This window comes from Acomys minous (genome assembly GCF_964271855.1).
Source record: "Acomys minous genome assembly, chromosome: 14".
Classification (NCBI taxonomy): domain Eukaryota; kingdom Metazoa; phylum Chordata; class Mammalia; order Rodentia; family Muridae; genus Acomys; species Acomys minous.
The window spans coordinates 11,047,582-11,306,023 of NC_140496.1; the positions used below are offsets into that span (position 1 = coordinate 11,047,582).

Below are 258,442 nucleotides of genomic sequence, written 5' to 3' on the forward strand. Positions count from 1 at the left end.
ACTGCTGTCAAGTACCTGCTGGCTGTTCCAAGGCTTAGCACAGACTCCTGTGTGACTCGGCCACCCCACTGCTAGGTAAGTACCAGAGAAATTAAAGGCATGGAGACCTGTGCGTAAATAGTTGTGCTATTCATAGTGGCCTAGGCCGGAAAGAACCTGGATGCCCGTTCACTGGCGGGCAGGTCAGTGACAAGTGTTCTTTTCACATGATGGACTATTGCTCAGCCATAAAAAGAAAGGAAGTTTGGTTCCATACTACAGCATGGGTTGATCTTAGCACCATAAAGCTACAGAAATTAGTCAGCAGTACAAGGCAGTTCCAGTTTACATGAAATGCCCAGAATAAGCACATTTTCAGAGAGAAAATAGGGTCAGGATTGAAGAGGGAGGAGACTTGGGAGTTACTGCGTGATGGAAAAGGTGTTCTGACTGGTGATAGAAAGGTTCCAAGGTTCTAAGGTGCCAGGTGGTGGTGGCTCATGCCTTTAATCCCAGTACTTGGGAGGCAGAGAGGCAGGCAGATTGATGTGAGTTCCAGGCTAGCCTGATTTACACAATGAGTTCCAGGACAGCCAGAGCTGTTATACAGAGAAACCTTGTCTCAAAAAACAAAAACTAAACAAAACCAAAAACCAACAACAACCAAAACAAACAAAAACAGAAAAGAAAAAAGAGGGCCAGGCGGTGTGGTAGCTCACGCCTTTAATCCCAGCACTCAGGAGACAGAGGCAGGCAGATCACTGTGAGTTCGAGGCCAGCCTGGTCAATTAAATGAGTCTAGGACAGCCAAGGCTACACAGGGAAACCCTGTCTCAAAAACAAAACAAAAACAAAAACAAAAACAAAAAGAAAGAAAGGTCAAAGGTTGTGGTGAGAGGGTCATTACCCTGTGAAAATATACTAAACACCATGGAATTATACACTTATATGGAATAGGACTCAGAGCTCCATGGAGCTGCTTTTATTTTTATTTTATTTATTTAATTTTTCGTTTTTTTCGAGACAGGGTTTCTCTGTGTAGCCTTGGCCATCCTGGACTCACTTTGTAGACCAGGCTGGTCTTGAACTCACAGCGATCCGCCTGCCTCTGCCTCCCAAGTGCTGGGATTAAAGGCGTGCGCCACCACGCCCGGCGGAGCTGCTTTTAAAGTGTAGAAAAACAAGCACAAACAAACAAAAAATGGATGGCCTTCTTGCCTATGTCTGTAATCCCGGCACTTGGAAGGTCAAGGCAGAAGAATCAGGAGTTCAAGGCCACCTTCAGCTACATGGCAAGTTTGAAGCTAGCCCTGTAGGAGGCACTGTCTCAAGATGAAAATAGCACTAGGGAGATAGTTCAGTCTATAAAATGCTCACCACACAAGCATGCAGACCTGTTTGATCCTTGGAACCAACATTTAAAGAAGAAGAAAAAAAGCTGGCCATGGTGGTACATGCTGGTGCATTCCTGTAATTCCAGCACTTGGGTCTGTGTGGAGACGGAAGGATCTCTGAGCTCACTGATCAGCTAGCCTAGCCTAGCCTACTTGGCAACTTCTAGGCCACTGAAAGATCCTGTTGTCACAAAAAAACAAGGTGGGTGACCTCTGGGTTCTACACACGTGCATGCAAACCACATGTACATCTCAAACCCGGATACTAACACACGTGAGCACACATAGCTACATGTACACACACTAAATAAATGAATATTTTAAAAGTTGGAGTGGGGATGAAATGAACATAGATGAGATGAACGCCTGCCTAGCATGCATGTGGCTTTGGGAGTGACCCCCAGAACCACATAAACTGGATGTGTTTGTACACACCTGGAACCCCAGGATTTGGGGGATAGATGCAGGAGAATCAGACATTCAAGGCCATCCTTACCTACACTAATGAATTTGAGAGCAGCCTGGGCTACAGAAGAATGTGACTGGGAAAAAAAAAATTAAAACTGGGGACTGGAGAGATGTTTCCGTAATGCCTTGTAAACGTGAGGAATGGGTTGAGGACCCATGAGGCCTTGGGGCACACCCCTTCCATCCCTCTGACACTAGGAGGCAGAAGCAGGTAGATCTCTGTGAGTTCAAGGCCAGTCTGGTCTACATACCAAGCTCCAGGACAGCCAGGGCTACACAATGAGATCATCTCAAAAGACCAGCAAAAACCAGATTTCCAGTGCCCCATAACGGAAGGACATGAGGCTGAGCCTCGCAGATCCTTCTGCCTCTGCCTCTAGAACACTGAGCTGACAGTTGCGGGTCACCACACCCTGTTGCTATGGCTCTTTATGACATAATCTACTCATTCTATTTAGTGCCCTTACCATAGGCGTCAGCAGGGCTCGGCTTATCTGGTCTGGGCGACTCAGGGGTCCACATTCATAAGTCCCACCCAGGTGCTATTATCAGTCCTCCTCTAGAGCAGCCATTACATGGTGGCCCCTCCCCAGGCCCTGACGCTAATGCTTTGTCCATTTCAATCGGACCACTCCCAGCTTGATGTGAGATAAGGGGAGCAGAGAAGGCAAGGATGAGATAGGAAGAGCGTGAAGCAGGAAGGTAGGGTGAAGTCAGAGAGACCACAGGGGGCAGGGCAGATGCTCCCTTCCCTTCACTGCAGCCACCGTGGCAACCCCAGTCGGAGGTCCTTGGGTCATTGCTCAGGCATGATTCTCAAGGAGCCAAGTCGAGCTGGGTGGGGCCTTGACTTCCCCCTGCAGATACCCAGTTGGAAGGACAAGGATATGATGGGGCAGTGCCCTCACTCCAGCTTAATGCTACCTATGGGGAAACTATCCCAGCCCAGTGGGGGCCTGGGCTCAGAGGCAAGCCTGCTGCCAAGGCCTCCCTCCCCAGGTCCTAGTTACACTCTGCACCCCTAAAATGTGCAACCTTTCTTGTACTTATCAGTCCTTCAGCCTACCTTTCAGTCCCGGCCAGGGCTGCCCACTTCCTGGCCTCCTTTCTTCCCCTACAAACTGGGCTCCAAGCTGGGTGGTGGTGGTACACGCCTTTAATCCCAGCACCCGGGGGGCAGAGGCAGGCAGACCAGTATGAGTTAGAGGCCAGCCTGGTCTACAAAGTGAGTCCAGGACAGCCAAGACTACACAGGAAACCCTGTCCTTAAAAACAAAAAATTAAAATAAAAAAAAATAAAAAATAAAAACAACAACAAAACAAAGAAACAAAAAACAAAAAACTGGGCTCCAGTATACTACAGTGATGGAGAATGAATGTGGCCAAAGGGAAGAGTGCTGACTGTGGGCCTGAGCCTTGCTGGCACCCTGGCCTGGACCTCAGGGTCCCTTATTAATCCCTCGCTTTGATCTTCAGTGGCCCAATCCATGGGTAGAGAGATGAAAAGAGGCTTGAGAAAACAAAGAAGAAGCTATGAGTCCTTGGGAAGGGCAAAGGCCAGTGCCCAAAGGATGCTTCTTGGAGACTGTGCTGTCAAGACAGTAAGAACTGGTCCCAGGTCTGCCCCCTGGCCAGAGCCCAGGGACCAGCCTACCCTTGTATCCAAGCACTGATCCAAGGACTTTGGGGACTTGACACCTATGAAGCTACTTATGTCCCCACCACAGAGGAGTGGTGGAGCCAGGGACTGATCCCTTAAATGTGTCTCTTGATTTCTTACAGCCCTGTCCACAGTATAGCAGGAATGAGGCTGCCCAGTGCCTGCCTTGCTAAGAACCCAGGACATGGTAAATGATCCAGCTTACTGTGGTACCGCCCCCAAAGAACTATAAACAGAGACCCCCCAACAGGGACTCATACTTTAGTACCCAAAGGAGCATCATAGATAATAGCCATGAGTGAGAAGTACAACAGCAGCCCCCAGCACAGACAGGCAAACAAAATTTAGTATAGCTGCAAGGTAGAATATTACTCAGTCATGAAAAGGATGAAGGTTTGCATGCCCACTACATCGCCAATGAGCCTTGAGGACATAGTTACATAAACTCAGTCACAAAAGGACAAGTCCCATAATAGCTGAATTAAAGGAGGGTTTCCTGAGGGGTCACACCCTAGGAAAGGGGGGAATGATGGTGCCTGAGGTAGGGACAGAGTTTGAGCCTAGGAAGATGAGAAGGCTCTAGAAAAGGACCGTCATGATGGCTGCACAACATGATAAAAGTAGATGTGGGAAGGAAGATGTTACAGCACACAATGAGGCAATTCAGAAAAGGTCATACTTTAAAATTCAGTATCCCAGGCCGGGTGTGGTGCCGCACGCCTTTGATCCCAGCACTCGGGAGGCAGAGGCAGGCAGATAACTGTGAGTTCGAGGCCAGCCTGGTCTACAAAGGTTTAATCTACCACACAGACTAAAGGACAGACACCCCATTATCATCTCATTCAGTGAAGAAAGGTCTTTTGACAAATTCCAATGTGTCTTCATGATAAAAGTCCATTAGAGGCAGACATCGGGAGCTCCTGAGGCCCCTCTGCTCAGCCAAGGCCATTGCTCTGCCACACACAGCCACAGCTGCCTGCCTCCCTTCCTCCCTCCCTCCCTCCACCCAGGGGAAGAGGAAGTGGTCAGAGGCCAGCAAGGGAGAGCCTGAAAGAGGACATGTCCCAACCCAGGCCACCCCCTCCCTGCTGCGGAAGAGTGGACTTAAGCTGGGGTGCCCAGGCTTTCCTCACTAGGGAAGACAGAACCCACTGAATCCCAGCACTGAAGTTCAGGCCTCCAGTTCCTGGTGGAGGGGACAGGGATGGGAACCCCCAAAAGCTGTAACATCTTTGAAGCTAGGTGTTTGAATCCTGGCTCGGGGGTGGGGGGTGGTGATCGGGAGAATCTTTTGCACTCACAGCTGAGGTGAGAATCCCTGAGATGCAGGCAGAGCACGAGCAACCTATTACCTGGTATGCACTTGGCGTTAAATAAATGTCAGTGCTGTTATATACCAGGGCGTCTCTGAGGTCTGGGGCTCACAGGCTCTTTTCTTTGCAGACACATGAGGGCTCCGTGTAGTTTCCACAGAAAAGCGACTGCGAGTGGAACAAGAACTGTACAACTCCGTGTGTGTTGTGCATACATACGTGACCAGGTGCATATGTGTGCACAGCTAAATGGTTAAATGAAGCCCAGTGGTCAAAGTTGCACGGCATCCTCTCCCAAGGTCTCACTGTGTAATCTTGCCTGGCCTGGAACTTACCAAGCAACCCAAGATGGCCTCAAACGCACAGGGATCCACGTGGCTTCCAAGTGCTGGGCTTAAAGGTGTGTTTCACCACACTCAGCACCATGGTTGTTTTGGTTTGGTGTTTTGTTTTGGTTTTTGGTTTTTGGTTTTTGGTTTTTCGAAACAGGGTTTCTCTGTGTAGTCTTGCCTGTCCTGGACTCACTTTGTAGACCAGGCTGGCCTCGAACTCACAACAATCCGCCTGCCTCTGCCTCCTGAGTGCTGCTGGGATTAAAGGCGTGCGCCACCACGCCCAGCTCAGCACCATGGGTGGCTTCAGGAGTCCAGACTCAAGTCCAAATTCTTGGGGAGCGAGCACTTTACTCACTGAGTTATCTCTCCTGGCCCACCCCAACCCCATCCTACCCTCCAGAAACTCGAAAGGACAAGCATGAATAAACCCCTTGATTTGCTCTGAGCCCCTTGACTACTCGGTCTCATCACCAAATACCCACAAGGCCTCAGGGGAAGCGGAGACCTGCTGCCTCCCCGGATGAAGTTGGTTTACTCAAGTGAGTAAGAAAGAACAGACCTAGGTATAGCTCATTATGCCTCTTTGGATGTGGGACTTAAGGAGTCACACACACACACACACACACACACACACACACACACACACACACACACACACACACACACACAAACCTCAAATCCTACCCAGAAACTCCAAAGCCAAACTCAAAAGTCACGTAAACTACCTTCCCCAGAATGCACCTCTCTGGACTACATTTCCCGGAATGCAGAGAAGTTGTATAGTTGTCTCATTTCTGAACCTGGTGACTTCTGGGAGTTGTGGTCTCCACCTGTACAAGAGGCAGAAGCCAAGAACACTGTGGTTGTCTAAGCAGGAGCCTCATGTAGACAAACAGATGTGTGTATACAATCTAGGAGAGTCTGAAGGACCCTGAGGCACTTTGCACCCCATGTCAGCCTACAGACTGGTTTTATCTGCAGCCATTCCTGGGACTCATGGGCCTGTAGAAGCTATCAGACCATCTTGAGAGCAGAAATATGTACATTTTCATGGAACCTAGCCAGATATCAGCCCAAACCAGGCTGCCCTTGGGATATTCACCACATGACCAGTTGCCTATGGCCAGTGGTCCAGTCATGGGTCAATGGTAGCTTGAACACAGCTCTGAGCTACACTTGTTTTCCAGATAGACCCAAACAGAGTTCAAAGTTGGGAAGACAGGGGGTGATCTAGCAGGGGTTACGCAGTCTCAAGAGGCTGCCTGGGGCTGGCAAGGTGGCCCAGTGGGTAAGACGCTTGCTGTCCCCAATGGAAGGAATGACTCCCACAAGTTGTCCTCTGACCTCCACAGATGTAGTGGCAAGCATGTTTACACACACACACACACACACACACACACATCTTAATTACATAGCACTCTACTACACTAGGTTTTCTACAGAAGTGAGAGCTGGCTGACTATACACAGAACAACAAGTGCCCTTATATATAAGGGACATGAACATCCCAGCTTTGGGTATATGTTGGGGGGAATGGGCCCCCATGTACTGACAACATTCTTTACAGAAGCATGGCTCAGGGTCCCCTGTGCAGAGAAAGCCCATGCGTCCTTGCCAGACCCCACGAGGAGACAGGCATGCTGTTTTGGAAGCCAACACCCTCATGGATACTCAAGCACCCTTGGCCACCTGATGGTTATTTGGGGTGGACTCCGGGCCCTGTGATGGGAGTTAGAGATGTGAAGTTGCAGTCACCTGGCTGGTTAGTGAAGTCCCTGACACTGTGGTCACCTTGGCCTTGCCTCTCCCCACCCCCAACTCCCCAGTGCTCAGTCCTGCATCCTCTAAGTATTGGGCACAATGCCCAGGACAGGCTTTCAGAACCCAGGCCAGATTAGAATCTGTCATCTCGATCTTCCCGTGGCTTCAAGCAGCTGCTGGCTAACCCTAGTCACCCAACAGTGTTGTCCACACACCCCACCAACCCCCTCAGGGCTCTGCCTGTTTGACGGGGCCTCGATCCTTCAACCTCCAGGCTTCTGACCACACAGGTCTTTCTGCTGGGCACTCCTCATCTATGTCAGAGTAGGTTAGTGGGCAGTGAAACACATAAAGAATTGCTTACCATGGGCCGGGTGGTGGTGGCGCATGCCTTTAATCCCAGCATTCGGGAGGCAGAGGCAGGTGGATCTCTGTAAGTTCCAGGTCAGCCTGATCTACAAAGCCAGTCCAGGACAGCCAAGGCTACACAGAGAGACTCTGTCTCGAAAAAAAAAACAAAAACAAACAAACAAACAAATGGCACCATCCTCCCAGGGGAGGCTGAGAGGAAGGGGGTCACATGCCACTCCACAGAGCAGCACTGACAGCATCTAGACTTTTGGGTGGGGGTGGGGGGCTCTACTTTAGCATGCAGCCTGCTTTCAGCACCCTTTGGAAAGTGCTGGAGACTCCTAGAGAACTTGGCAGAAATGGAGACACTCCAGAGCCCTGCCCCAGGAAAAGCCTGGCCAGAAGACGTGAAGCTCAGCTCTGCCTTGCTACCCTGTCAGCTGTGTGACTCTGGTTCAGTTACCGCCCCTCTCTGGGCCCCTTTCTACTTGAATGTGAACTAGCGGCCCTGGGGTCATAGGTTCTCTCTAGCGAAAAGTAGAAGTGAACTATAGCCTAGGTTGTGGTGAGCCCCAAAGTGTCTGGGCTCTAGCGGCATCCCCGAGTGTGAAAATAACTGGAGGTCTCTTTTTCCCAGTCTGCTGCCCCTAAAAGCCATCACCACAGGATGCTTAGACTCTGCGGTTGGGCTTTCTCCATTGTGCCCCACAGCATCCTGAGGCGGTGCCCCACCCCCTCCAGGCCCCACCAAGTTCCGCCTTAGCTTCCGCTTCCCCTGTCTGTGGTCTCTGGAGCGTGGTCTTATCTAAACAGGTACCCAAAACTCACTGGGGCACTGGCTGTCAATCAGGGTGACTGTGACCCCTGGGTAGGTTTTCTAGACTGAGTAAATAAAAACACACAATCTTTGGGACATGGTGACACACACACACACACACACAAAAAAAAGACATGAGCCGTTTATCTACAATGAAATACAACAGGCATCCTATGTCTTTTTGTTTTTCGAGACAGGGTTTCTCTGTGTAGCCTTGGCTGTCATGGACTCACTTTGTAGACCAGGCTGGCCTAGGAACTTACAGAGATCCACCTGCCTCTGTCTCCTGAGTGCTGGGATTAAAGGCGTGCACCACCACCGCCCAGTGGGAATCCTATGTCTTATCGGCCAACCCTATGCCTAGGGCGCATTACCTGTCTGGAGACCTGTTATCTGTCCCACCTGGCAATGCTTCAGGAGACCAAGGCCATCAGGGGAAGGGTGCAGGGTGGGGCCCTTGGCAAAGAATAATCTAGCCCCACCCAGGTACCAGGCATGCTGAGGGTACAGGACCCCATGTCTGTACACACCACGGAATTCTCAGGACCGCATCTACAGGCATGGTGGTCCTATGGTCAAGTCAGGGACACCAACGTACGGGTGCAATGCGTCCATTTGTTGTAGTCTTGTGCTGTGATTTCTCTCTGCTAAACTCAACACAGAGCTGTGTGGAGTATCCAGGAAAGGAAGGAGCAGGAAGGAAAGGTGAAGCCTTCCAGTGTCCCCAGGTCCACTGCCAAGGTCCCCACCTCTGGGCATTCTCCCTGGGGGATGAGTAGACCTGTGTATATAGATGCTGGTGGCATGCTAGACTGTTACCCATGAGGCCACCAGGGGGCAGCAGAGACTGGGACGTGTCTGCAGGTCCCACTCTGGGTATAAGGTGAGCACCCGGCTGAGGTGGTATTCATATGCTGTTTCTGTAGGATTCTATTTCCCAGACAGGGTTGAGAACCACAGGTTCAAGACCCTGGTTTTTGGCACCATATGTACAGCAGTGACCCAAGGGCTGTAAAAACTACCAATGTGGAGGCCATACAAAGGTGGTGGTTTTTTTGTTTTTTTGTTTTGGCTTTTTCAAGACAAGTTTTCTCTGTTTAGCCGTGGCTGTCCTGGACTCGCTTTGTTTACCAGGCTGGCCTCGAACTCACAGTGATCCGCCTGCCTCTGCCTCCCGAGTGCTGGGATTAAAGGCATGAGACACCACGCCTGGCCCCACGGGTGGTTTATAAAGGGTTATGAGAAGGAGGTTTTGATGCACGCACAACATAGATGGGGGGGCAGGGGGAGGTGGGGACTCACTACTTTCTTTTTTTGTTTGTTTGGTTTGGTTTGGTTTTTGAGACAGTGTTTCTCTGTGTAGCCTTGGCTGTCCTGTAGACCAGGTTGGCCTCGAACTCACTGAGATCCATCTGCCTCTGATTCTGTGAGTGCTCCATTGCACCTGGTTATTACCCTCTCCTTGATTTAGTTGTGAGTCCTAATGCTGCTGAGACAAGAGAAACAGCCTTTTGATTAAGAAGATGATAATAGCTGCAAAATGTAATTTTTCTCTGCATGGATTAGAACATCACATGAAGGGCAGCCAAGATGGCTCAGTGTGGTCAAGGGGCCTGTGGCCAAACCTGAACACCTGAGCTCGATCCCTGGGACCCACATGGTAGAAAATCTCTAACTCTCACAAATTGTATTGGCCTCTACACTCTGTGGCACATACCCCAGTACACACACACACATACACACATACACACACACACATGCACGCACACCATACACACATGCACACACACATACACATGCATGCACACACACGCACATGCATTCGCATGCACACATGCTAAATAAATAAATAAATAAATAAATGTTTTAAGAAATCTGCTGGGTGGTGGTGGTGCGCATCTAGGCAGAGGCAGGCAGTTCTCTGAGTTCCAAGACAGCCAAGGCTACCCAGAGAAACTCTGTCTCAGAAACAAACAAACAAACAAACAAACACTTGGAGCATGATTAGTGAGGGGCTTCTTTTCTTTTTTTTTTCTTTCTTTCCTTTTTTTTTATTAATTTATTCTTGTTACATCTCAATGGTTATCCCATCCCTTGTATCCTCCCATTCTTCCCTCCCTCTCATTTTCCTCTTATTCCCCTCCCCTATGACTGTGACTGAGGGGGACCTCCTCCCCCTGTATATGCTCATAGGGTATCAAGTCTCTTCTTGGTAGCCTGCTGTCCTTCCTCTGAGTGCCACCAGGTCTCCCCCTCCAGGGGACGTGGTCAAAGGTGAGGCACCAGAGTTCGTGTGAAAGTCAGACCCCACTCTCCACTCAACTGTGGAGAATGTTCTGTCCATTGGCTGGATCTGGGTAGGGGTTTAAAGTTTACCGCCTGTATTGTCCTTGGCTGGTGCCTTAGTTTGAGCGAGACCCCTGGGCCCTCTTTTTTTTTTTTTTTTCAATGCAGGGTTTCTCTGTGCAGCTGGCCCAGCTAGGGACTTACTTTTCCTGTGTACGCTAAGTGTGTGTTCTTGTGTGTGTCGGGGGCACACAACAACTTCCTCAGCCCCAGTGAATAGATTTCTTACATCCTTATGGACACCTTAAAGGCCAATTTAAATAAAACAAAAATTTAAAGAGTTACTAGGTGAACACAGATGTTCCTGACTTCAAAATATAAAAACAAGAATGAGCAAGGGAGAAGAAATAAAGTGATACGGAGGCCTCCAGATGTTTCTGACGGATGAGTATGTGAGCGAAATGTGGGGTGTGGGCCTATGAGATGTCTCCTCGGGTCAGGGTGCTTGCCGCCAAGTTTAACCACCTAGGCTTACTCCCTGCCACCCACAAGTGGCAGCTGAGCGCTCACAGTTCCCTCCTGCACCCTGCCCTCTGCTGGATGCTCTGTTTTCTGATACAAACATCACCCCATCCTACAGAAACACTTGTGGAGCCCTCCTGGGCAGGGCAACACCCCAGCATTTACTTCTCCTAGTTGAGGGAGCCTCGCCCAGGTCCAGAGAGGGAGGAGGGCAGGAAGAAGCACCTTTTTTTTTTTCTTTTTTTGGTTTTTCGAGACAGGGTTTCTCTGTGTAGCCTTGGCTGTTCTGGACTCATTTTGTAGACTAGGCTGGCCTCGAACTCACAGTGATCCGCCTGCCTCTGCCTCCCGAGTGCTGGGATTAAAGGCGTGCGCCACCACGCCCGGCTAGAAGCACCTTCTATTTCCTCCTCCTCCCTCCTTCCCTTCTCTCTTTCAGACAAGGTCTCTTTAGCCCAGGCTAGCCTCTAACTAACACTTTCACTAAATGGAGACCGGTTTCTAGCTATCCCTTTTCTTCCATCTTCCAAGTGCTAGGTTAATACATCACCTCACAGCCGGGCGTGGTGGCGCACGCCTTTAATCCCAGCACCCGGGAGGCAGAGGCAGGCGGATCGCTGTGAGTTCGAGGCCAGCCTGGTCTACAAAGTGAGTCCAGGACAGCCAAGGCTACACAGAGAAACCCTGTCTCAAAAACAAAAACAAACAAACAAAAAACAAAAACAAAACAAAAAAACAAAACAAAACAAAACTCCACCTCACCCACTTCTATATGGTGTGTTAATGCTAGGCAAGCCTCTACCAAACTGAGCTACAGCCCCTAGCCCAGAATTGGTGTTTTCTCTACCCTTTGTTGGTAGCTAAGGGAATACTGGAAGGAGACCCTTAGAGAGTGCCTAGGTTGTAGTCTCTGGTCCCCCGCAGTGGGGAAGCCAGATTTCTAACTCACAGAGTTTCCCATCTCGGAAGGCAGGAAGCCGTCCTGGACCTTGTAGGGCTGTGCTCCAAGCTGAGCTGCTTGCCTCAGCCCCGCTCAGCCTTCACAGCCTGATTGGGGGGTGGGGGTGGGGGGGCTGCAGCAGCTGCCTCCTGCAAGGGAAGCTGGGTCTCCATGGCAACATTGACGTCAGGGGCCCAGGTTGGGAATGCGGCTTCCCGCCCCCAGTGGCCAGCTTGGCCCAGTCTCAGCCCTGATCTTCAGCAGCTGGGACCCTAGAGTGTTGGAGCCACCGGCCTTGCTCTCTGATTGAGGATGCAGGGATGTCAGAGGCCCTCGACAGGTGCGAGCATCCTGGTGGGCCTTGCTGCCTGTGTCTTCCTCATTTGCAGCCCCCACTTTGTCCTCAAAGTCCCCTCAGCTGGCTGCTTGCTTAACGGACCCTGCTTCCTGCTCCATTTACCATCAGCCCCCTCCCAGAGAGCACGTGTGCTTAATGAGAAAGGGGGAGGGGGAGGTGCCAGGAAGGCAAACAATTCCCAGCGTATCATTTAGCCCTCCCGCTCTGTGCTCGACCCTCCTCGTTCATTGTTCTAGGATAAGGACACATCATCCCTCCTGATTGAGTGCCCGGCTCTGCCCAAGGGTGTCTGTACATGGTCTCCCTTCCCTCTACCGGGAAGACCGGGCAGATCACTACATCTACTCTCTGGGAAGTCGTGCTTTCTATCCACTCTCCTCAGGGCTGTCATGATTATAACGGCTGCCTCCTCTCTCAGACTGTGTGTGGCTGGAGGCCACAGATGGCAAGTGTTCCATCCACTCCTGAGTCCTCAAGGGGCCTTGTGTACGATACATTCCCTCTGGTCTCTGTCTGTCCCTCTCTCTCTCCCTTCTTTCCCTCCTCCTCCCTTCCCTCCCCTCTCCCTTTCTCTCCCCTCCCCTCCTCCTCTCCCTCACTCTCCCTCCTTCCCTCACCCTTCTCTCAAACACACACACACACACACACACACACACACACACACACACACACACACGATGGCTCAGTGAGCAAGACCTTTGCCCCCAGGCCTGACAAATCAAGCTCAATTCCCAGGTCCCACATGGTGGAAGGAGAGAACTCATCAGCGCGGCCTCTTCCTTGACACCCCACCCCCACCCCAATAAGTGAATATGACGGGGGGAAAAATTAAATCACATCTTTTTTGTGTGCTGCTGGGTGGGCATGGAATCCAGGGCCTCCTGCATGCTAGGCAAGGGCTTTACTGAGCCACACATGGAGGCACGCTCCCCCCGTACATCCTCAAACGGTCCTGAGACCCAGTTCATACACAGATCGCAGATCGGCCACACAAGGTGGGCGCACACCAGTGTTTATATTATGTTAGCATCACACAGGCGATCTCAGATGCCTTGTGTGTCTCAGATGAAACCTGTCTGTGTTAGCGCTTGTCCTCCGGCCCATCCCCAGGTTCATTTCTGACTCTGGGGGGATCCATGTCCTGGAAGCCACATGTATGCAATCACCAACTATGTGTGACGTTGTGTTGTGCCCAGCAAAGAGAAGATGGCCCCTGTAGTGGCCACAGTGGAGAGGGTGGACCACCAGAATTCTAAGGAATCTCTGACCTGACTGCTCCAGATTTGGGGTTGAGGGGTGTGGCTTAGTACTAGCAAGCTTTGTCTAGCATGCTCATGCCCTTAGGTCTCTGCATTTCCCCCAAATCCATACTCACCCTCCAATCCTGAATGAGCTCACACACCTGGCTCACTGTCTCAGGCCAGCACATTCCACTCAAACACTTACCCATTCAGTTACGCGAGATAAATGTGTGGGTCAGTCTGTTTCCCCTTCCTAATGGATATGCAGGAGGCTGTGCCTAGCGAGCACCAAGCCCCAGTGCCAATCAAGCCAGTCAACTGCAACCCCAGCTCTCCAGAGGACAGTTCCTTTTACACCACAGATTTTGATCTGTATTATAATCTCCCAGCAGGTGGCAGTGGAGAGTCTAAAGAGCGGCTTCAGTAGGTGTCACGAAGTGCGCGGCTGAGAAAGCATTAATCACGTCCCTTAAAGCATTCTTCTGGTGGAGACAGATGCGGAGACCCAAGGCCAAGCAGTGGGCAGGGCTCGGGGAGTGCTGTAGAAGAGTGGGAGGCAGGACGGAGGGAGCTGGAGGGGGCAGCTTCAAGGATACCACGAGAAGATCTACAGAGCACTCTAACCTGGGCCCACGGGGGTGGGGTGGGGGGCGGGGCAGGGGAAGGAGGAGGGGGCTCACAGAGACTGAACCGCCAACCAAAGAGCTTGCATGGCTGGACCTAGACCCCCTATACATATATAGGAAATGTGTAGCTTTTTCATCATGTGGGTCCCCTAACAAAAGGGGTGAAGCCGCTACTTACTGCTGGCTCACTTTCCCTAACTGGGCTGCCTTGTCACTCCCCTGTGGGAGAGGATGTGCTTAGTCCTGCAGTGACTTGAGAGATATCAGGGTGTTTTAGGGGGCCTCCCCTTCTCTGGGAGGAAGGAAAGGGAGGAATGGAAGGAGGTGGGGCTAAGGAGAGGAGGAAGGGGGCTGGATCAGGATGTAAAGTGATGAAACAAATAAATAAATAAATAAAATGGAGGGGAAAATTTTTTCTTGTTTGGCAGGGCATGGTGGTGCACACTTGTAATCTCAGCACCTAGGAGACTGAGGCAGGAGGATCACTGCCAGCCAAGTCTGCATCGTGATTTCCAGGTCAGCAGGGACTACTATCCTGTAAGACCCTGTCTCAAACATCACCGCCAAAAAGCAAAATAAAACCTGGAAAAGATTTCCCCCCCAAGCCCTCTTCCCTCAACCAGCTGCACTGTCTTGTATTCAGGGTCGGAGAGCATGTTTATAACCCCAACACTCCGAAGCCTGTCAGGAGGGTTGCCAGGCTAGCCCCGAGCTCAGGGCAATCCTGACTCAGTTGAGGTTGCAGGTATAAGCCAACATGCTTGATGCACACACTGTTTTTTGACAATTAATAAACATTTAAAAACTAGTTTTAAATGTTTTTGTATGGGCGTGTGTATGTGCAAATGGGTGTAATGCCCTTGGAGGCCAAAGAGAGTGTCTGACCTCCTGGAAATGAAGTTGCTGATGACTGCAAGCCAATCAGCAGGATGCTGGGAACTAAACCTCGGTCCTTAGCAAAAGCAGCCACTGAGCTCTCCAACCCCTTAGTAAGCCTCACAGTGTACTTTCACATGGAGCCCACCCCATGCTGTGGAACTGCTCTCTGTCTCTAGCTCCTGAATCTTGTTAACCCCAAGAGGAACCCCTGCACACGTCGACACCCACCCTAACCCTGGAAAACATCAGGTGGCTTTCCGGTTGTCTGGACTTGCTGATTCTGGCCACTTCCTATAAATGGAGTCGTACCTGGACTTTCATGTCTAGCTTCTTGCCCTCAGTGTTATGGTTTTTAAGGTATATTTATGTTATAGGATATTTCAGTGGTTTTCCTCTTTAAAAAAAAAAAAAAAAAGCAAAAAGTTAGCCAGATGGTGGTGGCACATACCTTTAATCCCAGCAGAGGCTGGCAGATCTCTGAGTTCGAAGTCAGCCTGGTCTACAAAGTGAGTCCAGGACAGCTAGGGCTACACAGAGAAACCCTGTCTCGAAAACCCAAAACCAACCAACCAGCCAAACAGTAACAGCCAAAACCCAAGAGCTTCATTCATTTTTATGTGTGTGCATACGCCAAAGCACATGGGTAGAGGCCAGAGGACAACTTGTGCTGGTTCTTGCTGTCCACCTTGGCTTCCAAGGATCAACTCAGTGTGGTGGTGCACGCCTTTAATCCCAGCATTTCGGGAGGCAGCGGCAAGTGGATCTGTGCGGGTTCAAGGCCACCCTGGTCTACAAAGCAAGTCCAGGACAGCCAAGGCTACACAGAGAAACCTTGTCTTGAAAAACAAACAAACAAACAAACAAACAAACAAACAAAGCAAGGATACACTCAGATCTTCATGCATGGCAGCAAGCACCTTTACCCGCTGAGCCCTGTTCTTTCTATGATCAAATCCTATCCCATCGTCAATATGGGCCTCCTTACACCCTGGGCACCTGCTTTATTATTGAGCTACACCCCTAGGCCTGGCTTATAGACATTTGGGCTGCTCCCCTCCTGTGCTAATTTAAAAAGTTGTTGTGTGATGTAACATGTGACACTAATTTGCAGAGGAGAGCTAGCCACAGCACCACAGAGCAAGCTGCAGAGCCCTCAGGTCTCCTCCTGTTTCTCTCATGTCAGGAAAGAGGCACTCCGACATAACCCCAATGGAGCCTTCTGCCAATTGCAGAAGGCTTGCACTTGCTTAAGAACTTTCTAGAAGCAAACCACATGGCCATTCCTGTATGCCTGGCTCCTTTCATTTGGCATGATCTCGCCCCAGTTATCTGCCACTGTATTAGGTGACTCTTGCTCTGTTAAGTCACTATTGTGTGGGTAAATTCCCTGAGTGAGCCAGACATTAGGGCAGTCCCACTGTAAATCTGCCCTAGTGTTTGCCATTGCTAAACCTGCTTTGCCTTTGAGTCATGCACTGTTAACTTTGTTTGTGTGTTGGATGTGTGAGCTCAGTTCTACAGCTGTGTAGTAACAGAGCCGCTGCCAAACGGGTGCCCATTTGCTTAGTTTTAGCAGACAAGCCTGCAAAGGCAACTTGTCCACTCTGTGCTTTCACCTGCTGAGGCCAAGTTTTCTTAGCACCTCCTCTTACCAGCTCCTAGAACCAGCCAGCTTCTGACTGCCTTGGGAGGGGCTCTCCAGCTCTCCCGCTCCTAACATTCCTGGCCACTCTTAGCGTGTGCTGTGATTCTATTGTCCATCTCAGCCCCCCCCAAAGTGTTCCTCCAACCCAACCATGGGAAACGGCATACACAGGCCTGCACCCAGTGTGCCCATGGTCGGCTGCGGTGATGCCAAGGTGATTCAGCTTTCGAGGGCACCACTTGATTGCGTCCCCTTGTCCAGTCCTGCCCTGCTCTATGGAAGCCTGCACTTCCGCTTCACCACAGCACATGCGTTGGTGTGGCCTCAGCTGGGTAGCTGGCCCTTGGCCTTTCTACTCAGGGGACAGAGGGCCACCCAGGAGAGGAGGGGTGTGTGGGGCAGCCTTGGGCCTGACTAGGGCTGTCAGGTACAGAGTATCAGGCTGTCTGGGAGGGCCGAGGAAAGGGAAGACCAGGGCATAGGATACATCAGGTCAACTTGGGGCAGTGGGGACATTCATTCAAGGCCAACAGTTTGGGAAAGGGTGGGAACTATTTCTGTGGTGTGTGTGTGTGTCCGTGCAATATAGAGACTGAGGTCAGTGTCAATTGCCCAGTCATTATCCACCTTAAGTTTTTGAAACAGGGTCTTGGAACCTGGAACTTAAAGGTTTAGCTAGGGTGGCTGGCCTGCAAGCTCTGTAGGTCTGTTTCTAAGTATTGGCATTACAAGTGCATGCCACTGTGTCCGGCTTTGTATGTGAGTTATGGGAATCCAAACTCAGGTCCCTGTGCTGTTTATGTACCAAGCACATAAACAACTAAGTTTTCCTATGTCATTCCTGCCTCACTCTTTCGAGTTTTGACACAGGCTTACGTAGCCCCAAACTCCAGATCTTCCTGCTTCGGCCCTGAGGGTCACACTTGGTGCCCTTTTGTGTCTGTTTAGACAACTTAAATATGCCTCTAGGAGACATACATGGGAAGAAGCAATGGATGAACCCTGGTGCTGCGCTAGGACCCACTGTGACCCTCCGGGCAATGGCAGGGGCTTTGGAGTTTCAAGTAGGACTTTATAGAGAGTAGTGACACTGCCCTGGCAAAGTCTAGTAGTAGGGGTGACTGTCGCACTGGCTGAGAGTGCTGTTAGTAGGTAATGGCCAGGGTCTCAGATTTTGTTTGTTTGTTTTCAGACCTCACAATGAAAGGGATAGGGCAGCTCCATTGCCCAGAGTGAGACGCCAGTCCACAGGTGTGCCCAGCCCAGCACGGGGCCTTCCATCCCCGCCCCCAATCACACAGCAAGGCCAGCCTTTGATGAGTCACTTACAGTTTATTTTTGCCTGAAAGTATTTCACATCTCTTTGTACACAGCTACGTGACAGTATTTATTATTAACCATCAAGAAAAGCAACAGTGCGGGGTGGGATTGGGGGGGGCATGTCTTAGTTTTGTTTTTTTTTTTTAATCTTTTAAAATTTTTTTCCTTTTTTTTTTTCTTTTGGTTTTTTTTAAAATTTTTTATTTTGTTTTATTTTATTTTATTTTTCTGCTTCTGTTTCTCTCTGCACCAGGGTGCTGTGAAGTACGGAACCGGGGTTGGAGTTGGGGAAGAAAGCAACAACAGAAATAACAGAGAAACAAACACAAAACGGAATTCACTACACACACACACACACACACACACACACACACACACACACACAGGCACACGCACAAAAGAAAACCTGCCACGGAAAGTGAATTAAGACTGAGACTGAAACCCAAAGTCTCTGTGGTTTTTTTTTTGTGTGTGTGGTTTTTTTTTTTTCCTTTTTTAAAAAAATGAGGACATAGTTTGGGGGGGAGGGGGTTAATAAAGTCTACCTGGCAAAGTATAAAACAACTAAAGCGAGGTTTCCATCGAATAAGATTAAATAGATATAAAACAATTAACATCGACTGGTAGGTTTGGTTTGGAGGTGCCAGGGAGGGGAAATCTTTGTGCTAAACTAACATAAAAAGGGCTGGAGTCAGGGAAGGGACGGGGCCTCCATAAGGACTGTCAAAGGGCTGTTCTGTACAGTGAGGGCTTGGTAAGAAAAAGCCGACTGTCTGTAAAATGAAATGAGGTTGGTCTGCCTTGGGGCACAAGGGTGAGGAGACGCCTCAGCGATCACATCGGTGGACGGGAGGTGTGGACAGTAGGGTCGGGCTGGCTGGGTGACATAGCTCTTTTCCCAAGAGACCATGCAAAGAAGTAGGCATGGGGCATGCGTGAGGGAACCACAGGGCGGGAGGCCACAGGTCGCAAGTCTCAGTAGGGGACAGGGACAGCTCAAAGGGGGCTGGGGGTGGTGGTGGCAGCAGGACCTTGGAGGACCAGCTCTATGGGGGTATACAGGAAGGTCAGGACCCTTCCAGATTTACAGAAGCAGCAGAGGGAAGGAGTGAGCTACAATATGGAGACCTATCTCTTCCCTCCTCTTCCCCCCCTCCCCCAGCTTGACCCCCCCCCCCATGAGGAAGCTGGAAACATCTGGAAATAATACAGAGTGGGCAGACTGACTTGACGGGTAGAGCATTATGCATACAGAATCTGTTAAGAAAAAAAGCAATTACTTTCCCAAAGGTCTTTTTGTTGTGGTGGTTGTTGTTGTTGTTGTTTGTTTCCTTTAAAACTCAAAACCAAAACCACTAGCACTAACCCAACAGCTGACTGGTCCAGACAGTACTACACGCCAAGGGGGGCAGGTGGGCAGGGCAGGTAGGTAGGGAGGGCCGGTCGAAGACTCTTCATAAATAAGAGCGGGTCCCAGACCCGCAATTTGTCAACATTTCTTAAATAGGTGCGGTTATTTAAATCTTATGTACAACAAGAACCACTTTGCATAGCGATGGTGGGGACAAAGGACGATGGGGGTGACATGACTAGGTATTCCTGTCCCAATGGTAGGGGCAAGATCTCGGCTTGGTGCACCTCCAGGAAGAAAGTGTCCTCCTTCTGGCCCAAGTCCGATGGCATCAGACTGGATGAATGCCCCCACACATGGCATATCACACAACAAAGGCAAAGAAAAATCCACGCAGGGATCCCCGCCCACCCCTCCCCCCGCCCTCCCTACCCGCCGCTGTTCCTCCACTTGTTGCCACCAAGGCCGCTTTTGATCAAGGTCAAAGGTTCCAGTATGAAGCTCTAAGAATCAGGCGAGGGCTGGGCGTGCTGAGGATCCCCCACCCATCCCCCCCTCCACCCCCCAAGACTGCCCCATCTATCCCACAGCCAGGTGCTGGGGCCACCCTGGGACCCAACTGCTCTACGGCTATTAGTCAAGAGTCGTTTTTTTTTTGTTTGTTTTTGTTTGTTTGTTTTGATTTTGTTTTGTTTTGTGCGACGCCATCCTGTGCGCACAGGATGCTTCACCAGGCTTCCGTGTAGCGGACATCAACCTCCTTCAAATTAGGAAGCTTGGCCTGTGGGTGACAGAAAAGAAGGAACCTGGTCACAAACCAGCCATTCCCCTCAACAACCATAGAGTAGACTGCCTGATGCTAGAGTGACTGAAGGGCGGGGCTAGGGTAGCGGTATCTCCTACCACCCACGCCATCTCCATTGAGAGGCTGTGGGCTCTCAGGGTTCTGGTATGGGATGATGAGTGACAAGAGCTCAGAGCAGGTGGCCTAGGAGACTTTAGGAAGTGGCTGCAGAAACCATCGCCCCAGAGCTGATGCAATTACAGTTGCCGTGCGAGACTATTGGACTACACACCTGGCGTCCCGGGGTGTGTTTTCTGAGGACCGAGGCTAAACTGAGGAGTCCTGTCCTTGGCTCCCGGGTGCGATTTAGGATTAACCAATGACATTCAGGGAAAGCCCTGAGCATCCTGTGATAGACTATATGAGACCTAGTTTAGCTTGTTAAACTTCTCATTGTTAACTGAGAACGGGCAGAGTGGGTGAGAGACCAGGGCGGCACCAGCTGACTCTTCCTCTTGGGTGCCTCTATTCTTAAAACTGTAATACGGTCGGTTTCACATGATACTTTTATTAAACTTATTTGAGACAGAGCCTCATGTAGCACAGGCTAGCCTTAAAGAGCTAGGAAGCTAAAAATGACCCTCCTACATCTAATCCTGTCTTAGGCTCCAAGTGATGGGATTTCAAGCATGTACTACCTCACGAGTTTATATGGTACTGGGCATGGAACACTGGCCTGTGTGTACACCAGGCAAGTGCTCTACCAACTAAGCCCCGCCCACAGCCCAACCCACTTTCAAGATTCTTCTTAGCCCCTGCCCTCTGTTCCTGTTGGCAGACTATTCTCTCAACAGCGGCTTTACTCGTTACAGTACAGAGGTCTTTGTCTCATTAATGGGTTTCTGCCTTCCCAATGTCCCTGTATACCCAACCACACATGCACCTCCAGGCACTTGTGGACACTGACAGACAAAAGTAGCCTGGGCATTGTCTCTGCCCTGTACCCAACAATCTTCAACAGCTTTCCCTACCCAGGCACAAGTGGCACGCTTGGGGGGGTGCGGTGGGGTGGTCTGTGGTCACCAGTACAGAGCCAAGAAATAGCTTCAAGTCAAGCTTGCCAGATTAGGAGGCTGTACAGAAAAATACAGATTTCTAGATTGTCTTGAATTGAAAAAAAAAAAAAAAAATCAGGAAGACTGGGCCAGACTGCATAGTGAACCACGTGGGCTTGCTTGTCTGACATTAATTAGCACCAACACTCCTCTTCACCGGCCAGGTTGTCCCCAAATGCCCCAGGAGAAGAAAGATGAAGATTGGTCAAAAGGTAAGTATCATTAAGTTGGTACTATGTCCTTCCAGCACATATAAATTAAATAAAAGGCCAGTCAGATGGCTCAGTAGGTGAAGGTGTTTGCTATGCAAACCTAGTAACCTGAGTTTCACCCCTGGAATTTACACACACACACACACACACACACACACACACACACACACACAGAGCAATGTTTTTTTTTTATAAAGACAGGAGTACTGAGAAAGGGCTCTTCCAGAGACCTGAGTAAGGCTCACAGCACCCACATCAGGTGGCTCACAACCACCTGTATGTAGCTCCAGTCCCATGGGATCTGATGCCTTCACAGCGCACCCACATATATGTGGCTAGCTTTTGGGTGCTGAGTACAGGGTGCTGTGAGGGCTGTGCTTCTCTGACTACAGCATGCACAGGTGCCACCCCGGCCCCAGAGTGGGTGTGTGTGTAAATGCACAGATGTAGTCAGCAGGTGTGGGTCCATACCTGGGAGGCATACTTCCTTGAAGCCTGACCAGTGTGCTGAGAGCACTGACTGGTCTACTGAGGTACCCTGAGTGTGCATAGATCTATAGCTATGCCCTTATAGACAGACAGACAGACAGACAGACAGACAGACAGACAGACAGACAGACAGACAGACACACACACACACACACACACACACACGCTGACTGCTCTCCCCCGTTGCCTCAATGACCTCTCTGGTCACACATCACACACACATCATAGCAGTTGCTGTTTGGCATCTTGTCTGGCTTGGGAGGTGTTATGTCCATGCCTGGACCAGAGAGCAAATCTAGCTACAGGAAGAACCCAAGAGACTGGTCGGTAGTGGCTGGGGAGTGGCGGTGCCACCAGGAGAGCCCAGTGAAGGAGGACCCTGACCAAAGGTTTCAGGGGACCCCCTGACAGTGTCTTCCAGGATGTGGGAGTGTTTCTGGGACCCAAAGGAGGAAGTGCTGAAGGTCCTGCCTCCACCTCCTCGTGAAGCACGCTGTCTGATGATGGATGACATGGCTCAGCGGCCACATTCAGGACCTCTTCCTCTCCCTGCCCAGTTGCTAGGCCAGGCCATGGAGGGCCTGCACCAGCCTAGTGGACAACATGGGCTGCTTCTGCCTGGCTCCTGCGCCTACAGTTCATCTTTTAGACAACAGCTCGGGTAGAGCCCCCAGGGGGTGTTCGGACATCGGATACAACCCAGTCCTTCTGTGACGAATGGAGGACTTGTATCAGTCCTGGTCGCTCTCATTTTCCAGCCATGCTTGCTATGGCCAGGGCCTGCCTGTCTTCTCTGGACCTTTGCATACATCTCCCTCTCGACATCCCAGACTTCTTTTTTTTTTTTTTCCCACTTACATAGTTTTTTTTTTAAACTTAATTAATTTACAATTGAGTTGTAATCTGAATAAATTAAATAAACAGCCCGGGCTTCTTATCCTTTGGATTCAATGTACGTGGCAAGCATTCTTTGTCGCTCCCACCCATCTTTGTTAGTGTGGCAGTCACTGTGCTGAAGGGGCAGCTCCAAGGGTGGCCCGGAGGGAGGAGGGTGGCCAGGGAGGGAAGAGGTGGCCCAGGGAGAGCTTACCTTCAGATCCTCATAGGTGTCAGCCGAGAGCTTGGTGCTGTTCATATTTAAACTGCAAAGACTCTTCATGGCTGGGTTAGGAGAGACAGACAGACAGACAGACAGTGAGCCATAGTCAGGGGGCAGGGCCAACTCTCAGTGTGGATGCTGTGAGGGGGCTGCAATGACATAGGTTCAGCCATCATGACTTCATGATCTGCGGGGGTCAGGGCTGGCTCTTTTCTTGGCTCCTGACCTCTGACCTTCTCTCCCTCTCAGGTCTGGCCCTGTGCCCCTGGGGATCCTGAATGCTCCCTCCCTGGTATTGCTGGTTCCCATCCTAGAGCAAGTATCAAGTTGGGGGTTCACTGTTGGAACCACACAGGTGCTTGCTAAAGACATATTCAAATGTTCACACTGAGATGCCAAGGCAGGGCAGACCAGGGGGTTTCGTCACTGTGGACTGGAAGCCACCCACCCCATGTGTGACACCGCTCAGGAATATCCCGCAGGGAGCTGGCTCAGTGTCACTCTTTTCCCCATACCAGAGCTCCCACTATCTAGAACCGGTCCACAAGCTCGCATGGCCAGACTCTCTCTGCCACCTCCCAGAAGCCTGCTTCGCCGTTTTGCAGCTGAGCCGCAAGGCCTCTTGTCTTAGGTGACAGGTTAGAAAGCAGGGAAGCTGGTACATGCAGGTTCCCAGGCTCACAGACCCTTGACTAGAGCTCGGTAGAACCAGTATCCTAGCCCCTCCCCTCCTTTGACTAAATGCTTCTCCAGACCAGCCCAACACTCACTGGGGACCCAGTAGCACAGAGGCGTGATTCTGTGCAACTAGCAAGGTTAGAGCTGCTGGCTGGGCCAGCCAGTGGCTAGGTGGAAGGTGCAGGCTAGTCTCACAAACTTCTCCCTTTTCCTCTAGGCCACTAGCTCCCTGGGGGCAGGGACACCCCTCCGCTTCTTTCTACCACTGGGCCTGTGCCAGCATGCATCAGCTCTGCTACAGAATGGCTATTAATGAAACTGTTTCCTTTCCAAGGTGTCAAGCAGGGGTCAGGCCACCTGCTGTAAGTCAGGGTACTCACAGCTCAGGGCCAGCAGGCCGGCGTCGGTGACTGGGGTCTCACACAGGTTCAGCACCTGAAGCATAGTGAGGTGTTCCGACAGGAGCCGCAGGCCGGCGTCTCCAAACTGTGGAGGCACATGGCTTCTTAGCTTCTCCAGGCCCAGGGGGAGGGGACCCTAAGCCCGGGGCAGGACTGGGAAGTGCTGAGATCTAGTTTTGAGGCCATGGGCTTCTTTTCAGAGTTTCTGACCGGGCCACAGGCTAGGCAAGGGCCTCTCTGAGAGTCTCTGAACTCAGGCTCCTAAGCCTGAAGGTAGTGATGGAGTCGGGGCGCGGGGTGGTGGTGGTGGTGGTGGTGGTGGTGGTGTGCTTTTCAAGAGATGGAGGAGTCTTACACAGGTTAGCGCAAAGGACTAGGCCAGTGGTACTAAGGAACCCAGTGGGCTCCTCCCCTGGCAGGCTAAAGAGGCATAAGGTAAACTGAGGTGAGCTCCCAGCCCTGTGTCTCCCAACTTAGGAATCTGTGCAAGGCTTGCCCCGGGCTTTAGTGTTCCCAACTGGGAAATGGGGAAAAGGAAGCCCAACCTCCTGCTGTCTGGGGGAGTGGATTAGGGTTATACGTACAGAGCATGTGGCTGGGCCCACTGGCTCTGGGTAGAAAGGTCAGGTATTTGGGAGGAGGGGGAGGAGGAGGGCAGGGTGTGGGGCATGGGGTGCGGGTGGGCTGGCACCTGCGTGGACCACAGATTGAGCTGCTTGAGGGAAGGCAGTTTGATGAGGTGCTCGGCGCAGGCACTGGTGACGTTGGTGAAGGCCAAGCTGAGGTTCTCCAAGTTTCCAAAGGAGCCGGAGCTCAGCAGGCGGGCCAGGTCCGCATCCTGCAGTGGGCGGCATGATGCTCAGGCCAGGCCAGGGTATCTATCAGGTGGGTCTCATGCCCTCTCCCCTCTGCCTTGTCTGTAGCCAACACTGTCTCTGACTACCCTGAAAGGCTTCGCACCCCCCAGGAGCTACAGGGTGGTGGCTCGGCCTCTGTTGTAACTCACAGCTTCGAGTCACAGTTGGACTGTAACCAAGGCCAGCACCCTCCCAAGCATAGCGTGTGCGTGCACATGCATGCTGTGCCTGTGTGTGCTTGTGTGTGTGCCACCGTTCCAGTGTGTTTTCCATGTGAATAGCTGGCCACCACCCTCAGCCTGAAGCCAGCAGGGAGCCACACATGCTGCATGCCCTAGACTGTAAGGGTCTTGTTTTTGACATTTAGCTGTACCTTAAATTACAGCTAATTTCCCAGCATTCTTTGCACCTAACTATGGACACGACAATAACGGAAAGTACAGGAAGAATCTCCAAGGGGGATGGCGGGCTGTTCCCTGCCACTTCCTCCTTCCTGTTGGCTGGGATGGAGCCACAGTGGCTGAAGCCTGCCTGAGTAGGCTTCCTGGTCCATGAGCAGGAAGCCATGCCTTGAAGGACAGTGGGGTAGCAGTAAGTTAGATTCCCCAAAGACCTTGGAAAATGGAATAATAGTGTGCAGATCTTATAGGGTTTGTAAAAGTCAAATAGACTAACAGTCCGGTGCCTATTAGCTGTTGTTACCATGGTTACCAACATCCCTTGGGTAATACTGCTGATGTCACCAGTCTTTTTGAGGTGCTGGAGAACACGCCTGGAGCCTCATACACGCTAAGCTGCTGCTCTACCTGTGAGCTGCAACCCCAGGCTCGATATCGACAGTAAGCATTAGTATTAACATCTTACATTTGCTTGGTTTTCATTTCTCTCCTTTCAGTCCCTTTACCTCCTAGAAGAGCTGGCCTGTCTCCCAGTCCCATGGGAGGCTTCTCTGCTTTCCCTCTCGGTTTCCCCTCACTGCAGCAGTTGGGACAGTTCACCTTGCCCAACTCCACCCCACCCTGCAGGGACGAAAGCCTACTTACCGTGGACTTGGACGGCAGTGTTAGCCTGGTGGGCCCACCTTTCCTTTGCTGCAATAGAAACCAGACCAGTTGAGACACATGTCCACTCTGCCACCGGCCTCATGAAGCCATGGCTACTTTCTTGGGTGGAAGGCACCGTGGTGGTCACAGCACAGGCAGCTTATGGTATATGTGACACCGAGAAACACTAGCAGAGGTGGAAGTACAAGTGCTCTGGCCAGAAGGGATGTCACCTATCCAGTTCTTGGGGCTAAGTAGCACCCACTTCCACCAAGAGCCCTGGCAAGTGATGGAGAAGTTTTATACCAGATGTGTCATGGTGAACACCTGGGCTTTGCACACCTTCTGCCAAGAGCCATGGGGAGGAGGGAAGGGTGGCTTCAGGGGAAAGGACAGACTGATGGGCCTGAGTGTGCATACGTGTACAGAGGCAGCCTCTCAGCCAGGACCAGCTATGACAATGACACATGGGGCCCTGCACTGATATGGAAGTGGGTTGTGAGACTTCTGCTCATCTGCTTCTATCTGACATCATGGGAGAAGTACGGTGAACAATTCCCAAGTCTCTGGGCATGGAGCAGCAGTCACAGGGGCTGTCTCAAGCTCCGGGCGGTAGCGGGGGGACTTACCAGCTCCTTCAGTTCCCGCTGCCGGTCGCACAGCTGTTCGTACATGCGCTTGCCCACGTCTGTGCTCTCCAGCGTGGAGATGATCTGCAGCTGGGTGTCGTTGTTATCAATGATGTTGTATTCCAGCATCAGACACAAGATCTGTTGGGGGGGGGTCACGGAGGGGTGTCAGGAAGTGGCCCGCCACAGGACGTTGGCATATGTCTCAATCCCAGCTCCGGGGAAACTTAGGGTTTTCCCAGTGGGCCTGTCACTTCTTCCTGGTTCCCTCCTGTAAGGTAGAGCCCTGTTCACACCCCCCTTGACTGACGGGCAACTTGGCGACTGCTTTCCTGAGGGCAGAACGGAGCAAGGTGGTCCCTGATTTTGACAGCCGTCATAAAATCCTGTTGCTCTGGGGGTGCCTAGCTTTGGGGGGGACTCTGTGGAGTAATACAGCAGAGGGGACAGAGGAGGAACAGTTAGAAGTGGGTGAGGACCCTGGGTTCATGCTCCTGATAACTGAGCGAAGACTCTGAAGCCACACAGAGAGAGGCTCAGGCTAACTCAATCTCCGTCCTCTGGTTGCAAAGGACCCCATGGACTCCATCCCCCATGACAACCCTAGGAGATCCCAAAGAAGAAGAGCCCAGGTGAGCCTAGCTACACCTTGGTCTGTTATGGCTCTGTTCTCTATGTGCAGACAGTTGCTCTGTAGTAATAGGCAATCAGTACCGAAACTTCTGGATGGCTGTGACCAGCTTGCTGGATCCCAACTGGAATGAACCAGCAGCAGTCCGAGAAGGCCAGCTGCATACCCAGGAAGCCGCCTTGCCCATACTGCCTGCTCCCCACACAGATGGCACCTGGGTCAGGGCCTCACCTCCGCCATGGTCTGGTTCCCTCTCAGTGCCAGGAGCATGCAGGGGCCCAGCTTGTTTTCCGCCAGCGAGAGCAGAAACTTTTTGGTCTTGTAACAGGAGCCCATGAGGATGTGCACCTGGGAGGCAAGAAGATTCAGGTGAGGCAGCCGGGATACCACTGCGGTGCTGTGACCTTCAGCACCAGTCCCCTCCCCCTGCAGGAAGGAACAGGTGGGAAAGCAGGACACAGTGACCCCTCCCTGCTTGTGCCAACAGCCTGGTCTCTAGTGACCAACAGACTGTCCCCATGGACAGAAACCTCTTCCCAATGTGGGACGTGATTGAGAAAGTCATGTTGTGTGGCACAGGACAAATGTGAGACTACACTGGGATTGAGTGCAGACAATAGGACAGTCATCCAGACAGGCGAGACACTGGCTGTTAGAGGAATAGAGGGTTAGCATGAAAAGACACAGGGGTGAAGCTGTGGTGGGGAGCGAGCGTCCCAGAGATGGGTGGGGCTGATGGACGCAGAGCCGGGACCCTGAAAGTCAGAATGCTCCTGAACAGGGCAGGGACACATTCTCTTTATTTCACTACAGTAAAATAGGAGCCTCCTTTCCCCCATGTCCCTTCAGAGGGCTTTGGGCCCTGAGAATTCCTAGCATTGAGGGTACCAGATGGAAATTTCTAGGCAGTCCTTGCTAGGTGGGGGACAACAGGCCTGACTCAGGTGGCAGCTGGGCTGTTCTGTTCCTGGCTTTTCTCTGAGGGTACCAAAAGCTGTTTTGAGAGATTACCCACTCAGCAATCTGTGCTCCCTCCTGAGATAAGGAGAGGTGGGGAGGGTCTCGCATTTAGAGGTAAGAACACAAGAGCAGGGGCTCCCTAACCTGTCAGCAGAGGTGGGGGAGACCAAACATCCTGCAATTTCATCTAATAGCAAAAGCCTGCTGGAAGAGGCGGCCTAATCCAGGGACCACTTCTCGACATGTGTCTCCATAGAAACTACACATTGCCATGCCCACGGCTGCCTGCCTCCTTCCCTGTCAACATATTCTTCTGCCCCACCATTAACAGCTCTGGCATACAAATGAAATCACTCGGGCGGGAGCTAATTCCCTGTGTTCCCTCTCGAATTGAATCTCCGCATGAAGGAGGAGGGAGGGGGAGGAGGGGGGAGGAGGGGGGAACACCAAGCATTTCCAAGGTGAAGCTGTGACATCAGAGGAAGCCAGAGAGGCGACAGTAAGCAACACATGGCGCAAGCAGACAGTTGGGCGCGTTCTAGGTACGTGGAACACTCAGAAAGAAGGTCCAGGGCAGCGGGCGAGGGGTTTGGAGCAGATGCGTAAGGGAAAGGACCTAAAAATAAGCCCCTTGAGGTGGCATCACAGGACATGCCCATTTGTCATCACTGCATAGATCTCGCTACCAAAGTCACCATGGTAACTGTTTACCCTGAAAACCAGTCCCTGGTAGAGACAGGAACAACCCGAGTCATGTTACGGGTCTTGGACTCCCTGGGTGGCTCTGCGAGTACCTCACACCTGTCACCACATGTAATTGCTATGGTGTCCTGGGGAAACCATCTCTTTGTCTTGTCTTATGTATGGGGAAGCTGGAGCCTAGACAGGCAAGTCAGCAGGAAAGGTCAACTGGTGGAAAACTGGGCAGTGACCTGAGGCCCAGGTCTAGCTGAGGCCTGCATCTCCCCCACGTCACATGACCCCAGAAGTATGCGTGCTCTGTGAATGCAGTTGGGTGTGTCAGGGAACAAAGTGGCCGAGGTCACCAGTCACTTGGGCAGACCTTCTGTCCCCTTGCTGCGGAGGAAACCACTACCTCTAGACAGTGGGTAGCCTGGTCTACGAAGGGCTTGCAAAGAAAGTCCTGTTAAGTAAGCCATTGGATGGACCTCTCTGAGCCTGTGTGGCAGCCCAGGGTGATCCCGTGGCAGGGCTGCTACGTGGATTCAGAAGAACTGAGCACAGGAGGTGGCTAACACAGAGTTCTATGTCATCAGAGCTCTTCAACCTGAGGCTCACAACCCCTTTGGGGGTCGAACAACCCTTTCAAAGGGGTCTCGTATGAGACATCCTGCATTCCAGAGTTCTGCATACATTATGATTCGTAACAGTAGCAAAGTTATAGTTATGAAGTAGCAACGACATGATTTTATGGTTGGGGGGGTCACCACAATGTGAGGTACTGCCTTAAAGGGTCACAGAATTAGGAGGGTTGAGAACCACTGGGCTATGGCAAGAAAGTACCAGAAGCCACTGTGGGTGCAGCTATCAGTTTCGTGGCCTCAAAATTTTCATCTGAGGTGGGAACAAGCACTCTGAGTCTGGCGCCCAAACCCCTCACTGTGAGGACTGGCCTAGCAGGTGGCTCCGGAGTACCTGTCCCTTCCACAGACCATGACAACCGAGTGTGATCTTGGACAGTCAAAACGATTTGGCCCTCAGCTACCTGGACTGTAAAATGGAGGAACAGTGAAGGTCCTCACTTCCCAGAGCAGGTGACAGACAGGCTCTTGGCTCAGGTAAGCAAGAATCAGTGACACTCTCCCTGTGGTCACTTCCCTCATCATGGCTGACACTGTGCTAGCCAGAAGAGTTGCAGACCACAATGGGCTGGCTGCTGGACAACTCTGGATGGGACAGCCCAATGCCCACCAACGGCTTCCCACAGGGACCCCATGTACCATGCTGGCAAATAGCTCCCCATCATCATCACAGGCCACGCCTCCGGGGCTGTAGAGCTGGAACCAGCCATCCTTGCCTGCCCGCACGCTCAGCAGGCACGAGTGGACCTGTGGGCAGAGGGCAAACACATCGTCAGTTCCAAACAGTGTCTGGTACGAACCAAATATCAATGGTGTTGACAAGCTAGGCAGTCAGGAAATGCATGAACTTGCTATAGCCCCCAAAACACTGGCCTCCCACCTTTGGGGAACTCATGGGGCCTCCACATTTGTGAAGTCCAGCCATGTGTCCTCAGCTCACTAGGACAACTGCGAGGCCTTGCAGGGCAGAGCACCCCCAAACCGGCCCTGTCTCCATGCCAGCTTTCCGTTTCCCCTGGGTGGGCCATTTCCTCTATTTAAATTTTTTTTTTTCTCAAGACAGGGTAGCCTTGGCTATGCTCAAACTTGTTCTGTACAGATCAGGCTGGCCTTGAACTCAGAGATCCGCTTGCCTCTGCCTCTTGAGTGCTGGGATTACAAGTTTTCACCACCACACCCGACATCCTCTCTCTTTTCTGCTGGGGGTGGGGGTGGGGAGAAGGGTCTCTGCCCTCTCTGGGACCCAGTCCTCTCTCTTTCTGTCTGGCCTTCCCTGTCTGGGGTTTATCACTAATCCTTAGGCTTGGGGTGTCGGTCATCTTCTGGTCCATTCCCTCCCACTTTTCCTGTGTGGGCAGTCCTCCCTCCAGGCCTGGATCTAGCGATCTCAAGCTCTCTTTAAACCTGCTGTGAAGGCTTTTTTTGTTTTGTTTCGAGACAGGGTTTCTCTGTGTAGCCTTGGCTGTCCTGGACTCACTTTGTAGACCAGGCTGGCCTCGAACTCACAGCAATCCACCTGCCTCTGCCTCCCGAGTGCTGGGATTAAAGGCGTGCGCCACCACGCCAGGCCTGCTGTGAAGTCTTATCTTCACTTCCTTGTCTGTCCATCTGTCCTTCTCTCTTGAAGGGTCTCTATCTAGAGTCAGGGCAATGCCAGGGCCGAGAGAACAACTCTTTTGTCCCTTCCCAGAGTGGTGTGTAGGTACAGGTGTATGGGTCTACCTGTGTGCATGTTTCAGAGGGCTTCCACATTCATCTACACACGTACACACATGAATGTATACTCATGTATACACACACACACACACACACACACACACACACACACACACACACAGAGACACCCCTCCTCTTCATCGTCAAAAGCACACTGTGAGTAGGGACTGATCCTCAAGCTGACAGTCATTTGCACACAGGGAAGTCTGTCACAGACCCACAGACAGACAGCAAAGGCAGTGAGTCTCAGAATGAGGGATCATCTTGCATCAACTTATGCCTGCTCCAGGAATAAGGACTCAGGCATGCAAGGCTAGTCAACGAACATGGCTTCACTTAGGAAGCAGAAAGCGGGGGTGGGGTGGGGTGGTAAAAAGGAGAAATAGAGGACAGGAAGTGGAGCCAGAGCCGGGACCCATGCTCTGGTGTCACCCCGAGCCTGGGGTTTCTTGGGGCCTCATTTTTGTCCCGACTGGAGACCTCTCCCTTCCAGCAGCTCATTCTGTTTCTCTGTCCTGGTGTCACTTTTACTGTCCCAAATTTAAATCTAACTGACCTTTAAGTGAGGTCTCCATGTCTGGGAGGACTTTGAGACCCCATCTTTACACACGGCAAGAACACCGCAGGTTTAAGGAAAACTGAGACTACAGTGGGCACCATCTCCTTACCACCTTTCTTTGCCCCCCCCCCTCACCCCCCCCCCCTGCACCTGAGGATGGCTTGTGAAACCTGTGATGGAGCTAGAATCTTCTGGAATGAGGTTTCCCATTGCAGCCCGAAGGTTATATAAGAAGCAGGAAGGGTGCCTGTAAATACATGGTCTTGGTGTGACCAGATAGACGGCGGGATCATCAGGGCTGGTGAGAGCCTGCCTTGTAGGCAAGCTGTGAGGTCTGGGGATGGCTGCTGTCCAGCATCTAGCCTTGGGACCTGAGAGTCTGAGTCACAGGCCTTGGGTGTGTGCTTCTGTGCAGGGCTAGTGTGCCCGTACCACACCTGGTGCATGGCTTAGCTTCCATTTTCCCAACTCCAAATGGGGGCCGAGTAGAGGGGGCAAGTGATTCTTCTTTTGATTTTGTTTTGTAATTTTTGTTTGTCTGTTGTTTTGAGACAGAGTTTCTCTGTTTCTAGCTGTCCTGGAATTCACCCTATAGACTAAGCTGGCCTTGAACTCAGAGATCCACCTGCCTCTGCCTTCCAAATGATGGGATTAAAGGTGTGCGCCACTATTGCCTGGCTTGGAGGGGGGATGACTCTGAAGTCACAAAGGAGTAAAGAATGGCTTCCTTGGGGCTGGAGAGATGGGTCAGTGATTAAGAGCCCAGACTGCTCTTCCAGAGGACCCAGGTTCAAGTCCCAGCACCCAGATGACAGCTCACAATGTCTGTAACTCCTGTTCTAGGGGATGTGACACCATCACACAGATGCACATAGAGTCAAGACCCCAACGCACATAAAATAAATATAGGTAAATTTAGAGAAAGAAGAAAGGCTTCCTCTTGGGATTTTAAGGGCTAACAGGGAGCATGCATGTGCCTGACATGGGGCAGGAGCTTAGTAAAGGATGCTTCTCAAACTGCCTGTCCTTGCTCCTGCAACTTTTGGTGTGGACATCTGCCCTAGGTTTTCTGGAAACTCAGAGCTTTTCTGAGAGCTCAGACTTCAGTTATGATTCCTTGCTTGGCCCAGGGATCCCCACAATAGCAGCACAAACACAGGACCACAAGGCTGACCAGAAGCTGCCTGGGCACCCCATGGCAGAGGCACTAAATCTCAAGCCGTGTGGCATGGAGGCACTGTCTGCCAGTCTCCGGTTAACCAACGCAACAGGACATGGGTGACAGTATCGGGGTGGCTGTACAGGGGGTGAACAAGCTGTGTTTGCACACAGGATCCATAGCCTGGGGCAAGGAGACGTGGGAGGCTCCAAACCTTTTTTCCCCTACAGTAGAAAAAAGGGCTCTCTGGGCCAAGGCATGGCTAGGTATCTGCTTAGATCCTAGCCCTAATAAACAGGTAGGGAAAAGTTAAAAAGAAAAAGGCTTACTTCCTGTCTTGGGTCTTCTGCAAACCTCTGAATCACATACTTCAGCTCCCTAGAAGGAAGAGGAGGGCGGGTCATTTGCAGGCAGTGGGGCGGTGCAGAGGGAGGGGAAAGAGGCTAGGAGCAGGTGGGGGTAGACAAAGCAAGGCACGTGGGATGTTTCCTAGCAGGGCTTGGATGTGCATCACAGGGGACCCACTCCAGAGAAGCCCCTGCAGCCTCCCAGAATGCACGTGACCCAGAGAGTGGGCAGGAGATGGTTGGTGGTGGCAGGGGTGTGGGGGTGGCCGGGTGCAGGGGGCATTCACAGTGGGAGAAGGTGGGGTGGGTGCCTGTGGCATACTTACTTTGTGAACTTCTCGTGTGCGAGAGCTCTGTCCAAAACAAACAAACAAACAAAAACAGGGAGTTAGAGCCCTTTGCTGCCCATTGATTGATCACATTTCCTCCAGGGACGTCTATACTTTAGCTGTGATTTGTAGAATGTGGAGGAAACTGACACAGACATGTGGGTACGCACGTGGATATCAAATGTGTCCCTCCTTTGACAAGGCGAGAGCCACAGTAACATGAGCAGGCTGAGCCACCCGCGTCCCCAAAGTCAACAAACACCAGGCCCACACCTGTCAACTGCAGGCGCACCAACACATGCAGGCACACATGGGCTCCAGGGACCCAGGTGTGTTTGTTAATTGTTCCACAATTAAGGCGAGGCTGCACTAATTACCAGCGCACATTGTCAGGCAATCAGGGACCATTCTTCCAAGTGAACTGCATCATGGGCCACTGTCAAGCGGGTCCCGGGGCCTGTGGGGACAGCTGCTATAGCCAATGATGCCACAGACACGGGAGGCTCTGAGGACTCAGATTTTCTGGTCTCCATTCTTGGGAACCCTGAGGGACCTAGCCGGGCCAGCAAATGGGGCAATTACTGGGTGTAATGTCCCCCTCGGAGGAGCTGCATTCATAAACAGAGGCTTGCTAATGGGCTCTGCTGAGAGCCCTGAGTGCCTCCTAAGGCCTAGCAGCTTCCAATCTGTCAAAACAGACCTGCAGGCATGCTAGGCCGGGTGGCTCAGCTGGAGCGCTGTGCTCTTGTGGCCTACCACACAACACCGCTGCCCACGACGCACTCCATGTTAGTATGGGCGAAAGGAGAGACAGCCGGTCCATTTCTGGTCACGCTCAAGAGTGTGGTGTGAGCTGACAGCCATTAAGGCTCACCACATGAAGGCTAGTCTTCCCATGAACAGCCCTGAAATAGGTCCATATGCATTTTCTTTTCTTTTTTTTTTTTTGTGCTTGGAGACCAACTCCAGGGCATTGCGCTTGCTGGGTGCACCACCAAGGTAGCTCAGCGATCTTTCCTTCCTTTTTCCTGCCTTCCTTTGTCGTGTAGCTCAGGCTAGCCTGGAACTATAATTATAGCAGTGCTTCTCAACCTGTAGGTCACAATCCCTTGGGCAGGGGGCGGGCGACAAATGGCCCATTCTTAGGGGTCACCTATCAGCTATCCTGCATATCAAATGTTTACATTATGATTCATAACAGTCGCAATATGACAGTTATGAAGTAGCAACAAAAAAAAATACAAGAGGAACTAACTCTATTAAAGGGTCCCAGCAGTAGGGAGGCTGAGAACCACTGACTTATAGGCACATGCTACCATAGGCTAGGCATGGTGGAGACAGCCTTGCCCTTTTCTGAGTTTAATGAGTCCTCACATTGCTGGGGTTTTTTTGTTTTTGTTTTTTTTAGAGAGGTCCAGAGCAAGGGCACATTTCAATGTCTCAACTGTGGGTGTGTCTATGTCACCCTCCCCCCACTCCCAACCCCCGACCCGCAGCTCCATGAGTCTCCTGCAAACCGACACCATGCCCTCTCCTGGTGTTTTCCTCCCATTTGTACAGGGCCGGATGGGACTTACTCTTTGGGGAACGGAATGGGTTGAAGCAAGCTGGCCAGAGACGGTCTCCAGTCATCATAGTCGGACCTAGAGTGAGAGGAAACTGATGAGGGGAGGTCAGCAGGGAGAGGCTTCCCACATGCTGTCCTGGGTGGGCCGTGCGACAAAAGTGTCTGGTGATGTCACACAACATGGATTCTGCTCCAACTACGTCAGAGACAGAGCCGAACAGCACAGCATGAATCAGCAAAGAACATTCCAGAACTTCCAAACAAGAACTGTGAGGCAACTATCTCGCTCCCCTAGATCACATAACGTCCTTTGCCTCAGCTCACTCACTGCCTTTTTGAGCCATCGCTGAGGGAGATGAAACACTCTGGGACTCCGATCCTTAAATCCATGCTGATGTCCTAGCCCCTTAGGACCTCAGAGTGTGACACACCTGGAGAGAGAGCCATTAAGGATGGGTAACACAGGGCCACTGGGTTGGGCCCTGAACTCACGTTAATGACTGAATAAGAAGTCTGTTCAGAGAAAAGACCCCAAGAGGACACAGAGAAAGGGCACCAGGGCAGCCTAGCCCTGCCACCCCTGCACCTGTGCTTCTGGTCACATGCCCTGTGGCAGTGTCACAGCAGCACAAGCACACCTGTGCCTCTCATCTGTGACTGACTAGACCCAAGGGGAAACTTATTGACTGATTCAAGGAAAACAACAACAACAACAACAAAACCCAAAACAACTAAGCAACAAACCATAGTTTGGGACATCGCCCTTATCTACCAGAACTTCCATTCAAGCAGGGACACAGGGGACAGAGACACACAGGTGGACAGGCGTGTGTGCTTCCCCAGCCTTCCTTCCTGCTATGTGCACCCTAGTGGCAGAGTGAAGTTACCGCTCTGAGCAGTCACATGACCAAGAAGAGGCGAGGCAAGCTGAGCGTTTCAGGTTCTGCTGCCCCACAGTGCAAGTGCAGCTGAGCACACGCTTCAGGCCCCGGGAAGAGCATGCTCCACAGCTGGCTGAGGGTGACTGCAGAGCTAAGGCGTCACAGGAGTGGGGTGGCTGGGTGGGTGTATATTCAAAACATCTCAGTCTGGTGTCAGATGTACCCTCAGCCATGTGGGAAAGCTTTTAGAGGGCTTTGGGGAAACTGAGGCTCGGAAATGCTTGATGACTTACTACACATCTCAGCTGTTCAGCAGCTGGCTGGCCCTGGGTTCTAAGCCTTATTCTTTGTCCACTTTTACATTCAGAATTCAGGGCCCCTACTACCACCTCCACTAATGATCTTCCCATGATTGTTTTCCCTTCTCGTTCTTCTGGTCCCATTCAGTCTGTTCGTTTTAAGACAGGGTGGTGGTGGCGTACACCTTTAATCCCAGCACTTGGGGAGGCAGAGGCAGGCAGATTGCTGTGGGTTCAAGGCCAGCCTGGTCTACAAAGCAAGTTCAGGATAGTCAAGGCTACACAGAGAAACCTTGTCTCAAAAAACAAAACAAAAAAAATAGGGATCTCAGCTGGGCGTGGTGGCGCATGCCTTTAATCCCAGCACTCGGGAGGCAGAGGCAGGCGGATCACTGTGAGTTCGAGGCCAGCCTGGTCTACAAAGCAAGTCCAGGACAGCCAAGGCTACACAGAGAGACCCTGTCTCAAAAGACAAAAAAAAAAAAAAAAAAAAAAAAAAGGGGATCTCATATAGCCCAGGCTACCTCTTGAACTCCTGGTCTTCCTGTTTCTACCTATCAAGTACTGGGATTACAGGAGGGTTCAGTTAAGCTTGGTTTACGTAGTGGTAAGAGTGGACACCAGGACTCTGTAAACACAAGATGAGCACGCTACCAACTGGGTCATGTCTGCCCAACCCGTCTGATCTTAACACTGCTGATCTCCTGCCTGCCTGCCTGTGGACCTTCTGCCCAGCTACCTGGACTTCCCACAGAAATAAAGCCTGCTGTTTTCCCAGCTCCCAAACAAATGCTTGCTTCTAACGGAGTAAGGATTAGATAACCCTTGGCTCTGGACGGTCCCCACCCTCCCGCCTGCCCGCCCTCCCAATGAACCCACGATAAAGACTTCAGGACCCAGATCACACCCTGGAAAGGTTCCGAGGAAAGGCCCAGAGGCTGAACAACATGAAAAAGAATCACCAGAAGGTTCTGGTGGCGCCAGATAAGTCTGAACAGTGATATGGATGACGTTTAGGCATGCACCGTGCCCTGAACGGGGGGCTCCGATTTGCTCACTTCATCTCCGGAACACCCACATGAGGAGGGGGAGAGGGAGGGACGGGATGTCTGGGTTCAGGCAGCAGGAGGCGAGGAGCATGTGCTGGAGGCTGAGGGCCTGTGGACTGTGCCGGCCAAGGGTCTCAGAGCTCAGAGGCCGCAGGGATGCATGCTGGAATGCGCCTGTTCCCTTGGTTCCTTCCTGGGGGGTGGGGGTGGGGGGGGGTCATCCATTATGCAGCTAGGCTAGCTTGCCTTCCCATGACGAGATCCCCTCCACCCTTAACTGACTCATGGCCTCCAGCACATTGAAACGTGACTTCCTATGTAGGGTTCACTGCGTGCCACGTGCTTTCCCCAAGGCCCTTCTGAGAATCTTCCTGGTCAGGTAGGCGCCACTGTCACCCACTAGACAGCCCAGTGCCTCACCAGGAGGTAACCACCTCATACCTGCAGAAGAAGGCTATACTCTTTTTTTCCCCCCTTCTGGTTTTTTTTTTTTTTTGGCTTGTTTTTAATATTTTACAAAATAAAAATTGGAAGCTTGGGGAGACGGTTTGGTGGGACAAGGTACCTGCTGAATAAGGATGAGGTTCAAAACAGCACAGGCCTGTAATTGTAGTGCCGTGGTGGGCAGGGTCACTGCGGCTTGCTACCTACCAGCCTAAGTGAGACCCTGTAAAAGGCTATGGAAGAACTCAAAAGAGATTTAAACACTCAAATCAGAATGGGGTTGAGGGGGTGGGTGGACATGGCGTCCCCGGGAGCCTCAGAAGCAAGGGCACTGTCCCTCCTTCACCTCGGCTGCTCTTTCCTCCTGGATGGAAGCGTGTTCCATGGCCATGGTCCTATGTGAGGCCATGGTTTCTTACCCTGTACCCTACCAGACTTTACTCTCGATGTCACTACTTTAGAACCTGGTGCTTCTTACCTTCTGTGAGACAGGGCGGAGAAAAGAGCTGGGACCTCTGGCTCCAAGCACAGACCCTGGCTTGGAGCCTTAGCACAGATGCGCAGCAACTGCTTAAAGAGTTCATGATGGGGCTGGAGAGACAGCTCACAGGTTAAGAGCACTGGCTGCTCTTCCAGAGGACCTAGGTTCAATTCCCAGTGCCCACATGATACCTCACTACTGTCTATACCTCCTGTTCCAGGAGATCCAACATCCCTTTAAAGACATACATGCAGGCAAAACACCAATGCACATGAAATAATTTAGTAGTAGCAGTAGTAGTGGTGGTGGTGATAATAAATATGTGGATGAATGAATACATGGATGGATGGATGGATGGATGGATGGATGGATGGATGGATGGGGACCTTGAAAACGCCCCAGGCTCTCCCTACTGAAGACCCCACGCTGGTCTTGGCCAGCTCAACCCACTCCAGGCTAGCCTAAAACAGATCAATCGTGATGTGTCTTCGGAATATAGACCTTGCTCCGGTAAATACTTGTGTTGACTTTTCTGGGGTATAACATTCCCATGATGCAAGATCCTGCCTCGGAGAACTTGTGGTAACAGATAAGAACACACTGGCTGGCTGGCCATTTGAACATATTCCCTGGGGCCACTGGCATGCCCAGAGTTCTGAGTGTGGCTTTTCTCACCCTCACAATGTCCTGTGAAGTGTCACCTCAATTCTACACCACACCATCTTCCCTTCTTCTCCTTCTTCTCCTTCTTCTTCTTCTTCTTCTTCTTCTTCTTCTTCTTCTTCTTCTTCTTCTTCCTCTTCTTCTTCTTCTTCTTCTTCTTCTTCTTCTTCTTCTTCTTCTTCTTCTTCTTCTTCTTCTTCTTCTTCTTCTTCTTCTTCTTCTTCTTCTTTTTTTGAGACAAGTTCTGTTTATGTAAGCCAGACTGTCCTGGAACTCACTCTGTAGACCAGGCTGGCCTCAAACTCACAGATCAGCCTGCCTCCGCCTCCCGAGTACTGGGACTACAGGCGTGAGCCACCACACCTGGCTCCATCGTCTCTTCCTTAGCTCTCATCTGGATTTACAACTGCCAAATGTTCACTCACACAGAGAACCATAGGACAACAGGGAAAATGTCCCATGACTGACTGAAATCTCCTAGCAGCCCTCGACGGAGGACACAAGAGAAGCAAGCTAAGGTCCAGAGGAACTCAACAGGCAAATGCCCGGACATGATAAATGGAACAGTATTCTTTTCCCAAGCTGTCAAGAAGGCAGCAATGTGACTTATCTGACTCTGTCTTAGGATAAGAAACACTACCTGGTGACTCCCACACACTGGGTGTCCAGCTATATGTGATGTCTGCTCTGGGCCATGGCTGCAATAACTGCACTACCTCACCAAGGCAGCCTAGCAGTGACCAGTCCATGTCACAGATTAATAAGTGGCACCAAGGGGCACGTATCCATCTCTGTATACCCGAAAGCTGCTTTCTTGATGCGAGACACACTGGAATCCTCTGAACTGTAGGCAGAGATCTAACGAGACCAGAGACTTAAGAGCCAGCTCGGGGAGACCCTTACTGGCTCATCAGACTATTCTGGGCTTGGGCATGGTCATAGCCCCTGACCTCTGCCCCCTGCCCCCTGCCCCGGAGCTGCAGCAAGCAGGAGGAGCAGAGCATTCAGTCATGAATAATTGTAAGGGGGGATAACTTCTGTCAGGTGTGATGTCTCTCAGGTCTGCATGCTCCCAGAACCAAGAACCCAGAGGCCTGGGGCCCACGGGAAACAGCCCAGGGCAGCCAGTTCTGGCCCGGAAGGCAGGTACCACCAGTGTACCTCAGAGAGGAGCCCATATCCTACAGGCTGGGGAGGCTCAGTGCTGTGGGTTTGGCCAGTAAAGACATGAGACTCCTCCCCGCCTTATGGAAACTCGGATCTGAGCGAAACTCTCAGGTGCTCTGAATGGATTTTGGAATTTTCTTCCTTTGGCTGGAGGAGCAATAGATTGGGCTGTACTCTCCCTTGGCCTCATCTGAGGGGACACAGAGAGTCTAAGCACTGGTTGTGGCAGGCCCCTCTCAAGGACAACAGGAAGCACAGACAAGTGACCGCGGCTTCCATAGTCTCCTTCAACCACAGGAGCCCATGGTATGGCCATGTATATATACGTGTACACATTCAACTTTAGACATCATGGTGCTTATTTTCTGGGAACGCAGAATACCTCAGTGTGGCCCACTCCCTGTTCTGGCTTACGAGGGCAGGTGGCTGGAATCTCACTTCCACCCTGTGAACCCTAACTCAGATGCAGTATGCCCATGATTGAGGACAAACAAAGGCTAAAAGGCTGGTGATGCTGCAGGATGCTAAAGAATCCCACCCCTCACTCACAGACATACTTTGTTTTTTTTTTTTTTTTTTTTAAAAAAAAACAAGGTCTCACTCAGTAGCTCATAGCGACCTGGTACTCACTATATAACCCAGGTCGCCCTTGCACTTGAAGCCATCCTCCTGTCTCAGCCTCCCAAGTACTGGGACACGCTTGCCTCTGCACAGTCTGCACATCTAACTCAGGCAATTGAAAAAAACAAAAAACAAAAAACAACAACAACAAAAAAAACCCCTAGGCTCCTCAGCCACACCCACCCCTCCAGGACTCAGGCTGGCAGGAGGTCAGGCCTCCCAACCCCTGCCCTCCCCACAGTGGCTTCCAGGGCACTCACAGCAGCTTGAGGATCTCCACGTGGCAGCCGAGTGTACGGCCCGCTTGGGGGCCCAGCTCGATGCTCAGGGTGCCACATGCTGGGCTCACCATGAGGCAGTCAATGAGGTTGGGCTCACTGTCGTTGCCCGTGCTGGCTGTCAGCGCCGGCTTGGCAGTGCTGGTGCGTTCCACCTCCACGTGGACCTCGCTGGAGGCCACAACCACCGACTTGAGCCGTGGCTCAGATAGCGTGGCTTCCTGAGACACCAGGTCCGGGCTGGGGTGCAGCAGGCGCAGAGGTAAGGTGGGCTTCCGGTCGCATGGCTGTTGGCAGCCGTTCCGAATCTCCTTCAGGCTGGGGGAGTTGTCTCGGCTGGAGAAGGGAGAAGAGAGACAACAGTAAATGGAGCAGGTCAACCTTGGCAAGCAGAAAGTCCAGCACTGAGTGGAGATTAATGAGTTTCTACACTTGGGATGCTGAGGCAGGAGGATGCCTGGGTCTCCATTTTAGAAAAGCGAACTGAAAACAACAACCTAGGCTTCCTGAGTGTTCATGTGTCAGCTCTCTAGGGCGGTTGTGAGTCTCCCTAAAACCTCTGTAATAGGGCCACAATGAAATGGAGCTGTCGTGAAGTCCATTAGGAACATTAGGGGAGGCTTGGCTTGGGGTGCAGGAGGCTCAGTATGAGGAGCACTGAATCTAGAGTCCACACCCGGCCGCCCGTTTTCCATAAGCAACCACAGCCCAGCACAGTGAGCACTCAACCATCTGTCCAACGAGTGAGCATTCACCTCTGCCAGCAGCCACCCATCGCTGATGAACCGACACCAACGCTGCCCCTCTCCATGACAGCCACCTAGTACCCAGTGCACCTGTACCAACGCCGACCCCGGATCCTTCCTGATAGACCTGTGACACCTGAGGAGCCCAGTCCTGCTCCCACTTGTTTCCTGAGCTGAACTGGCCCCTCCCACCTTGATGTCACCACATCCTTTATGTAGCATTTTCCCATTTTATTGCCTGCCCCAGCCAGGTGAGAAAGCACAGCACACAGCCCACTTCCATGGCTTCCAAGACCCACGTGGTGACTGGGGGTGGGGGGTGGGTGCTGGCTTTTTGGCCACAGTTGCTTAGAAAACGTGAGACCAAACACTGACGTTTGGAGTGTCTCCACAACAGCACTTGTCAGAGCCTCGACTTGATAAAGCCCCTTCCAAAGTAACCCCTGATTCCTGCGACAGCATCCTCAGGTGTGGTAACAGTAGCAGTAGGTTCTGAGGTTGGCACCCATGCTGCCGCGTACCAGGTGCATACAAGTACCATCTCCCGGGAACATGTGAGACAGACTCCAACAGGTTAAGTGGTCCCTCTGACCATCAGAGCTTTGAATCCAAGCAGCTGGATCTGCAGCTAGGTCTCTTAGGAGTTAAGGTACCACCAACCAAGCTGTCTTTTAAGGTCCCAACACTTTGTAGGCATCTCCTCCAGGAAAGCCCCCTGTGGTTTCCTCTTCCTGCCACAGACATGGTCCTGCCTGAACTCCAAAACCATAGCTTTTCTACCCTGGGGGACACTAGGACCTTTCCCCGAACTGGAGAGCTTCTGGCGAGATCGGGAGCATTCAGAGTGGTGTGGCCATAGACACCAGAGAGCTTCTGAAACACTCACCTGAGTTCGATCCTTAGGTCCCATACAGAGGATGTTTAGATTGGCTCTTTAAAGTTGTCCTCTGACCACATGAGCCTCCCCACAAAAAGCAAATAAACAATGTAAAAATACAAAGTGCTTACAAGGAAGGAAGGAAAGAAGGAAGGAAGGACGGACAAAGAGCTACTTGCTCAGGTCCCTCTCAAACTTGTCACATGTGTGCTGTGTCCCCAAAGAGATGCAAGCATGTGCTCGGATGTGCAGGGCTGGGCCTCGCACTGCTGCTCCACGTGGCAGCTCCAGGGCCATGTGCAGAATTTGGGAAGAGACTCAGGGAAGGCCTGAATCTATTTTGCACCTGCCGGGGAGCCAGGGCTGAGAGCAGCTCACCGAGGCCACTCAATAAACACATTTCAGCTTTGCTGCGGGGAAGCAATCACTGGGTTCTGTAAACCTCTGAACTCCATAGTGGGCGGAAGCCGCGTGTGGTCTGTGAGGCGGGGCCTGTGGATCTCCATGGGCTCAGACTGAGTTTGTTCCCCCAACTGCTCCGTGCTCAGCACTCCAGTTCCCTGTTTGCCTCTGCTAAGGCCGGGGAGTGGATTTTCAAGGCCTCTTGGCTCTGCTCGGCGATTTTCCAGACAGCCACGTTAACCTGGGTCAGGCTGTCTGTTCTTTCAAGTGTGGGAACATCGTGTGCTAACCAGGAGTGGTGCGGAGGCCTGGAGGACACTGGGAGGGACTGACCAATGGGCGAAAAGGAAACAACATGCCAGAACCAGGCCTGGAGGGAGTGGGGGGAATTGTGCCATCAGCTGAGACCCTCCCCCAATTTGAGAGTTCCCAGGGGCTCAGCTGTGTTTTACTGGGAGCCAAGGCCAGCCTGTGTGGGAGGAGGAACAATCTATCTTATTCTCCTCACGCCTTCAACTTGACAGTCCCTCATGACGGAGGCCCCACTTCCCACTTCTCACTCCGCGGCAGTAGGGTGGCGGCTAGAAGGGCAATCCCATGACAACCCTCCCTACTGCTGACTCACGCATGTTCTCAGAAAACCTAACACGGGCCAGCCTCCTCTTCAGTGTGTCCTCCGGCTCAGCATCTGTCCACCCTGGGTCCCACACCCACACGCTGAAGCTAAACCTATTTCTTATTCATATCATTAGTGTGGGTATGCCTGTTTGTACGCATGTGGATGCATGCATGTATGTGTGCATGCATGTAGTGGCCAGAGGTTGATGGCGGCTGTCTTTCTTGATTGCGTTCCTCCTTGTCCGTTTAAGCAGAGGCTCTGAGTCCAACCCAGAACTTGCCCGTTTCCCTACCCTAAGCTAGCCAGCTTGCTCTGGGGACCCAGCATATGGCAGCTGCCAAGCCCACTCATAAAAAGCCAGCTTTTATGTGGGTTCTGGAGATCTGGACTCTACTATTCACACTTGTGGGGCAAGCCCGTTGCCTGCTGAGCTCACACTGCTGCCATTAACACCGGCCAGGGAATCCCTTCATCCTTAACTTCTTTGTCTCTAGCCTTAGCCACACTAATTTCCCTCGGCTCCTGCTCGGCAGGACCCTCTCTCTGTCCATGAGTAGACCATGGGCAGTTTTAAGTAAGCAGACTCCTGAATGCCCAGCCATGAAGAAAGTCTTCCGCAAGCTGAGTGGCTCTGGCTCTGCAGCCGATGTGCAGGGAAATGCAGGTGGAAAAGTGCTGTGACCGCAGGCAGCCCCGTCAGTCACCCACTAGGCTGCGTGTCTCTCTGTCTTCCTGCTTCCGGGCCCCCTACCAGTCTGGCAGCCTTGTCTTCAGAAGCACCTCCCCGAAAGACCCTTCTAACTTTCTTTGACAGGAGTGCTTAGCTCTGGTCTAGGGAGTTTAAACACCATCATGGTAACACCAAGTAATTCGGAATGGCAGTGGGGGCCTAGGTTTTCATCCTTTTCTTTTCTTTCCTTCTTTTTTTTTTTTTTAACGCTGTTTCGACTCTGTATTGTGCTGGCGAAAGTCTTAACAGCCACTTCTCCAGGACAAAGGTCTCCTGACCTGCAGCGTCAGGAGTTGCACCAGTTGCCTTGGTTGTAAACCCCACAGCACACACGTGACCCTCTGGCTGCCAAGTGATGTCACCAGCAATCGTGGCAGGAGCCGTTTTCCTCCGGGAAGGGGCAGCACAGCCTGTGAGCTGACCCCTGGGATCCAATCTCCTTTCCAAACTGAGGAGATGGTTGACGCTTGCATTGAGACGTCTTCCCCTTAATGTTTGGACCAGGGACAAGGGGCCAAAAAACATTTCTGCCCGTCTGTGCCCTGATACCTAGAAACATCTCTTATCTGTCAGAGCCCATTTCCTTTTTGCTGGTTTTAGAAGCTCCATTTGGACAATTACAGGGGCTCCCCAAAGGTACTAGGGTCTTCTGTCAAGAAAATACCTCAGTACACACCGCTTTCCCTCAGCTTTACTGGTGCCTAGACCCCGGGGGCCCTTCAGAGCTGTGCAGTGTTTCAAATGCCGGGGTAGCTGCAGCAGATTTACCACGTCCTGCGTATCAGCCTCCGATGGCCCAAAGTACTACAGAAAGTTGCTCACAGATGAATGGTACCTGTGTCCCTCTGTATCCCCCAAACAGCCTTAACTAGGAAAAATGGGGTCTGTAGTAAACCTCAGTGGAGGGGTGAAGAGACACACAACTGAGTGTGCCATTCCTACTTTCCTGGGTCAGGGGTTGCAGATACCCACAGGGTTGTCTGCTTCCACCTAAATCCCAGACTCTGAGGCTCCTCTCTCAGGCAAGCACCCCTGGTAACTTCCTTCTGGCTCCCTCACTACTTGGTTTTACCATGTGTATGGCCTGCCTCCCACCTGATAGGCTCTGGTGTAGTCGGGGGTCTTTGTGTGTCCCCCAAGAACACTCACCCCAGGAGGGGAGACGCTCACAGGCACAATACACTCATTTCCTAGCACTGAAAACTGCACTGTGCTGCAGCAGGGATAAAAGCACAGACCACTCACCAAGACTGAAGCTCCCAGTGGCGAGGCTGGGAACACACCTTACTGTCCCCTTCCCCGTGCACACATGCACATACTCCACACACCCCACACACATTCCGCCATGGCCCCCGTGACAGGTTTTCACTACATAGCCTTAAACCTGTAATCCTCCTGCCTCAGCCTTCAGGGGGTACCAAAATGACAGGTGTTTACCATATCACCTGGAGCGACCTGCATGTGGAAACAGCCCTTCGCCTTAGCCCTCAGTGACACCCTGAGTGACACGGTGAGTGGCCTTCAGCATAGGATACCAGCTGTTAGAGCCCAGGGACCTTGTGGCCTTGCAGCTACTGATGACGGGCATCACGTGCCCTTCTCAGCCCTACCCCAGGGCTGGGCTCACACCAGTGAGCCGAGGCATTCGACAAACAAGAGGTCAAGGCAATAACAGCTATTCCACTTTCCCACCGGAGAGCAGTGACAACTCACTCTCTTCAGCAACACATTCCCAGGCTAAGGTGGCACTGGGCCCCCAACCCCGACCCACCTAGAACACAAGAGCACTGACCTGTTGATGAACTCTTCGTAGCAGGAGTAGATGGCAGCCAGGCACACAGCCACGAGGTTGGGCAGGACCCGGGGATGTGGGCAGTGCCCTGTGGGGCCATGCATGCTGGAAGAGAGCAGAGGGAAGATGAGGAGGGTGGCCTGAGGTGAAGCTGAGGTGCTGAGATACTGCCCAAGGTGAGCAGCCCTGCTGAGGGGCAGGTGGAGAGCCTGGCCCATGTGGCTAGGGACTGAGGCCTTTGGTCCTAGCCAAGAATGGGCAGAGCTGGGGGTGCAAGGTCAGTGGCTTGGCCAGCTGCTTAGATTCTACCCCTACACCTCGAGTGAAGAGACAGACTCTCCTTAGTGGTGACAGAGGATCAAGTCTAGTTTACAGGGTAGACCACACGGTAGCGCTGTCCTGGGAGAGTCAGTCCTATTTGCACAGGCATTTCTGAAATGACTATTTACAATACAGTTTTATTATCAAAAGTGTACTTTGTAAAAAGTCAGTCAGGTCACCTTAGCTGAGCACAGGGCCTGTAGTACCACTGAGCACTTAGTATGTGTTACCAACTATTTTGGAGGTCTGTCTGTGTCATGGTCCTTCATCTATAAATGGCCTGGGCCCGTGTGCCCAGGATGACATATGGAACCTCTCTGGGAAACTGTCACCACAGCTGTTGTCACTGAGACAGGCCTGCCCTGCCCTGTCCCCAAAGACCACAGTGGGGGAAGGGGGTTGTTAGTTATCAAGCCCTGCAGAAGAACAACCCGTCTGAGTGTGGGCTTGTGCTGTGAGACTGGAGTGGGCCCAGGTCCCAAGTCCCAGTTTCAACACTGGCTTAGTAGGTTCTTTTTCATTCTTTCTTCTTTTGGAGACAGGGGTCTCTTACAGCGTAGGCTAGATTTGAACTTGCTACGTAGCCAAAGATGACTTTGGACCTCCGGGTCTCCTGCCTTCACTTACCAAGTGCAGGGACCACAGGGCTACACCAGAATGCAAGGTTTCTGCGGTGCTGGGGACTGAACCCAGGCTTCTGACATGTTAGGCGACCTGCCTACTGGGCCACATCCCCAGCCCCCAAGTCAGGTTTTCTTTAAACACAGGACAAATTAGAACAGCTCACTAGAACTGTCATAGTCATCAGACCCAACGGGCACTGGGGTCCTCATTTCACAGATGAGGAAACTGAGGCACAAGGAGACCATTTTGAACTTCAGAGAGTACAGGTCACAGTGAGAAGGCAGTACTGTTCTTGTCCCATGGCCCAAGAGTCCCTTTCAGCATGTTAAGGGCTTCCTCCTGGGATATTCATTCGCAATCTCCTAGGGAAGTCAGAGGAAGCAGGATCACAGAGGCACAGTGACACAGGCTCACTGTCACACAAGCAAGACGCTGGGACCATGCAGGGCTAGTGGAGTCCAGTGGGAGGCTTGCTAGGAAGGGAGACAGGTTTCCTCTGGGTGTCATAAACCAGGTAGTCTGGGGCAGGGAGAGGAGGCGATGTGTGTGTGTGTGTGTGTGTGTGTGTGTGTGTGTGTGTGTGTGGTGGTGAGACACACCTTTGAATGAACTTCTTTACCACCTCCATGCCTGCATTGAGTTCATTCAGGGCGAGAATGTACTCCTGGGTGAACAACCTCAGCCTTGGGCACTTCCCGAAGTCCTGCAGAGAGAGAGCAGAGGCCGGGTTACAGAGGCAGCGCCAGGAGGAGCTGGGGAAGGGAGACCTCACACCTGTGAGAGACCTCACACCTGTGCTCACACCTCCCATGACCCCCATGGGTCTGGAGGGTTCCTGGTGCAGCTGCGCCTTCCCATCTCACGGGCTCTGCAAGACCTCAAGTGGCAGATGTCCTGCCTGGCCTCTGGTCACCCTGGGAAACTATGAGCTCTTTTGAGCTCTGAGTTGGGTGTCCGAAGCACTCAACAGTCAGAGAGACTCCAGTGTAGACTTATAGTGATGTTCATTCATATCCTGGGGTCAGGAATCAGTAAGGTGGAACTTCGCGTACCCCACCAAAGGCAGCGAGGAGCCACCAGCTTCCTCTTGAGTGAAGAAGGTGGTACCTAGAAAGCTGGCTTCAGAGTGCGGATGGGCCCAGACACAGTCCGTCGGGGGCTCCTTTTGAGCTGGTAGACCCCAGACACGCCCTGGTCTCCAGAGCAAATCTGGCAGAGTGTCTCAAGACCACCAACCACCCTCAAAGGCATGGGGGGTGGGGTGGGGGGGCGGGTAAAGAAATCTGGGAATGATGGACAGCACACACCCATGACCCTAGCTCTTGAGAGGCCAGAGGCAGGAAGTTCGTGAGCCTGTGGCCACCCTGGGCTACACAGTGAACCTTATGCACAAACGAGGATGTTAGTAGGAACTGAGAACTGGAAAAAAAGACGTGGGTGTTAGGCGTGGGTGTGCAGGGAGGCAGCCAGTGTGTAAGAACACAGCCAGGGAAGGACAGTGTGGTTGCGTCATTGAAGATGGCAAAGAGAGGAGGCTGCAACAGCGAGGAGGAAGATGGGCACTTAAAAAAGCCAGCGCTCTGGGCCTGCGAGGAGAGCTGCATCTGCGACTGCACTTGAGGCTTAATGATGAGTCCTGACCAAGGACAAAGTGGGGGGAGGGGGAGTCTTCCTGTTCTAGCTGAGCAGCGTAGCCTGTGACTGACAGCAGCAGGCGTGGACAAAGAAAGGCTGACCAGGAGGTACAAGCCAAGTACGGAGAATGGCCCAGTGTCTTGGTGACTTCTGGCCTTGTCCAGAGAAACGGGGCACTGGAGGAAGAGAGGAAACACTTTTAGGAAAAGGCCTCAAAGTGCTGTCCACCTGTGCTCATTCTCGCGCCCAGCTAGGTTTGCAGATGCTGCGGGCTCTGAAGCACCAGCCCCCCACGGTCTGCCACAGGTGTGCAGGCAGGTTAGCGAGAAGACAAGACACTCTCGTTTCAGCTCTGCAAAGATGATGTTATTTGGCCAGCAAGATGCCTCATGGGTGACACTAAGTGTCCTGCCTGGCTCAACAGGACCTACTGAAAAATCAACTTGCAGGCCCAGTGGCAGAGGCCTGGAGTCAATCCCCAGCATGGGGGTGGGTGCTGTTTTACTTTAAGGTCATTTGTTTACACGCAGGAGAGGAACACAACTCAGGGAGGAGCTTAAGAAGTGTGCACACACATTCATGCACAAGCATGTGTACACACTGTGGGCCTTAAGAAGTGTGCACACACATTCACGCACAGGCATGTGTGCACACCGTGGGCCTATGCACACACAACACTCAACTGGGTACGGAGTCCTGTGGGAAGAGAGATTGTAAGGATTTTATCTTGCCTTCCTATCAAGGGAGACGTCCACAGTGCCTCTTACAAACGGTGACAGAAAAGCTGTGATGGCTTCAGTGTATCAAGCCAATCCGGGCCCTTTAGAAGGGTCCTATGGGACAAAGGTGGGTGACTCCATCTCTACCCACTCCCATTTCTATACACGACACTCAGTTGTCACGTGTCCTTCCTCTGCTCAAATTTTCCTTATTTTAATGATCTGGGAAGAGTCAAAGATCAAGCTGTTTCCTCAGACTGGACTGAGGTGACAGGCTACAGAGAAAAAGCTCCCCAGAGCAAGGTCCCAGCAGTTACCATGGTGATGTTGACATTTATGCCCAGCTGAGGCCAAGCTGCTAGGCTTTCCATATTGAGGCTGGTCTCACCCCCTCTATACTGTACCCTTCAGGTGGAAGTCTGTGGAAGCCGTGTCCCCAGCAACAACATCTATTCTCACCTACTGGGAAAAGATTTTTCTGCCTGCTTTCGTGAAGAAAAAATAGTCCCGGAGGACAGGCCACACGGAGCTCTGGTTTCTGAAACAGCCGCCAGCCACACCCACCTACCCACCCCCAGTACTCACCATATTATGCTTAAGGATCCTCTGAACCACCGGTGTGAACACCTCAATGACCACCATGGACCGAGGCCGCTCTCTGCAGTGCTGGGGAGAGAGGGGTGCAGTCAGCGCAGGCCGGGGGAGCCCCGCCACAGCCCGCAAGACCAACAAGGATATGGTTTCCTCGGCTGAATAGCGCAGCGTGATTAACCCATACCGAGTATCGCAGAGTCCTTTAGTCCAACAGTGTATACACTATGGTGGCCTCTGTCTGGGTGCCCCTTCTAAGGGTCTGGACCCAAGGCCAAGGGTGCAAATTACCGTTGACAGTACTTTACAGTAATTTTTTCCCCTTGAATTCTGTTTCACTAGCTCCCTGCCCCTTCCCCAGCCTTTGTAACCACTGAGCTATGAACCTTCTCAGCAGCCTGCCCCCTCTTAGAGCTGTGGACACGGGTTCACAGGCCCCATCTGAAATGTAAAGACCCAAGGTGTAATAGGTTCTTTTTAATGTAGAGCCCGGAGGTAATTTTATGCAATGTTTCCAGTGTGTCTATTTTGACAGCTTCCTACTTATGGTGTCATGTCAGCGCTCACGGTTTTGGGTTTTGGAGCATTTGGGATTTCAGATTTGGGGACTACAGATGCTCAACCCATGGCTGAGATCGTAGCCTGTGTGGTATGCTGCCCTCACGTGGTAACAATTCAGGAGGTGTGAGAGGACTGCTCCCTGCAGGTTTCTCACAGTTTCCCAGCTCCCCACCCCCTACCCCTGTGGTGGTTTTTTTTTTTTTTTTTTTTTTTGCCATCTCTCCAGCCCCATTCCCTTCTTTTTTTTGAGACACGGTCTCACTAAGTAGAGGTCAGGCTGTCCAGGAACTCTGAGACCCTCCTGCTCTCAGTCTCCCCAACACTGAAATTCCAGGCACGCGCCCCCACACCCGGCTGCTCATTTATTTGTAACTCTGAGTAAGAGTCTTCTGACAGGACTTGGGGAGAGGCCTCAGTAACGGGCTTGCTGGGCTTTCCCCAGAACCTGTGTAAAAAAGGCCAGGTGCGAGGCGGGAGGGATGGCGTCCTGGCGAAGGGGGCTTTGCTGTTTTTGCAAAGTATGGGAATTAGGTTCCAGGCACCCACACTGGGCAGTTCACAACCACCTGTGACTCCAACTCCAGGGAATCTGATGGCCTCTTCTGGCCTCTGTGGGAACCGACATAAATGTAACATGTAAATAAAAATTAAAATCAACATGCTTGTAATCCCAACACTAGGGAGGCAGAGCCAGGAGCAGGGCTCGTTGGCCAGCCAGCCCAGCCAATTGGCAAGCCCCAGGCCTAGTGAAGAAACCCTGTGTCAAAATACAAAATCTGGGGCTGGAGAGATGGCTCAGAGGTTAAGAGCACTGACTGCTCTTCAAAAGGTCATGAGTTCAATTCCCAGCAACCGCATGTTGGCTCACAACCATCTATAATGAGATTTGTATACATAATAAATAAATAAATCTTTAAAAAAAAATACAAAATCTGCCCTGGGAAAAGCACTTGAGGTTGTTCTGACTTCTGCATACATGTGCCTATGTGTGTATGTACACTCACAAACACACATGCGTGCACAGATCCCACGGCATGGGCAGGCCATAGTTCATTTATCCATCCATTTACTGAGGAACGCCTCCATTGCCTCAAAGTCCTGGCAACTGACGAAATCAGCTATACACATCTGTGGGCGGATTTAGGTTTCTAGCTCCGTGAAAACCACAGAGCATCACCTATTTTGTTTGTTTTCTTTAGAGTGAGGTTAAAAAAAACAACAACAAACAGGACAGAATCCTTTGTTGCTTCTTGTTTGCCCTTGGGTGTTTAGGACCATTTTGGAAAGGTATGCTCTACCCAGAGTCTCAGCAAGCCTGTCTGATAAGCTGAAGAACATGGCGGACGTGGAATAGCTTCTCACTTCCTGGTGGGCAGGAGTCCACGGGCCAAGCTTGACTCTTCTTCCTCCTCATCATGGAGTCTCCCCTCTTCTCCACACACATACACTGGCTTGCTTAAAGACAGAGTTTCATGCAGCCCAGGCTGGCCTGGAGTTTACTGTGTAGCCAAGGATGACCTTGACAGCCTGACTTTCCTGACTTCATCTCTTGAGTGCTGAGAATTAGAGGCATGAACATCATACCTAGTTTTTTGGGTTTGTTTTGTTTTTTGTTTTTTTTTCTGAGACAGGGTTTCTCTGTATAGCCTTAGCTGTCCTGGACTCACTTTGTAGACCAGGCTGGCCTCAAACTCACAGAAATCCTCCTGCCTCTGCCGCCCGAGTGCTGGGATTACAGGCGTGCGCCACTGAGCCTAGCCATCGTACCTAGCTTTATGCAGTGCTGGGCAGCAAATGCAAGGCCCAGTGGGTCTGTGCTAGGTAAGCGCTCTACAATCAGGCCTTGCTTTGAATTGAATTAGAAGGCCTTCTGTTGAGCACACAAGCTCCCTTGCTCCCAAAAGAATTCCATCTGCAACTCTTAGTAAGGTCAAAGGACCTGGGAGAAAGAGCTCAGGGCTTTTCTGGGAGATCGGGGCAGCAAAATTTCTTCAAACCTTTGTGGCTGGGGTCTGGAAGTCCAGCAGGAAGGACTGTCTGAGGATTCTTCACACAGGCCCAGAGAGGCCCTGGGGGCCAGTGGGGAGGAAAGGGCTCTGTAGCAATCAAGCTCCTCTCTCTGGGCGTGGCCTCCAGAAGGAAGACAGCCTGAACCCCCATGGCTCTGGCCAGGTTCTTACCTTTTCCACTTAGATTCCACTAGACTTGCCCAAGGTCCATTTTCTCCTACTTTACTTTATGCTAGCAGGAACCCCAGGGAAAGAGTTATCAGGGCATGGGGGAGGGGCACTAGTGCGGTTGCTTAGCAGGTAAAGGTGTTTTGCCACCAAGCCTGACATCCTGAGTGGGATCCCCAAAACCCACAAGGTGGAAAGAATGCATCAACTCCAACAAGAAATGCTATCCCGTGACCACCGCACACTCAGCACGGCACACGTGTGCACATCACATAGAATAGCTAAATAAATCTCTTGAAAGACTTTTTAACAAAGGTCAATTCCCCCCCCACCCCCAGATTAAACATTCTAAGTATGAAACAGGGAGAAACCGTAAGCCCGAGAGGCCCGCACGGGGCTTGTGTGGATGAAACTGGGCAGGCAGCGGAGACACCATCAGCCAATCGACCTGCAGGAGCATAAAGCCCGGGCTCTCTCTGATTCCATCTTCTTAGGAGTTGACACTGAGTTCTGGGGCAGAGGCACCTCTCTCATGTGGGCCTATACTACATGAAGGGCCTTCTGTGCTGGATCCTAAACTGCCCCCTGGATGCCATGGGCTGGCCAATGTGTGAGTCACTAAGAAGAGTCTCTTTATAGAAGTAGCGGAGCCAAAGAGAACACAGTCTTGTCCTGTTTTCATGCAGGGGACAGAAAAACTAGGGTCCCACCACCCACCCCCAGGACCCTGTTCTGGCTTTATGTACTTATTTCATAAATGAGCAGAGTCTCCAAAAGACAGCATGGGGCTATAGAAGGGGGCAGGGACCACACATAGTGTTCAAGGGAACCAAGGAAAGAGTGAGGACAGAGAAAGTTACTCTGCAGGGTGTTGGCAGCCCTGGCAGTGCTGGGGAGGTAGAAGATGCAAGCACGTGTCTTTCTAAGGGTATCAAGTTATTATAGTAAAGACATATACACACGGGGGGGGGGTATGAGGGGGCGGGGAGAGCACAGAAAAAGGACAGACAGATTTGTGTGCCAGCCCAGCCCCCAAGCTGCTGAGCTGTGTGCTCTGGGAAGGCCCTGTCCCCTGGTGTGGCCTGGGTATGTTGCATACAAACTCTGATGTAAGGTTGGCATCAGGTCCCTGGGCATGGTGCCCTGCTCTGTGGCTCCTCCAAGCTGACCTGGCACATGCTGCCAGCTTCCCTTGTCCAGGGAAAGCCCTGCAGCCGGGCCCCTACCCGGGGCCAGCCAGTGCTCAGAGGAGCTTCAGCTAAGAATAACCCAGCTCTGACGTCAGAAATCCAGAAGACTGGCTGCAAGCTGCCTCCCAAGACAGCCAGGAATAGTCAGTCCACAGAAAAAGCCAGACGCCTGCTTCTTCTTTAGCCTGTCTGGCAGAGGATAGCAGCCCCTCGAGCAGGTCCATGCACGCCTTTTGCCTGCATCTGGGACCCTGACCAGGCTGGCATTCAGCCAGTGCGTTCAGACCCACTGTAGCTAGCACACCGTGGTGGCGGTGGCCTCTGGTATAGCCCATGGCAGTGACACCATACCTTGCAGAAGAATTCGCAGAGATCTGGCGGTGGGTGGTTGTTTTCCAGAAGAGGCGCAATTGCCTACGAGAAAATGAACAGCTGTCAGTCAGCGGGACCCGGTGGGGGTGGGGGTGGGGTGTGGCCTGCAGAAGAGAGCCACTTGAAATAAAGGGAAAGCATCCTTCTACCCTCCGTTGGGTACAACTCCCTTTTTTAATATGCAGGAAAGCTCCAGGCTAGACCCACAGAGGCATAGCTAACTTTAGGGGCTTCATGTCTAGTTTGCATCTATCCAGATTGGCTTCAAGCCCACGACTTCTGACTAAGCGCCAGGGCATCCTACTGGGGGGGGAGGGGATGGGGGACGACATACAATGCCATTTGCATCAAGGGATCTGAGCACCTTCTGTGTTCCTAGCACTGTGGGGAGCTGGGTTCCTGGCAGCAACCTAAGGGATGAGCATACAGGCTGAGGAGAGTTCTGGGTGAGATTCTGGTCTTGCCCCTTCCTGGTAACAAGACCTCTTAGAAGCGAGTAACTTTGTCTGAAATGATCCCTGAACCCGCCCTCTGAAAAGTAGTGGTCCAAAAAGTCTCTGCAAGTGTTCCAAAGTGCGGCATTCCTTAACCAACAGGTTGATGGTGCTTTGTGGTGTGCCAGTCCTGTGCACTTCAGAAGGCCCAGCACACCCGTGGCCTCGCCTTGCTAAATGCCAGCAGGAGGCCCCATTCACAACTCAGTTCACAATAAGGAATGGTAGGGCACACCTGCACCCCCATTCTTGAGCAACTGCTTAGCAAGTCTCCTTAGGGTCTTCTGTGTAACACTAAGGCCTTGCTGGTTCTAGGTGCATTGTGGAAAAGACTGTATAGAAGTGATAAGCCAGGTCCAGGAGTCATCCCTGCTGCTTGGGAGGCCGAGGTATTGGAACTGGAGGGTTGGCCTGTTTTCCGGAGTGAGCTCAAGGACAGTTTGGTCTGGGTAGCATATGGAGACCTTATGATTACAACAACAACAACAAAAAAGTGCTGAGATGTAATACAGTGATGGGTGCTTGCCCAGTCTGTGTGAGACCCTGGTTTCAATGCCAAGTACCAGAGAGGAGGGTGGGGAAGGGACAAAGAGATGGAGACTGCTGGTGACTAGTTACTCAGGCGGGCAGCCACTCAAGCCAACAGGCAGAGCTGTGCTCAGGCCTCGTCTGCTTTGTCTAGTTCTAGACTGTTCAGCATGACGGTCACCAGCCGCGGGTGATTCCTTCCATTTCAACTGACACAAAAACCAATGCTTTTTTTTTTTTGGAGGGGGGAAACAAAAACAAGATATAACCTTGTCTTCTGGTTCCATTTCTGTGGCTGGGCAGTCCCAAGTAACTCAGGTCAGGGCTTCCCAGGCCAGGGCAGGGCAGGGCAAGCCCCTACCTCTTACTATCCTACCCTGGCATGAACAATTGCCATGTATATGACAAAAAGACAGCACTCGCAATGGTGGCCCTCAGTGCCCTGTGCCGGCCTGTGTGACTTGTCTACAGGCAGGGAGTTTGTACTGATCCACTGAGAATGGGAGACCGAGTTCGGGGAGGCTGTGAGGGCACTAGCCCAGGGTGAGCAGCTGGCCAGCAGCAGAGCCAGGACTGGGAGCCACTTTGGTGACCTCATATTTGACTTATCGTTCTTCTAGGCATGGACGGTTCCAGACTTCACATTACCAAAGAATAAAACGAGAGTCTGGGGACCATGACGGGGCAGTGAGGGACACTACAATATGGAAGATAGAGGTAGGTCTCCCTGTGACCTATCAGCAGGGCCACCGCCTTGGGTATCTGCTGTTCTTTCCTCTGCGTCCTGGAAGCAGACCATGCCCAACTCTCCACTCCAAGGCCAGGCGACCCAGCATGGCCCTGCTAGTTAAACAAAGACAGGCTTCAGGCCACAGTGGCAGCAACAGGATGGGAGGCCCCTTCTCTGCTCATGAGGCACTTCCCATGCTCTGTCCGGGTACCAGTGCAGGGCAGGGGTGTGGTCCTCTTGGGTTGGGTCCCCTCTAGTCCCTTTTGACCAGGCCTCCTTCCTAATGGATGTGATTTACAGTGTGGAACAGGGGAGCTAGTTTAGTAGCAGCTGTCAATTGCCACACCCGAGTCATTTCTCTCATCTGATCCTTAGGCCCACTGGTATAGATAAAAGAGACACTGGTCCCTAAAGTGATGACTGTATTTAAACATATTGATATCAACCAATCAGCGAGCTCCCGCTTTGTGTGTGTGTGTGTGTGTGTGTGTGTGTGTGTGTGTGTGTGTGTGTGTGTGTGTGTACACTCTTTCTAGAAGCCAGGCCCTTTGCTTGGCACGTTAGGTATGATGGCTCGGAGAATCCTGAGCAGCCAATGAGAAAAGCACTAACCTGGCCTTTTACAGGATCTGGAGCCCCAAAGCCACTAGACTGGAAGGACAATACAAATAACAAGCACATCCAACCTGCAGCTCACCATGAGTACAACTCACAAAATCGGGAACTTAAAAAACATTACGGGAGCTGCTGAGACGCTTGGAGGGCTAAGCTGTGCAAGCTTGGTGACCTGAGTTTGGCTCTACTGGGTTAGCTGCTGATCTCCGCACACACCATGGCACACGTGCTCCCCTTACCTGTACGCCATGCCCACTCGTAACAAGTAAATACATTTAAAACATTAGAGGGTTTTTTGGGGTAATTATTTTGGTAACAAAGCATGGCTCCCGAGCTCGAACTCTGCAGGTGACAATGTTGTGCCACGATGTCAAAAGGTTATCTTTATAAATTAGATCTCACGGGCGTGAACTGGCTCTAAGGAGTACCTGGTACGTATAATTCAAGATACTTCTGTCCCAAAGGCTGCTTGGGTATAAAGACCAGAGAGGAAGGATGTCACACTCTGACAGTGCCCAGGGACTTGCCCGCTGTAAATGACACTATGCGGAGAGAGAGGCACTTGAGCAAGAAATTCACACAAAGACCTGGAAGGATCTCCAGGCTACACTGACAGGTGGGGTGACAGATGTGGAACACGCCCTTGTCACACTGCTCTTGAGAAGACCCATGCCAGAAGCTCTTACTGCAAGGAAACAGTCTCTGAAGAGGGAACAGGAGCCGGCCAGACCATCTCCCCCTCCTTTTTTTCAGTTCTAAGGCCAGAAAATCCAGGTTTTTACCCATGTTAGTGGGAGGTAATGCTCTACCACCAAACCACATCCCCAACCCCTCACCGGGGGATTCTACACAGGGAATCTCTCACTGAGCCAACCTTGAAGCCCCCTGTTGATTTCTAGGAAAGGTCTCGTTGAGTTAGCTGAGGCTGTAGCCCAGGCAGGCTTTGCAGTTGAGATTCCCTTCCCCCCCCCCCCCAAGTACCTAAGAAAATACACTGCTCTAGTAGGCTTGGCCCAAAGCTGACTGATCAACAGGCACAGTTAAATACCGGCAACATCAAAGCTAAGTCAGACCTCTATTTGCGGGCTCCTCAACTGTGCATTTCAGCAACCATGGCCCGAAACTATTTGGAGGAAAGCAAAACAAAATTGTGCCTCGACAGAAAGTAGAGACATGTCCTGCCATTGCTCCTGAGGCACTACCATGTGACAGCTCTACAATGCAGGGATGGGTTAACACAGGAGGATGTACAGAGGCCATGCGCCAATGCACCGCATCTCCCACCAGAGACTTGTGGAGTCTGACACTCTCGGGGCAGGGGGCAGGGGCTCCTCAAGTCACCCACAGGTGCTGAGGGGGACATTTTTTTTTAACCACCTTGAACATTTTCCCCCTCTCTGGTTTTGTTTGTTTGCGCTTGCCAGCTAGGTGCCCCAGGTACCAGACATCGCCTTTATGTGTATGAATATGCACCACGTGAGCGCCTGGAGTTAGGGACTTGTTCATCATCATGGGTCCTCGGCAAGAGTACCAAGTGCTCTTAGCTGCTGAATCATCTCTCCAGCCCAAGGACAACTGTTCTCAACAACACTACAGTTTCTTCACGTGGGCTGAAGAGATGCCTCGGCCGTTTTTAAGAGCACTGGCTGCTTTTGCAGAGGACTGGGTGCAGTTCCCAGCACCACCACGGTAACTCACAACCATCTCTATCTCCAGTTCTACAGGACCCAATGGGCTCTTCTGACTTCCAAGGGCACGTCCGACACCCGGCATGCAAGCAAAATACTGCCCATATAAAACAATAATTTAAAAAAAAAATTGAAGTTCGAGTTAATTGTCATAGCCAGGTCTAGACTCTCTGAGCGTGAACCCTTGTTAGCATTAACTCTGCTTTCTTTATCATCGTGGGAAGTGGTGTCTGTGCCAGGCCATGCGCCTCCGCTGATATCCAAGTGGTACCCACTGATGGTTTCTACAGCTCAGGGATCTGGCTGGTGGAATGAGAAAAGCTAACTTAAGTTCCAGTGGGGAAGTAGGTACATAGAGAATAACCAAGCGCTGCTACAGGGGACTGACTGTCAGTAGGTCAACTACAAGGACGAACTCCAGGCTAGAGGGAAGCTCCTGGACACATGGTAAGCCTGTGCTGCCTTAATGATGGTGGCTGTGGCAGTGAGCCGATACGTGGGTCTATGTGGTGGAAGGTGGAGGGGGCGGGGGAGGACTAGAGCCAGGGGTAGGGGAATGGGTAAGAACAGGCCTTAATGTGGCCACTTTAGCCAGATTCCTCAGAACAAACTTCTCCCCGAGGCTCCTACGAATGCCAAAACTTCTTCCTCCCTCTAGGCCCTGGCGTCCAGCAGGACTCGGGGACACAACTTCCTTTGTAGCACTCACTCAGACTGGCACTGATGCAATGGGTCTCCCCGCTGTCTTGGTGCACACTGGCCCATTCTCTAACTGCCTTTCCCTGTAGTGACACTCTCACACCCTTTAGGACAACCTGGTCCTGGAAGCATCCCCTGCTGTCATTTCCTCTTAGCACCCCTCCTGATGATAGAGGAGCCCAGCTGCCTCGCTTCTATGTTCCTCTACCACCCAGAACCGGCCCTGCCCTTGACATGAGGCATGCTTTGATCATTACTGATCCCCTGGGGCCTTGGGAGCCACAAAACAAGTCCCAGGGCCAGCTTCTGGTGCTGGGGTCAGGCACACTCATTCTCACGGCCATTGAAGATTTGCTACACAAAAGCTGAGTCATTGTTAGGACACAAGGAGAAGGTGCTGGAAGGTGAGTGCAGGCGCCTGGGTTGGCTTACCCATTCTATCAAGAGCAGTCAAAGGCAGCTGTGGCAGGTGCGCCAGCTGGGCACCAGGTGCCAGACTAAGACAGGAAGTGCTCCTGACCCCACTGAGCTATGAACGGCCAGAGGCTCACCTCCTGGTGTGCACACAGGAGCCTGGCTTGCCTGGATGAAGCCAAGGGGTACCGGGCCTGGTATGTTACTCCCAAAGCCACAGGCCCCTAGAGTGAGAATTTTGGTTTCTTTAAACACACAGAAGAACTCTAAGAATATATTTTGGTCTTAATCCCAAGTGTGGGGCTATGGGACTGCTTCGCAGCAGCTGGCTATGATTTGCCTCGTGCTCTGGCAGGGGTATGATTCTGCCAGCTGCAGATAAGTTTCTGAGGTTGTGTGCCATTTGGAATTCTGGGAACTTTTCACAGGGAATATATAAATGCTAGAGCCTCGAGAGGCAGGGTGGGTTGTTGGTTGTGGGTCTGTTAAGCAGTCGTCCTCAAAGAAGGAACAAGAAGAAAAAAAAATCCTGATGGCAAAGATCAAACTTGCCCCCAAGGAACTTGATGCCCCTAATCAGCAGGAAGTAGTCTAAGATAATGCTGCCCCGCTTCCTACCCCTGACTTTATTCAGGGAGCTCTTTCCTTTCCTCTCTGTCCTTTTTTTCTCTCAAATCTAGTGTGAGGGGGAAGAAAAGGAAGAAGAAAAGGGGTGGACATAGAAGGACCCATGAAGTAGCTATGGCCGGCTACAGCCCCTCCTCACAAGCTCACTCTGTTCTCTCTAGAACAGTGTCCTGCTTCCCAGTTTCCCACTCCCGTCTGCTCTACACTCTAGCTTTGCCGAAGCTCCCACAGTACGCCACGCTGCTCTAACCTCTGCGCCTTTGAATAAACTGTTTGCTCTTCCCAGGATGCCTTTACTCATCTGGCAAACTCCTATTGATGCTTCAAAGCCCAGCTCAGATGTCACTGCCCCGGAAAACTCTCTGGCCCTTTCTCCCAGGATTCTGTCACTCCCCTCCCCACTCTATATATCTCTGTTTTGCAGCGACTGCATTTGTCTTCCTACAACAAATGGACTCAACGGCAGCGTGGTGGTTATTCCACCATTTGTGGACTGAGGTAACAGAGCCGGACCTGCCGTGTGATCAGTGCAATCCATGTCTCTCTTTTCCATTATAGTGTCTCAGAGCTTAAAACTGCCCAGAAAAACAGTTTAGATCCAAAGGTGCTTAGAACAATGCTGAGTTCGGAGAAAGATTATCTTCCTGTATGTACCAGAGGGGTGTGATCCTGGTTTTAGTTAATTAGGCGACATATCTGGGTCAAGAAAGAGTGGGTTTACCTGGCCAGTAACAGGGTGATAGCTGTAAGTGAAAAGTGGAGACTCGGGAACGAGAGGGCGACAGAGACCCCACCCAAAGAGTGGCCACCACGGCGGCTTCCAGTCAGCTGGGCTCTGCATGCTGCGCTTTGCGAGGGTGGGGGGCGGGAAGGGGGCAGGGCACTTACCACAATGATGTTCTCATGCTCCTGAGTGGTCAGGTTTGTGTTCTAAAGGATGAGGCGAGAGAAGAAGGGAAAACACGATTAACAAAACCTGGCGTTTGATCGCAAGGCTCCACAGCACTGCAAAATGTTTTCAGTGCCACCACTCCTTACTCCCAAGGACACAGTGATCACTCTTCACGCAACACATCAGGCCAATTCTGGGTACATCCTAGTTATCTTTAACTGTCAACTTAACACAGCCCCACACTGGCCTGTGGGCACGTCTCCATTCGACTGTTGATTGATGTCGGAGGGCACAGCCCACTGTGGGCAGCACCACGCCTTACACACAGCTGGTCCTGACCTGTACGAGGGAGCTAGCTGACCCCAAGCCTGAGCGAGGCAGCAAGCAGAGTTCCTCCATGGTTGCTGCTTCAAGTTCTTGAGCTCTTGCCCTGACTTCCCTCAGTGACTGAGCGTGGCCTGGAAAGCTGAAATAAACCCTTTCATTTCTTAAGTTACTATTTGGTCAGGGTGTTTTTATCACAGCAACAGAATGGAACCCTGAACGGGGAGAGTAAAGGGGGACCTGAGCTTCCCACCCACGTCTCAGAGCTCTGAGGCCTGGGGTGAGTCATGTCTTGCTGAGACTCAGTTACTACTTTTGGCAAATGGAGGTTCTGATACCGGCATCTCATGGGATTGCAGTCCGAGGATGCAGACCGTTGGGACAACGCTCCTTGGAATCAAGAGGGCAGGCTCACAGAACAGAAGAAATCAGGCCCTTTGTGAGTCTCCACCCCGTGCTAGGTAAACCTTTTATTTTAGATCGATATGTTTTTTTTTCCCAGTCGTTCTCTAAGTAGGCTCCCAGGGAACACTGGTGCACCGTGAGTGCCCTCAGGATGTTCCAACTAGATACACATTTGAGCGATGGACGCTTCAGACAGAACTAGGTTAATAAACTCGTTTTGTTTTGCTTCCTTCTCAATCTGGAATCTGTTAAACTGACTGTATTATTGCCCTCCCGTGAGTATGAAGAAATGGTAAGAAAGAATCATGAGAAAATTCAAAGTACTTGCTGTTCTCTCTCTCTCTCTCTCTCTCTCTCTCTCTCTCTCTCTCTCTCTCTCTCTCTCTCTCTGTTTTCCAAGACTGGGTTTCACTGTGTAGCCTTGACTATCCTGGACCCGCTTTGTAGATCAGGCTGGTCTCGAACTCACAGTGAATCACCTGCCTCCTGAGTGTTGGGTTTAGTTACAGGCATGGGCCACCACGCCCAGCTCAGTCTGCTGTCTCTTCTGGTGGATACAGGCTGGCACTGGTGTCTACTTGCATTTCCTAACAGCCCCATTTGCAGCTCAGAGCAACCCCTGATTTGATCAGAATTGGCGTGATGCAGGGTCCTTGCCCCGTACCACAACAATAGATGGATGAGGAGTAGGAGCATCTAGCAGGCCTGCACCTGCTGAGGCCAAAGGGCAGGTACCGGGCTGGACATCTGCCTCTGCCCCAGCATCTGGGGTAACACAGAAGTGGGTAACACAGAAGTCTGAGATAAAGGCAAGTGTCTCAGCACCAAGCAGGGGCCGGGCTGCCCACCATCTTGAGGGCTCGGTACAAGCAGAGGGTGCTTCTCTGACGGTAATATCTTTTTCCTTCTGTGAAGTCTGTTTCTAGTGGACTATTAAAAACCACTAGTCACCGTGAGTCACGACAGATGAAAGCCCGGCTCTGCTCTTCCTTACGGCAGCAAGAGCTCCGGGAGCCTCAAACAACGATCTGGGGCCGCTGATTCTGTTTCCTTTTCACTTTGAAAACGTTCTCTGTTACATTTGTTTATTTGTTTGCTTGGTTGGGGCGGTGGTGTACGCACCCATGTTGCCATGGCAACGAGTAAGGTGGGGGTCAGAGGACAACTTGTAGGAGGAGTTGGTTCTCTCTCTGCCCTGTAGTCTGGGGATTTAACTTAGATCGCCAGCCTTGGCCAACAAAAGCCTTCATTCCTCTGCGCTGCATCCCCAGCTCCTGCTTTGTGATGTCAGGGTTGTTCTGACCACCTGCCGACTGATGGTTTACTTGGAGCTTATCACAGGGCAGCCACTGACCCGATGTACAAGGGGGGGTGGGGGATTGGTGTGGGAGCGGGGACCTGTACCTCTGACTGTCCCAAGTCCAAAGCTTTTATCTACACAGGGCTATAGCATTCAACCCCGAGGCAGTTCCCTATGCTTGGCTGTGCAGGTACCCATTCACCTCTCTGAGAAGCCCCAGTTGTGGACAGCCTGTTTGCTGGACAGGGAGACTTCTCCCTTACATAGTTTTTTGTTGGTTTGGGTTTTTTTTAAAGAACTATTTATTTTATGTGTATCAGTGTTTTGCCTGCATGCGTATGTATATCTGTGCACAACATGCATGCTCTGTACCTATACAGTTGTAAGCTGCCACGTATGGGGTGGGAATTGAACCTGGGTCCTCTGCAAGAACAGCAGGTGCTCTTTACCACTGAGGTATCCTGAGCCATCTCTCCAGGCCATCACTTGTTTGATTTTTTTTTTTTTTTTAATTAGGATCTCATGTAACTCAGACTGGCTTGGAACTCCCTGCATCACCAAGGATGACACTGAATTCTCGCTCTTGGGTCACCCCTTCTCGGGTGCTGGGATTACAGGGGTGTCCCACTTCACCCAGCTCTTACATGGGTCTGTCTCTGTAATCTAGGCTTAGGAAGCACTGGTGTATCAGAATGTGAGCCTGGGCACCGGCTGACCTGGGGGTGGTCCCTAGCCATCTGTGTAGCTCAGCACCCTTAGGAAGCTACTGACTGCTTATGATGGCTGGCTGAGCGTGACAATTTGACAGGATGTAGAGTCACCACGGGGATACAAATCTGGACGTGTGTGAGAGTTTCTAAATTTGGGTTAATTGAGGTAAGAAGACGCACCCTAAACAGGCAGCACCATCTCTGGGCTGGGGTGCTGGATTGAATGAAAAGGAAAAAAGTGAGCAGAGCAACTGGCATCCACCTTTCTTTGCTTCCTGACAGGGGATGCAATGTCACCAGCTGCCTCTGGTCCCCACCATGACATGACGAACTGTGAGCCAAAAGAAATCCTTCCTTGAGCTACTTTCGTTGAATCAACTGTAAAAATCGCTAATAGGAGATCGGAAGTGCTGGTCATTCTTCTGGTTTGTTTGTTTGTTTGTTGTTTTCATTTTGTTTTCCAAGACAGGGTTTCTCTGTGTAGCCCTGGCTGTCCTGGAACTCATTCTGTAGACCAGACTGGCCTTGAACTCAGAGATCCAGCTGCCTCTGCCTCTCAAGTGCTGGGATTAAAGACACGCGCCACCACCACCTGGCCAAGCCTCTGGTTTTAACTTGCTTTGCAGGGTCCTTAGGAGAATGTGACAATTCTAAAAGCCTTGTTCCACACAATAACCGCTCTGGACTACATAACCATAAATGGTGAGTTGTTGTTGTTGTTCAAAGATGTGCTATGGTTGATGGGAGTGCGTACTGAGTCCCGGGGTGGCTGTCTCAGCTTCGTCCCTCACTGAGACGAGCTCTTTATGGGCTGGACACATTGACTTGAACGGCTGACACATGAGGGACCCCCATAAATGGAAGTATCTTTTTAAATTTTTCTTTCTTTAAATATCTCCCATCCAAGCTGACTTTCAGATCCTTTATTTAAAGCTCCAGATTTAGTGAGAAGGCCAAGAGGACAGGGTCCTGGGGACAGCCTAGAGTGCTGGGAACTGAAGGGCTGAGCAACGTTACCTCCAGATGCAAGAGTCAGGTGGGCAGTATGGACTTGTCTTTGGTGTGCCTGGACTGTCCCTTTATGAGTGAGGATGGCACAGTCCCTTATTAGGTGGCATAGATACAAAAAGAGATGCTGTGTATATGGCCAGCCGCCTCAGGTCCCTGCTATGATTTGCCCACCGTGACCGCATCTTCTGACTGCGAGTCAAAACCAACACTTCCTTGAATTGCTTTTTGTCCGATCAATGGTCAAAATCACTAGTACCAGACTGGAAAGTCATCTGCCTGCCTTCTGAAGGGAGGATGAGCCTCCTCTGCCCCCACCCCCACCCCCCAGTAAGAAGCTTGAACTCAGGGCTGGACACTGAGCAACAGGCCCCGAGATTTGGAATCTCGCATGCTTCACACCAGCGCGTGGCCCTCTACAGAAGGAAGCTCTCTCCCACCTGTGTGCCCACCCCACTCACCTGTCTGCCGCCGCCACCACTTTCTACCTCACCCAGCTCTTCCAAGGAAAGGGACCCTTAACATTCTGCATCAAAGAAGACCTGGGCTGTAGGGTGGTGGCCAGCCTAGGACCACCGAGAAAGGAGGATGGAGTACACGGGAACTTGAAGGGAACACGCAAGAGAGTGAGGTGAGACACAGGGAATGAAATTCTCTGGAGAGATGGACGGAGGCATCACTCGGGTGGTGACTGTGACTATTTTAAATAGGGAGTCAGCAACCCCGGCATCCCCAGGGGGACAGGCAGGCACATAAATGAGAGCAGCGTGGCTATTTTCAGGGTGCAAGAAACAGCGCTGAGGGCAGTACACAGATCCCAGTGGGTTGTAGTGAAGTTGGGCCACTCAACTTTCCCCGCCTCCCCCCTGACTCACTTGGGCCTGACTGATGATGCTGATGCTTCCTCATTACTGCTGCAGCCCCTGATGGAAGATGGGCTGTATGGGAGGGCAGGGGATCGGTGTTATTGCCGTCACCATTCTTGGCAGCTGGTACACGCTCTAGCACAGCACTGCCTGGCAAAGTGGATGGTGCTGGCCTGCCCAGGACAGGATGCTAAGTAACAGTAGCTGCCCAACGGAGCCAGATTTTTCCGTCTTTAAAGAGAACCTGGAAATGGCCATTGTGCTAAGGTCCTGATTACTTGTTTTTACTTTTTTTTTTTTTGCCTTGTTTTATTGTTTGACAATATATATATGACGGTTTCCCGCCGCCACCTGCATTATGCATGTGAGGTCTGGTTTTTAAACTTTGAGCGAGGCGAACTACGCCTATCTGTGAACAGCTGGGGGTTCGTGGGACAGAAAGCTAGCAAGGGCTGAACAAAAAACCAGAACCAGACACTGCCCCAGCTGGACAGAGCAGGATAGAAGGTTTCATCTAGAGCAGTGGTTCTCAACCTATGAGTTACGACCCCTGGCGGCAAGGGGGGGGGGGTTGGGGGGGAGTGGTCATCAAACAGCTCTTTCACAGGGGGTCATCTAAGACCACTGGAAAAACAGGTATTTACATTATAACTCATAACAGCAGCAAAAATTAGAGTTACGAAATAGCACCTGACCCTGGGAAGCTGCAGTGACTGCTATGAGAGCCGCTATCCAAGTCCTGGGTCTGACTTAAGGCTTAGCAGAGGTGACTGTCCCCTATACCTCTAGACCAGTCGGAGGCAACTGGAACCAGCAAGCCTTCAATGGCTTGGTGGGAGATACTGGCTTCCTTATAATAAGAACAGAGGTGTGGCACACCATAGGTAGATCTCTCCTGCTCACTCAGATGGGGCTGGGAACAAGATGGAGGTGAAAACAGACAACTCAGAGAGGAGAAGAGGCCACATCAAGCTGGGGGTGCATCTTACCTCCGAAAGCAGTTTTGACACGATTTCCAGTGGAGCCTGGTTAATGGAATCGTCCTGCAGTGGGGACGTGAGGGCCATGTCCACCAGTGTCCGGATCTCCTTCAAGACCACCTCCCAGCGGCTCGGATTACTCAGGACTTTCTTGTATTTGTAAATCTTTTTCTGGGTGGAAAGAGAGAGAAAAACGGGAATATATACCACCGATTTAGCCAACAACTCAAGCAAGATAACCAAAGAACCTCCCTGGCAGGGGCGGGGTAAAAAAGGCCCCGGCAAGTTGTCAACCTGTACTGAGCTCTCCCCAAAAGGAAATGGATTCACGAAGAAACAGGCTCCATCCAAGGTCAAGGTTGCGTCTGCAGACAGGCAGGCTCCGAACGCCGGAACAGCAGTTTCCCACCCTGTTCCCAGTGACACATAAAAAGTAATTGGGAGACTGCACTCTAGATGGAGTCTTTTGCCAAACTCCCCAAGACGCCAAGCACAGTTAAGAGTGGGAATGTTCCAGGCCCACAGAAGGCTTTCTATAAGCCAAGTTTCTGCCTCTGCAGATCCTATAAGGTCTTTTGGCAAGTGGCATTCCGACAAAAGAAGAGGATGATGGTCAGGATGAAGGCCAAAACTCAGCTGTAGCCAGGTGGGGACCGAGCCCAGGCTGGCCGGCGGAAGCTAGGCTAGGAAGGCAGGGACATGCTCACCTCGCTCAGCGCAGCCTCCAAACCCGAATGGAGGGCAGGGCTTCAGCCTCCTGGATTTGAGGCACCCGTTAGTTCCGCCTCTCTGACATCATGGAAACAGAGGCCTTGGAGGGCAGAGGTCCAAGCCAAGTGCTCCCTTCCCGTCTCTGTCTCTGTGGCTGCCTGCCTGGCCCTGCACCGCCCCGGCTTGCTGGATTCTCAACAGTATGAGCTTCTTCACTTAGTACTAAACCCTCTTACTCCTAGGGAAAGCCTGATCTTAAAGTCACCGCACCCCCATGCCAGCAGCCAGCTAGGGTGACATGCCACAATCTCTGAGCCAAAGACTTAAGGAAGGGGTCTGGCCCTCGCTGATAACCCAGGCTCAAACTGAATGCCACAGTGGTCTTCCTGTGCCATTTCTGAATTAAGAACTACAAATGTAAGTCTCAGGACGTGGGCTGATGAGGAATTTGGAAGGCACATCTTAAGTCCAACTGGATAGGGATGGAGCCAGGGTGAAAATTATTCCCTTTAGAGGTTATTTCACCTTTAGGGTCCCTGGGCCCCACATTAGGTGGAGAGATTCATGCTAGGCTCAGTGGGAACCCACATCAATCCTGGGTCCACATTAATTCAATGTCCTCTATGGAGTTACCCCCCAAAAATCACAACCCAGAGAGAACCACCAACATGAATAAAGCTCACTTAATACGTCTCTTTCAAACACCCATCACCCACAAGGACACGAATGGTATCCTCCATCTTTTCTCATGCGTTCTCCCTTCCCGATGATTCTCCGCCGCCAATGGCATCACACACATGTAAAGGTATGTCAATAAGGTGGGCTTTGTTGTTGTTGTTATTGAGGTAGAGTTTCAAGCAACCCAGCTCTGCAGTCCAGGTTAGCCCCCCTCACTATTTCTTTTCCCTTTTTTCACTGGAGTTCTTTCATCTGCCTACTTGCCCCACCCCTCCGTCTCCTCCCACCTCCATGCCTCGCAGCTCTGTGCTGGAGCCCTGGGACCTCCACCCCTGCCCCTCGGAGGCTCACACTGGCTTCGACACAGGGACAGGAAGAGAACCAGCAACGACTGCAGACTTCCGCGTTCTGAGGATGGAGGAGGCACAGCAAGTGCTCCCGGAGTGGAGCACCCTAGTGACAACCAAATCGGCTGTGTGCTGACGAAGATGGTGGCCACGAGTATGTCCCTAATTCCGTTGTTTTAATGACAAAACACACCCAGGTCTAAACAGGCTTCTCTGGATCTGTCACTGGTGTTTTCCTGGCTGAGCCTCCCTTGAATGCTAGGACACTGGGATTTCAATGTATTCTAGGGAACCATGTCCTTGCCAAAAAACCATCAAATAACAAAAACAACAACAACATTTATTATAATAATATTATAATACATTATCGCATACTATATTTTAAAAAATAATAAAAAATAAATAATTAAATAAATAAACTTATTTCACCACACAATGAGGATCACCAGGACAATCTATCCCTCAGGTCATCCCACAGTGTGATCAACTCATGCCTGGTGGAAGCTCCCATAACTATTTTGCTGGCCAGCTGCAAGTTATTATGCTTGAAAGAATTATTTCTATAAAGATGATGTGCACTCATTTTTTAAAAAAAATTGAAACCATACCAAAAGACACAAAGAAGAGAAGAGGGGGTAAAAAAGACTAAAAAATTCTACAATCCAGAAATAGCCATCATTAAAATATGTTGGCAAGTATGGTCCTGGCCACCCCTCATGTAAACTGGGCAAAACATGGTTGGCTGAGGTGGCACATGCCTGTAATCCAAGCCTGTAATCTGGGAGTAAGAGACCATGGGTCTGCTGTAAGATGGCTCAGCCAGTAAAATACCTGCTGGGCAAGCATGAAGACCTGAGTTCGGAACCCCAGCTCCCAAGTGAAACACTAAGCACGGCGGTACATGCTTATAATCCCAGCACTGAGGAGGCACAGTGGAGCTTGCGGGCCAGCCTGGGCTAGCTGGGTCAGTGATCACCAGCCTTAGTAAGAGACCATGTCTCAAACACATGCAAAGTGACTGAGAGAAGACTCTGACTCTCTCTTTGCTGGCACACATGCATGCAAGTTCGAAGCCATCATGGGCTACAGGGAGACCCTATTTCAAACAAGAACTCTGCAAAATATAACCAACCTATGAGGTGGGGTGGCCATGGACAGTTTTCAGAACAGATGCCACAGCGTAACGGTTCTCAATCTGTGGGTCAGGACCCCTTTAGGGGTTGAATGACCCTTTCTCAGGGGTCACACATCAGCCATCCTGAATATCAGATAGTTACATTATGACTCCTGATAGTAGCAAAGTCATAGTTATGAAGTAAGAATCAAATAATTCTATGAATGGGGTCGCCACAACATGAGGGCCTGTATTAAAGGACAGCAGCATTAGGAAGGTTGGGACCCACTGTCACTGAGACACAGAAGAAGGGAGTCGGGGCACGCAGGACGTATCTCCAGTGCCTGAGCAAACTAGCCTCCGAGACCAATCCTAGCTTCCGTGCCCTGGCCTTGGTACTAAGGGAAAGGCCTTCCTTAGAGCTGAGGGATCACAGTTTGTTGTGTCATCAGGTCACCCTCTTCAGAGAGTGCGCTCTGTCGAGGCGCCAAGGCTGTGACGAGGGTTAACATTCACTTAACGTATGACAGGAGCAGGCACATCGCTAGCCAGATTCCGAACTGCTCGGTTCAGCTGTTAAGACCCTAGGAGCTGGAGTCGAGACCATCCTGGAAACAGGCTCTCAGTCAAGGGACTGAGTTCAAATAGCGTTAACGACTGGCGAAGCGATGAAAGGAAACGTTGGTGTGGAGAGTGAGAAAGAGGTGGGGATTGGCCGTCTGAAGGCGAGATGGGTCACCAACAGCTCTACTTGGGTCACCCAGGGAACTTCAGGTTAGGGCTCTCACTCCTGCTGCATCTGCTCTGACCGCCGGTCTGATCAAGAAATACGGCCAAACAAGGGCCATCACTGCTCCCACCAGCGTGCGAAAGACACGGGCTTTGTTAAAGTTGGACTAAGTGACCTTGAATGGATTATCCCAGACCATCTACCCAGGGAAACAGATCCTGCCTATCTCTGTACATTAAAAAAATAAAAACTCCAAACTTTAAGACTTGGGGTGGCAGCCAATAAGGGGGGGGGTGCACACCTTCTACCCTGATGGCATGGAAGCCTGGCAACGTCATCTATGTGGGCAGCAGAAAGTCAGCCCTACGAGGGGATGCCAGACACAGGCAGACTCACCTGGAATGCAGGGCCATGGGTCCCCAGGCTCCCTTTATTCTGTCTGCCTGGAGCCCGAGCCAAGATGTTCTCAGGGCCACAGGCATTCGGGACACCATGATGTCCATGGTGAGCACCCTGCAAAAGCAGGTGATGCTGGGAGTGGGACAGAGAGGCCACCGCGATTCACATGACGGTCACATCCAGGAGGGGGAGTAACCAGCCTAAAACCATTGCAGCCAGAAAGAGTCAAAATGGCACATGAGTCAAAACTGGCTGCAGAGCCTCTAAAGGTCTCTTTCCATGACATCCCTCAGGATCAGTGGTGTCAAGAGGAGAGGCAAGACGGGTCAGCTGAGGGACACTGAAGACGGTGTCAACGAGGCTTGGTGACAAGGTAAGATCCAGGAATAAACCCATGGCAAACATCAGGTGACTACTGGGTGACAAACATGAGTGAGGCTGGCAGAAGCAGCAGGTAGGTGGGCCACGAAGCTACAGACAGGGAGTAAAACATCCAAGGCTTTGGGTCCTTAACCACACCCCAGTCGACACGTTAGCATCATCCCAGGAACTCTTATGAGCTCAGTGGGCGATGAGTCATGGTGAGGCCCAGATGAGGCCGCTTCTGGAATCCTAGCTCTCTGGAGGCCAACAGTCTTCCCACGGAGCCTGCTCTGTCAGCAGCCGTGAGTACTTCATGACCACTGTGTGCCTATGGGCCACTGGAATCCTTGACCTGAGTGTGAGTGTCTGTGTGTGTCTGTGTGTGAGAGAGAGAGGGGGGGGGAGGGAGGGAGGGAGGGAGGGAGGGAGAGAGAGAGAGAGAGAGAGAGAGAGAAGGGACAGGGGTCCTGAAACTGTCTTGAGGTTGGGCACACGACTGACGTTATAAGGCTTGGTACTGACTTAGTGTGTGGCTGGCAACATGCAGCCCGTGTTCGAACTCAGCTTTGGCTGTTTGTCTACAGTGACACCAAAACCTATGGGTTTTCTAAGAGTTATAAAATTCAAGGCAAACAGAATATGCAATAGAAATTCAGTGTGGCCCTCAAAGCTCTGGCTCATGAGTCAGATCTCAGAATGAGTACACACATGAAAAGATGCACACACCTGGCCAGAGGCACACACCTGTCATGGCAGCATGGGAGGAGGCAGGATGACACAGGCAGGAGGAGCAAGAACTGAGGTCATCCTTGGCTATAAGAGTTCAAATCCAGCCTGGACTATTTGAGACTGTACTTCATAACAAAACAAACAACAAAAAGCAAACAAACAAAAACAGGGGCGAGGAAGAAAGAGATGCTAGCCATTATAAGCTTCTGAGGAAATACACATTACAATGGTACAGAGATACTATTTCATGTCCATTGGGATGGAAAAAACAGATAATACCTAGTGTTGGCAAGGATGTGGTCAAGGCAATCCTAGTGCACTGCCATTGGTAAATAAAAAATGTACAGCCACTCACAAAACATTCAACAGCCCCCTGCCTCCCATCCTCCTGTGCTGGGGATCAAACCTTAAAGCTGGGTGCTGTGATGCATGCCTGTAATCCCAGCATTCGGGGAAGCAGAGGCAGACGGATCTCTGTGAGTTCAAAGCCAGCCTGGTCTACAAAGCAAGTCCAAGACAGCCAAGGCTACAGAGAAACCCTGTCTCCAAAACAAAAGAAAAAAAAAACACAAAACAGAACAAACAAAAAAAAAAACCAAAACAAAACAAAAAACCCTAGGACCTCACATGTGTTCTTATCACTGAGCTAAGTCCCTGCCTGCTTGACGGTCTGAAGATGTTACGCATGCATTTGCCTCATGGCTCAGTAATTGTTTTTCAAAATCTGCCCCCTCCAAAAAAGAAAAGCCCAGCCCCACAGAGGCAAGCACATGAGTGTCCACAAGACAAGATCAGTATCATGGCTGAACAAGATGTGGCAGGGCCACGTAATGGAAAGAAGAATGAACACATCCTACGACAGCCTGGGTCACTTCACGGCCACTGTGCCTTGTGACAAAAGTCAGACATAAGACACAACTGTATGATTCCTTTTACACGAACCTTCTAAAAGAAAAGGTTTCTTTACAGACAGAAAGTGGACCAGCCAGTGTTGGGAGATCCACCCAGGACATCTCTGGGGTGGTGGTGATGTTCTGAAAACAGATTAGGACACACCATTTGGCCAAGTTTACTAAAATCATCATATTGGATACTTACGACAGCTAAACTTAATGACATGTAACTTATGCCTCAAATAGGCTACACACACACACACACACACACACACACACACACACACACACACACACACACACACACGGAGTCATCCTAGGAAGACAGAGGCAAGCAGACAAAGCCAAAGGTAGCATGGCCTGTTAAGAGGAGGGAGGGGGGTTTGTAATAAGCAGACTTCAGGTCAAATCTCAGCTCCATGTCTACCATCCACCTATCCATCATTCATCCATCCATCAGCTATTTTATCCACCAATCCTTCATCCATCCATCCATCCACTCACCCATTCACCTTCTACCTACCATCTATTTATCCATCCAGCCTTCACTTATCTACCCATTCATCCACTTACCCATCCATACCCACCTACCTATTTACCTACTCACCCAGTGCCCATCTCCCATCCACTTATCTATCCATCTTTCACCCAAAAGTTTATCCACTCATCCCCCCATCCTTACCCATCCGCTCACTGGTGTGTCCATCCTTGGCCCATCTGCCCACGCACCCACCTACTCACTACCCACCCAACTACAATTATAGGAAGACTTCTACTATAACGTGCCAAGTGTTGAGCTAAGTCCTGAGGAAACTGTGCTAAGAAGAGCAGACAGGCCTGGGATTTACAGTCTATTGTTTGACTGCAGTCCCTCATCTGCAAAGCAATAAAAGAATAATTACTTCCAAAGGCTTACTGTAACTGCCCATCAAGTAACACACATGAAACAATCTACTTCCTGGCTGCACCACAAGTGTAGATAACATCACCTACCAAGTCCTAGGAGGGAGTGGTCCAGAGCAGAGAAGGCTAAGAAAGGCTCTCAGCATCTGTAGCAAAGCCGCACAGGCCAACAATAAACAGAAACAGCAGGCAGAGCCTCCTGCTTCCCTTCTGGCAGAGCCAGTCACTCCATGGCTGCCCTCACCCTCTCTGCTTATCAGGGAAGGGATGTTACCTGGGCAACACCAGCCATCTCTCTGGAAACTGCTTCTGTGGTAGAGGTAGAAGCAGGCACAAGACACTGGGGTTCTCACGCCTGAGAGAGTGGAGCCTCTTAGCTCTTCCACAGGAGACAAGCTGTCATCAGGTGGGTGTCCCTCACCAGGAGGCGTGTCTCAGAATGTACTGGAAACGAACGCTCTTCCCAAGGATGGGGGGGTGGGGTGGGGGTGGGCACAGCTCCGCTGCCGGCTGCAGCCTCTGAGGCTCGCGTGCACACAAGTACGCATGCTCCTTGTCACTTGTCACGGGTACTCTGAGGAGCTGCGGAGGGGAGGACGTCCCTACGGAGATGGAACCGAGTAAGCTACGGAGGATGCGGACTGGCTTTGACACTTTATTTCTAGGTCCTGCATAGAGCTGCCTGGCCTGTCTGAAAGCTACTGGCCCCAGGGGGCTTCTGACAGTCAACTTAATTAGAAGAAAAGTCAAGTGGAAGCCTAGCTCTTCAGCCACACAATTGCTCTGCAGCTGCTAGACGGAGAACACTGTTGTCACCACTGAAAGCTATGGGGGCAGTGCCATGCCCCTGTCACTATGCCTAAGGTCCAGCTCATCTGCCTCTCCACAGAGCCAATAGCACCATGCACAGCACAAGGAGACAGCCTCTATCTGCCCCTCCCCACATAGGGGACATGGGGTTCTCGAAGCCCCCAGCTAGTAGGTGTGTCCAACCTTGATACTGCCACCTATAAAGCTCACATGAGAACCTACACACACACACACACACACACACACACACACACACGAGCACAGGAGCACACAGCTAGCATGTATGCCCTTTATAGTCTTTCTAATGTTGAGTAAATTAACACTTTTGTGATGGACCACATTCAAAGCAATCCTCTTGCGTAGGTTGAACAGGGACCCCATCTTGGGCTTTCCCTCCAAGGTGTTTTTTCTTCATAGTAAAATGTCCCCTATAGGCTCACCCAGCTGGTGGTGCTGTTTTGGAAGGCGGTGGAACCTTCTGGACACGGAGCCTAGTCGGTGGAAGCGGGTTGTACGGGTGGCACATGAAGGCCACAGGCAGGCTGTGCTCCTGTCTCCGTCTCTTTACTCCCAGCTGTTTGTCACATCCTAAGCAGCCACCAGCTGTCCGCTCTCATGCCTGTTTCCCCACGATGGCCTTCGAGCATGAACACACCTGTCCCCGATGCGGCTGTTTCTGTCAGCCTTTCTATCACAGTGACAAGAAAACCTACTGATTTACGATGTGTGCCCCAGAGTCCCTTGCACACCCAGGGAGAAAGGCAGGCAGGCTGCCTACCCTCTGTCCTGACTGTACACTTGCTATGGGCTGTGGACATTGGTACAATCGGCCTTCTAGATAGAGCATATACACGTATGGAAATGTCACAACAAAGCCCACCACTATGTATCATTAACACGCTAATAAAGGCATTAAGATACTGCAGATGCAAGTTGCTTCTGTCACAGGGTGGGCCCGTCTCATCGAGAAATATTCAGAGATTAAGGCGAACACTACTGCTCTCTTACGAGGAGCCTTCCTTTGTCTCAGGCTGGGAAGTGATCCTCCTCTCCCCACCTGCTGCTTTAGCTGTCAACTTGACACAGAACTGGAGTTGAGCAGGAAGAGGGAACCTCTGCTAAAGAGCTGCCTCCATCAGACTGGCCTGTGAACATGCTGTGTTTTGTGAGGCATTCTCTCGATTAAGTGATGGAGGGAGGCCCAGCCCACTGTGGGAGGCGCCATCCCTAGGCAGGTGGCTCTGGGCTGTCTAAGAAAGCAAGCTTCAATTCTTGTCGTTAGCTCCTGCTTTGGCTTCACTCCACGATGGAGTACAACCTGGAAGGTGAAATAAACCCTCTCGTCTCCGAGTGACTTTTGGTCATGGTGTTTGTCACGGCAACAGAAAACAAACTAAGATACCAGAGATAGCCTGTGGCCTTGGCTGCCTGAGGAGTCCAAGTCCAAGAGTCAGCCCTGCTGTCTTTGTCGTACACATAGGCCCATTCTCAAGGTGAAAGCCACACCAGTGAACCGCCAATCATCTCAAGGCATTTAGTTCAGCGGCACTTAGCGCATCACGTGCAACTACCACCCCAAGGGAAACTGAGGACATCCAACAGTCAATACCTGTTTCCCTTCCAACAGCTAGTCTCTTCCTGGGTCCAGACAGGGCATGGGGCTGGAGTCAATATAACAAGCACACGGCCTTTGGACCTGGGCTTCTTGTACTCAGTGAGGTGACCTCAGAGTTGACAGGCAGCCTCTTGAGCATCAGTATTCAGTTCTTCCTCAGGATAGAGCCTATCGCGAGGCCGGGCCACTGAGGCTGAGCTGCTTGTCCACAGATAAGGGCTAGGCTGTTCCCATCTCTGCCTCTGCTCTTGGCTAACATCTGATGGCCACCACCCCATCCCACGACCATCGGTGAACTATATATGGGTCTCTCAGGGCACCTATATTTGGCCAGCAGTCACTGCCCTTGCGCAACAGTAGAAGAATTCATCTATCAGGTCTTTTTTTTAACCCCCCACAGGTGTGGGGACACGGAGGGGACACTCCAGTAAGGCCAGCAATTAGGTAACAATGCCTACCTGCTGGGAGCAGCTGTAGTGCACCTGGCTGTGATGAATGTCACTAGAAAGCCTTTCTTCTTCCTTTTGGAGGGCTCTGTATGGGTCAGGCTCTGTGCCAAACACCTAACCTGGTGTCTTAGTGTGTGTGTGTGTGTGTGTGTGTGTGTGTGTGTGTGTGTTCATGCTGGTACACACATGTGTAAGAGTACAAGTGGAGGTCAGAGGTCAGTCTCGGGTGTCATTCTTCAGGAGTTGTCCGTCTTGTGTGGCTATTTTTTTTTTTAACATGGTTTCTGGGGACTGAACTCGGGTCTCCAAGCTTGCAAGGCAAGCTTTACTGACTTAAGCTATCACCTACAGGCCTACAGGTTAACTTCTGCAATCTCAACAGTACCTCAGGGAGGTGAGCCCCGCTTTGTAGATGAGAAAGTGGGGCTGAGCAGGTAAGCCACACAACTTGTGATAGCCAGAGAGAACTGGGGTAGCCATGTTTGTAAGCTGAGTGTCTGACCTCACGTCATCATGCTGGTGAAGACACGGCTGGAGAGATAGATGGCTCAGCAGTCAACAGCACTGGCTTCTAGAGGTTCTGGGTCCCAGCACCCACACGGTAGCTCACAACCATCTGTACCTACAATCCAAGGGGATCTAACTGACACCTTCTACTGGCTTACATGGGCACCAGGCATAGATAAACATGCAGTTGACGCCCACACACATAAAAATAAATAAATAACTTCTAAAAACCCGTGCCTTCTATTCTCAGTGTCTACTGTCCCTTCCTGTCAGCTGGAGAAGCCAGCTGATGCGTGCCTGAGAAGACAGTTCCTGGGGAGACAGGTACTTTGTCTGAACAAAGGACACACAGCTCAGGCACTCAGCCTCCTAAGTGACCATCATAGGCAGCTTCCTTGTAGCTATTACCGCTGCCAAGGAAACGGAGGTGGGTGTCCTGCTCTACTGGCTCTGGGTATCAGCTGGTTGCCTGGGTAACCATGAGTCTGGCTGGTGAGTGGATGACCCACCTGGGTGTCAGGCTCCCAGCTGGGTACCACATCCCACTTGCGCTGCATCCCAGGCACAAACCAGTCATCACACAGATGCACTGTGGGCTTCCCACCGAGTTCATGCTCCTTGAAGGCAGGGATAGAGCGGTCTCCACTCTCTCTGCTTTCTGTACAAGGTACCTGAGCCACCTGGGGTAAGGAAATTGCTGCTTAAGGCAAGGAGGAGAATCATAAACATCAGCACCAACATCAGAGATGCGTCCTTCAAACCACTGCCACAGACAAGGAACCCAGGGAGGGAGGAGGGGAGATAAATAAAGACTTGGCCTTGCAGAGGTGGGCAGGGCCTGGCAGTCTGTACCAGGGGCTTTCGGGACACCCTGGAGACTTCAGAGCCCTGTAAAAAGCAAGATTCAACCGCATGCCTGCTGGCTGGCTGTAGGGGTAGACTGACCCCCAACTCTTGGCCTAGATCAGGGGAGTGATAGAAGGGACCATTCCCTTGCCCGGGGACACAACGCTGGTAGCATGGGCTGCACTGTCTCCCCAGAAGTTATAACCCAGTTACAACTGTGGACATCTGACTGTACCCTTATTAGGAAAACAGGGTCTTCGCGGACGGAATCAAGTTTAAGTAAGATGAGGTCATGTTGGACTAGGCTGGGCTGTGAACTGATGCCCATTCAAAAATGCCACATGGAAACTGAGTCTCATAGACAGACAGACAGACAGACAGACAGACAGACACAGACACACACACACACACACACACGTGCGAGCGCGAGCGAGTGCGTGCAAGCACACCATACATTATATGCAGACACAACCAGGGAACCAAGTCGCATGGCCAGAAGTAAGAAGGGCCAAAGGTTGCCTGCAGGTCTCCAGAAGCTGGACCAAGTCAGGCAAAGACATCCCCAGAAGCCCCCAAGGGAACAAGGGCCTGCTTCCACCTTGACTTTGGACTTCTGGCCCCAGAGCTATGAGACAGCCAATTCTGGTTGTTTCAAGACAGTTGGACCTGGTGGTCTTGGGAAACTCATACGCCAGTGAAGCAGCATGCAAGGGCTGGCCACTCAGACCCGACTGTCCCCAAGCCAGGCTGATCTGTTTGTTAGTCCTACCTATCACTTCACCAAGGAGCCATAGGGAGAAAGACCTTCAGCTCATCCTCCATTTGGAATATGCTGGTTTTTCTTTTCCTTAGGTGTCCTGGTAGTCCGTTCCCTGACTCCTCAGTGGATTGTGAGACCTGTATCACCACCCAAAAGCCTGGCCTGGCCTTTGTCGCAATGCAGAAGCTTCGCCCTTTGTGGCCTCAAGCAGGCTGGGCCTGGCCACCCGCAACCCTGTACACCTGCATCATCCATGATGTCAGAGAGAGCTACCTGGGGACCTGGCAGGCTGCAGGAAGAACTTCCAAGAGAATTCAGACAGGGACGTCAGCCACAGCTGACGTACGGTCCTTGGCCAAGAGGAGCCACGGGGGAGGATTCTACCTGGCATCTTTATTCCACAACAGCAGACACTGTCAAACCACCCACAAATCAAGTCTTCTCCCTACAAGCATCCTCAGTACTAACGCCCACCCTGATAACCCTGCTAAGATGTTCAGTCCTGGCTAAACATCAGCAGCAAACTAAGGCTTAAGAGACTCCATGCTCAGCTGGACCCCTTGATCCCAGTGCATTACAGATGGGTCTACCCAGACATTGGTACTTTTGTGGATACCAGTACATTGAATGAGTGTGTCTGTACATCCATGTTCACAGTAGCGTTGCTCACAACAGTCAAATGGTGCCTGGCAAGGTGGTGGCACTCGTCTTTAATCCCAGCACTCAGGAGGCAAAGGCAGATATATCTGTGTGAGTTTGAGCCCAGCCTGGTGTACAATGGGAGTCCAGGACAGCCAAAGCTACACAGAGAAACCCTGTCTCGAAAAACCAAACCAAACAAACAAAGCAACAGTCAAGAGGCAGAAGCAACCCAAGGTCACAAGTTCATGAACCAACTGTAGTAGATACACACATTGGAGTATTATGCAGCCTTGAAAAAGAAGGAAATGCTGATGTGTGCCACAGCACACATGACCTGAAAGACATTCTGCTGAGTGACATGTGGCTAAGTCCATGTGACACCACTCATGCTAAGGTATTGAATGTAGGCACGGCTCTGTAGGTGCTACTTACCTCCCAGGGACACTGTACAGCTTAGACAAGATGGCGCAGATCAAATAGATGGAATCTAGTAGTCACTCAACAAACGCTTGGTGTGCTTGACTTTTTAATCTGCCTTGTTGAAGCCTGGCACACATCAAACACTGGTACCACATAGTGTGCTGTGCCTCTGCTGCCCTAGTTCATGACTTAAGACTTGAATTTGTTTTACAGGGTCACATGTAGCTAGCCTGTCCTCAAATTCGCTACGTAACTGAAAGTGACCACGAACGTCCAATCCTCCTGCCTCCACTCCCCAAGTGCCCAGCTTACAGGTGCACACGCTGTACCTGTTCTGTGAGGTTCTGGGAACTGATCATGAAGCTTCACACATCCTACCAACTGAGCCCCATTCCTACCTCACAGGCTGACACCCCACCGGCCATATGACACAGGCCTGTGAGCTACTCTTTGAGAACCAGTATGCAAAATCCTTTGTCTGAATTGGTTGGGAGGCTGGGACAGGGGGTCGAACCTGTGTATAGATTCAACTCAAGACTTTGACAAGAGCCTATGAGGCAGCAGCCACAGATGCCTGCTGCCATCTTGGCCAGTGTGGAGGGACCCTGAGCTTCTTCCGGATGTCCTTTATTGTCATGGTCCTGGAAACCTAACCCATCTAAGGACAGATACAGGCCCTTGCAAAGCTGGTGGAACAAGCCTCCGTAGATCGACACTGGTTCTAATACTACTCCAGGAACACAGTCCCCGGGCACAATCTGCTATAGCACCATGTAGCAGCTCTGTCAGGAAGGGACGTGTGGCCCCATGAGCGGGTATGTCTGACTGTCTGTGGGTCGTTTGGTATGTGCTAGGGCCACCCTGAAAGCTCAGAGCACCCGGTGCCACAGGGCCCTCCTCCAGATCTGCGCCACCTGCCCACCGAGCAAGCCTGATCATCTCTGGAGGGATGAGGGCAAATTCCTCTGTGGGGACAGCTGTGGTGGCTCTTAAGTCTCTGTTTAACCTAGTTTCCAAGCCAGTGGGCGGGCAGGAGCCACCAAGACCAACACAGAACTGTGGGCTATCCTCCTCTCCTCCACTGGGCCACTCAACCACCATGCCACCCTGAGAGGAAGACAGCGTCCCCGGATCAGAGCACCCCACTTCCCACCACAGCCTCCTGAGGAATGGGGGTCATGTCAAACGATGACGCTGCCTTCTGGTTACGTCTGGAAAAACTCATCCACAAGGAGAAGGGGTTGCAGGGCGGGAGGGGGGGGCAGTCAAACAAAATTCTGCCTTAAAGGGCAGAAAGAGGGCTTACCCACAAACCCATGTATGTGAAAACCCTCCCTGTGCGGCTCGGTGACTCATCGGTCCCCATCAAAGTGTGTGCTGATGACACATGGAAGCTCCAGTCCCCTCCTTGTTTGGAAGGAAAAACAACCCACAGATGTCACTTCTTCCCAGAATGCCGGGAGAGCCACCATGTGGCTCCAGAGGCCCAGGCAGACCTTCAACAGCGAAGGGGATGGGATCTCAGCGCTCACAGCCAGATCTCTAGGAGGGCTGGGGAAGGACAGGAAGGTTCTAGGACAGGCGTGGTGGCCCAAGAGCATAGTAAAGAAAGACCCAGCTCCCCTGGCCCTGATCATGTGCACGTGTGCACTGGGCACGTACCTATGTGGAGACTCGGGAACTAGCACCTGGATTTCCTTCCTCCCTTCCTTCCTTTGTTGTTTCCCTTCTTGTGTTTTTCTGAGACAAGGTTTTTCTCTGTGTAGCTCTGGCTGTCCCGGAACTCACTCTGTAGACCAGGCTGGCCTCAAACTTACGTGAGTTCTGGGATTAAAGGTGTGTGCCACCACTGCCTGGCTCGCTCTTTTCTTTTTTTTCTTTCTTTCTTTCTTTCCTTCTTTCTTTCTTTCTTTCTTTCTTTCTTTCTTTCTTTCTTTCTTTCTTTCTTCTGTTCAACACAAGGTCTCTTATCAGGATGTGGGGCTTGCTAATCAGCTGGGGCTGGCTGGTCAGTGAGCTCCAGGGAATCTATCTCTGCTCCTCCAGTGCTGAAGTTACAAGCTTATGCCACCATATCTAACTAAGGGGGAAAAAAGGGGTGTTGATGTTTCTAAGGGTCTTCCTTCTGGGCCATCTTTGCACCCCTCGCCCTCCCCACCCCCCACACTCTCTAGCCTTGCTGCTTGGGGCATGTCACTGTATCTTGTCTGGGTTCCAGGTGTTTGGCAAATGGAATAGGGAGACCAGTTCCCCAGGGTGAGGCCTGGGAAGCAAACCTCCTTGTGCTGTTTGTAAACAGTTCAAATCCTCTGCTCTGGTCCTTTCAGAAAGCCCATTGGCTAATATGAATGACAGTGAGTTACCCCCTTCTAGGTACTCTGAGCGGATCCCCGCACACCCCGTTCGCCTGTGGCCTAATCCCTGTTACCGAGGCTCCACAGGGCCAACCAGTGGCCTTCCTACTGGACAAATGCATGAGAGAAACAGCTGCAAGAAAGAAGTCTTTGTTTGGCTCAGTTTGAAAGGTTGCAGTCCAGAGTGGTCAGAATCCATTGCTTCTGGGCTTGAGGTATGACAGGGTGACCGAGGAGGTAATGCTGTGTCGCTGGGGAGGCCTCTCAACTCACAGCAGCAAAGAAGCAGAGACACAGAAAAGGGATGGGGGCAAAATATGTCCTTCAAAGGCACACCTCTAGGGACTTACTTCCTCCAGCAAAGCCCCAACTTCTAAAGTGTCCACTGTACGGCTTTGGTTTCTTTCTGCTTTTATTTATTTATTTATTTATTTATTTATTTATTTATTTATTTATTTATTTTTTAAATTTTTGGTTTTTCAAGACAGGGTTTCTCTGTGGTGATTTCTGCTGGGATTATTGGCGTGGGCCACCACTCCCAGCTTAAGTTTTGGTTTCTTTAAAGGAAAAAAACAAAAAGCTCAGTTATGTTAGTTTAATTCTGAGGACTCTGAGAGGGTATAAATACCAGAGCCAGGAGGAGGGGGGGGAGGATCAGAGAAAGAAGAAAGAGACTGCTGCCTCATCCTACCCTGCTGCTCCTGGTTGCTGTTGATGCATTGGAGATATCTGATGATATCTTGCCCCAGGAACCCGATGGCCCTCCCCAGCAGGAAGTAGTAAAGAGACATTCTCTGGCCCTCTCTCCTCTAACCTTCTTTCGCTCCTACCTAGTGTTGGAGACTTGAAAGATACTGGGATGGGTAAGTGGTTGGAAGGGAGGAAGAGGCATAAAGAACCCAAATAAAACCAATTAAAAATATGCACTATAGCCCATCAATTCTCAATAATGCTATCAAATCCTATATGGGTCTGTCAAAGTATTGACCCACTATGGATGCCAGAGTCCTGAGGAACCAATCACTTCTGAAAAGCCCACCAGCTGGCAACCAGCCCTTTCACATATGAGCCTTTGAGTGACAGACACACCTCAGATTCAAACCTTAGAAGTGTGGTATAAGCATATTAAATGCAAAGTTCCGGAATTCCATTGTTTGCCATTCGGCATTGTTTCAAGCAGTGTAAAGAAGGCTAGTAACGGCCCAGTCTCTCTTCCGGTCAGATGCAGTAAATCCATGTTCTATACACCACTAGCCAGTCAACAGTGTCTCCTTAGTCAACCAGCTGCTGTGGTACCAGGGTTTGCACTTAACTTGCCCTACCTTGACTTAATAATGGTCCCTGGGTGCATAGGCTTTGTTCGATGCAAAAGAACAGCTTGAGGGCATCATGTCAAACAAGGACGGACTCTGGTGCTGGGTGTTTTGGCACTTGGCAAAACACAGGCGAAGCATCACACAGACACAGAGCTCGGGGGCCAGCTGGGTTCCAGGTGCCCTTTGGGAAGGCGGAAGCAAGGGGTAAGGTGGACCTCTCCCTGAGGTCTCTGGAGAGACACTTGTCACATATGAGAGCCAGAGGGACAAGGATCCAAATGGTGAGGGGAGAAGAATCAAGTCCATGTGGTGCTTTAAAAAGAAAACGGCCTGAGCAGCCTGTCAGGTCACCAGCAGGGACAGCCAGTGGGAATGCAGACCTGAGAAGATTCTTACCCTTCTCCGCCATTTTAAAGGGCTGTCACAGACCTGTGCACAGCTCAGTTTGCCTTTTTTAATTTTTTTATTTGAGAATTTCATACACGCGTACTGTATTTACATCACCCCACCCCCAGAACTCCTCCAATGCCCACTTTACTCCTTCTCAAATCCACAACTTCTCTAGTTACTACTGTTACACACACACACACACACACACACACACACACACACACACGTGTATAACCTGTAAGTATAAACTTTATATGCATATAACATAATCTATTGAGTTCACTTGGTATTGGTCCTATGCAGATGTGTTTAGGGTGACCCACTGGGGATTGGATAATCTGTCAGGGAGCTTGTCTCTGAATGAAATTGATTCTCCCTCTTTCAGCAGCCTCCGATTGCCTGTGGTTCTTCATCTGAGAGTTGGACATTGTAAGATTTCCTCCACCCACACTGGTACGACAGCTGGGCATCAGGATGCACGTCTTGCTTAGACAACTGTATTGTTGAACTTTTGCGGGTGCAGTGCCCCTGTCGTGTTTAGATACGTGCTTCCTAACATGTGGTCCTAGTCCTCCAGCTCCTAGAATCTTTCTATCCCCTCTACCAGAATTTCCTCAGAGTCTGGTGAAGATGCCAGCCAACCAAGTGCTCACACTCAACAGGACCTGCATGCTTTGTTCCGTTTGATTAGAGTCCCATTTTTTTTTTTTAAAGACAGAAAAGAAATGTGCACAGGTTCGCAGCAAGTGGCAATTCTTGTGAAGTTCTTTGTCCTTTTCAATATTTAAAAACAAACAGGAAACACGATTTTTAGTACCCCTGCCCCAGGGCTCTCTCATCCCCCCACCCCCACCCCAAGCCTCAGAAGCAGTGGAAATACACAACCATTCCAGGAAAACAGTGGTCAGTCTTTGCTTAAGGAGACCATAGTGTACCCTACAGCCTGTTGACTTAACTCCCACGCACCCACAACAGACACCACAGTGTTCCTGATGGCCTTGTCTGTACCAGGCCTAACTGGACATGTCCTGCCACAAGAGGTTTAACAAGCAGAGACCCACTCAAAGCCCAACAAACGCCGCCCAACAAACGCCACCGAGCACTGACAGAATACAGCGTCACTGCGCAAACAACACATCTAAGTCTGGCAAGCCACATTTTCTGCCTTCGTACGAGCCCAAGGCACAAACGAGCCCATTCACAATACTGAGTACAAGCAGGCCTGACGAATAGATGTGTCCTAGTCATGTGGGCATCGGGAGACCCACAGCACACGGTCACACCCAAAGTTCCCTGGGGAGAATTTGCTGGGTCGCCTCTTTTGGTCTGTATGCTTCTCTCTAGAGAAACTGTGAAAAACTGATCTAAAGGACAGAAGAGCCTGAAACCAGGCAAGCTTAGGGGTACAGGCCCATAACTGTACCTCAGCTAGACCTACTCTAGAGGCTGGAGCAGGAGCACCTCAAATTGAGGTAACTTAGCAAGCTCCTATCTTCAAACCAAAAACAGAGGGTTAGGGGGTGGAGCTAAGTGGTCCAGCACTTAGCTGGCACAGAAGCCCCAGCCCTGGGGAGAAAGGTGAGAGTGGAAAGGAGGGAAGGCAAGCAGGAAGAAAAGAGAGAATGTAGTAAGTGGGGAAGTGGAAAGGCCGTAGGTTAGGGGTGGGGGTGGGGGTTCCTGTCCCTTGCCTCCGTGCCTTCTACATCTGTAGCTTTGCCAAATTCTGGTCATAGAAGCTGGAAGGATGGGACGAAGCTAACTCGGAGGCCACCTGCCTAGGCTTGCATCCTAGCCCTGCCCGAGTCCAGCAGAAGAACACTCAACCAATCCCTGTGCTCCTAAAGCACATTCTGGTTGAGATGAGCCTCATCAAGCCTTGGGGTTCTAGGACATCCCCCAGAAAGGCTCCCAACATCAGAGGGTGGCCAGTAATTGTTTTCTTTCCTCTACCATAAAGGAAGCCTGGGAACACGGTTCTCCTCCCCAAGGCCACCCAGCCTCTGCCATTTGTTAGTTTCAATCCCAGGAGTCCCCTTGTTGTTAGTTACGGGGACCCCAGTGACTCTCTGAGGGGCCACGATGAGGCTGGAAGACACTGGAGACTGGGAGCTTGGGCCACCAAAGGCCTCTACACTCGGGTCCCCAGGGCCAGCCACCTTGGTTCTCTGGGTCACCACGGGGGCCCTTCTGCAGTGCGGGAGTAGGGTGGCCTCTTGCAGGGTGGGGACAGTTCAACTTTTACAACGCTCCAAGAGACCCTCTGATCATTCTGGGACTGAATGCCAAGAGGTGACACGGATGGGCAAGGCAGGCATGTGGCTGGGCTGTAAAAGGACCAAGGCCTTACCCTGAAGTAAGGGGCCAGGCCAGGTCTAGGCACCGAGTACAAGGGAGTGGTGTGGTATACCTGGGCAGATGTGGGAGCCACGTATGACTGTGGCTATGCTGCCAGGACAGGCAACCAGCTCGACTTCATCTCTAATCCTCAATACATCTGTGAGGCCTGGAAAAGAAAGGTAAATCTGCCTCTGTCTCTCTGTCTGTCTCTCTCTTTGTGTATTCTACATACTCAGGACTGAGGACTTGAACTGGGGTCTGTGAAAGCTGTCTGTGTCTTTTCCCTCTGGCTATCTGACTACTGACACAATGGGCCCCACGCAACTAGAATTCCTCCCCACCCCCAGAGGATTCATGCTGAGAGAAAGAAAAGGTGCCAGTCAGAAAAGGAACCTGGACCACTGAAAAAGAATGCACGTAGTTCAGACAATTCACCGGGGCCACCTCAGGAAGAGTCTGGAGCGGAGACGATGATGGGGCCAGTTGTGCATCTGTATACCTAAACCTCCTGCCCCTGTCTTGAAGATGGACTGGGGGGAGGGGGGAGGTTGGGGGGAGCGGGACAGGGGAGGGTGCTGGGACTCTTAGTCATTCCCTCCTCTTTTTCATTATCACCGTGGCTGTTTAACCGGCATAAGAGCAGTGGCCAAGCCTAGATTACTGCCATCAGGGCCCGGGATATGAGCCTAAAAATGTCAGTAACAATCTATGAGGCATATATGTGTTGTGGGTGTTGAGTATGTGCCTATGTGCGTGCTCTGCACACATGTGTCTGGAGCAAGGGAGTGGGGTGGGGGTGGGGTGGATCACACCAACACACACAGCATTCAGTTCTGGGTTCAAGTTAGGCCTCTGTTCAAAGGCTATGTGATGGGTGAACTCAGGTGAACCTTCTCAGCCACACTGTCCACACCTGAAATAGGAACACAGGAGAAGCAGGTCCTTGTAGCTGAGGTGGTCCACTATCCTCAGCGCAGAGTAAGTGCACAGAGTGGGGAGCCGCTGCTTAGTGACTGGAGATGTGTCTGTCTGGACACCCCAGGAGAGGATGTGTAGGTCAGAATGAGAAGAGTCCAAGCCACAGCACAGGATCTGGGAGGGGCTCTGCGGCTCTTCACAGTGTGACTTCCGGACCAGGGAGAGACTGAGTCAGGGTGACAGTGTCATTGGAGCACCCTGTACTGAGCCCCAGACTTCCCATGTCAGGAGTGTTCTGGCTTGGCCTTCAGCAAGGGGTACAGGATGGGGTGTCAACTCTGGGTGTTCAGTCACTCTGACCTGGTCCTCCGGCCATCCTGGCATGGGCCAGGCCTCCTATCTATATGAAGTGCAGGATGAAACTCCTGATTTTATGAGCAGCGAGGAGCCCACGCAAGGACCCTGACAGTGGCTGTCCCTGAACAGGGGGCTCTGAGAACGTCCTGGGTCAATCCTTTGCTACATGGCAAGTGTACTGCTAAGAAGCCATGTGTCCTCAGCAATGTCTTCTCTGGCAATTCTTTTGGGCTCTGGCCCCTCTTTTTATAAGACAAGAGTGACAAAGGCTTCGAACAACTATCCCGAGATTCAAGACAACGTTTATGAAACACCGACAATAAGGTATTCATGAGCCCGGGAGACACCGTACGGCCAACACTGGCAGGAAGTCTTCCTGAGGGTGCATTGGTCTGCCGGGACATATGGCTCAGGCCAGAAGCGAGGACTGGAGGGTGTGTGTGGCAGGAACACCGGCTCCTACCTGGACCTGCTCCATTTCCCTCACAAACAATAATTCTATGATCTTCACAAAGACCCAGTGGGTGAAGTGCTACTGCTACCCCATTTCAGAGAGGAAAACTGAGGGGTCAAGTCCCTCTCCACCGCCGACACGTGAATACAATGCTCCTTCATACATTATAGGTCTCTTTCTTTTTTCATCCTCCTGCAAAGTACAGAGGAGGGACAGAGGTCTGAATGGGGGTGCCTGTGAGGCTACACCCCAGAAAAGCCAGCTGGGGAGAAGCAGTCAGCTGTGGTCAGGCATATGCAAAGGCACTCATGGCTGGCCAGCCTTCTGTCACACACCCTGCCTGTCCCCTGCCACCTCGGCCTGTCCCCTGTCACCTCGGCCTGTCCCCTGTCACCTCGGCCTGTCCCCTGTGCCCTAGGCCTGTTGTGTTTTTACTGACCCAGTTTCCCTCGAGAATACAATCATCTGTGGGTTTTACGACTTCTGGGCAGCCTCCAAACTGCACCAGGAAGCAATGGCTGAGCTGCAGAGTCCCACTTGTGTAGGGCAAAGCACCGTACCTGGCTTGGGGCTCACTACCAGCTGTAGCTACTCCTCAAAGTGTCCAGGCAGGCTTTTCCCTCACACTTCCGAACCCAGAGAGAAAAACAGACCAGGGTCTCACAGTTTTGTAAGCACATGGCATGCCATCGCAGCCTGGCACACAGTGTCACCCAACTTAGGCTGCCCCATCATAGCCGTGTTACACACATAGCCTAGTGTGCACGATGGGCCTGTCCCTCCATAGTAACATACATTTGCTCTTCTTGGCCTTGAGCATGCATTATGCCTTTCCTCTTATGGTCTTAGACAACACAACAGGCCCATCACCTCACAGGGTTGCACAACAGATCTTTCTCCTCACAGCCTTTACACACGGATGGGCCTGTCTCCTCACAGCTCTGTACACACAGTAGGATCTATGCTCTCAGACTTGTACCTCATAGCCTTTCACATACAGAAGGGCCTGTCTTCCTAGACACAGAATGGCCTGAGCCCTCGAAGCCTCATGCGCACGCACGTAGGCTATCTCTGCAGACCCTGGCCTCTGAGGGCCTGGGCAGGAGCAAAGAGGAGCATCTGAGTCAGAACTGAGGCCTCATTAACTCGGTATGACTGTTTATGCTCCCCACCCAAGGGAATTGGCCTCAAGGGCCTACTGCCTAAACCAAACAGACGGCCTCCCCAGGGAGCCCTTGGGACTGCAGGCTGGGCTCCTGGGGATTTGGTTAAGGCAGAACAACTCTTTCCCATCCCACTCCTAGTACATGAGGTGCTGGTCCTCCATCCTGTCATAAGACCCTGAGCACCCCTGGACTCCCCTGACCACGGCTACTATGGGCAAGAGCAGAGCTCTTTCCAGGGACTGTGAGAAAGAACTTAGGGTACATGGCCTTTCTATGCTAACCTCAGGTCTCCTCAGAGCAACTGCTGGCTCAAGAGAATCTATTCAGACAGAGAAAACGGTGGTGAGGGAACCAAGACTTCCATGATGGCAGCAGGGTGCACACGAAGAAAGCCCAGCAGAAATTCCCTGACAAGAATCCTACAAGGGGCATCAGTCAGACACCCTGCTGTGTTCCTCGGGGACAGCCTGAAATGGACTCTGCCACCTCCCTTGCAGAGGTGTGCTGCCATTCTGAGGGTCAGAGGCTGTGGACAGAGCTAAGTCCTTTGTAAGACCCAGTTTTGCCCTGGGCAAGTCCAAGCAAGGTAACCCAGAAGATACATTATCCAAGAGGCATGCATCACACTACAAAAAGAGCATACGCTGTATATATTTTCTGTTGTAGGCCACATGCAAAAAAATTCACAGCCATGGTTGTGGGAATGCTAAATGTCCTAAATACTGACATTCTATTGTTGGATTTTTGTTTGTTTGTTTTGTTTTTTGTTTTCCTATTAAAAACAGAAAAGAAAAAAAAAAAAGAAACAAGTAAAGGTTGCCTTCACCTATGAAGAGTAGAAACGGTTGTCTAAGCCCAGTGGTGGTATCGGCGCACATCTTTAATCCCAGCACTTGGGAGGCAGAGTCAGGGATCTCCTCAAGTTCGAGGCCAGCCTGGTCTACAGAGCTAGTTCCAAAATAGCCAGGGCAACAAGTGACACCCTGTCTCAGGAAACCAGCCGTCACCACCCACTCCAAAGAGTGGCTGTCTCAAGAGAAACAGAGAAATGGTTAGACACAGAATGGGCGGATGAGTCCAAATCTCTGCCGGTTTGACCGTGAGGAGTCAGGACAGACCCATGAGTCTAGACTGATGTTGCTACACAGCTCTGGGCAAGCCAAGCCGTTCGGCCTCTCTCAGCTCTGGTTCCCATACTCACTAAACGGACAGTAAAGCGTAAGTACCTAAGCCGGGTCTGACACATTACAGACTTTTAATGAATAAACACCCACATCTGTCTGGATCAGGACAAGAAAAAGTAAGGGTTCGAACCCAGGACTTCCAGCTGACATTGCTAGCTGGAAGCACCCCACCACCACCACCACCAAACATCGTATGACTCTCTGCCATTTTTGCAAGGATGGGTAGGGTAGCAGGTCTTAACTCTCACCACACTTAATGAGTGCCAAGACTAAATCAGGTTGCTAGACCGAGAGACCACTGCCACCTGGTGGCCGCATACCCAAATCATCAGGGGCCAACTGGCCCTGGGGGAGTTCAGTAACATCTCACACAAGCTCCTGTGGTAGGAGTGAAGGTCTCCACCTACATCCTGGCAAGGTCATCACCATCCTCTGACACCTCCGGCTTAGTTTTCCCAAGTGCTTTTAAAGAGTTTTCACTGAATTTAATCATCATAAAGATACCAGATGCCCTCAGAATTAAGATCAGAACCACTGGGAACCCAAGCCCCCCCCCCTTCCCCCAGCTCTGAACTCATTTTGTGAACCCCACATGTTATCCTAGCCTAGAACTCCGAAATCATCTTTCTACCAAAGTCCCTTGAAATTTCACTTCCTTCTAAGCCTCAAACTGGTAGCAATCCTCCTGCCTCATACTCCTAAGTGCTACAAGCATAGGCTTGTGCCACTGTGCTCAACTTCAAGTTCCATTTTCGTGCCTTTATCTTGGTTTACCTCTTAAAACTTTATAAACATGGCCTGGAGTGCAGGGGGTGGGGAACATCCACCTCAAAAGGTGAGTCAGTACCCTTAAACCTTCCTCAGCCCTTGTAGCCAGAGGCTGAGCTACAGACTGAGCCTCACCATTCCCAGACTAGGCCCGGCACAGACAGGAATGAGTGTCACAGAGGAAATGGACAGGAGTCTGACCTAGCCACCAGTATACAGTAGGAGCTCAATAAATGCAGTCGCACTCTAATGACGCGCAAGCTTAACTCAGACTTGGCACTAGGGAGAAAAGAAAGAATAAACCAGCCTTGTGACCAGATTCCATCACCTGGGCCACTGAACACAACAGAACCAGGTCCCAGGACCTGTTCCCTCCCTGGCTCCCAGCTGTTACCCTCTCAGCCCCAAGTAACCACTGCAAACCAGCAGCAAGGGCCTGACTTACCTTCCACTGCAGAGAATGGAACCACTGGTCTCGCAGGTAGCTGTTGGCGGCCTGTAACGACAAGAATGGGAGAATGGCAGGTCATCATTTTCTGGAATATTTCAGACCATCTTACTGGCCTTGGCTTCTGCCCTGAGCTCCTGGCTTGCCTCCTAAAAAAATTATGCACTGACTTTTTTTTTTTTTTTTCCGAGACAAGGTTTCCCTGTGTAGCCTTGGCTGTCCTAGACCCACTTTGTAGACCAGACTGGCCTCGAACTCACAGCTATCCACCTGCCTCTGCCTCCCGGTGTGCACTGAGTCTTAAGAGCAAAACCAACAGAAGACATGGCCGCTGCTATGGGATAGTTTTGCTGGGTACAAGAGTTCCCCACTCTGCTGGCTGAAGCACGTTCCCTGTGATTACGCATGCTGAATGACCTTGGATGAATGGTGGGAACTGACTGAGGGTGACATAGCTGAGTGGTCTGGTGACTCTGGGGTTCTCTAAACGCTCCCCACAATAGACTTCCAACCCCTTGCCTATATCTACCATAGCTCAGCCTCGGAAAGACCCAGGCTCAAGTCCTCGCCTTGATCCTAGCCTAGCTGTAAGGCAGTTACCCAACCACACAGGCCTTCAGAGGCCTGTGAAGAGAAGTGTCCCCGATGGTCTGTGGCTCACCCACACTCCAGCACTGGCCAGCACTGACCCTGTATCTGGTCACAAGACAAATGAGCCATCGGGTGTTCGACAGTGGGATGGTGCAAATATCTTGCAGATGTTCAACAAAGGCTCTCCAGAGTCAAACAGCTCCAGCCACGGATGCGTTGGAGTCTCTGGTGTAAAATAATCTATTCAGTTAGCTCTGTCGAGGAGACACAGAGCTCTCATGGACAAGTGTAAAACACACCCTACTCCATAACCTAGTCTATGCTCTTAACGTTTCACAGTGCTGGGGAGGGATGACAGGAAGGGGGCCTCCCAAAACATGTACATCCTGGACATCCAAACATCCAAAATCCGAGAGAGGAGACAGACTCTCTCCTGGGCCTCAGGAGCAGAGCCCTGGCCACAACCTCCTAGCAGGCAACTTCAGAAGATCCAATGATCTTGGGATGAGACTCAAGCCTAGCCTAGCGTGGGCTCCGCTGCCACCTTCCTGATAGGGACCTGGTGCCTAGATGTCTCCATGTAGTCCACAGCTTTGTTTCCAGCTCCCTTCCTTCCAACACAAAGTACAAGCACGCATAGCCTGGTGACTTGGCCAGTGAACATGAGCTGATGTGACAAGAAAGGGACCCTTCACTTGTGGGCAGAAGCTTTCCTTTTTAAGAGTTAGCGCTTGACTTAGCCCTGTCCCCAACCATGGGGTAGCAGTAGAAATATCTCAGATGTTGTGTGCTCCAGAACAGAGGACCAGCAGCCCCAGGAACCAAGCAGGGTGAACTGGTAGGAAGCCTTTGCTGCTTTGAGCTACATAGGACTGGGGCTGCTTCCTTGGTGCAGCGGATCCAGGCTTGCCTCCTCACCCATCTGTGTGACTCTAACATGGCCTGACACTGCACCGAGAACTCTCCACCTTCGCTTGCTCCCTCCAGTGCCTACGCAACTCCTAGCCACCCTGGTCGCACCCAGAATGCCACTTCTCCAGGATGACTCTCGAGGCTGGCTTCCCCCGGCCTCAGCTCACATAACATCCATCACTCTGTTCTGTTGAGTCGTCCTCCTTCCTACAGACTGTGGCTCTGTGAAGTTGTAAACTACGTATGATATAACCATCATCGTGTTTGTGAAGCCCAGAGCAATGGGAGACTGGCTGGTGTGTTGAATAAATGAGGGAGAACCCAATGGTGTTCATGCGCACAGGGCAGGGAGGCATGGGATGGGTGCAGGGGGGAGTAAGCAGAGGATGGACAGATGGAGGGGCAGGTAGATGGTTGAGCAGGTATATGGGTAGGTGGATAGATGGGTAAGTAGGTAGATGGATGAGGGCAAACAGATGGGTGTGTGGATAGATGGATAAATATGTAGCTACATGATCAAGTGGATAGAGGGTAAGTGGGCAGACGGATGAATACACGGATGTGTTGGTAAAGGACGTAGATGCATGGAGGGGTAAGTGGTTAGATGGTTAAGTGCCTACATAGATGGAAGGATGGATGGGTGTGGTGGGTGGGTGTGCATGCAGATGGATGGATGGGCAAATGTGTGGACAAGTAGGTGTGTGTGTGTGTGTGTGTGTGTAGACTGATAAGAGGTAGGTAAGGAGACAGATGGATAAGTGGGTGGATGGATGGAAGGGTAGGTACGGAGGTAGATGGATGGATGGATGAGGTAGGTTATATTGACAGAAAAACGGCTAAGTGGACAGGTTCGTTCCCAGATGGATGGATGCATAGGCATAGAAGAGGAGAGGGAGGGAGGGAGGGAGGGAGGGAAATCTTAGAACTGATTCACCCATCCTATGGAATTTCAAAAAAACCTTTCAGCCCTAGCACCCTCTTCATCACCACGCTTTTGTCGAGTCTCCAAAAGCAGCATGGTGGTAGGACCCTCAACACCTGTGTACCAGGCTTTGACTGTGTGACTCCAGGAGACAAGTACTGTGGTACAGTCACAGGTGAAGAAAGTAGTCCCTGAGGCTTCTTGCCACTGCCGAGGACACTGGGCTAGCCCAGCCGACTTGGATCACACCACAGGTCCAACTCCCCCTTAGCCTGTTTGCCCCAGTACTAGCTACAGGGCAGACAAGCAGTGTATCCGGCTGTGGCTCTGGAGCTGCTTAGCGCCTCTTAGGTCAGCATGGAAAGGAGGGTGGGCCAGGCAGTATGGGACAAAGGTGAGGTTTCCCGCAGCAGAGGATGCCAGGTGACACTCTTGAATGCCAGCATAGGCCTCTCCAGGTGGCTCCTGACAGATGGCAAGTTGGCCTGGCCGAGCTGCAGCCTGAAGGGATGGTCTGTCTACCTGTGGTAGTTCCCTTGCAGCCAGGGTGGCAGCCGAGAGAACACAAGTCCCAGGGAACACCAGGCACAGTGAGCGCCTTGAGGGTGAGCCGGGGTTAGACTCCCCTGGAGCCCCAGAGGGAGTCCGCAGCCTGCCTTGCCCCCATGGCCCCAGGCTGGCTTTTGGTGGCTCTCTGCCTGTGCCTGGTGATAACCTTCTCACAGGGCTGGCCCCAGGCAAGCCGGCCCAACTTCCTCAGCAGACTGCTGCCAAGTTCTAGCTCATTGTTGCATTGTCTGAGAGGTGAGAAAAACAGCCCCGGAGCCTACAGGGACTGTTCCCAAGTTCAGCTTCCTGCCCAGTGTCCAGGAAAAACAGCAAAGAGCGGCCGGGAATGTTCTTTCTTTCTCCCTCTCTCCCTCTCAGTTCCAGTAAGGAGGGAACCCTTCCTGTCCCCGCCAGCTACTTGTGTGTAGGGTAAACAGTTGTCCATCTCCCATGGAGCTTTGGAGGCCAGAAATGAGAAGTGGGGGTGCACTTTCAAGAGGGAGAGCCCACTTTCCCTCCTTATTCCAGCCACCCTGGGCTCTGTCTGTTCTTCCTTAAGGGTGGACTGTCTGCCTCAAGGATATGAGTACCGCATGGCTCCGCAGTGCTTAGCACTTCACCAGATGCCCACCAGCAAGGTGGCCCCAAATAGGACATACACAGTGTGTGTAGGTGCTTACAAGCTGGCCTCGTCACAATGGAGCGGATAAGAGGGTGGGAAAGGAGAAACGTGACTAGCAGGTCTCTGCTGTTGGCTGGAGCCTCTAACGTGTTTAGGGAGCTCACCCTGAAATCACAAAGCGCCCAGGAGCAGTGAGTGGCCCCCATGCTGGGCACTACATGAGCAGGAGGATTACACCTGTGGGAAGGTTCATCCAGCCTTCCTGGAATGGAAGCCCCCGGGGTCAGGTCCCAGGAGGCTGGACTTCCAGGAAGACAGGCTACGTATGGAAGAAAGACAGAATGGGAACCCGGAGGATGCTGGGATCAGAGGAGGAGTCCAGGAGAGTGAGAAAGAGGATGAGAGAGACGCTCTGTGACTGGGGAGACGTTAGAGGAGAGAGGGAGGAAGAAAAGGAAACAGAAGGCAGGCAAGTGTGGTGGTGGTGGTGGTGGTGGAGGAGAGATAGCAAGACAGAAAGACAGACACAGAGACAGACAGAGAGGATGAAAGGCTGGACACAGAGGGCTAGACAACGCGGATAGAGCCGAGCCCTGGCACCCGGTGTGGCTCAGCACCAAGAAAGAGCAGTTTCCAATCAATAGCATCAATTAAAGCCAAGCTCACGTCGCCGCAGGGGCTGGTGTCGGCAGTGCCCACACTTGGCTCAAAACACTCCATCCAGGGCTTCTGCCATTCTGAAGCACAGGCCCTCGGAGCTTCCACTGGGCCACGACCCTGAGCGGTGACCCTTCAGCCTACCTGGCTGCTTTCCAGGTCCCTTCCCACCCTGGGGCAAGGAAGATCTGTCGCCAGGCATGGAGGCTGCTCTTGGTGACACGGTATGTCATTCAAGAATTAAGAAGACAAAGCCATGGCCCTGACATTTGTCACACAACAGCGTGAGGACCAGAATGTCCAGCAGAGGCCCCAACCAGCAGCTCTGGCATCTCCCTGGGGAACAGAGAAGCCATGCACAATTATGGAGTCTAGAGAGGAGGCAGGGCCAGGCGGCCAGCCTAATGTGCCTCCCTTGGCCTGACAGGGGGTGGGAGCAGAAGAGAGACCCAAAGGGTGGGCAGGGGCAGGGCTGCACCCACCTAGCTCTCTGAAGGGAGACTGTGCCGCTTCCCTGAGTTGGGCTCCGGATCGCAGCAGTAGCTGCTGCGGCCTCCTCTCCTCCCGTCTTTCTTCTCTTCCTTTCTCCTTCTCTCCTCCTCTGCTGCTCCTGCCTCTGGCTCAGCAGCCACCAAGCAGGGGCGGAAAGCGTGGAGGACGCTGGGGCAGCCTGGTTTGCCAGCCCGCAGGGGGAGCTCTGACACGTCACTTAGCCCACTGCAGCCTGGGAGAGTCATCACTGCTACCAGCCAGGGCCCTGGGCAGGTTAAAGGAACATGCCCAGAGCTGGCCCGCATGCCTTGCTTCTCTGACCCAAGGTGATGCTCTAGCCTTTTGTGGGGCAGGTAAAGCTACCCTCTCTAGCTCCAGAAACAAAAGGCCCTCCCTGCTAATGAGAGGGGACCACAATCAAGAGAGAAAACAGGGACCCCTGGCTATTTCCCACATATCCAGCCTTCTGTCCCTTAGCCCCAAATCTGTTTTCTAGTGTCCCCTCTGTCCCTTAAGAGCTGTCTATGGCTCCCTAATGCCTTCAGTATATACAGTCTGGGGCTGACAAGACCATATCGTCTAGACATGGCCATACAAATCAACCTCACTCCCAGCTGCAGCAGACAGCCCACTTCCCACACTCATACTAGATGTGCCCCCTTCAGGGCACCCTCTTACTCATCCACCTGTACCCCCAAACCAATGGATCCCTGGGGCCCAGCTGTCTCCCAAGGCCGAGTAAGTTACCCTCCCTTCCCCCTCCTTCCCAGTCCTCAGGGACATGTCTGTGACTGAGTTGTAATTTCGGTAATCATGTGTTTATGGCTGGGTCTCCCCAGAGGCTGACAATGAGGATGAGGACGGGGGCTGTAGGGCCTGGCGAGGAGCAGGCTTGAAGCTGTGTAATTCAGCAGTGAAGGCATTCCAGAGGGCTGCCCTGCTGCCCTTCACGGTCCTCCTTGTCTTGGCTATTGGGGCTCATGGGGTCAGCCAATTACCCCCGCCCCTCCCCACAGGCCTGGCATCACCCAGCCTTGCATAGACCCAGTACTGCCATCACCGGCTGGGCAAGAGGAAGAGATGGGAGGCAGCGAGGCTAAGGGAGGCACAGCAGAGGCTGAGTATGTCCCCTCATTAAGGACAAGGAGACAAAGAAGGAACTAGGGGGGCTCTGCTGGCTGAAGGGACATGATAAGTATTAGGGGGAGGGGTAGTCACAGTGGGCAGAGCACAGTGGCTGAGTTTAAAGATGGGCTATGGCACACATGGCTTTTGGTGTCCTCCAAGAGAAGACAGTAAGGACAGGTATGTGTCACACAGTGTCCCTTACACTGTGGTGGCAACTGGGCTTCTAGCAGCTACTTCCCCTTTCTGGGGATGCCTTCTTCTCCTGCCTCTGGGTGGTACCAGCAGGAACATAAGCTGCTATGGTCAAAAGTGAGCAGGGGAGCCAGAGCAGAGCAGAGCCCCAAGGGACCAGCAGCAGGGCCACTGGAGTCTTCCATCAAGTTCAAAGGGGGAAGGAAAGAGGCTCTTCCTTTTAAAAGAATCAGAAATATGAAGCGGTCCCTTAGGGTGGCCATACTCCTTTCCCACCCCACACTGACAAATGTGCCTCATTGTGGTGCCACCACAGAGGGAGGGGCAGAGCCTAAGTAGTGATGGCATCATCCATCATCTGACCCTGTTCTCTGCAGTTCTCTCCTGGACATGTCAGCAATCTCAACAGCATGACCAATTCCTGTCTGAATGATGTTTGTGTCATTTCCAATCGATGTCCTCAAAGTCACACGGAGCCAGTATTTCCATTGTTTGCAAAAAAAAACACAAAAAACAAAAACTAAACTAGACGAAAAAGATACAGGGCACATCCTCCCTTAAGTCCAGCAAAAAGAAGATTCGCAACAAGGCACTCCTCACAACTTCTGAGCCCCGACAACTGGCCCGTGGGCCTCAGTGTCCCCATTTGCAAAACAGAGGCTAGAGAATTCATTTCTCAGGCTCCTAGGCAGTGGGCAGCATGCACAGCCCTCCTCCGGCCCTCCTGAGAGCCTTTTTTTTACACCCTCACGATCTTCTGAGTTGACAAAAGCTAACGTCTATGTCTATAGAGGGCGCAGGTGAGGAAGGAGGAAAAGGATGAGGAGAAGAAAACTGCTTGTTCATGTTGACTCATCTCACCTGCAGCAGGACTGTCCCTCCAGGGATGGTGAGCTGTAAACAGTACTTCGGGGCATTCTCCCAGGACAGCGGCTGAACGTCTTCAATGGCGCTGTAGGAGACCGAGTTTTCCATGTACCCAGACGGCTGTAGCAAAGAGAGAGAAACACACGGTCAGGTTACAGGAGCTGGTGAGCAGACAGCAAGGGCACAGAAACGCATCCGCCTGGGAACCAGAGTTCTTGGCTGGCAGCATCCCACTATGGGGAGGAGCTATGGAGGAAATGCATTCCACACCTAGGGTGCAAAATGAGGGTCATCCTCTGGTGATCATAGGGCCCAACAGAGGGCAGAGCTCAAATCTCAGCACCCCCCCCAAAGGATCCTAGGGGCTCCATGCCCATGGGGGTCACGCTTCATAGCAGCCTACTGACAGTTCCTCTGACCCATCCTGCTTCCTCACCCCCAAAGCCCACAGAGTGAATGCTGTCTTTCCTTAGCACCAGGTCCACCACATGGTTCAACAGCATGTGTTGAAGAATACAACATGAGCAAGGCAACCACAGGTCAGTGTTGGGAGAAGGCAAGAGAAGCCTAAAGCTATCCACACTGTTCTCTAAAAGAGTCCCTCTGTCTCAGAGACTTATCAGGGGAACACACGGGCCATCAGGCAACCTCCCACAGACCCCTTCGTGTGCACACAATGCTACGGGACCTCCATGAGTGGAATTTCACAATGACTTTAGGGAGGAGGTGCCAGGGCCATCCGTGGAACACAGAGGTCTGTGAGCTTCCCATAGTTAAGACTGAACGAACATATCCACTGTGCTATGCCGAAACAGGAAGGTGCAATTTAAAGTCCATGGCCCAGCAAGAATTTAACCACAGACATTTTGGCCTCTGACCATGTCTTCCTTTCCAACTGACACATAATGGAGGTAGAGCGAGCGCATGGTTAAACTGCCTCAGCTTCCCTAGTGTGGGCGGCCATCAACCTCAAGAAAAGTGACCGACCAACTTAGGTTGGCTTAACAAATAATCCACTGAGCTTCTAGTACATGCTGGGGGCCACTCTGGGTATTGCATAAAACTGGAGTCCAGTGGGGTGGACAGACAACAAACCAAACACCCAAATGAGTAAGCTGGGGGTGGGGGAGGGGGAGCAAGCATTGACTGGGGGAATCAAAATAGGACATGGCGGCAGGGCAGTGAACAGGAGCCACTGCATGAACTCAAGGCTAAGGCAAAGGCCTGCGGGCAGGAACAGCGAGAGGGCTGAGGGGAGTCGGGTGGGCACAGCTTAGATAGCAGAGACAGTTCTAGGAGAGCTGACAGGTCCACCTGGGGTCTAGGGACCATATTCGCCCCCCCACCCTCCAAGAGGAAGGTGCTGCAGGAAAACCTAGCAACATCTCATGAAACCACCAAGAACAGAGGCAGGGGGGGACAGTGGTGGTAGGAGGTGGCTGGCCCCAAGCCCTTCTTGCCCAGTGCACTGCTCTTCAGTAATACCTGCAGACCACAGTGCGTCTTGTCAAGTTTGTAGAGCAAGCACTCTTCCCTGAACTGCACACTCAAGGGTCACCCCGTCTCCCTTGGTGTTTGCCCAGTGACAGAGCCCAGTGTCTGGATAGTAACACAGTTCGGCCTTGTCCCCTGGCTGGGTAGGCGCTTCATTTCAAATATTTACTGTGTTTACTGATGACAGTCCATCTCTCAGCTGTCTGCTGTGGACAGCAGGGTCTTGAGCCTCTGCCATACTGCTCACGTGCCTACTCCTCAGGATGACTGTCATTTTAAACAAATGTGGCCAGCCCACACAATGCACCTGGGGAGGTGGTCCTTCTTATTAAGGAAAGGGTCTTGTTTAGGGAGCAACGGCACCAATTCAGCCCTTCCCTTTTCAAAAGGCTAGTTGGCCCAAAGCTCTAAGTACCCAAAGATGCTGGAGGAGAGGGGTTTGCAACGCTGTGCCACAAAGATGGAGAGCCGGAAACTACCCGTCCCTAAATCACCACAGGAGACCCACCACCGTGACAAAGGGCATGGCAGGATCACGAAGGAACTGGACCACCCAGGCTCCGAGCAGCAGAAAACCCACAGGCTTTGATCTGCAAAAGCCTCCAGGGAGGTCTCCAGCCAAGCTGTGGCATCAGCTCCTCCAGATAGACACAGCCAGTGCCCACCTGTACAGACCACCTGGGCACCTCCATTCTACGACCTGGCCAGGCTGCCCAAAAGCAGCTTGAAGCTGAAGCTGTACACAAGGCTTCCTGGGAAAAGGCTGGGTATAAATAAAGCACACGTTGTTTTTAAAAACCAGATTGATCGCTTTTCCACTGTCTGACTCAGCACTTGGCCCAAAGCAGACTTCAGAGCCATTAAGACCCATTTTGAGTTCCTTACTGTGTGTCAGTAAGACTGTTACTGCACCTCTCTGAGCCTGGCACCTCCGGTGGTAATTTAATACACAGAAGTTCAGAGAATATTCTAGGGGATCTAATTTGCCAAGGGCCTACTCAGTTCACCATCTGGAACGTACTAAAGAGATCAATAAAATGACTATACTTTATCTCCAGTGTCCTGTTCCCCAAACCCCAAGTGAAGAGTGTTCCTCAAGATGTCTGCCCAAGTTGGGCATGGTAAGGCTCACCTGTCATTTCAGCATTCGGAAGGTGGGAGCAAGAGGAAAGAGAATGTGAGGCTAGCCTGGGCTAACTGGCAAGTCTGTGAGTCCAAAGCCAAGTGGTGGCCAGCACTCACTGAGAACAAGGAATACCTAAGCAGGTGTCCCAGCACAGAAGGGCTTAGGGAGGACCAGATGAGAGACTCTATTATGGAATCTGAGGACACAAAAGGGCCACTGGGTGAAAACTTGAATTGACTGAGCAGGGCCTGGACCACAATAGTAACACAGAAGTATTGGGTCCCCTAGTCAGGGCCACACTCGCACACTAGTGTAGAACACTAAGGATGGGTAGTGTAATGCTTCACGATGGATACAGTTTTCGTCTTCACGACTTCCCTCTACATCCAAAGGTTTCTCTGTGGTCACTCTATGTAAAGCTACTCTGCCCAGGGGGTCCTCACTGGGACCAGGAAATTTGAGGCTTGCAATGTAAACAGGACATGTGGGAGCAGGTGTGTCACACCACTGAGACTATGCTACCCACAGCAATGATGACACGGTAGTCAACAGCAGGCAAGAGGTGAACTGGGCCTTTCACCACCAAGGGAAACTGGGAAACGCAGCTCTTGGGCACAACCAAGAGATCACAGGTTTTCCTAGCGTCAAGCCCATAGGGCAATGTCGCAGGGTGGCCTGGAATCCACAAAACCCCAGGGACGGAATCAGATGTGTGGTTATCACACTCTCTTGGTCTGTACTGAGTCAGAAAGGAAACTTCAGCCTGCAGAGGTGGGCAGGGCCTGATGGAAAGCAGGACATACTTGCTGGGGTGCCTGGGACCAGCTCACCCCAAAGGGCTGCTGCTCCTGGTGGTACCATCCCGGAGCACCTCCTGGATCAGCACACTAATGGGAGGGATGTCACTATATGTAAGTGACAACTCACACTTGACTAACAAATGCAGCGTGGGAAGGTGAGGGACAGAATCGAAGCGTGTGGATAAAATTAAGTCAAGATCACTCAGGAACCGAGCCTGAAGGTTCAGGCCCATAAACCCTGAAGGCTGAGGCCAAGAAGGCCACAAACTCAAGACTTGTCAGGACTACCGGGTTGAGTTCGAGGCCAGCCTAGGCAGGTAAGATGGCTACAAGATAAAGTGTAAAAGGGCCAGGGATGCAGCTCAATGGAAGGATGCTTGATTAGCATGTTCAAAGCCCTAGGTTCAATCCCCAGACTCAGACACCCACCCCCACACGCATGTGCGGTAACAGTCCAATATATTTTTCTTTTATTTTTTTTACCATGTATATGTAATTCTGCATCTGTGTATGTATGCCCTGTACGTGTGCAGGTATACAGAGGCCAGAGGCCACCAGGTGTCCTGCAATACAGTATCACGTCCTGCTTAGCCCCCTGAGACAGGGTCTCACTAAACCCACAGCTGGCCTGCTTTTGTTTAGACTGATTTGGCTACTGTGCCACAGGGCTCCACCCTGTCTCTTCAGAGACACCAGGGTCACAGGTGTGTGTTGCCATGCCTGGCTTGCCCATGGGCGCTGGGCATTTAAACTCAGGTCCTTATGCTTGTGAAACAAGGCCACTTATCCACTGAGTCATCTCTCAGGCTCTCCTGACTATTGTTTTTATGTTTTTCAAGACAGTGTTTCATCCTGAACTCGTTCTGTAAGACCAGGCTGGCCTCGAACTCAGATATCTGCCTGCCACTGCCTCCCGAGTGCTGGGATTAAAGGCATGTGCCACCACCGCCCTTCTTTCATGATTATTTGTAAATGTAATTTGTGTTGTTTTTTAATTTATCTATTGTGTACACATGTATGTATGTAAACCCATGCGTGTGCGTGCATGTACGTGCGTGTGCACACACACACGGTTTATATGTGGCAATCGACCTGCAGAGGTCAGTTCTCTCCTTACACTCAGGGATCACTCACAAGCTTGCCGCCTTTGCCCACCGAGTCCCAAATCAAAGAGTTTGCTTGTGCTGTGGCTATGAACAGAGCTTCTCTCTGCTCCCGCCCTTTCTGCCGTTGACAGAACTACCGTTCTGCTTTGCATGAGCGATAAACAACTCCGAAGTGAACATCCTTGTGAAGCCTGTTTTTCTAGCCTATATTTAGGATTATTTCTTTAGGCCGGATTCCCAGAAATGGAATTACTGGGACAAAGGGTGAGAGCCTGTTTTCCACTGTTGCCAAATTACTCTCATTAGAGAGATATTAAGGAGTCCTGGGAGGCCTGGCCAGGGACGAGGGACCCACTGCCTTGACTGCTTGCTGGCCCTGCTGGGTGCTACTCTAAGGCACATTTTAACCAGGTAGGTTTAGCACTGGAGGGTTTGGGCTGAACACCATTTTGGGTTAGCGTATGCTGGGTGCTAAGGGCACAGACATCCACCACCCAAGGTCCTGGTTCTTGGAGGGTGGCCCTCTGGGGGCATGGTGAGTTGTGGATTAGGGACACTGCCTTCTCACAGGACGGGCGGGACAAGTCTCTGAGCTGTGATAGTGTTCCTCTGTGGGACAAATATGGGCTACTGTGAGAAGGCTCGTGCTTTCCAGAAAATGCCCTCTGGGATTCTGGGATAAGTCTGGCTCAAAAGCCTCCAAGGCCTGAATGGAGACAGAGCAGGTAGCTGGAGGGGCCCCCACTAGGGTTCCCTCCCCCACCCTCAGGGCTTTCAGAACTAATGTTTACATTGTCTGCTTTCTCAGACTTCTCATCCAGTGGGGTGCTCAGGAGCGAGGTGACCATCCGACAGCCTTCACCACCCTGTCTTTCAGAGATCAGCTCTGCCACCCCAGCCTATTGCTGGTTTCCATGGCAACAAATGGAGATGACTCATGAGCCTTCAGCCCCCAGGACGAGGCTCCAGGCTGACTCAAGACTCAAGTCCCAGTAGAGTGGGCGCCCCCCACACCCCAAAAGGAAAAGCCTATCCGGAAAGTCCCTCGATCAGCCACTCCAGACTGGAGCCGCCGCTAAATGCTGGAGGAGCCGCATCCGGGCCCGAGTTGTCACTCTGGCAGCCGCTGAGGGCGCTGCATCCAGGATAAGTGGAGTTGAGTCATCACCTGGGGGGGGGGGGGCGCGGGAGCCGCAGGTCAAGCTGCAGATCAGGGTCCGTTGGTGCCATCATACTGGCATGGCTGTATGAAGCTTCTCTTTTGTCCCCAGGAGCAATGCCACATGGCATGGCAGAGAGCCCCTTTCATCGCAGGTGGCCAGGCAACACTGATAAGGTCAAGGGCAGTATTGCATCTGCGTTCTCAATGGCGGCTCTGCCAAGGGGCTCAGTATAGAAGATTGGGCTTTCATCTCCACTAGAAAGGAGGGGAGTCACATAGCATTCAGTTAACCAAGAACCCGCTGAGATAGAGGGGACTCCCATGATGCTAAGAAGCCAACACCTTATAAGGAAACTGCTGCTCCCCCGCCCCCAAACCCCCATTGCATTCTGCCTGTATGGCTCTACCTACCAGAACACTGCTAACACAGACCCACGGTCTACGTATTGATGGCTGTGTTGCCCTCCTATCTTCCCGTTACTGTAAAAAGCCTCTGCTCTATTATCCTTCCAGTGGGGTGACAGGAAGATAACCTACCTCACACACACACTATCTACCCATCCTGTCCCACTCTATCAAGCCTTATGCCCAAAGCCCCACCTCACTAAATCCACCCACCCACGCCATCCCCACAAGCCCCACTCTCACAAAGCACAGCCCCCATGTGACCACTCTAGCCCTGGCGAAGCGCTTGACTTCAATCAATCACACTGTAATGACATGGCAAGGGAGCTGTAGTCACCCCGAGGAAATGGAGTGAGAGGGTAGTGATGACAGGTCACAAGCTTCCTGTTTTCCCACCACGACCCAATCTTGCAGCCACCAACATAAAACCCTCGACAGTCCGTCCCTTCAGTAACGGGCAGAGCTTGCCAACCGCAAGTGTGCATCGTGCAAAATGGAGCTAAGGCCAGCGGGTTCAGGGGTCTGGCCTTCCCCTTACTGCTACACAGCTGTGGAGTCTCTGTATACTTACAGCAGTGGCTAGGACACAGCTGGACCCTAGTACTTTAAAAAAAAAAAAAAAACACCAAAAACCAAAAAACAACTTCTGCAGCTGGGCCCGAAGGGCAGGGTCATCCCAGGGTCCCATGGAGATGGTGAGGAGGCATGCAGGGGCCTCATTAATCAAGAAGCCAGCCCCGGCAGCTGCCCCCTTTTATGGCCAAATGCCTCAAGGAGTCTGGTAACAGCGCCAAGGCTTCCAGCCCCTTCCAAGCCTCGTCTTCTCTGCGGGCACAGGAAGGGTGGGAATCTGGTCCTGGGGCCTGGCACTTGGCATCTGTCCCACTGTGTGTGTTTGCCACCGAAACAGTTGATAAATGACTCGAAAGACTTTCCCGAGTCGGCGGCACCATTCTACCCAGAGTCCACAGCCAGGCAGGTGGGGTGTGAACTGCCTACAGGCACCACTGTTCCCAGGGGACCCTGGGGAGAGGCCCACTGAGAGACCTCTTCTTCAGAAAAAGGAAGGAAGGTTCGTTCGGGGCCCAGGGCAATACAATAAGCACAGCGAAGTGAGCTATCAACAGTACAGCAACGTGGGACCCTGCTCTGGATTTTCATGAACCCTGGGGCAACCTTGACCTTGAACCCTTTCTCTATAGCAGGGCTATTAGAACCTACACACTATTACACGCTGGTAATAGAGCCTAGGAGGAGAAAGCTAGAGGTCACTGGGGATGTGCCCTTGTCCCTCTGACCCTTGCTTTCTGGCCACCATGAGATGAGCAGATTTGTATCCTCAGATGCCCCTGCATGATTCCACCTCAACTCAGGCCCAAAGCAACATGGATTTGTACCCATAAACTGGCGTCTCCAAACATACAAGCCCTTTCTCCTGTAAGCTGACTGTCCCAGCACAAGAACTCTGACAGACACAAGAGCTTCTGTGAGTGCACGGATGAAGCCGGCCTCTGTGGCATCCACCAGCACTGGGTCCTGCTGAGCGGTGCTGAAGAGCCGCTAAGCCCTGTCTCCAGCAACGTTCCTTCTAAGCACTGCCGTTGACGGTAACTCTAAATTGGATGAAAGCATCACATGAGTTCTGAAGAAACTCCCCAGAGGACCAGTTTAGGGGAAAGTTCCCCAGACTCTTTCTTAAATCAAGCCATATGGCTTGGCCTGTCAGAGCTGCGGGGCTTTCTCTCAGAGCTTTCCTCATCTACTTGGGCAAACGGGGATGCTGGGGTGACAAAGATGTGAGATCTGTGACTCCAGGGGCTAGGCCACATCCCTCACTCTCCTCAGCATGGCAGAAATGGGAGGGGGCACATACCAATGACATTCTAGTCCAGGCTGAGGTGTGGGGACTCCAGGGTTCCCCAAGATTGGTGGAGCTGGGACTCAACAGCGCTGCAGTCCCTCAGTTCAGCCTAGGAGGTAGGCAAACAAGCATTTTCCCACTGTGCCCTCCACTACCCCTCAACGTCCACAGCTTGCCCGCACCTGGTAGTGTACAAGGAAGGCCGATGGCAGGGCAGGAGTCAGACTTTGGTCACACATGTCATCATGGCAGAACTGTCTTTTTACTTTGCATTTTTCAGTGTGTGTGTGTGTGTGTGTGTGCGCGCGCGCACGTGCGTGCGCCTGCTATAACACAAGTCAGCATCCTGAATGGCAGACGCTCTGTCTACTGTTTTCTGCATCTGCTCAAACTGTTATGGCAACAGACGCAAATCCCACCATGCCACGTTAGCTCTGCCTCTCCCAGGCTGGGGCCTGGCTAGACCAGTTAGCCTTTCGGAGTTTCAGCTTCCCCATCTGGGAAGCCAGGAATGACATGAGGGGATGGGTGGAAAGGCCACTGCGAGGCACGAGAGGACGGAGGGGGCAAACTCAGGTCCAGCGCACAGCGAGAGAGCATCTATACTGTGCACACGGGTGTGAAGGCCCACAGCCCTGTGGGCATGGACTCTCCTGTAGAGTGGTGCCGACAGAGAGAGAGAACGGTGCAGAGCCATGTGAGACATTCAATGACTGGGACACACGTGAGGGAGAAAATGAATGAGGTGAGAGGTGGAGGCAAAGTTGGGCTGGCAGGTTAAAGAAGGATTCAAGTTCCTGGGAAAGGGAGGAGAGAGCCAGGGACTCCACCAGGAGGTGCTGGGGAAGGCAGGAACTTCAGATGCTGGTTCATTTCCTGTCAGCTTGATGCAGAGCTATCTAAGGTGAGGGAATTGCTTCCCATCAGACTGGCCTAGAGACAAGGCTAGAGAGCATTTCCGTGACTAGTGATTGGTGAGGGAGGACCTAGCATATCATAGGTGGTGCCACGCCTGTACGGGTGGTCCTGAGTTCTAAAAGAAAGCAGGCTGTGCAAGCCATGGGGAGCAAGCCAGTAAAGGAGCACCCCTCCAGGGCCTCTGCCTCAGTTCCCATCGCTGTTCTTGCTTAAAGTACCTGCCCTGACTTCCTTCTTTGACTGAGTGTGACCTGAGAGCTGTAAGCTGAAATAAACCCTTTTCTCCCCAAGGCGCTTCTGGGTCGTGGTGTTTTATCACAGCACGGAAGCTAACTAGGAACCCTGGTGCCTGCCCAGTCAGAGGCAGGTTGGTCTATGAGTTCAAGGCCAGCATGGTCTACAGAGTGAGCCCCAAGGCAGGTAGTGCCATAATAAGAAACCTTGTCTCGAAAAACAAAAACAAACAAAAAAGTGTCTCAAGTAACCCAGGCTAGTCTTGAACTCACTATGTACTCAAGGCGGGCTTTGAAAAAACTTCTGATCCTCATACTCCCAGGAGGTTGAGGTCATGGGGATATAAAGATTGTGAAAATAGGGCTGGAGAGATGGATCAGAGGTTAAGAGCACCGACTGCTCTTCCAGAGGTCCTGAGTTCAATTCCCAGCAACCACATGGTGGCTTACAACCATCTATAATGTGATCTGATGCTTTCTTCTGATCTGCAGGTGTACATGCAGGCAGAGCACTGTATACATAATAAAATTAAATTAAAAGAAAAAGAAGATTGTGAAAATAACCTTTTGAACTCAGAGAGGAGCTTGCCATCCCTGTGTCCATCCCAAAGTATCTTAAGATGTAATTCGTATCAGGGGAGAAACAGGTTGGGAAAGGAGAGGCATTCACAAGGATGGTTTGTGGGCTTTTCTTGGCTGAGATAAAAAGAAACAGGGCCAAGGCGATGGCTCAGGTGACAGGGTGCTCAATCAGCCCGCACGGAGCCCTGGGTTCCACCCTCAGAGCCACATAAACGGTACATGGTATAGTGGCTGCGATGAAGCTCTCAGGAGGCGGAGACAATAGGACTAGAAGTTCAAGGTCAGTCTAGGCAGTGAGATGCTGCCTACAAGAAACCAGACCATATGCCTGCTTCCACCTGGACAGTAAATGGCCTAGGGGCTGTCAGCTCTCACAGCCCACAAGCGCCACCAGTCCCTTCTCATGTCCCACACACGGGCCTCCCTCTGTCTGACCCCGGGTGGCCTTCTGTCTCACAGGACCTTCGCACTACAAAGCTCGGTTCTCCGGAAGCTGAGGCCAGCAGGGCAGACTCTTAGACAAATAAACTCTTATGTTTCTCTACAGTTCTTGGCAGAGCCGAGCTGGACTCGGGAGCCGTGTGCGCTTCGTGCATGGGAAGTCCCTGGCGGGTCTTTCCTCGAGCTGTAGGCTTCTAGCCAGGGCTTCCAGGATGGGTGCCGAGGGAACTGAGCCCGTGTACACACCGTCAGGTGCTCCTGCACAGCCTCTGGGACCACCTCCAAGAAAACTCATGGCAGGACATGTGTAAATATGCTGGGGCATGTCAAGAAGCCAGGTGGGCTGGAGGAAAGTTCTAGAATGGGGGTACACACTACTGAGCTCTACGGCACCCTTTGACAGCTCTACCTGACCTCTGAACTCTTTGAATGTTGTCTCCTAGTAAAATAGGGATAAGAACAGTGTCCACACTGAGGGCCTATCACGGCTTGAAAGGAAAAGGACTTTGAAGGGGGTAACCCAGGGGGACCCAGGGCCAGCCACTGAGAAGGAATGGCTGTGACCCATGTCTACCTATGTGGCCAAGACTCAGATCAGTCGCCTCATCCATCTACCTGCATGTGCTATGGAAACACAGCCTAGCACACTCGTATTAGACAGAGGACATGCCAAAACTACTCAGCGGCTAGGGCACAAGAAGGTACCAATTAGAACCACGGCTGTGTGCATGCCCCGGTGCCAGGTCACATGGTTTCCTTTTCATATACAAAACCCCTCTAGCCAGTCCCAGCCACCCAACATCAAGACAAGGTAACTGGTATTATTCAATCTAATGGAAGACATTAAAAAAAAAAAAAGACACAAACACACACACACAAACACACATACACACTGACGTTGTCTCACATGACCTGCTCCGCACATGTGCAAATAGTTGATAACCAACTCACGGATCCCAAGAGGCCAAAGTGTACGCAGAGAATTCTAGGTCACCGGGGCTTCGAATCCCACGTTCCCCACTTCCCAGCTTCCTTTATCTGCCCTTCCGAAACCACCTTTCTGGAGCTAGAACTTTGAAGACCACAGGCGTCCAGACCCAGCAGGCCCTGCGTACAGCTACTGACCCCTCCTGAGTGACAGAAGGAGAGAACCAAGGTCTCAGGATGCGTCTTCAAAGACTACTTCCAGCATTACATGACGGTGGCTCTAGGGGAGGTCTCCACAGGGTGACACAAAACTCATTTCAAAGACGTGGACTCTGGAAGGGCCGTGCCATCAGCCCACAGTGACTCTGCTTTCACTAACCATGGCCTCATGGTGTCCGCAGGAACCTCTGTGGCCACTCTAGCGAGCACCCTCTTGATGATGGCGAAGGGTGGCTTTGCGAAGGCTGCCCCACACTTGGCTTGACACCAGTCACCGCACTTGCTGAGTTGAGAGCTGGCTCCCCTTGCTTTGTGTGCAGTTGGCTAGACTGCCAAATACTGATTGAGTACGTCCAGCGGGGCACAGCTGGTGTGACCCCAGGGACACATCCCTATACAATACAGGCTCCTCGACCTCCAACACATGAGCCGAACCCCAATCTCCTCTGTTGGCTCCCTGCATTTCCCTAACCCACTGTGCCGCTGGCTGGCCATTCACACAATGGCCCCCCTTGAATGTGTTACCCCAGTGTCAGGGCCCTGCTGGTTCCCAGAATTAGGGTCATTTGGTTGGGACTGAACTCAGGCTTTCACATTTGTATGGCAAACAATTTACCAATGGAGCATCTCATCTCCTCCCCAGCCTGCCCCCTCATTCCATGATTTAGTCTGAAAAAGCAAAACTGGATGCTGGCTGAGAACTCAGATGCAGGCCAGTAATGCTGCTCAGGGAGCCACAAAAACAGACTGGTGTCTAATCAATCACCCTAAGCTGAATAAAGAGTGTCCAAGTAGGACCTGCTTTGCTCTATAGGGTCCATAGCTGGAGGAACGGCCCAGGACCCAACCTGAAGGATTACGGGGCAAATCACACAGGCCTGAGGTTTTCCCACACTGCCACCTTCAACGTGAAGACAAACGAACATGGTGGTGGCGCATGCCTTTAATCCCAGTGCTAAGGAGCCAGAGAGGCAGGCGGATCTCAGTGAGTTCGAGGCCAGCCTGGTCTACAAAGCGAGTTCAGGACAGCCAAGGCTATCACAAAGAAACCTTGTGTTGAAAAACCAAAAAATAAAATAAAATAAAACAAAACACGGTAACCCAATGCTGAGGAACAATCCCCTTTCACTGCCTGATCAGACGGCCATGGTCACAGGCTACGGCAGCCAGCAGTTCCAATCCAAACGCCTTCTGATCACCAAGCAGATGACGAGGCGCTCTGCTTCTTTCCTTGCTGCCCCTGGAGCATCACTTGCTGCACACTGCCACCGTCAGGAGCTCCCAAGCAGTGGAGAGCTGCCTTCCTGGCAATGCCGCTCCACCAGCAGTGTGCTCTTGAGCTCGCTTTTCGTCATCTTCCAGCTGTCAGGCACTCTTGTTCCGGGGACAGCATCAAAGTCCCACTCACACTTGTCCTAACTCTGCTGTCTCGGGCACTTCTCAAACCGTACACAGCAGTGCTCAGCATGGGAGAAGGGGACCCGTGGGGCCACTCTGCATGGGGCAGATGCCTCCTGGGACACTTCTTCCTGTAGCTCGGAGCCATGTTAAGGAGTATGCTTGCTGGAGAGAAGCCTCGGAACATTTCTGTTCATAAACAAGGCCCCATGGTGTCTCTTAATCCCTGCGGGTACAGGTAACAGGTGCTTTTCAGGCAGGCCTTGAGTGTGGAGGCCGCCTCTGGGTGATCACCCCTCCAACCTGGCTGACTTAGAGGCTTTTTACAAGCATAGCCTTCGCCCCACTGGTCAGGTCTGGCCTCTGTTGGGAGGACCTGGCCAGCTGCAAACAAACACCGCAGGAGAAATGGCGATGAGGAGACGGAGTTAGGGCTGCGGCTGGGACGCCAACACAGAAGGGGCCGAGGAGGAGGAGGAGGAGGAGGAGGAGGAGGAGGAGGAGGAGGAGGAGGAGGAGGAGGAGGAGGAGGAGGAGGAGGAGGAGGAAAGCAAGGAGCAGGAATGAAGGCCTCTGGGACCAGATTTCCTGGGTTCCAGCCTCAACCCGGGGCAGTTTGATGTGAGGCAGCTCCATCCTTCAGTGCCTCAGTTTCCCCGTCAGGGTCTACCATAGATGTCAAAGCAATAGATACAGACTCTGATTCCCTAAAAGCCACTTATAAGGGAGAAGAACACAGAGACCTAGCCCTTTACCTTCACAGCTGGTGACAGATGACACCCACCACCCAGAGACCTTCCTGTTGGGGCAGCAGTGCCACTTTTATTCCCTGTTTCAGAAACCTAAATTGTCCGTTTGCTTTCTGAGACAAGTTCTCACGTAGCCAGGGATGGTCTCAGGCTCACTACGTATGTAACTTTTAACTCCTGATCCTCCTTCCTCCGCCTCCTGAGTGCTGGGATCGCGGGCAGGCACCAGCATGTTTCAGTTCTCATCTGAACTCTCATTTCAAGGATGGGGAAGGAAGGCAGTCTGAGGAGAAGGAAAGAGCTAGAACTGGTGCTTTATAGGAGGAGCCACACCTCTGGCTCTCCTATCACCTCAGGCAGAGAAGACAAGGCAGATGAGGTCAGATAGACCTCAGGGGTGAGGTAGGAGCCTGTGGTTCCAGGGCAACAAGACAGCTAAGCAGGCAGAGGCACCTGCCACCAGGCCTGATGACCTGAATCTGACTCCTGGGATCTGCACGGTAGGGGGAAAAGAACCCCGACTCCCCAAAACTTGTCTTCTGACTCCCACATGCGTGATGCAGCACATGTGTGTCCGCACACACAAGTAAATATAATGAGAAAAAAAACACAAAAAATTAAAAGATGTCAGGATCAGGACGCGCATGCTCACATTCAAATCCTGGCTTAACCTCTCCCCAGCTGTGTGCCCTTGAGCAACTCACTGTCTTGAGCAACATCCAGCCATAACGTTGTGTTTTATCAGTCTGAAGACGCAACTCAACTCCCCTTGGGGACGGGTGTCTTCCCAGCAGTCTCGGCTGATGGCAGATGCCAGTGCACATGACACTGGCATGGGTTAGGTAAGATGCTGTGTGCTGGCACTCAGTGCAGCACCACGGGGAAACCAGCTTAGCTAGGAAAATGCCCTTTCTCAACTTAGCGGTTGACCAGCCTGTACAACCTACCTCAGTGTGTCTGAAGCAACAGCTGTGGCTAAGAACCTCTCCCTCCCACCTAGCCTGAGAGACCGGCATTGTCTCATGCCCAGAGCCCTGTTGGACCTGAAGCCTACGCTCTGGACAGGACCAATCCATACAACTTGACCCCAGACCTGTTCCCACTCATTACATGATGGAGATGCCTGTGGTCTGTCAGGGTGTCAGTGTGTAAGTGAGTGGGACACGATGAGTAGCCATCCCTAGCTGCGGCCCCAAGGGCTTTACTTGTTTACTCTGATGAAGTCAGTCTTGGGGGAACCATCCCTCTGAGGCTGACATCACCGCTCTAGAGACCCATAGGCTCCTCTGGGGCCCAATCTCTCTCTCCTGAGGATGTTTAACTGTCCCTTGTGTGGAACCTACACCTGCACTATGGTGGTCAGGAAGGACAGCATGGGGTTTGAGGAAGTTTGCTGAAGGTCACTCAGTCCCACCCCCTCACGATGCTGCGGGCCTGACAGAGCTCCCAGGAAGCCCTCAGCTTCCCTGGCTGCTGCTGTGTGATGCCAGCTTGTTGGCTTGCCTCAGTTTACCTCTTCTGAAGAACAGGGATGGTCACAGTAGAGGCGGCTCAATGGGGGGAAAGTGTAAGGCCATGTGTTCAACTCATAGTAAGCACTCAGTTAATCTTAGCTGTCAACCAGGTGCAAACTCTGAGAATACTCCAGAAGCAGCAGCAAGCATCCTTACCATCTAAAAAGGGAACAATGAGTGCCCTTCTGGAAGAAACAGTAGTGAGCACTACGCCATTATGACGCTTTGCAGGTGCCCTCAGTAACCATCTCAGGAGCACCAGGGTGTGGGTCCTAAGGGGATGACACTTCCCTCTCTTGAGGGTCAGTGTGGATGGTCCTAGCACTCAGTGTCACCAGCTAGACCATGGCCTCATTGTGCGTCTGTCTGTCTTATGTCTCTGTGTGCCCAGAAGAGCAGGGACAGGACCTGACTTGGAGTCACTGTGTCCCTATATACAGCATATGAGAGATAGGTGGATGCAGCCAGCAAGCAGCCAGAGGCCTCAGCCAACACCAACGCCATCCTTTATGAGACTCTCGGAATCTCTCCCTCCGCCCCTCTTCCTCCTGATGAACAGCGAGAATTTTCCAGCTGTCCAGCAAAGCCTCCACCAGCTTCCCAGTTCCCGCTAAGCCACTGCCTTTCTCTGATGTACTAGCCGACATCCTGGGCTGTTGGGGCGGGGCCCGGAACAATCTCAGGCTCTGCCGGTCCAGCTCCGTGACATGCCAGGTGCAAGGCCTGGCATCCCTGCCACATCCTCCTGCCAGCTAACGGGACTCCTGGGGCTGTCAAAGCTGTGGATGCCAGACGAGGGCAGTCCCAGGATGTGCTGGCAGCCACCAGCAGACCTGATAAGAAAGAATAGAGAGCCACCACGAGATAGTGAAGGTCAGCGCTCTTGGCCGGTGCGGCAGCAAGGTGGGGTCCTCCACATCAGCACTGCCCAGGAACTTTCTAGACTAATGGGACAGTCCTGTGTGTGTTACCCTCCTGCCTCCAACTTTCAAGTGCCAGGGTGTACAGGCACACATCATCACGCTCCACTTATGCGGTACTGGGATGGAACCCAGGGATTCATGTATGCCAGGCGAGTACCCCACCAACCTCGCCACATTCCCAGCCTACTCAGAATGTGGTCATTTGTGACTAGCTTGGGTCACTGTCTCAGGCCAAGCCCAGGGTTTGGGGTTACTACATTGCACCCTAAGATGATGATAGAGAAAAGAGAAGGAAGAGGAGCCCCGAACCAGAGGTCCTGCTGTCTAAGGCGCTACACGGAAGGCTTGATTGACACCAACTGACTTCACTGTCGCAGCCACCAGGGACAAAAACAGACGGTAAAACGCATCTTACAAACTCACCTGCCTCAGGGACGGGACTGAGCGCTCAGAGTCACCGCGCATGACGCTCTCTCTGAAAGAGCGTGTCTACTCTGTTCCCAGCAGGGGTGCTAGGCTACTCCCTGAGTGGAGAAGAGAAAGGAGCTACCAAGGAAGAGAATGGGCTGGCTTAAAGTCTGCATGAGCAGCCTAACAAAACAGCACTGCAATTTACCGTTCAATCAGTTTGGTTGCACCAATTAAAGTGAATTTCCAACTTTTCTCTTCTAGATCCTTCCTCCTGTGCATCTCCTCCCACCCCTCACCCCCCCCACCTCCCCCACAACATCTTCCCCCAAAAGAAACAGGACCTTCCACTGATGTGGGCAGTGGGTCTGCTTTTCTCTACCTTCATCTATTTATTCCACAGTGGATGGGCACTGCCACACTTGCCATCACCTGCCTGCCCTGCCCACAACCAACCCACAAAACCGTTTTCCAGTAAGATTAACAGGTAGCGTTGTACTGGCTTTCAAAGCTACAAACCACAGCCCCCTTTCCAACTATGAAAGGGAACCAGATGCCCTCAATCTGACCCCATACTGAAGGTCAAGTTCCTCTCTACCTCTCAGGGACTAAAGCATACCTGCAATCCTAGCACTCAAGACGTGGAGGCAGGAAGATCAGGTGCTCAAGGCCAGCCCTGGCTACAGAACAAGCTGAAGGCCAGCCTGGGCTATGGGAGACCCCAATTATCTCAAAAAGACATGACGCCCCCCCCCACACACACACACCGTGGCTTCATTTAAAAAGCAAGCAGTTTCGATTTAACTACTTTTTAAATGTGCTTTTCACCTCATCATTGCCACTTTGATAACAAGGGCCAGAGGCCACTGGATTGTACGTCTTATGTTTACATTCCCCTCCCATCTGGCACTCAGAGAAACTTGGGACGACGTGAGGGAGACTGATGTGCCAATATGTGGGGGACTGAGGGGCTTCCCAAAGCGGGACTCTGCGCATTAACACAGGGAAGTCCCAGGCGAAGTGGATTGGGCTGGCCGCTCACTTTATACAAGAGCCGCTGTTACCTTCCATGAGAATGGCTGTCCGTTTCACAACCACTGTCAAGGACCTTGGCCTCTGCTGACTCTGGAATCCGGAGCCATGAGGCAAGCAGTCACCAGAAAAAGAGCAGGGACTGGGAATAAGACTAAGGCAGGGCCAATTTCTGCTGGGCAGGTAGGGCACCCTGAGCCAGGGGACATCCCGGCTCAGCTCCTGTATCTAAGAGAAGGCCCTCTGGCCTTCTTTGTTGTAGAAGAAAGAGAGCGGATGTGTAGTGTGTTCAAGGACTGCTGGTCCCCTTGTGCTTTGTGCTGTCTGAGGCTAGAAGCCAGCAAGTCGCGTTCTTGAGACCGTAAGCATAGTACCACAGGGCCGAGGTGCCTTTTCCAAAGCAGACTCTATTCCCTCAAAACGTGGAGGTCTTGTTACTCTAAGCAAGACCTGGGAACCCAAGCCAAAGGTGGTAGCTGCCAGCAACCCCAGCTCTGGAGACCCAAGAAGACAGCCTCTACCTGTCTAAGAGCACGCACTTAGGTCACTGGAGCCATGGGGACGGTCTTGGCAGAGAACCCAGAAATTCAAAGGGAACCTGCCCAGAGGCAAAGTCATTGAGCGGAGGCTAGAGGAAGGGGTCACGGATGCTATGTGACTGACTGCACAGCGGCCCAGGGGAGAGACTCGTCCCAGAGGAAGACAGCGAGCCAAAGCAACAGGTAGGAAGGGCAGGAGCTGGACCAGGGCCCATCAACCCTAAAGGACTCGTTAGACACAGATCCACATCTTGCTAGAATTAAAGACAAGAGATGTCTCACCGTGAGCCTAGAGACTCCTGGCTTGACAGTCCAGGATGCCAAGTCTCTGAGTGGGACACACACAGAGGCCACCCCCCTGGGTGGGCTAAGCTAGGCATGGGGTAAATGGAATACGGGGCAGCTATGTGTCACTATTAACGTGGACTGGAAACCTCCCTCCTAGAGGGAGGAGGGCAGTTAGTTTATAAGGCCAGGAAGTAATCCAAATTTACAAGCCTATGGAAGTTCCTGAAAGCTCTGAGGTTGGGAAGAGAAGACTCCCAAAGCAGTCCAGCTGCCTCCAAGTTCTGCAAAAAGCACCAAGGAGCGTAGCCATGCATGCTGGGGTGGGCTTTTTCAGTGACGCAGCTGCCTTTGAGTCACTTGCGGTCCCGTAAGTGACCCCAATAAAGTCATTAAGCTAGAATTCCCAAGAATTCCTGTTTTAGTCTGTGACCAGCGCCCTAACTAGGATGTTGGTGCCTCCCACAGGAAGTCACATAACAGTCTTTGCGCATTGGCAGCGAATGCAAAGCAAGCCTCCAGCCACGGCCTTCAAGACCAGTTTCAGACAGACAGCAAAAGTGCAGGGAGGACGGAGTTCCCACCCACAGCCCCTACACCCAGGCCCCTCTGTTTCATGAATTACCAAAAGAATGGCTTAAAATTTGCTTTTTCTCTAAGGTGTTTTTCCTGCTCCAGAGACCAGCTCCCCCCCCCCCCCCCCCGCCAGACTCCTCTGAGCTATCACTGTCTTTCTCAGACTTCCCTTGTTTTGAGATGACCCTGACTAGGTTTGGCAGCACTGGTCACATCCACTCTAGACTGACCCCCAACACTGGGTTCTGTCTGGGGTCAGTGGGTCACTGGGTAGGAGATCCCATAAGGTAAGTGTTCTCTCACATGCATGCACGCACGCGCGCACGCGCACACACACGCACACACACACACACACACACACACCCTCACGAGACTAAGCTCATTGCCCATGGTGATGCCTGGAAATCGGGCATGGCTGTAGTGTGCATGAAGCTCTCAAGGACCACTGGACCCCTCTCAGCCAACCTTGCATTCAGAGGTTTTACCATAGGCCCTGAGTCACTCAAGTCATTCAACCACCCTGAGCGACAGTTTCCTCCTCTGCAAAGCAGAGCAATAGGGTATGCTGGAGGAGATGGCATTATAGAACACCCCCCCAACCCCCGTACACAGCAGGTGCTCATGAACTTGGCTGCTACGTTCTCAGAGGCCTGAGTACAGGGAGGAGAGATAACAAGAGTAAGGGGCCGAGGGTGTGAGGACTAGTTTTAAATGCTATAACCTAAAACCACTTGAGATGAGAGTCTCAACTGAGGATTGCATAGACCAGGTTCTACGGGCTTGTTTGCCTATGGAGGTTCACCGTGGGTGGCACCATTCCCTGGGCAGGGGGCATCCTAAGCTACCAACCTGAGATGTGAGACAGCTAGCCAGCAGGCAGTGTGGGTTCATCGTTTCTCTGTGTTCCCAACTGTGGATGTGACGTGATCAGCTGCTTGAATGCCTCCCTTGACTCTTACATGGGCTGGAACTGGAACCGTAAGCCTTAGGGAACTTAGATCCTCCTTCCCCTGTGTTGTCAGTGTTTTTTTCAAAGCAACAAATGAAGAATAGATGGAAGAGAGTAGCGCGGAGTGGAGGGTCTATAAGAGTATTGTGAGAGTCTGGTAAAGCTCACTGTCACACTGAGTCTGTGCTGTGCTAGTTTCCCACAAGAGTTGTACCTCCTTTTCATTCCACCTGCATCTCTGCTATTGGAAAAGAGAATGGTCTTTCATACTGCCAGGCCTGTAGATTGTCTTTCATCTCTGTATGTGTTTCCCCCTGAGGCGCCACAGCTTCTTATTGATTCCCCCTTGCTCTTTCCATATGAAGGCCACTTAACCCTACTCTTGCCAGCGATGCTGCATCTCGCTGGTCTCATCATATCCCTTCAAGTCTGGCTGTTGGAAAGGCCAGTTTGTCAGTTTTCTTATGCTTCAAAGGTTACTTTGTTAATGTAGCCAAATCCAGCCCTGCCTTACTTGGCGGCTTCTGTCTCCTCATACAGAGAGGGCCACGGTTCGGGCCGTTGTTGATCTGGGAGCTGATCACCACTAAACTGGCTGAAAAGCCAGGAACAAATGGAAAAGTTTCCGCTCTCCTCCCTCTTCTCCGGCCAGCGCCGAGGGCCGTGCCTCCCTCTAGGCCTTCACTCTGTGGGATCACCCCCTCCCCTGCAGCTCCTGCCTGGCACACAGACAGAGTGACTCACTGCTAAGGCACGGTGCCCTTGCCCTGGGCCCTTGCCACACGGCGATAGGACACAGTCCACAAGTAGATGGCAGGGCCTGTGCTGAAGAGCCCTTTGCACAAGGTGGGGGAATGGAGCTAGCTCCCAGTGCTCCTGCAGAGGGGCAGGCACACAGCCAGAGGCAGTGGGGGAGAAGGAGACACGAGTGCAAAAGGACAAACTTCACCACCCAAAGCAGGGGCCCCATGGCCAGAGACAAAGAGAGGCAGAAGCCCTCCCCCTCGCTCTCTCTGCAGTTGCAAGGCAGGACAACCGGAAGAACTTTCCAGACTCTGCAGGAACTCTGCCATCGGAGGCAAGGTCTCTTAACGGGCTTCAGTCTTCATGTCTGCAAAATGGGCCTCGTTGTTTCTTGCAGCTTTAAAAGCACTGAGTTAAGTCATAGCTGCACAAAGGCCAGCTCCCAGCATTCCTGGGCTGAGTACAGAAGCATAGTCTCGTCTCTGTCCTGCCCGAGAGAATATTTAGAAGGTTGTTGGTTCCATGAAAACAAGACAAGAGGGGCCAGGCATGGAGAAGCCAAGGAAAGGCTTGTGGGAACAGAGTCTGGGAGCAAGGAGGTTGGGCGGGGGCGCAGTTTTGCTCTAGGGTACCCTTCCCAAAGCTGCCCAGTGAGGAAGGTATGATGAGAGTAGCGCTCTCGTTCCCTGACACACAACGTTGTCTTACCCTCACGTCCAGGGCCCCGACTTCACTGTCCACACACACTACATTCTACCTAACAAGAGAGGGGTTGTGTCCATGGCGAGAAGGCATAGGCCTCCAGGGGTCACAGTAACGGAGCTCAAGTCCTGTGATCACACGCTTCCAAGGCAGGGCCTCCCCAGACAACATGGGCCTGGAATTTCATTTCAGACGCCCTCCCCCTTTCTCCCCCCCCCCCCCCCCGCTGACCCGGTACCCACCTCTAAGGACCTTGTGAGCAGACAAGGATGGTTGCAGTTGGAAGAGTCCTCTCCCTGAGACCCAAGACTTCAGAGCCATCCATGATGCCCCCATTTATGCACATGCATGACAGCAGACAGCATTCCAGATGTCTCCCCTAAAATCTATCACCGAGAGTAGCTTTGCCTGACCTCGAATTTCATGTGAGGGACTCTTGTCATTTCACTGGCCTATAGTCACCCGACAATGCTGTCTGTGAGAGGCAGCCAGGCTGTGGTGCTGTTCGTGGCCCTGTAGTATTCCACTCCGTGCCTCTTACTTAATTTGCTCCTGGGTTCTCCTGAGGATAGCACCATGGTCTCTTTCCGGTTTGGGGCTTCTCTGAACGTACTTAGTTATATGTATTTTGGTGGGACCAAAGCATTCAGTTCCCTAGGGAATATAAGTGGCAGAACCAAGGGTCCTGACTGTATGAGAGGGGCCCTTGCTTTGACCTGAGAGGCAGACAATGGAAGATTCATGGTATCTGAAAAAACAGAGAGGTCCAGTATCATGCCTAGAGCACACAGCACGGCCAAAGTACGGAGGAAACATGTGCACGGCTCCAGCCTCGTGTGAGTGGACACTAAACAAGAAAACACAGAAAGACCCAGCGTGGGGGAAGACAGTGCGCCATCACTCCTTGGAAGAACAGCAAGGCCTCAACCTGTCCCAGGAGACTGGAGACAAGGTACAGGGCCGGCTGACTGAGCAAACAGAACTGCATGAATGAGGCCTAAGTCTGACGAACCCCAAGCACATAATTTTATCTGGAAGACAGCGCGTCCAGCCACCCCCCCTGGCGCGCCCTCCTCCTCAAGGCAAAGACGGCCTCTACTCAGAAGCGCCTTTGTCTCTTTCCCTGGATGGTCCGAGACAGGGTGGCAGAGGACTAGCTTGTACAAACAAATGACAGGTCACACCACGGTTTCCCTCGTCCCCCGCTGATCACTTCAGCTCTAAGAACCAACTGTTTGCCCCGGGTCTCCTGAGTTTTTCACTGACATTTCCCAGCTGGCTGCGCAAGGCTCTCTGGCCTTGGTCCTAAAACCAGTGGGACAAGTGACATGTCCACCCTTGTGACCTAAGTGCCCACTACCTGACAGAGCTGGAAGATGGGTAAAGGCCAGTGTGTCCTGAAGGAGGTCACTCTGTGCTCCAGGTAGGTCCTAGAGGGGAAGACATGAACGGAGATTGGAAAGGGGCCTGGGAGTGGATCAGGCAGGGAACTTAGGTCTTTCTGGGTAGGGCAAATGAACAGCCACTGCCTGGGTGGGTCACCTCCTACTACCATTGGCTGAAGGCTCTGCCTGTCATCATGGTAGCCAACCAGCATCCCCCTTGGTCTTCATGGTGGCTGGTCCAGGTTAGCCTCTGCCCCAGCCCCACTTTGGGGCTGTGAGGTGGCCGCTCACTGAGGTTACTGAAGTTTCCCTCCTTCCCTAAAGGAGGGAAAAAGCAGGGGAAGACGCAGGTGTAGGGTAGGGTGTCAGTCCCTGCCTGCGGCCACTCCTATGGGCCTCTTGTGGGGCTCCCGGGGTTTCCATGGCCAGCAGTGCAGCTTCGGATGTGCAGTTCTGTTCTGTGCTGTTCAAACTCCACCAGAACCTCTGGAAGGTGTTTGTTTCTGTGTTTCTTCTCTGGCGTTTCCAAAAGGTAGCTGTCATGGAAATGTGTGTGCCTTGCTGACGTGTGCTGGTTTGCTTAGTGATCACAGGCTCTGACATGGCGGAGCTGAAAGCCATTGGCAATATTGCCCAGTACATATGATAAAGAGCCGTTAAAGAGCCCAAGCTGCCGCTGCTGCTGCTGACGACGACGATGTTGTCGTCGACGTCAATGGTTATTGTCGATGATGTCACTGATGATGACAACGATCACGATGACGGTCTGTTGTCCTTCTCTCGGAAGCTACCCACCCGGCCAGGGAAGGTCTAGACTTGGGCATCTCAGTCAGGCCCCCTTCACCCAGAAATGCAAGGAAGGCAAATCCTCTCTTGTGCCCAGCAGTCTTTATCTAGGCAGGCCGGAGAGCCAGAAGCTCAGCACACAAGAAGGAAGCTCTGGTCCTTGGGCGGCAGGAGTGGCTCTGGAGTCAGGTTGCCAGGTAACCGCTTCCCCATCATTTACCAACACAGGGAGTGACCCTCTGCTTACTGGGCCCCTTCTTATCTGCTGAGCTCAGAGGCCTGCGTTTGTGAGGCCTGACTTTCAAAAGAACAAAGGACCTTAGGGGACAAATATTAGACAACAGCAGAGTCGGGAACTGACGGGCCTACTGTGTGCAGCACCCTCCCCTCATTGGCACTTTCCATCAGCCTTGACATGTGGTAGGTTTCAAAGATGTAACAAGAAAGGCACTTTGGAGGTGCCCATACCCCAAGGCATGAGCAAGCATGGCATACTGCAGGCTATGGGCAGTTCTACCTCTGTGACATTAGCCTATGCCCTTCCCTCTGTGCTTCATGTACTCCAATCGAGGGGACATGGCATGTGCAGGCGCTGTGGACATGGGGGCTTCGAGGCAGGGGAGCTGGTCTGACCCTGCAGGGAATCGGGTTGCTGGAGACTGCAGGTCTCCATCTGCAGTCAGAGGGAGTGTAAGATGGCAAAGCGGCTACCTAGGCTGGGGTATGTCTCAGGAATTGTCACGAGATCCTCAAGCCCACCACAAAGCTCCTGGATGGAAGAACGGAGGACGAGTCGCGTAAACCATCTTCCTTTACTGCAGCACTCCACGCTAAACGCCAACACACAGAAGCCACTTAAATGCCCGCTGACAGTGAAATAGGCGCTGCCGCCGTGTGGCGCATCCATGCAACAGAACAGTGCCGAGCCGTGATAACGATAAGCATGGCGCACAATCTAAAACGGTTGGACACCACGGACATTTTGCTTAGGGAGACCAAGCGACCACAAAGAACAGACAGCCTCTGATTCTCCACAGAATATCCAGAGTGGGTCAATTCACGGAGACAGAAAGTAAAGCCTGGGAACAGGGAGTGGGGAATTCGTATTTAGTGGCAGAGGCTCTTGGCCAGGCCTCAGTGGAACGAACTGAACGCCACCAAGCCATGCACCCTTAGAAATGGGTAAGCCTCGGCTTTGATGTTGTGTGTCTTTTACCACTTTTTAAAATGCCCCTGTTCCTTACAAAATGTCTCCTAGTCGAGCTCAGTCAGGCCCAAGGCCTCTACCCCGTCTTCTCCTCCGTCCTGAGCCCTTTTTAGGGTAGGCACCTCTCCCCTACACCACACTGGCGTCTTGCAGCCATTTCCCAGGGAAAGCTCACCTGGCAGGCAGAGGCTCCCCCACACCCCACCTCTGTTATGATATATAATGACAATGTGGCGACAGGTGGGGTGGCTGTGAAAGCGGGAACCGCCCAGACCAACAGCTTCATAGTGCTCCCTCTGAGCTCTGATTCCAGGACCCCGCATCTCATTGAGATCCGTGTTTCCTGGCCTCTCGGCTGAATGGAAGATCTGCTCACCCCATCTTTTCCTTCCAGGAGCCTGCTGGTTTGGGGAAGCTTTGGCCAGCGTTCTGAAGAACATAGGTCTATTTAGGATTCTCCTATAGGAAGCTTTCTTCTACAAGTGTGATAAACACACATACATACACATAAACCAGCTCTTTATTTTAAACTGTGTGTGTGCGTGCGTGCGTGCGTGCGTGCGTGTGTGTGTTAGTGGGGGGTGGGAGTTATATAGCTCAGATACTCCTTGAGTTCACTGCATAGCTAAGGATGACCTTGAACTCCTGATTCTGCTGCCTCGGCCCCCTCCCATCCTCCACTACTGGATTTATCGGCCTGTTTTAGGCAGCACTGAAGACGTAACCCACGGCCTTGTGAGTGCTAGGTGAGCACTCTATCAACCGACCCACATCCCCAGACCTTCATTTTCCACTTTTTCCATCATCAAGCTCAGCCGCATTAAGCACGTTCACCCCATTTGCGCAACCATCACTGTCCATTTAGAGGATTATTTCATCTTCTGAAACAGGCGTCTCGCTGCCATGTGGCGCTGACTCCTCATTCTCCCGCCCCGCTCTGCCCCGCCCTGCCTCCTTCCATCACCACCAATGCCCGTGTGAAACCCAATGAGGTATCACCGCACACCATTAGGGTGGCCACCACCCAAAAACCAGATGCTAGTAAGTGGTGGCAAAGCTATGGAGCAGGTGGGGACTGCTGACGGGGGTGGCAAACAGTGGTGGTCTCTCAAAGACAGTCGAGGGAGATACCATGTAACCCCCACAATTCCCCTCGTTATACAATGAAAACAGGGACTCTGATTTGAACGGGTGCGTCCAATGGGGTGCAAAAGGCCAAAGCACTTCAACATCTACCAGCTACTGCCACAGCAGGCATCAGACAAGTGACCATCTCCATACAGATGCTCCATGACACAGGAGACAGGACAGACAGGTCCTTTAACACCCACGAGGGGATGGCAGCCATGGGACAAGACACCTCGTATTCTGGAGTCTTCTGGAGCCGTTCTCGCTGTATTCTTTAGGAACAAGATGGCTGCAGATAGGGGGGAAGGTAAGGTGGCAGCCACAAAGGTGTCCCTATATATTAGGTGCTCAGTGGATACCACATTTACCTCATGGCTGTCACTGTTATGCTTGTCCCATGGGGGGGGGGGGAAGAGTTGGGGGGTCACCACTAACTTGTAGAATCAGGAGGGTGGGGGTGGGGTCAACACTGACTTATAGAATCGAGGAGGCAGGGAGCTCTCAGCAAGACAAGATGTAAACATGCCCACATGGGGACGGGCAGGCTAGAGGGCCTCCGGAGACACTGAGCCCTCTGTTAGAAATAAGCAGCAGAGAGACTTAGGGCCTCAAGTTCCTAAGACATGGTCCGTTGTGGTAGGGAAGACATGGCAGAAGTCACTGTGGCTGGAGGATTTGGGGTTGAGGTGAGTGATGCTCACATCATGGTAGACTAAGAAGAAGAGAAAGAAATGAGGCCAGGACCAGCGGTGAGCAATCCACTTCAAAGGCCTGCCCCTGTGACCCACTTCCAACGGTGAGGCCTCATACCCTAAGGGTCCCACGGCCTCTCAAAATAGGAGCTAGGAGACCAGTATTCAAACTATGTGCCTGTCGGGACTTTTCATCATCTCCAAACCACCGCCCTGCCTTAGGGCCACAAGGCTGGAAAGCCCTGTCCCCAGGGGAACCCACAACACAAAACACCTCCTAGATTTTTACATCCCCAGCCTTAGTTTACCGTACCTCCCCTACCACTAGTTGTATTTAACCCATCCATGGAAGATCCTAGCAAGCATTCAACCAACATGTGTCCAAAAAGAGATGTGGCACAGTCCCCTAGCTGGAATCAGAGTGGCTCTGTCACTGGGAAGCTGTGTGACCCCGGGGCAGAAGGCAACGCACCCAGAGCATCAATTCTCCACAATGTCAGGCTGAGTCAAGCTCACCCACTGCTGGTTGCTTTTCAAATCATGACTGTGAGCACACTCAATTCCAAACTAGTCACACGCAGAACCCACGGACAGAGCACAGGGGACTGTATATACCCACCAGCCCAAGACACCCTCTCACGAGCCAAAGTAGACCTCACAACTTACAACTCTGGCAAGCTGAGCCTGCAGGGTATTTCCTGGCTGGGATTCTACTGCCCAGGTGTTTAGGGCCACGCACCAAGTAGCAGGTCACCATCTGTCTCCCCCAAACAACACCAAAAGAAAGGGGAAAAAAAACAGAAGGAAGGAAATACCCCTTAGCTGGGCTGGGAGGATTCCGTATTCCCAGAGCCTCAGTGACCCCCCTGAGGGCAAAGTTCCAGATCAGTTTTCCAAGGTTACCTAGTCCAGATCCTGTTCCCTCCCGCTCACTGCAACAGCAACACCATCAGAAATACTTCTGACGGCTTTGAAGAGAGGAAAATGACAGGCCTGCTCCTCTCTCCCTCTGGCCCTTTTCTCAGGTGCTGTGGACCTGAGATGAGGTTTTGTCGGGGCACAGTTCCGTGGTTGGGAACACTGATTGCAGAGGTGAGGGGCCAGGACTGGATGAGGCACCCACCCCATGCAGAGCGCCTGCCCATACAACGGTTTCTCTTGATTGTCAACTTGACAAGATTTAGAGACGGTGAGTGGGTTTCTAGATTAAGTTTATTAATCTAGAATTGGGAAGATCCAAGCTAAAGATGGATGGATTCCATGAGCTGGGGGTGTTATGTCCATCACTCTCTGATGGGGAGGGGGTTACAGGGAGGGGTCACATGACTGGGCTGGGGGTTGATGGACAACATGAGACAGATGATGACACCAGAAGGGACAGAATGACCAACCGCCTCAAGCTCCAGCCACTATGACTTCCCCATGCGAGCCTGCTGCGCCTGTCTCCAGCTAGGTTGGTGATGCCATTATCAGCTTTGCCCAGACAGTTAGATCGTCTGCACCTTACAGACAGGATTCGAGCGAGGGCTAGAGAAAACTGAAGGAGCCTTCCCAGGCTCACGCAGCCAGGAGAGTGACCACAAAAAGTAAATATCTACTGAAGTGGATGACTAAGGAAAATGAGAAGCAAAAGTGGCAGTCCTGAGCCAGAAGGCACCATCTGGGAAATCAAGATGAATGCGATCAGACAGATTCGTCCCTTTGGGTATCTTCAAACTTCTGACACGCTAGTAGTAGCTTCAAGGAGGTGTGTTATGAAGGACTCTGCCTTTGCATGAGGGCTCAATGGGAAAGGGCAGTGACTGATTGCTTGATCGCTTCATTCATTCATCCATCCATCCATCCATCCATTCATTCTTTCATATTTTTGGAGACAAGGTTTCTCTATGTAGCCTTGGTTGTCTTGGACTTGCTTTGTAGGCCAGGCTGGCCTCGAACTCACAATGATCCGCCTGCCTCTGCCTCCCCAGTGCTGGGATTTAAAAGCATGCGCCACCAGCACCCTGCTGTGTGATTTATTTCTGATGTCTGCCCTGAGCTCAACAGTGGGAAATGAGGTAGCACCCACTGTATGCACTTACCATCTTTTGCCGAGCATTTGTTATGTGCTCTTGTGACACGAACCACCTCTCTGAATATTTGTTAGCTTCCCCAGACTTGCTGAACAGGAGACAAGTGATAGGAATACCTTTTAGAAGGGCGCCTCCCATAATGCTGGATCACACAACTGGTAGTTGTTATTCAAAAACAAAACTAAATTCTCCCAAAGGAAATTCCCCTTGATATACTGTGTGTGTGTGTGTGTGTGTGTGTGTGTGTGTGTGTGTGTGCGCGCGCGCGCGCACGCGCGCGCGTTTGGAGGCCAGAAGTCTTCTGAGACAGTTTCTCATTGTCCTGGATCCTCCCATCTTTGCCTCCTCAACAGTGAGGTGACAACCACATGCCACCATGTCCAATTTTTTAACATGGATTCTAGGGAGCCAAACTCAGGTCCTCGGGGTTGCACGTCAAACACTTTACCAACCCTTGGCGTACAATTTTTTGAGCACTGACTGTGTCCAAGGGTCACTGTTCTCATTTACCTCAGCAAAGAAGACAATGAAGATAATTTAGCCAGTAAGTGCTAATATAAATACCTTCAAGTGAGAGCACAAGGGCCTGGCCTCCCTATTGGAGATTGAACTGTGGTGTGGAAAATTACTTTTCTGCCCACTGGCCCTCATGTTTAGAAGGGTGTTGGACAGCTAAGGAATGTGGGCACAGGATACAAATGAGCCACAAGAAGCCCCACTGCTCCAGCACACAAAGCTGAGAGTGGTCCTCCCTCCAGTGATCTGTTTGCCAATTAGAAGCTCATGCCTCCTTCTTTGATTTTTCCACTCCAAAGAACACTCTTGGCCATGGTGCCTATCGCTCTTGGCCAGGCAGGGGTGAGGGCTTGCTGGGGGAGGAAAAGGAAACCCAGTAGGCTCCCACAGGATAGTAAGGATGGTGTGTCTGTCTGTCTGAGGCTAGAATATATGCCCAATTCTGCTCTCTAGGCTGTAGTTACAAGTCTCCCTGCTGGCCCAAGCAACCTCACCCACCACTGGGCCAGAGGGAGCCACAGTGCGTCACAGTCTCCTGCCCTGTTTGAGGCTGGCACCAGCCTGGCCAGAAGGGTCTGCTTGGAATGCACAGCGTTCATCAGAAAAGTCTACAAACAATCGCCCTTTCTGGCTGAGCAGGAGGAAGGCACCGTGAGCCAGTGCTTCCTCAGTTCAAACGGCTACCCAGGAGGCCAGTTTCCCACATTACTGCGGCCAAGGCCAGTGAGTCTCCCAGAGTCCTAGCCTGCTCTGGGGCCTGGACCGAAGAGGATATGAGGAAGCCGCCAAACCCCCACCTTCCAAACCATGCAGTGGGGTGGGAAGGCTACAATGAGGAAAGACATAGAAAACAGCTTCCATTACCAGAGCAAGGTCCAGGCTCAAGGGTCCTGAGTCCCCAGAAGCCAAGCAAGTGACCTTGGCAATTTCTATTCCCCAGCCCGCCTTTCACACCGACACCTCCTCATTCTCAAGCGGCGGCAGACAGGTCACTGTCTAAAGAGGATCTTTCCTGTTCCTCCTGGTGACTGGGCCACCCAAAGAAACACACCTAGCACTCTAGTGGAAGGACAGCTTGCTTGGCTCCTCTTCCTGAGGACCAATGGCCTACGGAAGTAGGAAGAAGGCCTCCCCTCCCAAAATGTCCTTCTAATAATCCCAAGAACCTGTGAAACAACATCTAATGTGGCAAAGAGGCCCCTGTGGATGTGGAACAAAGAAAGGCGGTGGCCTGGATTATCAGAGTGATCTCAGGTCCCCTGAGAGAAAGAGGTACACAGGAGTGGGCTAAAGAAACAGAGAGACCACTCTGCCTATAGAGAAGGGGCCGTGACCCCACTTCCCCACCCTGACCCCCCAACACAGTGGCATCGCCTGCAGCTGATACCTTGGAGCACAAGGACACGCTCCCACCTTGATTCAGCTTAGGAGACCCATTCTGGACTTGTCACATCGAGGCCCGTATAAGGATATGCTTGGGAGAATTTGTCACATCAGCCTTAAAGACACCACTGCTCAGAACATTCTGTGGGCTTCCACCACAGACAGGGGACCTTGCCTGAGCCCACAGAATAGCCACGGATACCATCACTTCTTCCACGCACTGTGGAGGGAAGGGATCATAAAGCAGCTTTGCCATCCATGTGCCCCAATGTGAGTCTCGGGCACACATGCCTGCAGCTGCTACCCAACACGCCCAGTGCAATCTGCACAGCCGGGCGTTTGTCCCTAGGACCCGAGGTTCTTCATTACTCGGCTTTACAGCCAGGCCCAATCTGCCATATGTATGGCCAGGACTCTCGAAGGTTGATGGGTATTTTCAGAGCTTTATTGTCCCATTTGTCACTGGCTAATTAGCCAGGAGTGACTAATCAGAAAACGGTGGTGCAGAGCAAACACTCCTGTGTTCTTGGCTTCCTGTTGCCCATGGTTACTCAGAACCCTCTGGATGTGGCTGACGGAGCTGGGGAAGAGGAGGATGGAGAACAAAATAAGGCTCGAGTTTTCTTTGTCTACTTCTGGGCAAATGTGGAAAGGTCGCGGGGGGGCTGTCCCCAGGAAAAGGTGTTGGACACTTGCTTCATGCCAGTACAGTGTGTGGGCAAAAGCTGCGGTCTTTGAAGGCCCTGGCTACAGCTTCTATCATTGCTAACTCATTGCTAACTCCCAGGTTAACAGCTCCTCTCCAGGCAACGGCAGCCACATGATGCTGCAGCGGGCAGAGGCCAGGTAGATACTCACTGACACACTAAGACCCTCAACACTATCCTGTCCAGTGATGTCATGGCCACAGAACCAAAGCAGAGATCGATAAACAACAAAGGGGAAGCCACCAACTCCCTGCCGCTCTCCCATACTGCAGGGGACAAGCCATACTTAGTTACTCACTCACCACCCTCTCCGAGCCAGGGCCCCAGCCTCAAGGACAGTTATACTTTAACCTCTGGTTCTCACCAAGTTGTATACACAGCAGCTGTTTGGAAGCCCCCACGTCACAGATGAGGACAGCGAAGTGGCGCGGTGCATGCCCGAGTGGCTTCAGGTCACGTAAGAAGCAGCTGGAGGGGGGGGGGGGGTGAGGGGCGAGGGGCGGTGCCTAACCCAGGTAGAGGGCTATAGCAAAGAGAGCTAACATGGTCATGAGTGACACATGCGTGTGACCACTCAGTCCCACGTGGAAGAACAGACTCACCGCACACTCGTATGCATACCCTTGTAACAGGCACGTGCGCATGTTTATCAGTGAGCGTAAATGTGCATCTGAACACATGGACAACAAATGTGTACAAATGCACAAACACATAGAAACACGTGTAGGACGAGCATGTATACACACGGGGCTTCTCGACATAAAAAGGGAGGTATCCACTGACCTTCGAGGGAGCTGGTAGAACCCCATGTCTTGGTAGGCAGCCAGGCCCTGCCCTTGCTTTACTAATGCACCCCACCCCAGCTCACTCCTCACCCCAAGGTTTACTAAAGCCATCCCTGTGTCCACAGACAGGAGGTCTCAGCAGCGGCCCCTTGGGGGTGGGGTGCCTCTACAACATCACTCACACACCACAAACTCAACCCTGCAGGATCTTCTATATATGGTGGGTCTCCTGGCAGTGGGGGGGGGTGGGGGGGTGGGCGGGGGGACATGGCTGACTGATGCTGGCAAGGAGAAGTGGGAGAAGTCAGCCTTTGAGTTTCATAATGGCTCTCTGCCCCGCCGCCTCCTGGCCTGGTAATAAAAGTGAGATGAAGAAAGAGCAGATGGGAAACAAACACCCAAGTTGGCAGGGCTGGCATTCTCCAGGGTAAAGGTCTGACTGCAGAGAGCTCTGGTAGCTCGGAAGGGTTAATCATTGCCTTGGGAGAGCAAATGTCCCCCCGCTCAAGGCTGAGGCAGGCCCTCCAGTGCTCCACAGGCCTAGTCAGGGACCACCTTATGGTTGAGGACTATGCCCTTGTAGCCACCAAAGCCTTGTGCTTTAGGGCTTGACTGACTTTAAGTAAAGGCCAGATCGTCAAAAACTTCTTCTTCCCTGAGCAACTTTCCTAGGGTTGGTTTTGGGGGTTTTGTTGTTTGTTTGTTTGTTTGCTTGCTTGCTTGCTTGTTTTGAGACAGGGTTTCACTGTGTAGCCCTGGCTGACCTTGAGCTGAGAGATCCAAGCCAATGGTAAATCAGTTAGCAGCTTAGCAAAAAGGCCCAAGCAACAAGGCCTAGGTTCAAATCCCACCAAAGACTGATAAGTTCAGACACCAGCGAGATCCTTGAGGGCTCATTCAGTAAAAGAAGAGGGTGGGAGTAGGGGAAAGGTCATGCAAGCATGAATACCTGAGTTCAATCTCACACACCCAGCCTCGCACACAGCCAGGCATTGGTAGTGTGTGCTTAGAACCCAGCACTGAGGGTGCAGAGACAGGCAAGAGCCATGGGACTTATAGGTCAGGCAGGCTAACCTACTCAGCAAGCTCCAGGACAAAAAATATATAAATGAATGAATAACCAAATAAACAAACTGACAAACCAAGGTTGACCTCTATGCATACTCAGGTGTGCTCATTCATACACACACACACACACACACACACACACACGTAGGCAGGGGACCTAGAGAATAAGTGGATCAGTGTATATGAAAACAAATTCTCAGAGGGGGTATTTGGTACCATCTTTGGTTTGTCACACTATGGGAAGGACGGTACAGACGTCAGGAGAGTGAAGAGTCAAGACACTGCTCAACACCCCCCAATGCCCAGGATGTAAGATGGACACAGCCTTCGACATCAGTGACACAGCCACTGAGAGCTCTTTAGTATAAAGTGTGCCAGACAAGGCGTGGGTCAGGTAAATCCCTTCACAGGTGAATGCTGCTGGTACCATTCCTCTATGTCAGCGCTGTGGGGGAGGCTGGGATCTGAGCCACGGACTCAGGTGACGGTGAGGGTACAGCGGAGCTCTCTGGTCCTTTCTCCCAGGACACCTGGCCTTGAGGCAGAAGCAGGCCTAGGACCTAAAGCCCCATGTAGCCACTACATGGCAAGGAGGTTCCTGGGATGTTTTCTTAGGCATCAAGTGGACAGACTTGAGGTCCTAAGCCCTGGAGACCCCTTCCTTTCTCTTTGTCCTCCTGCCTCAAATGATGTGTTCCCAAGTCCACCCTTTTCTGCCATAAGCTACTGTCTCTGGCCATGGGACCCTGTATCTGGCATACCAGCACTTGGAGACAGCCCCCAAAGACCAGCCAACCAGGAGGCAGCCAGAGCTGGAAAGGCAGGTGTCCTTCTCCCTCAAGAAGGAGATTGGCACTTCCTTCCACCTCAGACCAACCTGCATATCTCCATATTGCCCGCCCTAGAACTGCAATCCAACCATATCCACCTGCTTTTCTCTCCAGATCGTTCCAGAGGCAGGCCTTACCACCCAGCTCTTCCCCAGGGCCAGGAAGCTGTCCATCTGCCTAGCCCAATCGCAATGCATCCCCTTCTCCTCTCAGGGCCCAGAGTGGCCTTGGGACTCCCACATCATGAAGGGACACACGCTAGTGTTGACTCAACTCCACATGACCACAAGTGCCCTATCAAGCAGGGCCTTTCCGGCCTGACACCAAGTCAGCGCTGTAAAGCAGAACTCCGCCATGATGGGGTGCTGAGCTCCCACGGTACAGTCTGACCTCCCAGCAGCTATAGGGAATTCAGAGCCCTGAAAGGGAGACTTATGGTCTCAACTGCACCTTCCACTTCTGTCTTGCTTTACTTACACAGGCAGACTTGTGTGCTTCACCATGCCCCACCCCGCTCCGCCATAGGGCTACTGGACTGGGCAAGGCAGATACACAAATGACAGCAAACAAAACTGGTGTTTGACAACATGCTGACCCTCCTTGATCACTGCGCTACGGTCACGGTTTCCATCTCCTTTGCTCTGAAAACACTCGGACACCTGGATGCACACAGGCTTTTATTCCTCTCCGTGCTGTACTGTAAATATCAGCTGAAGAAAGGAAGACAGGACCCAACGAACAGCTTGTGACTCAGACGCTGTCTCTTCCTTGCCAAGCCTCAGGAACACAGCCACCCTGGGCCACATCATCTCTTCCCCTTGCTAAACGGACAGTCTGCCCTGCAACCAACTATCCCTACCTGCACCATTGTGAGCCAAGCACCCTTCCCTGTGGTCCTCTCTCACCCCAGACACACTACCACCCCACCACCTCCACCCCCACCCCCACCACCCCTCCCCAACCCAGTGATGAACAAAAGTAGAGTAAGCCTGCCTCCCCTTGATCCCCTTTGGCCCCCCTCTTCCACTTCCTCTAGGCTTTGGTCCCCTGCAGGAGTCTGCAAAATATATGTAACTCATAAGGACCAACTTGGAGTCTGTGTTAGACCAAATGCCTTTCATCCCTGGCTGTTGGCTGGTGTGTTCCCTGCTGCCTTTACTCACTCTGAGCATCACCACGTCCCACCCACCCACCACCTCGTCCCATTTCCTGCCAATGTAGGTCACGCTGGATTCTCCTGCACTCACTAGATCTGCCTCCGGTGAGGGGGTGACTCCGTCTGTGACAAATTTAGAAGTTCGCTCACAGGCATAGAGAGACCCCGCGCACTCTGATTCAACGAGACCCACACTGTGACCACAATTGGAAACCAGTGTAGGGGTCTCCCAGCACTTGGGGGTAACAGTCATGTCCCTTGTGGGTTCAAAAGCCACCTTCACAGAGAAACGCTGCCAAGGACAGGGGGGCTAAACAGAAACTGACCAACCAGGTGTAAGATAGAGTCCTATCTCTCGACCCTCTGCTCTGCCTGGCTGGAGCCTCCACGTTCACACCCGACAGGTGTGCCTTCACTGTTTCACACAGCACAATGATGGCTGTGAAGAGTAGGTGTGTGGGGTGTGTGAGGTCAAACACAGTGGAGCCCACTGTCTTCAAGGATGAGACAGGGCAAGACACTGGGTGGGGAGGCCTCAGCCTGGACACAGACTGATCCTGCATCAGGGATATATAAGAACAAGTGCTCTTTGGGTGCCAGCAAAAGGCTGTCTAAGGCCTAGGGAGACAAGAGAAGGGATGGAGAATGAAAAGTCTGAGCCAAACTTGGATTTGCTGCCTAGACAATAAAGAGCTGAACTTTGTCTTGCAAAGGATCTAAAGAGTAAAGTACCACACAGAAGTTACCCACTTCAGGGCACACACATTCACGCATGGCACACACTGCACATGTTCACGAACATTCATCTACAGACCCACCTGGGATATACACATGCATGAATGGCACACATACATTCACACACAGACATACGGTACACACATTTACATATAGCATGTATTCATATATGGAACACATAGTCACCACAGCACGAACATACAGCATACACATTCACACCTGAGTATACAAAATCCCTCAACACACAGATCCACAAACTAGCACACACTGATGTGCAAACACAGAACATTCTACACACACACATCAATATGCTATACACATGTATTGATGTATGTATGCACACAATACCATACCCCTACAAAAGCAAAATACACATTGTATCTATATACACATCTCTAAACATGCATACATGTGCACTTATGTAAATATGTGCACATCCTCTGTGCATGTGCAATCTCCCACACCTAAATATGTATATATAATGCATATCCACATGCACACACAATACTGAACATCACACACACACACACATACACACACACACACACACACACACACCATAGCTTGATATACCTGAGTTCACATTTACATGTGAGCAAACACCCCTTGCATAGGCCTGAAAGCCTGTACTGCACCCAGAGCAGAAACAGGGGTTCCCAGGACCCAAGCCACACAGCAAGAAGGAATTACTCCAGAGACTCACACAGAGCCTAGAGGCCAGCTCCAGGATGCCTGGAAATGTCATGCTCACAAACAAGCAGGGTTCACACGCTCGAGGCAAGCTCAAGCATCACCACATCATCTCGTCATCTTGCAAAGCCCCTGCATGCCAGCATCACCTCACACAGTGCTGCAGCCTTGGCTGTAAGAGGCCCCTCCTTTTCATGACTGTGACTTCCCGCCCCTGGTACATTTTAAGGACTAACTTCCACAGACTTAGGGGCCTGCCCTGTGAGTTTGGATTGACAGTGAAGGACAGAGCAGATAGTAAATGCAAAGAATAAGAAGATGGCCGGGCAGCGGCAGCTGACCCTAGCCAAGTCCCGTGCTTTATTCTCCCTAGGACCACTCTGCAGGACCAAGAGACTACATGGAAGAGGAAATGGATTTCCTGCTGAGGCTCATTCACACTGAAGAGTTCTCCTGCTGGGTGGGTGTGATTCAAAAGCTCCTTGGAGTAGCTACAGCCAAGTGCTCTCCCTCAGTGTGGGCTACACTAGCAGTGAGAGCCTAACATGTGTCTCCCATCCAAGTACTAACCAGGACGGACCCTGCTTAGCTTCCAAGATCAAATGATATCGGGTGCGTTCAGGGTGGTATGGCCGTAGACAACGTGTGTCCTCTTTAACAAAGCAGAAGCTGAAATGAAATGACACTGAAGAGACTCAAGGAGTCGCAGCAAGGTGGCAGGAATCAAAATTCACCCCCCAGTCCATCTGCCACACCTCAACCCCAATCTTCACTGACCGTCCCAGAACTCACTATGTAGACCACACTGACCTTGAACTCACACAGACCCACCTGCCTCTGCTTCCCATGTGCCTGGATTAAAGGTATGTGTTCCTAACACCCAGCAAGTTGTTTTCTTTAAGTATATATGTTTATTGAGACAGGGTTTCTCTGGGTAACAGCTCTAGCCATCTTGAAACTTGCTCTGTAGACTAGGCTGGCCTCGAACTCACGATGACCCACATGCCTCTGCCTCCTGAGTGCTGAGAGTAAAGGCATGCGCCGCCACCACCCAACCGCAAGTTAATTTCTTAAACAATGAGTCAAGTTTACTTATTTCCTTAGAAAGAGAGACATGAGTAAAACAGGAACTTCTCTTTGTCACAGAGAAGTCTACTCATCTTGATCCAGATGCTGCTTTAAGACAGCAGGGTTTTTTTGTTTTTGTTTTTGGTTTGTTTGTTTGTTTGTTTTGTTTTGTTTTGTTTTTGAGACAGGGTTTCTCTGTGTAGCAGCCCTGGCTTGTCTTGGACTCGCTTTGTAGACCAGGCTGGTCTTGAACTCACAGAGCTCCGCCTGCCTCTGCTGGGATTACAGGCCTGCGTCATCGTGCCTAGCTTGACAGAAGATTATTTTATCCTGGGCCCCAAGGCCATGTTCCCCACCACTGTGGTCACGAACTCACCCTCTGAAGCTGTAAGCCCTCAGGAAACTTTTTCATCTATAAGTGGCCCTGGTCATGCTGTCTTAACGCAGCAATACAGAAGTAACCTAGTGACACTCTGCGAATCAGAGAACTGCTTTCAGCCCATCCATTGACATCTGTAACCATCCTTACACACTGTTGATGACCCATCAATGGGATTGAGCCTCCGGGCACATCTGTAAGGGGTTTCTAGACTGGATTAACAGGGGCAAGAAGATCCACCCTGATTGTGGGTGCGACATCCAGATTCAGCTCAAGCATCACCTGGAAGAAATCTAGAATCACCATGGGGATGAGCCTCTAGGCATGTACAGCATCATCTTTATTAGGTTAATTGAGAGGACAAGACTCGACCACTGTGGGTGGTGTCATTCCCTGGGCTGGGACCCTGGTCTGTATTTAAAAAAAAAGAGAAAACAGCTGAACACCAGCTTTCATCTTGACTGGGAATGCCATGTGACCACGCTCCGGCCACTGTGATTTCTCAAGGACTGTAACCTTGAACTATGGGCCAAGATAAACCCTTCCCTCCTTCAGCTGCTTTTAGAAGACTACTTTATTCACAGAAACAGGCGCATTCCATGGGCTGGTGTCATGGACTGAGCAGGGAAGAAAAGGGCAGCTAGCAGCTAAGGATCTCTCCGTCTCCCTCTGTGTCTTTCTCTGTTTGCCTGTGTCCGACTCTGTCCCCCGCCCCCCATGAAGTATAAAGCAGGCACCTCACTTCCCTATTATGGCGGACTGCATCCCCTCAGAATATGGATCCAAACAGACCCTGCTGACTGTCCGTTCCTTCTGGTCAGGTATCTGTGCACAAGAGAGTCAGTGACAGACGTGCCAATGGGTGGTTGCTTCCTACTCTAAGCAGAGGCCGCGCTTAGAGCTAAGGATTGGTTTGTGAACATGTGGATCTAGACCTGGCACTGAAAGAGACAAAAGATCCTTTCACGTCGAACGAGACAACCCATGGGGACAGCTGCCTGTCCCACTGCCCACCACTGGTGACAGCTCTCCCTGGTCTACACATAAAGCTAAGGAGGGGAGGGAATGAGGCCCCGAATGGAGGCGGTAGGCGTAGAGGTCAGCATCTGCAACGACAGATAGAAGTAAGACAGTGAGGGATGGCAGGAAGCACCCAGCTGATGCAGGGACCGGTCAGGGGAACAGGCCCACACACGACCATGCCTACCCTGACTGAGGTCTTATGTCAGAACTAGAAAGGCTCCCCTAGAAGCCTACAGCCACTCCTGAGTGGAAAGTGACTTCTTTAAACTTTTTTAAAAAATATTTATTTATTATTATGCATACAGTGCTGAAAAGGGCATCAGATCACATTATAGATGGTTGTGAGCCACCATGTGGTTGCTGGGAATTGAACTCATGACCTCTGGAAGAGCAATCAGTGCTCTTAACTGCTGAGCCATCTCTCCAGGCCCATGCTTCAACTTTTTAAAAAATTATTATTCTTTTGCATTTCTAATATTGATTTAACAACCTGGATCTGCAAACCACCCGAGAGAGTAGGTCCCTCCCCAAAAGGCCCGGTAAACATCATCACCAACCCCAAGGCTAAAAGTTGGAAAAGCTTCTCACCACAGGGCACAGACCCTGCTGGGCTTGAGAAAATTATCCCACAGGTTTCTCTGATACTCCAGCACCTGCCTCAAAAATCCCTGCAGCAAGGCTCTCCCCTGGTGGCTGCCCCCCAACTGTGCTGTTGTGAGCAAGACCCTGGGTCACCATCAGTAGCAGGGGATCCTCATCTGACGCAGCAGCATTTGGATGACGACGTGGGGGTTCTGGGCTGCCTGAACCCGGGGCTGTCACGTCGCACCACTGCGTGCCCTTTCGCAGCTGTCCAATCGAATTTCCTGTGTGCATGAATACAAACACTGTTGTCTGACCCGCAATGAACTTGTAAACACAGCCTGATGATATCAGCCTTAATAGACGGGGTTTCCAGGAGCAGAGGAACACGGCTACTTTGACTTCAACTGAAAATGGACTCAATTTCTTCCACGGGATAGAGATAAAAATTAATGGCCTTAGAAGGAATCAACTTGACTGTGAGACAAATCAGATAACCGTATTATTGCCCAAGATCGCCGCAGTCTGGGCATCCAATGTCACGTGTGGGCTGTGACCTTAATGCTGTCTTATGGTTTCTTGGAATGAGGCCACCCTCCCGCATTCTTTGCAGTGGACAGAACATCAGTGTGACCTGGCTGACCTATCAGAGAGACAACGCCACCGTAAAGCTTAAAGATACGCACAGGGCCACACCCAGCCCGAGGAAAAAAATCCTACAAAACCGTTATCTAATCACCCAGCTTCCCGAGCTAGGCGCTTCTCCGTGTGTGTGTGTGTGTGTGTGTGTGTGTGTGTGTGTGTGTGTGTGTGTCTATGTGCACGTGGGTGTATGTATGTGCACACACCCGCGTGCACATTGCTGCAGGTTACAGGTGCACATGTGTAAGCGTGTATGATAAATGTGGAGCTCAGAGGACAATTTCACTTGTCACTTCTCAGGAGCCATCTGCCTTGTTTTGTAAAGCAAAGGAACTCTGGTCCCCTGCCAGCACCTCACCATTCCAATGGCAGGCTCTTGATAAATCCTAAGATGTCAACTCTCTGGGCTCGTGAGGTAAAAAGAAGGGGGGCCATGACAGCTCAGAGCAGCCCCACCAGAGAGAACAGACAATGGGGAAACCAGCACAGCATGTGGACTACTATGAAGTCACCCAGGTAAATACTCTGCCTTCCCTCAGTGCTAGTTCTCTGTGTCTTTCTCCTGTGCCTGGGCTTCCTCGCTGCCCTCAGCTGGGCTATAGGGTATGGCTGGCTACATGTTCCTTCTGAGAGCCAGGCACCTCAGACTTAGCTCAGTACTGTTTCCTCCTGATGTCTGGTCAAGAGCAAAGCACTCCAGCTACCCAAACGTGTTTTCCCACAATAAAATAGGTACAGAGAGAACACCTGCCTAATTGGGCAATGTTTTAGGATGCAAGGAGATTGGGGTGAGGGAGATGTGAGCAGTGTCCAATCCAGGACAGGCCACTGGTAGATCATCGCTGTCCAGAACACTTGATCTCTTGTACCCTGCTCACAGGATCACCATGCACCCCACGTTTTACAACTGCCAGGGACACTGAGCCTGGGCTCCTCCTGTGATGTCTCCCTAACTCCCTGTCATGCACTTCACCCATGCAACCCTTGCCACCCCAGGGTCTTGCTGTCACTTAAGAACACCACAGGAAGCCAGGAGCGGTGGCACACGCCTGTAATCCCAGCACGTATGAGGCAGAGGCAAGCGGATCTCCAAATTTAATGCTACCTTGGTCTCTGGAGTAATTTCTAGGACAGCCAGGGCTACACAGAGAAACTCTGTCAGAAGGTGAGAAGAAGAGGAGGAAGAAGAGAAAGAGGAAGAAGAGGAGGAAGAGGAAGAGGAGGAAGAGGAGGAAGAGGAGGAGGAGGAGGAAGAGGAAGAAGACAACCACCACCACCACAAGAGATGGCCCAACACTTCACATTTAATACCTCCGCTGAACTTTGCTGAAACTCCCCATTTCAGTCACTTGTGACTAACCTGGTGTCTGCAAATTCACTTTCTCCGTCCCCCAACCCCCACCCCTTGTGGCCCAGTACACACCTGTGCCTCAGTTTCTCTCTCTCAGAACTGTGGGTTGCCCCTAGGCCCTTGCCGATGCTAGCCAACCACTGTACGTTAAGCTCTCAGAGCAGAACTGAAGATGGCTGATAGGCTATAGCAAGTCCCACCCAACCTGCTCTCAGGTCTCTGGCAAGGTCCTTTGAAAGAATCAGTTACTCAAGAAAGACGGCATGTCTAAGGTCCAGAGGGAACCAGTGCGCCGTGAGACCACACCTACAGGGCAGGTCAAAAAGGGCAGAACTGTGCAACCTTGACAAGAGGAGGGAAATGGGGACGATGACAGCAGCCCAGCGTGTAAGCATGGGTGCCAGGGACACTGAACGCATTCACGTCAACAATACACTTTCTGCAAAGTGTCAATCTGTAAAATGGGAGGTTGGTAGCCTGCTAAAAGGCTCCTGCCACATCCCATGGCCCCCGCTTCTGGTAGGTTCCACCCACATCACCTTAAAGGCCATGAGCTCAGAGCCCATGCTGCATGACAATTTGAAGTTCCAGGGATCAGGGCTCCAATGACACTAACAGAATTATCAGCAGACCTACACATTTAGAAAGACTTGAGGAAAGCCATCCTAGCCAGGTGGGGTGGGGCTCACCTATAAACTCAGGGCTGAGGCAGGGGGATCATGAGTTCAAAGCCAGCCTGCACAGTAAAGCTGTCTCAGAGAGACACAAAGGAATCAATTCTATAGGACATGCATTTTACCACAGTTTTATTATAAAAGGAATAAACACGAAAGTTAAAGGAACGTTCAATTCTCTGACCTGAGTGTGCCATCAGCATGCTGAATGCTGTCAGAGGGCCACTGAGGTACATGCTCCAGGACTGGCCAGGGAGGACAGGCCGCCTAACAACCACAGTGAGTAAGGAGCCTGACCCTCTAGTCACCCTCCACAAGGGTCAAGGACCCACTTCCCAGCTTCCAGCCAGGCCTTTCCTTGTCTAATTTTTAGGTAGTGAGCACTTAATCCGATTCCAGGTTTTTGCAAGGAAATCAATCCTAGCAGGGGGCTGCCATTGGCCTCTGGTAAGTAAGGCAGCTCTCTGGGATGGTAGGGAGCCCTGGTGGACTCACCTCCATATCAGAGCAGACAAATTCCTCCAAAATTTCGGGACATGTGAACTGGTCTTGAGGCCCTTAGTTTGGAGGAACAGGGTCTGTGATATGTCTTGCAGCTGTAAGAGTTCGTCGGCCTGTTTCATTTGGATCTCAGTATCATACCAGGAGATAAGGTGGGTGATGGTAAGATTTTTTTAAAATCAGGTAACTATTACAGTACCGACTAACAGTCTGAAATAAAGACACGGTTCCTGAAAGTCAACATCAAGGAAAATATTACAGTGACATTAGTACCGGCAGGTTGTGAGTTTTCAGGTGCGGGCATGATACGCTGAGATGTGTACCCAATCTCGTGTTGTTGGTAGGTTCTAAATGACTCCTGCTTATGTCCAGTGCTTCTCAGAGACAGACAAAACTTATTACAAGTATCTCTTTTTGAAATGAAAAAAAATCTCCTATAAGAAGTGGGAAACACCCAGAAGTAGCCCAGGGACTCGGTCAGGAAGCACAGCCAACAGCGAGAGCCACTGCACACCGGTTCACCGTCTAGCTGTGTTACCTCTGGGCAAGCGGCTTGACCTCTCTATTCCTTCATCTTTCATCTGAAAGAGTTACACAAAAAAAAATACCATAAATGTGGAATAAGTAAAACAGCAAGGCTGGTGAGTGAATCCTAGGTCCCCAGGAGTCCTGAAAGAACCCAGTGTCTGGACAGTGGTGACAGCTGAAAGTAGCAGAAAAGCTAGAAACATAAGTAACTCAGTTAACTGGGGATCCCTCGCCCCTTACACTAAAAATCAACTCTAGGTTAACAGCAGCCATATTCCTATTTTAAGAATAAAGAATGCTTGTTTGACCTTAAAACTTGGGAGTAGTTGGGGCTGGAGAAATGGCTGAGTGGTTAAGAGCACTGGCTGCTCTTCCAGAGGATATGGGTTCGGTTCCCAGCACCTACACAGCAGCTCACAACCATCTGTAAATCCATTTCCCGGGGACCTGATGCCCTCTTCTGGCCTCTGTAGGCACTGCATGCGCATGGTGCATATACACATACACATAAACATTTTCTAATTGAAACCATTCTCTATAACTAACTAAGACACCCAAGCCTGACAGCTGGAAAAAAAATGTAAACTTCTACATGTAAATGTCTTCAACAACAACAACAACAACAGGAATTCCTTCTTGACAGGAAGAAAATCTGGTCCATATATGGCTTGAAAAGGATCAGCAGGGGGTTGGTCAGGTGGCTCAGGCAGTCAATAAAGTGCCAGCAAAGCAAGGACATAGGTCCAGATCCCCAACACCCAACATAAGTAGCTGGGCAGAGTGGTACGTGCTTGGAGGCCAGCACTCAAAGTGGGGAATAGGAGTCTTGGGTTTGCCGAATTGGTGCACTCCAAGCTCAATGAGAGACCCTATTCCCCCCCCCCAAAAAAAGTAGAGCGAGACTAAGGGCACAGTCAGCCACAGGAATCCATAGGCACGTGCACAAATCTATCTATCTCATGCACGCACGGAATCAACGCATTCTCTGTATTTAACAAGACAGCCTCACAAACTGCTTTTCAACAAAGGAACCTACACAACTAAAAAGAAGACAGCCCCCTCCAAAATTGCATAGAATTAATAAGAGGGACGCTGGTGAGGACCACCAAGGATACTCTCACGCTTTTCAGGGTAACCAAGCATGTCCAGCTTTACCCCATGGCCAGTCTAGCAAGGGTACATTCCTGAAAGGCCTGGCCAGGAGACACAGCTTGGCCACAGACTGCCTGGGACGTGCCCAGGTGCAGGAAGCCAGACTCAGACATGTGGCCGCAGACTAGAAGAACGCCCCTTCTCATCCACAAAGGAGGCAGTGGCAGCTAGCTACCATGGGGCCCCCTCTCCTACGCAGCTGGGGGGTGGGGGGATGGGCAGGAAGCAAGGTAAGAAGAAGCCACCTCCACCCCGACGACCCATGTCGCAGTCTCCCAGGGGGCAGGCAGGAAAGAGATGGGAAGCACTCTATCCCCTTCAGACTAGCGTCCCTGATGTCTTGCATCGACATGCCCCCTCTTATGTTCTCTAGAGCCTTCTGGTGCACGCCCTCCACATGGAAAGCACACGGTGACATCAGTTTTAAAAAAAAAAAAAACAGTCGGGCTTTTAGTGGCCGCCTGAACTTTGCAGGCAAACTACAACAAGCACAGGAAGGCCTGCGGAGCTCTGTGGATTCAGTCGTTCACAGCACAACTATTCAATGAGCACATAACACATGTCATCCGGGGGTGGGGGTAGGGAGGACACGGCTGATGAGCAAAACCCCAGCTTTCCTAGTGGGAGGAGACAGGGACAAAATAAAAACACCAGGCCTGTTCACGTCCAATAAGTGCTAAGGCAGGAAGCAAGAAATAAAATGGAGCGGGGAGATGGGCCAACATTTTAGATGGTTAGGACGTGAAACTCTAAGAAGGCGACTTTCCAAGAAGAGATGGGTAGAGAGCAAAGCCGGCTGGGATGGGGCAGAGGCCTTTGGGGGAGGGGAGCGCAGCGTGTTTGGCCAGCCCAACAGGGAGTTGTGAATCATTAATGCAAGTGAGAGGTCAGCTCCGCTTGTCACAGGAGGCGACACACGCGGTACCAAGGTCTCACGGTTAATCATTGAGAGACTGGCTAGGCAGGGCAGGATGAAAACGGGGAGACACACCCACGCTCACCCCCTGCTCAGCGTCACTGTGGGTTGCCTCCATCCTGTCTAGAGGCTGGTAGCCAGCCCCTGTCCAAAGACACCTGGTTGGATGACCTCACTGGCACATGGCTCAGCATCAGGCTTTCTCCCTGACTTCCCCTGCTGCAGCCTGCAGGAAAGATGGAGGGCAGCTGGCCCCAGTCCCTGAGGAGGCCCACAGCTATTTGCAGGACTTAAAGGAGACTTAAGGGGGTTCAGACAAGCTCCTCAACTCATTGGCCTGACAGGAGACACCTTTTAGGAAACATCTGCAAATCGATGATGGCCAGCATTCTAGGAGATGGCTCAGTGAGTGAGTGAGTGTGTGTGTACACTCAGGTGCACACGTGAGCATGGCTTTCTACCCAAGTCCAAAGGTGAACTGTTTGTTTTACTGGCATCCAATAATTAGGAAGTTTTTTGCAGTCAGCATAAAGATAAACATGTGAATACGGAGTTCTGAGCGTCCACTTGGAAGCCTGGCTCCAACAGGTGAGAGCTGTGACCTTGGGCGTGTCTAAGCCTCCCTGGCCTTGGCTTTCCTTGCCTTCAGATTACCTGAACACTCTAGAGAATGGACAGGAAGCCACCGATTTCAAACCTGGCACACACCAGAGCCACCCATGGTGCTGGGGCTACATTGTGTGGAGGCTGGGCCAGACCCACGTAAGCAAATTTACAAGCTGTTTCTAAATGAGAAAGGTAGCACAGGTGAGATCACTAACTGGCCCCCAAGTAGTAATTTGCAACAGCTTTCCTCAGTCAGACAGTCCTTTTTGCTTGCCCAGCAAGGGCATGGTTGGAACCAGCCAGTCTGAGAGAAGCCGTGGGCGCAGCAGCGAGACCTTGGGACCTGGGAGGCGGAGGGAGAGTCTCTGAACCCAGTCAACCAGGATCCCCTAGATAGAGGTCAAGACAGCAGGCTGGGCTAGCTCCTGCAAAGTTATGTGAGCCATAACCAAGAAGGCAGACACAGCACTCACTACCCAGGGAGGAAAAAAACTGGTCACCGTAGGCAGCAGAACCAGGTCTGAGCGAACAGTCACGTCTCAGCGCTGTCACAGAAAAACTCACAGGCCAGGTAACTTAAAACAGAAGTCGCTGGCTGGGCCTGGTAGAATAGGCTTGTCACCCAGGCTCCTCTGAAGACTGAGGTAAGAGGATCAAAAGTTCAAGGCTGGCCTAGGAAACTTAGTGAGCCCTCTATTCAAATTAAAAAGTGAAAAGACCACCCCGAGTACACGTCAGTGGTGTAGCCCAATCAATGCCGATGGAAACAATACAACAACCTATTATGCCCTGAGGCCAAAGGAGACCCAAATCAATGACCCTCTGGATGTTCTCAGGACCCCTTGCTCTGGGCCTCCCCAACCCTCACAGTGGCACCCAGTGCACACGCTGCCTCACAGGTTCCATCTCAACCCGCGACACTGCCCAAACCCTAAAATCCCAACAAGGTCATCTCTCAGGCACACACTTAGCTGTACCTTTCCAGGGATAGCATGAAGCTCAGACAGCGGCTACCACAGTTAAGACCGTGACTGTCTCTTTAAGACCCGTGTGCTTACAAAGACTGGATGCCTCAGTCAGCTGTGGAGCCTTGACAGGGTAGATCTAGCAGAAGGTCTTGGGGTCACTGAAGAGGACAGCGGAACCCGCCACCCTCCACCCCAATGCTTCCTCTCCCTCCCAAACCCATTTGGCCATTACACGAAGGTGCCTCCTCCAGCCTGTACTCGTGACATGAGGTATTGGGCTGCCAGAGGCCCAAAGCAAGTCAGAGATAAAAACCTCCAAATCTGTGAGCCAAGAGAACCCGGGTTCCTTTAAAGCTGACTCATCTCACGTCGGTTATCATAGTAGCCGACAGCTGACTCATGCTGATCCCATGGACAAACATGATGCTGCTTGTCAGTGCCCAGTGGCCAATGCAGGGCCGCAGTAGGGAGGGTGGCCTATAATGCAGAAAGAGCCTGCTGCCCTCCCCCTCACCAGCCTGCTGCCCCCAGAAGGAAGCTCTTGAAAAAGAGGGACACATGTCACATGGCAGTCACAAATCTCTCAGTGGCTAGCATGAGGAGGTGGCTTCCAGTTCTGGTGATCTATGATCCCTTCCTGGAGATACAGGAGCCATGGGAGCCCCGTGAGGAGAGGTGTGGGAGGTGGGGGGGGGGGGAGGGGCGCGCAGGAGGCTCGGATGGAGGCTGAGTAAAGGAGGGAGCTGTCGTGAGCGCGAGCGGGAGCGGGGAGGAGACAGATCGCAGGCGCTGTCAGGAGCGTCAGCGGAGGGTGTGGGTGAGTCACCCAGGCAGACGGGCCACGCGCCGATCCCACAAAAGACTCCAATCCCACAAAAGACGGATCCTCCCACCCAAGAGATGTGTTTGACTTCTGCAAAGTACAAGCTTGCATGATACTCCCGACACACCCCACCTTCCTGCTCCACGCAAGAGGTGGGAGACGAGTCCCAAGGGACCCAGTACTGTTCCTAGGACTTACCCCTTAGGTAAGCAGGCTCCTGCTCCCATCCCACTCACAGCAACAGACAGAATCAGAAGTCCTCGGGGGAGAAGGTACCAAGCTCACAGGACCCCATCAAGGATAGGGCTGACGCTGTGGTTTCTCTTGATCCTAAAAGAAGCCTTGACTCTCTGACAGCCATCTTCAAAGAACCCAGGTTGCAAGGTGAACCTTTTAGGAGCTTCTTGGGTCAGAGAGATGTCCTACAGCCTCCAGACAACCCAGCTCTGCACTCCTGCCCACAGCGCAGATCATGGCACCCGTTTTCCCACAACTGTGGGAAAAGTTGCCACAGACCCGCTAGTCCTCTCAGAAATCTAGGGTGGCCCCAGTGGGTTGCACCAAGGGTAAGACCTCCTGGGGGCCCAAGGGATATTTTTTTTGTTTTTGTTTTTCTTTTCTTTTTAAAGATAGGGTTTCTCTATGTTACCTTGGCTGTCCTGGACTCGCTTTGTATGTAGACCAGGCTGGCCTCGGAACTCAAGAGCTATCCGCCTGCATCTGCCTTGGGTTGAAGGCATGCGCCACCACGCCAGGCTCCAAGGGAGACTTTTTTAAAGTCTTTGCAGAGGTTCCTGCCATCACTAGGGCTGTGGCCCATCTATCTCTCCCACCACAACAGAAATGTCACTCCTCCTCTCGCTACTCCATCACTTCCTCTACTTGGCCTCTCCTGATTCCGTGCTGCCCCTATCTTCACGTTGTCACTGCCCCAATACTGCATACTAAACTCCCTACCTCAAGACTCTGGACACAAAACCTGTGTGACATCAGGTAAATGTTCACATTCCGAAGACTAGGGCAAGGACATCTTGAGGAGACATCATCCCACCTCCCACAGAGCCTGGCTGTCTCCCCCCCCCCCACCCCCCCACCCCCCAACACATCATCATCCTGGCACAGACAGTCCCCTACCACACATAGTGGCCACGGATCACTGGGCATCCTGGGCAATGGCCACTTCACTGTCTCCCTCTTCTGAGATGTCATATACCTGTAATGCACTTGCCTCCCACAAGGCCCATTCCAAGACAATGTCAAGATGCAGTGCCCACAGTGAGTCCTGGCCCCCCTCATCTGGCCCAGATGTCAAGGGATATCTCTCCCTTGTTCCCCAACCATCACCACCCCATCATCTGTTCCACACTGTATCACAGACACCCCCCTGGGATGGTTACTATCAGCTGCCAGTTTGACAGGGTCTAGAGTTACAAAGAAAACAACAAACCTATGGGCATGCTTTGAGAGAGCTTATAGCTAGGGGGTCACAGGGAGAAGACCCAACTTAACTAGACTCCATCGTCCCATAGACCAGGGATCCCAGACGCAGGCTGTCTCACACTCAGGCTATCATGGCTGCCCTGCCATGAGGGACTCTCTCTTCAAACCACGAACCAACAGCCCTTCCTCAAGTCATTATTGTCATTTACTTAGTCACCTCAACAGGAAGAGCCACGGGTACATCTACTTATTCATTTGCCTTCTCCAGAGGGGAACCTGGGCAAGGGTGAGGACCACCATTCATCCGTCTGTGTCTAACCCAAGGCTTGACTCATACTGAGTACTCCATAAATGGGGAAAGGGATAGATGGGTAGACGGGAGAATGGATGGATGGATGGTTAAGTGGGTAGGTAAGTGGATGGATGGATGGATGGATGGATGGATGGATGAATGGTTGGTTAAGTGGGTAGGTAAGTGGATGGATGGATGGATGGTTAAGTGGGTAGGTAAGTGGATGGATGGATGGATGGATGGATGGATGATGGATGGATAGATGGATGATGGATGGATGAATGGATGGATGGATGGATGATGGATGAGTAGATGGAAAAGTGGATGGATAGGTAAAGGAATAGATAAATTGGTGGGTGGGTAGGGGTGGGTCAATAGATGGTGGGATGGGTAGAGGGGTAGGGAAGTAGACAGATATGTAAATGGATGATTAGATTAGTGTGTGGATGAGTGGAAGGAGTTAAAAGGTGGGTGGAGGAACAGGCATATAGGTGGGAGGCAAAGAGGAAGGAACGAAGGAAGGAAGTTAGGAAGAAAAGATGTACAGTCAAAACAGAAGGAAGGGACAAGGCAGGGGGGGGGGCGCTGCGGGCGGCTGGCTGAGTGCCTGACAAAACTTCCAAAGCTCCTACATGTATGTTGCGTCTAAGGAAGGAGAGAAGGGACGAGCATGGGTTAAGCCCACCATCTGTGTTGAGACCTAGGCTAAACAAGGGCAAACTGTGAAACAGGAGCTCCAGGAATGTCCAGGGGGAAACCCAGCAGTCAGGCAGCTGTGACCCCAGGCCAGAAACCAGGGGGTCTCCAGGAATGAGCCACAACCAACCAGAATTAGCAACAAGTACAACTGTTCCCATTGCCTCAAAAGCATGTTTCTCTGTGTGCCACCATGCCTGCAATCCCAGCAGCCAAGAAGAAGCAAGAAGACCAGAGTTTAAAACCAGCCTAGGCTACTAAAGAGATACATTATCTTAAAAATGTAAAAATAAATAAATAAATAAACTTTTTTTAAAAATCACTTTCTAAAAAAAAAGTCTCTCTCTGTGAACAGGCAGGAAGTAAATGTCAGCGCTGCTTTGGGCCAGACACCAGCTGTGAGCCCCTCTCTGTCTTGTGTCTTGTTGACCAAAACTAAGTGCGGGCTAGGGAATTCCCAGCTTCACAAAGTCCTGGTTTCTATATACAGTCCGCTTTATAAAGGCTCTCCGGGACTCCTTGCATCTGGTTAGTCCTAGGATCTGCAGCAGACAAGAGCCTCCTTGGTACTGTGCATAAGGACCAGTCTGTCTTCCAAGACCAGAAAGAAGAGCATCAGTTTCGAGCATCTCTTGTTCAACAGTACCAATACTATCACCCGGGTATGAATGATAGTTTCCACCATTTTACTGTAAAGGATTTCAGCCACCAAGGGGTGTTTGAACACACACAACCACCAAACTGGCTAAAGCTGAAGACTGACAGTATCAAATGTTGGCAAAGATGTGAAGCAGCCAGGCATACTTGTTCGGGGTTTCTAGGTTGTGGGCCTAGGTCGGGGTACATAGAGTATGCTAAGTCACTACTATGGTCCATTTCAATTGTGTCCTTTTTTAAATAAATAATGGGGGCTGAGGAGATAGCTCAGTCAGCAAAGTGCTAGGGGGGGGTGTGAGCGTTGAGGACCTGAGTTCGATTTTCTAGAATCAACTGGGGAGAAAGGGGAAGGGGCAGAGGGAAGCCAAGCATGTTGGTGCATGCCAATAATCCCAGTGCTGGGCAGACAGAGCCAAGAAGGTCCCTGGAGTTTACAGGCCTGCCAGTGTACGCAGGTCCAGGTAAGTGAGAAACTCTTCCAAATATAAAGAAGAAGGAGGAGGAGGAGGAGGAGGAGGAGGAGGAGGAGAAAAAGGAGAAGAAGGAGAAGGAGGAGGAGGAAGAAGAAGGAAGAAGAAGAAGGAAGAAGAAGAAGAAGAAGAAGAAGAAGAAGAAGTAGTAGTAGTAGTAGTAGAAGTAGTAGTAGTAGTAGTAGTAATAATAATAATAATAATAATAATAATAATAATAATAATAATAATAATATCATCAACCAGGTGGGTAGCGCCTGAGGAATAGCATCTGAGGCTAACCTTTGGTCTACACACACACACACACACACACACACACACACGCACGCACGCACGCACGCACACACATGCACGCACACATGTACATATGATATGTATGTACACACACACACACACATGCATACACACATCAAAAAATGAAGTAATGGCTAGGGATACGGCTCGTTGGATTTGGTCACAGCACTACAAAAGAGATGAATAACGATGCTGCTGCAGTGAGAACAGAAAAAATTCAAAAGGGCCATAGGAACATATGCCCACCTCCTGGGCTCCACAATGAACCGTCTCGCCTGTCTCTCCACACACCCCTTTAATGCCCATTCCTTTTTTACTACAGATAAATGCTATTCATGACACAAAGGCCAAGAAAATGGAGGTTCTTAATGCTCGCCTGCTCCCCTCCCCAGGCTCCTTGCTAAGGCAGGGCGGAACATAATCCCCAGCTCCCCACTGCCTCCTGTGTTGCCTCTCCTCCCTGGCATACTCAGAGTAGACCAGCCGGGGACAAGGGTGCTCTGATGACAAGAGCACCAGGCAAACACATTCCTCTTCAGGTTCAGACCTGCCCGGGCTGCGCGTGCTGTCTGGGCTACAGCTGCACCTCGCTGCTTCCTCTAGCAAGCCAACTGCGGGACTCATCACACCCCGCTTGCTCACTGCGGGGAGTCCCAACAGCTCCCAACATGTCCAGGGCCATCCCAGAACTGAGAGAAGATTCCCAGTGAGTATGACGGAGCAATGAGAACGGGTTGACACTGGCCCAGAGGGAGGACCTTCGTGATTGATGGTGCGACCTCCATGCAGCAAGACCAACCTATCCCTGGGTGCACCCTGCTCCTCCCCAGGGGACCTCTCGGCATCCGCGTGTGCTGGGCTCCCTGGAATCCGGGTGAAAGGTACCTCTTCCTAGACCAAGCTTTGTATTTGGGGTGTCTATTTACCCCAGGCTGGCCTCAAACTCCCTACCATCCACTTCCCAGGTGCTGGGATTACAGGCATGCAGTGCCACACCTGGCTAGAACAATGCTTTTTTTTTTTTTCCCTCAGAGAAGTTACACACAAGTCAGACCAAGTAGAAACATGCATACCAGAATTTTTCTTAAAAGTCTCTGATGGGTACCAGATGTCCTTTTTTATTGTCCCACCAAATGACAAAATCCAGCCACGGGTCAGACAACTGTGACTTTGAAGGTGATGGTGTCCCCAACTCTCCATGATCTGTGTAGGTCACCGGGCCTTGCCACCTACAACCGGCCTGTGAGGAAAGTTCTCTTGCAGATGAGTGGCTGCAGATCCCTTGAACTCTACACAAGAACCCAAGATTGCCAATCCTGGAAGGCGGAGTTTCCTGTTACCCTTGTATTACTCCTGGTAATGAGATACTCTTGCACCCAGGAAGACACTGAACACAGTGAGTCTAAGGGGCAGTTGTGCATCACAGCCCTGACCAGTATTGTTACAGCAACCAGAAGGTAAAAACATCCCAAATGCCAACAGATAGATGGAGACACAGGAACACATGGGCACAGGGACATGGATGGACTGGACAGACAGACAGACAGACAGACAGACAGACACACACACACACACACACACACACACACACACACACACACACGGGTGGGGGGGTTTCATTGATAATGGAGTATTACTTAGCCTTAAAAAGGAGGAAAAGGGCAATCAGGTATGGTGGTACCTGAGGCAGGAATATCAAGAGTTCAAGACCAGGCTACAGGACACAGTGAGACCCTGTTTCCAAAAATAAACAAAAGGAAGAAAACCAACACACACAGTACAACATATATGAACCCTGAGGCCATTTTGTTGAACGAAATGAGCCAGTCACAAGAGACCAAACATTGCTTTAAAGGCTTCACACTCAGAAACCAAAAGTAGACACATGGAAGGCCTTGGCTGGGAAAGGCAAATGGGGAGCTGGTGTTTAGGGGGGCACCGAGACGTGGCGGGAGGTGGGAAGGTGTAAAAGTGCTTGCTGCCAGGCCTGCAGTGTTGGCAAGTGCACTCAAAAGACAGACAGATCTCTGAATTCAGGGCAGAAACCCTGTCATTAAAAACCAAAAACAAACGACAAACAAGCACTGCAGACAAAAATTGCTTTCTTGCCAAGCCTGACAACCCAAATTCATCCCCAGGGCCCACGTGGTAGAAAGAGAATATTGACACCTACAAGTCAGCCTCCAACCTCTGAGTCCCATGTCAGACTCAGGCCTCTCCTGAAACGAAGTCACTGTAAGTTTAAAACACTTGTCTTAACGGGACAGTTTCAGATGGAAGGCCCAGGATGACTAAGGATGAAGCCGAACCGTTAAGAGTAAGCCTAAGGGACTGACAGTTAAAGCAGCTAGCTCTGGGCTGCGTCTATCTGACCACGAGTGCAGTGGGCTTAGATGAGGCCACCCAAGGATGGAGCGGATCCTGCAACCCCAGTTAGACAGGGCTCCTCAGAACTTGTTGGACAAGTCATGTCACCTCTCTGACCTCAATTTCCACATCTGTGAAATGAGGGCAGCAGTCATGGCTGTGGCTGCCATGCGCTGGCACTGGCTGACCCAAGATTTCCCGGCAACCCCGAAAAGTTGGTAGGATTGCAGTCAGCATGAAAGATGATATGGCTTAGGTTTTAACTTACCCAAGACCACTGGCTGGGGCACGGCAGAGTCCCAGCTAGCCAAGCAACTCAGACTCAAAATTCCCTTTGCATCTGTCTGTCCTTCCAAGCTATGGCAGGCCAGCCACCATCTGGGTTTCTAGCTTCATGTCTCCCCCAGAGCCACCAATGGAGTAGGTCCTCCACGCATGTTTGCTGGACAATTAACTCAAGTGTGTGGGGCTGACACCGGCATCTATGTAAGCAAGGAACCCTGCTGCCTCTCCAGCAGAGCTACAGCAGGTCTCCAGGCCTGGCCTGCGGCAAACTGTTGCACCCTGGCACCCTAACAGCTACAGGGACAAAGGACGACACCGCAACTGAAAGGGAAACTAGACAAAGTTACTACTAGGATGTTTATGCATAAGGTCTCCCCCATGGACACATGCCTACCCATTGGGACACACCTATGACTCAAGGACAGTGGGTGTGAGAGGCTCACCACAGCACAGGAAGAGATGCAGTCATTAGGGACAAAGAGGGAGAAAAAAAGGCTGTAGTCAGGGTTCCAGGCATACTCAGCTTCCCCTGGGCAGGGTGGGTCCCCCCCACAAAAACTGAGGGTCACAGCAGCCCCCAAACCAGAAGCATGTCCTCCCCATTCTTTTCCAGACGGCTCAGCCTCGAGGCCACTGTGCCCGCTGAGGGAGGGGCATGACAGTGCCCTACGTGAGGAAAACGTAGTTGGGTCAGTGGCAGTAGGAACTTGGATTTGTCAGGCTGCCTGAGTCAGCGTCCTGGCCAGAGCCCAGGGAAGCTGGAGGTGGTGGAGGGAAACCCCAGATTTAAAGCCAACCAACGCACAGGCAGGAAGGCCGCCAAGCCCACCCCAGTGGCCGCTGCTGTGGCTTCAGGTGGGTCTATAGAGAGAGGGCTGTCCCTGTAATGGACGGCGATGGCAGAAGAGGAAGTGGCTGAGGGCATGGCTCTATGGTAGAGTTCCTTCCTGGCACGCGTGAGGCCCTGAGCTCGCTGCTGAATAGAACTGGATCCCTGGAAGCTGGTGATCTTCAACACAGTGCCGGGGGGTGGGGGGTGAGAGGGGGTTGTGTGTGTGTGTGTGTGTGGGGGGGGTCACACCTGGAAAGCATAGGTAAAGTATTCAGGAAGCAAATGCTAAGATCCAGACTACACAATCAGCTCAAGGCCAGCCTGGGCTACATGACAAGCCTGTCTCAAATAACTTGTGTAAATAGAAATACAAAGTTTTAGTCTACTCTCTCTCTCTCTCTCTCATACACACACACACACACACACACACACAGAGAGAGAGAGAGAGAGAGAGAGAGAGAGAGAGAGAGAGAGAGAGAGATGAAATTGCAATGCAAAGAAAGAGCCACAGCACATTTTCAAGGGACCCTGGAGGAGCCGTGTATTGAAGGTATATATTAAGCTAACAGTACTTTCTCCACGGATACTCTTACTTATTTTGGGAGTGGGAGTGGTTCAAGACAAGGTTTCTCTGTGTTGCCATGGCTATCCTGGACTCACTTTGTAGACCAGGCTGGCCTCGAACTCACAGCGATCCACCTGCCTCTGCCTCCCAAGTGCTGGGACTAAAGGCATGCACCACCACGCCCAGCTACCCTGCCTTATTTTTAACAGAAATTAAAGACAGCAGAGTGTTACACAGTCAGGTCCAGAAGTGGAGATGGGGCTGGTGCTTCAGCTAACATGAAAACACTTCAGCTGTTGGCTGCATGCTACAAAAATGGGTGTCGTGTGTATTTTTAATTTTCAGAATTCATGAAGACGATGAAGCCTAAGCCAGCCCCTCCTCCTAACAACCAGGGTGCCCTGGACCTGCTGTAACATAATTCCCTGGGCCAAGGAGAAATCTCACCAAAACTAAGCAACTTCCACACGCCCTGCCCAGACCTGCCTTTCCATGACGGGGCACTTGGGGTCCAAGTCCCTCAGGAGAGGGACAAACGCAACAGCATCCAGAGGTGTCTCCTTTCAGATTCAATCTAGATGAGGCACTAAGGATGGAACCCCACCCACCAACCACAGTCCAGGAGTCCAGTGACATCATCAATCACCAGGGAGAAGTCATGTTGCCATGCGGGCCTGATAAGCTTCCAGCTGGAAGCTGAGACATAGAAGCTCTCCTAGCACAGGGGCACTCCGGACTAGGTGGTAGGCTAAAGCCACCACCCTCCACTCCTACATTATAAGTTGACCCTGGAACTCACTGAACCCCATAGATTGAACTCGCATTGTCTCTTCTCCCTCGTGGATGTAAGGTGGCATACCTCCCTAGACCTTGCCCTGTTCCGCATCAGGGCCTCCCTCCCTTCCACAGAGCCAACCATCTGTCTATCGATTAAGTCATTAAGGAAAAAGCAAATGGGCTACACTCTGCTGTTTGTCTTGGTCTCAGTAAGTTCCTGAGGAAGAAAAAGATCCGTGTGGTGCTTAAAAGCCATTTGTTTTCTGCTAACTTGTTAACACACACACACACACACACACACACACACACACACACACACGCAAATTAACAATGAGAGGTCAAAAAAGCCTTCCCTTCAGAGAAGGGACTTTTTGAAGACTGTCCCCACAGACTCAGGCTGATAGGCTCAAACATAAGCCACGCATCCCCATCTGTGCTGAACTGTTCATGCACAGAGTTCCTCTTCCCTCTGGAAGCAGAAAACTGTCCTGTGGGGCCTGTCCTTCCAAGAACTGGCAGCAGGATTTCTGGGAGGCAGCTGGCTTTCTGTGCTCACCCTTGCACACAGCAACAGTAGGGACAGCTCCAGTTTGTTGCTGGGAGCTGGTTGGGGGGAGGAGGATGAGAAGCCACCAGATAACTGAAACCTCGGCTGTCTTCCTGCCACTGCGGACCATCGCCATAGAAACCACATCCTGCTGCTACCATGGCAACCATGCAGTACCAGCGGCTTCGCAAGCAATGATGCAGAGGCCACTCAGGAAGGCTGCTGCAAGGCCTTGGTGCTGAGTGTCCTGTGGTCCCCCGTCATGAGGCCAGGAAGTGACAGCAAAGAGCCTTCCAAGTGATGCAGCTTCGTGTTTAAAAGCTTACTTCCTGCTTGCTAAAGTCTTACCCCAGAATTAAATACATCTCCGTTCCCAAGCAAAATCATCAGTGAGGAGCCTGGGGGATGGGACAGGATGCTGGGCCACTTTTGACCATGGCTGTGGCTGAGATAAAGAGGATGTGATACCAGCAGGAGATTGTGGGAGGGACTTGCCTCAGTAAAGGCACACACCAGCTTCAGCTGGTCTACAGGATCACACATACACTGGAGGGTTAGGCCCCTCCAGAAGGAGCGCCTGACTTCATCCTCCTGGTTCTCCTCATGCATCTGACTTCCCACTTTTAGCCACATTTGAAAGGTGAATGGGGGTCAGACAGCCTAAATGATTTCACCGAGGTCACACAGCACATAAGGCTAGGCTGGTTTTTCTCTCCAACTCCCAGGTCCTGAAAAAATCCTAGCTAGCTTAGTTACACTCAATCCGAAGCCTACGGACAGGGCAGGCTTATTTAAAACTGCCGGCGGCAACTTCTTAATAAGTGTTATCTTAATTAAACGCCCGGGGGGCTGCTCCGTTGAGATGACTTGTGTGTCAGGCTTTGTGTTTGTTTCTCCCACGGTGGAAACCACTACAGGTATGAAAATGGAGGCACAAGAGACATGAATCCATCAGAAGGCACAAAGCAGGTAAGAGGCAAATGTGGGGCACACACTTGGCAGAAAAGCTCCAGGTACTCTGCAGGTAACAATGGAGTCTACCCTGGATGAGGCCATTCGGCCAACACTATTCCTAAAAACCTGGCAATTGAAACAAGCAGTAGCATTGGTATGTATAAGCGCACACGCATGGACATCTGTACACACACACACACCCGGTACCTGAGTTCAGCCTCCCAAATTGCAGCTGTGTCACCCCACTGCTGCGGTCCCGGCCACACGGCCAGCATAACGCCAGTTTTAGTCACAACAGCTTTGGTCATGGCCCCTTTGCTGTGAGTATGGGTGGACCCTCCTGTCCCCGCCTCATCCCTCTGAAGGTTTGAGAAGGAATGAACACCTCCGAAAAGCCTCTTCCGGCACTTCACAAAGGCACGTCCATGGTACCTGTGTTCTGTTGAGCCATGTAAAGCTTGTTTTATTTTTTCACATTAGTGACTATGTGTATATGTACGTGGGCATGTTCACGCCACAGCATGTGTAAAGGCCAAGGGACCACTGTGGTTCCACTCTTCCACCACAGGGGTCTTGGGGAGATATAACTCTGGCCATTAGGCCTGGTAACAGAGGCCTTGATCCACTGAGCCACCTTGCTAACCAAGAAGCTATTTACGTTGTTCTTGGTGGTGGTAGTGGTTGCGGCAGTGATGGTGCTGGTACTGTACAGGGTGAGATGCTGGAAGTTTCTGATTTATCCTAATGTCTATGCTTCATAACAACCCCCGGAGAAAGTCACTATTGCCCCAGATAAGAAGAGAATGAGGATTCAAGCTCCTTTTTGCCTGGCTTAAAGGCCTAGGGCCTCCCCTTCCCCTCACGTGTACAGATTCCCACCTTTACAAGGCCCTGGAGGCCAGAGTTGAATGCAAATGCCTAGGAATACAAATCTAAGAACCTGCTTCCACTGCTGGCCAGGACAGGAGTGAGAGGAGTCAGAGCTGTGTGGGAGCCACCCAAACTGAAGGGTGGCGAGAGGGTAGCCATGGAGGTTCTAATCTTTTCAATCAATAGCAACAGAAGGGGCAACACAGGTGGACCACCATCTATAACCTGCCTTAGTCCTGTTGGCCGACACTCCCTAGGGATGGAGTAGGAGACAGTCACTCACAAAACTGTGACTGTGGGATTTGCAAACTCACTTTTATGGCCAAGCACTCACTGGCCTGGGCGCCATTTCCTACCTGTTCCTTCCCTTGTCTGTGCAGTTTCTTTGCCAAGCTGTAGTCCAGCCTGGGTCCCAGAGGGACTTTGGAGACCAGCTCCTCCTAAGCCTGCAGTCGGTTCCCAAGAAGGTCAGGACATGAAATGATTCCACTCCCCACCCCGGAAGTCCCTGGTCATCATTCACCACCCCGACACTTCCTACTTCCCAGCTCTGCATGTTAGCAAGCTCCCCCCTACACACACACAGGTCAGCTGATCCTTAGCAAATGATGGGTCATGATTTCAAAACGATGACAGACAGACGCGCTGTGCTCTGCTATCTTCAGATCTGAGAGAGGAGATGTGGGGATAAGATAATCCACGGGCTTTGCCCATAGACAGTTCAAAGTGGATGCAAGAAATAGCACCTTCCTGACTCTGGCCTTCCAAAGACTTCGTCATGTCTTCCAATAGCCACTAGCCCCGCCCCTTTCACTTCCAACACATGCATGTGTGTGCGCGAAGTCAACCACACTGGCACAACGGGGACCCCTGGCATTCACTTTACCTACGAAGAAATTCCACACCTCCACCCATGTTCGTTTTCCTAGAAAATCCTCCACCAATAAAAGGTTCCAGTGGCCAGGGCAGGAGGTCAACCCTGAAATAGACGTCTCACACCACTGCCAACTTTGTGCCATGGCTACGTCTTTCTTCCAAGCGTCTGGAGAGACTTGGAGCTCCAAAACTGGCATTCCCATGAGATGGGATCATTTCCGACCAATGCCTCAGAGAGTCACCACTGCCCTGGAGTTATGGGGGGGGGGGGGGATATGCTCTTTCTGTCTCCCTAGGGCAGCCAAGGGAGACTCCAAGGTCTTTTTGCTTTCCCCTAGCAGCTTGTAATCTATTGGGCAATTACAGCAAATGTGACAGCTGTCAGTAAAATCCAAGTGGCACAGAAACAGGAATGGGTAAAAAGCACCAAGTGCCCTGTTCTCTCCCCATTTTCTCCCCAGTGATTATCCCACTTTGCCGGCACAAGGTGTTCTCAAGTTGGGTTTGTTTTGTTTTTTTTTTTTAAGACATTTATACACTTGTCCTATACCTCTGTTCAACACCTTTGTATAATAATGAGTCTTAAAGAATGGCAGGTCTTGGGGACCTATCCACAGACTGGCATGACACATGTCATAGCTGTGTCCTATTCCACTGGGCATACACACTATACTTGTACCTCCTTGGGCTTTCATTAATAACAGCCCTAACTACTATTTCCTTTCCTGTTGTGTTTCAAGTGTTGGTTTTTAATGTGTGTGTGTGTGTGTGTGTGTGTGTGTGTGTGTGCGCGCGCGCGCGCGCGCCACCCCCCCCCCCATAAATAACATTTCTTAGCTGTGTGTGTAACTGCATGTGTGTGTATGCATACCACATGCGTGTAGGAACTCCCAGAGGTCAGAAGAGGCATCAGAGCCCTGGATTACAGACGATTGTGAGGCACCATGTAGGTGCTGGGAACTAAACCGAAGTTTGTGTATTAGCAGCAAATGCTCTTATCTGCTCCTTCATTTACTGTAAGCATCCTTGGGCGTGCCTCTCTGGCCACACAGAGGGATTCTTCTCAGAAGACACTCAGAAGCTCAAATACCTAAGGCCAGGCACTCAGTCACAGCAGTGTCATCAGTGAGCAAGCCTGCCCTGGCTCTGCCTCCACGAAACTTACTTGAAGACAACACAAGAAGCCATCAAGCCAGAGAGAGAAAAATCATAGCTGGGACCCAAGAGGAGCCAAGGCATAGATAAAAGGCCCTAGCCAAGAGAGAACAGAGCGTTAGCATGTTGGAGAAGGTGGCAGAGTGAGGGACACAATATGGCCTGCAGAGAACAACAGGGGAACAAAGCAGCTCGTCTGGGCACAGAAAGTCCAGCACCCTGGGGAGGGCACTGCATAGCCAGAGGTAGGACGGTGAGGAGACACAATCTTGATTTGTACCTCTGAAGGGGCCCAAGAGCATCGAGAATGAGACACCCACCTGAGACGGAAGCCAGGCTGCAAGGAAAGGCCACGTCAGCAAGTCGGCAAGAACTTCCAGGCGTCTCCATGCGTGGCAAAGCGGCAAAGGTTAAAAGAACAGGTGGCCCAGCTGGAGTCAGGTGACAATCTACTACGCAAAAGGCAGCCATGGTGCGTTCAATGGCTGGGTCAGCCCGGGTCTAACCAGGCAATCAGGTATCTAAACTGTTGGACATTAACTCTGGGAAGTGGTTACTTGGGGAACAGAAGTCACTGGAAGCGAAAAAGGGAGGCATTGAAAAAACCCAGAGATGAGAGGCAAGCAGACGCTGCCCACACTTCTGTACTGGAGGGACCCAGAGAAGGAGTGATTCTAGGCCTAGGGCCCGGGAAACCAGCAGAAGACCAGGCTTCAGGGAGGGAGCCCATGGGCGGCTGGGCGGCTGCTGAGGCTTTCTGAGACTTTTCAAGCTTCCTGCTGGTTCAGGATGAAGCCAGCAGCACATGTACCTGGACCCACACATCACTGGCCAGCCTGGGCTACAAGGGGCATTCAGAGGAAGAACATGAAACAGTCCCAAGGGTAGCTGTCCATTGATCTCCAGGACTACAATACTGCCTGGTGGATCTCACACACACAATGGAGAATAGGACAATAAACAATATAGGTGGCTTTCATTTCAAACAAATACACACACACACACACACACACACACACACACACACACACACACACACACACACACACCTCTACCATCTTCTAAGACCAGCTTTCAGGCTACTTGCCTTCAGACTGATGAACTATCCTTCATACGCTCACACATATCCAACTAGGCCCTGTACTCACAGCATTCAGCAGCAAGCCCATAGGTCATCTCTTAAAACAGCTACTCACTGGATCCAACGCAAACCCTGTGTTGCCACCAAGTAGGGCCTCTCAATGAAGAGATCTGGGTCACCATGAGGCCCTTCCAGCTCAGAGGAAGAATTTGGGCTCCCTTTATCTGTCCAGCTTCACCCCTCACTCTGCCTCCAGCTGGATTCAAGGGAGACACTGGTTCCCCTAAGTTTCCTTAGCTTCTGCCTCAGTGGCAGGAGGCGGCAGATGAGCTCAAAGGAAAAGGCTGAGCACCTTGGGATGTCAAGGTTCTGTTGAGGAATCAGCCAGGAGACCCTGGGGTACAGCCCAATCTCAGGCCACACTGGAAAACAGAAGGCTGGGTGGTCCGCCCATGGCTGTGTCAAGGGCCTGTGGTACCTAAGCTGACAGGTGTGAGCACCAGTGACACTGAGACCATTAGTGGCCACCATCCATGGGCAGGCACTCTCCTAAAGACTTTGCTACATTGATCCTTGATCTTCCCAAGAGTCCTCGAAGGCCGAAAAGCTGTATAGAGTAGTGTGGCTCCTTCCTATGAACTCACACCGTGGAGCCTGCCACTGGTTGACTGCAGTCCTGCAGCATGAGGGTTGTGTGCGGAGCCATGCCAGAGCTCCACGGGGGCCTTCACCTATTGTCCTCATGAAAGCCCTGGTTAAAGAAATGAGCCTTCACCCAGACCGAGCCATCTGTCCCGAGACGGCAGGCCAACGAGTAGCACTTGCTATGAATAGCCTGCTTCTAGAACTACACAGCCCCCTCCCTCCTCCGTGCCCCTACCCCAAAGTCAGTCAGCATGCTGCTTTGCTACCTCAGGCTGAATGGCCCCTTACATCCTAGAAGCTCAAGGCGTCCTGATCCTCTGGCAATGGGCATGTGCACCCCTCCAGGCAAGTTACCCAAGGCTCCCTCCTCCATGCCACCTTCAGCCCCAAGTGCACCTGTTGGCCTCACCACAGTACCGAGCAGAAATCCATTCCTCAAATAGCGCGGAAGTGTCGCCGGATTCTAGCCTTGTCTCTAGTACTCGAGTGAAGTCAGTCTCCATAAACATAGTTATTTTGGAGGTGGACCTTCTCAGAACACTGAGCAGGCTGGCTGCACGGGCTTTGGGTGTTTGTTTGTTGCTGTTTTTAAACTAGCAGCAGTAGCTACAACAGAAACGCCTGTCTGTCTGTTCTGGGACCAGAAGACAGAGCCTTTCCCCGGCCCCGTGATGGTGCCGGCCAGCGGAGCTGAGAACAGCCAGCCAGTCCAAGGGGCTGCAAAGGAGATGCTGTGGCAAATACAGCAGTGCAAAGGCTGCATGGCAGGGGAGGACAGACCAGCCCTGGAGGATTAGACTGCTGGAAATCACACCACAAAGTCCCAGAGTCAGAAAACGACTACAGGCCTGCAGAACAGCTCAGCCTGGAAATGGAGGCCACTCCTCTCTAGGGAACAGCCAACAGGAGAGCCCTTGCACCACTGCACTGCCATGGATGGGAAGCTCTCCTCCCTCAGTCGGTGTGTGCTGCGTGAGACCCCCGAGGTGGTGGTCCAGTTGCGGCAGCAGAGGATCAAAGGCCAGCCCAGTGTGGAGCTAACCTCCCTGGAGAGTCTCAGGGTGGAGAGGCATCCAATCCGGCCAGGTGGTGGGACAGATCATCTTTCAGACGACAGCTGTTTCCGGAACACCTACTAGCTGTGGGGCTCGGGCCAGCTGATCTGGCCTGCCGCCTCTACAGGAGCCTCTCCCTGAGAACTGGCCATGAGGCTGGAGGGCTGGTGGCACCTACAAAAATATCCTCCTGGAGAGAAGGCCCTGGATCCTGGGGCTTACGGACAACAGTGAATGCGGACAGTCTCCACATGGAGGGCTTTGCTTATCCCTAAGACACTGCACATGGTGAAGGGAATGGATGTGCCTATTACCCTAATTTAAACTTTACACACACACACACACACACACACACACACACACACACACACACATGAAAGCCTCACAGTGTACCCCGTAAGTATGCACAGTTATTGCGCACCCACTGAAAACAAAGCAAACAGAACTCCATCCAGAAAATCCCCAACCAGCTAAGCAGAGAAAAGCGCAAGGAAAGAGAATCAGACAGAAACAGTAAGGATCTGCTTGGCCAAAAAACAACCCAGTCCTGAGGCAGTTTGCCTTAAACAGGCTAGAACTCGGTATACACAAATCCCCAGATCCATTCTGATAACATGAAAACTGGAAGGCCGAGCATGAGAACACCCAGGGACCTAGATAAGGGAAGCTGGAGGTGAGGCCAGCCTGCCTAATCCTGACGCAGGCTCCCAGTATCCACCATGTCAAGCAATGCACCAATGCCCTGCTGACAACCACTAAAACTCTAGCAGAAGAACCGATGGGAAAGTGGCCAAAAGATGGGGGTCACCAGCCATACCCAAAGGGTCGCCAACATGAGGGACCCTGGAATGAGGCAACGGGAAGTGAACCTTGACTCCTGCGAAGGTTCCAGGCTAACATCGTAAACACAAATTAATCGAGGCTCCAGGTGAGCAATTTCCAATGGAGATACAATATGAGTTGTAAGAGTTTAAACTCTGTGTGGCAGCCACATTCTTTGTGTGTGTGTGTGTGTGTGTGTGTGTGTGTGTGTGTGTGTGTGTGTGTGTGTAGGGGACATTCATATATTAACACGTTATGCGCTTACACAGAGGCCAGAGGGTAAACGACTGGTGTCTTCCTCTATTGCTACCTTTTTGAGACAAGGTCTCTCACTGAACCGGGTCATTCATTTGACAAAAAGCAAACGGCCAGGAAGCTCCAAGGATTCCAGCCCTATCTCCTCACGCCCAACTTTTCTCTGGGTGTTGAACACTTGGAATTCAGGTCCTCATGTCAACAGAGCGGGCAACTGGACTACCATCTCCTCAGCCTCCAGCAGCTACATCTTTAACAAAGTGAAGCCAGTAATAATAACACCTTTATAAAAAAAAAAAAACCAATATAGCCAACATGTTATCATCCCAACAGGTAAGCGAGATTTTAAAAACACAAAACAAAACAACCCATTAAGATAGTTTAGGGTTTTTTTTTTCTTTCTTTCTTTCTTTTTTTTTCTATACAGAAATCTATAAAATCTGACGTCCATTTGATGTGCTGACACATTTCTGTGAGGACCACCCACATTTTCAGGGCTCACGGGCCACATGGGGCTGGGGACTGTGGGGCAGCACAGCACAGGTTGAGAACCAGACATTCACAGGAAATATAAGGCTCAAAGGGATTCCTTAATGACACTGTGAAGAAGGGATCAGCCAAGCCTCCATATGGAAAACTATGTAGGATGGAAGCCTGGCTTGAAAAGATGATTTAAAGTCCTCTGGAGACTTACAAAGCACACATGCAGGGACCACCATGTCTGGACTCTTATCTGAACAAATCCATGGTGGAAAACATTGCCTGGGCTTTTTATAACAGAAAATGACGATCTGTTTGCCTCTTAAAGAATCCGGAATGGAAAATTAGTTTAATTTTGATACATTAGTATAGAATTCAAATTTAAGATCATTCTTCACACTCATGTCTACTCTAATATGAAGTATTGTACCCATACAACCCAATTATGATATAATACGAGGTTTACTTCTAATACTTTGAAAGTGCTATTGCAGGCTGCTTAGGATAATTAAGTGATACAAGCTAATTGTTAGTTGATCAAGTCATGGTCACGTCAATTACTAGTCAATTTTTATCACAAAAATATACATCATAGGTTTAAGAGATAGATATGATTCTATAGATAGATAAGGTAAAATAGTTAGATAAGGTCTTCAAAAACCTCAGAGACCTACAGAATATGGCATTTAAAGATACTTTTATTATTTTAAAGACTCTTTGACAACAAGGCAAGATAACTCCTGGCAACACCCAGCCTACCTCAATGATGAACATCAAAGAACCTCCTTATGGAGATGGCTTCAAATGTGGCCAACCAGCCACTGGGCAAAATGTCCTAGTTTCTGCCACAGACAGAATTCTGCCTCAAAATGGGCAAGCTTGGATGGAGGCAGAGTCGACAGCAAAACTCTGCTTAAAGAGGGTAAAGCAAGTCCTCAATAGTTCTTACCTCACAAATATGTCTGTCAGATATACTGGGCCAGAAGACTGAAGATGATGCTCCAACATTATAGAGAGTTTTGGGTGACTGTTCAGGTAGCAAACTGTCTCTGTCATGTTCTCATCTTAGAAGCTATTAACCTGCACTTCCTGTCTACTCAGATAATTAACTTTATTCCTTCTCAAATCTCCAATGGGGTTGAAGACCATATAGTTTAGTTTTACAATTAAGCTTAGCTGTTTAGGGGTTAAGATGTGTTTAGGCCTAGATAGATGCTTTAAGTTGATAAAGATGAGATATGACAGATATTGATTGACGTTCAAAATTTTAGATGCACTAATATAGGAACTATGTTTTCTTCAAGGTTGCCAAATACAAATAGCCAAAACACTATGAATATAACATTTATATAATTCCTGATTGTTTCATGGTTCTTATTGCTGTAGGTAGTTTACTGTATTCATGTAATAAGATAAATGTATGTGTAAAAAAAGAAAAATGATAATTTTAAAAAAAAAGAAAAAAAGAACCTGGGCCGGGTGTGGTGGCTCACACCTTTAATTCCAGCATGAGGGAGACAGAGGCAGGAGAATCTCTGTGAATTTGAGACCCATCGTGTCTATATAATGAATTCCAAGATGTCAGGGCTATGTGAAATTCTATCTCAAAAAATAAAAATAAATTGAAAAAACCTGAACTGAGAGAAGGCTCATTCTGTAAAGTGTTGGCCACACAAGCACAAGGAACTGAGTTCAAATCCCCAGCACACATGTAAAAAGCCAGATGTGGCAGCAAGTGCTGGTAACCGCCAGCACTGAGGAGGTGGAGAAAGGAAGATGCCTTGGGCTCACTGGCCTGCTGGTCTAGCTGAATTGGTTAGCTTAAGATTCTCCAAAAGACCCTGTCTTAAAAAACTAACATGGAGGAGGCTGATGAAATGGCTCAGCCTGTAAGAACACATACCATCAAGTCTGATGACCTAAGTTCAACCTCTAGTCAGGTGTATACCTGCACAAACACATGCATGATCGTGTGTGTGTACACACACACACACACACACACACACACACACACACACACACACCCCTACACTTTTGGAGAACATCACTTAAATGACCTCTAATTCAGCAGCTGGGACAGAGAGGTGTCCACGTGTTAACTCTGCTTCAAGACAGGTCATGAATGGGTTAACTGCTGGTGCAGCTAACTGGTATGTGGGCAAAGGGGCTATTTTATTCCTGTCGGTCTCAGCACCCTTCCCCAAATGAAGAGTTGCACTTTTTTTTTTTTAATTAGAGAGAACTCTATGTACAGCTGTCCCGACAAAATACCTGAAAGGGTGGTGGTAGGATTCAAGGTTTAAATCCTGGCTATTTCTGTGTCTCCTTCTGTGACATCGAGGCTGTCCTGCCAGCTGCTAAGCCTTAGTTTACTAATCACTGATGTCCAAAAGTCCCTCCAAGGGACTCTCCTGGGGGTTGATAAAACCATCCAAGCACACTGGACTAAGCTTAGCTGCAGCTACCCAACAGTCAAGTGATGTCATTGGCATCACCATCTTCAGTGAAGAAGAGGTCAATCATAGGGACCACCTGGACAATGCCACTCTGATGAACTGTGGTTTTCTGCCCAAGGACACAAAGGTTCCTCCGTTGAGCCCTTGGAAAGATGTAAAAAGCCAATACCTTGTGTTTCCATCAGACCTTGAGAACCAGAGGTCATAGCAGAGTGGTGAAGGAATGCTGAGGACATTGGCCAATGCCCCATTAAGGCACTTAGACAGCATACAGTCAAAGCCAAAGCCAGTGGGGCTTTTGCCAAATGCCCCATCCGAGATAGAAGAAAAACACCTTCGTCTCAAACTCCAATGCCAAGTGATCTGAAAATGAGGCTCCATTTGGCAACCATACTGATTTGGTCTGGAAGCCCCATTCCTCCTACTTCCTGCTCCAGCCCTCCAGGGCAGCCAGCTGTCACCTCTAACCGCTCAGGAAACACAGGAAAACAGCACTGTGACAGGGCCAGACATGTACAGCTGGGATTGAGGGTTTCCCAAGAGACACGGGGCCAAGCCTTGGGTGGTCCAGGCAGGACTCCTGGGCCCCAGGCAGGATTCTGAGTCCCTAAGCCATCTGTGAAGCATGGCTCTGTTTAGGTGGCCTCACTGCCCGAAGCCTTTCAGGATGAATGTAAGATACAGAAAGAAGGGCCGGAGAGGGGGCCACGAGAGCATGGCTCTGTGAATGCCCACCCGCTGCCAGGCACGGGGTTGGGGGGAGGGAGGTCATTGTTTTTTTCAACTGAATGAAAAATTCTAAAGTCAGGAGTGTCGGAGGCAGGGTGATACAGAAAGGACAAAGACCCAAGTTAAAGTGCCCGTGTGATGTCCAAAGCCAAGGGCACACTACCTGGATGGCACAAACCATCATCACTCTTTGGGGTACGGTTGGGGGGAGAGGTCCGGCACACTGCCCTATTCAGAAACTTCTCTTCACCCATCTGCCCAGCTATGGAGGAAGGCTAGCAAACACCCACTGCAGTATGAGTGACATCCGTTGAGAATGCAATAGGAAGACTGGTCACGGAGGTGGCAGTTAGCATCACCGCACATAAGCTCTTCATGGGGACTTGTGGCATTATCCTTAAAGAATGGGCTTTTCATAAAAGCGATACACCAATGGTCCCTTCCTGTCCTGAAAGTCTCCACTTCAGAAGCAGAGTGAAAGGGGGCCCCAGGCTATACTCAGCAATTCTTTGCTGGCAGTGGAGGCCACCACCTGGCACAAAGGGGCATCCACATTCCACACACACAAACACCAAGTCCCCGCTTCTAAGTGAGGTAGCTTGGCTTAACCTGCCCTCCTCAGCATATCCCAGGCTGGCGCCCCGGGTTTTGACTAAGCGCATTCCAGAAAAGGCCATGGGATGGGAGACGGATCCCCCACCTTGGCACCTGCTTAGGTCCCGCTAGCAAAATCTGATCACTCCGCAGCATTCCAAGAATCAGGCCAGAGCAGTCAATGGTGCCAAAGGTCAACAGAGGCTTGGAAACACCTATCACTACTGTCACTATTCTCTTTGACCAGGCTGCCCCACTTCTGAGACTTTAACCCTGGGGATGGCCATGCATTTGTCTCTGGGATGCACAGAGGACAGCCACTTGAAAGAGCAGATGGAAACACATCCATCTGCAGGAAAATGTTTAGATAAATTCCTCCAAGGAAGAGTCCGCAGCCACAGAGAAGCCGGCAACATCCCATTGTTATTGTTTAGACTAAAAACAGCCCGGGACGTGTGTATACAATTCCATCATTTGTTTAAACAAGCATGAAAAAGAAATAGAGCTTGTATGCATTTGCTCCTGTGCACTAAGACTAGGCTGTCTTGGAAGGAGAGGCCAGAGGATGAGCTCTTCTGTCCTCTGTGAGGAGGGGACAGGTGGATAGGCCACAGGGTAAAAAGGCCTGTCACTTGTACTTCAGTTATAAAGTGCGTGCCGTGCAGACACAAGGACCTGGGTTTCAGATGCCCAGTACCCACGCTAGGGACGTCAGCACATGCGTGTTTCTGAGAGTAGAAGCAGTGAGCTCTACCAAGTTTAGGAAGAAATCCTGTCTCCAAAATTTATGGTGGGGATACTCAACATTGACCACCAGCCTACACACAATCACAAAACATGCATGTGCATGAACACACACATAGATGCACACAATCAGCAGAGGAGTCTGCTACTGCAGCCCCACTACTGAGCTCCCACAAGCCCAAAACCCCAACACAGAGCAGAGCAAAGTACGGCACAGCTACCCAGCCAAGAACTCCATTCGGGCCTCACATTTAATCTTATAAGCCTTGTGAATTTCACATTCCACTCCAAATCTGTGCCTACTTTAATAGCAGAATAATATTTTAAACGGCTCCCTGGTTTAAAAGGTTTAACCTTTGCCCCTCGACCAAATCTTCTAAAGTAAATGTGGCCAGAAAAGGGCTTCACATTCTGAATTGCGGGCCAGTTGAACTCAGTCACCTTTCCACCTCATAGGAAGCAAAAAAAAAAAAAAAAAAAAAAGCCGCTCCTGCCAGGTCTCTGAGCCTCGTTTTAAATTACATATTAGTTAAATCACTCAACCTTTGTCCTCTGGGTGGGCAGGTCAAATGTACACATGAAAAAAGACAGAGCAGACTAAACCTGGGTACCGCCAACTGCTATCTCCCTACTGGCAGCAAGCACCCCAGTTTAAGAGGAGTTTGGGGTCCTCTTTGACATGTTCAGAGGAAGGGTGTACAGGATTCCCAGAAATCTGAAGCAGGACAAATGTCCTTTCTTCAGGGAACATTCAGGAACCCACTTCAGTTTGAGGTTTCCATAAGGAAGACCTTTGCCTCCGCCTCCTAAACTATCCCCGGAGCTGACTTCCGCTTTCCAATCATCCTTCCATGATACGGGAGGCCAGTTCTGTTTTGATTTTTTTTTTTTTAAAGGCCAATAAACTCAGTAAAAGGATCAGATCTCACTATATAACGAAACAGCCGAATGTAACTGAGCCAAGTTCCACTTCTCAAGAAACGGAGGTCAAGATCTTCCCGGGCTTTCTCTGAAGGGTGGAAAATGTTTCCCAAATCCCTTTTTTGTGATGACTCCCACAACCTAATTCAGTAAGTGCCATGGACCAGATCCACATGCAAGCCCTAGATCTAATGTCACAAAACCGAGATCTAATGTCACAAAACCGAGATCTGATCCCAGACAGGCCAGTTGCAGCTGTGCAGCACACAGAAAACGTCCTTAACTTCTCTGTGCCTCATACAAATTAGTGCTATTTTGAGTTTCTTCCATAAATGGGGCTAAAAGCAGCCCCACCTGCTCAAGTTGGGGCAGGGGGAATGAAGGAGACAATGGGGTGACCAACACTTACAAAGCACCCCATCAGCGACAGTCTTAACCCGACTCAAACCAGACGCGTTTCGGCAAGGAGAGACCAGGAGTGCAGGAGGGAAACGGGTCTTAATTAAAACCTCACAATTTACTGACACTGTTCCCAAAGCCTTCCTTCCCAGGGCCTAAGGGGAGGGGAATACAGAAAGCATTAACTCCTCCAATGTGGGCAGCAGAAGCCCCAGACAAGGAAGCCTGCAGCCTGGGCCCTGCCGCCTTCTGAAACCAACAGGGAAATGAATGGCATGTGGACCCAGCAGCTGTCCAAGTATAGGAAGCTCATCCTGGCCCACAGGCCTAGGGACCTGAAGGCAAAACCACAACAGGCTCAGCCTTTCTCCCCACCCCTAACCCCCCCCCCCTCCCTACAGGGCCCTCTGAATTACAGGTGCAGCCACATGACGTGCCTTGGCCAGAGCAGGTGAGGACTTGTAAGCCTCACTAGTAAGCCAAGTTCAGTGGCCCAGAATGTGTACAGGCGTGCTCCAAGAGAGCCTAACAATGTGCCCCGGGAGATCAGATGATCAGAGCCTTCTGTAGTGTGCCCTGGACCTCTGCCACTGCAGCAGGGACCCAACCTGACTAGCAGGTACAAGGGCATTCTCAAGCCTGGTGGGAGGCACGACAGGAAAACCCAGGATTTTGTGCTATTTCTAACCCCACCGTAGAAAGCATCACTGTGATGTCAAGTTGCTAGAAGGTTCTATACCCTTCCTTCTGCTTTCCGTACTTGCTTCTTCACAGACTGGTAGCAAGCAGTGTGCAAGGCCACTGGGGATGTCAGGCAGGAGCTGCCAGGTCAGGAGGGCAACTGAGGCAAGCTGAGGCTGCAGCACACCTCTTCTGACACAGAGGAAGTAACTGACCCTATCTTTCCCAGGTCCTACAACCAGTTTGTAAAAATTAGGATTTTTCCAGTGAGGATTTGGGGAGCTGGGGGGATGGGTGGGGGAGGGGTTGAGATAGGGTTTCTCTGTGTAGCCTTGACTGTCCTGTATTTGCTTTATACACCAGGCTGGACTCGAACTTACATAGATCCGTCCAGTGGGGATTTAGAGTATATCCCACACTGGAAACACGCTCAGTAAATGTGAGCTGCTCGCTCTCATCCTGTCCAGGTGACCCTCATGTCACAGGGCAGGCCTAGTGCCTGGCTTGGGCATCTGAGCTAGGATGACAGACTTCAGGCAACCTCCTCAGAGACTAAGGTGGGAGACAGAGGTTAAGAATTCATTCCCACGCACCCACTGATACAACGGCCAGAGCCACATCTAAAGAGGAGTGACGCAGGGCAGGGCCATTGCCCCGTGGTCCACAGAGACCAGAAGTAACATCTGTTGCCTAGTGCCACAAGAGAAAAACCTCAAGACGCTCTACCCCCATTGGAAGAAATACCAAGTGAGTCTTTTCTTTCGAAGACTACAGAATTTGTGTTTAGAGCCAGGCGTAATGGTTTAATCCCCAGCACTTGGGAGGCAGAGGTGAATCTCAGTGAGTTTGAGGCCAGTCAGGTCTACATGGTGAGTTCCGGAATAGCCAGAGCGAGCTCCATGACGTAGTGAGACCCTGTCTCCAAAAAACAACAACAGCAACAAACTTTGTGTTTAGGAAAATAAATTAAAATCTTTATTATCTCCCTCACCTTGTGAAGTATTTTAACCCTCCCCACCCGGTTTAACCTTTGTTCACCCAAAGGCCCCCCCCCCTCTAATTTTAGGAATTTGATGGCCTAAAGCACCAACTCTTCCCTCCTTGGAGCAAGGTCCTTCCTTTCCTCTTCCTCCATTTCCTGTGCACCAATTCTTTCCAGACTAGCCAACTGAAGAAAACAGTGAGGTCGGCCCCCAGCCAATGGGGGAAAGACACAGCCACCACATTAGTGAGAATAAAAACCAAACGCGCTTCCTGCCTCTGCGCGTAGGCTCTTCCCCCAAGCCACCTCTTGATCAAGAGGCAAAGTTCGTCTTGTCAGGACGTGAGATGGTGGTCTCTCTCTCTCTTCGTGATCTCGGACTCATTTCTAACAGCATTACAAAGCCATGCTCGCTGCCACTTGCAAGAGGCCTGAGGCCAGGCCCTGTTCATAAAATTAGGGTGCTTCACCATGACGTGTCATGGGAGCCACTTTGCGTAAGAAGAAAGTAAACCTGGGTCTAGCTAAGTGAGACACTTACAGGCACCTGGCAGCCTGGAGAGGTTCTTTCCAGGGCGGGACGCCCGATTACCTGATTTTCCTTTGACTCAAAAAATTTTGTAAGATGTGAGATTACAATTTTGCCTCTGTCCATAGCAGGTCTGTGGGCAGTACAAACAGGGGCTCAGAGGAACTCTCCCTTGCTTATCGCTTCCAGGGAAATGGGTGACACCCCACAAACATGCAAGGCCAGAGACAGTGCAGGGGATGTTATCGAATGTGCCAATGAACAAGCACCTGGGAAGAGAAATGGCTCCACGCCCTGGGGACAGCCCTGCCTCAAGGCCGGTTCAAGAATAAACACAGTAAAAAACCTCACACACCAAAGACCCTTTCCTTGTCTGCCTCGCTCCCTCTCTCTTCCCCACCCCCTCTCTCTAATTCTCTAATTCAAACAAGAAGTCATCAATGGCCACAGTGTAGTGATTTGCCAAACAAAGCAGGGGAACCATACTTTGAATTTCTTAGAAGGGCGGGCCTCTGTTGCAATGTCTCTTCCCAGAGCCGCTGGCTCTGTCTGCTGTCTCCCCACAAATCCTAGTGTGGGTGAATGCCCAAGGACCTCCCAAGAGTGCATGACTTCCTCCATCCCAGGTGAGCTTTTGAGACCATGTCACCCTCCCCTCCATACCTCAAGGGACTCATCGGGTGTCATGATGTGCCTGAGATCACTCTAAACACAGAATGTGTGAACTGAATACGGGACTCCCTGAAGATGGAATGGGATGCGACCTGGATGACCAGTTTACCAAGATGGCGAGCGGAAACTGGGATTGCCCCAGTCAAAGCAGGACCAAGGATCCTCCATCTCCCCCTTCAACCCCACCTAGCGAGGCAGTGTGGCTTGGTGAGCATAGCCCAGACTGGTGGGCTGGCTTCCTTGGTCTGAACTCCAGCTTGGCCACCTCTGAGCAAGACAGACAGATGACAGGAATCCTAGGTGGGTGTTTGCTCAGCCAAGTCAAGTCCTTCAGCCAGGACAGGTCCTACCTCCTCCTTTAGAGAGGTAAGAAAATGGTAACCTTGGTGACAGAACAAGATTCCTCCATAGGACTTCAAGACCAGGGTCTCATACCCACTACACAGCTGCTCCCCACCACCACCACCACCACCACCCCACACCTTTCAGAATAATAGACAGCAGCCAGCTTCAGCCTTCTCTGTCCCCTTCAGGAATGTGGGACACGAGTCAAGCAGGAAGAGCAAAGAGGCCAGAGCAGTTATGTAGCCAGGGTACTTGGCAATGCTCCCCCTAGGGCCAAGAGCGACTGGCTCAAAGGAGGGCTAGAGTCCCCCTGAGGCATCATGGTGCAAGCAAACTCAGATGAACCGGCCCCAAAATAGGAAGGGCGCCCGCCTGCCCTGCCTTGTGTCACAACCCCGAATTCTCCGTTTTGATTCCTGCCAAATTACTCGATCTCAGAAGGTCCTTTGCAAGATGAGACTGAAATGAAACCCCCCCAAGCCCATCCCCTGGGCTGGTGGAATTTCACCAACACAAGTGGCTGTGTTCTCCAGGAAAACTGGGGGGGGGGGTGCCTGCTAGAGTCTCGGGTTCTTCGTAGGTCCAGGCACGGGGCTCCAGGAAGTGGTCGGCCTTTGCTTATTTTTCAAAGGATAACCACTAGATTTGCTCAGGAAAAAAAAAAACCCTTTAACTTTTTTAACATTTTTGGCAGAGAACACCTAAGCAAGCCAGCAATATCCTTGGGGTTTTCCTGTCAGTTCAATTCATGATGCCGTCAAAAAAAGCAGGTGCCTGGGACTTGGCACTGGGAAAGCGAGGGGAAGGGGGGAGATGAGAAAGGGAGGGATGGAGGGGGGAGGTATAGACCGCTCAAATTCTTGCTCTCACAAACTCATGGCAGCTCTGGTCACCCACATTCAGCTAGCACAAGATTGGGGCCTGTCAGCATTCCACCACGACACGATCCCATCTCCCCTCCTGAACTGCTGACCAAAAGATGGTTGATGGGGGAGGCAGAGCTGGTTTCTTTAGCAATGCAGCCACCAGTAAGTACTCTGTAAATAACCCCACACCCATGCTTATGCAAACAGCAAGACACAAACAGACACACATACACACTCATGCACGCGCACACATGCACGCACATGCACACATCATGAAAGCAGAAGGGAGACATGTTAGAATAAAAGGGGGTCAGGGAGGGGAAGGAAATAAGAGAGTAGGTAATAAGGAATAAATATTACCAAATTACATTATGTATAAAATTAGCAATGAAAAAAAAAATCCAAAATACAAAGGGCCCAAATTTCACCAAAAGCCAAGTTAAACCACAGCTGCCTTCTGTCCTTCTTCTGTCCAAGGAGCCATGTTGAAAATTGATACTATAGGAAACCCAAGGTAGATCTGGGATGACCCAGGCACAGGGAGGGCAAAGAGTGGAGAGAGTGAATCTGAAGTAGGGATGAAGAGCCAGCTTCATCCTGGGAGTCAGGAAGAAGCTGCTCCCCACCCCTCAGCCCCCTACCTTACCCCACAAAAGGCACAGAGACAGGGAGGGCCCATAGTATGCTGGGGCTGTGACGAGGCCAGAGCTGAGAAATCTAGATGCTTCCAACATGGGGCCAAAATAGGAGCGCCTCAGCAGCTGACAAGCCCAGGCTTGAAACCGAGAGTCCAGAAGAGCAACTGCAGGCCTTGGGTTGGGCAGGGCCAGGCCCGGCTGCCACACACTGCACTGGTGACTGACTCTGCCTGGGCCAGCTGGTAGCCAACAGATGGAAGGGACAGTCATCAATTCCCTGCCGTGGCCTCATGGGAAGCCTTCAGGCCCCATACAATGTAGGTGGCTCCTGGGTTCCAGATGCTGAGGTCTTGGGCCATCTACAAAGGCAAGGAAGGGCCCAGAAGAGGGAAACAGACATGTGTGCTGGGCAGACAAATAAAAGATGAGGATGTTGGGTCAGGACTACCTCTGGAAAAGTGGTCCAAATGCCTGGAAGAGGGTGTGAAATTCAAAGTCGGGCGGGAGAGAATCCAGGCCTACTGGAGTCACTTCCCGACGTGTAAACACCAAAGCAAAGGCCAAACTAGGCAGGACTCTAGAGACCAGGGAAAGGGTGAAGCATGCACAGGATACACACACACATAGACACAGGTGTACGCTCCAGCCTATGCATGAGTCATTTGATGCAGAGATGTTGAGGCCCACACATCCACGGCCCGGGAAACAAAAGGCTCTGCTGTCACATATGCACACCGGTAAATATGCACAGCTGTGCTTGCAGGCATGACCATGTGACTGGTCTCGAGAGCATACACACGTAAACACACGACACGCACGCAGACACACCGGACATGGGAAAACCAGCCTTGTCTTAGACCTAAGAGCCTCTCCTGGAGCTAAGCTGGAATGGAATCTTGGCCTTGCCTCCCTGTAAGTAGGTGACTTAACTTCTCCTGGCCTCAGCTTCCCTGTCTGTAAAATGGGCTCATAATATTGGTCAGGGCCCTACATATGCTTCACATACATGTGCTGAAAGAATAATTACTGGGCTGGGGGAAGTAGCTCAATGGTAGTGCTTCCCTTGCACACATGGGGCCCCTTTCCCACCCACCAAAAAAGAGGGAGGGAGGGAGGGAGGGAGGGAGGGAGGGAGGGAGGGAGGTGGATGTTCAAAGGTGCACAAGAACAAATGTCTGCCCATTATGGGCACGGGAGCCGTTCGTGTCGATACTCCAGGGGACGTTTACCCTAGTCCCCAGAATACTTCTCTTACAGAAGCTGAACAGGAAGGGAGGAAAGGCCGTGACAAAGTGAGGGACACCATGTGACTAGGACCGTGCACAGGACACATTCTGTGCCAGCGTCTGTTACATGATTTTTATCAACCCCTGCCTCCTGCTATCACAAGACTGAGTTCTGAGTGAGTCAAGTCCACCCAGAGGCCCAGAGCAGGGATCAGGGGGTTCCGGGCCCGTGTACGAGCCTGGAATCTGCCCTCCTACCATGCACCTACTCTGAGAACAAAGGGATGGAGCGTGGGAAGGAGTGAGCCAAGAGCGGCGGAAAGGAAACTGAAACCCAGGGCCCATGAAGACATCAAACATGAGAGGCCACAGAGGGGCCCAGGTGCCGCCATGGGGATAAAAGCAGGTGGGAGCAGAACACCACCCCCTCCCTGGCTCCCCGCACCCAGGAGCAGAACAGGATGCCAGGCAAGTAAAGAGGGTCATCCATATGGCTGCCGGGCTACAGCAGCTGAGGCAACAGTAAAGCCCTATACGGATGGAGTTTCCAGGGCCCAAGCCTGGTGGTTTCATATGGGTCAGGACACATGGGGAAAGCTGGCATCCTGAGCTCCCAAGACCCACGGGGTTGTAGATTAACTAGTTCCAAGGCCCAGATACCCTCGGAGGGCCAGTCTGCCTAGCCAGGATTGTCAGCAGCAAGACAACATACGGCCACGACTTCCTAAGAGAGGGCCGTGTCATCAGGTTCTGAGGGAACAACGACAGAGTCCCATAGTCGCTTCTGAAAGCTACCAGCTGGGCTCAGGGTCCTCTGGGAAGGGCGTTCTCTAGGAGCCCACCTGGCCATGCTAAGCAGCTCGGGGTGTCAGCTCACGGTTCTGGGAGGAAGCCTGGAGCAGCGACTGGGCTGGGCTCAGCCTGAGGTGGAACACTTGCGGAGGCTTATGGTGTAAGGAAGCTAGGCCAGGCCAAGGTCTAAGAAACATTCTCAAGACATAAAGCCTCCCTCCCATAGGAAGCCTCTTCTTAGGGCCCCAGTTCTGCCTCGAAGATGCTATCGACCCCTGCAGGCTCTGTCACTGCTAGACCTCCCAATAGAAATCACTACCCGCCCCGCTGCCAGGCAGTGGTAGTGCACATGCCTTTAATCCCAGCACTCGGGAGGCAGAAGCAGGTGGATCGCTGAGCGTTAGAGGCCAGCCTGGTCTACAAAGTGAGTCCAGGACAGCCAAGGCTACACAGAGAAACCCTGTGTCGAAAAACCAAAAAGAAACCACCACCACCCCCACTTGCTCCCCAAGGACTTCTCCTGAGAGCCAGGGACCTCAGCTATCTCCTCAAGGAGACCTCCCAGTGCCCAGACACCTAGACCAGCACTTGCCAGCAGAGGCTAGCACGGGTCTGGGCGCCAGGCTGAGGGAGGTGTCCCATGCATCACTTCCAGATGGCTTTCTTGCTCATGAACTTGCCCTTTGTCCCCTCCTCCCCTATTCTGTCTAGCAGAACACACTCTTTCTCAGAGTCTGGTGAAACTCATCTGATCTAAGAAGCGGCCCAAAGACAGAACAGCTTTCAAGCTGGGCTTTCCTAGGCTCAGGGGACACCCCCCCCCAGTGTGTGCTCTAGGGTCCCTTGGGGCCCAACACCCAGTTCACCCTGGATGGTGTGCCTTGAAGAGCCTTATCGCATCAGCCCAAGAGAGAGACACAGGACAGCAAGTTCCCTGGAAACCTAGGGACAAAGTCCATCCAATTTAAAGGCGAGACTCCGCCCATGCTGGCGCCTGAGTTGCTGGGCAGCCCCACCCCTGGGTGCACAGGCTTCATGAAGGAAAAGCACAGATAGGATTGCTCAACCCAAAGCTTACTCAGCATACATCAAACATCAGCTTAATGTTTATTTCGAGGCCTGTCAGGTGGCCCCGTGGGTACGGAAGCTCGCCACTTAAGCCCAGTGCCCTGAATGCAGTTCTGGGGAACCCACAAGGCAGAAAAAGAGAACAAACTCCCCACAGGGTGTCTCCTGACCGCCACTGCTCACCCTGGTGCGTGTGCGCACGTACATACACCTTAAAATAAATAAATGTGATATATAAAAAGTTTTAACTATGTCTGCTTTGGGTGAGCGGCTAGCCATAGCATTCCGGGTAGGTAAGCCCAGCTCTCGCCACTCACAGGGAACCTAAAGTGGGTTGGTTATTTCTTCGTAGTGCAGGGGACAAAACTGAGACAGCAATGAGCTCACTGCCCTGGATCTGAAAGGTCACCGAGGCCACACCCTCAGTCTGTCTGATCCTCCACATCCAATTCATGACTTCACCCTCTTCCTTCTTTCTACCCCCTCCCCAGATCCCTGAGAGTGCAGGACACTTATCACAACCAGTGTGCATAGTTGAGAGAACGGAGGCGGAGCGAGAACAAGTCCCTGTCTCCTTAGGACAGGAGGTAGAAAGAAAGAGACTCCAAAAGTGAGGGTAGTAGCTTCCATAAGGAAGTGACAGGTCACGCTGGTGTCTTGAGCCTCTAATGGGTCCACATTGTGCCAGATACAGGGACACCTGCCTCCTCGGGAAGCAGCTCAGAAACTCCAGCCAGGGGCTGGTGGCAGCAGAAAGACTGGGCTCTGGGCACAGGCAGACCCACCATCCTCCCCATGAGGATCACACCCTAAGCAGCCTGTCCCATCCTACCCTGGATGACAGGACGGAAATCTGCAACTTCCTTCTTCACAGGAAATGGAGTGGTCACTGGCACAGCTAGCTGTTTTGTTTTTTTCTACAAGTGCACTCCCGTAGCCAGGGCTTATCCGACCTGTTGCGCCCCTTGGCCTCCTAGCTCCCCTCTTACCATACTGCCCACCCTCCCAGGGCCTTACTCTCTTCTTTCCCTTTCCACAAGCCAGCCATCCCTCTGGACCATGGAAGTCCATTCCTGGTGTGTGTGATGGCAATAACCCTGGCGGTGACGACTGCAGGTGACACGTGATAAATATCCACCATGAGAAAGGGCCCCTAGCCATGGTCCTCGTCACTCAAACGCAGACCGACAGCTTAAATGGACCCTGTTCTATAGAAGAGGAAACCAAAGTTCAGACAGAAGACCTGCCTTGCCTAAGTGAAGCCCGAGCATCACTGTGGCCCTGTGTGGCTCTTGGCATCATGTCCAGTGGAAAGGTGACACACGTGTGAGTCCCCTAAACCACTGACACACTGCACACAGCCTCCAAACTCAGTTCCCCCAAAGTCCTTTTTCCTGATGTTCTACCTCCTACAGGCAGTGTGTCCCTTCCTTCTGGAAGGGATCACCCAGACTCCCCAAGGAAAGCCCACCAGTTACGAGTGAAGAGGAAGAGGCCCTCAGTCTGCCTATGCATAGCCAGAGCAGCCACGTGGCTGCTTTCTCACCTGCTGGGTCAACATGGGCTAAGTCTGGGACAGGATCCCGGCTACCACATCTGCTCAGTTCTCAGCACGTGCGTGGAAACCACTGATGGGCACGGATCTGAGTCCCCAGGCTCATGACACACAAAAATGATAAAGACATCTGAAATTAAGCCTGACCTAGGCTACAAGGAGTGGCTCCAACAGCGTACCACCAAACCAACCCTGTTTGCTCACCCAGGAAACTTCAGAGAGCCAGGAGGCACTTGGAATGGAAGCTTCTGGAAGACTCTTCATCCAGGTAGATGAGCCTGTTACATTTCTGACCTTGGTATCTCCTGTTATAAGCTAAATCATTGTTTTTGTTAGGGTTACTATTGCTGTGATGGAACACCATGACCAAAGACGACTTGGGGAGGAAAAGGTTTATTTGACTTATGCCTCCACATCACAGGTCATCACTGAAGGAAGTCAATAGAGGAACTCAAGCAGGGCAGGAACCTGGAGGCAGGAGCTGATGCAGAGGCCATGGAGGGTGCTGCTTACTGCCTTGCTTCCCATGGCTTGCTCGGCCTGCTTTCCTATAGAACCCAGGACCACAAGCTCAAAGTTGACCCCACCAACAATGGGCTGGGCTGAGCCCCAATCACTTTTGTTTTTTGTTTTTTGTTTTGTTTTTCGAGACAGGGTTTCTCTGTGGAACAGCTCTGGTTGTCCTGGACTGACTCACTTTGTAGACCAGGCTGGCCTCGAACTCACAGCGATCCACCTGCCTCTGCCTCCTGAGTGCTGGGATTAAAGGCGTGCGCCACCACGCACGCCCAGCCCCCAATCACTTATTACGAAAGCGCCCCATATGTTTGCCTGCAGCCTGACCTTATGAGGCTCCCTCCTCTCTGATGCCTCTAGCTTATGCCAAGTTAACATAAAACTAGCCAGGACAATTTATTTTTCTCCACACCCATGTCCCTTGTTCATTAGTTTCCTTGAAAGATAAAAATCAGCTAATAAATAAGTCATCTTTCTTAAGACTTTCTAAGAGGAACCACCAGCCGATAGGCTAGACCTAAAACTGAACCAGGCTAGGCTGGCTCTGATCAACCCTGGAGCGATTAGTCAGAACTGAAGCAAGAGACTTGACCTCCAGGAGTTTGCCTTCCTGTTGGCTGTTCCTACGGGGAGGGTCAAAATGATATGTTCTTGGTGTGTGCCGCTCACAGAAACATTCCCACCATTATACTGACCCCTGCCTCGGTTTCCCAATGTGTAACAGAGGATTGAACATCACCTCTAGGGGCACACCGCCTCATGTTGTCACCAACATCCAAGGTCACACTTTATATAGTCTGCACCAAGTACCAAGCCTGCTGCCCAAGTGAGCAGTAGATCCTGTTCCACTCGGCCCTCCTGGAGGCCAAGGAGGCAGACGACATAGACACCTACCTATACTTTACAAGCAGAAGGCAGCTGCCTCCCCATGCTGCTTCTAAAGCTGCTGCGGCCATGGAGAAGAGCGGGCAGGGCAGCTCCATAATGCTGACATGCCAAGGACAGCTGTGTGCCTCTGGGTCACCTGCAAGGGACAGCTGGGTAGAAGCATGCCGCTAGGTAGGAGACCCAGGCCGTCCAGACACGTCGGCTCTACTTCCGTGAAAATGACTCTTGAATGTCAACTTGATGAGATTAATAATCACCGTGGGAAAACAAACCTCTGGGCATGTTCATGAGGGGTTATCTAGATGGCTTTAACAGAGAAGGGAAACCCTTTAGGTGATGGTGGCACACGCCTTTAATGCCAGCACTCAGGAGGCAGAGGCAGGCGGATCGCTGTGAGTTCAAGGCCAGCCTGGTCTACAAAGCGAGTCCAGGACAGTCGAGACTACACAGAGAAACCCTGTCTCGAAAAAAGCCAAAGAAAGAAAAAGAAATGGCGAGCCCCAGCATTCACCTCTGTGCTTCCTGACTGCGGAGTCGGATGTGACCAGCTGCCTCGGGCTCCTGCTTCGCCACCGAGGCGCTACCTCATTCAGCGGCTCTTGTCCAGCGTTTTACCACAGCAACCAGAAAGTAACTGCTGCAACCTCCCATTCAAGTTCCCAAGGCAGATCACGGCAGGGTGCAGCTCGGGCTTCCCAACCCTATTTCATTCAGTCTCTCAGACTCAGACACATACACACACCATTGTTCCAACTTATCCTGTAATCTCTGCTCTGGCTCCAGCCACGCTCTCCCTTGCTGACCCTCATCTGACTTGTGTGTCTACTGTGGCCAGTCTTTCTTTGGGGGGTAGTGGTGTTTCCTCCCCTCCCTCTGCCTCTGCCTCTGCCTCCTCCTCAGAAGTGCTTGTCCCCAAAACCAACAAAGGTGGCTGTGAGGCCCCGCCTCCCTAGCCTGGCCACTGGCCCAAACCTTCTTTTCTGCAAGTCAGTTGGAAGGGGGAACCCATCAGCATCTCTGTTGCTAACAATAGTCCTAATGACTGAGTGATAAGGACACAGGGCAGAGGCCACACCAGGAGCTGAAGAAACTGGTGTCTCCCTGTCAGTTGCTGACTGGTAACACTAAAAGTAAGAGCACTTTCAAGTCGTGAAGTTAATTAGTTAGGAGGCAGGGCAGGGTTATGAGAGAAAGAGCAACACTGATGCTGACCAGGCTGTACTGGAAGGAGAGCATGCATACTCGGTGGCCAGCATCATCACAGATGGGTACCAGCTCCTCTGAGGAGCAGCTCCACCTCATCCTAACCCAAGCCATAAACTGTTCCGACCCAGGCTCAGCTAGTCTCCCTCCTGAGAGCTTCCCAAACAATCACTGGTCCTCACTGAGAAAGAAAAGCAAACCCCCACGAAGACATTCACAGTACACTTTCTCTGGGAGTTTTTTTTTTAAAGGGGGGGGGGGGAGGGGCAGGAAGCAAGGCTTAGCAGGGAGCTGAGGTCCTGAAACTACAAACAAGCCCTGGGATGGCAACAGGGGTACAGTGAGAAAGAACTGATGTGTTATGAGTGTTCAAGATGACACTGACATACGCATCCAGATGGGCAGAGACCCAGAGTAGTAAGTAAGAAATCTATAGGAAGCATCCTCAGTCAGAGGCGCAAAGCCAGAGAGGGAGCTCCCAACGAGGAAGGAGGCCACGTGACCAGGAGCCGCTGCTTGGTTCTAGGCTTCGGGACAGCAAGAAAGCCAAGAGTAGACCAGCCGAGAATTTATCTGAAAACACCCCAGTGTGACTGGGTAGTGCAGGCTGGCTGCGGGCATGTTGAGGAGGTGGCATCATAAGTAGATAGATACTCCTTTCTTTTAAACTCTTTTTTTTTTTTTTTTTTTTTTTTTTTTGGTTTTTTCGAGACAGGGTTTCTCTGTCCTGGACTCACTTTGTAGACCAGGCTGGCTTCCAACTCACAGCGATCCGCCTGCCTCTGCCTCCCGAGTGCTGGGATTAAAGGTGTGCGCCACCACACCCCACTTCTTTTAAACTCCCTTTAGCCTTCCTTTCATACTGTGCTGGCAGCTAAACGAAGGGAAGGGAACTGAGAATCCTTGTGTCAGCTTTGGAGCGGACACAGCCCTTTCTCAGATGTAATCTTACTAGATCCTCTCCAAAGGGAGGCAGACCAGGGAGTGTGGCCCATTATTTTTCCACCAAGAGGAAAAGTTAGCAGTGGCTCGGGATATGGCTCAGTTAGCAAAGTGCCTAGCAGTCACAAAGCCCTGATCCCCATCCCAAGCATGACGTCGACTAGGTGTGCCCGCACAAGGTTGAAAACTCAGCCCTTGGCAGGTAGAGGCAAGATGACCAGGAAGGACTTCAAGACGATGCTAGGCTCCGTGGTTCGAGGCCAGCCTGGTCTACAAGAGACCCTGTTCAAGGATGACCTTGAATTCCTGGTCCCCCTGCCTCTACTTGACACATGTACCTGATGGGAATATAGAGGTATGCGCCATCACACTCAGTCTACACAGCCCAGAGGGTCCTATTATGCTCAGCAAGCACCCTGACCGACTTTACCCTGAGCTGCACATCAGTAGCTTTAACTTTGTCTTCGCAAGCATGGAGGCCGCTGCTCCATTATAAAGGTCCCTGAGGGGACTAGGGTACAGACACCATCTTCTCTCCTCCTTGGCAAATCCCAACCCCTGCCCTGGCAGTTCATGAAGATGCTGCCTTGGGGGCGGGGGCAGCTTCCTTGAGCCTGACAGCCTCTGCTAGGGCTTAGGCAGCTTGGGCCGGAACGTCCTGGTCACTGCAACGACCAACCGCAAACTCCACACCACCAGCCAGAGTGGGGTCCCCACTCAAGAGGTTCCCAAACTGAAAAACTAATGAAAAGGAAACCACGAAGAGCCGGGCACAGTGGCACACTCCTGTAATGCCAGCACTCGTGGGGGCAGAGGCAGGTGGATCTCTGAGACTGAGGCCAGCCTGGTCTACAGAGCAAGTCCAGAACAGCCAAGACTACACAGAGAAACCCTGTCTCAAAAAAACCAAAAGAAGAAAACATAAACAAGCAAAACGAATGCAAATAGAACAGGGAAAGGAAAAAAAAAAAAAAGGAGGGCTGGGTAGAAGACTCAGTTGGTAAAGTGCTCACAGTGCAAGCATGAAGACCCGAGTTCGGATCCCCAGCACCCACCTAAAAAGCAAGTGTGGCAGCCACCATTGGAAATTCCAGTAACAGAGGAAGCAAATTCCTGTAACTCACTGGGCAGCCAGTCTACTAAAGTGAGGGAGATTAGTAAGAGCCTCTGTCTCAAAAACAAAGGTTTTGAAAACCCACAGACAATGACACTGGTATTGACCTCTGGCCTCCACATGCATGTGCGTGCACACATATCACATAAAGAGACTTGTATATATGGAAAGGACCTCCAGGTCAAGTGTCAACGTCTGTGAAGCTCCCATCCCACCATGACTATCCCATGAGGCAGGCAAGCAGGACAAGAGTAAGGACCCAGCCAGCAGCTTCCCTCAAAGCAGGAGGGAAGCAAGAGAAACCGAGGTCCACCCCAGAGGGCACGAACATGTCACCCTCATAACATCCCAGAAAACCAGCATTGCCCAGACGTGGCGGAGGCTACAAAGATCGCTGGCCAGGATGAGAGGTGGATTGCAGTAGCCATGGCAACATCACACTCCCTCTGTGCAGCTTCATTGTAAGCACTTTACACATCCGGCCTCATCTGCCTCCCCAGATAAAGAGGACCCAGGACCACTGCAGCAGCACTAAAGGCCACTTCAGAGAGTGGAGAACTGTTTCAGGGACTCTCAGTAAAGACGCAAGGTCACACAGCCTCAGTGGGAGAAGAACCTAAACTCGGGCAGACTCCTTCCAGGACCTGAACTCTTGGCAACTACAATCAGTGCCTCTCAGCTTCAGGGTGAAGCCAAAAACCAACAATTAGGATACAACATACCTGTGTTTATTTACATATTATTATTTATACCACGATGGTAAAGTCAGTCGATCAAACAGAAGCAGGGCCGAGGAGATGGCTCCGTAGGCAAAGCGCTTATGGTGTAGGCATGAGACACTGAGTTCAAATCCCCAGCACTCATACAAAAAGAGAGGATAGTCCTAGGGCTCACTGGCCAGTCTGTTTCACTGAACCGGCAAGCTCCAAGATGAGTAAGAGACCCTGCTTGAAACAGTAAGGCACAGAGTGAATGAGAAAGACGGCTGAGGTTGACCTCTGGTTGACCTCTGATGTGGAGGTGCACACTCATGCATGGGGAGAAGGAGAGGAGAAGTCAGGGATGGGGACAGGGAGGGGAGGGGAAGGGAGAGAGAGACGGGGAGGGAGGGGGAGAGGGAGAAAGGGACGGAGAGGGGGAGGGTACCAATACTCTCAGTTTAATATGTCAAGGTCACATGATCAAAATGACAGCTGCAGTACCCCAACAGTGCCTCCTGAACCAGACTATACCCAGCAGGCAGTAGTAGCGGCAGTAATTCCAAGCCAACTGCCTGGTGCTGTCAATGCCAGCTCAGCATCTTCAGTGGACTCTGAAGGGGTTCGGCTAAGTCCTTACTGGGCCAGGCACCAAACTAAACACTTGTGATGACTTTCTCCTCTGACCCCCACACAGACCCCTGGAAAGTGGCACAAGGATGTCCCAAGTTCATGGATAAAACAATCAAGGCTGGGGCTCTGAGACGTGGAGTGACATGTTAGGGAAGTGTCACCAGAACTCAGCCTGCTATGATCCCAGTTGCTGTGGCTCTGGCATCCTCTTCAGAGAGGAGGAACTGCCTGGAAACACAGCAAGACAAACTGCCCGGCCTGCCCATTCCCGCCACACCCGCTCCCTGAGCCCACCACAGGTCCGGAACCCCTCACTTCAAAGTGATTCTTCGCCAGGCAGGGCTGTGTGGTTGGGGCTGAGGCCTTGGGCAGTGGTGAAGGCAGAGCACTGCTTGCCCTGACCACCCAAGTTTGAACTGGGTTTCCCGGGACCTCTGGAATTCCAGTGCCAGGTTGTGGAGGCTGGCTGGCTGGGGCCGCCTTGTTTGAAAAAGGTTGCCATTTCTAAGGACACTGTATCTTAGCTCCCTGACAGTTCAGAGAGGCTCGGTGGGGATGAGGGTGGCTAAAGCCAGGCCCTGCCCCTCTCACCAGCTTTAATCATCTGCTCCCAACCATGCCAGGGTCCACTCTCAGGACCCCAGAGCCTGATCCAGCAGTCAGAAAGCTCTGGTTCTCCAAGGAACTGGTTGTGTCCAAAGGAATGTCCTCACCTCAACCCCCACCCCAAATCCCACATCCAGAGCAGACCGGGTCCCCTGTCCTGCTCAGCACCTGGCCCCTCTGAACCCCAGGAGGCTGGGGATATGGAATATGTGTGGTGCCTGGCGGCAGAGCTCAGCTGACGTGAGCCCAGCTGAGGGAAGATGGCCAAAAACAGCTCACTCAATTCCTTCATTTCCAGACTCCTCCTCCTCCTCCTCCTCCTCTTCCTCCTCCTCTTCTTCTTCTTCTTCTTCTTCTGCTGCTGCTGCTGCTGCTACCGCTGCTGCTGCTGCCACCGCTACCACTGCTGCTGCTGCTGCTGCAGAAGCCAGACTTCCAAACCAAGCTGGCTTTGGCCAGGACATCTACAGCTGCGCCAGCCACAAGGCGCATCTGGATTTGTTTAGGGAGTTAAATGCCATAAAGTTCTCTTAAGAAATTAGGTCCTGGGGAGCCTGTGTCTCTCTGGGGATTAGGCAAGGGGCTGACCTGCTCTGGCTGGACCCCCTTGGGCCACAGACACCCAGAAACTGTCTGCCTGGGGAAAAGGCATTTTGGGATCTCCTCTTGGAGAATCAGTGTGTACACTCCCAAGCAAGACGGCAGAGCAATGCACAAAGAAGGCATTTCCTAATTGCATGGCTCCCGCAGCCCTCGAGAGTGAACTTGAGACACTGAATTGCCAGGTTCTGGTCCTAGACCCACGTGGGATGTCAGTGACAGCACCCAGGAACAAATGGGTGGCCTCATTAATTCATCTGCTGGATGGAGCAGCATCACTGAGGCCTTGGCAGAGTATGTAGGCATCTGCATTCTAGTCCACACCTGGTTACTTCACGTAGGAATGAGGCGTGATGTGACTGACGCATGCATATATTATGTGATAAGCAAATGAAATACCCTCCCTCAGGCTGGGGAGATGGCTCAGTGGATGCTTGCTGTGCAGACATGAAGACGCAGAGTTCAATCTCCAGAACCCACATTAATAAAATACTTAAAAACCAAAATAAAATAAAAATGGGGCTGGAGAGATGGCTCAGAGGTTAAGAGGGAACTGCTTGCTCTTCCAAAGGTCCTGAGTTCAATTCCCAGCAGCCACATGGTAACTCACAACCATCTGTAATAAGATCTGGTACCCATACATGCAAAGTACTGTGTACATAATAAATAAATAAATCTTTAAAAAAAACAAAACAGGGCCAGGTGTGGTGGTGCATGCCTTTAATCCCAGCACTCTGGAGGCCGAGGCAGGCGGATCTCTGTGAGTTCGAGTCCAACTTGGTCCACAAAGTGAGTCCAGGACAGCCAGGGCTTTTACACAGAGAAACCCTGTCTTGGGGGAGGGGATGGGGGGGATGGTATAAAGTGATGGCCATGACTGTGGTCCTTCCAAGGCCCTCTCGGCTGGCCAGGCACAGAGGCAGGCCCCCAGCTCTGAACAGCAGATCTGGGAGCAGAGCCGCAATCACCAGCTGCCGACACAAACTCAGAATAGGCCACTAAGGAACAGGCTTCAGGAAGGGGCAAAACCCAGAGAGATTTGTGGAACCCACAGTGCGGTGCCACAGATCAGTCACAGGCGGGTGAGTCATCGGCAACACCCCCTGCCCCCACTCCTCCGTCACTTTGGGGGATAAGTGGAGTGCGTATTCCACAGCCAGGGAGCTTTCCCAGCATGCACAAGGCTCTATGTTTCATCCCTAGCACTACTGAGGAGCAGAAAAGTTATCACCAAGGGTGGCATTTGCCTGTAATTGCAGCCTTGTGGGAGCTGAGGCAGGAGGACAGCTGCATCCACGTTTGAGGCCAGCCTGGGCCATAGAGACCAACCCTCTCTTAAAGAAAAGACAAAAACAAAACCACCATTTTTAAAAAGGCAAGGCAGGGGGGGGGGTGGTCTCAGGGCTGGAGCAATAGCTCAGTGGTTAAGAACACTCGCTGTTGGCCCAGAGGACCCAGGTTCAATTCCCAGCACCCACATGGAAGCTCACAATCATTTGTAATTCCAGGTTCAGGAGATCCAACACTCTCACACAGACATACATGCAGACAAAACACCAATGTACACAAAGTGAAAATAAATTGGGTTGGGGAGGATTGTTTTGTTTTTTGAGTTTTTTTCGAGATAGTTTTTTCTCTGTGTAGTCTTGACTAACCTGGACTCTCTTTGGAGACCAAGCCGGCCTCGAACTCACAGTGATCTGCCTACCTCTGCCTCCCAAGTGCTGTGATTAAAGGCGTGCGCCACCATGCCCGGTGTCGAAAATAAATGTTTTTAGAAGTCCCTCATCATACTTGTCAACAAAGTATACCTTACAGTATGAAGTACACTTTTTCTTCTGATTCCTACTGGGTAGGTCTGAAAAGAGCCAAACAAAGCAGTTTGAGTGCCTACTCAGTCCAGGGGGGACAGCAGGAAGCTAGACACAGAAATCACTGAGTTCCTACCCAGGCCACACCTCCCCACAGCCTATAAACAACTGCTGCATTTCAACCAAGGGGGCGGTCCACTCACTGATCAGCTGGCCCATAGCTAACCATGGACCGCCTGCTGAGGTGGGCTAGGCAGACACCCAGTCACCTCCCTCTCAGTTCCAGTCACCTGTGAGCTGACAGACACCGAACATATTTCAGCCAGACCCAAAACTAAGAAATGACTTGATGACCCTCAAGAAGGAAGTGGCTTATTAAATCCCACTGTCAAACAGCAGGAAGAGGAGACTCAACAGCCCAAGCTGGGTGACATCAGAATAAAAGGCAAGCGTCCTCACCTCGGGTGGAGCCCAGGCTCGGGACTCCTTTGCTCCTAGGTCATTTTGATGTACAGCTCAAAAGCTAGGGAAAGAGAACCAAGAAGTCTTCCGGTTATCCAAAGGCAAATGAGAAAGGGGTAGTGGCTAGAAGAGAGAGGTGGCATGCACGTCCTAGGGAAGACACAAGGACAAGGATCAGGAAACCAAGAGTCACCCTAGGAAGGCTGATGTCTTCTGGTCCCTTCTATAGACTCCTTCGTACAGAATCTCACCAATGTTTCCAATGTCTCCATCACTTGCCTGCCTACCAAGATCCCATCCAGACAGGATTTCTCTTTGTAGCCTTGACTGTCCCGGACTCACTTTGTAGACCAGGCTGGCCTCGAACTCACAGAGATCCACCTGCCTCTGCCTCCCGAGTGCTGGGATTAAAGGCGTGCGCCACCACCGCCCGGCTCATCCAGGGCTTTAAATTCACAGGCTACAGCAGAGAACCTACTATCACCACCAGGTCCAAGGAGGAGGGAGCCTGCTTCCACCCTCAGGGTTTCTAATCAGAGATTCCCCTCTCCATCAGAGACAAGATAGAGCTCAACTCACAGTTCAGTCCACGCTGGCTGGGAGTGGGAGGCAGGGGAGAGACAATGGGTTGCCATGGCAAATCCAGCCCAACCCCTGGGTCCAAGCCCAAGAAGCCAACAAAGACAGCTGCTGCCTCCTGGCCTCCCTGAACTGGTCCTGAGGCCAGCCAGCAAAGTCAAAGCCAATTTTACTGGAAGAACTTGACCAGGGAGAGACAGATGAGGCATCCTGGGGACTGTCCAGTCTGTTGGTGAGCCCCAGGCTACCCTAGGATCAGGGTAGAAGGAGGTGAGAGCCTGGCATACCTTGTCAACTCACTGACTTGAGCACAGGGTGTCTGTCCTGGCTGGAGCAGAAAACCCAACCCACAGCAGCCGCTGCGCAACGAATACTGACTGATTCGTTCTCCTTGTTATCGCTAAATACCGAGTGGAGAGACTGGCAGGAACGAGACTCAGTACAGTACATACAGAGACCGGAAACGTCGTCAGTTTCAGGAGAGATACCTGGGTAGAAAGTGGCATGCCAACGAGTCTACCTATTGCTTTCAAGCTGCATCACCATCTCCATTCACAGAACAAGCTGGAAAAGTCGAAGCTGCTTGTAGAGCACTGTGTCCAGACAACAACAAAAGCCATGTAGTGACCCCCTCCCCCCAGAGACCAGAGCTGGTGGAGTGGACTGGGGGGTGACCCCAACCTACACTTGAAGGGTCTTAGAAGCCTAGACTATCTGGCCCAAGCCCAGCTCACGCAGCAAACCTCCAGGCCCTCTCCTCCAGGGTCTTTCCATCATCACATCAGCCTGGCATTCCTAGGAAAAGGCCAGCAAACTCCTGCCCAGGAATCCAACTGAAGCTTCTCACCAGCAGACAAGCATGAGTTCCAGCACAATTAGGAACTGATTAAGGCTCTTCTCCCTCCCCAGCTCCTAAACCGGCTGGTTTATTTGTAAAGAGTTGCACCAGAAATTACACAGGGGAAAGTGACATGTCCCAAACCCCTCATGTAACAACTGTAACAGCTTCCAGTCTTACTTTATCAGATTATAATCCCATACAAAGCATCTGCAGAGCCACCCTGTAATCTCACTTATCAAAGGAGAGAAAGGGGGAAAGGCTGGAGATACAGCTCAGTTGTTAACGGTGAATACTGATCTCGAGGACTGCAGCTCAATTCTTACAACACATCTGATATCTGATCGCCTTTTTTGGACTCCACAGGGAATCTGTACTCATGACTGCGCATAGCCATATACATACAATTTAAAAACTAGGGCTAGAGAGATGGCGGGGCAGTTAAGGGCAGTTACTATTCTCACAGAGGACCCAGGTTTTGATTCCGAGCACCCACACCAGGCAGCTCCCAAGCATCTGTAAGTCGCCGGGCGTGGCGGCACATGCCTTTAATCCCAGCACTGGGGAGGCAGAGGCAGGTGGATTCCTGTGAGTTCAAGGCCAGCCGGGTCTACAAAAGCGAGTCCAGGACTGTAACACAGAGAAACCTTGTCTCGAAAAACCTTAAAGAAAGAAAAAAAAAAAAAAAAAAAAAAGACAGACAAGCATCTGTAAGTCCAGCTCCACGGGCTCCAATGCCCTTTGCTGGCCTCCATGGACCACTGCACACATGTGATGCACAGACACACATGCAAGTAAGACACCCCGTGTATGTAAAATAAAAAGAAAGAGAAGAAAAAAAAAGAGTTAGCAGCCCTTTGAGATGTAATTTGGGATTTATACCGAAATGGTATCTCTATGGGTAATGCTCTCCCCTCAAGAGCTGATACCCATGATCTCAGGTGTAATTTTCTTTAGGAGCAGCTCCATTTCTCCTAACCCGTGTCCCTAAAGTCTAAATTAAATATATTAAAATGTCTTTCAAAAAAATCTCCAACTCTGCTTCATACCAGCCTGTCCTGAAATTCTTTTCCGCATCAAAACCATAACATCCGTGAGATGAGATCCCTTAAAGAACAGGGAACGCCTCAGAGTTCTGGGCTGACAGTGTAGAGCTGCATCTCCGTCCCTTGCCCGTGGTGAGATGGCAGGTTTGCTTGAGGGCCCACACTCAGTTTATGTGTAGCTTTATACACAGGTCTCGATGGCTGAGGAGTTCCTCATTCTTAAAAAAGGAAATAGAGGGCTGGCGAGATGGCTCAACGGTTAAGAGAACTGTCTGCTCTTCCAGAGGTCCTGAGTTCAATTCCCAGCAACCACGTGGTGGCTCACAACCATCTATAATGAGATCTGGTGCTCTTTTCTGATGTGCATGTGCAGATGTACATGCAAGCAGAACACTGTATATGTAATAAATAAATCTTTGGAAGAAAAAAATAAGGAAATAGAGGGCCGGGCTTGGTGGCACACACCTTTAATCCCAGCACTCAGGAGGCAGAGGTAGGAGGATCTCTGTGAGTTCGAGGCCAGCCTGGTCTACAAAGCAAATCCAGTACAGCAAAGGTTACACAAACACAGAGAGAGAGAGAGAGAGAGAGAGAGAGAGAGAGAGAGAGAGAGAGAGAGAGAGAGAGAGAGAGAGACGGACCCTGTCTCGAAAAACCAAAAAAAAAAAAAAAAAAAAAAAAGAAATAGAGAACAAGGTTTACTAACGTCAATCACACCTCAAAGTGACTCTAGTACACGCCGAAACAGAAAGGGATTCGAGTTGGAAAGTGTGGCAAGAGTGGAGATGGGCTCAGTCCTCCAACCTAGCTCCCCTCCCCTTGGCCCACACTCCTGGATTCAACTGACCCCAGCAGCCCATCCTTGAAGCCACACACCTTTCAGGGGGAAGGAGGGCCCTCCTCTTCAACGTAGTCAAAGCTATCGTAGGTGAAATGACATCTAAGAGATCCTAAAATGACTCACCCCGAAGCTGGGCCACCCCCAGAAGCAAAACACACCCACCACAGTGCCACAGACGACACAGACAGCAGCCGCCTTCTCCCCCCTCCTGCACTGCCTCTAGGGGCAAGGGAGCCTGGCTGGCCTTGTAACACCCAGGAGGGCAGCAGAGAGGGTGTGCTGACAGGATTGGGGAACCTTTACGGGTGGGTGTAGAAGTCTCTGAAACCACCCTCTGTCTGTACAGGCTAGCACAGGACAAGAAGAGGTGCCCTAGTGCTCACTTGGGAAGCCCGGGACCCTGACTCCTATGGCTGACTCTAATATCTGTAAGCAACAAGGCTGTCGGGATATAGGAATCTACCTCAGAATTCCATGTGGTCTCCTCAGGCATCATCAGTATGGGGAGGGGGAGAAGACAGAGAGAGGGGGAGGGAGCAGGAGTAAGGCTGAAATGTACTCTGAGGGCACCCTGCCTCAGGACACCCTACCCACTGGTATCTAGAGCCGCTGGATTCGAGAGACAAAGAGGCACAGTCCCAGGAGTGGTCCACCATGCTCAAGTGCCTCACTAAATCTGGCTTTATCATTATTATTCAGAAATGGAAACCCACCAGCTGTGGTGGCGCACGCCTTTAATCCTAGCACTCGGGTGGCAGAGGCAGGTGGACTGCTGTGAGTTTGAGGTCACCCTGGTCTACAAAGTCCAGGACACAGAGAAACCTTGTCTTGGGAAAAAAAAAATGGAAACCCAGAATTTTTTTTAAGGGAACTCTCCTCATTTTTAAATACAGACAACTTGACTGAGACTTTTTCCAAAAAAGAAAAGGAAAAGAAAGGAAAGAAAGGGAGTTACTGAATAGGCGAAGTGTAAGGCATGGCAGAGTAGACCTAACCAGAGGGTCACTGGCTCACTCTGAGGCATGCCAATCCCTTCATAGACCCCACCCTCCCAAGTCACCCCACGTCAACAGCAGCCTCCAGGCTCAGGTCTCCTAATAGGAAATAAATGCTTCAGTCAGCCTCCTGTTGATCCCTACACCAAAGCAGGGACCACTGCTTTTGAGCCACCACACCCAAGTTGCTAGTTTAATTCTGTAGGAAGGGCAAAGTCACTTCAAAGAGGGAAAAAGGAGACCGCCAGCCAGAGGTGATGCGCTCACAAACACGGCTGTGGACTTGGGCGGCAGGGCTCTGCTGGTTACAAAGGAAAGGCAGCCGCCACTGAAACCAGCCCAGACTCCAAAATTACAGAGCAGTGTGGCCCGCACCCCTACCCCATCCCAACTGTCACTCACTCCTCAGGAATGCAATTACCCCCAGTGAGAGCACGAGGACAGTCAGTGACCAGACGGCCATGTCTGTCCTACCTAGACCCAGACAGGCACATTTGGCCAAACCAAAGACACAGCAGTAGAACCTAGGAGAGAAAGCGACCCCAGGTCCTCGGGTGCAGAGTGAGCAGTCCAACAAATCCACCCTCAAACACTAGGGAAGAGCCTGAGGAAGGACCAGATGACAAAGCTCCTGTCAGCTCTTCTGTTCCCCTTGCCATGCTAAGTCCTATCTCTGGGCCTTTGCATCTGCCATACCACTTTTTGAGGCCTTCTTCCTGGACCCATGAAGGACGAGCCCCTGCATGGATATCATCTCCTGCTAAGACCTTGCTCGCTCTTTTCACTGCTTCTCGGTCCCTATACTGTCCCAGCTATCTCTGAGGTGATAGCCCTGGTGATCCCCTCATTCATAGTGTCACTAAGAGAAGGGATGTATCAGAGTGATAAGTGACTGGCTAAAGTCAGCACCTGCTAACTTCAATCTACTGGGCCACCCAAGCTGCACAGGCACCACAGAGAGCGGGGGCCCAGAAGGATGGTCTGAAGACTGCTGGGTGCTGGGTCCTTAGAGTTCACGGTCTCCCCAGTCCGACCACATCCCAAGTCCACAGTATTGCTGCTCATCACAGATGAGGAAACTGAAGCCGGGGGATCAAAACTTGCCCAAAGCCACACATGCATTTAGCCAACACAAATGCAGAGACGTACCAGACAGCCTTGGAAAATGCACATATGTGTGCACGTCATACAGATGCGAACACATAGACATACATACCTATGTGTTTGTGTATATCTGAATGGATGTGTACACAAGTACATGCTCAGGTTGTGTTATGTGTACACATGTGCTGGATCGTGTATATGTCTGCATACACACATACCTGCATCATTATGTTTGAGAGTACACATATGCATGTAGTCTGTACACACATGCATGTGTATATCAATGTGTTAAATGTGTCTGCATAAATGTATAAGTGCCAGGTGTACACCATGTGCATCCACTTCTGTATAAACCTTTGTGTGTGTACACTTACATGTGTGCACATATATATGTGAGTGCGTGTGGCTCCCATCTGAGTTGACTCAGACAATGACTCGGGGCTTGGTGGAGCTGACACTCGGAATTCAGGAACTGTGTTTACGTACAAACCATGAGAACAGACTAGTACAGGGACAAAGTCACTTCAGACTTGCAAGATTAACATTTGTCTGCTGCAGCCAACATCTACCCTCTGTGGCAGGCCAACTGGAGACAGTCAGGGTCTACCTGGCCACCAGGTGGCCTGGTATCCTTGTCCACTCCCGGAAGCCTGTGCTTTTGTCCTTTGTGCTGGCCATGGGAGGAAATATAAAACCATGTGGGGTGGGGCTTCTGAAACCTCCCAGCTCAGTGCCTGGAACCCAGGCCACCTATCTAGGAGTCCAGGGTGCGTAGGAACCCACCCTGAGGCACCCCGGAAGCCGCCGAGGCACCAAACGTGGAAGTACAGAGAAGGAGGCCAGAGGGCAGAGGCTACTTCACTATCTGATACTTGCAGCATCTTTCTTTTGTTCCCTTAAACTGAAACCAACAGAGCTAAGCCCTGATTGATGTCAAGGCTACAGAGGAAGTGGCCTGACCTTCCACACCCAGTCCCTGCAAAAGCTAACACCCAGGGCTGGAGGGTTGGCTCAGTAGTTAAGAGCACTGCATTAGTCTTGCACAGGGCCCCCGGTTTGATTCCCGACACCAACATGGTGGCTCCACACCTCCTTGGGCACCAAGCAAGTTTGTGGTGCAAAATACTCATACACAAAACATAATAGCCAATTTTTAAAAAATATTTTTTTTGGAAGAAAACAAGATAACAGCACATTTGTTTGGGGTACTGAGCAAATGTCATCCACCATGAGCCACTGTGCTGACTTGCCCCGTATACTTACTTTAGTGGCAGAGGGCTCAGAAATGTCGTCTGCCCCTTCCCCTCCCTGAAGACTCTCATGAAGCCATTCACACAGAGGCTGAGCCCTGCAGCTCTGCACCCCACTGAGCTCAAAGCCAATTCTCTGTCCAGGGTCAGCACAGGCAGAAACTGGTAAAGACTGAACTCGGGGCATCTAACTCCACAGCTGGATCCTCCTGCCTTGACACACTCTGGCCACATGTCTCCCATGCAGTCCAACTTCTTCCTGTGTTTTCCTTCCCAGTGCTGTTCTGGTAGCAAACTCCGGGCAAGCTATCTCACCAAGTCCTTTTTTTTTTTTTTTGGTTTTTTGTTGTTGTTGTTGTTTTTCAAGACAGGGTTTCTCTGTGTAACAGCTCTAGCTGTCCTGTACTCTCTCAGTAGACCAGGCTGGCCTTGAACTCACAGAGACCTCACCAAGTCCTTTTTAGAAGCCGGTGGGGTCCATCCCACCGTCTATTCAGTTGATGAGAAACAATGGCTCAGAGCGGTCAAGTTCCTCACCCGAAGTCACACAGCAGACAAACGGCAGAGCCGGGGAGGGCCATCTCCCCTTTATTAGGTGTCTGCTATTACACAGTAGGATCACGGCTTCTAGTCCAACTGTTTTCGGTTTCTCTGGTACCACCCAGGGTGGAGGGCTAGCATCCATCTCTCTGTGGGCCCACTTGCCATTCACTGACCTTTCCTAGCTCCCCAGGCCTGGGGAAGATACACCAAAGTCAAGAACCTGGTCCTTAAAATCCAAACACAAAAATCATGCCAAGGAAACATTCCCAGGATTCTGTTTCCCTGGTGACTCCAAAGTCCCCAAAGCCAGCACACAAGGACAGTTCTGCGCCACTCCAACTCAGTACACCAGGGCTGTAGGGTGCTGCCCTCCCCCCAACACACCTCCGGGGGGCCTGCCTTCTCTGGCCTAGCTGCCCGGCTCTGATAAGGTAGCCTTCCCCTCTGGGGACCTTGGTGCTTCCTGCAAGCTCCCCTTCTGAGTCATCCTTGTTTGTGTTGGGGCCACAGAAGGCACCAGAACCTTACCCCACCCCGACTCCTCCTCCCAGGCTGCTCAGTCCAGACTCCTCTGCCCATATCCGGCAGGTGCCCCATAGGTACAAGGTTCAATGCTAAGCAAGAAAACACACACAGGTAGGCAGGAAGGTGAAGTATGTGTACACACTTCCCAAGAGGCCTCGGGCCTGTCACTTTACTGTCCCCACCTTGCAGGAGGGCTCCACCCTTGACCTCTGCAATGCTGTAGGAAACCGCCAAGGTTTGGCTTGGCGAGGCTAATGACTGAGGATATAGACACACTGCCAGGCAGGGAGAGGATGGGGTGGGTGGGAGTGGGTGAGCCTATCTGTTGTGGTTTAGATCTGAAGACACACACACACACACACACACACACACACACACACACACACACACTTGTGTTTCTAATGCTTGTGTTCCCAGCTGGTGACACTATTTGGGGATACCTTTAGACCCTCAAGAGGTAAGACCTTTTGTCAGAAGTAGGTCACTGCAGCTCTTGGATGATATAGCCCAGCCACGTTCTTGTCTCCTCTACTTCCTGGTGGCCTGCCATATACAGCCCACAGCACGCGCTGCTACAGCCACACACACAAAGCCATCCCACCAAACCTTCACTGCTGAGATGAGCTAAAGAGCCTCCTGAAACTGTGAGGCAAAATGACCTTCTTAACCCCTTAAATTGTTTCTGTAAGGTGCTTTGTCACAGGGAGGCAAAAGTAGCCACCAAGATAGCCTTACAATTTATTCTGAGAGAGACTGAGCCTTGCCAACAACCCACTACAACCCAGCCCTGTGACACCAACCTTGATATCTCATGATGCATAGGACCATGGAGACCTCTCCTGCACTGAGTACCGCATTTTCTGGTGTGTTATAATTATGTCAAGGCAGGATTTCTCTATGTAGCCTTGGCCGTCCTGGAGACGCCTTGTAAAATAGGCTGGCCTCAAACTCACAGGGATCCACCTGCCTCTGCCTCCCGAGTGCTGGATTAAAGGCATGCGCCACCACCGCCCGGCTGAGACCACCTTTAAGAGTAAAATAACATAGAACAAAACCTCTCAGAAGCCAAGAAGACCCCAGCCCCTGCCATGCCAGGGCTAACGCATGTCAAATGGCGGTTCTGTCCTTCTGTCTAGTGACTGGCATGCTCTGTTCATTTCAGCTCTCCATCCAGAAGATCTGGCCCAAAATGAGGCCGGGAAAGAGGGAAAGGCCTGGCCAGCCACCACAAACTCCAACTGAGCTTTCCCTAATGAAAGAACAACAGCCTCTTTCAAGAGGGGCCCTTTTGTTTTGGTTCCCGGGAGAAGGCAGACTCTAACCCAGGGACGGCATGACTGCACAGCTTCGGTTCGGCCAACATATCCTAGGGAAACACGGTGCCCTCCCAAACCTACTACGTGAACCTGAGCGACTCCAAAGCGTTGGTGGGGGCTGAGATGTTTGGGAACCTTAAAACCATTCATTCTGTGTCAAGGCCTGATGACAGTGCCATCCACCCTGCTGAGAACTGGGCTTCCGTGAGTGAGGAGACCTCAGCCAGGCTTCCCAGTGACCCTCAAAGTGGACACAGGCAACATACACCATACAGACAAGTCAACCTAGGCTCCCAAAGTTCCACGGTCACTGCCAAGATCAGTGCTGGTAAGTGGTGGAGTGGGATTCAAGTCCAGGAACTGCACAGCACTGTCCTTTAATTCAACGATTAAAAAGAAAGAAAGAAGGGCTGGAGAGATGGCTCAGAGGTTAAGAGCATTGGCTGCTATTCCAGAGGTCCTGAGTTCAATTCCCAGGAACCACATGGTGGCTAACAACCATCTATAGTGAGATCTGTGGCCCCTTATGGTGGGCAGGTGGAACACTATAATAAATAAATCTTTAAGAAAGAAAGAATTAGGGCAGCAATGATGCCACCTCTGTCAGAAAAACTCTTACCTAAGTACGACCCCCCAAACCCAAAAAGAACTGACCCCTACAAACGTGCACACACACACACACACACACACACACACACAGAGGCAAACACGCACAATAATAAAGTCAATGTAGCTTAATACGGAGGGAACCTGGAAACACTGTGCTAAGAGGCATGCGCAGGACAGGATAGGTTCTGTGAAGTCTCCCGGTCTGACCCAGGTGCCTACAAACTGTAGTGAGCAATATGGAGGACGAGGAATGTCTATTACATGGGGTGCCGTGGAGGATAAGGTGTGGGGTGTGGGGAACGGAAACAGGTCACACCACACTGGAGAGAAAGACACAACACAACAGACCACACCTGGCCTGACTGAGGCTGATGCCCTCAACTGAATACCTGCAGCCGTGATCAGCATGGCGACGCGTGGACATCACCACAATGAAAAGTAAAATAAAGGTGCACACAACTTTCATCTCAGCACTTGAGAGGCAGAGGCAGACGGTACTCTCTGTGAGTTCAAGGCCACCCTGGTCTACATATCAAGTTCCAAGCCAGCCAGGGCTACATAACGAGACCCTGAAATGAATGGAGGAGCAAGCCGGCGGGTGCGCCAGTGAGCAAGTGAGTGAGTGCATGCGATCCTCCCTCCTTCCTGGTCAGGTGCCTGTGGTTTGACAAAGGCTGGGGTGGGGGTGCTGCGTGGGAGATCTCTTCCTGGATCTCTCTGTACACCAGAAGGATCAGCCTAGGCCATCTCTGGAAGCCCCCAGAGCATGCCTCCAGGTCATGAAGTGAGAAACCAACTTCTAGAACAGCCCAGGCTAGGCTCAGGCAGCCTGTGCAGCCAGGCCCTGCTCACCACAGCAGACGGTGCTGGCTCTACAGCCTCCTTTCTGTATGCAGAACCCCCAGCCCCAGCCCCCTGCAAGGCCACCAATCAGAAGCAGAGACCAAGATCATGCTGCCTGAAGAAAGGTGGCTCAGCAGGAAGATGTCATTGCCACCATGCCTGATGACCTGAGTTCAATCCCTGGGACCCACGTGCTGGGAAGACAGAATCAAGACTCAAGACCTCCTCTTCACCACTAATCTTCATACACATGCTGTGGCAATATACATGCTCAAACAAACGAATGAACACACACACGAGTAAATATTAAAAAAAGACATACTGACTGGCGTTGGTGGCGCACACCTTTGATCCCAGCGCTTGGGAGGCAGAGGCAGGGGCAGGTGGATCTTTCTGAGTTCGAGGCCATCATGGTCAACAGAGTGACTTCCAGGATAGCCAGGGTTACAGAGAAACCCTGTCTCGAAAAACCAATAAATAAATAAATATCTGTATTGTTCAAACACAAACCCCTTTGTGGCCTCCTGCGTTTTCTGGACATGGGTGTTGTTTGCGTGGTTTTTTATTTTTTGTTTGTTTGTTTGTTTTCTTTTGTTTTGGTTTGGTTTGGTTTTGGTTTTACGAGCAGGGCTTCTCTGTAATGCCCTGGCTGTCCTGGAACTCTCTGTAGACCAGGCTGGCCTTAGAGATCTGCCTGCCTCTGCCTCCCAAGTGCTGGGATCAAAGGCCTGTGCCACCACCACCACCAACAGCACCACCTGGCTTGAATGCGATTTCTCAGTTCTTATTGGAATATAATCCTTGGCCTTCAGGGTTAGTGGTCATTCTGTCACCCTGCTTTTTCAGGTTATGGGTGTGAGGTAGGCCAAGGTGACTCCATTTTTTGGGAGGGCTATCGGATAGTTGCAAGCTTAGCCAGGAACCTCACCTGCCTGGCTGCAGATGACTCCTGTGCGACAGAGGCCCCAGGAGTCTTCCTGGATGCTCTCAGCTTATCAGACAATGCTAAGATGCCGGGCAGAGGGCGGGGACATTTGAGGGACAAGGAGCGCCAACCTTGAAACTCCAGACTCGGATAAAAGAAGAAATATTTCACCACAGCCCAGAAGACTAAACAGGGCTCCGCATGCCCAGAGAGCTGCACAGATAAAAGCACGGCTTCCTGGCCACAGAACTCCAAAGGGAAGCCTTGAGCTTTCGCTCTTAATGAAACGCCCTCTTCTTTACATGTTTACTTTCACTCACCGTTCTGTTGCCTGAGGAAACATTGTCTAAATTACAGGCACGAGGAAAATGCACTCTCGTTAAACCGCATCTGCCCGCCCCTGTGAGAATTCAGGTATCTCGACTTGGGACGTTCTAGAACTCGATTCAAGTCAGGCAGCCTATGCCCCTGCCATTTGCTGTGACTGACAGACTCATGGGCCCCAGATGAAGAAGAAATGAGAACAGGAAGGAAGGACCACGTCACACCACTTTACACTGCAAGTCATTCAAAAGGTGAAGAGGACAAAATTTATGTGGGTGGGCCAGGACAAAAGCTAAAATGACAGTAAGCCAGCTTCCTGGTCTCCAGGAAGGTAGGTAGGTGTGTGTCTGTGTCTGTTGCTGGGAATTGATTTTTTTTTTTTTTTTTTTTTTGAGACAGGGTTTCTCTGTTTAGCCTCGGCTGTCGTGGACTCAGTTTGTAGGCCAGGCTGGCCTCAAATACACAGTGATCCGCCTGCCTCTGCCTCCGGACTGGGACTACAGGTGTGCGCCCCCACACCCAGCTTGTGTGTCTATGTCTGTGTGTCCAGCCTCCTCTTCACCCACTGCTTTGTTTGAGGACATATGTGGTACCGAACAGGAAATACCTGCAGAGTGACATTTATCCCTCACAAGCCTGGCACTGGGTGTGGTCATTCCCAGTTGTACAGATGGAGCTCAGAAAGTCATGTCATCTGTCCCTAGCTATAACCAGGAAGGGATATTACAAGGATTTGAACCCGGATCTGTGCAGTGCTGCTGTGCAAGCCTGAGTCCTGACTTCCACACCACTCTCCTTTAGACATCAGACTTAAAAGCATACATGTGTATACAAGATATTCAAGGTCTGTATACATGCGTGGGTGTGCATGAATGCAGGTGCATGTGTGCCTATGCATCTGTGGAGGTCAGAGGTCAATGCCAGGTGTGTTTCTCAACCCTTTCTCCACCTTTTATTTTTATTTTTATTTTATTTTTTTGAGGTAAGAGCTCTCATTACTAATTCTGCTAGACTGGTTGGCCAAGCAAGCCTCAGGGATCCTCCTGTCTCATCCCCAGTGTTGGGACTACAGGCCCAAGCCGCTGTACTGTGTTCAGTTTTTTCACATGGGTACTGGGGCTCAAACTCAGGTGCTCATGCTTGCACAGCAAACACATTCCCAACTGGAGCTATCTCCTCAACCCCAGACATCAAACTTAACTCAAAGTCATCTCTTAGCAACCAGCACTCTGGCAGGGAGAAGTCCATGCATCCCTGAGGTTCATTTAGCTATTCTGGCCAGTGGGTTCTTGGTCCACACAGTGAGAAGCTAGACCCTATACCTAGGCTGTCTCTGGGCTTACTAGGAAGATTGGATGCACCTGTCTCTGGGCTCACTAGGAAGATTGGATGCACCAGAATTGACTAGTAGTGTCTACCACAGGTCAAGGGACAAGTAGCAGCATATGTCATATATATGTGTCATTCCAGAGCTAATGACCTGCTCTGATTCTAATCATGTAAGTAAAAAGGAGGCAAAAGGAAGAACAGAAAACAGATGAGCATTTTCCAACACAGGATGTCCGCCCGTTCCAGCAAAATCGAAGCCATGAGCCAGGAAGTGGAAGATACATCTGCTGTCCTCACATCCAGGCAAGACAAGCAGAAGTGGCAGATGCATGGTTTGCCTGGTGTGGCCTTGGCCATGCGACACCCCGTCAGTAAGTACACAAACCTTCAGGAAAGACCTTCTGGGTCAACCATGGCCAGACATCTTGCCCAACCTGAATCTTTGCTTCCCGCAGCCCAGAAAGCCCTGACAGGATGATCACGGTAATGGACACCATAGGACATCAATGGTCCCCACACACAAGGGCTACTGTTCCCATCACTGGCATCAACACTACTATTTTTCTTTAGAGAGGTAACATTCATGTGAGCCCAGGACACACAGAGCACCGGTGCAATGACCACACACTCTCACCAGAAGGGACCTGAAACAACATGTTCTGCAAGCTCCTCGTGTCCCCAGGGTCCTGAGACAAAACAGAAGGTAAACAGCAAATGGGATGACTTAAAGATGTTTAAACAAAAGGACAAGAGACCTGAATGTGTGGGTGGAATGGAGCAGGTAAGCAGAGATGTCTGTCTGCCTGGGTAGACAAGGCCTCGCTGTTTGCCAAGGACAGAGAGTTTCCTAGGACGTAAGACAGGCACTCAGTGGGAACACTGTACTGTGTTCAGTTTTGTGCTGGGGCTCAAACTCAGGTCCTCATGCTTGCACGGCAAACACATTCCCAACTGGAGCTATCTCCTCAGCCCCAGACATCAAACTTAGCTCAAAGTCATCTCTTAGCAACCAGCACTCTGGCAGGGAGAAGTCCGTGCAACCCGGTTTTCTAGGAGTGGTCCCAGAACCTAGGAGGGCCTGGAAGCAGCCCCTGGAGGGAGTAAAGGGAGAATAAAGAGTGGAGAATGTGGTGTCTTGGACAAGGAGAGTGGAAGACGTGGGATGGGGGACAGGTGAGTGAAAAAGGCAGGCGGAAATCGGAGCTCTCCCAGGCTGGCCAGGGTCTCACCTGTGAGAAGGCTGCTTAGCAAGGCTCAGAGGGGATTCAGCCTTCAGTACTCATCCAACAGGAAGGAGACTCTTCCCTCCCTGAAGGAAGAGGCGACCAGATGTGACTGATGTGCTAGACTCCACCAAGGCCTCAGAACTTCGATTACAGCGTTGACAGGCTAAGGAAGCAGCCCCCTGCACCTGGCAGTGACCCCCAACACTGAGCAAGGCTGAGATGACCCAGTGAGCGTGCGCACGCGTGCACACACACAGAGTGTTGGTGGAGGAGCAGCTTCCCAGAGGGCCCTGCTGTGGACACAGCAGCCCCAGGTGGGGCATCCAAAGCAGAATACTGCCCTGCCAGAGGCAGTCAGTCCATCAGAGTGACCCGGGTGCATGATGGGGCCTTGAGCAGCCACCACTCTGAACCAACACACGTGTCACAAGCAATACCGTTTAGAAAATAAAAACAACTTTCAACTGTTGCTAAATCGTATTTTCTGCAATCAAAATCTGATTTTTCCAAGCACTGCTGCTGAAAGCTAAGGTGGAACTAGTGCTCTGACTCTACGCTGTTCAAGCTGGAGTCCTGGTGGGTGGGGAGCAGAACCTGGAACAAGGGCTCAGACCACATTCTAAGAGCCTGGGGCCCCAGCATGTGCACGCCCTATAGGAGTCTTTTGTCCCCAAGGCCACTAGACAGGGCAGGACCCTCCAAGAAAACTAGAATTTGTCTAGCCCTTTCACAACCTGAACCCCAGCATGTTGACTATATTCACGCAAAGGCCTGGACTGACCCCAGATCCATGGGTGAAAGGACCCCAAAACTCCCTTCAAGTTCACCAACGCACAGAACATAGTATGTGATTCTGGTGAGGCAGAAGGGAGAAGCCACGGCACCGGTGGAAATGGGTGACAGTGGCAGACCCCTAAGCACTGACCCAGGGCCCTTCCTCTCCCAAGCCTGGGTGGTGACTTCACCCTCCTCCAGTGCAGTGGGTGAGGGAATCAGAGCAAGATCCTCCATAGTGAGGCGAGCTAAGCTAATAATACAAAAGGCGAGGACCTAAAATAACGAAAGCACTTGAGAGGTTTGCCTTTCAGGGCAGCTCTGGCTTGAGTGGGCAAGGTGTCCAATACTTCACAGGGCATGCTGGGCCCCCAGACTACATATCCAGAAGGGATCCTAGCTGTTAGGAAGATATACATCAATGTCAATCCAACTCAGGTAGGGTACCAATGGACAGACCAAAGGAACGAAACCATCCAAGTCTAGCTTGATGAGGCAATGAGTTTCCTCTTCTTCCTTTAAGGTGGCAGGCATAGGGGACCCCTAAAACAGCTACATCACCAAAAAAGTCCCACCCCAGCACGGATAATGTCCCCAAGGCTGTGTTTATGGAGTCTCCCTACAGTTAACATCCCACACACTGTACATCCTAGCACCTCCAGAGACCCTGTGCAGGCAGGGAACAGTGGGAGCGATGGCCAAAATCCAACATGAGGGATGACGGCCTGTCCCACCCCCATCCCCCCACCCCCCACCCCCGCCCCAATGCCTTCCATAAGAGAATGCTAGTAAGCAGGTCCTATGAGAGAGCCTCCTTCAGGTAGCCACACCTTCCCTGAGAAGATGAGAAGAGCCATGGGTAGAGGTCCATAGAAATCTTCATGCAAGGCTGCTCTAGCCGGGCAGGATGGGCCCTACCCAGGGGCAATGTAGGCAGATGTAGGCTGAAGTTCTCCGGTAGCAGCTCTCCTGGACATGCCCTAACTGTTTCAATAGCCCAGAGAACTACAACGGAGAGTCCTGTGACCTCGCCCCCCCCACCCCCCACATACACACCCTGTTTGGAACCTGCTGGCAGGACCCTCCCACTGCTCCAGAATCTTCCTTTTGCTGTCTTTTCTCCACATGGTTCAATTATCTCTCAAAGACACAGGGCTCTCTGCCACCTTGGTGGGGCTTAGATCAAACAGCTGTACTGAAAAGACAGCCTAAAGCCTCCGACAGGCTAGGCAAGGGCTCTACCACTGAGCCTCCCTAACTGCTTGTGTTTTGTTTTTCTTTTCATTACTTTCTTTTATTTTTTACATTTTATACATTTATATTATTACATATATATATATATATATATATATATATATATATATATATATACACATACATACACACACAATAGACTACCTATAGAAAGAAGAACCACGATACAATCAGGAATTATATAAATGTTACATTCTTAGTGCAACTGCTTGGTTTGTTTCATTTTGTTTCATTCTCTTTTAGCCCCGATTGAACAACAGCTCACTATTTGACAGAGAATGGATGACCTTAACTCCTGGCCCTTCCTCTGCCTCCCAAGTTCCCAGATTACAGCTGTACATCATCACACCTGATTCTGACATGGGGCGGGGGATGAGCCCAAAGCCTCACACATAGGTGGCAAACGTTCCACCAACCAATCTATAGCCCTGGCCTTTGCTTTGTTTTGTTCTACTGAGACCGAGTTGACCAGGCTAGCCTTGATCTTGTCACTCTCCTGCCTCAGCCTCTAGAACAGCTGAATAACCTATATCATCAGAAGAGAAAGCCAGCTGTAGTGGTATATGCCTTTAATCCCAGCACTTGGGAGGCAGAGGCAGGCGGATTTCTGTGAGTTTGAGGCCAGCCTCGTTTACAGAGTCTAAGACAGCCAGAATTGCACAGAGACTCTGTCTCAAACAACAACAAGAACAACAATTTACTTGGTTGTTTTTTTTCCCCCAAGACAGGGTTTCTCTGTGTAGCCTTGCCTGTCCTGGAACTTGCTCTGTAGACCAGGCTAGCCTCAAACTCAGAAATCCATTCATATTCCTTTGCCTCCCAAGTGCCACTACTACCTAGCTCTAAGATTTATTAATGATTATTGTGTCTGCGCGCGCGCGCGTGTGTGTGTGTGTGTGTGTGTGTGTGTGTGTGTGTGTGTGTGTTGCACATGTGTGGTCAGGGGGCACTTTGTTTTTTCGATTTTGATTTTTCCTCTTTCGAGACAGGGTTTCTCTGTGTAGCCCTGGCTATCCTAGAACTCACTCTGTAGACCAGGCTAGCCTTGGACTCACAAAGATCCACCTGCCTCTGCCTCCTGAGTGCTGGGATGAAAGGCGTGCCCTACCGCCACCACCTGGGGAGGACACCTTTTTGCGGGTCCATTTGCTCCTTTCCGTTGTTTCTGAGGCAGGGTCTGCACACCCCAGGGTAGCTGGCCTGCAAGCTCCCAGGCGGTTCTCCTGAGATCACAGATGCACACTGCGTGCTGCATCCAGTTTTGTTTTCTTTTGTTTTGATTTGCTTTGCTTTAAGATGTAGGCTCCCGGGATCAAACTCACATTGTCAGGCTAGCACTTTCCCTCAGTGAGCCACCTCACCAGCCCTTAAGAAGGCTTTTGTGGTGGGATGGGAAGACGAGAAAGGATGCCAGGTCATGGGTGAGAGTGGAGAGAAACGCAGGTGGGCCAAGGGCAAAGGCTGGAGGTGCAGTGGCACATTTTAGGAGGCTGTGTGGTTATGGGTACCACCACAGATACAAGTGTGGCAGAAAGCAGGACGGAGGACTGTCATCTCGGCTGAGTCCACCAATGCAGGCAGCTTGTTCGTGTGCTGGAGTAGGGAAGCCCTGATGGCTGCTTCACGGGGCATGTAGGGTTTCACCAACTAGAGACTGAGGGCTTCAGGCGTGTCTGAGTCACCAGAGTCAGGAAGTTAGTCACTGTAGTGACCGGGCAGAGGCCACTCCACATGGGCAGTCCTTAGTGGCTCTCACAGCTATGACAGTTACACTTACCCTCTCCATTTTAGAGCTGGGAAGACTTAGGCAGCGCTTCCCAGATGACTTCCTCCTTTTCTTTTTCTATTTTTTTTTTGGGGGGGGGAGGACGTTCAAGACAGGGTTTCTCTGTGTAGCCTTGGCTGTCCTGGACTCCCTTTGTAGACCAGGCTGGCCTTGAATTCACAGCAATCTACCTGCCTCTGCCTCTGCCTGCTGGGATTAAAGGCAAGCGCCACCACCACCCGGCTTGCTGACTTCCTTCTTTCTTTTCTTTTCTTTTTTTTTTTTTTTTTTTTTGCTGACTTCCTTTTAAGGATAGATGAATGAATGAATCAGTCGGTGGGTGGGTGAGTGAATGAATGAATGAGTGAATGAATGAAGCTGCCCAGCTGAGAGTCTTCTCCTGTTGAAAGAGGATGGCCACATAACTGGGGAATGTGTTTGTGGCCCCAGCTCTCCACAGCCTTGCAGCCCTTGTGCCTCTCTGGCCCTGTGGGCAGCAGCTAGACAGTTGTGGAGATCGTTTAGCCTAAAGTGGGTTTGAAGAGTCCCCACCACCGTGGGAAGCACCCTCTATAACTCCCAAGCACCCATCCTGGAAAGAGGTGAGGTCCAGGCCAGCCCTGTTGGGCCACATCCAAAGCCCGAAGGATGGATGGGCATTTTGCAGGGTGTCTGCAGTGGAGGAAGTTCAGGGACGGCTGGTGGTGGGGGAGGGGCAGGGCTGCCTGTCACAAAGGGGAACAAGGACTTGTTTTGCTCAGTCTCGTTCTTTGTGGCTCATCGGGGTACACCGGTCTGCAACTGGGGCTCTCTTCAGGGACAGGCAGGTGATAACTGGCTGCTGGGTTGGGGGATCCAGGAAGCCAGGCAGACCTGAGAGCACACTCGAGGTGACAGTAAGCCAGGTTAGGTTCACTAGACTTCCTCTAGCTACCCCGGGTCTCTTGGTCTTGTCTGAGCATTTAACTTTGCATCCATCCCAGAGGCAGTATGGGAAATGTCAGTGAGTACTCCAGGTACTAGGCTCAGAGTAGCCGAGGTACTGTGCTCGCTCACAAGGTGTCCCTTGAGAGACTAAGGCTATAGTCAGGCATGGCTTCAAAACCAGTGGCCTCCAAATGCTGCCATGACTCTATAGGAGCCTGACAGCAAAGGACTGAGTCACCAGCAAGGCGCTGATAACAGCGGCTTCCCACTCACCCTGGTTTCCCCCCCCCCCCTTGCCTCTCCACTCTGAGCCTTTCGCTCACGGAAGAGCTCCCTAGTCTTCGTGACCCCTGGGAGGTGGGTGCCTGTTTTTCAGGTCAACACCTCAGGAACATGACTGTACGTGGCTGCTGAGCCAGGCAGATCGGCCGGAGGTCCTCAATCTGTGGGTCTCGACCCCCCCACCCCCGCCCCGTTGGAGGTTGCGTATCAGGTATATCCCGCATGTGAGACATTTACATTATGAATAGTAACCGTAGCAAAATGACAATTTCTGAAGTAGTTACAAGATGATTTTATGGTCACCACAACATGAAGAGATTGTATTAAAGGGTCTCCGAAGGATTAGGAAGGTTGAGAAACCCTGCTCTAGAGGTTAAGAACAGAGTGTCTGGTGGACCCCGGGCTTCATGCTGCTAAGGGCAGTGGCTTCACATGGGTGGAGAGGGGCTCTGGGGACCTCAGAGACTGCACAGCTCACCTAGACATCTTTCTGCAGACCCATCTCAAGAGGCATGGAGGAAGCTTGCATCTCAGCTGCCCCTTGTTGCTCTTGGGGTGGCTACTCAGCCTCTTAGAGCCTCAGGTGATGTCTTAGGTAGGACCAAACAGCATGAAGCCTAGCATGGAATGGTCCCCTACCCACCTTCCTGCTGTCCTTTTTTTTAAAAGATGTATTTATTATCATGTATACACTTTTGTGCCTGCATGTACACCTGCACACCAGAAGAGGGCACCAGATCTCATTATAGATGGTTGTGAGCCACCATGTGGTTGCTCGAAATTGAACTCAGGACCTTTGGAAGAGCAGCCAGTGCTCTCAACCGCTGAGCCATCTCTCTCCAGGCCTCTGCTGTCTTTACTAACCTCAGGAACCCCATGATTCAAAGCTTTGGCACATCTGCCGGGAACATCTGTCCATCACTCTGATAGCCTTTAGGGGTCACTTTGCATGCTTACAGTGAGGTGTGCTCCTTGTATGTGACTCTTGCCTTGTGGGTGGTCCGAGGGAGCCTCTCTCAATCCTCACCCTCTACCAGCTAGTCACTTCCCTACACGTGGTTGAGGGCACACTTATCCGATAAAGGAAGAAAATCCTTCCCCTCCATCCTAACCACCCTGCAGGGATCCATGGAGGCATGTTGGGGCACAACCTCTGCTCTGTGTGTGGCAAAGAGTCACACGCTCTCCTTTCCACATGGATCCACATGACACCCAGTGACATGGAGCACAGCATTGGCCCCTGTGTACCTTGGTGTCTGGTCTCGAAGGTAAGGCCCCTTGAGGGCACTTACTCTCCACTAAGCAATGATCACACACCAGCTCCAGAGGTTTCACTTGGCCACTCTCTCTGTAGGACCCTGTCACTTGTAGTGGATGACCCGTCCTGTGTACTGTACTGAGTTGAGCTGTATTTCTGGCCTACTAGATACTGCCATGTTGCTCACACTAGGGGTTGCCTCCAGTTCCCAATGCGCCATGGTGCCCCTGACTGTGAACCATTCAAATGACTCCCAAATCATTACCCCCATGCATGTGAGGTCCCACGCTCTGGAGAAGTAGCTGCCTATGGGCACTGCTATCCTCACCATCACCTAGCTTCTTCAGTATTGTCTCCAAGGAGTCAAGGGAGGTGTGGCTACAGGACAGACACTCCCTTTTCCTATGGCTCATGTAGTATAGAGCCAAGAGCCCAGGTGGGAACCCAGGCTGGCCAGAGCGTTAGGAGCAACCCTACCTTGATTCTTCCCAGTGACCACTGCTGTCCCTGCCTTGGCTGATGACTCAGAACTTTTTAGAGATGGATGGTTGAAAAAGAGAGTTGCATCGTTACCAATAAAAAGTGAGCAAAAAAGAATTAGCCTTAGAAGGGCTGGAGAGATGGCCCAGTGGTTAGGGGTACTTGCTGCTCTTCTGGATGACCTGGGTTTGATTCTGGTTGTGATCACAGAGTTGTGAACACAAAGGTTCACAACCATCTGTAACTCCTGGGGAGCTGACACTCCCACAAGACATACATACGTGTGGTGTACAGACATATATGTAGGCAAACGACGCATGCACATAAAAAATAGCACTAGAAAGTTTATTACAAGGAAGATATCTTGAGATCTGCTTCTTGCATTCTGAATCTGATTTGTGGGTGTGTGGGTGTTTGTGTGTCTGTGTGTGGTATGTATGTACCAGTGGGAGCTTTGGGGGGGGGGGGAAGCCGTGGAAGAGGAAAAAGGATGAGAAGCTAAGGGAGTAGTTAAGGCAGGTGGCCTGGCTTCTCTCCTCTTTTTTTGTTTCTTGTTGTTGTTGTTGTTGTTGTTTGTCTTTCAAGACAGGGTTTCTCTGTGTAGCCTCTGCCACAAGTGCTGGGAATAAAGGCGTGCACTACCACGGCACAGCATTACGTAAATTTTAAAAAGGAAAGGTTTGATTAAATAAACAAAAGGTCTTCATAAAGCCACCTACTTACAGGATAGCAAACACCCCCCCCTCATCCCCACCCCACCCCACCCCCAAACAGCAAGAGGAGGCACAAACCTCTGAGAACATGCACTCTACTCAGCCCACAATGCACTACGATTTATGGCACATCCTGTCCTTTTGAAGAGAGAAGCCCATGATGGCCTTCTCAGGTGTCCTCACTGTCAGCACCCTCCTCTCTGTGAGCGTGGTCCCTGGAGCACCCACTCTGTGAGTGAGTGTCTTAAATACTCACTCTGAAAACACGGGTGTCTGGCAGGCAGTTCACAGACTCACACCTGACTTTGCCTCTTGCCTTCTTCCCTTCTCTGATGCCAACCACCTCCATAGGATCGCTCTGAAAACCAGGTGAGCGTGGTGGCCGCACACACTAGGTAAGCAACTGTCACTCCTTCTCTTTGCTCGGCACATCTTCCGGCAGGCTTCCTCCCCACCATTGTTCCTGACCAGAGAGCAGCAAATTCTGAGCCTGCCAGCAGCCTCAAAAGAGACTAGCACCCTTTTATTCTAGGTGGCTGTGCCCTCAGTGCCTTTGGGGCCTCAAGGCTACGGCTGAGTGCCAAGGAGGGGAAGCTACCGCTCCTCAAGGGTTCCCCTCTATTTTTGTTTGTTTGTTTGTTTTGTTCTTTTTTTTTTTTTTTTTTTTTTTTGAGACAGGGTTGCTGTGTGTGTAGCTGCTTTGGCTGTCATGGGACTCACTCCAGGCTGACCTGGAACTCAGGGATCCACCTGCCTCTGCCTCCAGAGCACTGGGATTAAAAGCGTGCCCCCACCGCCCAGCTAAGGGATCCGCTCTTCCTGAGCGTCATCTGTTTTGGTTTGTTTGTTTGTTTGTTTGTTTTCATTTGTTTGAGATAGATCTGTCTGTACCTCGAGCTGGCCTAGAACTTTCTATGTAGCCTAGGCTGGCCTCAAACTAGTGATCCTCCTGCCTCAGTCTCCCAAGTGCTGAGACTGCAGGCGTACTACACCACAGGAGCTCCAAGACTCACCTCTAAAGCCCATTCCAGCGTCACCTGGGCTCAGGTGTGGTCCTGGCCCTCTTGGCCCGCCATCCCCACAGAGGACCTGGAGGAGGCCCAAGCTGAAACAAAGTGCATAGGAGGCCAGGTACCTAAAAGATAAATGAGCAGTGCCCACCAAAGAAAGACTCCTCTGGGAGGGACTGTGGTGAGCAAAGAAGAAACCACTGGCTGAAGAGGGGCTATTTGTTACACAGCTAGTCGGCCCTGGCTGACACATCCTCCAGCTGGACCTGGAACAAATAAAGTTATTCACTAAGCCTGGCCAGAAAGCCAGAGTGGGAAGCAGAAAAGCCAGGCCTGCTATCTTCAGCTATTTTTTGACCTCTCTAGAGTCCAGGACGGGCCTCCGGACACCCAAGAAAGCCAACAGAAGTCCAGGTGTTTGTTCCCCACAGGTGACCTCTCCTGAGCTGGCCCTAGCCAAGCCCAGCCCCAGCAAGCACCTGCTTCCCAGCCTGATTCCGACAGGCCCGCCCACCTGCAGACTGGAGTAGCCAGCTCACCCGCCTAGTTCAACAGCCTAATTCTCATTGCTGATAACAGCCTGGAAAACAACAGGGAACAAAGGCCAGGATGGGAGGCAACTTCTGGGCACCCCCAATTGCTCTCAGTCATCTCAAGGGTCCCACACATACACCTGTAATGCCAGTGGTTTGTCGGATGATTCTAGAACCTGGGGTCTTTGAAAGCTGGCTATTGGCCAAGGGAGATGGCTTTAAAAACATTCTGCCAGGCTAGGTAATTTAAGACCCTCTCAAGGCATTACCGCAAATCTGCTCTCCGCTCTTTAGTGGGAAGAAGCTAGGTTCAAAAAGAAAAGAGAAACAGGTGGTGAGGGAGGAAAGGCGATAGAGAGAAAGCAGAACAAAACTTCCTGGGGCAAGCAGCAGCCTATATGCCTAGCATCTAGAACATTCTTTCTGGGGGGGAAAAAATTTCTTTTTGAGACAGGATCTCAGCTGGGCATGCTGGCTCACGCCTTTAATCCCAGCACTTGGGAGGCAGAGGCAGGCGGATCGCTGTGAGTTGGAGGCCAGCCTGGTCTACAAAGAGAGTCCAGGGCTGTCAGAGCTGTTACACAAACCCTGTCTTGAAAAACCAGAAAAAGAAAAAGAAAAGAAACAGGATCTCACTATGGAACCCAGGCTGTGCTCACAACCAGTATCAATCCTCCTGCCTCAACCTTCTGAGTGCCAAGACTACAGGGTCTGAAAAATAGAAACAATAGTGAGGCGCGGTGGTGCACGCCTTTAATGCCAGCTCTCCAGAGGCAATGGCAGACAGATCCCTATGAGTTTGGGGCCAGCCTGAACAGTTCCAGGGCAGCCAGGGCCACAGAGAAACCTTGTTTGGGGGAAGGGGGGGACAAGCAAATAACCCCCTTGGAGAAAAGGAGAAAGGAAAGTGAATTCTGAGCATTTGCTAACTGCTTCCAAGGTGGTTTCTAAATCCCTCTGGCCTTGGGACCTTTACATTTGCCTGTCCCTCTCCCAGGAAAGCCCTTCCCCCATCCATCCCACACCTTTCCTGACAGACAGGCTCCCTTAAGCCACCTGCTTCCTCGCCTTAGTAGCCTACTGTTTGCTGTCCTCCAAATACCCAGAGCACTGGGATTTATCTGTTGAATGAATACCCGCCTCCCTTAACCCCAACATCAAGGCTAGAAGGAAGTCCTCACAATCCTCCCTCTACAGATAAGGCAGTCATCAGGTGGGACGCTGCAGAAGAAGGATTCCAGATCACCTGGCTGATGTCAAGTCTATGTCGTTTACACACACACACACACACACACACGCACACAGAGAGAGAGAGAGAGAGAGAGAGAGAGAGAGAGAGAGCTGGCACCTCTGACACCCACCTCAGCTCCTCCCGTTAGGGATCTGCTAGGGGTGTGTGAAGTGTCCTTTTGAAAGGTATGCTGAGCCCTACACCACCTGGGGATACACACCAGCTACCCAAGTGAGGAGAGAGGAAGAGAAATTCTCACTCTCCTTTTCTCTCTCATGGGGCTTAGCCACCTGGCTTCCACTCTGTGGAAAACAGGAAGTCTGAAGGCAAAAGAAAATGCGGCTCTCAGTGGGAGCAGCCTAGACTCCTGCCCTCAGCGCGAAGATGCACCGAGCTTGTCAGGAGTCTCTTCCCTCAGCTCCTGGAGATAGATAGGGCTGCCATCAGACCCTATGGGAACTCACTTCCTGGTGACGCTCAGCCAGACTGGAGCATGCCCCACACCCGACCCCCAAGAAAGCAGGCAAACATTTATTTAAACTGTGAAAAGGGATACGATTCCACTGATAAAAATGGGAAATGCCAACGTCTGAGACAAAGCTACCTATCCAACAACAGGGGAACCGGTCTGCCCACCACTTTAGCAGGGTGGGAAATTACACAGCAGTGAGAAAAAGAGCAGCGCAGTCACATGTGTGCGGATCGAAAGTGAACTCCAAAGACAGTGGCCAGTGGCTAGGAACAACCGGAACTGTGTGGCTCACATCCAGAGTGCTCACGGAGTATACCCAAGAAGGTAGGCAACAAGGTTTGCCTTGAAAGATGACCAGCACATGGGAGGCAGAGGCAAGAGGATCTCTGTGAGTTCAAGGCCAGCCTGGTCTACAAAGCAAGTTCCAGGTCAGGCATGGCTATACAGAGAAACCCTGTCTCAAAAAAACAAGAGGGGGGGAGGGAATGACCACTGAAGATTCTACAAGCCAGGCTGTGGTGGTGCAGGTCCTTAATCCCAGCACTTGGGAGGCAGAGGCAAACGGATCTCTGAGTTCGAGGCTAGCCTGGTCTACAAAGCAAGTCCAGACAGTCAAGGCAGAGAAACCCTATCTTGAAAGATTCTAGAAGCATGGATACATTTGGAAATATGCACACTGATTCAATTAGATATATATGTATATATATATATAACAAATGGAAATAGGAACTTTTGAAATATATCATATATATAATGCTTCTGTATGAACCTCTTGAGAAATTCTTCTAAACTGCCTGAAACACTTACACCCTTACATTCAGAGCTCTATGCTCCTCTTTAAACAACAAAGATCTTTCCTTCTTTTTTTATTTTTTTATTTTTTATTTTTTGATGTGGGGAGTAGGAGAGACTCTCCATGCGTATGGAGATCAGGACAACTTGCAGGGGTCTCTCCTTCCACTGTGTGCTCCCAAGGATTGTGCTTATGTAGTACGGCTTAGCAGCGAGCGTCTTTACGTACTGAGCCACCTCAGCGCCCATAACCCTTCCATTTCTACAGCGCTCACTCAGGAGCCTGTCACCATAGAAACTGTCTGACTGTGTGCTGGCCATCCTACTAGGTGTTCACCCAGAACCAGCGTCAACATCTGAGTTACCAACATAATAAGTGAGGTACAGCTGTCACCCTCCACATGGAAAACAATCAAGAAGACCCCCCTTCAGGGGAAGGAAAGCTCAATGTTACACAGCCAGAAAGCTACCACCTCAGGCTCCAGACCTGCTCCACGTGACTACAGTAAAAGCCCAGTTTGTTCTGCCCCACGGTGGGGACACTGCAAGGCTAGTGTGTACCCGGCCCTGTCTCATTTAATCCTTTAATCAAGGGCGTAACTAGACCATCTCAAATATCCATTCCAACAAAATACCAGGCTGGTCCCCTTGGAGAGAGGTGAGGGAGAAGTGACGGATGGTGGGGTGCTCAGGATCCCAAAAGCCAGACTCTTAGCGGGAGGCTCCCTCCCTTGTGGCCCAGTAGAGAACACACCAGCACCCAGGAAGAGACCTACTAACAGAAAAGGCACCCATGGCCAGAGAGAGCACCTCTCCTTAAATTGCCCTGACTTCCTACAGCCCCGTGGAAGGCAGGCCACAACACCTGGCCACAGAAAATGCTGTCTGCCTGCTCTCACTTGCTCCATCCCTGGCTCCATTTCCGAACACACCACTACCTACAAATCTGATGGGACTCCAAAAATCAACTTGTGACATTTAAAAAAAAAAAGTGCTCACTAAATGCCAGAATCATAAAAGGAGGGAAAAAGATGGGCACACAGAGGAGGGACATTCACGACAAAATAGAAAAACAACGTTAGCACATATCCAAACATTCATATTGGAAATGGAGGGTTTATTCTCAAGGAGGCAAAAAAAAAATAAAAAAATCCTAGCACTTGGAGGCCTGGAGGTGGTTAACACTTAGCTACAAAAGGGCTGTGCGGTACATCTCAGAAACATTTTGCTCAAACAAAATACCAAGTTCACAGGACAGATGCTCAGACACCCAGAGGGGAGAAAACAGCCATGGACGGGAACGAAGGTGGTCCTGTGCACTTGACCAGGTTTCCCAGAGATGCTAGAGCTGAGCAAAGGTAGAGACAATGCAAACAACAGCCTGGAAGGGCAGGGCCGGAGAATAAAGGCCGCTACTGTCCCTCGTGTCTGAATCTCCGCTCCAGCTCAGTAACGGGAAGAAAGGACTTTGCGGATTAGAACCACCGTTCTGAAACCTCGGGCCTCCTCTGTTTGTTTGGTTTTTGTTTTGTTCTGTTTTGTTTTCAACGGTGTGATGAAATGAAAGGTGGGGTGCTTTTTTTTTTCCCCCTGTACTTCTTTGGCGCAGTGGAAACAAAGGCTACAGACAAAAGACAAACATGTCTAGCAGGTGATCAAATTTAGCCAAGCAACGAATGGCAAGATGGATTCCTGTCCTCCTCAACGGGCTCGCTGTAGGTTCCAAGCCATAACAAGGTAGGCAGCCACACTGAGCCCAGGAAGGCCCAGAGATGGGGAAGTACAAATGAGGAAAGAGAAGCCACATCGGCAGCGGGGCCAGTCCTCAAGAAGGTCCAGCCTCTGTCCCTCAGGAGGTTCCCCCCCCCCCACAATAACCCCTCCCACACACGCTGGAGAGCTTCCTCCTTTGTTGACAAGCATTCCGGTTCCAAAGGATCCAAAGTCTTCTAAGCACATCAAAACTGGCCTTGCTTCTGCAAGGGTTTAATCAGTAACCGGGCCCGGTAGACAGCACAGGGCAAGTTCTGACCTGACCCCACTGAGGGCAAAGTTTACTGCCAGGTCAGGGGAGGGGTGACAGGTCTGGTGGCATCAGACTCCTTTTTGGGTCTCCCTCCCCAGGAAACTGAGAGACTTTCACACTAAGTGTGTCACCAGCAGGAGACCCATGCCAGGAGGGACTAGGAGACACCCCCTCCCCCCCGAAACTTGGCTTGCACCTCAGCTCAGCTTAACTGAGGTCCAGGAAGCCTCTCTATCCCCTCAAGATTCTCTTAGCTGAACCAGCGTAGACAGCAGACTCGGTGGATGGTTTGGGCAAAGGAGTGGACTGTTTGTTGACTGATTCAAATCCAGGCCAGTCACTCTGGGTCCCCGAGCCTGAAGTCCACACAATTAAGTGGATAATCCCCGGACAGTTCTGAACTGAGCTCCATATTAACGATGTATATATACTTCACCGCTCTGTGAGACAGGCTTCTACACGGGCAACTCAAGGCTGGGCCCAGGGGCTACAATGATGGGTTTTGTAGAAATGAACTGCACTCAAATTCACCTTTGTTTCATTTGAGCAAATATTTCTCAATCGAGTAGCTGGGCCGCACTATAAAATGCAGATAGATTACATAATGCCCAGGCCTAAAAACCCCAAGGAGGCTCTTCCACTTCCCAGACAGTGGACACCAAGCAGATATCTCAACATGGGACAAGATCCCTAGCAGCAAACTCCAAGCCTACCTCTGGCCTGGAGGCCACTGCTCTAGGCCCTGGCGGCCACACCTCCATCCACATAGGCCCCGGGGGTGGGGGAGGCATACATCTCCACTAGAGGCCTCCACTGGACGCCCCCAACGCCGTCCCCACAAAGCAAGGGCTACACTGAAGGAATTCCCTCACACCAGGTGAAGAAAGGGAAGGCAGGATTATGCCAGCCTGGCCTCCACTTTCTTTTTCTAAGGAAGGCTCTACCGTCATCAAACTTGCTCCCAGATAACCTGGGGCCACACACAGGACTCGGGTGTTCCTCAGAGGTAGCCCCTGACCTCAGCTGCCCAGGGCAGGCAAGGGGCCCTGGCTCCTGGAGACTCTCAGGTCTGACTCCTTTCTGCTCTCTCCCAGAGAGACAGGCCTCTTGAGCAGCCAAGGAAAGCAAGGGGTCCTCTAGCCTGAGATAGGCAAGGACCAGCTAGCCACGCAGTGACCATGCCCAGGAAGACCAGGGAATGTCCTGTCCTCCCACAGCAGGCCACTGTCCCTCTCAACTACTGTCCATCGCTGACAACTGCTCAGCATTTTGAGGGGATGGCAGAAAAAAAGAACAGAACCTAGAGCCTAATAAAGCGCCATCATCCCCCATACTCGGCCAGGTAATAATGCTAAAGCTGTACTTGGGGGTTCCAGAGCCTGGGGAAGGTTACCAAGTGCCCCTGGGACCTGAAACCCTCGGTACTGTCCAATCAAATGGAAATCAAGGCCGAGGCCTATGACTCAAGGCAGGGTGTTAAGAACACACACCAGTCTTGGAGAAGACTGGGCCACCTCCCGACAACCCTCAACCCTCCTGGGGACAAAGTCTGCAGTTACTGCACCAACATGCCCACAGCCTATAAAAAATAGGTGCTTTCAGCACACTGGATCCAAAATTCAGAATAAAAGTCTTTGTGTACCACAATGCTCTGGGGGGGGGGCCTAGGAGAGGGGGTATAGGGAAAGTAGACTCAAGGAGTAGGGGTGTCTAAGCTAACTTCCCCCCCCATTCCTAGGAACATGTGTCACAGGCTGTGTGACACACCACCGAGGGAACATGGATTCGAGGCACTGTCTACACACGCTACACATTTGTGGCATGCATGTAAGCAACACCCTGTTTCCTGGCTGAGCTTTCTTGGCACAGGTGTGAGAGGGCGGTGGATTCTGTCCTCTCCCATGATGGTTGTTTAAACACCACGGAGCCTGGCATGGGGAGACGGTACATTCTAGACAAGAAGGGAGCCCCTACAAAGATGGGTCCCCCAAGCGCCAGGCTAAGGCCCAGCCAGAGCCTGTATTGAAACTGCCCTTGTTGGAAAACACAAAGCATCCTGTTTAGGCCCTGCCCACCGCCCCCACTCCCCCTCCTCGACCCCACCACAGCTGTCTGTCCCCAGAAGGAAGAAGGCCACCATTTGCAGATTCGATTTCCGAAAGCAACTAGTAAGATCCTCCTTTCTCCATCTCGAGAATCCAGCTGACCCGGCCCTGGCCACACAGAAAAAAAAAAACTGTAACAAAACAGGACGCAGCCACAAAACATGCTTACACACGCTCCACAGACAACGCAAGGGCAGGCTTAGCAGCCCAGCTCAGAAAACCCAGCTACCCAGAAAACTTGACTATCCCAGAGACCGAGCGGGTCCAGGACCTCGACCCCCTTTACCCCTCCAACCTCCTAACGTGCAAAGGAGATTTTTAGAAAGGGCAGGCACCCGGTTTTGCCTTGCCAGGCCCGGCAGAAAGAGAAAAAAAAAAAAGAATAAAGGAAGGCTAAACGAGTGCAGGAGTTGCTTTCTGGACATAGTTGGCGCTGGGGGTTACGATTTTTTTATGGAGGAGAGGGTTGCGTTTTGTTTTCTTCTGTAGCTCAGATCCAGATGGGCAACGGATTCAGAAAAGGAACAACACACCACTATCCTCAGGGCCCAGACTAGGGTTCACCAAGGTCCCAGCCATAGGAGACGCAGGCGCTCAGGCAGAAGTCCCCAAGCACTCAGCCCGGGTGGGCTAAATGTCCAGGACACGACGGAGGGCTCCCCTAGCCTGCCTTGGAAGATCAGGTCTGGAGGTTCCAGCCCAGCTCTGTTCACAGGCCGGGACCCGGGGGCCCCGCGCTCGGGGACAGCCAGCGGGGGCGCCTCGGTCCCGGGAGACCCCAGCTTGGGGAGCCCCACAGCCACGCAGGGCCACTCACCGTAGCGGATGCCAAGCTGTTGTCGGCCAGCGTTAGGTGGTGCGGCTCCCAGCGCCTCAGGAATTTGGAGGTGAGGATCTTGCTGAGAAAGGTCCGAGGGTGCCGGATGACACAGACCTGAATGTCGCCCTCCTGCAGCAGCTTGTACCTCATCCCGTTGCACAGCAGCAGGGCCCGGCGGCAAGGCACGGCGCCCATCACCTTGGTGCCCTCGGGGCCCGTCACGTCGCTCCCTAGCAGTGGCTTGGTCTCCTCGATCTGCCGGGGGTCGCCGCCGCCCGAGCTACTCGTCACATCCATGGCCGCGCCGGGGCGGGGGCCGCGCGCGCGATCGCGGCTGGCGTGGGGCCGGGCCGGCGGGGCCCCCGCGGAGGGCCCGCACCCCCCCACCGCCGGGAAGGTGGGGGGGCGTGGGCTGGGGGCGCCCCGCGAGGACGAACGGGAGCGCGCGGGGGCGGGCGGGGGCGCGCGGGGCGCTTCCTGAGCTGCTTCCTTCTAGCTACTGGGGCGCATGCCGGCGCGAACGGGTTAGCGACTGCGGCGAGGGCAGCAGGCGATCGCGGGGCGCAGAGAGGATCGGACCCTCCGGGGGCGGGGGCGGCGCCGGGGACGGCGGGCGCGGGCGTGTCTCGGCCTCGCGCGGGCGCGCTGTGCGGTGCGTGTGTCCGCGTCCGTCCGCGAGTGTGTGCTGCGGGCGGGGGCCGCGCCGGCTGCCGGGGAGATTGCGGGAGGCTGGCGCACGCGATTGGTCCCCGCGGGGTCATGTGCCCGCCCTCTGACGTCAATGGCGGCAACAGCGGCTTCGGCCTCCCCGGGGCGGGCGGAGTCCGGGATGGGCCGGGCCCCGGGCGGGGACTTGGTGGAGGCGGGCGCGGCCCGACGGGAGGGGCCGCCTCTGGGGAAGGGGCCGGGACTGGGCGATCCTCGACAGTCCCTGCGCCAGGCCGGGAAATATGGGTAGTGTGCCTGGGGGACGTCGAGCGAGCCGCGCCCCCCGAGGGTGCACTGCTGAGCCCTGCGCCCCTAGGCACCCCGCCATCCTGGGCCGGGCTTGGGAAAAAAAGTCTACCCGATGACCAAGAGGATGCAGACCAGTGCTTCCCCTTCCTAGTCCAAGGCTGAGCCAAAAGCTGGGGTGCTGCCCGCTGCACCTCTGACGCTGCCTTCCCATCCCAAGCTGCTTCCTCAAGGATGGCCAGATTGGGCCATAAAACAGTTTCTTGGAATTGAAATTGCAACCCCCTCCGCCCTCCTTCCCCACCCCCTAGAGCTATGCGTAGTGGCTCAGCACTACAACCCCAGCACTCAGGGAGCTGAAACGGCAGGATTAAGCTACATACATAGTGAATTCCAGACCAGTCATGACGGAAGGCCCTGTTTGTTTTGTTCTGTTTTGTCTAAAAAAAAAAAAAAAAAAAGGATAGCATGCACAAAACCCTAGATAGGAACCACAACACTACATAACCCCACAAGGTGCCTGTAATCCTAGCACTAGGGAATTAGAGGAAAGAGGACTTATGTTCAAGGTCATCTTTGCCTGTGAGTTCAAAGCCAACCTGTAGTATATATCTCAAAAAAATAAAAATAAAAACCACTTAATTAAAAAAAAAGCAGGGGGGTGGGGAGGAAGGAATATCCCTTCAGAGAATAGCCCCAACTGAAGGCCTCTCCCCTGGTCTTTGATGGCTCTTGGCCTTTGCTTTGGGGGGTCCTTACTAGGAGAGGACACAAACCCTCAGCCTCCTGAACACAGAGCCCCTCCTAGGATCTCAGGGAACAAATATCCTCCGAAGTAATCCAGCCCCTCTGGGTTCCACCCATACCACAGGCTGCCCCAGAGTCTCAGACTGAACCTGGTCAGCCCCAGTCTTCAGTCTCGAGAGACTCACATCAAATAGCTGGTGTGACAGCTCAGAGACAAAAAAATGTCCCTTTCTGTCATTGCTGGCAAGGAACTCCTCCATGGGGTCTCCTGTAGCTAGGCTGAGGAGATGCTAAAATTGCTTGCTGTGCAAGTATGAAGATCAGAGTTCAAATCTCCCAAAAAACCACAGCACACACTAGCTCAGTGGCATGTGGGTAGCTCCAGTGCTCTGACTGTAAGCTGGGAGCAGAGAAAAGAAAATCCCCTGGGAGTGCAAGGGCCAGCTAGTCTGGCACAAGGTGGCAAAACGAGACCTTTTCTTAAGTAAGGTGGAAAACACCCAAGATTATCTTCTGACCTCTACACCAGTGCTGTGGTATGCACATGTGCATTCACTCACGAATATACACACAAATATATACACACTCACAAACCACAGCAGCTCTCTGCCTCCTTAGTTTTTGTTTTCTGTTTTTCTTTTCTTTTTTCTCTTTTTTTGTTTTTGTTTGTTTGTTTTATTACGGTGATTGTTGGTTTTTGTTTGTTTGTTTGAGACAGGGTTTTTCTGTGTAGCCTTGGCTGTCCTGGACTGGCTTTGTAGACCAGGCTGGCCTCGAACTCACAGAGATCCACCTGCCTCTGCCTCCCAAGTGCTGGGATTAAAGGTGTGTGCCGCCACACACGGCTTGTTTTCTAGTTTTCGAGACAGGGTTCCTCTGTGTAGCCGTGCCTGTCCTGGACTCACTCTGTAGACCAGGCTGGCCTCACAGAGATCTGCCTACCTCTGCCCGGAGTGGTGGGATTAAAGGTGTATGCTACCATACCAGGTGGTGGTGGCACACGCTTTTAATCCCAGCACTCGGGAGGCAGAGGCAGGTGGATCTCTGTGAGTTCGAGTCCAGCCTGGTCTACAAAGCAAGTCCAGGACAGCCAAGGCTACACAGAGAGACCCTGTCTCAAAAAACCAAAAAAAAAAAAAAAAGAAAGAAAGAAAGAAAGAAAAGCCGGGCGTGGTGGCTCACACCTTTAATCCCAGCACTTGGGAGGCAGAGGCAGGTGGATCGCTATGAGTTCGAGGCCAACCTGGTCTACAAAGCAGGTCCAGGACAGCCAAGGCTACACAGAGAGACCCTGTCTCGAAAAACTAAAAAAAAAAAAAAAAGAGAAAGAAAGAAAAAGAAAAACACAAGAAAGAAAAGCTGGGCATGGTGACCCAGGGAAACCTTGTCTTAAAAAACAAAAATCAAAAACAAAACAACAACAACAACAACAAAGAATAATTTCTGTTCTTGCAGACCTGAGTTTAGTTCCCTGAACCCATGTTAAGCACCTCAAAATCCCCTCTAACAGCCAGGGGTGGTAGCGTATGCCTTTAATCCCAACACTCAGGAGGTAGAGGCAAGTGGATCTCTGTGAGTTCAAGGCCAGCCTGGTCTACAAATCGAGTCTAGGACAGCCAGGGCTGTTACACAGAAAAACCCTGTCTCAAAAAAACTAAAAAAAAAAAAAAAGAAGAAGAAAGAAAGAAAGAAAAAGAAAAAGAAAGAAAAGAAAAAGATCAAGCTTAACTCCAGCTTTGGGTGATCCAATGCCCCCTACTGGACTGTAAGAGCACGTGCACTCATGTGCACAACACCAAAAGCAGACACACATCCACATAATTGATCATTGAAAATAAAAAATAAGCCGGGCGTGGTGGCGCACGCCTTTAATCCCAGCACTCGGGAGGCAGAGGCAGGCGGATCGCTGTGAGTTCGAGGCCAGCCTGGACTACAAAGCGAGTCTAGGACAGCCAAGACTACACAGAGAAACCCTGTCTCGAAAAACCAAAAAAAAAAAAAAAAAAAAAAAAAAAAGAAAATAAAAAATAAAAATAAAAAACAGAAAGGAATCAGATAAGAGAATAGAAACTCCAGAGAAAGTGAATCACCCACAAAGAGGCAAAGGGGTAGAAGGGCTGTTTGGCTTATTCAGAAAATACAGCCATTTGTCAGGATGCAGAGGCAGGCAAGGCAGAGGCCTCCCTCAGAGGGGAGTGGCCAGTGCCCTGAAATGCAAGTCCAGAAACTGGAGAAGTGTAGAGGGACCTCATGGAGTAGGCCAGAGTGAACTGTATATGACGTTTCAACAGGGTCAGCGGCTACAGCTTGGTGTGGCTGAGGGGCGCAACCACATAGCCTAGTTTTGAGGAGGCCAGTAAAGAACCTATCAAAGAACCTGGCATGCGGGCTCACACCTTTAATCTCAACACTCCTGAGGCAGAGGCAGGTGGATCACTGTGAGTTCTAGGCCAGCCTGGTCTACAAAAATGAGTCCAGGATAGCCAGGAGGACTGTTACACAGAGAAATCCTGTCTTGGATAAAAAGGAAGAAGGAGGAGGAGGAGGAGGAGGAGGAAAAGGAGGAGGAGGAGGAGGAGAATCTGTCAAGGGCCCGGTGGTGGCATACGCCTTTAAAGCCAGCACTCAGGAGGCAAAGGAAGGTGAATATCTGTGAGTTCGAGGCCAGCCTGATCTACAAAGCAAGCCCAGGATGGCAAAGGCTACACAGAGAAACCCTGTCTTGAGGGGGGCGGTGGAATCTGCCAAGGACACTCAGATGGGGAGACAAGGGGTCTGCGTGGGGTGCTCTGTGTAAGCAGAACTGGTCTCTGCGTCTGTGACATCTGTCTACTTCCTCTACTGATTCAGGGTCCCAGGCTCCAGCAGAAAGGTGACTAAGCTGGATTTAGCACGCCATGCTCAGTGCAGTCACTGGGTTGATACCTTAAACATTAAGCAGAAATGTCATGACAGCAGCAACCAGCAAGCAGGTCCTGTATTTAGACACTCTCTGTTTGGTTTCGTTTTTTTTTCCTCCCAGACAGCCCAGAAAGCCATCATCTTTAGAGAGAGGAAGTTAAGTCTCAGAGTGAGTCAGTTAATGAACTAAAGAGAGAGTCAGCCAAGATTCAAACCTAAAACTGAGGACTGGGGCTATAGCTCGGATGAGTGTGTTCACCTGCCTTACATTATCCCCAGCACCACAAAAACTAAATGTGGTGCTAGATATCTTTACTCCCAGCACTAGCAGAGTGGAGGCAGGAGGATCAGAAATCAATGCCATCTTTGCCTACTTAAGAAGTTCAAGGCCAGCTCAGGCTATATGAGACTAGGAAGGGCTAGAGAGGTGGCTGAGCAGTTAAGAGAACTCCCTATTCTGCAGGGCGTGGTGGCGCATGCCTTTAATCCCAGCACTCGGGAGGCAGAGGCAGGCGGATCGCTGTGAGTTCAAGTCCAGCCTGGTCTACAAAGAGAGTCCAGGACAGCCAAGGCTACACAAAGAAACCCTGTCTCAAAAACTCAAAAAAAAATTTAAAAAAAAGAAAAAAGAAAGAAAGCCAAACATGGTAGCCCACGCCTGTGGTCCTAGCTCTTGGGGGTCAGGGAGCAAGGGAGTCATCTTGGGCTTCTAAGTCATCCTTGGCTATACAGTGAGTCCCTGCATGGCTTAAAATATATGAGATATTGTTTCAAAAGTAATTTTTAAAAATGTTTTTTAAAGGAAGAAGATAGGAAGGAGAGGACAATGACTGCTTCAATGTCATCCACTCCCTGGCTGTGGGGAAAGTTCTAGACACAAGTCTGACTCAGAAGTTGTCATAGGAGATGGCAGCTGATATTCAGTCTACAATAACGGAGTCCTCAGCCTCCTAAACTGGGACAGGTAAGGCGCAATGGAGCCCCTGCCTCACTCTCTCCCAGGTTCCTCACCTCCAACTGAACCTGAATTCAGCCACTAGATGCCATCGGGAGCTCCATACCGGAAGGGTCCAGGTCTTCATAAGAGACACAGGCCCATTGACTTTGCACCATAAGATTCCAGACTCTCAGCTGGCTGGCAGTGGCACACTCCTTTAGAGGCAGAGATAGGCAGATCTTTATGAGTTCGAGGCCAGTGTGGTCTACAGAATGAGTTCTAGGACAAGACAGGGCTACACAGAAAAACCTATCTCAGGGGGAAAAAAAATGCTAGACTCTCCTTAGATGGGGCAGATGCCCAAGAGTCTCCCTTCCAGCACTGAATTTGAGAGTTGTACAGATAACAAAAGAAACAGAAGTAAGTGTGTGTGTGTGTGTGTGTGTGTGTGTGTGTGTGTGTGTGTGGTGTGTGTGTGTGTGTGTCCTCCGCTTTGGTTATGAGCCTAGCCTTTAATGGCTGAGCCATCTCCCCAGCCCAAGTCCTCCACATTGATGAAATGGTGAAGTCCTACTAAGGAAGAGTAAGTACATACAGCTCAAAGTCATATCCAATAGCAATCTTGGCTTGGCCTTTGCATAGCTCATGAAATGACATGTAAATCATAATGCCCACCAGGCAGGCAGGGATTCTTCTAGATAGGCTTGCCTCTGCACCCAGCGGCACACGGTCAAACAAGTCAGCTTGCTGAAATAAAAGAAAGCCCTGGTTCACAGCTTGCCAACTCCCCTGGTGTAAACACCCCCTCTGAGACTCATTATGAACTATTGAGTTCATTGCTGGGATTAAAGGCATGCGCCACCATGCCCTGTGTTTTGTTTTATTTTTTTACACTTATCTATTTGTATATATCTGTATATGGGCACATACATGTTATGGTGACAAGTGCCTTTATACAGTGAGTCATTTGACCACCCCCATTACCCCTGCTTTTGTTTTAAAAGCCATATTGACACAACCCTTAGAATGCCCATGTTATCTCACCTAATTCTCTGAATCCCATCCATCTACCTCCACCTGGAGTATGGACCCTCTAGACACTGCACCTCCATAGGACTGCTGCTGACTCTGACCATTCTGAACATTTGGGACAGATCTCTCTTTGTGACAAGCAGGCAACAGTCCCGTTTCACCGCACTCATGGCCTCCACCTATTGAATGTTACCAGCACCCCCAAGTTGTATCAAACAAAAAGATGTTCAGACTTTTTTTTTTTTTTTTTTTTTTTTGGTTTTTTGAGACAGGGTTTCTCTGTGTAGCCTTGGCTGTTCCGGACTCGCTTTGTAGACCAGGCTGGCCTTGAACTCACAGCGATCCACCCGCCTCTGCCTCCCGAGTGCTGGGATTAAAGGCGTGCACCACCATGCCCGGCTTGTTCAGACATTTCTAAGTGGCACCTGCTGTGGGTAAGGACAAGAATGGCACCTGGCTTAAAGGGAGATGTCCCCTTTTCTCTCACAGGCTTCTCCATGATGGATGCCCCCGTGCCAGCCTCCTTCTGTTGGACCATTTTGTGGGTCTCAGGCTGAGGGGATTCACACTCACACTGTGATAAGTTCCTCACAGAGGAAGCTACATAGAGGGTCTGGGAGCAAACATCTCCACAGCTAAATGTATCTGACTGTCAAAGAATGTGGGGACCACAGGATACTGTAACATGCAGTTTGAATGAGGCCATGTTTGGGGTGCCTGTTTAATAGCACCAGGCCATGTGCATAAAAAAGATGAGATGCAGGGCTGGAGAGATGGCTCAGAGTTAAGAGCACTGTCAGCTCTTCAAAAGGTCCTGAGTTCAATTCCCAGCAACCACATGGTGGCTCACAACCATCTATAATGTGATCTGATGCCCTCTTCTGGTGTGCAGGTGTACATGTAGGCAGAGCATTATATGCATAATAATAAATAAATAAATCTTGTTCACAGAGAAACCTTGTCTCAAAAACAAAAACAACAACAACAACAAAAGATTAGACCCTGAGGGCTGGAGAGATGGCTCCAAGGTTAAGGGCACTGACTACTCTTCCAGAGGTCATGAGTTCAATTCCCAGCAACCACCTGGTGGCTCACAACCATCTATAATATGTGATCTGATGCATACTATTTATATAACAAATAAATCTTTAAAAAAAAGATTAGACACTGAATGCAGGCAATGAAATGTGTGTGCCACCGGGGCAGTGGTGTGTCTGCCTTTTATCCCGGCACTTGGGAGGCAGAGGCAGGTGGATCGCTGTAGACCAGCCTGGCCTACAAAGTGAGTCCAGGACAGCAAATGCTACACAGAGAGACCTTGTCTGGGAAAAAAAAAAAAAGAAGAAGAAGAAGAAAAAAGAAAAGAAAAGAGGGCTGGAGAGATGGCTCAGAGGTTAAGAGCACTGCCTGCTCTTCCGAAGGTCCTGAGTTCAATTCCCAGCAACCACATGATGGCTCACAACCATCCACAATGAGATCTGGTGCCCTCTTCTGGCCTGCAGTACGTGCAGGCATAGTACTGTATACATAAATAAATTAAAAAAAAAAAAAAAAAAAAAAAGAAAAGAAAAGAAATAGGTGTGCCAAAGTGGTTCCAGTTTCCTGACTACATATGGTGCCCTGGGTTTGGTAGAATTCTCTGGAAGCCTTGAAACCTTTCCTCCTAACATTGCATCAGCGTGCAGAGCATCACAGGACGTCATTTCTCACAAACATTGGACACCCCCTTACAGAACACACACTCCCGTGCCCATGGCATTTAATCTATGTATCAGATAATAAAGTGCACTTTTTTATTCTCCCAGGGTAGAGGAGGTCCATTTGCCTCCTGGAGCCGGAATCCTTACCCCCACCCCCACCCCACCTACCCCGCCCCACCTCTGCCCCCTTCTCCTGGGCTGTGGGAGGCCCTTGTCATTTTCAAGGTGACATCAGTGGGCAGAGAGGACAGGAAGGGGTGGGAACATGATTTCATATGTATCAACCTGTGACCATGACTGGGAACTGAGTGTTGACTCTACAGTGCCCCTCCCTACCTTCTCAGGTTTCAGGGGACTAAGAGGCCAAGGAGAGAACACGAAGTGCCATCCTTTTCGTTGCACCATATAGTGACGTTTGTGGACTTAAAGAAAAAGCATTACACAAGATTGAGTATCGCTTCAGAATTCACATTTCTTGCAATCAATAGATAGACTGATACACATACACACACACACACACACACACACACACACACACACACGCACACACATCTTAATGTTTGTTTGGTTCTAATGTTTGTTAATTTGAAGCAAGGTCTATGTATATAACTATGGCTGTCCTTGAACTTACTATGTGCCCTAGCATGCACTCAAATTAACAGCAATTCTCCGGCCTCAGGCTCCTCAATGCTGGGATTATAGGTCTGTGGCACTCTGGCCAGCTACAAGGTGCTGTGCATTTTCTCCCCTTTTAAGCCAGTCTTATTCAGCCAGACCTGGTGACACATGTATACTTCTAGCCCTTTGGAGGCTGAGGCAGGAGAATGCCAAGTACAAGGTTAGTCTGGGCTACATAGTGAGACTGTAAAAAGATCGAGTGCCTGGAGAGGAGGCTTGAGGTCAAAAAGCATGTACTGCTCTTGCAGAAGCCTAGAGTTCAAATCCCAGAGCACCCATATCAGTGGCTTACAGCTGTCTGAAAGTCCAGTGCCAAAGGGATATGATGCCTATGACCTCTGAGGGCAGCTGCATTCGTGTGTGCGCGCGCACACACACACACACACACACACACACACACACACACACACACAAAATTAAAAATAGTAGAAACATAAATGTTACTGAAATGTTTTGTTTGCTTTGCTTTGTTTTTGGTGCTGGAGTCTAAACCGAGGATGATTTTTTTTAATGATTTATTTATTTATTTTTATTTTTATGTGCATTGGTGTTTTGCCTGTACGTATGTCTGTTTGAGGACATTGGAACCCCTGAAATGGAGAGACAGACAGTTGTGAGCTGTCATGTGGGTGCTGGGAATGGAACCTGGGTCCTTTGGGAGAGCAGCCCATACTTTGTTTGTTTGTTTTTTGAGACAGGGTTTCTCTGTGTAGCCTTGGCTGTCCTGGACTTGCTCTGTACACAAACTGGCCTCGAACTCACAGCAACCCACCTGCCCCTGCCTCCCGAGTGCTGGGATTAAAGACGGGGGCCACCACCTCCAGCCACAGCCAGCACTCTTAACTGTTGGGCCACCTCTCTAGCCCCAGGCAAAGCTGGCTCTTTCAAGTGATCTCCTGGCTCAGCCACAAAGTAGAAAGTAACCCTGGTGTGGAAGGTCATGACAATTTAAGCACTCAGGAAGGGAACATAGGTGGGGAAGAAGCTCAAGATCAACCTCAGCTACACAGGAAGCTTGAGGCTAGCCTGGGCTATTTTAGAAAAAAAAAAAAGAAGTTTAGGCATCAAGGAGCGTAGGAAGTCTATCCGGGAGACGTGGGTGGTAAGAACTTTGGAAGGAGGTGAAGTTCGCAGGCTACCCTCCTTAGCTGGATAGCACTAGCCAGTCTTTTCCCATCTATGAAACCAGGCTCTTGTGACAAGAGACAACGTCTTGCCGGCCATGGTGGCTCACGCCTTTATTCCCAACACTTGGGAAGCAGAGACAGGTGAATCTCTGTGAGTTCCAGGCCAGCCTGCTCTACAAAGTGAGTCCAGATCATCGGACAGCTTGAAAAATCGAAGTGGGGGGAGGGGGAGGGAGGGAGAGAGGGAGGGAGGGAGAGAGATAGACAGACAGAGAGAGGTGGGGGAGAGGGAGAGAGAGAGAGACAGAGAGAGAAAGACAGAAACTGAGAGACAGAGAGAGAAAGAGAGACACAGAGACAGAGAGACAGACAGAGAGAGAGGAATGTCTTTAGGAGCTCGGGACAAGGCATAGGTGGAAGTCAGTGCTTAATAAATGTGCAAAGTGTGTGGGGTCTCCAGCCCTGCTCTCCTTCACCACCGTCACGAACGTGGAACTGTCCCCACATGCCCTGTGAGAGGAGAAAGAGGGAACATTTTCTAGTAGCTCCGGGGAGCCTTGCCTTTTGACACAGGGGATGTCCAGAACCACACAGAAGGCAAGTCAGAGGGTAGTGGCACTCAGCACTCAGACAGAAACCAATCAGAGAGGCTTTAACAACGGGAAGGCGTGGCTTACAAGGCGCGGAGGTGTCTCACAGAGCTCCAGTGGCCAGAAGCAAAGATCCTTCTGTCTGCTTGTCAGACTGGCCTCCGTGCAGTTATGGCCTTGGCATTCTACAGAGGAGTTCAAACTGACCTAGGGTACTTCTGGCCCAATTCCAAGGAAAGGGTTTGCTTGGCCTGCTCGGAGCAAATGCCTACTCCATAGCTACACTGTGCAAGTATAGTTGGGGGTGACCTTCCTCTGGAGTAGAGTCACTGTGAGTTGGGTACACCATGCCCCAACCCCAAGGTATGGTAATTTATAGTAACCAGTTCTTCCTTCCCGCAACCCAGTCCTGTGCATACCTTTATTTTTATTGTTTTATTCTTTTATTAGTTTTTCTTTCTTTCTTTCTTTTTTGTTTGTTTTGTTTTGTTTTTTTCAAGACAGGGTTTCTCTGTGTAGCCTTGACCGTCCTAGACTCACTTTGTAGACCAGGCTAGCCTCAAACTCACAAGGATCTGCCTGCCTCTGCCTCCCAAGTCCTGGGATGAAAGACATGTGCCACCACGCCTGGCCCTTATTTTTCTTTCTTTCTTTGGTTTTTCAAGACAGCGTCTCTCTGTGTAGCCTTGGCTGTGCTGGACTCACTTTGTAGACCAGACTGGCCTCAGAACTCACAGCGGTCTGCCTGACTCTACCTCTCCAGTGCTGGGATTAAAGGTGTGTGCCATCACCGCCCGGCCCTTTCTTGTTTGTTTGTTTGTTTGTTTGTTTTAGTTTTTTGAGACAACTCTTATAAAGGCAAACACTTAATTGGGGCTGCCTTACAGGTTCAAAGGTTTAGTCTGTTATTGTCACAGCAGGAAGCACAAGCACGGCAGCGTGCAGGCAGGCATGGTGCTGGAAAAGGAGCTGAAAGTTCTATGTCTTGACCCCCAAGTTGCAAGGAGAGACTGTGTGCCACACTGGGCATACTTTGAGCATAAGAGACCTCAAGGTCCGTCCCCAGTGACACACTTCCTCGAACCAGACCATGCCTACTCCAACAAGCCCACACCTCCTAATAATGCCACTTCCTATGAGCCAAGCATCCAAACACAGGAGTCTATCAGGGCCAGACCTATATAAAGCACTGCAGTATTACATAGCCCAGGCTGACCTCACACTTCCTATGTAGGAGAGGGTGACCTTGAACTCCTGCTCCTCCTACCTCTACTTTGCAAGTGCTGGGGTTACAAACATACACCACCACACCTGTTGCATGATCCTGAGGACTAAGGCCTTCATGTATGTCAGGCACTTTGTCAATTTAGCTAGATCTCCAACCCCAATTTCCAAAGTGTGTGTGTATGTGTGTGTGTGTGTGTGTGTGTGTGTGTGTGTGTGTGTGTGTGTTGTTTTTGTTTCTTGTTTTTTTGATTTTTCGAGACAGGGTTTCTCCATGTAACAGCTCTGGTAGTCCTGGAACTCGCTCTGTAGTACAGGCTGGCCTTGAACTCAGGGAGATCCGTCTGCCTTTGCCTCCCAAGTGCTGGGATTAAAGGCATGCACCACCATGCTCGCTTTTTTTTTTTTTTTTGGAGACAGAGTGGCAGTAGTTCAGACTAGTTTGGTACTCCCTAATATATGACAGGGTGGTTTCAAGTTCTCTCAGTCCTGGAAGTGCTGAAGTAGACACTCTCTGCCATACTCAACCTTTTACATTCTGCTTCTTGGTGGCTTAAATGTGGAACTACAGCTGGGCATAGTGAGAGACATTTACACTCCCAGCACTCAGGAGGTTGAGGAAGGAGATCAGCATAAATTCTAGGCCAGGTCAGACTACATAGTGAGTGCCGGGTCAGGCCTGGCTACACAGTAAGATCCTGTCTCAAAAAAACCCAAACCAAACCAAACCAAACCAAAAACAGAACAAAACAACTCAAATCTTCTCCAGTGCAGGAAGCTAGAATACCAGAATTGAGCAGGTAGAAGGTTGATCCTTTGGGAAGTTTTGATGGGAAGTAAATCCTAGATTTCCTCTTGGGTGACCTGCCACCCAGCCTTCCCTGGCTCGCAGAGAGAGGGTTCCCAGCTCTGTCTCTGATTTCACAGTGCCCCTCTGTTACACTGTCCTGCTGTTTTTTCTCTACTCTCACACAGGCCTTGGCATTGGATCCCCAGCCCCTCTAATCTAGGATGACCTCATTCTGAGATCCTGCATTTGCCAAGACCCCCTACACCTTTTTTTTATCTTCCAAATAAGGACACATTCATGGATTCTTGGTGGTTGGAAGTGGTCTTAGGGGAAGGTAGACAGGACACATCCACCCCAGGGACCATCTGTGAAAGACGTTTCTGAGCCGGGCGTGGTGGCGCACACCTTTAATCCCAGCACTTAGGAGGCAGAGGCAGGTGGATTGCTGTGAGTTCGAGGCCAGCCTGGTCTACAAAGTGGGTCCAGGACAGCCAAGGCTACACAGAGAAACCCTGTCTTGAAACCCTCCCTCCCAAAAAAAAGATGTTTCTATGGGTTAAGGAAAGCATCACGTGTCCCAGAGAGCATGCACTTTCTGGTCCCTTTATCCATGATGACACTCCATCCACCATTTTTCTTAATCTCTTAAATCTCTAAATCCAGCAGTGAGTTATCCCACCACTACAAACGCACCCCGAGGAAGCCATTCATCTTCGCAGTGGGGGAAAAAACCCTCTGTTTGTGGCTGCTTCATTACTTACATGGAGGGGGCCCCCAGGAGAGGAAGCAATTACTTAATTACTTCAACGTAGTTGGTAAATCTTTACTGAGAGGCTGCTGGGAGTAGCCTTTGGGGAAGGCAGAAGCCAAAGGCAGAAGTTGCTGTTCACCCTTGGAAGGGGGATATTCAACCCCCACAGTGACTCAAGTCAGGTGGGAAGGTAAGCTGTCAGTCAGGCAAGAGTTCCTGGAAGACGGGTGAGCCCCTGAAACAGGGGACACAGGCACAGACAAGAATGGTGTCTCCAGAGACAGGCAGAGATGACACCCTGCCTTCTGGGCCCCAGGTGTGGCCATCAAAATGACAAAACATGGCAGCACAAAAGGCTCCTGGTAGCTAGGTGTGGTAGCCCACGCCTTTAATCCCATCACTCAGGGAGGCAGGGGCAGGCTGATTGTTGTGAGTTTGAGGCCAGCCTAGTTTATAAATCGAGTCCAGGACAGCCAAGGCTATACAGAGAAACCTGTCTCCAAAGACAAAAACAAAAACAAAATCAACAACAACAACAAAAAACCCCACAAAAACCAAAAAACAAATTGAGTCCAGTACAATCAAGGTTACACAGAGAAATCCTGTCCTGAAAAAAAAAAAAAAGTGCTCCTGGTATGGTAGAGAGTACTTGTCCAGCTTGCATGAAGCCCTGGACTCTATTCCCAACATAAAATCAGGCATGGTGCCACACACCTATAATCACAGCACTTGGGAAGTATTGACAGGAGGATCAGAAGTTTAAGGCTATCCTTTGCTATATAGTAAGTTTGAGGCCAGCCTGGGCTACATGAGCCACTATCTCAAAATAAATAAATAAATAAAAATTTAAAAAAAGAAAGAAAAAAAATAATGTTTCTTTTTCATTTCATTATTCATTTGGTAAGTGTGTGTGTGTGTGTGTGTGTGTGTGTGTATGCTCATGTGTGGAAGTCAAAGGACAAAGGATGATTTGGGGGAATCAGTTTTCTCCTTCCACTCTGTGGGTCCTAAGGACTAAATTCAGGCTATCAGGCTTGGCATTGGACACCTTTATGCCCTGACCTATTTTTCTGGCTCCATAAAATGAGTATTTAATAGCAACCTGGGTTATTAGCCAGCCAGGAACCAAGGAGTCAATCTTTGCTGCTTGCCCGGCTCTCCGTGTCCAGCTTGCCATCAGAAGGGCCTGCCAGCCCTGAGCATTTGAAGGTAGCAGAGCAGGGCTATTGCAGTGAGAACCCAAGTCCCAGGGAAACTACTGGGGCCAGGTCACAACAGAAGCAGGACTCCCAGATTTCTCTGGGGCTCCAGATGGTTAGACCATCCGAGAGAACCCAAAAAATACAGGTCAAGATAGCAGAAGCAGGGCTGGAGAGATGGCTCAGAAGTTAAGAGCACTGACTGCTCTTCTGAAGGTCCTGAGTTCAATTCCCAGCAACCACATAGTGCCTCACAATCATCTATAATGTGATCTGATGCTCTCTTCTGGCCTGCAGGGGCACAAGCAGGCAGAACACTATACATAATAAATAAATACATCTTTAAAAAAAAAAAGATAACAGAAGCACCAAGGCACAGCATCAGAGAGAGAAGGAACTACAGGTGCTCTCCAGGGTCTGAGGCAGATAGAGCAAGGACAAGGTGAGCCTCCACAGGGGACTGTCATCACAGACTCAGACAACAAGCGGACAGGTGAGAAATACACAACTTGGTCCTTGTAGCTGGAGGAAAAGACAGGAGATTTGTGTGTGTGTGGGGGGGGGGTTGATCTGAGCCAGGATGATGGGCACTGACACTCTGAGCCACCTGCTGTAACCCATTCTCTAGGGAGTGTTGGCAAACTTCCTTCTTCTCACTTGTGAGGGTGGTGGCGGCAGGTGGCTTTAATCCCAGCGCTTAGGAGGCAGAGGCAAGCAGCTCTCTGAGTTCCAGGCCAGCCTGGTCTACAGAGCAAGTTCCAGTATTGCCAGGCCTACACAGAGAAAACCTGTCTCTAAAAGACAAACAAAGAAACAAACAAACAAAACCAAAATCTTTTTTTTTCTCCTTTATTAATTTATTCTTGTTACATCTCCATGGTTATCCCATCCCTTGTATCCTCCCATTCTTCCCTCCCTCCCATTTTCCCCTTATTCCCCTCCCCTATGACTGTTCCTGAGGGGGATTGCCTCCCCCTGTATATGTTCATAGGGTATCAAATCTCTTCTTGGTAACCTGCTGTCCTTCTTCTCGCTTGTGTAGCCTTGGCTGTGCTGGATCTCACTCTGTAGACCAGGCTAGACACAGAGATCCACCTGCCTCTGCCTGCAGAGTGTGCACCACCACACCCTGGCTCAAAAGACAAATTATCCTGCAGAAGCAGAGCGTGGGAAGACTGCAGACAATGGCTAGCCATCAGGATAACGCCTTCCAGTCTGAACCAGGAACGGAGGCACCTTCGACCAAGGGCACCCACACAAGCCCGGTGAATGATGACTGTGTTCTGAGAATGGGCTGGCAGAAATTGAGGAACGCAGGGCAGACTTGGTCCATGCCTGTCCCATGACATGTCCTCTCCCAGATGGAAAGAAAAGCCAGGAGTGAGGTGCCTTAGACTGGGAAATGGCTAGGAGATTCCCACTGAACTGTACCTTTAATATAGCCCCCAGGCAGCCAGACATGGTGGCACACGCCTTTAATCCCAGCACTCGGGAGGCAGAGGCAGGCAGATCGCTGTGAATTCGAGGCCAGCCTGGTCTACAAAGTGAGTCCATGACAGCCAAGGCTATCACAGAGAAACCCTGTCTCCAAAAACCAAAACCAAACCAAACCAAACCAAAACAACAACAACAAAAAAAACACAAAAATAATCCCAAACAAAAACATAGCCCCCAGGCCCTCTGAATGTGACCTTATTTGGAAGTGGGATACTTTTACTGCAGATGTCGTAAGTCAAGATGAAGGCATGCTGGGTGGGAGGAATCTTTATAAAAAGCTGAAGCTGGAGCCAGGCATGGTGGCACACACCTTTAATCCCAGCCAGGTACAGTGGTGCATGCCTGTAATCCTAGCACTCAGGGAGGCAGAGGCAGGTGGATTTGAGTCCAGCCTGGTCTACAAAGCGAGTCCAGGACAGCCAAGGTTTCACAGAGAAACCCTGTCTCGGGGGTGGGGGGTGGGGTGGGGACACAGAAACCCAATTAAAAAAAAAAAAAAAAAGGAAGAGTGGTAGCTGGCGAGAGAGCCCGGTTGGTAAAGCGCTTGCTATGCAATGTGAGGCGGACCTTAATTCGGAACTTCAGCACCTCTGTACCAAGCAAGGCTTGATTGTAACCCTAGTGCCTTGGAGGCAAGAGTAGGCTGCACCCTAGAGCTCTCTAGCTAACAGGCTAGACAATGGGTGGGCTCTGAGCTTGGGAAGAAACCTTATCTCTGGGGGGAAAAAAGTCAGGTGGAGAGAGATAAAGGCACCTCTGGCCTCCACACACAGGAGTGCTGGCATGTATACACACACACACACACACACACACACACACACACACACACACAGTAGAAAGTATTACAGTACAGACATAGGAAACTAACGTTTATCCCTTTGGCCCCTTCGTTTTTGTTTTGGGTTTTGTTTTTTGTTTTTTTTTGTTTGTTTTTGGGTTTTTTGTTTTGTTTTGTTTTGTTTTGTTTTTTTGAGACAGAGTCTCCCTGTTAGCCCTGGCTGTCCTGGATTCACTTTGTAGACCAAGCTGCCCTCGAACTCACAATGATTCACCTGCCTCTGCCTCCCAAGTACTGGGATTAAAGGCGAGCGCCACTACACCTGGCCCCTTTGGCCCCTTCTAGAAGGACTCAGCTGCAGTGACCATCTAGGCTCACCACTGGGGCAGGCAGAGGTGTCCCTGTGACCCTACCCTCGGAGGGAAGCCCTGGGGAACAGGCAGGGTATGGCTCTGCCAAATAGGAAAAGCACAACATGAAATAGGGTCGGGGCAGCCACTGGGTATTGGGGTTGGGAAACTAAAATCAAATTCTTTTCGTGCACAGCACACACACACACAAACAAATTCCAGATGGCCTGAGGCCAGCATCTGAGAACACCAAACTTGAAAATATTTAGTTGAGAGTATAAGACAGTATTTTCATAACCTTGGGGTAGGACAGGGTAGCTTCTACAAGATAAGTCTTGCATCTTGAAACGTTAGACAATGCCTAAGCTTAAAAAAAAAAGGGGGGGTGGTAAGGGGGGGTCTATAAACAAGTAGGCAGAAGAGCTGAGGACCAGCAGAAGAGCCCGCTATGTGGGTGAGCACCCAGGATTTACCTAGAGTGAATGATAAGGTCAGCTGCCGAGTCCACCTGTGAAACAGACAAATAACTTAGCAAGGGATTTCCCAGGGCAGAAACAAAAACATAGAAGATGTTTCTCAGTCACTCACTTGCACACACACTCACACGCATGCACATCCAGACGTGCACAGGAGGCTTGCACACATGCGCACGTCACACACATGCGTACACTGGTGTGCACATAGACGTGTGGGGAGGGGACACAAATCAAGCAGGGGTATGGTACTGCATCTCCATCAAACTGACAGAAAGTGAAAGATGTAAGGCAGGGCGGGTGAGAGAGGAGGACCCTCTTGGCTGGTAGATACTGGGAAAACCAGGTTGGGAAGTTCTCTCTTCTTCCTCTTCCTCCTCCTCCTCCTTCTCCTCCTCCTCTTCTCCTTCTCCTCCTCCTCCTCCTTCTTTTTTATTTGTTTGGTTTTTTTGTTTTTCAAGACAGGGTTTCTCTGTGTAGCCTTGGCTGCCCTAGACTCACTTTATAGACCAGGCTGGCTTTGAACTCACAGAGATCTACCTGCCTCTGCTTTCTAAGTGCTGAGATTACAGGATGTGCCACCACACCTGGCTAGGGAAGTTCTTATTGATGATTTTTGTTTGTTTGTTTGTTTTGCTTTTCCGCTGCTGTTGTTGTTACTGTTTTGAGTCAGGGTCTCAAAGTAGCCTGTTGGTCTTGAACTCTCTATGCGGCAGAGAATGAACTCGGACGGCTGAGCCTTCTTCCTCTTCCTCCCAAGTGCTGGACTTAGGGTTGTGAGCCACCATGGTGCTAATAATGGGACCCAGGGCTTGGTGCATGCTAGGCAAGCACTCAACAAACTGAGCTACATCTCCAACCTCAGGACCAGCAAGCTCCCCAGCTACTGCTGCTGTTGGCCTGGGTCCATGCTCTGAGAGCTGCTGTACAAAGAAGCTGCCGGGCATAGCCACAGGAGTGCCTTCCAATGGTGAGAAACCCTAAACCATCTGGCTGGTCACTGTTGGGGGAGGGCCAAATTCCGTTTCCCATATGATACTATAATCTTAACCCTGATTCTCTGCTGTTGCAACTTTATTTACAAGTAAGGTCTTTGCAGACAGTTAACTTGGAGTGGCTGTCATCCTCCCTGGCTGTCCTGGAACTCGCTCTGTAGACCAGGCTGGCCTCAAACTCACAGATCCGCCTGCCTCAGCCTCCCGACTGGTTGGTTTCCTTGTAATCCAGACAGATACATGGATGCGTTTATCTAAAGTTTGGAGACATGCCCATCCCATGCAGTCTTTGCAAACACCAAGCCATAGCGCAAGGTGAGCAGCATCGGCTCCAACCCAAAACTCCAAAGCCGGCAACCCCTGAGCTCTGACATAACACCCGGTGAGGAATCTTATTAAAATACTGGATAAGGTTACCTTCAGGCGGGTCGTCTCAGGTGCATAAGAAACATGGCAGATTGCAGCAGAAGTCTCATGTATTTGAACACGTGGTTCATAGCTGGGGATGTTTGAAGATGCTTTGGAACGGCTGGCAAGGAGATGCACATGGCAGACAGTGGCCACTAGGGGCAGCCTTGAGAGTGGTGGCTTGCCCCTCCCTCCTGTGGCTCTTTTTCTTCTTCCGTTAATCTTTTATTTATACTTTAACAATTTCATATGTGTATATAATACATCTTGATTCCTTTTAATCCCAACCCTGCCTCTTATGCCCCCTGAAGACCCCCACTATCCCTTCCTACATTCAAATTTTGGTCTTCTTTCTTTCAAGACAGGGTTTCTCTGTGTAACTGCTCTGCATGTCCTGGAACTCGCTCTGTAGACCAGGCTGGCCTCGAACTCACGGAGACCCTCCTGCCTCTGCCTCCCAAATGCTGAGATTAAAGGTATGTGCCACCATGCCACCATCCCACCATCGCCCAGCTCCTTCCTTTTCTTTCTTTCTTTTTTTTTTTTTTTTTGAGACAGGGTCTAACTTTGTAGGCCAGGCTGGCCTGAAATTCACAGAGATCTGCCTACCTCTGCCTCTCAAGCGTAGGGATTAAAGACAATCATTACCATACCTGGGTTTCGTTTTATTTTATGTCCCACTGAGTCTCATCAGTGTTGGCTAGCTCCTGTGAGTTCATGACTCCAACACTGGCCCTTCTGACCTCATCTCTACTTTCCAGTGAGCCAAGTGGTGAGGAGTAGTAGCCTTGCTTACATGAACAACCAGTCCTTTCCCGCCCAAATGAGCCCAAACTGTGAGCTGAAACAAATCTTTTCCTCCCTAAAGTGGCTTCTGTCAGGCACGTTGCCATGGCAATGAGGAGAGTAACACTGTAAATTCTAAAATTTCTCATTATGCATATGCAAATTTTATAATCCTACGGCCTGGAGAGATGGCTTTGAGGCTGGCTAGGAGGACTTGCTGAGGGCCAAGCATGACACCTTTAATCCCAGGAGGTAAGAGACAGAGGCGAGTGGATGTCTATGAGTTCTAGGCCAGCCTGATCTACATAGTGAGTTCCAGACCAGCTACTTGGTGAGACCCTGTGTCATTAAAAAAAAAAAAAAAGCCTAGCAGTGGTGGCGCACACCTTTAATCCAAGCACTTGGGAGACAGAGGCAGGCAGATCGCCATGAGTTCGAGGCCAGTCTGGTCTACAAAGTGGCTCCAGGACAGCCAAGACTATACAGAGAAATCCTGCCTTAAAAAAACAAAAACAAAAACATGAAGAAGAAGATGACGACAGAGGCAGGACTATCAGTTCAAGGCCAATCATGGATTCATACTGAGTTAGGGGCTAGCCTAGGCTTATAAGTCCTGTTTCAAATAACAATAAATGGAAAAGCCCTAGGTTCAGTTCCCAGCAACACACACACAACACACACACACACACACACACACACACACACACACACACACAAAGGTAAAATCTATCCAATCAACAAATATTTAGTGCTACTGGGTAGGGGTAGGGCCTGCAACATTGAACCCAAGACTCTGGTTAACACATCTTCCTTCCTCTTCCTCTTCCTCTTTTTCTTCCTCCTCCTCCTCCTCCTTTCTTCTTGTTGGGGGAGGGGTTAAGAAGAGTTTGAAAATAGGTCTCATGTAGCCTAGGCTGGCCAAGGATGATCCTAGACTCCTGGACCTCCAGCCTCCACTTCCCACGTAATGGGATTATAAGGCCCATTTATGTGCCGACTAGCACTGAACCCAGGACTTTGTGCATGCTAGGCAAGCATCTTACTAGCCGGACCACATTCCCATCCTTGTCGTTGTATCTTAAATCTTATCTACCTTGGGTATCTAACACCTTCCTCCCCTGAAAAAACATCATGTGATTTCTCTGTGCATAGAAGGGCAGAAAGCAATTTGCCACTGTGTTCCAGAAGTGCACGTGTGTGTGTGTGTGTGTGCGCGCGCGCGCGCGCGTGCGTGCGCGTGCATGCACATGCTCACACACACACATACACACACACACACACACACACACCTTCACACACCACACCAGACTTCAAAGAGAACAACACAACATAGCAATTTTCTCTCTCTATTTTCTGTTTCATAAAGAACCAGAGAATTCAGATCCATCTTTCATGTCATGGCACAGAAACAAACAACAAAAACGCCCCAGAAAGAAGCCTGACAGCCAAACAACGTGAATCTGCAGCTTCCAGCAGGAAAGGTATGCAGAGCCCAGCGCCAAGAAACAAGCAGCTGCCAGGAAGAGTAAACACATCCCTGTCCAACCTCCGACACCCCCACACATCAGGGAGGGCTGCGTGGGGCTCCCACTCAAGCAAGCCTTGCAGCCTGCCACTGAGATAGGGGAGCCCCACAAGTGAGAGGAAACCAACCATACTCACAGAGGCGAGGAGGCCAGGGTGCTAGTGTGAGACCAGACCAGAGAGGGTTGGGCTCAGGGACACGTGAGGATGCCAGGGTTATAGTCTCAAAGACCAGCTGAGAGCACTTAGTAAGCAGACGAGCTAAGACTGAAGCATCGTTTTATGCTGCTTCCAATTTTTGTTGTTTTCAAGACAGGGTTTCTCTGTGCAGGCCTGGATGTCCTGGAACTCACTCTGTAGACCAGGCTGCCCTCAAACTCAGATCTGCTTACCTCTGCTTCCCTGGGAATAAAGGTGTGTGCCACCACCACTGCTGGGCTTTTTCCAATTTTTTTACAGGATGCTACCAAATGCTAAAATGATGCATTGAGATTCCATTGTTGCTTGGTTTTAGTCTTTGATTTTAGGAGCGGGTTGATACAGGGTTTCTCTGTGTAGCATTGGCTATTCTGAACTCACTCTGTAGACCAGGCTGGCCTCGAACTCACAGAGATCTACCTGCCTCTGCCTCCTGAGTGCTGGGATTAAAGGTGTGTGCCACCATGTCTTGCTTAATTTTTCTTAATGAAAAGATGATTTTTTTTATTTGGCCACCATGTCTAGCTGAAAAGATAAAAATTAAGCAATAACTGTGACACAGAAGATTCCAATCATGTTGGCTATCTGTAGTCATCTAAGAGGAGAATTGAAAAAATGCTTTCATAAGATTGGGCTGTAAGGGGCTGGAAAGATGGCTCAGAGGTTAAGAGCACTGTCTACTCTTCCAGAGGTCCTGAGTTCAATTCCCGACAACCACATGGTGGTTCATAACCATCGATAATGTGATCTAATGCCCTCTTTTGGCCTGCAGGTGTATATGCAGAAAGCACTCGTAATAAAAAAATAAAATCTTTTTAAAAAAAAAGAAGATTGGGCTGTAATGGTGGCCCATAACTTTAATCCTAGCACTGGAGAGGCTGAGGCAGCTGGATCTCTGTGAGTTTGAGGCCAGCTAGGGTTACACAAAGAAACCCTGCCTCTGCATCAGCTCCTGCCTCCAGGTTTTCACCCAAAAGCTAGAGACTTCATGTTTAAATGTTCTGATACCAGTAACCAAGTGTCAGTCTTTTGTATGCAGTGCAGTTGGTACATAAGAATTCCCAGCAACTTTCCAGATAGGAGGGCATCAGTAGTGACGATGCTGCCTGTCCTGGGATATAAGCACATGGCCACAAACTCGACCCACTTCCGGTTTTCCACACAGTGAGCAGACTGTGGCCTCAGGAGACAGAACCAGCTAGATGTCCAAGCACAGGCCTGTCCCATAGGGTATTCAACCTGGGGCCAGCCAGCAGGTCCCTAGCAGATCACTTAAGTGAAGGGGAAAACAAAAGAACACACACCGAAACCGAAGGAAAGGAGAAACACCCCACTCGAAACTGAGACCAAGAACGCTGCGTTCAGACCTCAGGAAAGGCTGTGGGCGGGAAGTGTGCCTGACCCAGTAATCGCTTGTCATCCTGGGGCAAGATCGTTGCCACTGAAGATTCATCCTAATGAAGAACAAGTGTGGGAGCTGCTGGCGGAATCAGTGGGCAGGAAGACTAGACATTCTGAGCTCTGTAGGACAGTCCTCCAGGACAATGACGTTTGCCCACATGACATTCATCCCTTTGTGTGGATGCAAGACCTGCTTGAAGGTGACCCTTATCTAAAAGCCAACCTCATTTTATGTAGAAACGTGTTTTCTCTTCCTGCCAGATCTTTATTTTAAAATTAATTTATTTTTATTTTAGGTGCATTGGTGGTTTGCCTGACTGCATGGATATGTGTGTGCGTGGGTTAGATTTTGGATTTGCAGATAGTTGTGAGCTGCCATATGGGTGCTGGGAATTGAACCCAGGTCCTCTGGAGGAGCAGTCGATGCTCTTAACTGCTCAGCCAACTTGCCAGCCCTTCCTGTCCCTTCTTAATAGGGACACTGAATTTTACCGTAAAACCATCTTGTACATGGAGGAAATGTGGCTTTGTGAATTTGTTTTTGGTTCTTGTTTTTTTTTTTTTTTTTTTTTCCGAGACAGGGTTTCTCTGTGTAGTCTTGGCTGTCCTGGACTCCCTTTGTAGACCAGGTTGGCCTCAAACTCACAGCGATCCATCTGCCTCTGCCTCCCAAGTGCTGGGATTAAAGGCGTGCGCCACCATGCCCAGCTTGGCTTTGTGAATTTGGATGTGACCATTTTCGAAAATTTATGTCGCCAGTGAGTGGCCTCTCTCTTTTTGTGCTCTGAATCACCCACAGGGCATACCTGTGGCTGGCTCCCTGAGGAGCCTCAAGAAAGGGTGAGCACCTGCTTCCTGCTTCCTGTGTGTGAGAAGAGCTAGTGTCCCTTTGTGGGACTTTATGGCCATTTACCTTCCGTTTAGCTGTCTTCCGTGCTCTCACGTGTCACAGCTTCTGAAATCATGGGACTAGGTGGAACTACGTACTGGGAGAATTGAACCTGCAAAAGAAACACAGCATGGTGGGTCAGGAAATCAGGAGAACGGCTTTGCATCAAGTGAGCCAGGGCTGATTGGAGTGAGCACCGAGCCCAGCCACAGTGGGGACATGGCTATAGCAAACATAATGGAGCTGGGCGTGGTGGTGCACAAGTGGAGGCAGAGGCAGGCAGATTGCTATGAGTTTGAGGCCAGCCTGGTATACACCGTAAGTCCAGTACAGCCAAAGACTATACAGAGAAATCCTGAAACCTTGGGGGGGCCGTTAGGGGGGGGGAGGAGCATAACCAGGGGTAGGATACAGAGAGAAAGTCCATAGACTTCCCACCCTTCCGGGTGGACACTTACTGAGGACCTTTGTCCTGTGAGGACCCATCTGTGTTGACATATGAATGTTGGATGAAGAAAAACCCAGGGCTAATGAGTTGCCAGCCAGGGGCACAGGGTGGGGTAACTTTATAGGCAATCAGACTTTGAACTTGAATCTACCCAAGTCACCACGACACGAGTGGGAGTGACTAACTAACTCTTCCAGAGCCTCTGCTGTCCAGAGCTTGTGGAAGTGTCAGTGACCTTCTCCACCATAGAGAGGGCGTACCTGGCACACTGCACCTGTTTCTTACAAGAGTGAGGCTCTCAGGTCTTCTGTCTCTGTGTACAGTTCAGATTCAAAGCTGAGGATGTAGCAAGTCGAGTGCAGGTGACACTGACACTGACACTGAGCGAAGAATGTCCACTTGCTTGAAAGGCAGTGGTGGCTCATGCCTTTAATCCCAGCAGAGGCAGGCAGATCTCTGTGAGTTCGAGACCAGCTTGATCTACAGAGCAAGTTCCAGGATAGCCTGAGCTACGCAGAGAAACCCTATCTCTCTCTCTTCTCTCTCTCTCTCTTTTTCAAAACACGGTTTCTCTGTGTAGCCCTGGCTGTCCTAGACTCACTTTGTAGACCAGGCTGTCCTTGAACTCACCAGAAACCCTGACTCAAAAACCAAAACCAACCAACCAAACAAACAAAGAACAATCATCAACAGGCCTGGTGGCACACACCTGTACTTAGTGAGGCAGAGGCAGGTGAATCACTGTGAGTTCAAGGCCAGCCTGGTCTACAAAGTGAGTTCAGGACAGCCAGGGCTACACAGAAAAACCATATCTTGAAAAGCCCATTAAAAAAAAAAGCAATCTATTCTGTAGTGTTTATACCAAAAACACAGCTTTCACCTTAGGGGAAACAAGAGATTGCTTATTTCTGCAAACAAATCTGAGTGACCATGGCCCAGAAATGCATATTCAAGGTACCCAAATTCCATTTTATTTCTTTTTTGTTTTTTTGTTTTTTCAAGACAGGGTTTCTCAGTGTAGCCTTGTCTGTCCTGGACTCACTTAGTAGATCAGGCTGGCCTCAAACTCACAGTGATCCACCTGCCTCTGCCTCCCAAGTGCTGGGATTAAAGGCGTGCACCACCATGCCTGGCTTCTTATTTTATTTTTATAACCTACTAAGTCTAATTAGTGCTTTCTATATGTGAATATGTGTGGGGCTCTCCACTGGAGCCTGGGAAACCTACAGGAATCACACATCTAAGAAAACTGACTCTCAAGCCCGGCATAGTGGTGCACACCTTTAATCCCAGCACTCGGGAGGCAGAGGCAGGTGGATCGCTGTGAGTTCCTCCAGGCCAGCCTGGTCTACAAAGTAAGGCCAGGACAGCTAAGGCTACACAGAGTGCTTGGATTGAAGGCATGCACTACCGTGCCCAGCCCCTAAATTCCATTTTCTAGTGTGGTGTTTCATGAAGCCATTATAGTAACAGAAGAAAGAGAGTCCTAAATCAGTGTGTTTCAAATACCTTGGTGGAGACACCAGCTTGAGTGGGTCCCAGCAATGCAGGAATATGTCTATATTATCTGTTAGCTTTGGGGTTTTCAGGAGCTAAGGGGTCTCTTTATACATTCCAAAGGACTGAACTAATAACAATCAAAGGATGTTAGATCACTCACAGGGTTGGGCACTAATGGCTGTGGTGGACTAAAGATGGTCCAAGATACCTTGGGCCTTGGTCTGCAACATTCCAAACTCTCCCATCACAGAAGCTCTTATCAATCAATCAGCATTTGTAGATGCAGCTCCCTTGTGGCAATTTTCCTTCACAGTGCTCATGACTGCCCTGATAAGAACCTGGTCGTCCTCCAAAGGTCAAGGACAGGTTTGGGTCAGGATGAGAAAGGGTGCAGGGGCTTCCTAGAATTCCTCTGCATCATCAACAGGGTCCCCAGGGACCAAGGGTCCTGTACTGGACTTGCCTAGGAGGGCACAAGGTGGACAGGCAGCTAGGAATCTTCCTGCTTCCGGGTTCCAAGCTACAGTCTGGAGAGCTGAGAGCCCAGGTCATTGTGGGGTTTAACGCCCTCTGCTGGCCACTACTAACATTGCACTTTGATGCCGAAGGACCTGGGCCAGGAATAAGAAGATAGTTGGGGGTTTGTAGCCTGATGGAAAGAGGGATGAGGAAAAGCTGGTCACAGAGACAAGATGGCCATCCCCACAGATGTGAAAGAGGTCACATTTCCATCTGACAGTTTCCGGGTCTCTCTGTATTGCAAGCCACTAGCTCAGCACCACAACCTCCTCCAGGCAGGGCTCTGACTCCTCTTTGACACAGGACTCATTCTAGCCCACAAAATCCCCATAGCACTAAAAGTATTTTTGGGCCAGATCTGGTGGTGCACGCCTTTAATCCCAGCACTCGGGAGGCAGAGGCAAACTGATCTCTGTGAGTTCAAGGCCAGCAGGGCCTACAAAGTGAGTCTAAGACAGCCAGGGCTTTGTGTAACAAAGAAACCCTTTCTTAAAAGCAAACAAACAAACGAACAAAAAGGTATTTTTTTGGAAGAGAGAAACAAGTACTTACTGATGTGGGAGTGTGTCTTGATTGGCAGAAAGCTCACCTTGAATGTTCAAGGCTCCATCCGAAGCAGCACCATGTGAACCGCAGCACCCACCCACATTCCCCTGTAGGCTCAATGTTGAGGTAGAAGCCGAAGGATCATAAGTTCAAGGTCAGCCTCATTACTTAGCAAGTTTGAAATCAACCTGGTCCATCTGAGACCCAGCCTCAAACCAAATTCAAAAATCTAAAACCAAAAATGTCTCAGGGACTCACTCTATCTTGTTGGCATGGAGAGGGTAACTCCCAACATCCCAACATGGAGTAACTGGCTCATTTTCAAGCCCATTGTTCAGATAAGAAAATCGAGGCCTGCTCCCAGCCAGAGACTTAAGTCTTGGGTCCTGAGCCCACAGTTACAGATGTCAGGTGATTTGAAGGACAGCAATAACCACCAGCTCTTGTAAGCCTTTAGCCTGGTCACCCCTGAGCTGCACCTCGAGGCTGGTACTCTGTCTATTTGCCTTGGTGGGCCCTCCACTGAGCTAATGTCTCCATGGGCCCTGGCTCAGGGACACTCTGGAGACAGGGAACGTTCTGCATGGGCCCAGGTGCTTATAAGTCTGAGCAGAGAGCAGAGACTCCTCCCTGCCAGGGCCACCCAGGCTGGTGACACTTTATGTGAGAGATGCCAAGGCTGGTGCATAAAGGAGGGGCCCAATACACCCGCCCTCCAAGTGCCCAAAAGGCCTCCAGCACTGTGGAATGGGTGGGTAAGGTCACCTTTGCTTCCTGGGATGAACCAGGTGATGTTTGGGGATGGAAAAAGATGGAGAGAGTCTGCCTGTATGCCCAGAAAGGTCCAGTGAGGCTCAGAAGATGGCTCCATTGCTAAAGCGTTCACCTTGGAAACAGGAGGACCTGGGTCCAATCCTCAGAACACCATGTTACCAAAAATAAAAAAAAAATTAAAAATTAGGCCTAGGGCGCATACTAGGAACCCTAATGCTGGGGAGGCATAGGCAGAGGGCTCAGTAGGCAGCCAGCCCAAGCTACTTGGTAAGTTCAAGGCCAGAGAGAAACCCTCTATCAACCACAACAACTACAACAAAGTGACATTTGAGGGTGTTTCCACATCTTGGTACAGTAAAAACACAAAAGCTGGGCATGGTGACGCACCCCTTTAATCTCAGCACTTGGGAGGCAGAGGCAGGTGGATTGCTGTGAGGTCCAGGACAGCCTGGTGTACAAAGTGAGTCCAGGACAGCCAAAGTTACATAGAGAAACACTGTCTCGAAAAACAAAAACAAGGCAGGCGGTGGTGGCCGGCCTTTAATCTCAGCACTCAGGAGGCAGAGGCAGGTGGATCATGTGAGTTCGAGGCCAGCCTGGTCTACAAAGTGAGTCCAGGACAGCCAAGGCTACACAGAGAAATCCTGTCTCAAAAAAAAAACCAAAAAAAAAAAAAAAAAAAAAAAAAAAAAAAAGAGAGAGAGAAACCCTGTCTCAATAAACTAAAAAAAAAAAAAAAAAAAAAAAAAAAGAAAAGAAAAAGAAAAAAAAGAAAACCAAAACCAAAACCAAAACTGAGTCAGGGGCCTGGAGAGGTCGCTCCGTGGTTAAAAGCACTGGCTGCTCTTGCCAAGGACTCAGGTTCATTTTTCAGCATCTACATGGTCACTTTCAGCCATTTGTAACTGCAGTTCCAGGGGATGCAATGCCTTCTTCTGGCCTCTGTGGGTACCAGGCACAGATGTGGTACACAGACATCATGCACGCAAAACACCCATATACATAAAATAAGAGCAAATCATTTACTCTCGCACAAAGCCTTGCTGGGTATGACGGCACACATCTTTAATCCCAGCACTACCACTTGGGAGGCAGAGGCAGGCAGATCTTTGTGAGTTCAAGGCCAGCTTGGGCAGTTATATAGAGAAACCTTGTCCAGAAAAACAACATCAACAAAATCAAGGCCGGGTAGGAACTTAGGATGTAGCTCTGTAGCAGAGCACCACCAGAGAGGGCTGATTCTTAGCTGGGAAAGACACACAGCTCTTTTTGTAGCATCCTTTAAAAACAAGTCCTTCTGGGCTGAGGAGATGGCTCACAAGATGGCCACACAAGCCAAACAACCCGAGTCCCATCTTTGGGACAACTCTAACAAACCCATGCCCCCCCCCCCCCCCCCCCCCGAGACAGGGTTTCTCTGTATAGCCTTGGCTGTCCTGACTCACTTTGAAGACTAGGCTGGCTTCGAACTCACGAAGATCTGCCTGCCTCTGCCTCCCAAGGAGATTAAAGGCATGCACCACCACCGCGCAGCACCCATGTCCTTTCTATTATAGTAATATTTGGTCTGTGATCCACTCTGGTTTTCCAGATCTTTGTCTTTTTCCATGCTTGTGCAACCCTACTCAGACACAAGGATTCAACCCATGCTGCTATGTCTTAGTGCTGAGGCTATTGAGTACGGCCTTGGTCTTCTCAAATATAAAACAGAGATAATAATAATAATAATAATAGTGCTAATTGTGGAAGGATAGCGTGAAGAGTCAAGGAACTGATGTTTGTATGTGTGAAGTTTGCAGAGCCTGGCATGGATAAATTTCAAACAAAACCCAAAAAACTGAGGGTGCTCAGAAGTCCTGAGTGGGCGGCACCCTGGAGGCCTGACTTAATTAGTCTCAGGTGGAGCCCCAGAGTGGGTACTTCCCAGGTGATTCTGATAGGCAGTCCGAGTCATAGCCTGGTTAGCATCCTGGGTCCCTGGGGGAGGAGGGAAGATGCCCACCCAGCAGGTGTCAGGAAGCAGGAGCCGGCTGCTAGGGCATCCTTTGTGTTTTTATATGCTTGACTCAGCAGTGAGTGCTTGGTGAGTTTGGCTCCTGTCTCTCATCAGCTGGGAGGGTAGGCATCACCCACTCAGAGCAAGGTCTGCAGGCTGGTATAAAGCTATGCTTTGTCTAAGCTGAGAGTCCCATATCCGTGTGAGGTCATCACAGGCCTCCCTCTCTCTGCCTGGGGCTGTGGAAGTTCTGCTCAGGAAGGGACCCACCCAGATTCCTCCTAGTCACACACCTTAGTTGCCAGTTTCCCAGCAAGGACCAGAGAACCTCAGGTCTCACTCGGAAGAATGTGGGTGAGGCAGGTGCAGGCAAGAGCACAGAAAGCCTGGGTTCAGGCCTGCCTCATGCTACGCAGCTACTTTGGGCTTTCACTGCCTTGCTTGCACGGGCCTTCCTGGTTTGGATTCTAACAATGAATACGTGGCTGCTTTGAGTGTGAGCAGCAACGGTGTCAGCACCATGACAGTGGCTGTGCCCGGGGCTGCCCTGAAGGGGTCCAGCGTCACCCAGCTGGACAGCAGCATAGGTGACATCACCTGGCCTTCCTCTGTCCTGACTCAGACTTCTTTCCTAAAGCACTCATGATTGGAACACAGACAGAGGGGGCGCCTGGTGAATGGCCCCACCTCCCTCAGGAGTAAGGCCAGGGCCAGATCAACCTCACATTATCTCATCAGGCCTTAGGGCTTTGAGGACCAATGGAAGCCAAGTCAGATAAGGTGTGTCTCCTTACCAGCAAGCATTTTTTGCCCAAACCCACACAAGGACTCACATTTCTTGGATCCTTGTATTCAAGAGGCACGGAAGAAGATACACACTGGTAAATGGCAGAAGGTGATCTCATGGGCCTCATAGCAGCCTCTGGGTATGACCTCTGACCCGGATGTGGAAGTACTCCAGAGTCCCCACTTTTGCTTTTTGCATGCTTAAGAGGGATGTGGCTAGGGGTGGGATGTCACGAATCTATATTTCCTCCTTAAGTGACATGATAGCAGCAGATAAGGCCAAGTCTAAGAAGCCAGCATTCCCTCATGGAGGGCCTGGCTCACTCATAACCTATAGCTTGGTGTTCTGTGACCCACCTGGCACTGCCAGTGTCAGTTGACTTTTTGTTTTGTTTTGTTGCAGTTCTTTTGTTGGTTTGTTTTTGTTTTTGTTTTTGGTTTTTTTTTTTGAGACAGGGTCTCTCTGTGTAGCCTTGACTGTCCTGGACTCACTTTGTAGACCAGGCTGGCCTCGAACTCACAGCGATCCGCCTGCCTCTGCTTCCCAAGTGCTGGGATTAAAGGTGTGCGCCACCACGCCCGGCTTGTTTTTGTTTTTCAAGACAAGGGTTTCTCTGTGTAGCCCTGGCTGTCCTGGCACTTGCTCTGTAGACTAGGCTGGCCTCAAACTCAGAGGTCTGCCTGCCTTTGCTTCCTGAGTGCTGGGACTAGAGGCGTGAGCCACCATTGCTCATCTTTTCTGTTGTCGTTGTCGTTTGAGACAGGGTCTCACTATGTAGCCCTGGCTGTCCTGGAACTCATTATGTATTCGAGGCTGGCCTAGAGTCTTCTGCCTCTTCCTCCCAAGTGCTGGGATTAAAGGTGCACACCATCACATTCTTTAGTCATTCCTTCCTTCAAACACTTAACGAGTTGCTACTTGGTGTCATTTGAAGTGGACAACTGGACACAGTCCACGGAAATAGGGCAAATGACCAAAGATGACAAGAAGGGTTCCTCGTTGGTCACTACTGCTGCACTACCAGCACTTGCTTGCTTCCAATCGGCACGTGGGCTGTGCTCAGCTGAATGCTGCTTTGCTTCTGCTCTTGCTCTGGCTCCAGGTCCCTCATGGCCTCAGGTGTCACTTGCTGGCTTCGGTGGAGCTGCGGGGTTGGCTGATCGCCTTGTTCACCATAGTTGGTATGGCTGACAGCCGGACTGTCTACGTAGTGTCTTGTGACCCAAACGGTCTAACCCATGGGTTGTCATGGTCTAGCCTGCAGGTTTCCTCAGAGTAGCCGGAGGGGTTTCAGGAAGCCAAGGAAAAGATACAAGACCGTTCCGGGCCCAGGGATGGGACTAAGCACGATATCACTGCTATATCAAACAGGATGAGATGAATAAGAGGACCACCACAGAACTGGGAAAAGTAACTCTCAGAAACCACATAACAGGAAAGGGCAGATGGTGGAAATCAAACCTCCAGACTTTTGCTTAGTTTCAACAGTGTTAGACTCTAAATTTTTGTTTGTTTCTTTTTTTGTTTTGTTTTAGTTTTTCAAGACAGGGTTTCTCTAGGTAGCCTTGGCTGCCCTGGACTTGCTGTGTAGACCTGGCTGGCCTCAAACTCACATAGATCCATTTGCCTCTGCCTCCCGAGTGCTGGGATTAAAGGCGTCTGCCACCATGCCCAGCTTTTCTTTCTCTTTTTTAAAACAGGTCTTTACTTATCCAAGGCTGATCTTGAACTGGCTATGTGGTTAAAGATGACCTTGAACTCTGTATCCTCTTCCCTCTATCTCCCAAATTATAAGTTGTTTATTATTATTATTATTATTATTATTATTATTATTATTATTATTATTATTATTATTATTATTATTATTATCCTCATCCTCATTATTATTATTTTGGTTTTTGGCTTTTGGTTTTTCAAGACGAGTTTTCTCTGTGTAGCCTTGGCTGTCATGGAACTTGCTCTATAGACCAGGCTGGCTTCAAATTAACAGAGATCCATCTACCTCTGCCTCCTAAGTGCTGGGATCCAAGTCATCAGTTTAAAAGCACTCCGGACTACATAGCAATAGCAATTACCAGGTCGTCCTGAGCTATACAGCAAAAACCAAACAAAGACAAACCAAAACAAGAAAACATATTTGCAAATGTTGAAACAGTTCATCACAGGGCTTAGGACACAAGTGTTGCAGGGGACAGTTGACACTGGCCAGGCCACCGTCTCCTCACAGTAGCACTGGGCAGCAGGAGCCACAGGCACTGTGTCAGAGACACTGTACTGTCCCTCCTTCCTGGCCAAAGCTGATAAGTGCACCCTGTGGAATATTAACATGTCCACCCCTACTGTGGATGCCCAGGCTGGGATTCTGTTTTTGTTGTTTTGGTTTGGTTTGGTTTTCTGAGACAGGGTTTCTCTATGTAGCCTTGGCTGTCCTGGACTCACTTTGTAGACCAGGCTGGCATTGAACTCACAAAGATCTGCCTGCCTCTGCCTCCCAAGTGCTGGGATTAAAGGCATGTGCCACCACGCCTGGCCAGGCTGGGATTCTGGGCTCCTCTTTCCTCTCTCTTCTTCTTCTTTTTTTTTTTTTTAAAGATCTATTTATTATATATACAGTATTCTTCCTACATGTACACCTGCCCACCAGAAGAGGGCACCAGATCTCATTATAGATGGTTGTGAGCCACCATGTGGTTGCTGGGAATTGAACTCAGGACCTCTGGAAGAGCGGACAATGCTCTTAACCTCTGAGCCATCTCTCCAGCCCCTCCTCTCTCTTCTTATGCACAGTTTAGGAGTGGGCAGGAGAGTGAGCCTCAGAAGTTCCCCGCTTCGCCCCAGGCTAGGAGTTACTGGGGAGAGTACGTTGGGCTCACTAGGGCCAGTTTGCAAAAATTAGTGGTGCATAGCAACTAGTGTTGATGTGTGTATGTGTGTGTGTGTGTGTGTGTGTGTGTGTGTGTGTGTGTGTACACCAGGAGTTGACATTAGGTGTCTTCCTCAAACACTTTTCACTTTCTTGTTGTTACTATTGAGACAGGGTCTCAATAATGTGCCATTCTGACTGGCCTGGAACTTGCTAGGTGGACTGAGGTGGGCTCAAACTCATAGAGATCCACTTGCCTCTGCCTCCAGAGTGCTGGGATCACTGACCTGTGTCAACACACCCAGCTACCTTGTTTTTTGAGACAGGGTCTCTCACAGGACCTGGAGCTCAACAAACTGGTTACACTGGCTGGTCAGGAAGCCCTAGGGGGTACTTCCCAACTGGCTCCCCAGCACTGAGAGTACAGGAGGCTAACACACCCTGCCTGGCTCTCTGATGGGCATGCTTGGTGTAGCAAGCCCTTTACTGACTGAGCCATTTTCCCAGTCTTTGTTTGGTTAAGATAAGAGTCTGACTGTGTAGCCCAGGTTGACTTTAAAACTAAGACCCTTCCTCCTAAGTGCTGGGAGGACAGACGTATGCTACATGAACAGCTGCCCTGAGTGTGGTCTTGGGGTTTGCCCATGTCAGAGTGGTTTTCTTTTCTGTTTGTTTTGAGACAGGGTTTCTCTGTTTATGGAGCTCTGGCTGGAACTCACTATGTAGACCAGGCTGGCCTTGAACTCATGGAGATCTCCCTGCCTTTGCCTTCCCACTGTTGGGATTAAAAGTGTGTGCCACTATACCTGACCGTTGGGATTAAAAGTGTGTGCCATGGGCTGGAGAGATGGCTCAGAGGTTAAGAGCACTGCCAGCTCTTCTGAAGGTCCTGAGTTCAATTCCCAGCAACCACATAATGGTTCACAACCATCTAGGATTAAATCTGATGCTCTCTTCTGGCCAGGTGTAACATGCAGGCAGAATACTGTATATCGAATAAAGAAATCTTTAAAAAAAAAAAGTGTGTGCCACTATTCGTGACCGTGGCATGGTATTTCAGCACCTCCTTCCTTTGAGAGAACATCTTGTATCTATATGGAAGCTTCACTTGTCAAGAAAAAGGCAATGGCCTATAGCTGAGGGAAGAAATAGGAGGTGGGACATTCATCAGACACAAAGGATTCTGGGATACAGCCGGACTTGAGATTTAGCCAAAAAGCTGTGTAGGCAGATGCATCATACCAGAGCACAGGTAATCAGGCACATGGCAAAGTGCAGATTAGTATAATAGGTTATTTTAAGTTAGGAGCTATTCAGAGAAGAGCTTAGCTGTATGACCTAGGTATTTTTAAATTATTTGAATTTTGGGGCTGGAGAGATGGCTCAGAGGTTAAGGGCACTGACTGTTCCTCCAGAGGTCCTGAGTTCAATACCCAGCAACCACATGGTGGCTCACAACCATCTATAGTGTAATCTGATGCCCTCTTCTGGCCTGCAGGTGTATATGCCGCCAGAGCACTGTATACATAATAAATAAATAAACCTTAAAATTTTTTATTTGGATCTCATGAGTCATTATTTTGAGAGTTTGGACATGGCAAGACAAGAGGTGAAGAACTGCCGCGTCACCCCTCGCCCCCTCGCCCCCCCCCCCCCCCCCCCGCCACCGACATCTTACAAGTGATGTATCAACATTACCTGTATGAAGACACATTTTGTCATGCTGACCTTTGCATGTTTTAGTTCCTCTTTCCTTCCCTTTCTTTGACAGGCTCTCACTCTCAGGTCCAAAGGACCCTCTGAACAAATGGCTGTCTGTGTGCCTATCAGCATAGCAAAGTGCATGCATGCTGGCTTCCTCAGCAGCACAAGGACGTGTGGCTTTTCTTAGCTCTCCTTGCCCGCCCTGCCTCCTGCCTCCTGCCTTAAACTTCAGCTCCTGATCGTCCCTTCCCCCCACTCCTCTTTTCCACACATAACTCTGCCCCTTCAGCTATGTGCTCTCTTTGTCCTCCTCTCTTGGGTCTCTCTCTCTCTCTCTCTCTCTCTCTCTCTCTCTCTCTCTCTCTCTCTCTCTCTCTCTCCTTTCTTTCCCCAAGACAGGGTTTCTCTGTGTAGCCTGGACAAGGTCAGTTCAATCGACAGAAGAATAATTCGAGTTGGCTGTGGAGGTTCACAGAGGCAAACCTAGGACTGGGGAGGTAGAAGCCTGAGGACCAGGTGTTTAAGGTTATCCTGAGCTAAAGAGCCAGTTTGAGGCTAGCCTGGGTTCCATGAGACCCTGTCTCAAAACAGAAGCAAAAGCCTCACTCAGTGGGCACAGTGGAACATGCGTTCCAGTCAGGGTTTCTATCTCTGTGATGAAACACCATGACTAAAAAGCAAGTTATTCGGCTTGTACTTCCATATCACAGTTCATTCCTGAAGGAGTCAAGATAGGAACTCAAATGGAGCAGGAACCTGGAGGCAGGAGCTGATGATGATGCAGAGGTCATGGAGGAGTGCTGCTTACCGGCTTGCTTCTCATGGCTTGTTCAGCATCCTCTCTTGTAGAAGCCAGAACCACCTGCCTAGGGATGGCACCAACAACAGTAGGTGGGGCCTTCCCCCATCAATCACTAATTAAGAACATGCCCTACAGGCTTGCCTACAGCCCTATCATATGGAAGCAGTTTTCAAATTGTGGTTCCCTCCTCTCAGATGACTTTAGCTTATGTCAAATTCACATGAAAGTATCCAGCACAGCATGGAGTTCCAGGGTGGGACCTGGTCTGAGTTGAGAGGCTAAGAGGAGACAGCGACTGTGAGGGTCTCAGGTTCAGTCAATGGGCATAGCCAGGAAGAAGACATGGGTGTGTCCACGTTGCAGACATATTGAGGAGATTCCTCCATGATGCTAGAGGTCAGGGAGTTGAGAGTGAAGCTTCAAGCAGCTCCCACCTCCATTTTGTGTAGCTCTGGCTATCTCAGAACTCATTCTGTAGACCAGGCTGGCCTCAAACTCAGAGATCCACCTGCCTCTGCCTCCTAAGTTCTGGGATTAAAGGTGTGCACTGCCATACCATAAATTTTAAAGACAATTCAAAGACTGTTGAACAGCAACCCTCTGCAGGATGAAAAGGCTTACAGCCTACAGCACCAAAGAGTGTCCAGACCTGCAGGACACTGTGAGGTACCACAGGCAAATGGTCCTACTTTCCATGATCAGGATGAGTCTGCAGACCTTGTGTGTATAAACCCAATCTACTTGATTTGGAGTTCTGATTCTCCAAGTTCTTTGCTCTTTGACATCATTGTAGAACTCTATTTGAATTAAAACGTGTTTCTTTAGAGACATACATTTAGTGTGTGTGTGTGTGTGTGTGTAGGTCAGAGGACAAATTTCAGCAGTGGGTAAAACTTAGTTGGTAGCGGGTGTGGTGGCGCACGCCTTTAATCCCAGCACTCGGGAGGCAGAGGCAGGAGGATCTCTGTGAGTTCGAGGCCAGCCGGGTCTACAAAGCGAGTCCAAGACAGCCAAGGCTAACACAGAAAGACCCTGTCTCAAAAAACAAAACCAAAACAACAAAAACCAAAACCAAACAAACAAAAAAAGCCAAACCAACTTAGTTGGTAAAGTGCTTGTCTTGCAAGGATGGAGACCTGCATTTGATCTTGAGTATGAACATTAAAACAAACAAACAAACAAAAGTGCTGGTTGTGGTGGCATGCACTCTTTTTGTTTTGTTTTTGTCGACAGGGTTTCTCTGTGTAGCCTTGGCTGTCCTAGACTGGCTTTGTAGACCAGGCTGTCCTGGAACTCACAGTGATCCTCCTGCCTCTGCCTCCCAAGTGCTGGCATTAAAGGCATGCATCACCACACCTGGCTTGGTGGCATGCATTTGTAATCCCACTTTGGGAGATGCAGAGATTCTGGGGCTCACTGGCCAGCCAGTGGGGGTGACATGGGGGGGTGGTGGAAGGTGCTTAGGAACAAAAGGCACCATGACCTCTGGCATCTATATACACGCATGCACGCATACGCACGCACACAAAACAAAAAGCAATTCAAATGTCTTCCCCATCAAATTATTTTATTAGGTTAATGAAACAGCTTGAAGACAATTCATTTTGTTCAGTACTCTTCTAAAAAATAGTTCAAGTTGTAAACGAACTTCCAATACATAAAACAGAATTACTTGACCATACACAAATTTCAGCTCAAAATACAACACTCTGTTTTCTTACCATTATAAAATCCAGTCAATACAAACTACGTAAAAAAGAGAAAACACTTTCACTGATCCTTGGTACGAGAGAACAGCACAATGGCGGGATTCCCGCAGGACACAAGTCTAGTGCTGGGGATGAGAAAGCCAACCCCACAGCCAACTAAAATATCTAAGCCCTGTAAACAAAGTGCTGCTACTTAATGTAAGAAAATTAACACATCCTTCTGCATCAATGTTGCTTGTAAACCATAAAGTAACTTTGTAAGAAAGGTTACAAATTAAAAAATTATTTCTGACTTTATTATAGACACCAGCAAAGGAATAGAAAATCACTCCACCCAACGGATACATTTGGCCCACAAGGCAGGAGACAGAGACACTGCAAGGAAATTCACAATTTCTTTACTCTTCTACTGAATTTGGATAGTTTTTAAGATGCAACCTTCTGGCCCCTCAACTATTTTACACCCCCTCCCCCAGACAGGGTTTCTCTGTGTCGCCTTGGCTGTCCTGGACTCACTTTGTAGACCAGGCTGGCCTCAAACTCACATTGATCCGCCTGCCTCTGTCTCCCCAGTGCTGGGATTAAGGGCGTGCGCTACCACGCCCAGCTATTTTATGCTCTTTAGACAACGACTTTTATTGCATTTATGTAAGCCCATTGCAAATGCCTCTTAGTGGGAGCACTGTGCAAAGACCGCTCAGCTGGACACACTCAGGTCAGCCTCACCAAGTGCAGTCCAGCTGTTTTCCACCTGGGAACTTCACTAGACAGTTACAGCTGCAGGATTTAAATGAAGAGCCGTTCTATAGGTAGCATGCCATGAAATACAGATGTGTTAATGAGACAGATTTGTGTTTTGACAGGATGGATTTTACTTACTTATTTATTTATTCCCCCCACCCCCTGAAAGGGTTTCTCTGTGCAGCCCTGTACACAGAGGGCTGTAATTAGCTCTATAGACCAGGTTGGCCTCGAACTCACAGAGATCCACCTGCCTCTGCAGCTGGGGAGGTGGGGAGGATTAAAGGTGTGAGCCACCATCACCCAACTTGGCGTTTACGGGAGGGAGAACACAAATGGAATCTGGGTTCTGAGCGGGTTCAAAATGACAGGGCCCCACGGGCAGAAAAGGCCGCTGGTCACTGACTTAAGCAGGCTTTGCTAGACAGTTTGTGCTTTCTTTTCTGTTCTAGTTACTTAGTTGTTGGTTTTTGCTTTTTTGAGGCAGGGTTGCTCTGTGTAGGCCTGGCTGTCCTGGGATTTGCTCTGTCAAACATGCTAGCCTGAACACAGAGATCTGCCTGCCTCTGCTTCCCAAGGGCTGGGGTTTTAAAGGTGTGCACTACCACACCTGACTTTTTTTTTCTGTTTTCCTCCACTGAAGGCCACTTGGTACAGTTCCTAACATAAAATTCTTTAGCCCATTGAATTCAGAAGACCCCTAAAGGAGAAAGCTGAACTCTAAGGTGCCATTGAGAGGATGCTGTAACATGATAGATAAGAGTGAAGGCTTAGTCATGTTGTAAATCTGAGAATATGTTTGCCCTGGGTACCAGTTTCCACATCATTATTTATCCGCTTATATTTATGTGTGAGTGTGCTGTGTGTGTGTGTGTGAGTGCTTGAGGAGGCCAGAAGAGGGTATCAGATGCCCCGGAGCTGGAGTTACAGGCAGCCGTGGTGGACTCGGGACCTCTGGAAGAGCAGCAGGCACTCTTAACTGCTGAACCATCTCTCCAGGCCTCCACTGTTTGTTACTGTTGCACTTTACAGAGCTAGCAGTCAAAGTTCACTGAGTTGCTCTAGGCTACAATTCCTGATCACCACAACCCTCCTCATCCTGGTCAGCACCATCACATCCATATTTTCTAGAGTTTCTCTTGAAGCAAAAACCCTTGTGATGAAAGATGAAAAACTGATCTCTTTCTCATTGCAGACAAGCTATTCCCATTTCTGACTTTACTCACAGTTTGGGGTTCAAGGTGTTTTGAAGTCAGAGCGAAACAGAACAGGAGGTGAAGGAGGCCTGGCTTGCTGGCTGGAGCAGGGCCATGGGATGCAGGAAGGAAACCCATAGCAGTTTGCAGGGCAAGTGCAGATGGAGGGTATCCGCCAGGCTCTGTGAGACGACCCAGGCTCCAAGCACATTTTCCCCCCATGACAAAGTTTCTCTGTGTAACAGCCATCACTGTCCTGGACTCACTTTGTAGACCAAGCTGGCCTTGAACTCACAGAGATCCGCTTGCCTCTGCCTCCTGAGTGCTGGGATTAAAGGCGTGCGCCACCACACCCAGCTCTCCAAGCACATTTTGATGGACAATCTGTGCCCACATGATGCTGTGACAGATGCTAGGTGCTGAGGTAGTATGTGTGGCCTGGTGGTGGCCCCTGACTCAG

At 51.0% G+C, this 258,442-nt stretch overlaps 1 protein-coding gene and 1 long non-coding RNA gene across 2 annotated transcripts; both read right to left on the reverse strand.

The window, feature by feature from the left end:
* Positions 1–19,677: 19,677 nt before the first annotated feature.
* Positions 19,678–219,179, reverse strand: CMIP (c-Maf inducing protein). Its single transcript, XM_084757883.1, has 21 exons — positions 218,466–219,179; positions 98,197–98,322; positions 91,268–91,318; positions 66,672–66,833; positions 61,066–61,107; positions 54,362–54,424; positions 50,077–50,157; positions 47,737–47,840; positions 46,193–46,297; positions 41,009–41,362; positions 35,154–35,219; positions 33,574–33,600; positions 33,230–33,278; positions 30,106–30,213; positions 27,416–27,532; positions 26,554–26,694; positions 25,925–25,972; positions 24,716–24,862; positions 24,004–24,109; positions 22,937–23,007; positions 19,678–20,027 (listed from the first exon to the last, which is right to left on the reverse strand). The coding sequence occupies exons 1-21, from the start codon at positions 218,763–218,765 to the stop codon at positions 19,974–19,976; spliced, it is 2,322 nt and encodes a 773-aa protein (XP_084614009.1). The 5' UTR covers positions 218,766–219,179; the 3' UTR covers positions 19,678–19,973.
* Positions 81,441–81,614, reverse strand: LOC311582947. Its single transcript, XR_014774320.1, has 2 exons — positions 81,536–81,614; positions 81,441–81,499 (listed from the first exon to the last, which is right to left on the reverse strand). It is a non-coding gene; the product is annotated as an uncharacterized lncRNA (long non-coding RNA).
* Positions 219,180–258,442: the final 39,263 nt, after the last annotated feature.

Bases quoted from the DNA above. Each gene is read 5' to 3' on its own strand.
- CMIP (XM_084757883.1), bottom strand. From the start codon at position 218,765: ATGGATGTGACGAGTAGCTCGGGCGGCGGCGACCCCCGGCAGATCGAG. The intron at 66,834-91,267 runs GTAAGTCAGGCC...CTTTCCACCCAG, and splicing joins TCCATTCTCTGCAGTGGAAG to AAAAAGATTTACAAATACAA. The intron at 30,214-33,229 runs GTAAGCCTTTTT...CTCTGCCCACAG, and splicing joins CAGAAGACCCAAGACAGGAA to GTCCACTCGTGCCTGCTGAG.